General features: G+C 39.7%; 7 protein-coding genes, 1 long non-coding RNA gene and 1 pseudogene across 29 annotated transcripts in view; 4 read left to right on the top strand and 5 right to left on the bottom strand.

Moving 5' to 3' along the window:
* Positions 1-78,897, top strand: part of LOC105486265 (mitochondrial calcium uniporter dominant negative subunit beta) — a 112,955-nt gene extending 34,058 nt beyond the window's left edge. For 2 of the 3 annotated variants that reach the window (XM_011749036.2, XM_011749038.3), the window contains exons 2-8: positions 49,532-49,607; positions 50,728-50,898; positions 55,131-55,235; positions 68,309-68,469; positions 69,859-70,062; positions 70,662-70,778; positions 72,300-72,512. In XM_011749036.2, the coding sequence (XP_011747338.2) occupies positions 49,532-49,607; positions 50,728-50,898; positions 55,131-55,235; positions 68,309-68,469; positions 69,859-70,062; positions 70,662-70,778; positions 72,300-72,377 (912 nt within the window). In that variant the 3' untranslated portion in view covers positions 72,378-72,512. Of the gene's footprint in view, positions 1-49,531; positions 49,608-50,727; positions 50,899-55,130; positions 55,236-68,308; positions 68,470-69,858; positions 70,063-70,661; positions 70,779-72,299; positions 72,513-76,826 lie in introns of those variants that run through there. The other variant, XM_071093202.1, reaches the window with a different exon arrangement.
* On the bottom strand, positions 69,926-95,849 carry LOC105486264 (caspase 6). Of its 2 annotated transcripts, none has more exons than XM_011749035.2 (7): positions 95,717-95,849; positions 83,466-83,508; positions 82,799-82,945; positions 81,903-81,979; positions 79,694-79,869; positions 75,739-75,898; positions 69,926-74,355 (listed from the first exon to the last, which is right to left on the bottom strand). In XM_011749035.2, the coding sequence occupies exons 2-7, from the start codon at positions 83,492-83,494 to the stop codon at positions 74,117-74,119; spliced, it is 828 nt and encodes a 275-aa protein (XP_011747337.1). In that variant the 5' UTR covers positions 83,495-83,508; positions 95,717-95,849; the 3' UTR covers positions 69,926-74,116. The 2 variants fall into 2 exon arrangements, with proteins under 2 accessions (XP_011747337.1, XP_011747336.1); XM_011749034.3 differs by lacking the exon at positions 95,717-95,849 and adding an exon at positions 88,520-88,636.
* Positions 95,850-97,934: 2,085 nt separating this feature from the next.
* LOC105486263 (phospholipase A2 group XIIA) lies at positions 97,935-108,957 on the bottom strand. Its single transcript, XM_011749033.2, has 4 exons — positions 108,545-108,957; positions 102,304-102,380; positions 101,160-101,325; positions 97,935-98,156 (listed from the first exon to the last, which is right to left on the bottom strand). Exons 1-4 carry the CDS (start codon positions 108,750-108,752, stop codon positions 98,038-98,040), a joined length of 570 nt encoding a protein of 189 aa, XP_011747335.1. The 5' UTR covers positions 108,753-108,957; the 3' UTR covers positions 97,935-98,037.
* An 11,267-nt stretch (positions 108,958-120,224) lies between these two features.
* On the bottom strand, positions 120,225-192,178 carry LOC105486256 (complement factor I). 5 transcript variants are annotated; one of them, XM_071093197.1, is made up of 15 exons: positions 192,049-192,152; positions 163,158-163,211; positions 150,809-151,079; positions 148,773-148,926; positions 139,142-139,317; positions 138,150-138,263; positions 137,898-138,008; positions 135,537-135,560; positions 135,357-135,377; positions 131,025-131,060; positions 127,833-127,936; positions 127,550-127,653; positions 124,545-124,825; positions 122,029-122,133; positions 120,225-120,635 (listed from the first exon to the last, which is right to left on the bottom strand). In XM_071093197.1, exons 2-15 carry the CDS (start codon positions 163,176-163,178, stop codon positions 120,418-120,420), a joined length of 1,740 nt encoding a protein of 579 aa, XP_070949298.1. In that variant the 5' UTR covers positions 163,179-163,211; positions 192,049-192,152; the 3' UTR covers positions 120,225-120,417. The 5 variants fall into 5 exon arrangements, with proteins under 5 accessions (XP_070949298.1, XP_070949297.1, XP_070949299.1 ...); XM_071093196.1 differs by lacking the exons at positions 163,158-163,211; positions 192,049-192,152 and adding an exon at positions 179,136-179,310; XM_071093198.1 differs by lacking the exons at positions 150,809-151,079; positions 163,158-163,211 and having other exon boundaries at positions 192,049-192,178.
* Positions 192,179-192,246: 68 nt separating this feature from the next.
* On the top strand, positions 192,247-201,810 carry LOC105486258 (GAR1 ribonucleoprotein). 4 transcript variants are annotated; one of them, XM_011749029.2, is made up of 7 exons: positions 192,247-192,453; positions 192,852-193,077; positions 194,647-194,801; positions 195,710-195,769; positions 199,504-199,645; positions 201,055-201,123; positions 201,493-201,810. In XM_011749029.2, the coding sequence occupies exons 2-7, from the start codon at positions 192,864-192,866 to the stop codon at positions 201,504-201,506; spliced, it is 654 nt and encodes a 217-aa protein (XP_011747331.1). In that variant the 5' UTR covers positions 192,247-192,453; positions 192,852-192,863; the 3' UTR covers positions 201,507-201,810. The 4 variants fall into 4 exon arrangements, with proteins under 4 accessions (XP_011747331.1, XP_011747328.1, XP_011747329.1 ...); XM_011749026.2 differs by having other exon boundaries at positions 192,247-192,498; XM_011749027.2 differs by lacking the exon at positions 192,247-192,453 and adding an exon at positions 192,505-192,616.
* On the bottom strand, positions 194,203-277,498 carry LOC105486259 (uncharacterized). Of its 12 annotated transcripts, none has more exons than XR_011621096.1 (9): positions 277,406-277,498; positions 254,150-254,297; positions 230,271-230,443; positions 221,334-221,401; positions 220,388-220,736; positions 205,093-215,171; positions 198,001-198,080; positions 196,100-196,160; positions 194,203-194,668 (listed from the first exon to the last, which is right to left on the bottom strand). It is a non-coding gene; the product is annotated as an uncharacterized lncRNA (long non-coding RNA). The 12 variants fall into 12 exon arrangements; XR_011621095.1 differs by having other exon boundaries at positions 254,192-254,297; XR_011621102.1 differs by lacking the exon at positions 254,150-254,297 and adding an exon at positions 218,617-218,742 and having other exon boundaries at positions 205,093-205,770; positions 277,406-277,492.
* On the top strand, positions 201,912-222,230 carry LOC105486260 (retinal pigment epithelium-derived rhodopsin homolog). The gene is made up of 7 exons (XM_011749030.2): positions 201,912-205,105; positions 210,117-210,307; positions 212,010-212,109; positions 212,646-212,799; positions 214,066-214,234; positions 219,685-219,863; positions 221,291-222,230. Exons 1-7 carry the CDS (start codon positions 205,000-205,002, stop codon positions 221,403-221,405), a joined length of 1,014 nt encoding a protein of 337 aa, XP_011747332.1. The 5' UTR covers positions 201,912-204,999; the 3' UTR covers positions 221,406-222,230.
* On the top strand, positions 224,753-253,814 carry LOC105486261 (leucine rich repeat, Ig-like and transmembrane domains 3). The gene is made up of 4 exons (XM_011749031.2): positions 224,753-226,102; positions 229,489-229,961; positions 247,978-248,283; positions 250,328-253,814. Exons 1-4 carry the CDS (start codon positions 225,987-225,989, stop codon positions 251,461-251,463), a joined length of 2,031 nt encoding a protein of 676 aa, XP_011747333.1. The 5' UTR covers positions 224,753-225,986; the 3' UTR covers positions 251,464-253,814.
* On the bottom strand, positions 258,333-260,213 carry LOC139362180 (keratin, type I cytoskeletal 19 pseudogene; annotated as a pseudogene).
* Positions 277,499-288,358: the final 10,860 nt, after the last annotated feature.

Genomic DNA, 288,358 nt, shown 5'->3' with positions numbered 1-288,358 from the left:
AGTAGAGAAGGTCTTCTTAACAATGGATATTTAATTAAGCTCTGTGGTCCAAGAACAGAATTGAATATCGCGGGTTGCAGTGGAATTTGAAGCCTTACTTAATCAAGTGCTGAGCTTCGCTTAGGTTTGCATGTCAAATGAGGTGAAACTTGTTTAGGATAGTTTCCATTTAAAGCCCCTTCCCACCCCTCCCAGCTTTGTTTGATCCTCCTCTTCAGCCTCCTTTGGCTATGTGTCTTATGTGATTGAAAACATCTTGGGAGTTACGAAGATGACGGAAACGACAGGAAACAACTTTGCAACCTTTATTCTTTTTTCTGAATCTTAATTTTTTCACCTCCAAAGTATGTGGTTTTAGAGTATCTGAAGCCTTTATACTTCAGTAGTGTTGAGGGAAGTCTGTCTCGAAGGTCCTTGGGGGTAGCTCTGCTTTCGATTGTTCTTTGCTGGATCCTGTGAGTGATCTTGAGGATTCAGAATCTTGGTTTTGTAAGTTCCCTTGGGTAGTCTGGCCCTAGAGAAAACTAGGCTGTGCTGGCCAAACTTATACCTTTTACTGAAATTATGTTGATATTTATTTATTTTTTTAAGACAGAATCTCACTCTGTCGCCCAGGCTGGAACAGTGGCACAATGGCTCACTGCAACCTCCACCTCCCAGGTTCAAGCAATTCTCCTGCCTCAGCCTCCCAAGTAGCTGGGATCACAGGCGCCCACCACCACACCCGGCTAATTTTCTGTATTTTTAGTAGAGATGGGGTTTCAGCCATGTTGGTCAGGCTGGTCTCAGACTCCTGACCTCAAGCAGACCACTCACCTCAGCCTCTCAAATTGCTGGGATTACAGGCTTGAGCCACCTCGCCCCATGTTGATATTTAGTCTGAAGTGTTGTATGTCGTACGCAGGACAGTGCTTTCCTAATACTGAGGTATCTTGGGGATGCAAATCAATCAGAAAACTGTTGGACCAGGATTTAAGGAATATATTATCTAGCCTGTGATGAACAACCCATTTCCACTGTTGGAAATACAGGTTTTTAGTGAGTAAATGGCAGTGGCACTTTATTGTGATTCAAGAGATCTTGGTGCTAGTTTTAGTTCTGCCACTACCTGTGCTCCTTAGCAATTCATTTATCTTTTTGGGCCATGTAGCCCTCATCTGAAAAATGATCCCCCAACACATAGACGTAGGTGATCTAGAGTCTATGAGTCTAGGATGCAGATTTTCCTTCTCTTACTAGTCCTTACTGCCTGTAACAATTCCATTTCTCATTCAGATGCCATGAGTATGTTACCTTTCCACTTTCTGCTTTTCTGTTTTATTACAGTGAAATGGTAGATTCATAGGCTAAAAGCCATTTAAGGATCAGTCTAACACAGTCACCCATCTGATGCTCTGGGAGAGCCCACACTGACCTAAATGGGGTTAGCTCTTTGGGAATGAAATACTGCTTTAGATAATTGGATATTCCTGGGTTTCTGTCAGCTAGTGGTAGGAATAGGCCTGAGAGGGAACTGAGAAAAACCCTGGTTCCTAAACTTAGCTTCGAGAACAAGATTTAGTTAGGACGGGCTAGAATTGAGAGACCTCCAGCTCTCCATGAGGTGACTTGAGTTTTTGATACATGTTTTTATTGTATTTGTTTGTTTGTTTGTTTTGGGTTTTTTGAGACAGAGTCTTGTCCTGTCGCCAGGTGGGAGTGCAGTGGCATAATCTCAGCTCACTGCAACCTCCACCTCCTGGATTCAAGCGATTCTCCTGCCTCAGCCTCCCGAGTGGCTAGGACTACAGGTGCCTACCACCACACCCAGCTAATTTTTGTATTTTTAGTAGAGATGGGGTTTCACCATGTTGGCCAGGATGGTCTTGATCTCTTGACCTCGTGATCCGCCCGTCTTGGCCTCCCAAAGTGTTGGGATTACAGGCGTGAACCACCACGCCTGGCCTATTGTATCTTTTTTTAAAAAAATTTATTCTCTCAATTTTTCTGGGTAATTAGTAGGTGTATATATTTATGGGGTACATGAGATATTTTGATATAGGCATGCAGTGTGTCATAATCACATCAGAGTAAATGTTATCCATCCCCTCAAGCATTGATTCTTTGTGTTACAAACAACCCAGTTACACTCTTTTAAATTATTATTTACTGTAGTCACCCTGTTGTGCCATCAAATACTAGGTCTTATTCTTCCTAACTTTTTTGGGGGGTATCTGTTAACCATTCACACTCCCTTCCCTACCCCTGTTACCCCTCCCAACCTCTGGTAACTATCATTCTACTTTCTGTCTCCATGAGTTCAATTGTTTTAATTTTTAGCTCCCACGAATAAATGATAACATGCAAAGTTTGTCTCTCTGTGCCTGGCTTACTTCACTTAATATAATCTCTACTTCTATTCATGTTGCAAATGACAAGATCTCTTTCTTTTTTTTATGGCTGAATAGTATTCTGCTGTGTATATGTACCACACTTTCTTTATTCATCTGTTGATGGACACTTAGGTTGCTTCCAAGTCTTGACTATTGTGAACAGTGCTGCAGTAAACACGGGAGTGCAGGTATCTCTTTGATATTCTGATTTCCTTCTTTTGGGTATAGACACAGGAGTGGGGTTGTGGAATCATATGCTAGCTTTAGTTTTAGTTTTTTGAGGAACCTCCAAACTGTTCTCCTTAGTGGTTGTATTAATTTACATTCCTGCCAACAATATATAAGGACTCCCTCTCTCCACATCTTCACCAACATTTGTTATTGCCTTTTGTATATAAGCCATTTTAACTGGGGTGAGATGATATCTCATTGTAGTTTTGATTTGCATTTCTCTAATGATCAATGATGTTGATAGATGTTTGCCATTTGTATGTCTTTTTTTGAGAAATGTCTATTCAGATCTTTTGCCCATTTTTCAGTTGGATTATTTGATTTTTTTTCTCATAGAGTTGTTTGAGTCCTTAATATATTCTGGTTATTAATCCCTTGTCAGATGGGTAATTTACAGATATTTTCTGCCACTCTATGGGTTGACTCTTCACTTTCTTAATTATATTCTTTGCTGTGCAGAAGATTTTTAACTTGATGTGATTCCATTTGTCCATTTCTGTTTTGGTTGCCTGTGCTTGTGGGGTATTACTCAAGAAATCTTTGCGCGCTCCAGTGAGAGTTTCCCCAGTGTTTTCTTGTAGTACTTTTGTAGTTTCAGGTCTTAGATTTAAGTCTTTAATCCATTTTTATTTGACTTCTGTAAACAGCAAGAAATAGGGGTTTAGTTTCATTCTTCTGCATATAAATATCCAGTTTCCCTGGCACCGTTTATTGAAGAAACTGTCTTTTCCCCCAACATATGTTCTTGGCACCTTTGTTGAAAGTGAGCTCAGTGTGTATGAATTTGTTTCTGGGTTCTCTATTCTGTTCCATTGGTCTATGTGTCTTTTTATGCCAGTGCTATGCTGTTTTGATTATGATAGCTCTGTAGTATAATTTGAACTCAGGTAATGTAATTTCTCCAGTTTTGTTCTTTTTGCTTAGGATAGCTTTGGCTAGTCTAGGTCTTTTGTGGTTCCACATAAATGTTAGGATTTGTTTTTTCTATTTCTGTGAAGAATGTCATTGGCATTTTAATAGGGATTGCATTGAATCTGTAAATTGCTTTGGTAAGTATGGACATTTTAACAATATTGATTCTAATCCATGAATATGGAATATATTTCCTTTTTTGGTGTTCTTTTCAATTTCTTGCATCCATGATTTATAGTTTTCATTCCAGAAATCTTTCACTCCTTTGGTTAATTCCTAGATATTTTATTTTATATGTGGCTACTGTAAATGAGATTACTTTTTTATTTTTTCAGATTGTTCACTGTTGGCATAGACAAATGCTACTGATTTTTGTATGTTGATTTTGTATTCTGCAACTTTATGAAATTTATCAGGTTTAATAGTTTTTTGGTGGAGTCTGTAGGTTTTTCCAGATATAAAATCATGTCTTCTGCAAACAAGGATAATTTGACTTCTTCATTTCCAATTCAGATGCCCTTTATTTCATTCTCTGGTCTGATTGTTCTAGTTAGGACTCTCAGTACTATGTTAAATAACAGTGGTGAAAGTGAGCGTCCTTGTCGTGTTCCAGATCCAGGAAAGGCTTTCAGTTTTTCCTCATTCAGTATGATACTAACTGTGGGTCTGTTGTATATGACTTTTATTATGTTAAGTTCCTTCTGTACCCAGTTTTTCGAGAGTTTTTATCATGAAAGGATGTTGAATTTTATCAAGTGCTTTTTCAGCATCCATTGAAATGATCATGTGGTTTTTGTTCTTCATTCTGGTGATGCTATGTATCACATTGATTGATTCGCATATGTCAAACAATGGTTCCCTCCTTGGGATAAAAACGCACCTGGTTATGGTGAATGACCTTTTTAATGTGTTCTAGATTTGGTTTCCTAGCATTTTGTTGAGGATTTTTGCATCAGTGTTCATCAGGGATATTGACTTGTAGTTTTCTTTTTTTGATGTGTTTTTGTCTGGTTTTGGTGTCGGGGAATACCAGCCTTCTAGAATAAGTTTAAAAATATTCCCTCATCCTCTATTTTTCACAAGTTTGAGTAGGATTGATATTAGTTCTTCTTTAAATGTTTGGTATAATTCAGCAGTGAAGCCATTGGGTCTTGGGCTTTTTTTTTTTCTTGGCTGGGAGAATTTATTACAGCTTCAATCATGTTACTTGTTATTGGTCTGTTTAAGTTTTGAATTTCTTCATGGTTCAGTCTTGGTAGGTTGTATGTTCCTTACTAATTTCTTCACTAACTCACTGGTCATTCAGGAGCATATTGTTTAATGTCCACGTGTTTGTATAGTTTCCAAAATTCCCCTTGTTATTGATTTCTAATTTTATTTCATTGTGGTCAGAGAAGATACTTGATATTATTTCAGTTTTTTGAATGTTTTAAGACATGTTTTGTGACCTAACATATTATCTAGCCTTGAGAATGATCCATGTGCTGAAGAGAAGATTGTGTATTCTGTAGCCATTGGATGAAATGTTCTGTAAATATCTGTTAGATCCATTTGGTCCATAGTGCAGATTAAATCTAATGTTTCTTGATGGAATTTCTGTCTGGATGATCTTTCCATTGGTGAAAGTAAGGCATTGAAGTTTCCAGCTATTATTGTTTTGGGGTCTATCTCTTGTTTTAGCTCTAATAATATTTGCTTTACATATCAGGATGATCCAGTGTTGGGTGCATATATATTTATAATTGTTATATTCTCTTGCTGAATTGACTCCTATCTCACACTTATATGAGACAGAGTATTACCCTATTCTAGGGTAATGACCTTCTTGTCTCTTATAGTTTTTGTCTTGAGATCCATTTTGTCCCATATAACTACTCCTTTTTTGATGGGGGGGGGGGTTCCATTATCATGGAATATCTTTTTTCATCCCTTTATTTTCGGTCTATGTGTCTCTTTGTTCTTGAATTATGTTTCTTGTAGGCAGTAGATAATTGGGCCTTGGGTTTTTTGTTGTTGTTGTTGTTGTTGTTCTTTTTCTTTGTTTTGTTTTGTTTCGTTTTGTTTTTGAGACGGAGGCTCGCTCTGTCACCCAGGCTGGAGTGCAGTGGCACGATCTCTGCTCACTGCAAGCTCTACCTCCCAGGTTCACGCCATTCTCCTTCCTCAGCCTCCCGAGTAGCTGGGACTACAGACACCCACCACCACGCCTGTTTAATTTTTGTATTTTTAGTAGAGATGGGGTTTCACCATGTTACCAGGATGGTCTCGATCTCCTGATCTCATGATCCACCCACTTTGGCCTCCCAAAAGTGCTGGGATTACAGGTGTGAGCCACCATGCCCGGCCTGTTTTTTTTTTTTTTTTTTTAAATCCATTTAGCCAGTTTATATGTCTTTTGATTGAAGAGTTTAGTTCATTTACATTCAGTGTTATTATTGATAAGTAAGCACCTACTCCTGCCATTTTGTTATTTGTTTTCTGGTTGTTTTGTGGTTTTCTCTTCCTTTGTTTTCCCTCCTGTCTTCCTTTTATTGAAAGTAGATTTTCTCAGGTGGTATGATTTAATTTCTTACTTTTTGTTTCTTGTGTGTCCATTCTTGTGTATTTTTTGTTTGTTTGTTTGAGTTTACCATGAGGCTTGCAAATTCTCTCTTAAAACCTATTATTTTAAACTGGTGACAACTTAACATTGATTGCATAAATAAGCAAACTAACAAGTATAAAGACGACTAATAAAAACTCTGCACTTCAACGTCATCCCCCTGCTTTTTAACTTATTGTTGTTTCTATTTATCTTATTTTACTGTCTCTTTAAAAGTTATAGTTATTCTTATTTTTATTTGTTTATTTTTTTGAAACAGAATTTCGCTCTTTTCACCCAGACTAGAGTGCAATGGCATGATCTCGGCTCACTGCAACCTCTGCCTCCTGGGTTCAAGCGGTTCTCCTGCCTTAGCCTCCCGAGTAGCTGGGATTACAGACACCTGCCACCATGCCCAGCTAATTTTTGTAGTTTTAGTAGAGATGGGGTTTCACCATGTTGGCCAGATTGGTCTCCAACTCCTGACCTTGAGTGATCCACCTGCCTTGGCTTCCCAAAGTGTTGAGATTACAGGTGTGAGCCACCACGCGTGGCCCATAGTTATTTTTTATTGGTTCATCTTTTAGTCTTTGTGCCTAAGATAAGAATAGTTTATACCCCACAATTACAGTGTTACAATATTCTGTGTTTTTTTGTGTACTTATTACTGGTGAGTTTTGTACCTTCAGGTGATTTCTTATTGCTCATTTAACATCTCTCCTCTCCTTCTCCCTCTCCGTCTCCCTCTCCATCTCCTCTTTTTTTCTTTTCTTTCTCCTCAAAGTATTGCTCTTGTCCCCCAGGCTGGAGTGCAATGGCGCGATCTTGGCTCACTGCAACCTCCGCCTCCCGGGTTCAAGCAATTCTCCTGTCTCAGCCTCCTGAGTAGCTAGGATTACAGGTGCCTGCCACCATGCGTGGCTAATTTTTGTATTTTAAGTAGAGACTGGGTTTCACCATGTTGGCCAGGGTGGTCTCGAACTCCTGACCCCAGGTAATCCACCTGCCTCGGCCTCCCAAAGTGCTGGAATTACAGGCATGAGCCACCATGCCCGGCCTCCTTTTCTTTCAAATTTAAGAACTCTCTTTAGCATTTCTTGTAGAACAGGTCTGGTGGTGATGAAATCCTTCAACTTTTGTTTGGAAAAGTCTTTATTTCTCCTTCATGTATGAAGGATATTTTCACTGGATATGCTATTCTAGGGTAAGAGATTTTTTTTTTCCTTCAGTACTTTAAATATGTCATATCACTCTCTCCTGGCCTGTAAGAGTTCTACTGAAAAGTCTGCTGCTAGACATATTGGAGCTCTATTGTATGTTATTTGTTTCTTTTCTCTTGCTGCTTTTAGGACCCTTATCTTTATCCTTGACCTTTGAGAATTTGATTATTAAATGCCTTGAGGTAGTCTTCTTTGGGTGAAATCTGCTTGGTGTTCTGTAACCTTCTTGTATTTGAATGTTATATTTTCCTAGGTTTGGGAAGTTCTCTGTTATTTATCCCTTTGAATACATTTTCTACCTCTGTCTCTTTCTCTACTTCCTCTTCAAGGCCAATAACTCTTAGATATGACCCTTTAAAGTTCTTTTCTAGATATTGTAGATGTGCTTCATTTTAAAAAATTCTCTTTTCTCTTGTCTCCTCTGACTGTATATTTTCAAACAGCCTGTCTCAAAGCTCACTAATTCTCTGCTTGATCAATTCTGCTAGCAGGAGATTCTGATGCATTCTTCAGTATGTCCATTGTATTCTTCAACTCCAGAATTTCTGCTTGATTTTTAAAAATCATTTCAATCTCTTTGTTCAGTTTATCTGATAGAATTCTGAATTCCTTTTCCTTGTTATTTTAGATTTCTTTGAGTTTCCTCAAAACAGCTATTTTGAGATACCTGTCTGAAAGGTCACGTATCTCTGTTTCTTCAGGATTTGTCTCTGGTGCCTTACTTAGTTCATTTGGTGAGATCATGTTTTCCTGGATGGTCTTGATATTTGTAGATATTTATTGATGTCTGGGCATTGAAAAGTTAGGTTTTGTTTTGTTTTGAGACAGGGTCTCATTCTGTTGCCCAGGCTGGAGTGCAGTGGAGCAGTCTTGGCTCACTGCAGCCATGACCTCCCTGACTAAATCAATCCTCCCACTCAACCTCTCGAGTAGCTGGGACTACAGGCATGCACCACCACATCCAGCTACTTTTTGTATTTTTTCTTTTTCTTTCTTTCTTTTTTTTTTTTTTTTTTAGAGACAGGGTTTTGCGATGTTGCCCAGGCTGACCTTGAACTCCTGGGCTCAAGCAGTCTGCCTGCCTTGGCTTTCCAAAGTTCTGGGATTAAAGGCATGAGCCACCATACCCAGCCTGAAGAGTTAGGTATTTACTGTAATCTTCACAGTATGGGCTTGTTTGTACCCATCTTTGGGAAGGTTTCCAAATATTTGAACGGACTTGGGTGTTGTGATCTAAGCCATATCTGCATTAGGGAGCACCCTAAGCCCAGTAATACTGTTTCTTGAAGACTTGTAGAGGTCCTGTCTTGCTGATGTTGGATAAAATCCAGAATTCTCTGGATTACCAGACAGAGACTCTGTTATCTCCCCTTACTTTCTCCAAACACATGGGGTCTCTCTCTCTCTGTGCTGAGCTGCCTAGAGCTGGGAGTGGGGTGACACAGTTGTTACTGGAAAGAGCTCCTGATCCAGACCCCAAAAGAGAGTTCTTGGATCTCGTGCAAGGAAGAATTCAGGGTGAGTCCACAGTGCAAAGTGAAAGTAAGTTTATTAAGAAAGTAAAGGAATAAAGAATGGCTACTTCACAGAGCAGCCCCGAGGGCTGCTGGTTGCCCATTTTTATGGTTATTTCTTAATGATATGCTAAACAAGGGGTAGATTATTCATGCCTCCCCTTTTTAGATCATATATGGTATCTTCCTGACGTTGCTATGGCATTTGTAAACTGTCATGGTGCTAGTGGCAGTGTAGCAGTGACAATGACCAGAGGTCACTCTTGTTGCCCTCTTGGTTTTGGTGGGTTTTAGCTGGCTTCTTTACTGCAACCAGTTTTTTTTTTTTGTTTTTTTTTTGTTTTTTGTTTTTTTTTGAGACGGAGTCTCACGCTGTTGCCCAGGCTGGAGTGCAGTGGCGTGATCTCGGCTCACTGCAAGCTCCGCCTCCCGGGTTCCCGCCATTCTCCTGCCTCAGCCTCCTGAGTAGCTGGGACTACAGGCGCCCGCCACCGCGCCCGGCTAATTTTTTTGTATTTTTAGTAGAGACGGGGTTTCACTGTGGTCTCGATCTCCTGACCTTGTGATCCGCCCGCCTCAGCCTCCCAAAGTGCTGGGATTACAGGCTTGAGCCACCGCGCCCGGCCTACTGCAACCAGTTTTATCAGCAAAGTCTTTATGACCTATATCTTGTGCCGACCTCCTATCTTACTCTGTGATTTAGAATGTCTGACCTCCTGGGAATATAGCCCAGCAGGTGTCTTAGCCTTATTTTACCCAGTCCCTATTTAAGGAATTGCTCTGGCTCAAATGCCTCTTGACACAATCACCCCTACGGTCACCACCACTGGGACTCCGCTGGCTCAGACCTGAATCCAACACAGCACTGGGTCTTGCCCAGTGCCCACTGCAGCCACTCCCTGGCTACTGCCTATCTTCACTCAAGACCTTAGGACTCTACAATCAGCAGGTGGCAAGGCAAGCCAGGCTTGTGTCCTTCCTTTCAGTGCAGTGAGTTCCCCTAAGGCTGGAGCAGGTCCAGAGATGCCATCCAGGTGCCAGGGACTGGAGATTGAAAACCTTAGAAATCTACCTGGTTCTCTGTTCTACTGCAGCTAAGCTGGCACTCAAGCCACAAGACAAAGTTCCTCCTACTCTTCCTTCCCCTTTCCACAACCACTGCCACCATAGGCCCGTGGGTAGTACAGCCAGGGTACTGCCAATGTTCACTTAAGGCCCAAGGGTCTTCAGTCAGCTCATGGTGAATGCTACCAGACCTGAGACTCACTCTTCAGGGAAGTGGGCTTGCCTCTGGCCCAGAGCAGGTCCAGAAATGCTGTCTAAGAGCCAGTGACTGGAATGGGAGACCCCAGGAGCCTGCTCAGTGCTCTACCCTCTGTGGCCGAACGGGTACCTGATGTTTGGTTCTTACAAAGGTGGCTTTTTTGTGTAGATGCTAAATTTGGTGTGCCTGTTGGAGGTTGGAGATGATCAGTAGCAGCTTGGATCTGGCCATTTTCTCTGCCCCCCTCTCCTATTACATCTTTTAATTTAATGATTCTATAAGCATCTCTCACCTCTGGGGAAACTTTTCTCTAAGACGAATATGATGAAATATGTTGAGAGATAGTGTTCATTTCCTAGTGGATGTTCCCTTTCTAACCTGCTTGTTTGATCTTAGATCTGCTGTTCCCTACTGTTTTATCAAGAGTATGATATTAGTGTATTTATAAAGTTACGTGAGATGTACATAAATAGGTAACAGTCATGCATCATTTAATGACAGGGATACATTCTGAGAAATGCATCCTTGGGCAATTTCATCATCATGGGAACATCAGAGTGTACTTATGCAAACCTAGATGGCATAGCCTGTTACACACCTAGGCTATGTTGTATAGCCTATTGTTCGTACACTACAAACCTATACAGTATCTTACTATATTGAATACTGTAGGAAGTTGCAACACTATGGTAAGTTTTTGTGTATCTAAACATGTATAATGTACAGTAAAAATATAGTAACTCAGATATGAGCATCTTCTCCCATACCCAGATCCATAGGCCTGTGATGAGAATCAGTGGAAATTTTTTATGCAGGTGGTAGGTTTCACCCCACAGAAAAGTGATAGAGAATAATGTATTTTCTCTGTATACAGAAAAGAGGTAGCCACCCACTTCCTCTTCCAAAAAGAGAGAGAAAAACTTTTACTCCTTTGAGACAGGATAAGAAGAATCTTGAGTTCTTAAAACCATTTGGAATGTAAACATGACTTTCCAAGGGCCAGATAAACATCTCCATCATGGAGAGAGTGGAGAAGTTATTATCAGAAGATGTTTCTAAGGTCTAGGCTTCTGTAAATACCCAGAGAGAGTCTTCCTGGCACTTTGGAACTTAGCCCAGGGGCCTATTCTGGGCTCTAACCATTTGACTCACTTGTAGAGATAAGAGAAGTTTTATCATCCTTTTGGTTTAGACAAGTTAAGTAGACAAATGGCTACAGAGCTAATCCTCAGGTTATGTGAAAAGTAAGATGCTTCTAGGGGAAGTGAAAGCAAATTCTCTAGCTTTTGGTGTATATATTTCCATGTCTCGGGAGGCTAGGGCCTTTTACAGAAGCTAAGCAAAATCCAGAGAAGTCTTATTTCCCCATATCTACAAAGAATACTTACACAATTCTGATGTTCCCTATTATTTAACAACAAAAAAATTGTGACTTAGTGGAGATAATAGGGATATTCAATTACTTATATATCATGCAAGTGAGGATTTCTCAAAATTAGGACCAAACCTCACTACAGTTCAAATAGAAGCCACAATCTAGACATTTAGTTCTTTCTCTCTCTTTTTCTTTTCTCTCTGGTTAAAAAAAAAGGCTGATGATTTGAAGGCCATTTCTTTTTATTGGTATGGTTCATGCTTGTGAAAATGAAGCAGATGGCAAACTGGGGCATTTTAAATTCCACTGCTGGCTAAAACTATAAGAAGAAGATAAAGCCCTATGATGATGCTGCATTGATCAAGTGATTAAAATGAAAGAACATTTTATAACATAGAATTTCTCTTGATCTCCTTGACTAGGCTTGTAGTGTGAAAATTTTAGAATAACTCATTTAAAACAGACTGCTTGTTAATTTTGTCTCCATTAATTGTGTTAGTCTTGGGGCGTATTAGTCTGTGTAGTCTGCTGTAACAAAATATTATAGATTGGGTGGCTTATAAAGAGACATTTATTTCTCACATTCCACGAGGCTGGAAAGTCCAAGATCAAGGTGTGGGAAGATTGTTTTCCTATCGAGGGCTCTCTTCCTGGCTTGCAGATGGCCACCTTGTTGCATTTCTTCAACAGCAGGAGAGAGAAAGCTCTGGTATTTCTTCCTCCTCCTTTTTTTTTTTTTTTTTTTTTTTTTTTTGAGGTAGAGTCTCACTCAGCCAACCACGCAGGCTGGAGTGCAGTGGTGTGATCCCGGCTCACTGCAACCACTGTCTCCCAGGTTCAAGTGATTCTCCCGTCTCAGCCTCCCGAGTAGCTGGGATTACAGGCACCTGCCATCATGCCTAGCTAAATTTTGTATTTTAGTAGATACGGGATTTCACCATGTTGGCCAGGCTGGTCTTGAACTCCTGACTTCAGGTGATCTGCCTGCCTCGGCCTCCCAAAGTGCTAGGATTACAGGTGTGAGCCACCACACCTGGCCTCTTCCTCTTCTTTTAAAGGCCACTAATCTCATCATGGGGGCTCCATACTCATGAGCTCTTCTAAACCTAATTATCTCTCAAAGGCTCAATCTCCTAATACCAACACATTGGGAGTTGGGGCTGCAACATATAAATGGGGGGAGAGGGGGACATACATATATTTATTTCATAACAGAAGACCTGGGATGATTTCCAGTAAAAGATGTCAGGCTTGACAAATACATAAATTTCCTTCCTGAAATCCTAACAAGAATACAGGAATTAAAAAATATATCAGCCCACAAGGATAGGATAAACAGATTGGGAAAGGAGACAATGGCAACAAAGTATTGGAGTAGAAAGTAGAGGGACAAATAGTAACAAGCTTCTATTAATTATCTACTATTGCTATGTAATGTTGCCCAACAAAATGTGCCAAACCTTGGTGGCTCAAATGGCACACATTTATTAGCTCAGTTTCTGTAGTCTAGGAATCCAGGTATGCTGAAGTCTCTCGCAGGCTGAAATCATGGTGTTGGCTGGAACTGTAGTCATTAAAGGCTGTTGCAAAGCTTTCAGGTACACTCACTGGTTGTTGGCTGGATTCAGTTCTTTACAGGGGAATGGGCTTTAGACTTCCTTTCTGTTGCCCAGTAGTTGCCCTCAATTTACTGCCACCTGGTCCTCTTCAACATGGATGGAAGCTTGTTTCGTCAGAGTATGCAAGCTGATAGACAACAGAGCGAATCTAGCAGACAGACGTCATTCATTTGTTGTGTAATCATGGAAGACGCAGCCCATCATTTTCTCTGTACCATTTAATAGAAGCACATCACTGGGTCCTGCCCACATTCAAGAGGAAGAAATTACACTTACGTAAGGGTCAGAATACCAGGAGGCAGGATCACTGAGTGCCATACTCTTAAAAAAATTAAAGTATTTATTGAGATAACTTCAGATTCACAGGCAGTTTGTGAGAAATAATACAGAGAAATCTGTTATATACTCTATCCATTTTCCCCCAAAGGTAACATTTGGCAAAACTGTAGTATAATATCACAACCTGGATATTGACTGATATTGAAGTTGATATAATCCACCAATCTTATTTATATTGCCCCAGTTTTACTTGTGCTTGTGTGCATGAGTTTACTTCTGTATACTTTTATCATGTGTAGGTTCATGTATCCACCACCACAATCAGAGATTGCTAATGTTAGAGGACTGTATTTGAAAGCTGCATGCAACAGTCTACCCAATGGTTCACAATGCAAAACAATACTGGTTCATAATGCAAAAATACATTAACCCCCTCCCAGTGCCCCCAAATTGTCAGCCCAAAGTCCAGAACATTACAGTGTCAGCTCAAAGTTCAGAATTGTGCCATTTGAATCAGTATTGAGTACAGCTCCAAATACAGTCTCTTTCCATCTATAAACCCATGCTATAGGATTGAGGAGTGAATGTTTGTGTCACCTAAATTCATCTGTGGAAACCTTAAGCCTCAATGGAGGCTTTTGGAGATAGGACCCTTGAGAAGTAATTAGGTCATGAGGATACAGCTCCCATGGTTGGATTAGTGCCTTTACAAGAAGAAACAAAACGGAGTTGCTTCCTCTTTCTGCACTCCGCTGTGTGAGGACACAGAATAAGATAGCCATCTGCAAACTCAGAAGATGACCCACACCAAAACCGAACATGCAGGCACCCTAATGAACTTCTAAGCCTCCAGAACTGTGAGAAATAAATTTCTGTTGTTTAAGCCACTTAGTCTGTGGTTTTCTGTTACAGCATCCTGTATCGACTGAGACCCCCAGGGACTCAAGGTTGTGCTTGTGGTTTTCATCTTGTTTTTGCATTTCCCCACTTTGCATCCATCCTTTCCTGACGTCCTGCCCTGTGGACCTCAGCTCTAGAATCAGACATGAAGAAAACAGCCTTTAGAGACTGCTTAACCAGTTTCCACAGTTGCACAACTCCAAGTCTTTGTAACAAATCTTTGTATAGTCACACATGCACATTCATAGTAGTTGCTTCTCTGGATGAACCCAACTGATACACAGCACAGAAAGCTTATCATTAGGCAGCAGTGGGAAAAGCTATGAATCAACCAGTTTATAACCATTTAACCTTAGGATTTGACAGAGCAAGTGCTTTCAGAAATATGGGGTAAATTGTAGGCTAGAAGCATGATAATTGGTTGAAATTCTGCTCAAGAAGCTATTAGATTCCAAACTGTTTTTCTACTCTGCACAGCTGGGCAAGTGCTCTCTTTCCCACCTGGAAGGAATTTCAAAGTTTTATTTCTTTAGACTTGATGATACCTGACACAGTTGAGAGCCTGCATACTCTGTGGAAAACAACTGGGTGAAAGTTAACTTAGTGAAGTTGAACCATGTTTCTTTACCCATATTGCAGATGTCGACCCCCAGGATTATACCTTCCAAGCAGATGAGAAGAGTCTTTTGGTGGGGAATATGGCCAACCCAAAAGAAGGGACTTGAGGATATTGGCATTGTATGAAATCCTCAACAATATTACTATCATAGATGTGAATTTATTTGATAGGTCTCAGCAAGCTAAAACAAAGATTTCATTTAAAGAAGGTGGTTTTAGGACAAGTATACTAATCAAAGAGTCTTCCTTTATCAGTGAAAGACTCTTCCAAATGCACATCTGAGAAGGGTCACTATATGTAGTGCTGAGGGAGAGGGGACTTTTGACTAGAAACACCTGTCAGTCCACATCAGTGCTGGTGATCAATGAATGACAGGTGTCACCACCTGTGCACCGTCATGTTCATTTAGGACAAGAAAAGGAAGTACCTCCAACATGGTGAGTAGTTAACTTTTGAAACTGGTTACCACAGAAAGGGCATCGGCCAAAAATTTCAGTTCCAAAAGGATATATGTGAAGTGATGAGTGATAGATCCATAGTGCCTCACAGTTCTCATTTAGTAAACATTTGCAGAGTGAATAAATAAATATTTTGCTACTTGTTTTTTCCCTTCAGTGCATATTTCTAGATTGTCTTTTAATTAACTTATTTCCTTTCCCAGGAACCAGCTTTGCTTAAATTGTAGCTACCTCCTGCTGGAGAATTCTGCATTTTATTTTTACTGCTTTATCCTAGTAATTGGACAATTTTTATGCTTTTTATGCCTTTATTATGTATACTATCCTGGCTAATGTACCTTTCACTTCTATGAATCTTGCAGAGATTTCTTCACAGTACCCTACCTCTAGTGGAATATGCACAATGGGGCTGTATTGTCCAAGTCGTAAGCCATTTATTACCCAACAGAATAACCAGCTGTGAGAAGAAAACATAGCCCTAAACCTTGTCATCCTCTCCTTTCATGTAGCCCAGCTCTATTTTGCTTTTACTTGGACCTGACACTTTAAACATGTTTAACTTCGCCTGTCTTGCTGACTTTTGGATTTTCTTGAGAGAGTTGCAGCCGTAGGTCTTTCTTTTAAGAAATTTCAGTACAGAAAAGGAAAACCTCTTTTAATTCCAGCATTCAGAAATAACCATATTAATATTTTGGTATCTTTCCTTCCAATCTTCTCTATGCACAAGCATGTTTGTATATAATATGTTCTTAAAAATGTGTACTACAATCAGAAGTACAAAAGTATAAAATATACTTTCTATAGATTTGCCCTCTTCCAAAAAAGCAAGAACATGTATTAAAATTGCAAATTATGTATTTTAGGTACAGTTAGTGTTTATGGATTTCCAGTATTTGAACATGGGCTTTTAGTTTTTAAATTTATAACCAAATATATGCATATTCAGTTGGCCAAAGCCTGAATATCTAATTCTATGTTATGTTAGTCACCATTCTTTGCACCTCTAGTTGATTTCCTTCTTTGTCCTAGCCATATTGTTGTGATCTCTCTGCTTTGTAACAAACACTACTATCAGCATTTTGATTTACCCTTCTTCACTGTTTTATAAAATAATGATTTATGCAAATTAATAGACCCAATTTGCCTCAACTCTGGCACAGATACTTGCAAAACTGACCTATTGGCTGGTATAGGATCATTCTAAGTGTTTACTCCCTTAGCTCGTTGTTTTTACTTGTGGTACTCTTTGCATTTTGGTAGGGCAATTTTTTGGTATGTTCTGTTTAGTGCATTGCAGAATGTTTATCATCTCTGACCTTGTATACTAAATGTTTTTAGCACCCATCAGTCAATATGACAACCAAATAAGGCTCCCCACACATTTCCACATTTAGTGTGTGTGGGATGGGAGGGACGACCATGGCTGGGTAGCTGATGCATTGAAGTCCAAATTTCATGTAAAGGTAGCTTAGAAGTGAAAATGTATAATTATGGAAGTGCTGGTTTTGAAATTTAAGAAGCTTGAAGACCACAATTGCAATAACATTATGTATAGTTTGGGGTCTAAAGTTTTTCGAAGTATCATTGTCATGAATCTTTTCTTGTATCATTAATACTTTCTTGAAAGCAATTGTAATGAATGCATAATAATCATATGTTACAGATTCATAATTAACCCTTCTATTATTATTGGACAATTGTTTTCAATTTTTTGCTGTTATAAATAATGTTGCAGTTAACATCTTTATAGATAAAATCTAATTATGTATTAAACCCACAATAAGAAATACGTAAAAATTTTATTTTCTCTACTTTTGATCTCTTTTTATACCTACTTTAGGTAAAGATGTTCTCAGAGTTACTTGGGGAAGATCAGGATAAGAGTAGCTTCTCTTTATTTCTTGGAAAGGCCTGGGAAGTCTTGTTTTCACATGCAACTTCTTGTATTTGCAGGAGATGCCTTTGGCCCTTGCATGCATCCATTTTTGCCCACCTCTGATTTCATCTGTAACTGGTGGATAGTTTCTTAAAAATTTGGACTCACCTTCCATTGCTGGTGTTTCATCTCAAACCCAAGCTATACCCAGTCTTTCTGTATTCTGCTCAATGCCTTCTTCAGCAGCACAGGAACTGGGGAGTTTGCTGAGCCTGTGTACCAAGTGTAGCAGGGGGAAGGCTGTGAAGTTAATACCCCTCCTTCCCCTGTCTACCTACCTTCTGCTCCCATATCAGGGAGCTGAGGACAACCCTCATATGGCTAAATAAATGTTTCAGCCTCTTGTCTTTCAGATGGACAATTGTGAGTGATATTCTAAGTGCTACTCGTAGGTACTGGCAGAATGAGTCCCCTGTTGTCTCTAGCAGTGACCTCAGTAATGCTCTTACATTAGCTCTTCTTCCTTCCCATATCATGCCTCCCATTCTCTTTCTCCTGCTTTATAAGATGACCTCCCAGAGAAGTTACTACACCCAAATCCTTGTCTTAGGCTCTGCTTTTGGGGAAACCCAAACTAAGATTCGTATGTTAGGGCTTTTTTGTTTACTATGCTTCTTCTTAAATTCATATGATATACTTTAACCTAACTAAATGGCAAGTGAGAAAACAGCCTGGTAACAGATTATAATTAGCAAAGATAACAAAATCAGTGGGCCAAAGTTAAATAGAACCTATAGGGGAAATAAAATATCATATGACCTAACCGAAGGTATTATTTTCTAGTAAATACCATTAGTCTTTAAATAGTTACATAGTCTAAAATGTGCTTAGAAGTAATGGTCTTTTTCTATAGAATCTTTCTTGCTTATTACTTACATGCAATAAATAAAATTGCCAACATAACAATAAGTTTTTAGAAGATGCACTTATTACCCTCTGTAAATGTACACACCAGAAATCCCACTTGGTTTCAAGTTCATTATTGAACATTAAACCTCTTTACCTACCTACCTACCTACCTATTTATTGAGATGGAGTCTTGCTCTCTCACCCTGGCTGGAGTGCAAAGATGTGATCTTGGTTCACTACAACCTCTGCCTCCCAGGTTCAAGCAATTCTCCTGCCTCAGCCTCCCGAGTGGCTAGGATTACAGGTGCCTGCCACCACATCCAGCTAATTTTTTTGTATTTTTAGTAGAGACACAGTTTCAAATGTTGGCTGGGCTGATCTCAAACTGCTGGCCTCAGGTGATCCGCCCGCCTTGGCTTCCCAAAGTGCTGAGATCACAGGCATAAGCCACCATGCCTGGACCATTAAACCTCTTTCTATGATGTGTTGCTCTTCTTGAAAGTAACAAAGGCTGGATGTGGTGGCTTATGACTGTAATCCCAGCACTTTGGGAGGCTGAGGCAGGCGGATCACAAGGTCAGGAGTTCAAGACCAGCCTGGCCAACATCATGAAACCCCGTCTCTACTAAAAATACAAAAATTAGCAGGGCATGGTGGCACACACCTGTAGTCCCAGCTAATCAGGAGGCTGAGGCAGGAGAATCACTTGAACCTGGGAGGTGGAGGTTGCAGTGAGCTGAGATCACGCCATTGCATTCCAGTCTGGTGACTGAGCGGGCCTCCGTCTTGAAAAAATAAAAGATAAAAATAACAAAGCTTTTAGATCATCAGTACATTAGTCTGTAATTGTATTTTGGGAACATGTTTTTGTTTTTTTTTTGGTTTTTTTTTTTTTTTTTTTGAGACGGAGTCTCGCTCTGTCGCCCAGGATGGAGTGCAGTGGCCGGATCTCAGCTCACTGCAAGCTCCGCCTCCCGGGTTCACGCCATTCTCCTGCCTCAGCCTCCCGAGTAACTGGGACTATAGGCGCCCACCACCTCGCCCGGCTAGTTTTTTTGTATTTTTTAGTAGAGACGGGGTTTCACCGTGTTAGCCAGGATGGTCTCGATCTCCTGACCTCGTGATCCGCCCGTCTCGGCCTCCCAAAGTGCTGGGATTACAGGCTTGAGCCACCGCGCCCGGCCTGGGAACATGTTCCTTCTGCCTGAGAAATAATAATAATAGTTACAGTAATAGTGATATTGTGGCATATATCACTTTACACAAAGCCTGCTCATCTTTAATGCTGTGTCAGCCTTGTGAAGTAGGTACTGTTATCCCCATTGTGTAGATAAGGACACTGAGGTTTAGAGAAGTTAAGGTACCTATGTCACATAGCTATGGAGTGACAGTGTGGATACCCATCCCTGCCTGCCTAACTGAGCTCTGCCTTTAAACTCTTCATGCCAGTTCCCTGTCTCATCAGATAGTTTCTGAGGCCTGTAGGGATCAGTCTGATATCCCTAAGGACCGTGTTGGAGGAACTGTGAGTGGATTCATGGTCAACTACCAAGCGTTCTGTTCCTTCTCGTTTTGCTCACAGGCACAACAAATGCCAGACAGATGCCTCGATTACTTCTAACTGCAATGTAAATTTAAATTCTGATATCCCAAAACAGAGGTTTTCAGAGGGGCGAATCCAGGCACACTAACTTCAGTAACAGGTCAGAAGTGAGGCCTGTCTGTACGTCCTGATTTCTTTCTTTATGGCACACTGTGGGCAGGAAATAGTTCCTCACTGGACAGTACTAATTATGATAAATTATTGTATCAGAATTTTATTCAATTATAGAAGGATTTTAGTTGCCCCCCACTTACCCCTAAAATTTATTGTACATGTGCCCTAAAGAGCTATTTATGAGGAAACTTCAAGTAACATACTAGATGTAACAGGAGAAGGCAGTAGAAGACAAGTGTTTGCTGAGAGCCTCCCAAGTGCTAGGTGTTATAATCTCATGTATGTATAAATTAGCATTCAGTTTTTATCATAACTGCCTCTGTGCATTAATGATCCTATGGCAATAATTTTGTTTTTCTCTTTGTTGTTGATGTAAAGAGACTGGCAGTTGATTAAAAGTAAAGAGTATTGATTATATTAATAACATATTGTCTTCATGATGCTTTATAATTCACAAAGCCCGTTCCTCTAAGCTTTTGAGCAACTCCAGGTAGACAAGAGGCATCTTTATCCCTACTTTTACAGGTTATGGGACTGAAGGTCAGAAAGCTCAAAGAACAGGAACTTCAACATTCTTGTTTTATTTTTTTCCAAGATGGAGTCTCTCTATGTCACCCAGGCTGGAGTGCAGTTGCTCCCTCTCGGCTCACTGTAACCTCTGCCTCCCAGGTTCAAGTGATTATCCTGCCTCAGCCTCCTGAGTAGCTGGGATTACAGGCGCATGCCACCATGCCTGGCTAATTTTTGTATTTTTTTTTTAGTAGAGATGGGGTTTCACCATGTTGGCAAGGCTGGTCTCGAACTCTTGACCTCGTGAGCCACCCACCTCGCCCTCCCAAAGTGCTAGGATTGCAGGTGTGAGCCACTGCGCCTGGCCCCCTCATTCTTCTAACTTTTAGGCCACAGTAAATTTTACCAGTTTGATTGAATTTTGTTGTTTTTCAATGGCTATTAATAGACTGAATTGGTTGGAAGGGAAGAATGGGATGAGGAGTAATGATTGAGATACTATAAAGAGTTTAGTTGGCCGGGCGCGGTGGCTCAAGCCTGTAATCCCAGCACTTTGGGAGGCCGAGACGGGCGGATCACGAGGTCAGGAGATCGAGACCATCCTGGCTAATACGGTGAAACCTCATCTTTACTAAAAAGTACAAAAAACTAGCCAGGCGAGGTGGCGGGTGCCTGTAGTCCCAGCTACTCCGGAGCCTGAGGCAGGAGAATGGCGTAAACCCGAGAGGCAGAGCTTGCAGTGAGCTGAGATCCAGCCACTGCACTCCAGCCTGGGCGACAGAGCCAGACTCCGTCTCAAAAAAAAAAAAAAAAAAAAAAGTTTAGTTGATTCCATAACTGTTACAAACTATACAGTTGAAGGCTACTGTTAGCGTTGGGTGGTACAAAGAGTTTATATACTCATCCTCCATCTTTACCCTGCATATTTTAGAGAAAAAAAGGGATTACCCTAATTATTACTAATATATCACACAGATATGTTACAAGATAGATGAATGCAAATGACACTTTGAAATGCTTGGAAGAAAAAGGACATGAATTTAAGTCAGCAGTATTGAATTACAATACCCTGAGAGAAAGGAACATAATACTCTACAGTGGCTATACACAGAAGAAATAAAGCAAACTTTATCCCTTAAGCTTCTATACTGTAATAAAATAAGAGGCAGAGTATATTAAATACAGCATTATTATTTTGTACTTGGCCTGCATAATGTCAAGTCACAAAATTATAATGTCACTACAAGTTATTGCCAAGGGATAATTAAATTACAATGAAATGACTAGTGTACTTACACCTCTGTTGTTCATCCATAGAAAACATGAAACTTGAATAATGTGGGGATTTTAGGACATTTTTATTTTTATTTTTTGAGGTGGAGTCTCACTCCATCACCCATGCTGGAGTGCAGAGGCGCTGGAGTGCAGAGGCACGATCTTGGCTCACTTTAACCGCTGCCTCTCAGGTTCAAGCAATTCTGCTGCCTCAGCCTCCCAAGTAGCTGGGATTACAGGTGCTTGCCACCATGCCCGGCTACTTTTTGTATTTTTAGTAGAGATGGAGTTTCACCATGTTGGCCAGGCTGGTCTCCAACTCCTGACCTCAACTGATATCCCCGCCTTGGCCTCCCAAAGTGCTGGGATTACAGGCGTGAGCCACTGTGCCCAGTGACCATTTTTAATAAATATATGTATTTGTTCTCAATTACAAAAGGACAACATGCTGCTTGTAAAAAGAACTTGAAGAATCAGGTGTTAGAAAGCAAAGACAAAAGTCTGTTCTCTACATTGCCTCTCACTTCACACATCCTATGGCAACCTGTAGTGTATATTTGTTTATTTTAAATAAAAATTTTTTTAATAAGGAATAGAAAATCTAATGTTTCTGAAATTTGGGAGAAAATATGTAAAATAACCAAATTATTTATTGGCCAAGAGATTTCAATGGATGGAAACTGAAAGTTAAAGAAAATCTACTAAGAAAGATCTCTGGCACTTTAAGATTTTGAAAAGCAATCCTGGACTGCAAGGATGTTTCATTTCTTGTAGAAATGTCAGTTTGATTTAAAATTGAGGATCTCTGAGGCACTTTAAAATCCAATAATTGAGATTGTAATTTTGATAAAATCTACTCCAATCACTTCAAGATTAAATCTATGTATGCCTCCATGGGTGTGCCCACAGCACCCCAAACTTAATCCATCATAGACCTTATCACACGGTCCCTGATTTATGATGACTTTGACTTTATGATGATGTGAAGCAATGTGCATTTGGTGGAAACTGTACTTTGAATTTTGATCTGTTCCGGGGTTAGCAATATGCAGTACAATACTCTCTGTCGATGTTGGGCAGCAGCAGCAAGCCACAGCTCTCAGCCAGCCACACATCACGCAGGTAAACAACACTCCCCTGTGTACTGTGTGACTGGCGTTTCTTGGACATTGTGTTTTGTGCTTTTGCATCCTGTCATGTTTAGTATACTCATCTATGCCTCCTGCTTCTGGTGAGAAGAAGAGGAAGGCAATTACTCTTGAGATGAAACTCAAGATAATTGCCCTACATGAAGGCAGCAAGTGATTAATGGCCATTGCACAAGAGTTGGGACTTTTCATGATCCATGATGTCAACCATCTTAAAGGATAAGAAGTGAATCAGTGAGGCGGTGAAATCGTCAGCATTCGTTAAATCCACTATCATCACGAAGAAAAGAGCTTGGCTGATTGATAATACGGAAAAATTACTTGTCATGTGGATGTAAGACCTAATACGGAAAAATTACTTGTCATGTGGATGTAAGACCAGATATAGATGGGCATACTACTTACTGATGATGCCAGCTAGGGCAAGAAGTGTTTTCAATTACACTAAAAGAGTGAATGAATGTGTTGATGATCCTGTATATACACAAGTGTTTATGTCAAGTCATGGCTGATTCTAGTGCTTCAAAAGGCATCGTAATTTTCTTAATGTGAAGGTCAGCAGAGAGGCAGCAAGTGCTGATACTGAATGTGTCAAAGCTTTTAGGAAGAGCTGTAGAGGATAATTGTGGATAATAAATACTTCCCAGGACAAATATTTTGTGTCAATAAAATAAGGTTGTTCTGGAAGCATATGCCAGAGCATACATGCATTTATCAAGAACTTAAGGCATTCAGACTGTGTAATGCTGCTTTTGGGTGGAAATGTTGCAGGGTTCAAATTAAAGCTTTTCGTAATTTACAACTCAGGGAACCTGAAAACACTGAACAAGTGAGCAAGCATTCACTTCTCATTTATTATCACCATACCAAGAAACCCTGGAGGACCTCAGCATTGTTTGAAGACTGGCTTTTGAACTGTTTTTTATTCCACAGGCAAGAGAATATTGTAAGCAAAAAACCACTTCATTCAATATTTTTTTATTTTTAGAGAGACAGAGTCTTGCTCTGTCACCCAGGCTGGAGTGCAATGACATGATCATAGCTCACTGTAACCTTGAATTCCTGGACTCAAAATGATCCTCCTGGCACAGCCTCCCAAGTAGCTAGGACCACAATACACACCAGCACACTCGACTGATTTTTTAAAAATGTTTTGTAGACTCAAGGTCTTCTACTATGTTGCCCAGGCTGGTCTCAAACTCCTGGCCTCAAGCAATCCTCCCACCTCAGCCTCCTAGAGCACTAGGATTGCAAGCATGAGCCACTGTACCTGGCCTCATTCAAGATTCTTCTGATCTTAGACAGTGCTTCAGGGCACCCACAGCATATAGGTGACATGCATCCTTATGGAAAGTTATGAATTTGCTGCCAAACACAACCACGCTCATTCAACCTGTGGACCAAGGCACAATAGCTGCATTCAAAGCACTCTATTTATGCCAGGCATTTTCTCAGGCTGTTGAAGTGAATGAATCTGGCTGAATGCTCCTAGAGTTTTGGAAAAGTTTTAACATTCTAAATGCTATCCAGAATATCACTGGGGCATGGGAAGAAGTCACACAGCAATGCATGAATGGCATTTGGAAAAAAGTTTTGAAGACGTGTGAACACATTCAAAAGCCCTTAGCAAGATTCTGCTGTTGATGAAACAGTAACAAGATACCAGTGCTTGGAGAACAGCTAGAATTGGACATTGGTGAAGAGAATATTTATGAGCTTCTTGGCATTGAAACTGAAGAGCTTTCCAGTGAGGAGATGATCAAACTGGAGGAAGAAAGAAATTAAGAAAGAGGAAGAAGTTATACCTGAGGCACCAAGAAAGGTAACGGCAAAGAAACTGGCAGAGATATTTGTCACTATCAGCAGTGTCATTCAGAAGTTAAAGGAAAGAGATGTCATTATTCACAGGAGGTGACATGCAGTTCAGGATGCTCTTGCTTGCTATAGAGAAATATATAATGAAAAGGAGAAACAAACTGTGTAGTCCAAACCTGATGTCAGCCAGGTTGGTGGCTCACACCTGTAATCCCAGCACTTTGGGAGGCCAAGGTGGTGGGTGGATCCCTTGAGGTCAGGAGTTCAAGACCAGACTGGCCAACATGGTGAAACCCCACCTCTACTAAAAATACAAAAATTAGCTGGGTGTGGTGGAGCACGCCTGAGTCCCAGCTACTCGAGAGGCTGAGGCAGGAGAATCTCTTGAACCTGGGAAGTGGAGGTTGTAGTGAGCTGAGATTGCACCACTGCACTCCAGCCTGGGTGAAAGAGCAAGACTCTGTCTCAAAAAAAAAAAAAATTTTTAAATTTAAAAATTGAAAAAAAAATACCTTGATGTCTTCCCGAAGAACTCTATGCCTGCTAAACCATTAAAAAGGATCGATGCCCTAGTGCATTTTCTAAACTAATCTCAGGCCTCATCAGAAGAGAAATTGATGACCCTGTTGCAGTAGCATCCCCATCATCCAGCAATTAATTTTAGTTAATGCTTCAAACTTCCTTCAGGCCCAGTATGCATTCACCTGTGTACATTACTTAATTGTGAGTCCCATACAGCTATCCTGTTTTTCACTTCAGTACAATACTCAGTAAATTACATGAGATATATTCAACAGTTTATTATAAAATGGGCTTTGTGTTAGAAGATGTTGCCCAACTGTAGGCTAGTGTAAGCATGCTGAGCACATTTGAGGTAGGCTAGGCTAAGCTATGAAGTTTATTTTAATAGGTTAGTTGCATTTTCAGCTTATGATATTTTCAACTTACAATGGGTTCTTGGAATGAAAACATCATAAGCTAAAGAGCATCCATATTACAATTACAATCACTCTTTGATCTCATGGAGTAGGGACTGTATCTTGTTTACTAGTAGATTTCCAGAGTCTAGTGCATTATATAGCAAATATAGTAAGTGGTCAATAAATGGTTTTGGGAGAAAGAGGATACAGGGTGAGGTACAGCATCTCATCATTCTGAGGAATGCAGTTTCTATTGGGTATACAGTAGTCAGAAAATTATTTCTTTAGGTTATCTTAAATTATCTTCAAATAAAAAAATTGTTTAGGTTGTTGTCTTTTCCTTAATGATTTTTCCGGAATGCACTGGTCCTCAGTGTTAAAGCTCAGACAGGATTGAGTTCTAACCTTTTTCTATCATTGTTTTAGTTACAAATAAATGTCCTACATTAGGGTTTTTGTTGGCCAGTGTTCTGCATTCTGAGGTAACTCCCCAAGTGAAATTTAAGTTCTAAGACTGTGACAAAACTGACTTGTTAGCACTGTTTACACTAAGCACTTGATTCTCTACTACATAATTTCCTTCTAGACTAATTTTACAGTTCTCACCAATCCCAAATTCTTTCCTCAAATTCTCAGAGGAAATATGTGGCAGATTTTTCTGGCAGAGAAAATTTACAAGAAAAAAGTTCTCATCAATATTCTTCTCCAGTGATTATAAATAAGCTATTTTAAAGAAGAGTGTAAAAGGCTTTATAGAAGAGATTTAGTAGATTTAATACTCAAAAATTTAATATTCAGAAATCATGGCTGTAGTACATAGGTGCTATGATCTCTATAGTTACACAGATAAGTAGTTATAATTCTGAATACACAGGCTCATGAAAAGTCCTTTGAGAATCAGGATTTTAAAAAAAAAATTGGAATCCTGGGCCAGGTGCAGTGGCTCACACCTATAATCCTACCACTTTGGGAGGCTGAAGCAGGTGGATCACCTGAGGTCAGGAGATTTAGACAGGCCTGGCCAACATGGCGAAACCCTGTCTCTACTAAAAATACAAAAATTAGCTGGGTGTGATGGCACATGCCTGTAATTCCACCTACTCGGGAAGCTGAGATAGGAGAATCAGTTGAACACAGGAGGGGGAGGTTGCAGTGAGCTGAGATCATGCCATTGCACTCCAGCCTGAGTGACAGAGCGAGACTCCGACTCAAAAAAAGAAGAAGCCTGGATAGCACTCGTACTTGCAAGAGTGTAGTGAACAACTTGAGGAGCATTTGCTGCATTTTGTCACATTATAATTAAAACAGCCTGATTTTCTTTCTTTTAGGACAAAACAAATTTTATTTAGAGATATTTATTCAACATTAAGGGGTAAATCGAGCAAAGAAGGACAAAACATAGGCATGAATATGTTAAAATTGCTAATGTTATATGTTGAATTAATGGATGAATTATTCCATTATGAACATTTGCTAGGGAGATTTAGTTTTCAGTTCTAGTCTTCTATTATTTACCACTATTTCTAAATTTAATTTTTTCATATTTTCAGAAATGTACTCAATATACTTCATTTATGCCCAAATAAATCCTAATTCTTCACTTTTTTTGTGACTGACAGAAGATGACCAGTGTTTGCTGGCATATATCTGGAAGCATTTTGGAAGGAATGACAAAAGAAGTAGTTTAGTTTTTTGTTGTTGAAGAGGCATTAAATTAATCTCAATAATTACTTCAGGATAAGGTGATATGATATATGATTTCAGGGAACTGAAAGAATCTAGGTTTTGCCTCCTCAAATGGAATCTGTCAAGCATTTTCAGCAATGAAGAGCTTTTTGCTGTGCTCCCATAGCAGTTTTTCATAACCCTATTACAGTGGCTGTCACATTAACTTATAGTTGTTTATACAATCATTACTCCATTCAGCAGGTATTTTCATGAGTGCCTGCCATGTGTCAGGCATGGCCCTTGGTGCTGCAGATAAAGTTGAGAACACAGAGACAAGATCGTTACTCTCTAGACCGGGCACAGTGGCTCACACCTGTAATCCCAGCACTTTGGGAGGCCTAGGTGGGCAGATCACCTAAGGTCAGGAGTTTGAGACCAGTCTGGCCAACATGGTGAAACCCTGTCTCTACTAAAAATACAAAAATTAGCCGGGCATGGTGGTGCGTGCCTGTAATCCCAGATACTCGGGAAACTGAGGCAGGAGAATCACTTGAACCCAGGAGGTGGAGGTTGCAGTGAGCTGAGATCAGACCACTGTACTCCAGTCTGGGTGACAGAATGAGACTCCCATCTCAAAAAAAAAAAAAAAAAAAAAAAAGGGATCGTTGCTCTCTTGAAGCTTTAGTAGGGAGAGGCCAATAAAAAAGAGAACACCTAACAAGTCATTTGCTTTCAGGTTGAAATAGGAATTAGGAAGATGTTAGAACAGGAGAAGTATGGGACACAGAGTCCTGGGGCAGGGGCAACATTGGATAGGATGGTCAAGAGAGACCCTCTTGAGGAGGCAACATTTGAGCGAGTCCTGAATGATAAGAGTCGGTGGTACAGAGATTTGATAGAAGGGCATCTCAGGCAGAAGAAATGGCCAGGTGCAAAGTCCACAAGCAGCAGTGAAATTGTATTTAAGAATGTATATAAGGAATACACTAGAAAGCCAGTGTGCCTGGAGAGGAAAGAGCGAAGGAAAGAGAAATAGAAGATGAAATAAAGGAGGTAGGCAGAGGCCAGACAAGACAGAGATTTAATTCTAAGTGATAATGGTGGGATATTGAGTTTTTAGCAAGGGAGTAACAATCTGATTTATGCTTTTAGAAGATCACATTAGCTATTATATGGGGAATGATTGCAGAGGGCAAGAGTAGAAGCCAGGAAACCAGTTAGGAGGCAAAGTAGTCAGGGAGAGATGGTGATGACTTGGTTAAGGGTGGAAATGGTGGAAATAAGAACAGATTTGATTGATTTGGAGTTTATTTTGAAAGCAGACTTGATAGTGTAGCAGGACTAACTACAGACAAAACCTCTCAGACACCGAGATAGTGAAGGGAGTGGCTTTAATCAGCTGGGAGCATCGGCAGGCTAGCGTCTTAAAATCCGAGCTCGTCAGGTGCTTAACTTTTGTCCCTTTTAAGGGCGCACAACTCTAAGGGGGTCCGCATGAGAGGGTCATGATCGATTGAGCAAGCCGGGGAGTACGTGACAGGGGCTGCAAGCATCAGTGGTCACAGTGAAACAGAACAGAAAGGGAGGTTTCACAATGTCCTTCCATACAATGTCTGGAGTCTATAGATATAGATAACAACCATATAGATAACAGCCAGTTAGATCAGGGGTCGATCTTCAACTACCAGGCTTAGATCAGGCAGGCCCAGGCCTGGTTTTGGATCTGGTTCCTTGTTTTCGGGTCTGGTTCCTAGGCGGCGGGCTACCTGCCTTTTGTTTTGCTTTCCTTTCCTTTTTTGAGTATAAAACAATATGAGAGGGTCTGTCTCTCTTCTCTCAATAGCACCAGTTGAGGGATTGTATGTTTGAAAGAGAAAATTTCAAAAAGAAAAGTTTTTGGCTTGGGCAGCTGGGTCTATGGCGGTACCACTTACTGAGCTAGGGAAAAGTAGGTGAAGGGCTGAGTGTAGAGAGAAAATAATTTCTACCCATCTGCGAAATTGAGATTTTCTTGAGAGAGGGCAAAGTGAGGTTCCAAAAGGTTAAGAACGTGGACACAGGCCCTGCAGATAGAACCAGGACTTCGATACAGGCAGTCTGGCTCTGCAGCTTGCACCCTTGCTTGTTTGGCTTCATGGTTAGAATTACAGACTAGAGTCTAGGAGGAAGGGCATTCAAGGCAAAGGAAGTCATGGTCAAAGGTGTAGAAGCCACCAAAGAGTGAAACATTTGGAGCAGCAGTTTAGGACTTGGTGGTAAAGAATTATTTTGTGGGACCTTTTAGGTAGGGTCTTAGAGATATTTAGATTATGTTTTCTTCTTCATCTCCCTAAATTAAAATTCAGTCAGTCCTCCTTAGAACTTTTATTTTTTTCTTATTTTTTAATTTTTATTTTTATTTTCTTGAGATGGAGTCTTGCTGTATCCCCCAGGCTGGAGTGCAGTGCTGCAGTCTTGGCTCACTGCAACCTCTGCCTTCTGGGTTCAAGTGATTCTCCTCCTCAGCCTTAAGAGCTTAAGTTAGAGCTTTTGTCCAGCCTAGACTGTTTACTAGAAATTTTGATTCGAGGAATGTGAAAATATAGGAATAAAAATCAGTGTTTCTTCTATTGTCTTACTCAACAACAATCAATACAGAAGACTTCTGTGACCTCTAGTCACCAAGAATTGAATGTAGATTTCTCCCTACCAGCCATCAGTCAGTTAATTCAGCAATGGATACCAGCTGGGCATCCTCTAATTCAATTCGATTCTGACACTATATACCTGAAGATGGCTTCCCACGCTAATCTAAAGAACCTAGTTGTTTTACCTGTGCTTCTGACTGACTATAAATCAGGGTTCCTACTGTCCTCTCCTCGGGTTCTATTAATTTACTAGAGTGGCTCACAGAAAACTCAAGGAAACACATCTACTAGTTTATTATAAAGGATATTACAAAGGATACAGATGGAGATATGCATAAGGCAAAGCATGTGGGAAGGTGTGGCACTACCATCCGCTCTCTGGGGATGCCACCCCCAGGAGCATCTATATGTTCAACTACCTGGAAGCTCTCCAAACGCAGTCCTTTTGGATTTTTAGGGAAGCTTTATGTAGGAATGATTCATTAAACCTTTGGCCATTGGTGATCAACTTAACTTCAGCCTCTCTCCCACTTCCTGGAGAATGGGTGGTGGAGCTGAAAGTCCCAACCCTCTAATCCTGCCTTGGTCCTTCTAATGAGTAGCCCCTGTCCTGAAGCCACCTAGGAGCTGGCAGCTATCAGTCAACACATTAGCATATAGAAAGACACTTACCACTTGAAAGATTCCAGGGATTTTAAGAGCTCCTGCCAGGAAACGGGGATGTAGACCAAATATATATTTCACAGTATCACAGGAAACATAGCTGCTTTTTTTCTTTTTATCAGATTAAAAAAGAATCCTTGCTGGGTGTGGTGGCTTCTGCCTGTAATCCCAGCTACTTGGGGCGCTGAAGTAGGAGCATCACTTGAGGCAGGAATTCAAGACGAGCCTGGTCAACATAGCGAGACCTCGTCTCTGAAAAAATAAAAAACCATCAGCCAGGTTTCGTGGTGCAAGCCTGTAGTCCCAGCTACTCAAGAGGCTGAGGTGAGAGGATCACTTGAGCCCAGGAGTTGGAGGCTACAGTGATCTATGATCATACCTCTGCATTCCAGCCTGGGCGACAAAGTGAGACCCCATCTCTAAAAAAAATTTTTTCTTCATTATCTAAATTGTTTTTTCCTTTGGAGTTTTTTTTCAGTTAGATAATATGAATCCGATGATACATAAATGATCTGGCTGTAAAATTTTTTTTTTTTTTTTTTTTTTTGAGATGGAGTTTTTCCTCTTATTGCCCAGGCTGCAGTGCAATGGTGCGATCTCGGCTCACCGCAACCTCTGCCTCCTGGGTTCAAGCAATTCTGCTGCCTCCGCCTCCCGAGTAGCTGGGATTACAGGCATGCGCCACCACACCCAGCTAATTTTGTATTTTTAGTAGAGACAGAGTTTCTCTGTGTTGGTCAGGCTGGTCTCAAACACCCAACATCAGATGATCTGCCTGCCTTGGCCTCCCAAAGTGCTGGAATTACAGGCGTGAGCCACCACGCCCGGCCCGCCAAATTGTTTTTTTATTCTTACATTAAATGTACTGTCTTTCCTGGACTTCTTGTTATACAAGCTGACTCATTATTTGAAGAGTCCTTGAGCTTCACCATTTCACAGACCTGACAACATACAGAATTCTTTTCGATTCTTTGTATGATAGTTTATTTTCTTTTTCACCTTTTCTGCCTAGATATTCAATTTCTGGACAGAAGTCAGTGGCAACTCAGATGGGATCAAGCTAATATAATTTGCCATAGAGGATAATCTTTCAGAGGAAGCAAGTTATGTAAATAATTTCTGCTCAATTAGAAACTGAGTATGCACCCAATCTGTACAGTTCTGTTTGTTGTGATGTTTAACACCACACTACACACAGGCACTTGATTTGTGACTTCTGATGTCAACGCATTTCTAGTTTATGAGCTTTACCCATCTCTTATGCTTTGTGACTCTAGAAATCTGCTTTTCAACTATCATACCTCTTTTTTTTTTCACCCCCCAACATCAGATAACTAGATAGGAATGTGAAACTCCTTCACGTAGCTCTTTTTTATTCAGAAAATAAGTTACATAATAGACTGAAATTGAGTGCCTGTGGCATGTGTACTAAATATAGTGGTAAATATTAAATATCGTATGCTTTGGACACAATACATGCTTGCAGGATTTTCCTTTAAAAAATGCAGGGCAAAGTGCAGTAGGGAAAAAAAGAGGAGGTATAGTTTCAGGGGAGTGCCAGTTATTAATTTATTATCTGTCAGCTCCAAATCTATGGTTCTTTGCCCTGCTTTGTGATACTGGAGTTGGACTCTGTCAGCATTTCTCCTTTGCCAGCTCTGCAGCTTTAGGCTTTGTCAGTGCAGGACCTGGGGAGACGATGCATGGTGACAGCAGTAGATCGGTACTATTCTTCCAGTTCTGGTTCACCTTCCTTTATTCAGCCCAGGGGTCCTCGCAGATCAACTTAAGCAGCACTCTCAGACCTTTCTCTCCCCACCTGTAGGCTGTTTCTCAGGTAGCTCCAGCCCAGTCTTCAGGCTGGTTTCCTCCCACCAAGAGGGCTGGTCTAGAGAATAGCTTGGTCCTGTTTACACCTTTGACAAACAGCAGACCCCTCTTTGGCGCCAGTGCTTGTGTATTTCTCATGTAGCCAATAACCACACCCTCTTTGAAGAGGTCCGAATCTCAGCCTAGATAAATGTTATTAAAGAGCACTGAAATCCAAAAAACAAAATTAAAATAATACATCCCGCCATTACTGACATTTATTTAGGGCAGAGGTCAGTGTACTTTCTCTGTGAAGGGCCAGATAGTAAATATTTTAGGTTTTCTGGCCACATATGGTATCTGTTTCATATTCTTTTTTTTTTTAAAACAACATTTTGAAAAGATTTTAAAAAGTCTTAGCTCATGGGCCATGGTTTACTGAACCCTGGTTCAGAGTATGAATAAAGTACAATCTTTTTTCAGCTAGAGAAATCTAAACTAAAATAGTGAGAAGTCTGAATTTTAGACTTGTCATTTATTGCTGCATAACAAATCTCTCTAAAATTTAGTGGTTTAAGACAACAGTAATAATTTATTAGCTCTCACAGTTTCTGTGGGGCAGGAATTTGGAAGCAGATTGCCTAGGCAGTACCAGCTCAATGTCTCGAATGAGATTGTGGGTGCTGGTTAAAGTGGTGATGATTTTTTAGTTTTTAAATTTTTTTATCTCTTTTATGTCTTGTGTCATTGCCAGTTTTTTTGGTTTGTTTGTTTTTGTTTGTTTTAGGCGGAGTCTCACACTGTTGCCCATTCTGGAGTGCAATGGTGCAATCTCGACTCACTGCAACCTCCACCTCCTTGTTCAAGCTATTCTCTTGCGTCAGCCTCCCGAGTAGCTGGGACTACAGATGTGTACCACCATGCCTGGCTTATTTTTGTATTTTTAGTAGAGACAGAGTTTTGCCATGTTGGCCAGGCTGATCTCAAACTCCTGACCTCCAGTGATCCACCTGCCTCGGCCTCCCAAAATGTTGGAATTACAGACATGAGCCACTGCATCTGCCCTGTCATTGCCAATTTTTATGTCAGCACTATCTTGATAGGTATCAGGGTGGAATGGCCAAGTGAATGTCAAGTCCTGAGGCTGATATGTCAAAATAATGACTATGAAACTACAATACCCGTAAGGTGTGAGGTTAGAAAGTAGAGATGTAAGGAGGTGACATATGATAGAAATACATACATTGTATTATAGGAAGGGATCCAAAATGAAATGTATGACTATAAATTTATAACATTTAGACGCGACAGAAGTGAAGAAATACCTATTGAAAAAATAAAATTTAAACCATTCCAGTTTTCAGATGAAGTCTTTTGTTTTGCATGTTTGCATGTATTTGGATAGAACATAATATTTTATAATGAATTCTTTTTTTTTTTTTTTTTTTGAGATGAAGTCTCACTCTGTCACCCAGGCTGGAGACGAGTGGCGCAATCTTGGCTCACTGCAAGCTCTGCCTCCCGGGTTCATGCCATTCTCCTGTCTCAGCCTCCTGAGTAGCTGGGACTACAGGCGCGCACCACCATGCTCAGCTAATTTTTTGTGTGTTTTTAGTAGAGACAGGGTTTCACACTGGTAGCCAGGATGGTGTCAATCTCCTGACCTTGTGATCTGCAGGCCTCGACCTCCCAAAGTGCTAGGATTACAGGCGTGAGCCACCATGCCCAGCCTTTAATGAATTTTTAAATGAAACTATAACTACATCACTAAATATGCCCGAAGTAGAATAAATGTAAAGCATACTATGTGTTGATTTGCACGACTTGAATACAGTTGCCAACTGTGCTACCCCATGTGGCTCTCAAGCCTTCTATCATCTCAGACACTCAGGCATCAAAGCAAGGAAGACAACTTTGTTAGCACCATCTGGCTAGGCTGCCATGTAGATTCTCTTCCTTTGAGACCATGCTTGACAATAATTGGCTTAGGTTAGGAAAAAAATTGGTGTATGTTCTTATCTAATTGACACCCCCGCCCCATGTACAGCTTTTCTTCCTAAATTATTTCTTTCTCTGGCTCTATTACACTTCATTTATTCTTTTTATTATCACACTTACTTTCATTGTATTATTCCTGTCCTAACTCTATTATTATAAAGAAATCTCACCAAGGAGAATTTAAATCTCATTTCAGAGGTCCAGTCCAGATTTAGCTGAGAATTCTGAAGAATAACATTCATACAGAAAATATATAGTCCATAAGTTTAATGAGTGATCATGCCATGCAGTTAGAATCCAGACAAAAAACAGAATGCTGTTGGCAACTTAGAAGTGTCTCCATGCTCTGTTTTAGTCACTACCTAAGCCCTGCAGTATTACCACCATTGTGACTTCCAACACTGTAGATTACTGTTGTCTCTTTTTCAAATTTATATGAATAGAGTCTTACAACATACACTCTTTTGTATCTGTCTTTTTTGCTTAACTTTATGTTTGTGAGATTCAACCATGTTGTTGTATTGTTACTGTATTCCATCTGATGAAGATGCCATTATTTATTGTGTGGTAGGAGTTATTAAATTATTTTAGGCAGATAGAGAGGAAAAGGAGTCCTTGGGACGTTTCATTTTTAAAGCAGCTTTTTAAAAATTATTATACTTTAAGTTCTGGGATACATGTGCGAACATGCAGGTTTGTTATGTAGGTATATACACGTGCCATGGTGGTTTGCTGCACCCCTCAACCCGTCATCTACATTAGGTATTTCTCCTAATGCTCTCTCCCCTAACCCCCACTACCCCCTGATAGGCACCGATGTGTGATGTTCCCCTCCCTGTGTCCGTGGGTTCTCATTATTCAACTCCTACTTAGGAGTTAGAACATGCAGTGTTTGGTTTTCTGTTCCTGTGTTAATTTGCTGAGAAGGATGGCTTCTAGCTTCATCTATGTCCCTGCAAAGGACATGAACTCATCCTTTTTTATGGCTGCATAGTATTCCATGGTATATATGTGCCACATATTCTTTATCCAGTCTATCATTGATGGACATGTGGGTTGGTTCCAAGTCTTTGCTATCATGAACAGTGCTGCAATAAACATACGTGTGCATGTGTCATTATAGTAGAATGATTTGTAATCCTTTGGATATATACTCAGCACTTAGAGCCAGGCCAGCAAACCTTTAATATGCAAATGCCAGCCATTGGAAACTGGGTCCACCCAAACATGGCAATTCTCACAGCCTTCTTGCCCTTGCCCCACATGTTCCTGACAACATGGCCACCCCCACATATCCATGTGTGTAAAACATCATGGTGCACTGCATTTGTATATTAAAAGGCTAGGGTGGGAGGACCAGCCTTTTTGCAGGCTACATAAATGACATGCCTGGTCAAACCAATCCCCTGTGTCCTATGCAAATCAGACACCACCTTCTTCAGCCTCTATATGTACCTGGCTAGTTTCTGCCCCACTTGGGGTCTCCTCTTTCGGCTTTGGAGTCTCCCTCCCTCTGTCTCTGTACAAGGGAGCTTCTTCCTTTTTTCTTCTCCCTTCCGTCTTGCTTCTTAACTCTCTGCTCCTTAAAACCACTCCACGTGTGTCCGTGTGTTCTCATCTAATTCAAGGTGAAACAAAAGCCCTGGTATTTCTCCACTCATCCGAGCCGTATCATTTGTACTGATGATGAAGATTTGTGTAGTTCCAGTTTTTGCTTATTATGAAAAATGCGGCTCTAAACTTTATGTTTGCCTTTTAAGAACATATGCAATTGATTATTTTGGTTTACACCTAGAAGTAGAATTTCTGGGTCATTAGGTATATGTGTATTTAGAGATACTGCCAGTTTTCCAAAGTGTTGTTGACACTCCCTACAGTAGTGTACAAAAGTTTCATTTTGAACATAGACTCTTAGTCTCAATCTAATTCCGGGACTGGGAATCTAATTGACCCAGCTTGGAGCAGGTGTCTGGTCAATTACAATGAGAGGATTAAAGGTCACATAGTACAGACATGGTTGTGGGAGCCCACCACTGCTACACTCTAGGTGGAAGTAGAGGCAATTTCTAAAACATAGGAGATTGTATGAACTGGGTAGATACCCTAAAAGGTTTCAATTACATATATACAAATTAGATGCACAAGGAGAGGCTCTGGCCTAGAGATACAGCTTCAAGCCATCAGCAAGGTAATGTAGTTGAAGCAATGTGACTAGATGAGATTGCCCAAGGATACTGCTTAGAGTGAGATAAGAGAGGGTAGCCTCTGGTAGAACTCTGGAAAACACCAACATTTGAAGGATGACAAGAAGAGGAATCTCTAAAGTAAACTGAGAAGGTATAATCAGAAATCCAAGGGAATGTGATGTCATGAAAATTAAGAAAGAGAATGGCCGGATGCAGTGGCTCACATCTGTAATCCCAGCACTTTAGGAGGCCGAGGCAGGCAGATCACCTGAGGTCAGGAGTTCGAGACCAGCCTGGCCAACATGGTACAAAAGGCAGTATTTGTGAAGTGTGATAAAGTGAAGCACAATAAAATGAGATATGCCTGTATTTTCAGGCATTATATACTGCCATTTCATTTATCAGTTCTCTGTGTATTCAAACCTCCTGTGAAGGAATCTCTGCATTTTGTATTCACTACAACAGAGGGCATAGCAACTTAAGAGTTCTATTCTTTAGAAATTCAGACGTGTTACCTTCATGTAGTTCCCGTTTGTTTCCCAGTTTGGAATTACTACCTTTGTCATGCAAAGATGTTCAAGTACTTCTGCATTATATAAAAGTTGTGACTATAAATAGATGTATTCATATAAATAGTGTGTGTCTGTATACAAAATTCTATGGTCTAGATGCGTATCTAAAGAAACTATCTTTGGCTCAGGAAAATAGATAATTGTATTGATTTCACAAAATATTGCGACTGCATTTTTGGAGTTGTTTTTAGACCTTGAAACATATTATTTTGAAGATCTTTAGTGGTAATAAGAATTTATCTTTTCAAGGGGAATTTGATAATTTTTAACAAGCAAATATTACGAACCAAGTCTGTTGCTTTTTCTTACCCGGGTTTCAGCTTGTGTCTTAAAACTTTTTAAAGTAAATTACATGATCTAATGATATCTGTAGAATACGACTGAATGAGCCCTGAAACAGCAAGAATAATGGAGTTCTCACTCATGGATATGGAAAGGGCAAATTGTAGCACCGTATTATTTTCGAAAGCCTCATACTGAGATTAGCGTCAGATGTGGTGCTTCTGTAGCAGAGTAATTAAAATTGTCCTTAAAAGGCTTATATTTAGAAGTAATTGTTTTTATTTATTTTTCTGTGTCAGTGTATTAGCTGTTGCTTTTCAACTAAGAAATCTAAACTGATACCCTCTGATTTATAGTCATTATGCAAATTATGATAGTCCCTGCTGTTGTCCATTATATATCAGTATTTTTTCTTCACTCCAGTTAAAAAGTTGTTTCCTTTTTGAAGTCAGGCTGCTGCATCTTTTTTATTTTCTGCTTGAGCTCAACTTCTCTTTAGGCTATGTTTTCTACTTCTTGATACTTGACATTTTCCTAGTGCTTCTAGAATGGGAGGTTGGATCACAAAAAGCTGCTATTTCTACTTTAAAGAGATAAAGTCTGAAAATTTTTTTTAACTGAATGTTCTTTTTGTCACACTCCCTGGCACATTGTTTTTTGGTTAAATGATATGTAGTAGAGTTATTGATATACAATACTCTCAGCTAGATTTTTTTTTTTTTTTTTTTGAGTCGGAGTCTCCCACCATCGCCTGGGCTGAAGCGCAGTGGCATGATTTTTTGTGTTTTTAGTAGAGACAGGGTTTCACTGTGTTGGCCAGGCTTGTCTCAAACTCCTGACCTTGTGATCTGCCCGTCTCAGCCTCTCAAAGTGCTGCAATTACAGGCGTGAGCCACCCACCACACCCAGCCACTCTCAGCTAGATTTTAATATGAGAAACAACTTACCATTTTTTTTTAACATCCAAGAGAAACAGTATTATTCAAACTTGACTGAGTAAGTCAGATTTATTTTATTTTATTTTTGAGACAGATTCTCCCTCTGTCGCCCAGGCTGGAGTAGAATGGCGCAATCTCCACTCACGGCAAATTCCACCTCCCAGGTTCAAGCAATTCTCCTGCCTCAGCCTCCTGAGTAGCTGGGATTACAGATGCACACTACCACACCCAGCTAATTTTTGTATTTTCCATAGGGATGGGGTTTCACCATGTTAGCCAGGCTGGTCTCGAACTCCAGACCTCAAGTGATCCACCCGCCTCAGTCTCCCAAAGTGCTGAGATTATAGGAATGAGCCACCGTGCCCGGCTTTATTTTACTTTTTTATTTTTTTTTATTTATATTTTTGAGATGGAGTTTCACTCTTGTCGCCCAGGCTGGAGTGCAATGATGCAATCTCGGCTCACTGCAACCTCCACCTCCCATGTTCATGCGATTCTCCTGCCTCAGCCTCCTGAGTAGCTGGGATTACAGGCATGCACCACCATGCCCATCTAATTTTGTATTTTTAGTAGAGATGGGATTTCACCATGTTGGCCAGACTGGTCTCAAACTCCTGACCTCAGTTTATCTGCCCACCTCAGCCTCCCAAAGTGCTGGGATTACAGGCATGAGCCACCGCGCCTGGCCCAGATTTATTTTATAAAGAACTGATGCTTGTTTTTAAGCCATCCAGTCTGTAGAACATTGTTATGGCAGCCCTAGGAAACATACAAACATAAAGCTGTAAAACATATTGGAAAATAAACTATTCGCCATAAGATATTTTAAACAAATTTGTGTTAAAATGAGTGAAAAAATGTTAAACAAGATTTGGGGGAGCCTCTCTGAACCTACTCTGGTTCAGAGGCTGCCCGATTTAAAAAAAATTAAGTATATTCAGCAGATTCTTAGAAAATGTGAAGGTCTTTGTCATGTTCAGTAGAGGGGCAAAGATAAATCGAGGCTTTGTTAGAAAAGTTATAGTTAAATATGTGTGTATGTTAGTATAGTTTAGTTAGTATGTATGTGTATATTTTCTAAAGTGGTAGAAAAATAAATAGAACAGACTTTTTCAAGGAAAGTAGTAAAAGGAGAAAAAACTATATAAAACAAAACTAAAAATATGAAGGAAGTAAATGTAATAAAAGTCATTGTGAAAAACTTGGTGGAAAATAGAGAAGACAAAAAACAAGCAGCCACAATCCCACTAACTCCTGACTTTTTATGCCGGTCTGTCTATAGATAGATATGCTCACATTGTCATAGTCAACTAAAAGCTGATTGTTAACATTTTCTAAACATTTACCCACCTCATACGAAACTTTTCATAAACAAAATAATTTAAATAGCTCTATCACATCTTGTCCTATGGATCTAAGAGAATTTACTATTTACCTATGGTTGGTCATTTCCATTTTATATACTATTTCCAACTTCATTTTTCCTCATTAGAAAGGAACATATTCTCATTTTAGAAAATGTGTAAATCACAGGCATGCAAAAAGGAGACAATAAATCACCAATCATGCTATCATCTAAATTATTAAAGTTAACATTGATGTATACTTTGCAGTTTATTTTCTGTGCATTGTATGCAGTTTTTCACCATTACATCTAAATGGCTTCTGAACACCTTTACACATAAATCTTTGTTTGCATTTTTATTTCTTTAGGATAAATTGTGGAATGATATCATAAAGTATGAATAGCTTTAGGATCCTGATAATGTATTATCAAACTTCTTTGGGGAATTTTTTTTCATGTTGTTTTTCTCAACATAATCCCAGGTTAGAAGTAGTCTGAACCCAAAAAAGCAAATCTTTGTAAGGTTTGGAATCAAACAATAATACACACTTCGGCATTCCTGGAGCAACAAGCCTCCCTCTTGATACTCACTCCCGCACATGTCTAATTTCGCTGGGATGGTCCCCAGGTACCTCAAACTCAGCATTTTTTTAACTGAGCTCTTTCTTATTCCTCTGTAGACCCGATTCTCTCCTTTATTCTTTTTCTTGATAAACTGGTTCCATTACCAATCACTAGACCTGGAAGGCTAAGAGTTGTCCTAAATTAATATTCCTTAAAATCAACTGGTAGAGGTTGTACCAGTAGTTACAACTGAACTGTCACTAAGACCCACTGGTTGTACTTCATACAGACCTCTCAAATTCATCCTATCCTCTCCCTTCCATCACCACTGCCCTACTTCAGACTCTTACCATTTTCCCTAGATTATCTTAACAGTTTCCTAACTGGCTTCCCCCACCAACCCATTCCAGATCTAAATCTATTCCTATCTTCTAAAATCAAGTAAAGTCAAACTACTTCTAGATGTAAAGACCTCTATCGCAAAGAGAAACATTAAAAAAAAACAAAACAAAAAACAAAAAGAACTTCCCACGAGTTGATTCATATCCTCTCTTCTCCAGCCTCACCTTATCATCTGCAGCACCACCCACCTCCCAACCCTCTATTTCAGACATTCTGAACCCATCACAGTTTCTTGAAAGTGGCATGCTGTTGCATGCTTCCTTGCTTTTACACTTTCTCTACTCACTGCATAGAGAGCCCTACTCAGTGTACCCACTGTGCATGCTCTTACCACTATCATCTTCCCACCATAAAATCTGTAGACTCGATCTGTACCTCTCATCTCTCCCTTTCCTCCTGCAGTACAGCGGTCTTCCTCCCCAAAGGCCATTCCCCCTGCTCAGATGCTTTCCATCTTGTGTCCCTCAGACTTTCTCAAACAAACAGATGTTTTTCCTTTACTCCTTCAGTTGTCACTCTCTCACTACCTCTCATGCTATACAAGTACATACATCAGCATGCAAATATACTCTGATGTCTCTCAGCTTAAGTCCCAAACCCTCCAATAACCACATAGCCTTCCAGCTACTGCCCTATTCATGTGCTCCCCTTAGCTGAACTTTTCCGTTTATCTAGAGTAGCTGTCTTCTCATCATCACTTCCCACTCACTCTTCAGCATACCACCACCTGGTTTCTGTCTCCAGCCCCTCAGCTTTCTAGCTCAGACCTTTCCTGAGGTCCAGAGTAGAATATCCAGATACTTGACTAACATCTACCCTTACGTAATCACAGACATGGGAAACTAAATTGATCTAGAACAAAACTCTTGATTTTCCCATGAAATGGCTTCCTCTGGTCCCCTCTTCCCCATGCAGTAACTGACTCACCATCTCCGTAGTTGCTGAAGTCACACCCAGGAGTTGTTCTTGACTCCACTAAGCTATCAGTTTTACCTGCATACTTTTATCTGCTTCTCGCCATTTTTATTGTTAGTGCTCTGGGCCAGGTCACCATCATCTATTGTGCCAACTTCTAAACTGGTTTCCACCCTTGCCCTCTAGGCTGCCCTTTTTAAAGCAGCAAAAGTGATTTTAAAATGTAAATAGAATCACTCCATTCTTCTACTTAAAACCTTTCAATGAATCCTTATTACACTTTAACAAAATAAAAGCTTGTGGCCAATGAGATGCTGCATGACTTAGACACTACTTCTCATACCAGTCTCATCTCATCTCCCCTCTCTTCTTTCTTACCTTACTCTGGTCCTACTGGTCCTCCCTCAATTCCTAGAACATGACAAGTTTCTTAGACCTCAGGGACACAGCACATGGTGTTCTGTCCGGAATGTTCTTCTCTCCCTCTCTGTATATCTAAGTGTTTTACATGTGGTATCTTATTTAATCTTCTCAGCAACTATGAGTCAAACACTACTGTTTCTCATATTTTTTCATTAAAATTATTTATGTATCAATTTATGAAAAACAAAACAAAACCTCGGCATTGATAGAAGTAGTAACTATAGAACAAGAGCTGGCAAATAATAGCATGTGGGGCAAAGCAAGCATCCCTCCCCACTGTTTTTTAATAGACCATTTTTTACAGCAGTTTTAATTTCATAGCAAAACCATGCAGAAAGCTCTAAGAGTTTCCATATACTGTCTGTCTACTTCCACTCCCTTAACCTCTGGTGTTATCAATATTTTGTACCAGAGTGGTACATTTATTACAACCTATAAACCTTCCCTGGTATGCCATTATCCCCCAAAGTCCATAGTTTACATTAGGATTCACTCTTGGTGTTGTACATTCTACGGAGTTGGACAAATATATAGCGACGTGTCTACATTATAGTGTCATACGAGAGAGTTTCACTGCCCTAAAAATCCTCTGTGCTCTATTCATCCCTGTGTTTCCCATAACCCCTGGCAACCACTAATCCTTTCACTGTCTCCACAGTTCTGCCTTCTGCAAAATGTCATGTAGTCGGAATCACACAGTCTGATTCTTTTCAGATTGGCTTCTTTCACTTAGTAATATGCATTTAAGGTTCCTCCGTGTCTTTTCATGGCTTGATAACTCATTTCATTTTAGTGCTGAATAATATTCCATTATTTAGATGTACCATTGTTTATTTATTCATTCGCCTATTAAGAAGAACATATTGCCTGCTTCCAAGTTTTGGCAATTATAAACAAAGCCATTATAAACATCCATGTGCGCATTTACTTACTATATTTTAATTGCTAGAATACTGAAATGCAGGGACCACATGGAGATTAAGTAATCTAAGGTCACACCGATAATAAGTGACCACAGTCTAGTATTAATAGTTAGGAGCCCCCACCCTTTTAAATGTGCCACTGAACCATCACCTTATGGTAAAAGGGATGTAGAACTGCACCTGGCCCACATAATTGTGTGTCCGCACCTGTTGGGACAGCGTAAGGAAGAGGTGCTGGGCAGATGGAAATAGTAGCTGTTAAAACCAGCTTCATACTATTGAAAACCATGTAAAACAAGGCTTCCAGGCATAAGTGATCTGAACTAGAGGAAAAAGTACTAGGTATTTCCATTACAAACCGATCTTAAGAAACTGCATTCACATAATGATGTTGAAAAAGTTTATTAATTATAAATAATGTATTTTTAAGGCAATATACCCAAATATTTCCATCTTTTTTCTAACAGACCACAGTAGGACAGGAAAATTAGTCTAACATCTTTTCTCTGGGTTGTAGTCCTTCATTATCTGCTTTCAAAACCAGTGTCCTGTCAAAAGGAATGGAAGGAAGGAGAGAGAGAAGGAGGAAAATACATGTATACAAGAATGTAATTTCAGACGTCCTGCTGAGATTAGTTCCGAAGGGACGACTGACTTAAATGCGTAGTTCTTAGAAGGAATGTAAATGCAGCCTAGCTGAGAGGGAGCTGGTTGAGAAGTTACAGTAGGTGGAAGTTATTGTTGGCTACTAGCCAAATATTGTGTGTATTACTTCTGTTTCTGTTCTGTATTAGCCAAATGCTATTCGTATCCTGTTTCTGTTCTGTTTCAGTCATGTTGTGGATTAACTACTCTTCTTGGACTATCCAAACCAGAAGAAAAAATTTATTTTCACAGTGATGATTCATGTAGTACCTGAGACTGAATTAAGATAACTGCCTAGTCTGTGCTACAAAATGCAGTTTTTGTTAGGGAGATACATAGATCTAGAGGCAAGTAAGAGTTCATCAAAAGAGAGCTCCTATATAGCAGTTTGATTTTTTTTTTGTTTGTTTGTACAGAGAAGCAAAAAAAAAAAAAAAAAAAAAATCATTGAAGCTTGAAGCTCAGTGTGAGGTTCTACAAAAGATCATGATGCACCACAGGATGTAGAACTAATGAACCCAAAGACAAGCTTCAAAGCAAAACAACTATGTAGCTGAGGAGTGTACAAAGCAGCCTAACCCCAAAAGCACCATTTTTCTTGCCTCACACAAGAATTTCTTGTTTCTGTGGAGTGCAAAAGTACTCTATATTAAGTGACACAGAAAACAACATTTAAAATGATGGAGTTTCTGTTCATTTTATTCATTTTACATTTCTATTCATTTTACATGTGGTATCTTATTTAATCTTCTCACACTGATAATAAGTGACACATATGCATATATTTTATGCATATATTTTACCAATTTCCTTGTTCAGAATTTCTCATGCATTCTTATTCCTTGTTCCTGTTACATTTTGTTCACTACAGCTTAGAGTAGTGCCTTCAATGAAAGCCTATGAGTAGTTAAACTCTCAGTCTGTGTTATAAATCCAACAACTTCTGTCTTTCTGAGAGTTTAATCTGTTTACATTTATTGTGATTTCAGACAAATGTGGATATCTGTGTATCACCTTACTCTGTGCATTCTGTTCATCCTGATTTTCCTTTGCTCATTTTCTTTCTCCTTTCTTGTCTTCTCATAATTTGGCTAAATTTTTTTTATACTCTTTTATCTCTATTGGTTTGGAAGTACACACTTTGTTTCTCTCTTCATTTAATTTTACATCCTGTGGTGTGTAAGCTTTCTTTGATTTCCTTTTTCCTACAAAATGCTTTCAGTAAATGTGTTTTAGTCTCTCAGTCTCAGTTTTGTTCAAAATGGTAGCTTATCTGGCTATAGAATTCAAGGTTGGTTGTTATTTCCTCTCAGAACTTTGAAGATATTCCTTTGCCTCTAATCTCTATTAATTCACCTTATGTAAATTTAATTGTTTTCCTTTGTAGGCAACCTCCTTTTTTTCAGGTGTTGTAAGAATTTTTTGTTTCTGGGGTTCTGCAGTTTCATCACATTGTGTCAGGGACAGAGTTAATTTCATTTTTCCTGCTTTGGACTCATTTATTTATTATGATTTTTTAAAATAAAAATAGAAATACGGTTTCATCTTGTTGTCCAGGCTAGTCTTGAACCCCTGGGCTCAAGTAATCTTCCCACCTCAGCCTTCCAAAGTGTTGGGATTACACGCATGAGCCACTGTGTCCAGCTAGGACTCATACTTCTTAAATCTAAGGATTCATCCTGAGAATCCTTAGATTTGAGAAGCCGGGGGCCTGATTTGGGGAATCTGAACCCAGGTGTGGTATAGAGGGGCAGCCCAGCTAACTGGATTAAATGAAAATGCAACAGATTTGGTTCATACCATTTGTTTGTTCAAAACTATTAAATCCCCCTTGATACAAAATGGTAGGCTTCCCAAGATGGGTTTGAGGTGAGGTGTAAACTAAAACGAAGACCTGAGTTTTGGTGAGTCATTCTTGAAATTCAGCTCTGCATGTGTGATGGGTTTGTGTAAGATTCTCAGAATTTTAATAATAACCCTCTAAAAAGGGTTGTTGCAGGGTATGGCAGTTTCTCTTTTAAGCTTTACTAACATGTCTGAGGATTGTCAATATTCTTGGGGTTTCTAAATAAAAACTTGTACAGGAGTTTCTTTGCTTTAAAAAATTTTTTTATTTTCAATTTCCCAAGTAACCATAGTTTCCTACTGGCATGCAAAAAAGGTTTAATATTTGACGCTTTGTTATTAATCACTTATCTCTGTACATGGTAACTTTGATGTTTTTCTAAACCTATTGTTTTTGAATTATTAATTTTTTTACCCTGGCCTACCAGTCTCTCAGAATTGTATGATTTTGAAACAGTCTCAAACATACAGAAAGTTGTGGCCGCAGTAGGAAGACTATTTTGTTTGTGAACTATTTGAGAATACATTGCGAATCTGATGCCAGTTTCCCTGAAACATAAGAACATTCTCCAACTTAACGACAAACAACCATCAAAATTGGAAAATTAATGTTAATACATTACCACCATCTAATTTTTAGACCTCATTAAAATCTTGCCAATTTTTCCAATAATGTTCTTTATTGGCAGAAGTTCAGAATCACAGTTTAATTTAGTTGTCATGTCTCCTCCACTCTGGATCAGTACAACATTCTTTGACATTCATGATTTGACTCTTTTAAAGATTACAGTTATTTTGTAGAATGCCTCTGGGTTTGTCTGGTATTTCCTTGTGATTTGCTTCGGATTATATAGCATCTTTGTTGGAAATATATCAAAAGTGTCCCATGTATTCTCATTGCATGATTTCAACTTGCCCCATTACTGATAATATTACTTTTGATCATTTAAGATAGTATCTGCCAGGCTTCTTCCCTTTGAAGTTATTATTTTTCCTTTGGATTGATGCTTTTGTGTGAAGGCATTCTCATTCCTTATTAAACTTTAAATTTATTCACTTAATTATGTCAGAATACACTCATGGTTTCCTATCTTCTTTAATGGATTATAATTTATTACTATCGTTATTTAATGCTAAAAATTGTTCCAGATTTGACCATAGGGATGCCCTTCGACCTGCCTTCTGGGTTCTTTTGATAAGTCTCCCATCATCCATTGAGTACTTCCTTGCTTTCTAGTACAGCGAGATGCTCTAGGTTCATTTTGTCCTTATCCATGCCCAGCCCTAGAATTAGCCATTTCTCCAAGGAGCCTTGCTTCCTCTTAGGTAAGCATAGTATTTGGTGCCAAGATCTAGATGCTAGATGTTTATTATTAGGAGTGTCACTGCTCATAGGCTCTCTCAGAGAGAATATATGTATACATATATATGTCAGTATAAAAACATAAATATGTAAAATTTACATTTCTATACTTATATACACACGTACATTAAACATCTGCATCTTTTAAAATTTTTATATTTAATTTTATTTAATTATATTTCTTTATAATTTTACATATTAAAAACCATGAATTCACACCAGTACTTCCAGCTCCAATCTAACACTACAGGGTTTATTCTAGTCCCTTTCCATAATTGTAGTTCCATGCTTGGAGAGGATAAATCTGGCTTCCATTATTCTTGATATATTTTTTTTCTTCTGCATGTGACAGTCTCTCATATCCACTACCACTCCTTCCCCTGCAGAGATGGCTTTCTTACCCCAGTTGGGCTCCAACTTTTTTTTTGAGCCTGTTTCCCATGCAGAGGCCCTTTTCATCCCATTCAGGTTATGATACCCACACTAATTGCCCTCCACTGTTTATAAACCCTCCTCACCACCCTTCTGTAGGCCAGAAGTTAAAGTTCAAGGTGTTGGCTCAGTTGTTTTCTTCTGAAACCTTCTCCTTGGCTTGTACATGGCTGTTTTGTACATGGTTGTCTTCTCCCTGTGTCCTCACACAGTCTTTCCTCTGGGTGTGCATGTCTGTTCAAATCACCTCTTCTTGTAAAGACACCAGTTATGTCGGATTGGGGCCTACACTAATGATCTCATTTTAACTTAATAACCTCTTTAAAGTATAGTCACATTCTGAGGTACTAGTCTTAATGTAAAAGATGATGTTGTGTTGACATTTATTGCCTATGTTGTGTTTAATACTAAAATATGTATTTGAATGTTTTGTTTCACTTATTGATGAGATTCTTTTAATTTTGAGCATAATGGAGCCTCATTTGGGTCAGTGGCATCTTTATTTTTTGAAACAGTGAACACACTTTTTTTTTTTTTTGAGACGGAGTCTCGCTCTGTCGCCCAGGCTGGAGCGCAGTGACCGGATCTCGGCTCACTGCAAGCTGCGCCTCCTGGGTTCACGCCATTCTCCTGCCTCAGCCTCCAGAGTAGCTGGGACTACAGGCGCCCGCCACCTCGCCCGGCTAGTTCTTTTGTATTTTTTTAGTAGAGACGGGTTTCACCGTGTTAGCCAGGATGGTCTCGATCTCCTGACCTCGTGATCCGCCCGTCTTGGCCTCCCAAAGTGCTGGGATTACAGGCTTGAGCCACCGCGCCCGGCGAAACAGTGAACACACTTTTAACCACTGATTTATTATTTTAATAGTGTACCCTCAAATCCTGAAAAATTTAAAAACGCAGTTTATAAAAGAATTATTCTTTGCACAATTACTGGCAAACTTATTGTTAATAAACTACTGTAAGGTGATGCATTAAAAAATCTGGATCAGTATGATACAGCCACCATGTTGTGACTTTGGTACTAATTTCTCTGGTGCAAGTCCTTTTGGGTTCCAAATGCCTATGAACCAATTCCCCAATGCCCATTCTTTCTACTCCCACAATATCTTTGTTCACACGCTGCACCATGATATTATTAGGTCTTCATTAAGCACCAATGCAATTGTGTAAACACAAACACCAGTGCAAGCCCACAAAACACGTTCCATGGTGAGGTGGCCATTTAGATGTTGTAGACCCAGCACTGCTGTCCAATAGAACTTTCTGTGATGATAGAAATATTCTATTCCTGCGCTTTTGCTTTTTAGTGAGATAGTCAGTAGGCATAGGGAGCTTTTGAGCACTTGAAATGTGGCAAAGGTGATTGAGGTTCTGAATGTTTGTGTACATAATTTTTTTGTGGTTGCTGTTTATAGGAGATAGGGTCTCACTATGTCGGCCAGGCTGGTCTTGAACTCCTGAGCTCAAGCAATCCTCCTGCTTCAGCCTCCCAAAGTTCTAGGATTATAGGCATGAGCCATCGTGTCCCACCTGTACATAATTTTAACTAATTTAAATAACCACATTTAACAAGTGTCTACCATATTGGACAACACAGATCTAGAGCAGTGTTTTTCAAACTCTAATGTACATGTGAATCACCTGAGGATCTTGTTAAAATGCAGACTGGAATTCAGTAAGTCCAGTCTGAATCTGTGATTCTGCATTTTTTTTTTTTTTTTTTTAAGATAGAGTTTTGTTCTTGTTGCCCAGGCTGGAGTGCAATGACGGGATCTTGGCTTACCACATCCTCCGCCTCCCGGGTTCAAGTGATTCTCCTGCCTCAGCCTTGCGAGTAGCTAGGATTACAGGCATGCTCCACCAAGCCCGGCTAATTTTGTATTTTTAGTGGAGATGGGGTTTCTCCATGTTGGTCAGGCTGGTCTTGAACTCCCAACCTCAGGTGATTCGCCTGCCTTGGCCTCCCAAAGTCCTGGAATTACATGCCTGAGCCACTGTGCCCGGCCTGATTCTACATTATTAATTAGCCGCAAGATGCTTCTGGTCTGGGGACCGCATATTGAGAAGCATGTATCTAGACTAGCTACATCCATTTGTTTTAGATTATTACCTGAAAGGAAGTACTGAAAGTAAAAATTCTCACAGAACTCTAGGATTTTCAGGTGACCTCATACCCCAATTTGGGGATCCCGTCCTAGTGTGCTACTGCTATAGCATACACAGTAGCAGGCAGGCATACAGCCAGGAAGGTTCAGGGAGCTTGCCAAGGGCTCACCCTGGGGATGCATGACAAGTTGAGTTTTTCATTGTGCTTTTCATATAGTATTAAAAAGAATCTTATGGTAAAATAAATTTTAACTTATTTCATCTTTCCCACTCTTTTTATAAAAAAACAAATTAATCTTTCCTTCTTGTAGGTTTTGTATGTGAAGCTGTGTGGAAATGTGAAATACTACCAGTCTCACCATTATAGTACCGTGGTGCCACCTGATGGTAAGCTTTCTTATTTATTTGATTCATATGTTAATTGTTTCCCTTTCTTCCAAATAAAGAGCTGCGAGTTTTGAGCAGAATAGACTTTTCTTACACTATCCCCATCCCACCCCACCCTGATTGGGTTCACTTCCACCTTTTTGTGCTCCCATAATAGAGCTGCTGTCTTTTGTCAAATTCCCACCTCAGCAATCAGAGGAGTTAGAGATGATAAGAAATAGTTGGGTGGGCATGGTGGCCTATAATCCCAGCACTTTGGGAAGCCAAGGCAGGCACATCCCTTCAACTCAGGAGTTTGGGACCAGCCTGGCCAACAAAGCAAAACCCCATCTCTACAAAAAATACAAAAATTAGCCAGGTGTGGTGGCACATGCCTATAGTCCCAGCTACCCAAGAGGCTGAGGTGGGAAGATTGCTTGAGCCCAGGAGGTAGAGGCTGCGTGAGCCATGATTGTGCCACTCCAGTTTGGGCAACAGAGTGAGAGACCCTGTCTCAAAAAGAAAAAAAAAAAAAAAAAAACAAGAAATAGTTTCTGTTCTCAAGAAAAGTAGAACTTAAGTGTTTACCTGGGAAGACTTTTTTTCTTTTTCTTTTTCATTTAATCAGGGTCTAGCTCTGTCACTCAGGCCGGAGTGCAGTGGCATGATCTTGGCTCACTGCAACTTCTGCTTCCCAGGCTGAAGCCATCGTCCCAGCTCAGCCTCTTAAGTAACTGCAACTACAGGCGTACACCACCATACCAGATTAATTTTTGTATATGTTATAGAGATGGGGTTTTGCCGTGTTGCCCAGACAACTCTCAAACTTCTGGGCTGAGGCAGTCCACTCATCTGAGCCTCCCAAAGTGCTGGGATTACAGGCATGAGGCACCATGCCGGCCACCTGGGAAGACTTTAAGAGATAATAGTGTGGTACATGCTACACTAAAATGTTATAGAATGGTAGGGAATATGTAAACTGTAGTATAATGAAGGCATGATTGGAGCAATACAAATTTTTATAGGACTTCAGAGGTGTGTGAATTTCATGTTTGAGCATTCCTTCTAGAATTCTTGCATTTATGTTTTTTTTTTTTTAAGTAAATTTTACCCATTTATTTTTTCTTTTTTTCCTTAACAGAAATAACAGTTAATTATAGACATGGCCTTCCCTTGGTAACACTTACCTTGCCATCTAGAAAAGAACGTTGTCAATTTGTAGTGAAACCAATGTTGTCAACAGTTGGTTCATTCCTTCAGGACCTACAAAATGAAGATAAGGGCATCAAAACTGCAGCCATCTTCACAACAGGTAGATATGTATATAATTTTACAGTTTTGTCCCAGGGTTTCTGTCTCTCCTGAACTCTTGTTTGGTTCTTTACTTTTCTAGAAGGAAGTACATTGTTTAATTCATTAGATAATAAATGGTTGGTCTTTATTCTTTCATTTTTGTGCATCAACACTATTTAAAAAACTGTTTTGGCCTGGCGTGGTGGCTCATGCCTGTAATCCCAGCACTTTTGGGAAGCCGAGTCAGGCAGATCACCTGAGGTCAGGAGTTTGAGACCAGCCTAACCAACATGGAGAAACCCTGTCTCTACTAAAAATACAAAATTAGCCACCAGTGGTGGTGCATACCTGTAATCTCAGCTACTTGGGAGGCTGGGGCAGGAGAATCGCTTGAACCCAGGAGGCAGAGGTTGCAGTGAGCTGTGATCGCACCATTGCACTCCAGCCTGGGCAGCAAGAGCGAAACTCCATCCCAAGAAAAAAAAAAAAAAACTGTTTTAACTTCATTGAATGAAAAATTAACGAAATAAATTAAATGTAAATTTCAGTTACTTATTTTATAAACGTAGCCTTAAAGGATTTTCATGAGAAAATCTTAGTGGCACAGGCATTAGTGTGCAATTCTCAGCAAAATCTGAATAATTAGAAAACAAAGTACAGTTTTAATTATTAAAATAAGCCAGTGAATAATTAAAGTACACAAAACATGTATTCACCACTGTTATAAAGCAATTACAGTCCAGTATATTTTTTGGAAGAATTAGTTCTTAGGAAGAATATACATTTTTTAAAAAACCAGAAGTATGGCCGGGCACGGTGGCTCAAGCCCGTAATCCCAGCACTTTGGGAGGCCGAGGCGGGCGGATCACGAGGTCAGGAGATCGAGACCATCCTGGCTAACACGGTGAAACCCCGTCTCTACTAAAAAATACAAAAAACTAGCCGGGCGAGGTGGCGGGCACCTGTAGTCCCAGCTACTCGGGAGGCTGAGGCAGGAGAATGGCGTGAACCCGGGAGGCGGAGCTTGCAGTGAGCTGAGATCCGGCCACCACACTCCAGCCTGGGCGACAGAGCGAGACTCCGTCTCAAAAAAAAAAAAAAAAAAAAAAAAAACCAGAAGTATGTCATCATTTAGACATTTAAACTGTAGAATACAGCTTTTATGTTCTCATAGTCTAAAATGGTCTTAGACCAACTGCTTCTAAATAGAATAAAGAATTATTTACCCTATCCCACTATAGCAGCTGCAAATGTAGATAAATTAATTTGCATTATTTTATTATGATATTAAATACTTAGAATAAAGTTATTTAAGTTCACGATTACCACTGCAGTTTTGAAAGGGAAATAAACATACTTTTTCCCTATCCAAGTTCCAAATTAATTAAAGGATAGATAGAGAAGTTGGAAAATGGAGATTAATTGATTCATTCAACAAATATTTATTGAGCACCTAATATATGTCAGGCACTGTTCTGTATGCTAGAGGTAGTGCAAAGAACAAAAGGCATAAAAACTCCTGCCCTTATGGAACTTATATTTAGGAGGAGAAAAAAACAAGATAAATTATGTATTATGTTAAGTAATAAATGTTATGAAGAAAAATAAAGCAGAGTGTGGAAGATGTGTGTGGGCAGGAGTGGGCTTGATAAGATTACATTTGCACAAAGACCTGGGGGAAATGAGGGAGGAAGTCATGTAGAGGGAGGAGAGCTCTGGGCCGCACGCAGTGGCTCACACCTGTAATCCCAGCACTTTGGGAGGCCGAGGTGGGTGGATCACCTGAGGTCAGGGGTTTGAAACTAGCCTGGCCAACATAGCAAAATCCCTTCTCTGCTAACAGTACAAAAATTAGCCAGGTATTGTGTTGCATACCTGTAATCCCAACTACACTCAGGCGGCAGAGGCAGGAGAATAGCTTGAATATGGGAGGCGGAGGTTGCAGTGGTCCGAGATGGCACCACTGCACTCCAGCCTGGGTAACAGTGAGACTACATTGAGGTGGAAGCCTACTAGACAGTGGCCACAAAGGCGGGAGCTGGGAGAAAGGAGGAGTTCTGAGAGGTGGGGAAGGGCAGATCAGGAAACACTTACTGTAGGTTGTTGTTAGGACTATAGATTTAGCTGGAAAGGGTGCTTTCTTCCTGCTAAAACCTGGATCAGAGAATAAGGTTTTAGCCCTATGGCACAATGGGCTTCCTAATATTTCATCCTTGAACTAGACACACGTTCCCCCCAGGCACAGGAACACTGGAATGTCCATGGGCGTTTTCCACAGGAGCAGGGCCCACCTCTCTGAGCTTCCAGGGGCAGGCAGATGCAAACCTGGAAGTCAGAAGGGGTTGCACTGAGCAGCACTTGCGTAGTGGTAAGTGCTCAATTAGTATTGAAGTGAATTAAGTAAGAGAGGTTAAAACAACGATAGATGTTTACCCTGCTTATTTCTAAAAATAAGGTTAGTAGCTTTGAAACAGCACAAAGAGAATAGAAGTCTTAGAGGAAAGGGACTCTTGGGACTGAGTGCAAACATCCTATGGGGGTTTAAATTGGTACTCAAGAATACGTGAAAAATTTAACACTGTATCACTAGTGCTTAAAAATGTTTCACATCAGTCTTTTGCTATTCATACCTTTGTATAAAGGATAATGTAGTATTTCAACTGAGAAATCATATTCAGTGGATGTCTTTTTATAGTAAGATTTTAAGTAGCTGGTTTAAAATCATTTACATGTAAATTTTTAAATGACACTTGGAAAGATAAAGCGATTGGTGTGTTGCTGATTTTTTTTTCTTTAAGAGACTCTGTGGGTGGAATTTGCCTGCATTTAATTTGGGCTTGAAAAGAGTGTTCTAAGCTTGTCAAGTTTTGCCCATTGTGTGGGTTGAATTATTTGGCAATTTTTTGGAAAATGATCTCACTGCAACTGATGAACAGCAACCCAAACAGCCAAATTCTAGGAACAGACGCAGGTGCAGACTTGATTTGCAGTTTTCTAGAACAAAAGAACTACAGGGAGGCAGACAGGAGGCAGCAGCCAGTTACTTCAGAATGTTACTAGTGTTAGTCCTGTCATCACACATATTAATGTAGCTAAAATAGCTCCAGTTGAATGTAACCAAATGAATGCCAGGCCAGGATTTGAAAATACACATCCAGCATTTTCCTGGACCTAATTTCATGTAATTATATGTGAACTATTCTGAAGAGAAAATGATAGAAAAAGAAACCTCTACCCAGCACCAGTTTTTTGCTTATTGTTCAGTGAGTTTGCTTTCTTAACACCTGGATTACATTAAAGTTTGGTTCTAAAATATAACAAAAACTAGGCTCTATGAGAAGCTGTGCAAAGCACATTGTGGTTACATTTTTTCAAGCCTTTTTTTTTTTTCCTGAAATACTCCTAGGATATTTGAAATTACTTTTAGAATCTCTCCTGCCTCTCTCCCCCTCCACAAAATAAACCATACAATGCCAATGTATTTCTTAGGCATAATTAACGTTCATTATTGTCCTTGCCTCCTTGAGAGTTTGCCTCTTCATTTTTTTCAAGCTTGAAAGGGAGATGAGCCCATGCGGTGATAGCTTGTGGTGCTATTTAGCGGCTAAATTTGTAACCACCACAAATCAGTTACCTCTAATAATTAAAAAGAGAAAGGCAGGCTTTTAAATAGTTACACCCTTATGCCTGCATGTGCCAGTCAGAAGAAGCTTGGCTGTGAGCAGCAGAATGGACTCTGGCTAAACAGAGGAGTATGTCAACAGGCTCTCTTGCTGGAAGTGACAGAAGACAGGCTCAGAAGAGGGCAGGAACTAAGAGAAGACAGGAGCAGAGACCAGGTTAGCCCAGGAACCACCTGATGGGCTCTGCTGCCTACACTCCACCCCACCCCCAACACTGTCACCCGCCACTGCTCTGGCCTTGCTGTGAAGGGTTTCCACCTCCCCTGAACCTTTGCATGACCCTCCGCAGATGCAGTTTCAGCAAGGGTATTACCTGGATTCCAGCACAGCTGACAAGGTGGGAGAGGGAATGCCTGCCTGTTCCATTTTGTCCAAGGAAATGGGAGGTAGAGCAACAAAGGAGGATTCCCCTCAATGGGAAATGGGTTTGGGTTTGGGGACACCCCCCAAAAAGTAAATGTCCACTATTATATTGTACAGACCTGGGTTAGTAATTTTCTGTGTGTTGGAAAATTGTTCTTACTGTTCTAAAACAAAGACATACTCTTGCATGATATTTTTCTTTCAGATGGCAACAAGATTTCAGCTTCTACCTTGATGGATATTTTGCTAATGAATGATTTTAAACTTGTCATTAATAAAATAGCATATGATGTACAGTGTCCAAAGAGAGGTAAGAAACACAGCTATCCAGCTATTACTATTTTTTTTTTTAAGATGCATTCTCACTTGCTCTGTTGCCCAGGCTGAAGTACTGTGGCGTCATCATAGCTCACTGTAACCTGAAACTCCTAGAATCAAACAATCCTCCCACCTCAGCCTCCAGAGTAGCTGGGACTGCCCTCATGCACCACCATGCCTGGCTAATTTTTTAATGTTTTTTTAGGGATTGAGTCTCCCTGTGTTGCCCAGGCTGGTATCTTCACTTTTACCTTTAGCTGTGAGGTTTTTAGAGGGAGCACAGTTTATGTTAAGAATCTTTTAAATTTATCAGATGACCAAGAAGCCTTTGGAAAACCAGTGTTTAAGCTTTTCCAGCAGGGGTATAAGTGATCACCTACAGTTGCCTAGCAGGGCTTTTAGTCCCATATACTCTTTTTAGACTTTCAAGATTTTACTTTAGGATCTTAAATGCTTAATCCGATATTATTGGGTTAAGAGAGAGGTAGACTTGAAAATCAAGAATTCAAGTATATATGGTTGTATGGCTCTTAAATCTTTTAAAAAAATAAATTGTATTATTTAAAGCAGTTTTAGGTTCAAAGCAAAATCGAGCAGAATGTACAGAGAGTTCCCTTATGCTCTCTTCACCCCACGCCCCTTACTATCAATATCCCACACCAGACTGGTATATTTGTTAAAATTGGTGAACACACGAACACATCATTGTCACCCAAAGTCCATAATTTACATTACGGTTTACTCTTGGTGGTGTACAGTCTGTGGATTGTGACAAATGTAGAACTACATGTATTCATCATTAATGTATATAATGCAAATAATTATCTTGTTTTAATCTTTCTTAAATGTATATATAGCTTACATTTATTTTAATATTTAACATTAAAAGTGTCTTGGGTCTTTCTTTGGAAGTTTGGTGATGTTTTTATGACCAGAAATATGCTGTAAGAACCTAACTCTTGCTTATATCAATTAGCCTGTGGTAAAATTGGTTTCCTTATAGTTGTTTCATTTAAAGTTGCAGTTTTCAAGCACCTGACTATGACATTAAGAATTATACAGAATAGGGCCAGGCAAACTCTACCAAACTCTACCAAAATTCAAGGATGCTCAAGGCCCTGATATAAAATGTTATATGTGCATATAACCTACATACTCCCTTCATATACTTTAAATCTCTAGATTACTTATAATACCTAAGACAGTGTAAATGCTGTGTAAATGGTTGTTATACTATATTCATTTTTCATTCATTTTGTTGTTGTTGTATTGTTAATTTTTATTGGATTTTTTTTCCAAATATTTTCAATCCGTGGTTGGTTGAGTTCACGGATGCAGAACCCACAAATAAGAAGGGCCGATTGTATAGCCTTTCATATTCACTTCTTTCTTTTTGGCGGAGGTGGGGGCGCATGGGAGTAGGGCCAGGGACATGAGAGAGCTAGGGAAGAGAAAACAGGATATTTAAGAAAGGGGATACAACAGGGAAAATACTAAACAGTGGGAGAGAGAAGTGAAAAAAGCGGGAGAGTGGGAAGAAAAAAAGGAGAAAGGCAAGAGGGGAAAGAAGAAGGGGGAAAGGAAGAGAGAGGAAAGAGAAGAAAAGGGAGTGATAAGGGAGGAGATAGGAGGCAGTAGTAAAGAAGAAAGTGAAGAGGAAGGCCAGATTGGCTTATTTCACTTAGTGATACGCATTTAAGTTTCTTTCATGTGTTTTCAGAGCTTGTTAGCTCATTTCCTTTTAGGGCTGAATAATAGTTCATTATCTGTATGTACCACAGTTTATTCATTCACCTACTGAAAGACATCTGGGATACTTCCAAGTTTTGGCAATTATGAATGAAGCTGCTATAAACACACATGTGCCGGTTTTTGTTTGCACATAGGTTTTCAAATCATTTGGTTAAATACCCAGGAGCAGGATTGCTGGCACATATTGTAAGAGTGTTTAGTTTTGTGTAAAACTGTCAAGCTGTCTTCCAAAGTGGCTGTACCATTTTGTGTTCCCACCAGCAGTGAATGAGAATTCCTGTTGCCCCATATCCTTACCAGCAATTGGTGATATCAGTGATTTGGGTGTGATTTTCACCACTGTAGTAGGTGTGTAGTCATTGTTTTAATTTGCAGTTTCTTAATGACATATGATGTTGAGCATCTCTTCATATACCTATTTGCCATCTAAGTCTTCTTTGTTGAGGTGTCTTTTCAGATCTTTGCCCATTTTGTGACCAGGTTGTTCATTTTCTTTTGAGCTATTTGTATGTTTGGGATAACAGTCTTCTATCAGGTATGTCTTTTGCAAATATTTTCTCCCAGGCTATGACTTGCTTTCTCATTGTCTTTCACAAGTTGAGGAAATTGCCTTGTGTTCCTGGTTTGCTGAGAGTCTTCATTGTGAATTGGTGTTGGATTTTGTCAAATGCTTTTTCTGCATCTATTGATATGATCATGTGATTTTTCTTCCTTAGTCTGTTGATGTGATGGATTCCATGAATTCATATTCACATATTGAGCCTTGCATACCTGGATAAATCCCACTTAGACGTGGTGTAGCAGTCTTTTTAGACATTGTTGTATTTTATTTGCTATTATTTTGCTGAGGATTTTTGTGTCTATATTCACCAGAGATGTTGGTCTGTGGTTTTGTTTTTTTACAGTGTTTTTGTCTGGTTTTAGTATTAAGGTAATGCTGGCCTCATAGAATGAGTTAGGAAGTATTCCCTCTGCTTCTGTCTTCTGAAAGAGATTGTAGAGAATTAATACAGTTTCTTCCTTTGATGTTTGGTAGAATTCACCAAGGAAATCTATCTGGACTTGGTCCTTTCTGTTTTGGAAGTTTATTAGTTATTGATTCAATTGCTTAATAGGTATAGGCTTATGCAGATTGTCTATTTCTTTTTGTGTGAGTTTTGACAGATTGTGCCTTTTAGAGAATTAATCTATTTTATCTAGGTTATTGAATTTGTGGGCATAGAGTTGTTCATAGTATTTCTTTATTTTCCTTTTAATGTCCATGGGATCTGTAGTTAAATGCCCTCATTTCATTTCTAACATGAATAACTTGTTGTCTCTCTTGTTTTTCTTGATTAACCTGGCTAGAAGTTTATCAATTTAATTGATTTTTTCCCCAAAGAACTAGCTTTTAACATCATTGATTTTTCTCTATGGATTTTCTGTTCTCGATTTCATTGGTTTCTACTCTAATATTTATTATTTCTTTTCTTTTGCTTGCTTTTCATTTCATTTGCTCCTCTTTCTCTAGTTTCTTAAAGTATAAGTTTAGATTTTCCAATTTTAGATGTTTATTCTTTCCTATTATATGTATTCAATGCTATAGATTCCCCTCTGAGCATTGCTTTCAGTGCCTTCCATAAATTTTGATAAGTTGTATTTTCATTTATTTTAAAATATTTTAAATTTTTTTTCTTGTGATTTCTTCTTTGACCCATGTCTAAGTATTTTGGGATTTTCCAGCTATCTTTGGGTTATTGATTTTTATTTTAATTCCCCTGAGATCCGAAAGCATACATTGTATTTTTCTTTTTTTACATTTACTCATGTGAGTTTTATAGCCTTCAGTGTGATCTCTCTTAATGAGATGTTGCATGTGAACTTGAGAATGTGTATTTTGCTGTTTTTGGATAGTCTATAGATGTCACATTTATCTCAGTTGATTGATGGTGCTATTGAGTTCAACTGTATACCTCCTGATTTTCTGCTCGGCAGATCTGTCCATTTCTAACAGAGGAATGTTGAAGTCTGCAACTGTAAACGTGAATTCATCTGTTTCTTCTTGTAGTTCTATTAGTTTTTGTTTTGCCTCATGAACTTTGATGCTGTGTTAGGAGCATACACATTAAGAACTGTTATGTCTTCTTGGAGAATTGGCCTTTTATTATTATGTAATGTCTCCCTTTACTCCTGGTAGCTTTCCTTGCTCTAATGTCTGTTTTGCCTGAAATTAATATAGCTATTTCAGCTTTCTTTTTATTAGTGTTAGCATAGTATATCTTTCTTCATCCCTTTGCTTTTCATCTATATGTGTCTTCATATTTAAAGTGGGTTTCTTATAGACAATACATAGTTGGATCTGGTTTTTTGATCCACTCTGACAAGCTCTATCTTTTGATTGGTTCATTTAGGCCATTGACATTCAAATTGATTACTGATATACATAATATCTACCGTATTTGCTACTGTTTTCTATTTGTTGCCATTGTTGGGTTTTTTTTCCTGTTTTTGTCTTCCACATTTTTTCTGCCTTTTTTGGTTTTTAATTGAGCATTCTGTATATTTCATTTTCTCTCCTTTTCCAGCATATTATTTATACTTCTTTTTTTAGTGGTTGCCTAAGAGTTTGTGATATACATTTACAACTATTGCAAGTTCAGTTTCAAATAACATTATACTGCTTCACGGCTGTGCAAATACCTTATAATAAAAAAAATCCCAATTCCTCCCTCATGCCCCTTGTCTCACGGCTGTCGTTCATTTCAGTGATTCGTAAGCATAGGTATACCAAGCATACATAGTCAAAACCAGTGTTAGCATTATTCTTTTGAACTGACTGTTATCTAGTAGATCAATTAAAAATAATAAAAATAAAGGTTTTTATTTTACCTCTACTATTCCCTTTCTGATTCTCTTTCTTTCTGTAGAGCTAAATTTCCAACCTCTATCATCTTGCTTTTCTCTGAAGAACTTCTTTTAATATTTCTTGCAAGGCAGGCCTGCTAGCAACAAATTCACTAAATTTTGTTTGAAAATATCTTTGTTTCTCCTTTACTTTTGAAGAATAATTTCACAGGGTACCAAATTTTAGGCCTTTTTTTTTTTTTTTTTTTTTTTTTTTTTGCCTCTCAACACTAAATATTTTATCCCACTTCTTGCTTGCATGATTTCAGAGAAGTCAGGTTTAATTTCTTTTTTTCTCTGCTATAGCTAAGGGTTCCCCCGCTGTCCCTGGCTTCTTTAAGAATTATTTTATCTTTGATTTTCTGCACTTTGAAAACGATATACCTATGTGTAGTTTTCTCTTGGCGTTTGTTCTGCTTGGTGTTCTCTGAGCTTCCTGGATCTGTGGTTTGCTATCTGACATTAGTTTCGGGGGAATTCTCAGTCTTTAATCAAATAATTCTTCTGTTCCTTCCTTTCTTCTTCTAGTATTTTCATTACATACATGTTATTCCTTTTGTAGTTGTCCTAAAGTTCTTGAATATTCTGGTTATTTTTTTTTTCCCAGTCTTTTTTCTCTTTGCTTACCAGTTTTGAAAGTTTCTAATGAAATATCCTTAAGCTCAGCGATTCTTTCTTCAGCTGTGTTTCATCTACTAACAAGCCCATTAAAGGCATTCTTCCTTTCCGTTACAATGCTTTTCATCTCTAGCATTTTATTTGAATTCTTTCTTAGAATTTCCATCTGTCTTCTTACATTACCCATCTGTTCTTGCATGTTATCTACTTTTTCTAGTAGATTCCTTAGCATATTATTTGTAGTTATTTCAAGTTGCTAGTCTGATAATTCCAACGTTCCTGCCATGTCTGGCTTTCGTTCTGATGCTTATTCTGTCTGTTCAAACTGTGTTTTTTGCCTTTTAGTAAGTCTTGTAATTTTGTGTTAAAAGCTGGATATGATATACTGGATAAAGGGAATGGCAGTAAATAAGCCTTTTATAATATAGTGATAAAGTAAGGTATGGAGGGGAAGTGTTCTGTAGTCCTGTGATTAAGGGGATTAGGTCTCAGTCTTTCAGTGAGCCTGTACCCCTGGACTGTGAACTTCACAAGTGCTTCTCAGTGCTTCCCCCACCCTCCACCGCCTTAGGTGGGATAGGATGGTTACAGGGTGCTGAAGTTGAGTTTTTCTTTTCCCCTAGGTTAACTAAGCTGTAATGAAATCCCAATTAGTTAAGCTCTGGGAAAATAATTTACCTTGTGGACAGTCCTTGTTAAGAATAACAGAATTTGGCCAGGCGCGGTGGCTCACGCTTTTAATCCTAGCACTTTGGGAGGCCGAGGGAGGGGGGATCACTAGGTCAGGAGTTCGAGATCAGCCTGCCAACATGGTGAAACCCTGTCTCTACTAAAAACAGAAAAATTAGCTGGGCATGGTGGCAGGAGCCTGTAATCGCAGCTACTCGGGAGGCTGAGGCAGGAGAATCACTTGAACCTGAGAGGCGGAAGCTGCAGTGAGCTAAGATCATGTCACTGAACTCCAGCCTGGGCAACAGAGTGAGACTCCGTCTCACCAAAAAAAAAAAAAAAAAGAAAGAAAGAACAGAATTCTCTGGCATGTTTCAAAATGACTGCTTTTCCTTTCCTGCTGCCAGAAGGAGGAGATTTTTCTTCAATTTTCACTGTGAGTACCTAGTAGAACTCCCAGAAGTGAAACTCACAAAAGGGTGGGAATGCCCCCACCTGTGGGACTCCCTGGAGTGTTTTCAAGAGTTGTCCAGGCTGAGCCTCCAGCAATTTGTCGGTTGCAGTTCAGGTTTTCCTACCCTGGTACTGATTCTTTGCAGATTTCTGCTCATGAGTCTCTGCTTCGTTAAGTTGTCATTGTCTGTATTTATCTATCTCTTCAATTTTGGGGACAGCAATTTTCCATCTAACTTTAGTTTTCTTACGCATCTAAGAAGAGTTGTTGATTTTCATTGTACTCAGCCATTTATTACTTGTTAGGATGGAGTGACAACTTTTGAGTTTTTTATGTCAGACAGGAAACTGGAAGTCTTAATTCTTTCTTAAAGAGAGCTTTTTTTTCATCTCAAACTATCATTTTGGCCATTACCAATATTCTTTTGGACAATTCTTAGCCATTATTAGTTCAAATATTGCTGCTTTTCCTTTCTCTCTTTTTTCCTTCTTCTGGTAGTCCCATTATGCCTAAGTTACACTTGTGCAATTGTCCCAGTTCTTACATATTTTGTTAGATTTTTTTTTCCCATTATTTTTTCTCCTTGACTTTCAGTTTGAGAAGTTTCTGTTGGCATACCTCAAGCTGACTGATTCTTTCCTCCCCAGTGTCTAGTCTACTGATGAGCCCATCAAAGGCATTCTTCATTTCTGTTACAGTGGTTTCTATTTCTAGCAATTCCTTTTGGTTCTTTCTAAGTTTCTAGCTCTCCATTTACATTACTCATCTGTTCTTGCATATTGTATACTCATTCCATTAGAGCCTTTAATCATAGTTGCTTTACTATCGTACTCCGATAATTCCAAAATTTCTGCCATATCAGAGCCTGGTTCTGATGCTTGTCTTGTCCCCTCAAACTGTGGCTGTTGTTGTTTTTTTCTTTGCCTTTTAGCTTGTCTTTAAATTTTTTGCTGAAAGCTAGACATGAGGTTATCAGGCAATAGAAACTGAACTGAATAGGTCTTTAGTGTGAAGTTTTATGTGGCTAGGAGTTAGATGTTTAATGTTTGCTGTAGCTGTAGGTATCAGGCTTTCCTCTAGTGTCCTTATTTTTGTTTTTCCTGATGTTTTGGGGGTTTCCCTATAAATTCTTTCTCAAATAGAATCTGTGCCTTGTATAAAACTGGAGCCCTGTTAATGTAGTGGTAAGATATTGAGGAGAGGAATCATTCTATAATCTTTTTTGTTGTTGTTGTTTTGTTTTTTTGTTTTTTGTTTTTTTTTTTGAGGCGGACTCTCGCTCTATCACCCGGCCCGGAGTGCAGTGGTGTGATCTCAGCTCACTGCAAACTCTGCCTCCTGGGTTCACGCCACTCTCCTGCCACCCGCCACCACGCCCGGCTAATTTTTTGTATTTTCAGTAGAGACAGGGTTTTACCGTGTTAGCCAGGACGGTCTCGATCTCCTGACCTCGTGATACACCCGCCTCGGCCTCCCAAAGTGCTGGGATTACAGGTGTGAGCCACTGCGCCTAGCCTAATCTTATCATTAAATATATATCTTTTTCACTGGGCCTGTGCCTCTAGACTGTAATCTTTACAAGAGTTTAGCCTCTTTTATTCTCCTGTATGAGGCAGTAAGGCTAGAGGGGTCTGTAGTTGACTAATTGCCCTTTCTCCAAGTCAGATAAGGCTCTGGTAAAGTAGTTTCCCATTATGGAGGACATGTGCTCAGGGCTATTTCAGAATGGTTATTTTTCCTTTCCTCCTGCCCAAAGCAGAGACAGTATTTTTCTCTGATCTCTGATCTTCACTGTGAGAACCTGGTAAGGTTCCAGGAGATAAAACTCATGAAAGTGTGGGAGTTTTTCCTTCAATGCTAGTTCACACTGAGTGTCCAGCAATTCACCAATTACAGTTTAAGAATTCCAGCTAGTATTGGCTTCTGAGGCGTCTTCTCCCAGTAAGCTATAATTATACACTGTTAAGGGTAGGAGGAAGAAATTCATAAGGCTATGCCTTAATAAACTGGTAATAAAATAAATAGATCAACAAATAATAGAAGGCTCTTACTTACAGTGAGGTGCTGAGCATCTACTGGTAAATGTGGGAGAGTTTCTGGAGGTGGAAAATCATCATTTTGCAGCCAAATTCTAGATGAGGCAAGAGCCATCAACAGGGAGGGAATTTAAGTAAGAAATTGCTTTTTAAAAAAGTCCTCCAGCTTGAAGCAGCTCCAGCTAGCCATACAGTGTACAGTTTGAACACCAGTGACTCCTCTGTCTTTGTCACTTACTCCCTCTCCCCCGTTTGTTGTAAGTACTTTCTTACTTTTTGGTATAGAAATATGATCCAGGTTGATCTTGTACCAACTATCATGTCCTGTCACTTTTGTCAGCCATTTCTTTGAGGACCCCTCAAATAAAAATAATTTTTAAAAATTTTAATTGTATATTTGAACATTATATGGGATTTTCAAATACAAAGAAGAATAAAGAAGTTAAAATGAATCACTTATTTCAACATTGACTTTCTTCCATTCTGAATTCTCTTTTAACATCAGGGCAGTATTTAACTTCAAAGAGAGGGTGACAGAAATTGAAAAATACAGAAGTGGAAATCCCTGTTAAGATATCACACAACTTTCATGTCCAGTGAGTTCCTAACTCCCTGGAAGGTCTTTCACTTGCTGTTCTTTGGGTTGCATGTATGAACAAACAAGTGGAAAAAGATGTTTACAGGCCATCCCGTTGCTCTACATGACCTTCCTAACCCTCAAACCACCACATGGACCATAAGCCTTAGGTCCACGTGGGATAAAGCACAACCTCCCCACTCCTGCCTGCTCATTAGAAAACCCTGCTTGCTGCCTGGAAGGGCTGTTTGTTGGAATTGAGCTCCTAGGGTAGAAGCCTCCCTGGAGATGGGAGGTCAGTGAGCCCAGGTTTCCCTGGAACCTCAGCTTATGAAAACTGTATCAGACTTGCCAAGTCTCAGAGTGTGAAGTAAACAGGGACACAGCAGGTATAGTTGGAAGGAAAACAATGGCAGAGGAATCACACTGGATTCACTGAAAATGAAATTTATAAAATTACAAATTTGGAATTTTCAAAAAAGTTATTTAAACTCCATTTAACTAAAATATTCCTAATACATTGCAAATTTGGATTTGAAAATTTGGGGTATGAAAATTAAGTTCACACGGAAGACACATGTACGAGAAATAAGCTTCTGAAGAAAAGGAAAATAATAATTATCTCTCATTTTTGGCCTTTATTAGGAGGTGCCACAGACAAATATTTTGAGTCAGTTTAGGTTGGTAGTGTAACACATGAATTCTGTGGTGGCAGCCAATGGCACTCATTGTTGAACTCAGATAAACATTTCATGCCACTTGACAAAGACTCTCACCTTGACTAAACTTCAGTCAGGTTCCTCAGAACCCTCTTCTCAACTAGGCATTAACCATGGCCTATAAAAACTGTAAACTCTCAGCACAAATGTTGTCAACATTGCCCCCCTCACACCACACACACTAAGAGACTTGAATGAACATTTGCATAGTTTCTAATAGCTCAAGGCCACATTGTTTGGATGACAACTCTGGTTTTCTTAGAATGCCTGTCTGAGAAAGCTCAGTACCATCTGGAAAATGTACTGTTTATTCCAGCCAAAACCTGGTGATAGGTCAATAAGCCATAGAACGTCATCTTTAGAGCAATGCTGTACTTTGAGTATGTTCCCCAAAGTTGATGTGTTGGAAACTTGATCCCCAGTGTTGTAGTGTTGGGATGTGAGGTGTATTGGGAGGTGTTTGGCTCACGGGGGCACTGCCCTAATGAATAGATTAATGCCATTTTCACTGGAGAGGTTATCATGGCGGTAGGTTCCTTACAAAAGGATGAGTTTGGCCCCTTCTTGTGCTGTTGCGCATACACACTTGCTTTCTCTCTGCCTCCCTTTTGCCATGGGATGATGCAGCAAGAAGGTTCTCACCGATATGCCAACACCTTGGTCTTGGACTTCTCAGACTCTAGAACTGTGAGGAAATAAAATTTTGTTCTTTGTAAGTTGCCCAGTCTGTGATATTCTGGTGTCGCAGCAGAAAATAGACTAAGACAGAAAATTGGTACCAGGAGTGGGGCTATAAGAAATATCTGAAAAGGTGGAAGTGGCTTTGGAATTTGGTAATGGGCAAAGGCTGGAAGAGTTTGGAAGAGCAAACTAGAAATAGCCTATATTGCCATGAACAGAGTGTTAAGGACAATTCTGGTAAGGGCTCGGAAGAGAATAGCTGCAGGAAGTCTGAACGTTTTTAGAGATTTACTTAAGTGGTCATGATCAGAATGTTGGTAGAAATATCGATGGTAGGCTGGGCGTGGTGACTCACACCTGTAATCCCAGCACTTTGGGAGGCTGAGGCAGGTGGATCACTTGAGGTCAGGAGTTTGAGAACAGTGTGGCCAACATGGTGAAACCTTGTCTCTACTAAAAATCCAAAAATATATATATGGTAAAGGCCAATCTGATAAGCTCTTTGAAATGAGGAATATCTTATTGGAAGCTGGAATAAACACCATTATTGTTATGGACTTGCAAAGAACTTCTGAGCTCTCACCAGAACTTTTTTTTTTTTTTTTGAGACAGAGTCTCTCTCTGTTGCCCAGGCTGGATTGCAATGGTGCAATCTTGGCTCACTGCAACCTCTGCCTCCCAGGTTCAAGCAATTCTCCTGCCTCAGCGTCCCGAGTAGCTGGGACTACAGGTGTGCACCACAATGCCCAGCTGATGTTTGTATTTTTAGTAGAGATGGGGTTTCACCATGTTGTCCAGGCTGATCGCAAACTCCTGAACCCAGGTGATCCACCCACCTCGACCTCCCAAAGTGCTAGGATTACAGGCGTGAACCACCTCACCTAGCCCGGGGGTATAAATTTTTTATCACCCAGACCTGTCCTCTCTTGGGAGTCTCTCTTTGAAATGCTAATGTTCAAGGACATAACTCTCTTACTCCCAACCTGGGTGCCTGGCTCTGACTTGCATCCTGTCATATAAGATATGAGAAGTTTATTTCTCTTCTGGATAGTTACCAATTAAACCCATATGGCCCAGTAACATTAACCAACTATCCACTTTTTGTAAATTTTCATTTCCCTGACTCTGTTCAAGCCCCTGCCGTTCACCCTGCCTATTCTGTCATTCTTTCTTTAAAACAGTCATCTCTGCACAAATTGAAGTTGAGTTCGGTTCACGCTGGACCCTATTGCAATAGTTATTAATAAAATTTACCCTTGCTGTTTTAGTGCCCAGCTTTGTCTATCTTTGTTATATATTCCACGGTTTTGGACAAAATTTTGTCCCATCTATGCCTTTTCTCTGTATATAGATCTTTTACGTACCAATACACTTTTCATTAACAAAAGGACTCTGACTCTTCTACAGATCTCAAAGCCTAAAAGGGAACACCTAGCTTTCACCCCTCTATGGCAGCTATAGCCTAGACTATGGAAGAGGGTAAAGACTAGAACAGTCTTGAATTGGGTAATGATGGAAGAAAAATAACTTCCGGACTACTGACACAAACAACTGATAACTTCCGGACTACTGACACAAACTGGAAAACTCACTGGACTGATACCGACTCTAGACACACGTCTCTCTTTTCTGCAGTTGTTTGCTGCTACCTGGTGGGAAGGTCCATCTTCCCTTCCTCTCACCTTGTCCTCCCTCACGTTCTCTTACAGTGATAATGAACAATTACAGCTCTCAGAAAGGTATCAATCTGAGGGACTTCTCATAGGCTGAGCGTAATTTTATATGGACCTTATAAACCCATAGAGAAGGTGGGATGAGGGAAGTCTATAATCAAGAGAACTTTATATTAAAAACTCTGAAACCGTAATTCCTGTAAGAGTTGAAAAATAATTTTCTCTTTACTCTTAGTTCTTAGCTGGGATGGACCCCTGTAATAAGAGAGATTACTAACAAAAAATCAAACAGTAGCTTATTAATGTGTATGTTTCATAGACACATGGGAGGTATCCAAGGAATGAGTAATTCTCAAAGAGGTGGCTCTGAACCTCAGCTGACAGAGCATCTTCTACAAAGAACAATACATTTTTAGAGTTGTGACAAGACAAAGGAAAAGGGCCTTGAATCTCTGGGGGCAGCAGATTGTGGAAGAGCAAATAAGTTGGTTAAAGGTAGTTAAAAGCTACTAAAGTTTGTCATGTAGATTCCTCTGGTGCAATCTCTAAGCTGAAAAGAGTCTAAAGTTGTCTCTGGTGATCTACCTTTGTTCTTTCTGGTAGAGGGGTCTTTGTAAAATTTGTGTCCTGCTTTTGGGCAAATAGGGAGAGGCCAGAGAGCCTTTCTTGTGTCTGCTTATTTTCAGTTGCCTTCAGCTCATAATAATCCTTATGCCAAAGTGACATGTTTTTTGGTGACTTTTTTTTTTTTTTTTACCTTGTATATGAACTGCCTTTCAGATCCACACTTTGTTGTTTACTGTGACACTCTTTGTTGAAAAGAACATACTCTTGAACTGCTTTTGAAATGTATATTACACCTTTGTTTACATGTTTGTACACCAGCTTCCTTACCCTGTGGATCCTAAAATAATATTTGGAAAGAGAACTGGAGACAGAAAGACTTACACACCCTGCAGGAACAATATGGTGACTGGCTTGTTTCCCTTGTGTCTTTTCTCAGAAAAACCAAGTAATGAGCACACTGCTGAGATGGAACACATGAAATCCTTGGCTCATAGACTATTTACAATCTTGCATTTAGAAGAGTCTCAGAAAAAGAGAGAGCACCATTTACTGGAGAAAATTGACCACCTGAAGGAACAGCTGCAGCCCCTTGAAGAGGTTAGGAAGCATCACGGTTGAGCATATTTGAAAATAATACCTAGTGTTTATTGAGTGCTCCTCATGTGAGCATCTTTCTGAATGCTTTCCATATGCTAATTTTCTCCTTTACTCCTCACGAACAACCTGTAAGTTCAGGACTTCTATCTTCCTCATTTTTTCAGACGAGGAAACTGAGCCACAGAGGTATATCGCTAATACATGTAGAGCCTGGACTTGAGCTCACGTGACCTGTGTTCAGAGCTGCCATCTTAAACTCTATGCCATGCTTCCTCTCCAGAGATCAGTCGTAATGTCTCTGTAAATAAGTGCATATGAGCAGGGAAGCACTAGCTGGAGTCCTACCTCCCTTTCCTTTTTTAGAGAATAGGCCCAGAGCCCTTACTCCGCCTAACAGAATTGCAGCTGGAAAGTTGGTAATAACTAGCATCTAAAGTTAATCAATGGTGTGGAAACAATAACTTTGATTTGGGGGGATAGCTGGGGAAATGTGTTTGTTTCAAAGGAAAGAATTGCATTCTTTAGACTTATAATCCCATTTGTGATGTTTATTTAAATGGAAAGGTCTATGTGCATCTCTCAATATGAATGGAAAGTTTCTGGAGATGTAAGGAAGTTTTAATAGTAATGACCTCTAAGGGTATTTGGAGAATGTCAGAGAGAGGGACTTGTTTTATTTTTTTGATTGTTTACCATTTTAGTTTTTTCTTTACTTGTAATATATTTACTTGGATTAAAATTTAAAAATCTAAAGTTTTCCTCCCACCCTATCCTCCCAGTTACTACATTCTTCACACCTATGAATCATTTTAGATTTCCTTTATCTGTGTACAAACAAATACAAATATATTCTTGTTCTTTTTCTCAGAAAAGGAAGCACACTATTATGCACTATTCTCATCTTTTTTCAGCGTATTATAGAAATCTCCCCTTATTGGCACAGAGCTTCATTACAGTTGTGTAACATCTTGATGGGCATATGGATTGTGTTTGGACTTCTGCTTTTAAGAATGCATCTGTAATGGGTTTTGTGTATGCAGATATATTTTCAGAATGATTTCTTAGAAGTGGAATTGCTGAGTCAAGTAGGCCTCTAATTTTATTTGGGTCTCAGAGGATGACTTCTGAGTTTTTCATTGTATACTCTTCTATACTATTCATTTTTCCAAGGGCAGTTACTACCTTTATAATTTTAAAAAGATTAATGAGCTGATATGGTAATGAGTATTTACTCATTCATGTATATGTTTTATAAATTGTTTTTCCATATATCTGACCTCTTCAAAGTAATACAGATGTGCATTTGTTTAAGAGTTCTTTTTCATCTTGCTTTTTGTCCCTTTAGTTGGTGTATTTGTAAATGGAATTAAGTTTTTCATTCCCCCTCAGGTGAAAGCTGGAATAGCAGCTCATTCGGAAGCCAAAACCAGCGGACTCCTGTGGGCTGGATTGGCACTGCTGTCCATTCAGGGTGGGGCACTAGCCTGGCTCACGTGGTGGGTGTACTCCTGGGATATCATGGAACCAGTTACATACTTCATCACGTTTGCAAATTCTATGGTCTTTTTTGCATACTTTTTAGTCACTCGACAGGTGAGTAGTTTGTTAGGAAAATGGTAAGTTAGAACATCTTTGCAAAGAATCTCTTATCTAAGCAATGAGCAATAAAGCCTTTTTATTTACTGAATTACTGCCATCTGGGTTTTTATGAGCTGGTAAATGTATTGTTTTTCACAAGACTGGATGAAGACTTACAACACAGAGAAATTATATATAACTTCTATGGAGAAGTAATTAGTGTAACACACAGATTCCTCCATTGGGATAAACGTGTTCTCTGTGCCCTCATTTATAAATAAAACTGAATTTGCATTGCAAAACATTCAGTAATATCAGCTTTGTCTCATGGTTTATTCAGTATGCCAAAAATCTCCCTTTTCTTTTTTCTTCCTTCTTCTTTCCCATTATGTGTAATTTCTCCCAGCTTGCCTGTGTTTGAAAGGAGCAGCAGATCTTAAATGAGACTAAATGTTTTATTTGTGTTGGCTTATGCTTACTCTCATGGCCATTGCAAATATTTTACCCATTCATCTGCCTTCTTTTGCTTTGGTGTTGCTGAGTCAAGTATCCTTCTTGCAGAGGCATTATGTTCATTCAGAACATGTTATTTTCTTCTCTCTTTTTTTTTTAAGGATTATACTTACTCAGCTGTTAAGAGTAGGCAATTTCTTCAGTTCTTCCACAAGAAATCAAAGCAACAGCATTTTGATGTGGAGCAATACAACAAGTTAAAAGAAGACCTTGCTAAGGTATACTACAAATACATCTTATAGCTGGTTTGTTTGGGAGCCTGAACTTAGTATCAGGGAAATACAATTGGTGGCTCATCCTCACAAATTAAATCTTGGTCCTAGATTTCTGTGTGTTGTAGGATTGCCACCACGCCTGCCACCATGCCTGGCTACTTTTTTTGTATTTTCGGTAGAGACGGAGTTTTACTATGTTGTCCAGACTGGTCTCAAACTCCTAACCTCAAGTGATCCGCCCACCTCAGCCTCCCAAAGTGTTAGGATTACAGGTGTGAGCCACCATGTCTGGCCAAGCCTTTTAAAAAAATGTATTTTATTTCATATAATCATTCTATAGGAAAAATATAATGCTTTTAAAAAAATTTTGCGGATTCCCTTATATTTGAATAATCCTGAGAAGGCTAAGGAATGTTCTTTCAGCTAGTTTATAGGACAGTGCCTTTGAGATTTAGAAGGTAAGCCTAGTGTGATCCCAGCGATTTGGGAGGCTGAGGTGGGAGGATCTCTGGAGTCCAGAAATTGGAGACCAGCCTAGTCAACATAGTGAGACCTCATCTCTACAAAATTTGTTTTTAAATTAGCTGGGCATGGTGGCACATGCTTGTAGTCCTAGCTACTTGGGAAGTTGAGGCAGGAGGATCCCATGAGCCCAAGAGTTCAACACTGCAGTGAACTATGATAACACCACTGCACTCCAGCCTGGGCAGCAGAGTGAGACCCCATCTCTAAAAAAATTTTTTTAAATATTTAACACCTTGTTAATTATCTCTAAGGTAATAAAGTGGAGATAAAAAGATAAAGTGGTAGGTTAAGAGTTTTTTAAAGAATATGAACTGGAAAACCATTATAAAGGGGATAAACTAGTATTATTATTATTATTATTTGGTTTGGTTGTTTTAAACCTTTTTTTTTTATTTATTATACTTTAAGTTCTAGGGTACGTGTGCATAATGTGCAGGTTTGTTACACATGTATACTTGTGCCATGTTGGTGTGCTGCACCCATAAACTCGTCAGCACCCATCAACTATTATTTTTTTAAATACATAAGGATGAATTAGTAAACTCATCTTTTAAAAAGATCCACATATAATATTGAAATATTTATATCCCATCACTTTGGGAAGCTAAGGTGGGCAAATCACTTGAGTCCAGGAGTTCAAGACCAGCCAGAGCAACATGGCGAAACTCCCTCTCTACAGAGAATACCAAAAAATATTAGGCAGGCATGGTGGTAGGCACCTGTGGTCCCAGCTACTTGGGAGGCTGAGGCAGGAGAATCACTTGCACCAGGGAGGCGGAGGTCACAGTAGGCTGAGATGGTACCATTGCACTCCTGCCTGGGTGACAGAATGAAACCCATCTCAAGAAAAAAAAAAAAAAATATTTTAGCATTTGTCACTAATAGTTTAAACATTTTATTGCTGTAAGGAAACGTTGTTTATAGAATTCCTTTCAAGCAGTAACATTGGTATGTTTCTCATTCTTTCTGATCACATGCTATTTCTTTTTCCCATGACAGGCTAAAGAATCCCTGAAACAGGTGCGCCATTCTCTCTATTTGCAAATGCAAGTAGAAGAACTCAATGAAAAGAATTAATCTTACGTTTTTAAATGTCATCGGATTTTCCATTTTGTATTGATTTTGCAACTTAGGATGTTTTTGAGTCCCATGGTTCATTTCAATTTGATTGTTCAATCTTTTTTTTTGTTATTAAATTCTTGTAAAACAGAAGTATTGTTTGAAGTTCTCAACTAAGATTTTTACTTTTTGGATTTTTAAGACTTGCTAATGTTAGAAAGGGCTTGTATGCGTCTATCAAAGCAACAGTGGCTGCTGTTAGCTAAAAATCCTTGTCAGCTTGTCCCATGTTCTCTATGTGAAGGTGAAAGGGTATGTGCTTGGCATTCACTTTCATTCTTAGACTTAATTTGGAATCATCTTTTTTAAAAAAAATTAGAGACTAGGTCTCACCAAATCAAACTCCTGGGCTCAAGCAACCCTCCTGCCTCAACCTCCCAAGGAATCATCTTAACTTCTTTTTTTAATATGCAATAGTTGGGAGTAAGATCTTTTTATCATTTATCAAAAAGGCATAAATGTTCCACCAACCATAAAGTATAGCAGGTACCAACTTCACCTGAAACAGTGCATATAAACGATTGCTTTTGAACCTGCAAATCACAAGTTTCAGGTATTGAAGCCGAAACAGTTAACCTTCTTCAGCCTCTGGCAGATTATTAACAAAACAGTATTACCCAGATTCTACATCATATTAATATGAATTGAACCTTGAAAGTAACACCTGTTATTCTATTAATGTGATCATGTGTGAATGGGTCTGATGACTGTTGGACTGTTTGTAGGAACTTAACATGGAAGATGCTGACAGAATCCGATTTTGCAGGTGTTCAGCCTGTAGTGGCTAAGAATTATCGTGTTTTCTATTTCATCCTCAGAATGCCATATAACAATTCTGGAATGCTGATTTTTTTAAAAGTAGGAATTAAAGTCATACACAAAATGTGGTAATTCATATGTAGATGAAATATTAAACATTTATATGACCGAGTAAAAAATATCTATCAGTTACACAAATGAACAAGAATGCGAATTAGAAAAATGTAGTAAAATATGAATTTCAAATATTTTATTAAGGGATAATTATTTAATTCCTGGATTTCAAAAACCTTTAAAAACATCAAACAATAAACTTTTATTAAAAAAGTAACAAAATACAAGTTAAATCAGCTAGATTTTTATGTAACCCTGCAGTTTATTAATGCTTGTAAATTTTTATTTACCTAATTTCCTGAGGATTTTGTTTCTGCATATCAAACCCTTTCACCATGGCCAACATGAATTTTTTTTTTTTTTTTTTTTTTAAAGGCAGTTCTCTGCTGAGCATTAAACTTTTAAACATTTGAATCATTGGACCATAATGCTTCAGCCTAACGATATTTATATAAAAAGAAGAGAAAGACATTTTCTTTTTTTTGAGACGGAGTTTCACTCACTCTTATTGCCCAGGCTGGAGCGCAATGGTGCAATCTCGGCTCACCACAACCTCCCCCTCCTGGGTTCAAGTGATTCTCCTGCCTCAGCCTCCCAAGTAGCTGGGATTACAGGCATGCGCCACCAGGCCTAGCTAAATTTTTTTTTATATTTTTAGTAGAGATGGGGTTTCTCCATGTTGGTCAGGCTGGTCTCGAACTCCTGACCTCCGGTGATCCGCCCGCCTCAGACTCCCAAAGTGCTGGGATTACAGGTGTGCGCTACCACGCCTGGCCGAGAAAGACATTTTCAATAGATTAAATTGTAAAATAAGATAGCCCCTGTTAATTAGATTTTGGAAAGAAATGCAGCTTTTTAGTTAGCATTGAGGCAAAGCAGGGAACCTGCTTCTTTCCAATCGCACTTGGGTCTTTGCAAAAGTCCACTCGGCGCTGAGAAACTTTCCTGTTCACCAGTGTGAGGAGTTCTGTGAACTCTAAGGAGGAGCCATATTTTCCCAACATCTCACACAAATCCTGAATGTACCATGAGCCGTTCACAGTTTCCCGGTGAGAATAATATCCTAAAAAAGTGAGAAGGAAAATGTTGCTGCAGTTTTCTGGCTTTCAATCACTGTGTGTATTCTTTATAGTTACAGAAGTGTAAGTTCTTAAAAATGCTTAGAAGAGTCTTAAGATGTGTCCATGATATATATGGCTTAAATTTTTTTTGACTCTTCTCAAATGGGAAAAGAGATTAATTCTGTATAGTTTTATATATATGGAGTTAATTCTATATAATTTCCTCCATTTCCTAAAAAATTCCCAAGATAGACAATGACTGAGACATGAGATTACTAAAAAGAAGTCAAACAAAATTATTTACTACGAAAGCAAAGAACCATTATCAAAATATTTTTCAGCTGGGCATGGTGGCTCATGCCTGTAATCCCAGCACTTTGGGAGGCTGAAGCAGGCAGATCATTTGAGGTCAGGAGTTCGAGACCAGCCTGGCCAACATGGTGAAACCCCGTCTCTACTAAAACTACAAAAATTAGCTGGGTGTGGTGGCAGGCACCTGTATTCCCAGCTACTTGGGAGGCTGAGGCAGGAGAATCACTTGAACCCAGGAGGCAGAGGTTGCAGTGAGCCAACATTGCACCACTGCACTCCAGCCTGGGCAACAGAGTGAAACTCTCCCAAAGAAAAAAAGACAAACACACACACACATATATATGTAATATATATACACATATATATTATATATAATATATATGTAATAAATACATATATACATATATAATACATATTTATACACATATATACACATATATGTGTAATACATATATATACATATATATATATAAAAAAAATGCTGAGTGCAATGGCTCAAACCTGTAATCCCAGCACTTTAGGAGGCCAAGGCTGGAGGATCACTTGAGCCCAGGAGTTTGAGACCAGCCTGGGCAACACAGAAAGACCCAGTCTCTACAGAAAAGTTAAAAAGTTAGCCAAGCATGGTGGTGCATGCCCATAGTCCCAGCTACAGGGGGGCTGAGGCTCAGTTTCTCAAAATTGAGGCTGCAGTGAGCCATGATCATGCTACTGCACTCCAGCCTCAGTGACAGAGTAAGACCTTGTCTCAAAAAAAAAAAAAAATTAAAGCTTTCCAGGACAATTACCACAATGGCACTACCACCCTCAGTAAATGATGGTAGGCTAATGTTAATATAATTAGACTTGCTGTTTTACTCAATATAACTCTCAGGAATGATTTTTCTGTAAGGTATTTTACACTTTCATTTATCACTCTGTGCTATGTGGTCAAAGAAAATTATAAGTCTGAGAGCTTCAGGATGGAATCACTCTGTCCCAACAGAAAGACCTGACCCAAACCAATCAAAGGTGAAACTTACAGGACCTTAGCCAAGAGAGGTAATTATATGTTTGTTTTAAACACCACACACCTTCTGCAACGGAGTAACACATAAGGAAGTCAGCTCCAGCAGGCAGCGTGTAAACGGAGGCTGCATCTACCTCAGTTATGTTGGTGTCCAGCTTGTCTGTCTGATTATCTACTTCATCCAAAGGAATGACTGGCACATCGTGCTGGTCTCCCCGACATGCCTACAAGACAAGGAGGAAAAACCCACCTCTTTGCCTACTGTTTTCTTCCCAGTGCTTAATGTGTGCAGTGAACGTGTAAGCCGGTACACCTTCATTACAACAGAAACCACATTCTGAGCAGTTCAGAAGCAATACATTCAGGTTTAGAGGGGACAGAAGCCAACAAAGCTGTTTCCTACTTACGTTTTCTTTTAGTTAATTATTATTATTATTATTTTTGAGACGGAGTCTCGCTCTGTCACCCAGGCTGGATGGAGTGCAATGGCGCGATCTCCGCTCACTGCAAGCTCCGCCTCCCAGGTTCACACCATTCTCCTCCAGAGTGGCCGGGACTACAGGCGCCCGCTACCACGCCCGACTAATTTTTTGTATTTTTAGTAGAGACGGGGTTTCATCGTATTAGCCAGGATGGTCTTGATCTCCTGACCTCGTGATCCGCCCGCCTTGGCCTCCCAAAGTGCTGGGAATACAGGCGTGAGCCACTGCACCCGGCCTTTTAATGTTTTAAGAAAAAATTGGCATCCCCAAGTATGCATAAAATTATGTTGGTAGAAGGGTAGACTGTAGAGGAAAAAGCTTGTGGTTTTAAAATTTCTTATGGATTAACCACACCCAGGGCACACCTTCGCTTTTGAAAGCTATAGTATTGACCTAAGTGTTTCTATTTAGGCAGGCAGTGTATCTCCAGATTGACTTTTGCTTGCCTGGCTGCTGCTATAAATTGTTAGGAGTTAAAATGACATCCAGCCTGACCTGACAAGATACCTGTTAATGCACATTCTTCCTTGTGTGCCCATTAAAAAGTGAGGTCTCAAATTTTTACCCACTAATTCTGACTCACTCAGAATTTACATTAAATTTAGACTCACTCAAAATTAACATTAAATTCTGACTCATTCAGAGGCTAACACTAAACTCTTCTCATAAGTGACTTTTACAGGCTGAATTGTGTTCCCACCAAATTCATATGCTGAAGTCCTAGCCCCAATACCTCAACTATGACTGTATTTGAAGACAGGGCCTTTAGAGGTGATAAAGAAAAATGAGGTCATACGGGTGAACCCAAATCCAACATGACCAGTGTCTTCATAAGAAGAAATTGGGACACAGACATGCACAGAAGAAAGACCATATGAAGGCACAGGGACAAGACAGCCACCTACAAGCCAAGAAGGGAGGCCTCAGAAGAAACCAACCCTCCCCACATCTCCATCTCAGACTTCCAGCTCCAGGACTGTGACGATAAATTCCCGCTATTGAAACCATACAGACTATGGTGCTTTGTTATGGCCACCCTATACACGAATACAGTCAGCTAGTAAGATTCTGTTGTAGCCGCATAAATGCATCAATCAGTTCTGAAATGGTTAAAGAATTATGAGCATCAAAAGTCCTGAATGGTTTAAAATCATAAATAGAAAATCCCTACTACCCCATTTTTATAGGCAAATTTTAATCTTGGTATCAGCAGGCTTATTTTCAGGCCTTGTTTTCTACTGTCCTTAAATAAAACAGAACACCTTTAACCTGATGGCATCACCTGCCCAGTCAACTGCAATAAGAGTAAAGAGCGAGCCTCTACTGAGGGCGTGCCGTATGCCAGGCACCGTTCTAAGTGGTTTTCATTCATTAGGTAATTTTGCCCGCACAACCACCCCATGAGGGAGGTGCTCTTTTTACCAAGAATCTAAGGCATACAGAGAAAGTAACTTGGCAAATTATTTCCTTCATTTGTGGCTTTCTTCCTGTAGTAGCTCGTTAGTTATTTCCACTTCTCTTGTGTTCGACAGTGTTGACCACTCCCTTTTTCATGAAACAATCATGTCATTATGTGTTTCTTATTTTTCTCGTGGTGTCCATCCTCCTCAGTATCTTCCCTCTTCAGCCCATTCCTCATGGGTGCCCCGCAGTTTTGTTTTACGCTCCTTTTTCAGGTGGTATTCAACATAAGTAAACTCATCTAATCCCATGGCTTCCATGACCACCTCCTGATTTCTTTCTCCAGCCGAGGCCACCTGTCTTAGGTTCTACACCTGTATCACCAATTCCATGTCCCACAGACATTCCAATGCAGTTGTCCAAACCAGAAACGAGGCAGTCATCCTTCACTTCTTACAGCCACTTCCTCACCCCAAAACAAGGTTTTTATGGTAGGATGTGAAATGCAGTTTCATGTTTGATACAGTTTGGATTTTTGTCCCCTCCAAATCTCATGTTAAAATGTGGTTCCCAGTGTGGGAGGTGGGGCCTGGTAGAAGGTGACTGGCTCATCGGGGAGGATCTCTCATGAATGTTTAGCATCTTCCCCTTGGTGATAAGTGAGCTCTCACTCAGTTCACATGAAATCTGGTTATGTAAGAGAGTCTGACACCTCCCCCTTAGCACTCTCTTGCTCCCACTCCCACCAAGTCATATGCTGGCTCTCCGTCACCTTCCACCATAATTCTACGCTTCCTAAGGCTTCACCAGAAGCAGATGCCAGCACCATGCTTCCTGTACCGCCTGCAGAACTGTGAGCCAATCAAATCTCTTTTCCTTATAAATTACCCAGTCTCAGGTATTTCTTTATAGTAATGCAAGAATAGACGTTATAATATTATGTCCTCCATGCCATTCATGGAAATACAGAATTGGGGCACTGGCATGTCAGGTTTCTCTTTTGTAGTGCAGAATCTTTGGCCGGGTGCAGTGGCTCATGCCTGTAATCCCAACACTTTGGGAGGCCAAGGTGGGCAGATCACCTGAGGTCAGGAGTTCAAGACCAACCTGGCCAACATGGTGACACCCCGTCTCTATGAAAATACAAAACTTAGCCAGGCATGATGGCAGGTGCTTGTAATCCCAGCTACTCAGGAGGCTGAAGTGGGAGAATCATTTGAACCCCGGGGCGGAGGTTGCAGTGAGCTGATACTGCACCATTGCACTCCAGCTTGGGGGACGAGACTCCATCTCAAAAAAAAAAAAAAAAAAAAAAAAATCCTTAATGATGTGCCAAGTAATATTATTCATACAAAAAAAAAAATTTTTTTTTTGAGACAGAGTCTCACTCTGACACCCAGGCTGGAGTGCGGTGGTGTGTTCTCGACTCACTGCAGCCTCTGCCTCCCAGGTTCAAGCAATTCTTGTGCCTAATGGCTGGCATTACAGGCACCTGCCACCATGCCCAGCTAATTTTTGTATTTTTAGTAGAGACAGGGTTTCACCATGTTTGCCAGGCTGGTCTTGAACTGCTGACCTCAGGTGATCTGCCTGCCTCGGCCTCCCAAAGTGCTGAGATTACAGGCATGAGCTATCACACCTGTAAAAAATACTTTTATCCCTAAAACCAATTTGGCAGCAGGGAAACAATTTTGGTTTAAGGGGCAATGTGAAAGGGATGAGACAGGATAAGACTAGAAGGCTTTATTTTTCCATTCTTTCCACTGGTTTATATGCTCTCCACCTCCCAAAGAAGCAAACTTAGTCTGATAAGGTTGCCTTGCACGGCACTCTTTAGTCAGCAGGTACCTTTTCCAATGGCTCTCCTTGATATCATGCTGGGCCAGCGAGTAGCACATTGGTTACTTTGTGAGTCACTTCAAGTGTCAATCCAAATGCTGTTACTTTGTAATACAGACAATGAGAGTGTCAAAGAATTATTACTAACAGCTCAAAGTGCAACTCTGATTGGCCAGAATTCAAAAAGGGCCTGTCCAATTACTGGAGAAAGTTACTTTCAAAATTGGCTTTTAGACCTTTATCACATGTTCCAAATGACAGACTTTATAATTAAGATGACAACGTAATCAGTCTTACCTGAATGATAAATATCTTGGGTTTTCCAACCAGGCTCTGACACTTGTCTCCTTTGAACAAGCCAGTTAATGTCTGAATTTCGATTTTAGCATCATATGCATAAACGTGATTGCCTTCACCATGGCTCAGGAAGACACACACAAAGCAATCGGCATCTGCGTGGCTAGAGGTTGACACTATAAAGGACCCAAAAGAGAATATAGAAATGAAAACACGATGCTTGTTATCTACACATAAAAATTCAGTTTATTAATACTAGAATAAAGTTACATCCATATGACTGGGGAAGAGGAAAATTTGTGGTTTTGTCTTTTTTGTTTTTTTTGAGACAAGAGTTTCACTCTTGGTGCCCAGGTTGGAGTGCAGTGGCATGATCTTGGCTCACGGCAACCTCCACCTCCCTGGTTCAAGCGATTCTCCTGCCTCAGCCTCCTAAGTAGCTAGGATTACAGATTCGAAACCATACCCAGCTAATTTTTGTATTTTTAGTAGAGACAGGGTTTTGCCATGTAGCCAGGCTGGTCTCGAACTCCTGACCTCAAGTGATCCACCCACCTTGGCCTCCCAAAGTGCTGAGATTACAGGCATGAGCCACCACGCCTGGTCTATTCTTTAATAAGTGTAAAATATCTGTAATGAAACAACTTATTTTAGTCTTTAATCAAACAATATACCATACTGTATCTTATGTTTTAAAAAATCCAAATTTATTCAAGTTCAGAGTAACAGAGTTTGACCAAATTTCATTAGCCTTTCTAAAACACAGAATGATGTGGAAAACATAAAGGGATTATGATAGGGAATCTCATTTAAGATCCAAGTTACTTTGGCAATAAACTAAAAATTTCCTTGAATCAGCAGAGACCTTAGAGCAAAAGACCCAGGAACTGCTGCTCAACAACTCCCCACGTGTTGCTGCACTTTCACCATAGGAATACAGCACTTAGGGCCGGGCACGGTGGCTCACGCCTGGAATCCCAGCACTTTGGGAGGCCGAGGCAGGTGGATCACTTGAAGCTGGGAGTTCAAGACTAGCCTGGCCAACACGGTGAAACCCTGTCTCTACTAAAAACACAAAATTAGCCGGGCTTGGGGGTGAGCTACTTGGTAAGCTGAGGCAGGAGAATCGCTTGAACCCAGGAGGTGGAGGTTGCAGTGAGCTGAGATCATGCCACTGCACTCCAGTCTGGAGGACACAGCGAGATTCCATCTCAAAAAAAAAAAAAAAGAGGCCGGGCGCGGTGGCTCAAGCCTGTAATCCCAGCACTTTGGGAGGCCGAGACGGGCGGATCACGAGGTCAGGAGATCGAGACCAGCCTGGCTAACACGGTGAAACCCCGTCTCTACCAAAAAAAATACAAAAAAAAAAACTAGCCGGGCGAGGTGGCGGGCGCCTGTAGTCCCAGCTACTCGGGAGGCTGAGGCAGGAGAATGGCGTAGACCCAGGAGGCGGAGCTTGCAGTGAGCTGAGATCCGGCCACTGCACTCCAGCCTGGGCGACAGAGCGAGACTCCGACTCAAAAAAAAAAAAAAAAAAAAAAAGAGATTATAGCACTTAGAGCTTCCAAAAGAGTACTCAAGGCCGGGTGCGGTGACATGAGACTGATGTCTTCCAAAGCTTCTGAGCAAAGTAGAAAAGCTGGTAAGCAGCCAAAGTTAAAATGATGTGCAGTTTAAAGAAGAGCTCTGAAGAAAGTTTAAAGTAATTATGCAAATATAATCGTTGGCAAATGATTTGAATACCCGTGGTATGCAGTGATGATTATAATACAGGTTGTAATCAGAATATGTACCCCATATTGATGGGAGAATTAAAGGAGGTAATGTATGTAAACCAACACGATTTGGAAACCAGTGAGAAAATCGGTCATGAAAGGAGTCACTAAGAAAAAGCCTATTGACTGCCCAGCACCTGTAGTAGTTGCATTTTAGGCTTTTACCGCCAATTGAAGGGGTCATTTCATTCATTTCTACAATAGACTGTAACGAGTGGTATGCTAAATATAAACTTTAGAGGCATAATTCTTTGCAAGGGTCTCTAAATGTGCTGGGTAACGGAAACACAGAAGCATACCCAAAACCTGTAACCTGTGCTAAATTAATACTTTTTTTGTCACATAAGTAATTGCTTGTACCTGTCTTTACAGATAGGATAAAGGACTCAATCTCATTAGAGGAAGATGAACTATATAATAGCAAAACTACCTACCCTCGTGAATTTTGAGCAGTAGTTCTTCTGCTTTAAGATCGTTAAAGCATTTCACTTCAAATCCTAGATCTGAAAACCTAGTGATATATTAAATGAAATGTTAGCCTATAAACTTTTCAAAGTTGTCAAATATCCTTACTTTGGAGGAATCTATACACATTTTAATGACACAAATTTTCTTTCTTTAGGAGAAAAAAAATGAAATATAACAATGGTGGTTTTCCCTTCATTCACCATGGTAGGAAAGGATTTAATCATGACAGCCGATTGAATTTAGTGTGTTGTTGTCTACTATGCAAATGTTAGTACAAATGCAAAGCCTGTCAACATTTAACAGAACAGAGTAAGGAAGGTAACTCAGGCAAGTTCTTAAGGGAGGCTGCATCAAAGCGAGGCCCATCTTTAAACACTCTTGATCTGCTATTACCTCATTAGTGTTGACAAGTTACGATAAGTAACTTTTTTTCCCTACTTCTATGAGTCTGGAATTTTTTTAATTTTTAATTTTTTTTTTAACTTTTCTTTTGGAAGCCTGGAAAAAAAATTATTTTATTTTTTAATTTTAGAGACAAGGTCTCCCTCTGTAGCCCAGCCTGGAGTGCAGTGGTACGATCACAGCTCAGTGCAACCTTGAACTCCTGGGCTCAAGCAGTCCTGCCCCTTCAGCCTCCAGAGTAGCTGGACTACTGCCACCATGCCCAGCTAATTGATTTTTATTTTTTGTAGAGACAGGGTCTCACTCTGTTGCCCAGACTTGTCTCAAACGCCTTGCCTCAAGTGACCCTCCCACTTTGGCTTCCCAAAGTGCTGGGATTACCAGCATGAACCACCACACCTGGCCAAACGTAATTTTATCACTTAACTGCCTCATCTTGATATGTAGATAAAACTACTACCTGCGGGTAAGATTGTCTCTGTCTGTGCAGGTGCCCCGCCTTTCTGGCAGTGTTAACTGCCAAAAGAACCTCTCATGATTGAAGATTAAAGCAATTCCTCTCCTCCTGTGGTCCATTTTGTACTTTTCTGCCGGATCAAACATTTCTCTGTTAATGAAAAGTTCAAAAACAATCACTTCAAGTCATATTAAATAATGAGCCCCTCCAAGTTCTAGGGCAACATGTAGATAGAGAGCTGAGCTTCCTCCTTGCCAGGCTGATGTTCCACTGGTGTGCTCCAGGAAAAGCCATGCTAATAAGGGAAGTCCTGAAATATCTCTCTGGCAATCGGTAAACAGCAGCCATGTGCCATCCTGACATCCCTAACCCTCTGCCTTGATGTCTTTCCCCGGGCCCCCAGGATCCAGCAACCAAGAATAACCACGAGGCTCAGAACCAAGCTCTAGCTCTAGGCTCATGCCATGCCGGTATGTATTCTGACTCCAGGTCCCTCGACAACCAGGGGCAGCACCACCTGCCTTATCTACAAATCAGCTCCCCAGAGGCTAAAACTTGGCCTGCTCAGTTCTTCTTTCCAGCTCCCAGGACCCATTCTTGCTTTGATTTCTGTAGGCTGATCATGACCATCAAAGGACGAGACCTTTATTAGAAAAGAGCATGGCTTTACCTTTTATAGAAGGCATCTGTTTCTGTCATGTTTTCTTCCCCACCTATTAAAAAAAAGTTGATTTTTGTTCATTATTTTTTACTTAAGGCAGTAAAATATAGTAGGAACTCCCATTCCCCTTCCAACTCCCAAACTCGAAGACCCTTCTGTTTCGGTTAGTTTAAAAGCCAAAGTATATGAAGAGAAGGAAATGAAGGGAAACTGCTTACTAATAAACTATAAATTAACAGCTCTATGCTTTCTCACCCCCAACTCGACCTGCAAAATAACAATCTTATAAACGGAAATGGAGAAAATATTACACAAATGCATTCACTGCAAAATATGCCTAGAGTAACATAGTTCTGTGATTATGGAGTTGAAATATGAAGTTGCTTTGTTATGCAGAAAATGTTTTTGCACATATTTTCTGAAACAAAGAATTGAGTCCTACAGGAGAACTGAAATACAGTGTGTGGTTAATGCTGGCTTAGCAGTGGTGTAGGCCTGGAAGAGGTAGAAGTTTGGGCGGAGGAAAGGAAGGGCAAGGGCAAAGACTTGGACCTTGGATCTCCTGCATGACACATCCGCATTTCCAGCTCTATAAGGGAGCTCTCTGCTCTCCAATCTCAACTGGACTCCCTACTTCCTGGACAGCCAGCCTTCCACTGAATTGCTATCTACTCTCCAGAGCAGTGCTATGTCATGGAACTGTCTGTGATGGTGGAATTGTTCCATATTTGCACTGTCTCATAAGGTAGCCACTGGCCACATGTGTCTACTGAGCATTGAAATGTAGCTAGTGCAGTGAGGAACTCAATTTATTTTCAATTTAAATTAATTGGCCAGTGGCTTCTACACCGGACAGTGCAAAAAGTGTGGCATCTTCTACAATAAAGTCCCCATCCACTCATGCATCTGTTTTTACCTGATAGCTCAACAGCTTAGAGGGGAGACAGTAATGAATAAACCGAAATATTAGCAGTATAGCAAGAGGCACCCTTCAGTTGAGGAGGAATGGCCGTAAAGCATGGCCTCTTACCCATCATCTCCTAGCCAAAAGGGTTGTGTTTCCCTGTCCTTAAGAGATCTCCCCATTACTAGCCCCCATCACCTGATTGTTCTAACCTCACTTCTCCTAAAAAAAAATACAAGCTGGGGAATTCAGTTCAAGTCCCCTTTAGCCTATTCCTCCAGGAACTGCCCCAAGCAATCAGACCCAACTAAGACCCCACTAAGGCATCCCTCTGTCCATAAGCCCTAAGTCAGTTTTGCTCAACCTTGGACATCAGAATTCCTGGTGTGGATGTTGAAATGCAGATTCCTGGATCCTAACTGAGACAGAATCAGCATCTTAGAGGAAGGAGGTGACAGCTTCATTTTTCACAAAGTGATTTTTACACTAAGGTGTGAGAGCTAAAAGCAACTTCTCCAACTGGTCCTCCCCGCTGCATGGCAGATGAGAAAGCTGTTTAGTCCGACCTTTGCCGTAGGTGAGCACAGCAACCAGGTACTTCCTACTCCACACACTGCTCTATGAAGACAGCACAGGGATTTCACTCTTCCCATTTTCAAAAGCTGTCGGGATCTACTGCCTTTTGATAACCTCACCTGCTTATCTTTTAACCAATTAGACTACAAAGAAACAGTAACTTCAAGAAAATTAAACCCATATGTCACAACCATCTGCCTCACCCGCCAAAATTCTGCACAACTTGGAAAGCACTCAGTGTCTCAGCGTCTGCCCTGGTGGTAGCAGGCCAGCGGCTCACCTCCTGCGGCTTCTGCTCCATACCGACTGCTGAGCCGGAGGCTGCTCACAGCCTAACTCGCGGAAGCTGTGCCAAATGGCTGCTCAGCAAACTAACTCATATCCCTCAGGGTGAAAACACTGGAGATGTATTCTTGCTTGGGTCTTTAAAACTCTTGTTTCTCATATTCCCAAAGAAGTAGCTTCCCAGTTGTTAGCTGATATATTAGTAACTTAAGATGTGAGTTTGGGTTGTTTCAAATATGCCCTCACATTAGTCAAGACCTACAGGTTTAAGAATGGCTAACTAGTATCAAGTAGCTGCTCAAGAAAATCTATTTAAAACGACGTGCGGGCCGGGCATAGTGGCAAGCCTATAGTCCCAGTTACTTGGGAGGCTGAGGCAGGAGGATCTCTTGAGCCCAAGAGTTCTAGGATATAGTGTGCTATGACTACCCCTGTGAATAGCCACCATACTGCAGCCTGAGTAACAGAGCTAGACCCCATCTCTTAAAATAATATATTCAGTTTCAAAGTTAACAGATTTGGCAACCTCAGTGAGGGATTTTTTTTTTTTTTAAGTTTTTGTGTTGTTTGTTAATGCTACAGATGTAGGGAAAAACCTAGGCTCTGGACACCGGTTCTGATGCTGGCTGGCTGTAACTTACCTTCACTCTCACAAAGTGCACCCTGCATCCTGTAGTACCAATTAATGACCAGGTCCAGTGGCCACTCTAGCAAACACCGAATCAGAACAAAATGCTATGGAGACAGATGTCAGGACCTAAGTTCCAATACTTTTCTGGAGTTAAACTTTACCCACAGATTGCAAAGAAAATAACACATCATGACCACCTTGAGCTGTGTATCCCAAGCAGACAAGCTTTCCAGAAGGGGGCACTTAAGTATCATTATGCCGCATTTATATTTATTTTTTATTTCTATATTTTTGAAACGGAGTCTCACTCTGTCACCCAGGCTGGAGTGCAGTGGTGTGAACTTGGCTCACCACAACCTCCGCCTCCTGGGTTCAAGCGATTTTCCTGTCTCAGCCTCCAGAGTAGCCAGGATTACAGGCATGCGCCACCATGCCCAGCTAATTTTTTTTTTTTTTTTTTTTTTTTGTATTTTCATGAGAGATGGGGTTTTGCTATGTTGTCCTGGCTGGTCTGGAACTCCTGGTCTTAAGTGATCCACCTGCCTCAGCCTCCTGGAAGTGCTGGGATGACAGGTGTGAGTCACCGCGCCCGGCCTGCATTAATATTTAAAAACCTGGATAAAGTAAGAAATAGCTTTATTGATATGGAGAAAATAAATTTTAATGAAGGAGCTACCCTCTATAACAGATATAGAAATTCCTTTTCATTTGCAATCTACTTATCAAAAATGTGCCCTTCCTTAAACCTGATTCCTGACCTCTTTTCACCTTTTTTTTTTTTGAGACAGAGCCTCCCTCTGTCGCCCAGGGTGGAGTGCAGTGGCGCAATCTTGGCTCACTGCAACCTCCTCCTCCCGGATTCAAGAGATTCTCCTGCCTCAGCCTCCCCAGCAGCTGGGACTACAGGCGCCCAACACCGTGTCCGGCCCTCTTTTCACTTCTCTTCCTTCCCAGGATAATGTAACTGCCACCTCCTTGTTCCTTAAATCAGTTTAGGTTTTACAAAACTAATCATTCCTTTTTTCACTTCACTCTAATTTGATAATCCCTCCAGATAATCCTGCCAGCTACCATTTGTTGATGGCCTGACGCCTTAGATACCTTATCTCACAGTTCCACAGCTCAGGAACAGGGACAGAGGGGGCCAGGCGTGCCAAGGTCGGCAAAGTGGAGTTGGGATTGAAAGCCAGGCCCACCTGCAGATTCCAAAGTTTCTGCAGGCCCATCTCCACGCAGCCCCTCCCACCTGAGACCAGCTACCTTTCTAAACTTTGTTCAACTTCCCAAACGACTTGGATCATTCTACTGTCATCGTCTTCATTCACTGCACTCTCTATGAAAATCTACCCATCGGCTCCATCAACAATATGTTTAGTAACCCTATGTAGAGTAACCTCCATCAGGCCTAGAACATGTACGGGGGAGTGCGGTGGAGGAAGTAGAGGAAGGGAGCAGGTGAGTGAAGGAAACCCGGGCTTCCCGCCCCTAGAGATTGCAACTGGATCCTGTGCCTCCAGGACAAGGCTACCTATCTACTCCCTCTACGACCATGTGACTTTTACAACTTGCCTCTGGAGCACCACTTCCTTTGTGCAGCAAAATGTAAAAAGTTCTTAAACAAAGGCACTCTAACCAACTGCAGGCGTTTCTTTTTTTTTTTTTTTTTTTCTTGATTCTCACTCTGTCGCGGAGGTTGGAGTGCAGTGGCGCGATCTCACTGCAACCTCCACCTCCCGGCCTCAAACGATTCTCCTGTCTCAGCCTCCCCAGCAGCAGGCGCCCACGCCTGGCTAATTTTTTGTATTTTTAGTAGAGACGGGGTTTCACCGTGTTAGTTAGGCTGGTCCAGAACTCCCGATCTTTGGTGATCCGCCCGCCTCGGCCTCCCAAGGTGTTGGGATTACAGGCGTGAGTCACCGCGTCCGGCCAACTGCAGGCGTTTCGAACTTTTTGTTTGTTTTACTCTGGCCAGGCTTGAAGTTTCTAAACTTTACCAGTAATAAGTGACAGAACGTATGCTCTTAGCAATAGATTATTTTGCAGAGAAAAGTTATTGTGGTTTTGGCTCAAGCCGACAGACAGCAGCAGGTTTCCCGGATGCAGAAGAGAGATATCGGGGTATGCTCGCCGCCAGGAACTGGCCGCCTCCAGCTGAAGCCCGGGCGGACTCAGGGCCTTGGCCCGGGCACCCCGCGGCCAGTTATGATTTATGACTCGGCGGAACAACCCCTCCTTTTTACTTTTCGAAGTGAGCAAACAAAGATCCAACCCCCAAAAGTCAGCATTTAAAACGGCCAGGCGTGGGGGAACGTCAGGCCCAGGTGGGGCCAGCCTTTTAAGGTTTAAACAGCCGGGGCGCCCCGAAAGTGCTCATTGCTCGGGAGGACAAAGGCGGCAGGGGCACGCCACGGCGCCGGCGCCGCTACCCGGGACCGCCAGGAGGCGGCGGCCAGGTCCCGGAGTGCTTCTTAGACTGACGCTCGAAGCCGTCCCCGCCAGCCCTGAGCCCTTCAATCCAAGAGTGCAACTTTTCCAGGCCGCCCTGCAAAGCCGAAGGAACCCGCCGCCCCGCTCCGGTCCGCGAGACCAGCCCGCTAACCCGCATTTCCCCTCCAGCAGGAGCAAGACGCAGACCTGCTCGGTGCCCAGTCAGCGCCCCCGGCCTACCTGCGGGGTGCACCCCGCGGAGCCCCGACGCCGAGCTCATTGCGGCCAAGCGCACAGCCAGACGCCCTGGCCTCCGCTTCCTGAAGCCAGAGGCTCCCGGTCCCGCCCTCGGCCCTTCCTCGACGGCCCCGCCCTCTGCCCCGGAGAGTGGGGCCAGTTGGTTCTGGCGCCGCCGTAGCTACAGTGGATCGTGCTGGTCCTTCCCACAGAGTTAAAGCTCCTCCCAGTCACTCCGGAGCCCGCGGGGGCCAAGAGCGCGGGGGCGGGGAGAGGTACGCGGTCTTCGCCCCCAGGCCGGCTGGGACATGCCAGTTGCCACCCAGGGGATACACACAGACCGCCTAGCCCGAGGCAATTTCACATCACTTGTGTGAGCTCGGCCTCATTTAATCCCAGCTGCCCCAAACATCTACTCTTCCTTTCTAGAGGTACAGGCATAGATTGTTTTATACCACTTAGCAGATACTGCCTGTATTTCAACATTGGCTCGCTTTGTCTCTGTGTCACATTTTGGTAATCTCGCAATATTTAAAAATTTTTCATTGTTACTATGTCTGCTATTGTGATCTGTGATCAGTAATCTTGAATATTATTGCAATTGTTTTGGGGCACCATGAACCGCGCTCATAGGGGAAGGGGAAATTAATCCATAAGCGCTGTATGCGTTTGGACTGCTCCACTGACCTTTCCCTTCTCTCTCCCTCTCCTGGGGCCTCCCTACTCCTGGAAACACAATATTGAAATTAGGCCAACTAATAATCCTACAAAGGCCTCTAAGTGTCCAAATGAAAGGAAGAGTCTGTCACTTTAAATCAAAAGCAAACATGATTAAATTAGTGAGGAAGTAATGTTGGTAGGCAGAAAGCTAGGCTTCTTGCTCCAGTTAGCCGAGTTGTGAGTGCAAAGGAGAAAAGCCAAGTCATGAATGCAAAGAAAAAAATTTTGAAGGAAATTAAAAATGCTACTCCAGTAAACACACAAAAGATAATAAAGCTAAACAGCCTTATTGCTGATATGGAGAAAGTTCTAGTTGGTCTGGATAGAAGATAAAACCAGCCACATTCCCTTAAGCCAAAGCCTAATCCAGAGCAAGGTCCTAACTCTTCATTTCTGTGGAGGCTGAGAGAGGTGAAGGAGTTGCAAAACAAAAGCTGGAAGCTAGCAGAGGATGGTTCCTGAGGTTTAAGGAAAGAAGCTATCTTCATGATATAAAAGTGCAAGGTGAAGCAGCAGCTGCTAATGTAGAAGCTGCATCAGGTTATCCAGCTCTAGCTAAAATCATTGATAAAGGCATCTACACTAAACAACGATCTTTTGTTTTTGAGATAAGAGTCTTGCTCTGTCACCAAGGCTGGAGTACAGTGGTGCGATCTCGTGCAACTTCTGCCTCCTGGGTTCAAACGATTCTCCTGCCTTAGCCTTCCAAGTAACTGGGATTATAGGCATGTGCCACTATGTCCAGGTTAATTTTGTATTTTTAGTAGATATGGAGTTTCACCATGTTGGCCAGGCTGGTCTTGAACTCCTGACCTCGAGCAATCTGCCCGCCTCAGCCTCCCAAAGTGCTGGGATTACAGGTGTGAGCCACCATGCCCAGTCAGAACAACAGATCTTAAATGTATATGAAACGGCCTTCTAGTGGAAGAAGATTCCATCTAAGACTTTCATAGCTGGAGAGAAGTCAATGCCTGTCTTCAAAGCTTCAAAGAACAGGCTGATGCTCTTGTTAGGGGCTAATACAACTGAAGACTTTAAAGTCAACATTCCTTTACCATTCTGAAAATCCTAGCACCCTTAAGAATTATGCTAAATATGATCTATAAATGGACCAACAAAGCCTAGTTAGTGACAGCACATCTATTTACAGCATGGCTTACGGAATATTTAAAGCCCACTCTTGAGCTCTAGTGCTCAGAAAAAAAGGTTCCTTTCAAAATATTACTCCTCATTGACAATACACCTGGTCATCCAAGAGTTCTGATAGAGATGTGCAGAGACTGATGCTGTTATGCTTGCTAACACAACATCCATTCTGAAGCCCATGGATCAAGGAGAAATTTTGACTTTCAAGTCTTATTTACAAAATACATTTCATAAGGCTGTAGTTGTCATCGTGATTCCTCTGATAGTTCTGAGCAAAGTAAATTGAAAATCTTCTGGAAAGGATTCATCATTCCAGATGCCATTAAGAACATCTGTGATTCACGGGAGATCAAAATATCCACTTATGGTATGTAACTAGAAACTAGAGGGGGAAAAAAAAGAAAAACGAAAAATCAAAAATATATGTATCAGCCACAGTGGCTCATGCCTATAAACCCAGCACTTTGTTGAGGCCAAGGTGGGAGGATTGCTTGAGGCCAGGAGTTTTGAGACCAGCCTAGGCAACAAAGCAAGACCCTGTCTCTACAAAATTTTTTTTTTAATTAGCCAAGAGTGGCGGCACATGCCTGTATTCCCAGCAACTCAGGACACTAAGATGGCAGGATTGTTTGAGCCCAAGTTTGAGACTGCAGTGAGCTGATTGTGCCACTGCACTCCAGTCTGGGTGACAGAGTAAGACCCTCTTTAAAAAATATATATATATTCTATTTTAATATATTAAATGTATATTGTATATATTATATATAAATATATATTATGTATATATAAATGTAAATATATATAAATATATATTTATATATAAATATTTTAAAATTATATATACTTCAATTGGCACACTGGGTGGTATTTTATGGGCAGGACAACATACCAACCCATTTTATATATACACACAAACGTTATATACAGGTATATGTATATATACTCCACATTAACAGGAGTTTGAAAGAAGTTAATTCCAATCCTCATCAATGATGTTGAGGGGTTCAAGACTTCAGTGAAGGAAGTCACTGTAGATGTGGCAGAAGTATTAAGACAAATAGAACTGAAAGTAGGGCCTGAAAATGTGGCTGTATTGTTGCCATCTCATGATAAAACTCTGATAGATGAGGAGATGCTTTTTATGGATGAACAAAGAAAGTGGTTTCTTGAGATAGAATCTACTCCTGGTGAATATGCTGTGAATACTGTTTTTTTTTTTTTTTTTTTTTTTTTGAGACGGAGTCTTGCTCTGTAGCCTGGGCTGGAGTACAGTGGCCGGATCTCAGCTCACTGCAAGCTCCGCCTCCCGGGTTTAAATGACAACAAAGGATTCAGAGTATTAGTTGACAAAGCAGTAGCAGGGTTTGGGGGAACTGACCCCAATTTTGAAAGAAGGGTCAAATGCTATCAAACAGCATCACATGCTACAGGGAAATCTTTAGTGAATGGAACAATCAATGGATGGCCAGGTGCAGTGGCTCATGCCTGTAATCCCAGGACTTTGGGAGGCCAAGGCAGGCAGATCACTTGAAGCCAGGAGTTCGAGCCCAGACTGGCCAACATGGTGAAACCCTGTCTCTACTAAAAATACAAAAATTAGCTGGGCACGGTGGCAGGCAACTGTAATCCCAGGTACTCAGGAGGCTGAGGCATGAGAAACACTTGAACCAGGAGGCAGAGGGTGCAGTGAGCCAAGATCATGCCACTGCACTCTAGCCTGGATGACAGAGCGAGACTCCATCTCAAAAAAAAAAAAAAAAAAAAGAAAAAGAAAAAGAAAAAAGAATGAAGCAAACTTCCTTATTAAGAAACTGTCAGTCACCCCAGCCTTCGGCAAATACCACCCTAATCAGTCAGCAGCCCTCAAAAAGACCCACATCAACAAAGATTATAGCTCACTGTAGGCTCAGGTGATCCCTAGCATCTTTTAGCAATATTTTAAAATTAAGGTATATACATTATTTTTTTAGACGTGTTATTGCAAACTTAATAGACTACATTTTAGTATAAACAACTTTTATATGCACTGGGAAACCAGAAAATTTGTGTGACTCTTTATTGGCGTTCTGGAACCAAACTCGGAATCTCTCTGAGGTATCCCATAGTTGGTGGCATATATGTTCCTGTTTCATGTGTAGTCCTTTCCCCAGTGCGAGTTACTTTGTAGGACTTGCAGTAACTTATTTTAAATGCTCTTTGTTTGTATAGGAGACTTGGGCCAAAGTAAACTACAGGTAACTCCTGGATTTTTTTTTTTGTGAGACAGTTTTAGCTCTTGTTGCCCAGGCTGGAGTACAATGGCATGATCTCGGCTCACCGCAACCTCTGCCTCCCAGGTTCAAGCAATTCTCCTGCCTCAGCCTCCCAAGTAGCTAGGATTACAGGCATGCACCACCATGCCTGGCTAATTTTGTATTTTTAGTAGAGACGGGGTTTCTCCATGTTGGTCAGGCTGCTATCAAACTCCTGACCTGGTATCCGCCCACCGTGGCCTCCCAGAATGCTGGGATTATGGGCATAAGCCACCGCACCCAGTTACTCCTGGATTTTTCAAATCTGGCTTTCACAGGTAGAGCTAATTCAGGGACAGGATCATGCAGAAATTCACAGAACAACGAGGGTCTCTATGGTGTTTCTTGGGGAAAGCATGTTGTCCTACCCATAAAATACCACCCAGCGTGCTAACAAGGTACCATGGGTTGCTCAATGTTGGATTTAATTTAGCTCCTCCTTGGGTGGTTGGCTATTGTACAAAATTTACTTTGACAGTGCTTTCAGATTTGATGAAATGGTGGCTTTATCTTTTGTAATTCCTCTGGACCTTATAATTTTAAAAGCAAGCAATCTTAGAGTGGGAAAAAATTAAAATGTGTTAAGGCACCATTTCTAATATATTAAAATAAGTATAAGGAATACTTAAGAAATAGGTATAAGGAACTCATCTCATACCATTATTTGGGAGAGAAAAAATCTAATTTGATAACTTCCACATCTGCCTGTGGTTCACATCTTGATGTCATTAAATAGAGTATGAAATCAAAGAAGGGTTTTTACTCAAACCATTTACTGTTCATTTCACTCTATGCATAAAATATTTCAGAAATCACTGTCTTAGTAACTTATTCTGCAACAAAGACATGGAATATCCATATTTCCCTTGTATGGTGGTTGTGATGATTGGGTTAAGTGACTGTGAAGGACTCAGAATACTGCCCGCCATGTGAAGAGTTCAATGAATATTGGTTATTACCATCTTCTTGTACTCGTTGGAAACAGGAGTGGCATTTTTTGGTTTCCTCATTACCTACCCCAGTTGCCTTGCATGTGGCTCAATATTTAGCCATTGACTACAATTCTTTTATTTTTTAGGCAGATCGTTGGTTTTTGTAGGATTAAGCAGTGAGGAAAAACAGCAAACTAAAAATGCTACTTCAAATATAGCACCAGTCACCACATAAGGCTTAAATCAATATATTGCAAGTAATTTCTATGAATGTTGAACAATGCAACATAGTGTATGTGAAAAGATCTTGCCTAATAAGTTTCATTCTACTCCTCAAAGTTACTGAAGTCAGTCAACTATTAATAACAGAATTTTTATAGAAAGATTCCATCTTCTTTACTGTTAGATGTTATACCTGTCTTGTACTATGATAAAATAATGAGCATTGTGCATCACACCTTCTGATAATCTCATACTTCTATAAATACTGAAAGAAATAATCACTCTTTTAAATTTAGAGAGAGTGGGTTTTAGGCTAACAATTTGTTTCTTCTTTCCAAGACAGAGTCTTGTTCTGACGCCTATGCTGGAGTGCAGCGGTGCAACCTCAGCTCACTGCAACCTCTGCTTCCCAGGTTCAACCAATTATTGTGCCTTCATTTCCTGAGTAGCTGGAATTACAAGCGTGTCCCACCATGCCCAGCTAATTTTTGTATTTTTAGTAGAGACAGGGTTTTGCCATGTTGGCCAGGCTGGTCTCGAACTTCTGACTTCGAGTGATCTGCCTGCCTTGGCCTCTCACAGTGCTAGGATTACAGGCCTGAGCTACCATGCCCAGCCTCTAACAACTAATTTTAATGAGTATTACTGGACTAGTCTACAGGTTCACTGAAAGAAAGGCTACCTGTGAAGATGTATTTAATTAGCTTTTGCCCTCATATCTCAATTCTGCCTTCATTACAGCTCTGTGCTCAGTTTTTCCATCTATGAAATAAATACGGCCATATTTGTCCCTGGAAGAACTATGCCAAAAGATTTTAAAGAGACAGGCATCATTTGAAGGCAGTATTATTTTAAAGTATCAATATTACATTTCTTGCAAAGAGCTGCTGAAAGTTAGTTCTCGGTTTTTTGCTCTTTTAATGAGTTTATTCTGTCAATTGGGAAAATATCAACTTCAAAATCTAAATATATACCATAAAATGTTGGGACAAATTTTGAGTTGAAGACAGCAGTACAAACTCATGTTGAGCTGTGTACACACCTACAATAATAATTACAGATGTGTACATATGTATGGGTTAATATGCCTACGTATTTCTCAATTCTGCTGCAAACAATGACATCCCAGTAGCAACAAGCACATCTAATGCCCAGTTCTTGGTTTCTAAGTATGATTCTCCAACAAAAGGAACCAGGGCTCTTTGGAGGAGGGGTTGATTCTAGGGATTCTAGCATTGGGGCAGGGAATATACAAGATGAACCTGGAGCATCTTGTAGTGCCAGAAAGCAAGGAAGTGCTCAAAAATCAAAAGGATGGGCACATCAAAGGGACATAGCAGCCAACCTGGCAGAACTCCTAATAGCCAAGCTGGACAATTTAAGCAACAAATAAATACTGTGTTACCCAAAATACAAAATATACATGAGTCCATACTGATATAAACAAATTAGAGTGGGAGGGAGAGACAAATTTCCCATATGCAAAAATTCCAAATACTACATATGGATATTTCCACTTTCAGGAGGTTGAATGTAATCTTCCCCACCCACCACCTCCCATGACTGGACTTAGTGACTGTTTTCCAAAGAATAGAAGTATGGAAAGGGAAAATAAACAGTAATTTTCAGCAGCAAAAAGCAACACACACTACCTTAACCAAGTGTCCAAAGTTAATAAACCATCAAGCTGATAGCATGTAACTCCTGACATGATGCAGTGAGAAGGACCTTTACCTCTGGTATTCTTCCAAAAAATCCATAACCCCACTCTAATCATGAAGAAAATATCAGACAAACTCAAACTGAGGCACATTCTACAAAACACCTGATCAGTACTCCTCAAAACTGTCAAGTTTATGAAAAAGAAAGACAGTGGAACTATTACAGACCAGAGACTAATTAGGCATGACGACTAATTCAGTGTGGTATCCTAGACTGGATCCTGGAAAAGAAAAATGACATTAATTAAAAAACTAGTACAATCTGAAAAATAAAGTCAAGTTCTGTTAATAGTAATTACCAATATTGGTTACTTAGCTTCTGACAAATGATTCACGGTTAAATAAAAGGTTAACACTAGGGGAACTGGGTGAGTGGTCACAGAAGCGCTCCATGTATCTTTGCAACTTCTCTGTAAATCTAAAAGTATTCCAAGTTTTTTTAAAAATCTGAACATAAAAACTGTTTCTACTGATTTTTGTGTAATTTGTGATCATGAATTATATTTTATAAAGATATTCTGAGTTTGTCCTTTTGAGAAAGCCAATGCTGCTAACAAAATCCATGAATTAATTATAAGTGTAAAGTTACCTGGACAAGTATTTCAATAATAAATATTGATAAACCATTAAGTTTTTTGTTTGTTTTTTTAAAGATAGAGTCTTGCTCTGTTGCCCAGGCTGGAGTGCAGTCGCACGATCTTGGCTCACTGCAACCTCCACCTCCTGGGTTCAAGTGATTCTCCTGCCTCAGTCTCCTGAGTAGCTAAGACTACAGGCATGCGCCACTATGCATGGCAAATTTTTTCTATTTTTAGTAGAGATGGTGTTTCGCCATGTTGGCCAGCTGGTCTCAAACTCCTGACCTCAAGTGATCCACCCGCCTCAGCCTTCCAAAGTGCTGGGATTACAGGCATGAACCACCATGCCTGGCCGATAAGCATTAATTATTAATAATGGCTTACAAAACTGTATCTTTTATAAAGTTTTGAAATAAAGAATCAATTGAGGATTCCAAACATTTAAGAGGAAGCCCAGTTTGCTCACTTAGCCACAAGGCATACATGCACCTTGTCTCAGTGGAACAGCTGCCACCAATTCAAGTTGGAAGATACTAGGTTCCTGGCAATGACACATCTCCAAAGTTAGGAACATGGCCCTTTCTCCAGAACATATTTTTCCTTCTGCCCTGTTCTACCTGTAATGACTTACAAAGAACCGCCTCTCCCTATGCTGTCCTTCTCTGACTTTGAAAGTCATTTCATCTTAATAACTTTGGCCATGGGTTATACCCAAAGGATATATATGGCTTGAGGTCCTGGGCTACGGAAAGGTTAACAACCAGTAGTCAGAAAAGACCAGTCTAGGAACATAACTGAGATTGAAAAGTTTTCCACATTCATAGACATCTTCAGAAGCTGTTGAAATTTTCTGAGATTTGCTCTAAACATATGGTAATAATTTTCAATGTAAATAAGAGATCTACAAGAGGCAGTTATTTATATCTTGCCTTTTCCATCCCTTTGGCTCTAGTTAAAGGGATGCTTTGATACTGAAAAGCAGTATCAAGCACAAATTTTAGTAAGACCACAGTTAGTAAAAGGTTATAGTCTTTAAAAAATCTATAATAAGAAACAAGTGCTGGGAAATAAATAACAAGGCATAACAGCAAATAGTGCCTTGATGTATTATGTTAAGTATCTTTTCATTTATCTCATTAAATCCATCTTTTCTCCAACTTAACAAAGGTTATAGCAAAAGATAACATTTGTCATGTGAGTAGCTCATAAAATAGGAGTGGCTATGCTTCTGAATCACATTCACATCACCTTCTAGGCATATTACATAATACTCAGCTATCCTGGATTTGCTCCCTACGAGGTTATCAGCTGATGGTTCCAATTTTACAACTGGAAAAATGGAAAAATGGAAACCTTGTCCTTGTAAGTAGTCCTAATAGAAATGGGACTTACTCATATGCTCAACGGGCTACAGAGAAACAACATATTATGTTGTACTTTAATGACATATTATGTGTAATTAAAATAGAAAAAGAAAAGTCCGTTCCTTCTAGGCATAAATGTGTATTTAAGTAATAATTTCCCCATATTTCCAAATAAGATAATGTTGCATAGACCTTATGAATTTTATATTTGATCTTTTTGGTAAATACGGTTGTGAAAATTGAGTTTATATTCTTCTTTTCAAATATTCTCCGCTTAACAAGCACTTGTTTTTGATATTGGTCAAGACGTTTGGCATAATAAGTTAGGAAGCAATGCCGGAGAAGATACCTGAGAAGACAAGTGTGCCCTCCCCTATCTCCCTCACTTTTTTTTCTTTGAGGTTTTAACATCAAGATATAAATTATTGTAAGGTCTCAAAATAATCCTTTCACAAAAATAAGACAGTTTTATGTTGTAAAAACATTAATTATTTGTCAAAGGTTATGTTCTTCCATCTTCATCTGTCACCAGCTGTCAGCATCTCCTTTAAAGATCGGTTTTTTCTTCATAATGACACCTGCATGCAGCTCGTTGGCTGTCCAGATATGGTTTACAACCCAAATGTATAACACTGTCAAACAAGAGTTCCACTGTTGTTTCACATGCTGCAAAATAAGAAAATGGGATTACTGTTGGGCAACTGCATTGCTCTCTTTTCACCTATGTTACACATTACGGTACAGCAACAAGCATATCCCTCGTGAGCACTGAAATGTATTCTAGATGAAAGTCACCAAACTCTCACAAGCTGTAGCATATTTACATACACACATGTAGATATCTACAGACTTCCAGTTTTAGTCTCTTTATCATGCATCTTACTTTTTGTATGCATTCAACTGTTCAACCCAATTTTTTTTTTTGAGAGAGTCTCACTCTGACACCCAGACTGGAGTGTCATGGTGCAGTCATAGCTTACTGCAGTCTCCACATCCTGGGCTAAAGGGATCCTTCCACCTCAGCCTCCTGCGTAGCTGGCATTACCATGGCCAGCTAATTTTTAATTTAAATTTTTTAAATTTAATTTTTAATTTTAAACAGATACACACCACCACACCCAGCTAATTTTTTTTTTTTTTTTTTTTAAGTGGCGATGAGGTCTCACTATGTTGCCCAGACTGGTCTCAAGCAATCCTCCTAACTTGTCTTCCCAAAGTGCTGGCATTATAGGCGTGGGCCACCATGCTTGGCCCAATTGTTTAAACTAGACAAATAAGAGTCTTTTAAAATAGCACTGATTAATCAGTGTTAACTTTCTTTTTATTTGAAAAACATAATCACTAAGAGATACCTGATAATACTCTTAAATTTGCATTTTAAGAAAAAATGTTTTAGGTGCGGAAGAAACAAAGTGTAAAAATTGAAACCTCAAAACATTTCATTATGGCCAATGGCTTCTGAGGACTGATCATACATCAGTTAAGAGGCTTAAAGTAAACGGAATCCAATCTCTTTGACCAATGTCCTAATTTGACTTGGGGATATGGGAGCATAGAAATCAAAAGTACTTTTCCCCAGTCAGGTTTGTTTATTTGTTTGTTTGTTTATTTATTTTGAGACAAGGTCTCACCTCACTCTGTCGCCCAGGCTGGAGTGCAGTGGCATAATCTTGGTTCACTGCAACCTCTGCCTCCTGGGTTAAAGTGATTCTTCCACCTCAGCCTCCTGAGTAACTAGGACTACAGGCACCTGGCTAATTTTTGTATTTTTTGTTAAAGGTGGGGTTTCACCATGTTGGCCAGGCTGCTCTCAAACTCCTGGGCTCAAGTGATCCACCAGCCAAGGCCTCCCAAAGTGCTGGGATTACAAGCGTGAGTCACCGCACCCGGACCAGTCAGGTTTTTAAATTTTTTTAAGACTGTGAAAAGGTGATTTATTTACTTTTCTTATTCTAAGAAACCTGAAACATCCAGGTGAGATTATCTTAACATGTTACACTAAAAGAGATATAGCACAGAGTGACTTTTAGTTATCCAAATACTTTTAGTTTCAAAATATTCATGTTAAGGAAGAAACTTGTCATTACAAAATCTTAGCATTTTCAAAGTTCTCCAAAAGACGGTGCCATTAAGAAACAACCAACCACAGAAGTGGAGAGGCTATGACTATTAAATAGGAGGTCACAAGATTATTGGTTTCACATTCTTCTTAAATCAGAAAACAGGAAATAAATCCATCTATGCTTCAGGTTTACAGCTAGTTTACTTTAGCCAAAAGCTGCAAAGGGAGACAGAGGCTGTGAATTCAAGATTACCTGCAGCAGAGATTTCTTCCTTGACATGAATTATTAGGATATTAGAATCAGGGCTATAATATGAGACTATTTGGAGAATACTGTGTAATACACAGAACACAGATTTTAAAGTCAGGCTAAATGCTCACTTGGGGCAAGTTACTGTTTTCTAAACCTTCGTTTCCTTCCTTGAAAAATGGGGATAACACCACCTACCTCTTTAGGTTTCTGTTGGCATCAAATGAAAACATGAATAAAATATCTAGCACAGTATCTTATGGTAAGTGCTTAAAATGTTATTTTCCTTTCCTGCCTTGCCTCTTCTGATTTCAGTGTATGATATGTTCTTTGGCTTGATAGTAGAGAAATATTATAACTATTAGTATTTGAATGGTGATTTATTTGTATTTCCACAAATACTTCGTTTCATCCTTATGACAACTCTGTGAGGTGAGCATCATCATTCTCCTTTTAAAAATGACACCAAAGGGCCCTTTCCCTTTGCTAGTTTGGTTTTGTATCTCTTCACCATAATACCTCATGGCAGTGAGTACAACTATATGCTGAGTCCCATGAGTCCTCCTAGTAAATCACTGAACCTGGGGGTCATCTGGGGACCTTCCCAACAGAAACAGGTAAAGACAAGTCTTCTAGAAATTCCTACTCCAAATCCAGTGTGCAATACTCTTAAATTCACTGATGGTATGGTCTGAATGTTTGTGTCTCTTCAGAGTTCATGTTGAAATCCTAACCTCCAAAGTGATGAAATCAGAAGGTGAGGCCTTTGGAGGTGTTTAAGTTCAAAAAGATGGTGAATCTGATTAGTGCTCTTATAAAAGAGGCCCCAGAAAGCTATCTAGTCCTCTCCACTAAGTGAAGACACAGTTAGAAGGCATCTGCTGCGAACTAGAAAATGAGTCCTCATCAGACACCAAATCTGCTAGTGCCTTGATCTTGGACTTCCCAGCCTCCAGAACTGTAGGAAATAACTTTCTGTTGTCTGTAAGCCACCCAGTCTATGGTAGCAGTCCAGACGGACTAAGACAACTGGAATCAGAGTTTCAAACATTAGCTACTTTAGGTTGTTACATGATGACTGGAGATATATTTTAGGGTACAAGGTAGATGAATTCTTCTCTCTCTTGGCCTTAGACACCCCTACTCTCCCAAGGTTTCCTAATGCTTTTTGCTTCTGTGACTATAGATCATTTTAGATTACAAAATCATCAGCTCCTCACCTCAGAAAATTGAAGTCTGTGTCACAATAGATAATATATGTGAAAGATTTCTATTCATAAACCCTATACTAAAACATAAAGCATTTGATAAAACTTTAAAAAGTACACTCATCCCCAAGCCACCAGAACATCCTTACCCTGAACATGCTGAGTAAGTCCTAGTGTTTTCTGTACATCTCGGCAGATCTTGGAGAGGCAATATTGGAATTCCTCATCACAGTCATTCTTGCTTTTGCCACAGGTCTCATAGCACCTGTCGTGTTGGTTGCAACACTTTGTCAGGGAAGGGATACCAATGTTAAGCTGCAAAAGGCATTTGGATGGATTACTGTCAATGAAATGCAAAACTCCTCTGCTGAAGTACCACATTCAAATAGATTAAATAGGCATAAATGATAATGACTGCTGTATAGATAGTTCCAAAATCCATTTCTGCCTACAAATATTTTCCGTGTTATAAATCTCCCCATTACACTTACCCACACCCACCCATGTTACTCTCTCAGCCATGCCTCACTGCTTCCTATTCTGCACAGGTAGCACTCACAGTTACCTGTCAGTAACAAAACTTCCATTTGTCCAAAACACAAAACATAAGTTTTAAAAAAAGAAAGATAAATCTAAGTCCATTAAAGATTCTCCAGGGACTAGGCAAGTATGATTTTTGGATATTCAAAGTGTTTTGTGGCCTCTCCTTCCAAATAAAATTTACTTTATGTGAAATATCACAGAAAACTTTCCTACAACTCAAATTTTATTGTTTTTTGATCTTTAAATATTTCTCCATTCCCCAAAGATACTATTACTCTGAATCTATAACTTCAATTATTTTAAATAACTTTATACACAAAATCCTTGTGTCTAGGAATCATTCTCATAAACATTTTTTTCCCCATAATACTTGGCTTAGATCCAGTCTCTCCTACAACAACCACACAGCTATCCCACTTAGTCTTGTTTTAATGTAGAAAATATGATTTATCTATACTTTTTCCCTCTAAGTAGTATTACTTCTGTACTCCAAACTTTTCAACTATGTATGTGATAATATTAGGAAATATCACTTAAATAGTATGAACATCTATAAGATTCAAAAATAAAACAACTTTACTTCATTTACTTTGGTTAGGAGTTTTGCCAAAAAGAATCTAATAAACCTGATCACTCTTATACCCAGCTAAATTATTTGTGAATCTAAGAGCATGCTGATAGTCTTATATCACCAAAAGTATTACATGATTTACCAGTTATAAAACTTATCAAATAAAAGACAATATTTACATGAACACCAAACAGTGGAGAGCCACATCCATTCGGTGGGGAGGGTTTATAACCATAACGTGGGAAAGGCTTAGATCCTATAAAATATAAATGGTATCATAATTAATTTTCAAATATGATAAAAATAAAATAAATACTCAAAAAGGTCAATATGCTACATTAGTCTTAGAAATATTTAATATTTACTTGAATGCTAACATAAGTGCATATGTCTTTATTCTGATGAGCATTAAGAACGCTAATTAGACTTTTTATTTCTCCTGTGGTGAGGAATATATACAAATGTACACATATATACATATACACATATATAGTAATTCATAAAATGTAATTATTTGTAAGCCTATGCCATACGAAACATACAAAAGCTTATCCTGGACTTCTGGAGATTTCAGAGGTCACTTCCCAGATAGGGTTCATATGTATGAAAGATAAACCCAACCTGTTTTCCTGTACATTCTAACACTTTGTTTTTTAAAGCTAAGATAGTATCTTCCCAATCTCCCACAAATGCTTCATTGCATACAAACCTCAATAACCATTAACCAACCAGTTTACTCGGGCAAAGCCTAAGGCTAAGGAAGACAAGGTCATCTGATGATCATTTAATAACCTTAGTACTACAAGACATTACAGGACCACACAATCTGCCTGCTGCCCTCCCACTTGGTCAACCATTCCACAAATATACTCCTTTGCCATCTAAGGAAAAAGTTAAGAGGCATACTTGGTGAACTACGGTACTCCAGAAGTACTGCAGTTCTAATGAAGTACTTCCAAAGAACAGAAGACTTGGAAGGCTAATGCTCCCCAGTAGCATCAAGTGTTCAGCAACAAGGAAAAAGATGACATTATCATAGCAATCTTAAACTTTGGAAGGTACTTCAGAAACATCTCACCTCATTTAATACAAGCTTACCTCAGAGATACTGCAGGTTCAGTCCCAGACCATCACAATAAAGCCAATATAACAATGAAGCGAGTCACACAAATTTCTTTGGTTTTCCAGTGCATATAAAAGTTTGGTTTACACTATGCTGTAGTCTATTAAGCACTCAATAACACTGTCTAAAAAAACCAATGTACAGACTTTAATTTAAAAATAATTTATTGCTAAAAAATGCTGACACAGATACTAAGTGAGCACATGCTGAGGGAAATATGGTGCCAATAGACTTGCTCAATGCAGGGTCGCCGCTAACCTTCGATTTGTTAAAAAACAAACAAACCACAAATAATTGTGAAGTGCATTAAAGCAAAACACATTAAAATGAAGTATGCTTGTATAGAAATCACTTCAACCTACCAGTCACCTACTGTCTCTTTGAATGTTTCCCACAACCCTCCTACATCAAGAAATAACCTATTCTACTGTGAAATGACATCAATTGTTAAGACATTCTTCTGCCTTCTTGTAAGTTCTACCTATAAACAATCCTCTGCCCCTTGGGGAAACAGAAAAATAAGCCAACTCCCTATTTTACACAATAATCCTTTCAAATATTTGGGGCTACAATTTATCTTGCCTTCTAAAATGAGATATTCCCAGGTATTTTACCCTAAGACATGGCAATTTCCAAATATGACCCCACAGTTGGATACATATGAGTGACACAAAGTATTCTACCAATTTTCGTTTAACATTTATTGGTAGGAGACTTAAATAAAGACAAGGTTACCCTCCAAAAGTAAATTGAGGGTAAAAAAGCAACTCTTTCAGTAATCAACCATCAAAATAAGTAACCCCTCAAGGTAATAATTGAAAAATGGTTTCAGCTGGGCTCACGCCTGTAATCCCAGCACTTTTGGAGGTTGAGGCGGTAAAACTGCCTGAGCCCAGGTTTTTGAGACCAGCCTGGGCAACATGAGAGCCTGTCTCTATTTAAAAAAAAAAAAAAAAAAAAAAATATATATATATATATATATATATATATATATATATATATATATATATGAATTTTTAAAAAATAAAAAAAGAAAAAAATAAATGGTTTCAGTGACTTGCTCAGAAGTTCCATGCTCAACTCAGGTCACTATATACAGCCTCAAGAGAGTAGTATAACCTCACGAAGATATAAAGCTATAGCCTGGACTGGGAGCGATGGCTCAAACCTGTAATCACAGCACTTTGGGAGGCCGAGGCAGGTGGATCACCTGAGGTCGAGGGTTTGAGACCAGACTGACCAACATGGCGAAACTCCATCTCTACTAAAAATACAAAATTAGCTGGGCATGGTGGCACATGCCTGTAATCCCAGCTACTCGAGAGGCTGAGGCAGGAGAATCTCTTGACCCCAGGAGGTAGAGGTTGCGGTGAGCCAAGATCATGCCATTGCACTCCAGCCTGGGCAACAAGAGCAAAGCTCTGTCTCAAAAAACACCACCACCACCACCACCAACAAAAAAACCTATAGCCTGCTCTAAAGGAACAATCTATACAAAAAGGAATGGTTAAGATGAGTCTAGAAAAGGGAAGGCCAATGATAGCACTTAGGTCTTGTTTTTCCAACCCTGTCTATCATAAGGATGGGTCCTTAACTTCCCTTGGAAGATGAGGGTAGATGACTCAAGCTATCACAGAGAAGTCACCGTGATTCTTCAACTCCTACTTTTAGTCCTTCATTCATTTTTTTTTTTTTTTTTTGAGATAGAGTCTCGCTTTGCCTCCCAGCAAGTTGGAGTGCAGTGGTACGATCTTGGCTCATCGCAACCTCTGCCTCCCGGGTTCAAGCGATTCTCCTGCCTCAGCTTCCCGAGTAGCTGGGACTACAGGCGTGCGTCACCAGGCCTGGCTAATTTTTGTATTTTTAGTAGAGACGGGGTTTCACCATGTTGGCCAGGCTGGTCTCAAACTCCTGACCTCATGATACACCCACCTAGGCCTCCCAAAGTGCTGGGATTACAGGCTTGAGCCACAGTGCCCGGCCCGGTCCTTCATTCCTAAGAAAACAGTTTATGACTTGGCTTCCTACTTATAAGGGCCTACAGAGGAAGGACATACTAACTACTTGGATGTCCAGTGGGCATCTCAAACTTAAGCTGTCCCTCCTGACATTCACCTCAAATTTGTTCCATTCACAGTTCCCTGTTTTCAGTTAATGGTAACTCTATCCTTCCAGATGCTCAGAGCAATAATGTCAGCCATTGTTGCTTATGTTCTTGCGTTCTTATACCCCACATTCAATCCAACATATATCCTGTTGGTATATCCTGTTGACTTTACCCTCAAAATATTCAGAATCCAATCACTTCTTACCATCTCTACTACTACCAATCCCACTCCAAGCCACAATGGATTACTGCTATAAACTCCTAACTAGTTGCCCTACTTTGGTTCCCCTGCCCCACACTAACCCTCATAATCCAGTCTCCACACTGAGCACAAGTGATCTTATTAAAATATGTTAGATCATGTCTTTTTCTGCTCAGAGCCTCTCCAAAGACTTCTCATCTTTTTCAGAATGAAAGCCAAAGTCTATAAAGCCTATGAAACCGTGTATAACCTGGTCCTCCCATGATTTCTCTGACCTCATCCTCTTCCTATTCTCTCTTCCTTTCTTCCTTAACCTATTCCTCTTTGCTGTTCCACAGACACTGCAAGTCTGCTCCTGTACCAGGGTCTTTGAACCTGCTCTTCCTGTATGTGGATGCCCTTTTTCCTGACACTAGTTTCTCTTTTACTGCTATGGTTTGAATGTTTGCATCACCCCAAAATTCATGTTGAAACATAATCACCAATGTGATGGCATTAGGAGGTGGGACTACTGGAGGTGATTAGGTCATATGGACAGATCTCTCATGAATGGAATTTGTGCCCTAAAAAAGTGGCCCTAAAGAGCTGCCCTGCCCCATCCATCACCATGTGAGGACACAGCTAGAAGGTGCCATCTATGAACAAGGAAGTGGACCCTTACCAGACAATGAATCTGTCAACTGCTTGATCTTGGACTTCACAGCCTCCAGAACTGAGGGATAAATTTCCATTGTTTATAAGCCACCCAGTTTAAGGCATCTTGTTATAGCAGCCTGAACAGACTAAGACATTCACCTTCTCAGCAAGTCTTCCCTGACCATACTATTGTAGCACATATGACCTTCTAACATACTGTATCACTAATCTACTGATTTTATTATGTCTCCCCACCCTAAAATGCAAACTCCTTGAAAGCAGACATTTTTGTGTTTTGGATTCCCAATGCCTAGAACAGTACCTGGAATACCTTTGTGATGAATTTTTGCAATAGGTATGTGATGAATTAATGAACAGAAGACTTGGAAGGCTAATTTCCATGGCGGTTGGAATATTCATTATAAATGGAGATCATCCATTGAGAAACCCTGCTGTTTGCCCTAAAGCCTCTTTTGAGTTCGGTGAGCATTCATCAGCCTCCAAAGACTGATCACTTCTAGCTTGTCACATCTCTTTAAAATACGGCACCTCAGACTGAACATTGTAGGGTAAGATGGGCTTTTTAGCCTTTTGTGGTGGATAAAGTACTTGTATTAAAACAGCCTAACATAGTATGTTTCAGCTGTGCCTCACTGCTAACATCGAGAGTAGTTTAAAAAAAAATCAGTTATTTCTAAAATGGACTTTTTAATACCTACTGCTAGAGGCTTAGCACCTTTGCAATTTAATTTTGAGCCTAAATATAAGATTGTATATAGTAAGATTCAATCTTGTTTGTTTCAGTTCACCATTCTCGACTGCTCAGCAGTTTTTAAATCTAGAGCTATTCACCCAGTGTTGCCTGTTGCTCCCAGATACTCACAAATTAAGATGCAGATATTAATCAGGACAGGTGTCCACTACAGATGAGTCCTCTCTCTAAGCAGCGGTGAAGTCATCAAATCATATCCAGTTTTTCTCACAGGAGTATCATGAAAAACTATATATTTATCTATAGTTTTCTTTGCCCTAACACACTATAAACCTCTTCACAGCTCCACAGACAGAGATTTTTGTGTTTTACTAACTGCTGAATCTCAAAGTAGAACATCTGACCCACAGTTGGGACTCAAATATTTGTATAATGAATAGGAATGACTAAGTAAAACTGTAACATTTGCGTCAGGAAAGGCAACCATTTGATCCTTAAATTATGCACTTAATCCTCCTCACAAGTTCTACAAGAACAAAAACATCTTTATGAAGCATACGTTTAGCTGGCAACATTTAGGCACAAATTTAAGAAGCAATGAAACATGTCTCAGCACCTGTTCAGCGCTTTAAAGTACACAAGATACAGTTCATCCTTTACTTCTATTAACATAAAACTAGAAATTATCTTGAAAATTGCAGGCAGCAGGTGGCATCACAGCTTTACATGATATCAGTTCCTTTTAAGTTCACCTCTACAACCAGGTTCCAACAATGAAGTCACTGAATCCCCTATTATTTTCTGCTGCCAGCATAATGAGACTCTAACCTTAGCTAATCTTATTGGAAACACGATCTCCCAAGTGCTATTTTAACATTTTCAATTTCCAAACGAAAGTCCAATATTTTTCTGACCTATTAAAATATTTAAGCACTCAAAAATGTGCTACAAAAGAATCATCTGTCTGAAATACTGAGTTGATCAGTACTCATACTGCCACCAAACAAGTTCTCAGGTTCAAAGAGAAAGTTCGAAAAATATTAAAAGAGTAAACGAAAATAACTGTATTAACGTTAACCAACAATGAGGAGAGGGGTAACTGATATCTAAGGAAAGGAGAGTTATCGGAACCCTTTCTCAACACTCGAGTACACCAAGTCTGTACAAAGGTCGCAAGTTATTGTCTGTGGGTTTGCAGAAAAAAAAATTTAATATCAATTATAGAGAAAGTTAATACGGCATGGTTTTTAAATTCTCAGTTTGCTTCGCATGTTCATCCAATTTACGGAAGCAAAAACTGAGCTAAAATCAGTCTGTTCCACTCCATTCCCCTGATTCCTACGTCAGTAAGTTCTTGGGCAACTTGGTGCAATTGAGGGGGGAAAAGGTAATTCAGAAGCAACGCAAATGGAACGGACAGTACACTCAGGTGACCTCTCACATTCTAACAATAGTGGTGTGAACTTGTACCCAGCTTGCTCAATCACAAGAACCGCAAGATTCTAGCAGTGGTTAAGTTTTTCCACAGCCGAAGGACACCGTCAAGGTCTGCCTTGCATCTGTCACTCACACCTCCAGGACCTCCGTCACCCCAATCCCCCGAAAGTACGAGCCCTCGCTGGGCCCGGGTGCCCCCTCACCGTCACTGCATTTATACTGGCAGAGACCGTCCTCGCCTCCCAGGAGGTCCAAGGCGGCGTTCAGGTACGTGTCTATCTTATGAACGCCGTTCCGGATGGTCTTCAGGGTGGCCCTCCAGTCGGTGGTCTGGGCCTCCTCCTGGCACCTGACAACAGCGGCCATGAGGAGGAACAGGAGGGTGAGCGCGGGGCGCGGGAGCAGGGCCATCCGCGCAGCGCGGGGCTCTACGGGTCCCCGAGCTGCGGCGGGGGGCGCGTCCCCACAGAGCCCCCGGGACGCGCTAGGCGGCGGCGCGGTCCCCGTGCTTTGCCGCCAGCTCCATATCCACGCCTCCTTCCCGGCTGGCCGGCAGGGCCTCGTTGGCTTTACGTGAACCGCCTCGGGGAGGCAGCGCCGTCGCGGGGACGCGCCCGCTCACCTGGACCACCGCGCCCGCTCACCTGGGCCAGCGACCGTCCCTGTGCGCCTGCGCCGAAGCACGGAGCGTCAGCGGCGCACGGGAGGGGCGGGACGCGCAGGGGGTGGGGCGGGGGCGGGGTTGGTGGCGGGGAACCGGGGTGGGGCGCGCCGGCCGGGAAACGGGGGCGCGGCCTCTATGCCCACGTGGTCTACGCGGCGCCCTCACAAGGGCCTTGGTCCTGGTTCACGAGGGAACCTTAAAAAATACCCAGGCCTGGGCCCCTTTTCTGGGGAGCCTGCTTACGTTGGTCCCAGGTGGCAGTGGGCGCCGGGATTTTTTAAAAGCTCTCCGGGCTGTTAACCGTAAAGCGAGAGTGCAGAGCTAACCCGGGTGGGGTTATCTCTGACCTGACCAGTCGGGGCTCAGCGCAGTAGCCCTGAGAGACAAGCTTTTCTGGGTGTGGACAGCATGGGAGAAAATAACCCCTGTGTCCCCTTCGCAGAGAGGGCTGCGAGAGGTCCAGCTGAGTTTCCGGCTTGAAGACATGGTTCCATTGGCAATGTGGGCAGAGTCCGGCTCTCAGCTCGCAGAGCAGGGCTTTTCCTCCTCGCGTCCTCTCCCGGTCCTCCAGATCTGCTGTGGCCGCGGTTGGGAGCGGGATCTGGGAGATGCCAACCCAAGCCTTGGCGATGCCTGACTCTAATCAGGACGAGCTAGATGCTAGTTTAGACTTTCCGTAAAAAGAAAATAGTCCAACAGTAAAAGTCACAAAATTCTCCCCTGGTAAGGAAGAAACGGTAGTGTAAACTTTAAACTACAGTTAAAAAAATAAATAAAGTAAATCTTAAGGAAGTTCATTGTTTTCCTACTGAAGGGATTTTGTAACTTGATAGTTACAGTGACGTTTATTTCTCTGTACCCACCACCCTGCCCCCAGCATTGTGCAGGACCCATAAATAACTCTTGCAGTAGTACTTTGTATCGGTTATAAATATCTGTTTATCTTAGTATCACAGCAGTTTCCAAGAATTTGACAGTAATATCCAGAGCAATGTTGAAAGTGTTGGGCAGGCCAGGGGCGGTGGCTCACGCCTGTAATCCCAGCATTTTGGGAGGCCGGGGCAGGTGGATCCCTTGAGGTCAAGAGTTTGAGACCAGCCTGGCTCACATGGTGAAACCCCATCTCTACTAAAAATACGAAAAATTAGCCAGACGTGGTGACGGACACCACCTGTAATCCCAGCTACTCGGGAGGCTGAGACAGGAGAATCGCTTGAACCCAGCAGGGGGTTGTGGCAGTGAGCTGAGATTGCGCCACTGCACTCCAGTCTGGGTGAGAGAGAGAGAGAGAGAGAGAGAGAGAGAGAGAGAGAGAGAGGAGAAGGGAAGGAAGGAAAGAAAGAGAAATTAAGAATTGGGCATAGGTGTGTCCTTTCTATGAGAATTACCAATAAGTTCTAGGTTTGGCCTTTCGTGTTTGTTACAGACTTAATGAGCTTATAATAAATGTTCAGTGCACAGTTCATAAAAATTACATCCCTCTTTATTGAGTGCTTACTTTCTGCCAGGCACTTCGTGAATATGATCGCTCACATTGAGAACACTGCTTTACAAGGATGCAGGCTTTGAGTAAGTTAGAAACATAGAAAGGCATTCCTCCCTACAAACGGGGTAGCCCTACAAACGGGGTAGCTCCAGGCTGGAGACCGCCTGCACTTCACTCAGGCCCTCAACCAGGAGTCTTGGGCAGTGATTAATTCCTACCACAATGGAGAAGGGGGAAGAATGTTCCCTGGAAGGTATTATTATCCTCCTCTTTTACAGTAAAAGAGTCGAGGTGAGAAGTCATGTGACAGTATCTACTCCAAACCAAGGCCTCTGTCTTCACAAAATACCATAGATACTTTTATTTTTAAATTTTTAGATAACACATTTCAATACATTTTAAAAAGGGAACCTAGAATCATTGTCTTAGCTTTCTGGAACATTGGTTTCTCAGCTCCAAAGTATGAAAGTTGGACTAGATTACCTCTGAGATACCACTACTCGAATCCTGAAACCAGGTTTGGTTCTTACAACTCTTCTTCCAAAGAAACTCCCTAGTCCAGGGATAAGACTTTCAAAAGAAAAGATAGAATGTAGTAAAATAACCTGGTTCCAGCCCTCAGTTATGACCCAAAGCCTCTCCTTTCCCCCACTTTCTCTATTTTTTTTACTCCTTTGTGATCTCATTTCTTACACCTTGACTACAGCCTATACTCTGGGGAATTAGATGTAGTTTTCTTTGTCTGATCTCTCCTTAGGGATTAAATTCTCAAATGCCAGTTCTTCTGGCTGATGGAGCTGTTCTCTTTCTCTCTCAAGTAAATCTTTTCCATTGTCTTCCCCATGAGAATCAGCACTATTTTTATAGAAAACAAGACTCTAAGTTTTATTTTCACATTCTTTTCACATTTAATCATTATATATTTGTTGTTCTGCTGCAGTAATTACAAGGTTTACTTTTTTCCTCTTAATTGATGCTGCTAAATACCAGGGATCTGCATTGACAACAGACTATCTATATAATTTTTAGGGCTCAGTGCAAAATAAACATACAGAGCCCCTTGCTCAAAAATTAAGAATTTCAAGGTGATGGCCGGGCGCAGTGGCTCACGCCTGTAATCCCAGCACTTTGGTAGGCCAAGTGGGCAGATTACGAGGTCGGGAGATCGAGACCATCCTGGCTAACATGGTGAAACCCCGTCTCTACTAAAAATACAAAAAATTAGCCGGGCGTGGTGGCAGGCACCTGTAGTCCCAGCTACTTGGGATGCTGAGGCAGAAGAATGGCATGAACCCAAGAGGCAGAGCTTGCAGTGAGCCAAGATGGCGCCACTGCACTCCAGCCTGGGCAACAGAGCGAGACTCCGTCTCAAAAGAAAAAAAGAAAAAAAGAATTTCAAGGTGATAACAGCAGAGCGTTAAAGTAAGTGCAGAGCCCTTTTGAGTGTGGGGCCTTGTGCCACTACACAGGATGCATGCTCTGATTCACCATATCATATAACCTTTTTTGGTCCAGGAAAGGAGCAGTGAGGTGTGAAAAGTGGTCATATTCTAGATGTAACTTGATGGTGGAGCAGAAGGGATTTGCTGATGGACTGAATGTGAGAGAAAAAGAGGAATCAAGGATGGCATTGAAATTTTGGCCTAAGCCATAGGATAGAGAGAGTTCTCACTAACTGAAATGGGGAGAATTGTGGAAGGAGTGGGTTTTGGGGGAAAATTTTAAAAATTAATTTCAGTCATACCATGTCTGAGAAGCTTATTCTGAGTCTGCAGTTCAAAGTAAAGGTTAGAAATACATTTAGAAGTTGTCAGAATAGAAATGGCTTTTAAAGTCATGGCACTTAGCTTGGTGCAGTGACTCACGCCTATAGTCAAAGCACCTTGGGAAGTCAAGGCTGGCAGATCACTTGAGTCCGGGAGTTCAAGAGCAGCCTGGGTAACATGGCAAAACCTTATCTCTATAAAAAAATTTAAAAAATTAGCCAGGCACGGTGGTACTTGGCTGTAGTCCCAGCTACTTGGGAAGCTAAGGCAGGAGGATCCTTCGAGTTCGGGATGCAGAGGTTGCAGAGAGCTGAGATCGTGACATTGCACTCCAGTCTGGCAACAGAGTAAAACCTTGTCTCAAATAAATGAATAAATAAATAACATGGGACTAAATGAGATCCCTAAAAAGTGAGTGTACTCAAAGAAGCAGAGCTAGGTCTAAATCTTAGGAGGTCAAGGAACAAAAAACAAATAAAGGCGCCTCAGAAGGAGCAGCCAAGTGCAGTAGAAGTGGAAAAGCGCTGTATTCTGGTGTGTCAAAGAAAGACAGAACCACCCATTTTACTGATATGAGGAAGGTGGGGGCTAGATATTGACTACTAGATTTAGTAACTGAGGGTTATTGGTGAACTTCACAAGAGTCTCGTTGAAGTACTGGGGAGAAAACACAGCTGTAGTCAGAGGAAGAAAAGAATTAGAAATGGCACTTACAGGCCGGGCACGGTGGCTCACGCCTGTAATCCCAGCACTTCAGGAGGCCAAGGTGGGCGGATCACAAGGTCAGGAGATCGAGACCATCCTGGCTAACACGTCTCTACTAAAATAAAAAAAATTAGCTGGGTGTGGTGGCGGGCGCCCGCAGTTCCAGCTGCTCGGGAGACTGAGGCAGGAGAATGGCATGAACCTGGGAGGTGGAGTTTACAGTGAGCCGAGATTGCGCCACTGCACTCTAGCGTAGGCGACAGAGCCAGACTTTGTCTCAAAAAAAAAACAAAAAAAACAAAAAGAAAAGAAATGGCAATTACAGGCTGGACGCAGTGGCTCATGTTTGTAATCCTAGCACTTTGGGAGGCCAAGGCGGGCGGATCACAAGGTCAGGAGTTCAAGACCAGCTTGGCCAATATGGTGAAACCCCGTCTCTACTAAAAATACAAAAAAATTACCTGGGCATGGTGGCGGGCACCTGTAATCCCAGCTACTCAGGAGGCTGAGGCAGGAGAATTGCTTGAACCCAGGAGGCAGAGGTTACAATGAGCCAAGATCGTGCCACTGCACTCCAGCCTGGGCGACAGAGCCAGACTCCGTCTCAAAAAAAAAAAAAAAAAAAAAAAAAAAGAAAAGAAATGCAATTATAGTGAATACCAAAATAAATTATGAAAATATATAGTATACTATATTTGTGCTGATTCTTGTTGAATGATATATTAATAAATACCTTGAAATGGGAAATTCTGGATGGCCAAGACTAGGCTTTCTTTTCTTTTTTTCAGAGACAGAGTCTCATTCTCTCACCCAGGCTGGGGTAGCATGATCATAGCTTACTGTACCCTTGAACTCTTGGGCTTAAGCAATCCTCCTGCTTCAGCCTCCTGAGTAGCTAGGAATACAGGTGAACACCACCGTGACTGACTAATTTTTGTTGTTATTATAGAGATGGGGTCTCCCTATGTTGCCCAGGCTGGTCTTGAACGCTTGGGCTCAAGTGATCCTCCTGCCTTGGCCTCCCAAAGTTCTGGACTTACAGTCATGAGCCACCACACCCAACCCTACACTATATTTTCTATGTAGAACTTCCCAGAACAATAATCAGGATAGGCAGTCAGATCACTTCTAGAAACACCTAATGGTTTCTTCTATATATATGAACATCATGGAACATGATAGTATTGATGAGATGAGAATGCAAAATTTGTGGGGTTTGTGTACCATATTAACTTAGAATGCTTGGAAACTACAATATTAAACAATGCTTTGTGTTAAACAACAAAAAATCAATAAAATATTAACGATCAATGGCAGTTTCTATTTTTTAGTATTTTCCAATGTCTCACTAATGGCCTCAGCAGTGTTCATTGTGATGAAAATGAAAGCCACATGGTGAAAACAGTTCCAGCTATAACGGTTAATTTTTGTCCAGGATGAAAACAAAAGCCACATGGTGAAGCAATTCCATCCATAATGATTAATCTATGCCTAGTGCCAATGTTGTGGGAATCAGGCGGATGAGAGAGACTTCAGGGTAAAGCAGGAGGATCTTTATTGAGTGTACTCAGACTTACATCTGGAAAACTGGGCCTAGAACAAAGATAGCACTTGACTTTTATACACACTTCAAAAGGGAGTGGGCTAGCTTGAAGCAGGCTTACAGTTACAGTGGTGCGAAAGCAAAGATACAGAAGCAGAACAATTAATCAAATTGTGATAGGTTCATAACTCAGGATTACACATGACTGTTGCTATGCAACCCAGATGTCAGTTATCTATCTAGGTTTTCCTTTAGTGCCTAGCACGGCTTATTCCATGACCTTCACTATGGTGTCCAGGTGGCTGTATCTCAGGCCTGCTCAGACAGTTTATGACCTTCACTCCACAACTTAGATAAGACAGAATGCTTGTAGTTGCCAATTACAGAGAACAGGAATCTATAAATTCATACTGTAAGAGAAAGGAAAATTTGTTTTTCTTCTCCTTACATTGAGGGAGTGCTGGGAGAGTCTCCAGAGCACATTCCTTTATGTCCTGGCTTCTTAGATAGTGTTTATCAAGACTTCTCCTGGGTCTGGGCCTTGCCTGCTACTGCCTTTGGGATGAGTCGGCCTAATACAGGAAAGCTTATTTCTTTCTCTTTTTATTTTTTTTATTTTTTATTTTATTTATTTATTTATTTTTTTGAGACGGAGTCTCGCTGTGTCTCCCAGGCTGGAGTGCAGTGGCGTGATCTCGGCTCACTGCAAGCTCCGCCTCCCGGGTTCACGCCATTCTCCCGCCTCAGCCTCCCAAGTAGCTGAGACTACAGGCACCCGCCACCACGCCCGGCTAGTTTTTTGTATTTTTAGTAGAGACGGGGTTTCACCATGTTAGCCAGGATAGTCTCGATCTCCTGACCTCGTGATCCACCCGCCTCGGCCTCCCAAAGTGCTGGGATTACAGGCTTGAGCCACCACGCCCGGCCTCTTTCTCTTTTTAATTTTTTCTTTCTTTTTCCTTCCTTCCTTCCTTCCTTCCTTCCTTCCTTCCTTCCTTCCTTCCTTCCTTCCTTCCTTCCTTCCTTCCTTTCCTTCTTTTTTTTTTTCTTTTGAGACGGAGTCTTGCTCTGTCGTCCAGGCTGGAGTGCAGTGGCACAATCTTGGCTCGCTACAAGCTCCACCTCCCAAGTTCATGCCATTCTCCTGCCTCAGCCTACCCGTAGCTAGGACTACAGGTGCCCGCCACCATGCCTGGCTAATTTTTTTTTGTATTTTTAGTAGAGACGGGGTTTCACCGTGTTAGCCAGGATGGTCTAGATCTCCTGACCACGTGATCCACCCACCTTGGCCTCCCGAAGTGCTGGGATTACAGGCCTGAGCCACTGCGCCTGGCCTCTTTATTTCTTTAATTTCCAACCTCACCAAGGCTGGAAGGTTAGTCTCTAAAAGGGAACTTAAGTTAAAGAGAAATAAGTACTAGGTTCCACCCTTTGGCTAGAAAGTCAATGGCATCAATAGCTTTCAAGTTGGGATGAAGTGAAGGACAAGAGATGGCTGCACCAGATCTATGAGCATGGGCTTGTTCCATAATATGTTGAAGACAATGACCCTCTGCTTGGATATGGTGGGGGTCTACCATCAAGAAAATTTGATCAAAGAGATATTTTCAAGTTATCTTTGTCGGCACAATGTAAGATTGTTTGGCACACAGTAGGGATGGAAAGGAACCCACTTAGGTGAGACTGCAGGGTTTTAAACCATCAGGACAGAGTCCATATGTAGTTTTTCTAATTAGGGTTCCCGGCTACTTCCAAACCTCTGGTTGATTTTCAGCTTTGTATTTCCTATCACATACTGTACACCTTCATTGGGCTTCCTTAGACATCACAACTTCAAAATATCCCTAACTGTCTAAACCTGATTCCATTCCTCTACTTCCTTCCTTTCTGTACTCAGTGGCAACGCCAATCACCTCACCATCTAAGAGCCTGGGAATTATCCTAGACTCAAATCCCTCTCCCTAGTACTGTAATCTATTTGTCCCCAAATGCCATCTATTTCACTCAACATATCTAGAGTCAGTGCCATCCTTTTTATCCCTGCTTTGGTTTCTACCTTCATTATTTTTCATTCGATTACTCCAAGAGTGTCTTAACCATCTTCCCTACCCTCTCTCACCCACTTCCAATACATCTTCCTTGTTGTCTCCAGCTTGAACTTCCTAGAATCCTTTAGTGATCCCAACTCTTTGGCATGAGGCTCTCCCTGGTATGGCCTTTCCCCCTCTCCAGCTCCTTAGCTGCACCCTGGGCTCCAGTCACAATGAACTGCTCTCTATTCTTGTGTGTGGTTAGCTCCTCACGCTGCAAGGCCTTTGCATTTGTATCTGCCTGGAAAGTTCTTCCATAATTCAGACTAAGCTCACCTCAGAAGAACCCCTCTTTAATAAGTCAGGCTGATTTCTAGATCTCCCTTGAGTTTTCCTTACCATTGTACCTGGCAAGGTGCAGCTTCATAATTTATTTTCCGATTTCTCTTGTAAGACAGCTCTGAAGCCAGGGTTAAATATAAGATGAAGGCAGAGCTCTACATCCAATGAGTTTTGTCCCTGGCCACCTTCAGGCTAGCTCACAGAAGCAGGAATGTCCAGTGCCCAGTCTCTGCAGTACAAGCTGTACGTGGAGATGGGGACCCATGCTAATGGCCATGGTAGTCTCTGATGGAGCAGTCCTGCAGTGTGGTCTGTGAGCATTATTTCCAGATGTGTAGACTCCAATTCTCTGGCTCTTTTGGAAATTCTATGAACTGCATAATACTTTTGAATGAATTAATTTTTTCATTAAACCAGTTAGATTGGCTTCTGTTGTCTGGAATTAGGAGCGCTGAGACAGACCTCTAAACTAGGAGAAGCTTGGAGTCAGGTCATCTCACTCCTGCTGTTCCTGGTCTCTGCCACATAGAGTCACTTCGGAGGGCTGGCTCTTCACCCTTCAAGCCTTGACCCTGGTCCACTTTTCTGTGAAGCTGCCAGATGCTAGATCACAGTGCAGACTGGCTTGGCCCTTTTGGAGGCCCCCTTCCTAGATTGGCTGAGGATGCCCTATATGCTGGGTTTCCCACCTTGTAGCACTTGAGTACTTTTCTCTTTTTTTTTTTTTTTGAGACAAGGTCTTGAGGCTGGAGTGCAGTGCTGCAATCACAGCTCACTGCATCCTCAACCTCCTGGGCTCAAATGATCCTCCCACCTCAGCCTTCCAAGTAGCAGGGGCTACAGATGTGCGCCACCACTCCCAGCTTTTTTTGTGTGTGGTAGAGATGGGGTCTCGCTATGTTGCCCAGGCTGGTCTCAAATTTCTGACCTCAAGTGATCCACCAACTTTGGTCTCCCAAAGTGCTGGGATTTCAGGTATGATCCACCGCGCCCAGCCAGTTTTCTCTTTTTATCTCATACACAGACATATTCTAAGGTGCTGCATTGCTCCAGGATTGCTAAGTTAGGACAAGGTGGTTTCCAAATATGTCCATAAATTCTTTGATACACCTCCTCCCTGCTGCCATCAGGAGATGAGTTATTTCCTTTCCTTTGAGCCTGGGCAGGTCTTTGTGGTGTTAAGTGACTTCCAAAGCTGGGTTAGAGAAGGCCATGTAGGTTCTGCAGTTTCTCTTGGGAGGCTCATCGGCTGCTATGTAGGAAGTCTAGCACCCCTGGGCCTGCCATGTTGAGAGCCCATGGCAAGAGTGCATAGAGAGACATATCTGAGAAGCCCCAGCTGTCTAAGTCCTCCCAGCCGAGGTACCAAACACATGAGTGAATAAGCCTTTGTGATAACTCTGGTCCAATCCTGTCTGACAGCAACAGCATGAGAGACTGAAAGGCGAACTGCTCAGCAATAAATAACCAAATACTTTGCTGAATTTAATGGATGAAAAATCTGGGCAGCATGGGAGGGAGAAGTGGAGAGTTATAGTTTAATAGATATGAAGTTTCAATTTGGGGAGAAGAAAATTTTCTGCAGATAGATGGTGATAATGATCGTACAACAATGGGCATGTACTTAAGTCACTCAACTTTACACCTACAAATAGTTAAAATGGTTAATTTTATGTTATGCATATTTTACCACAATTTTTAAAAGAAAATCTGGGCAGTAACTGATTTTGGATTATATGTAAAAATGGGTATTTATATTATTAGACCAACTGGGCTCTATCCAAGACTGGCCCTAAATAACATAATAAAGGTAATATTTATATGAAACATATATGTCTGTCTTCAGGATAAGGATAGCTGTGATTAAAAAAAAAAGAGCAGCTAATGTTTATTCACTGAGCAGCCTCTGTGAGGCAAGTCCTAGGGATGTAGCCAGAAGGAAGACAAATGAGGTCTCTCTTGTTATGTATCTTATGTCGTAGTTGGAGGAGGCAGTGTTGAAAAGAGGTAGACAACCCAATCAAAACAGAATACACTGGGGGAATTCAAGTGCTATGCTGAGATTAAAGTAGGTGGTGTGATAGAGGGAGACTGGGCGCCTACGATAGCCCTGGGGTGGGGTGGGGGTGCTATTTTCTGTAGGTTAAGAAGGAGCAACTGTTGAGTTTGGGTTGACCACTTTTCTTTTGAAATGTTACTAGATATTCACATGGCAATGGTAGTGTTCAGTGGCATATACTAATCTGAGGTTCTAGGAAAGGTCAGAGCTGAAGATCCAGATTTGTGAGTCACTGGACTGTAGGCAGGATTTAAAACATAGTCTAGATGAGATTACTGGGGAAAGGCAAAGTGAGAGAAGCAACCAGAAGGAAGAGGCTGAGAACAGCAGCGAGGGAGGAGTGTGATGCCCTGAGGGGCTAATGCTGCTAGGATGAGAACAGAAGTGACTGTGAGGTCTGACACCATGAAGGTAGGTGGTTTTATTGAATTATCTGTGGAGAGGTTTAGAGAGAGGGTCAAGGAATGCTTGTGAAGTAGAGGAGCAAAGGCTAATTTTTCAAGAAATTTTAATACTTAAAGAAGCAGGGGCCTGGTGCAGTGGCTCACACATGTAACCCCAGAACTTTGGGAGGCCAGGGTGGGAGGATCCCTTGAGCCTAGGAGTTCAAGACTAGCCTGGGCAAAAAAGCAAGATGCCTCTCTACAAAAATTTAAAATTAGCTAGGCATGGTAGTGTGCACCTGTAATCCCAGCTACTTGGGAGACTGGGGTGGGATGGTTGCTTGAGCCCCGGAGTTCAAGGCTGCAATGAGCTATGATGGCACTTCTGCAATCCAGCCAAGGCAACAGAGGGAGACTTTGTCTCAAAAAAAGTAAGAGAGAAAGAAAAGAAAGAAAGAAAGAGAGAGAAAGCAATAAAGAAAGAAAAAGAGAGAGAGAAAGAAAGAAAGAAGGAAGGAAGGAAATGAAAGAAAGAAAGAAAGAAAAGAAAGAAAGAAAGAAAGAAAGAAAGAAAGAAAGAAAGAAAGAAAGAAAGAAAGAAAGAGGAAGCAGGGAAATGGGACAAGAGCTGTCAAGTCAGTTATTACCCTGTGACAGGTACTATGCCAAACATTTATATAAGTATGTAGTTTCATTTTCATACAATTCCAGTTTCCATTTTATAGGTGGAAAAGGAGACACAAAGAAGATAATAAATTATCCAGGGCATAGTAGGTGATAGAGCTGGGATTTGAACCCAACCTTATGTGAGTCCAACATTATTCAATTAGTTGTACCTTTAGTCAATAAATCACTCCTGCACTGATATAATTTAATAAAATTTTCTGATAAATAAAACTCGTATGCTTGACCAAAATATTTATTAGAGAATTATACAACAAAATTCCAATATGGCATAAACTTTGTGAAGACCTTTAAAAATATCCAGTGAGATTTGCTTCATTTTTGCCCCTAGAGAATTATTAATTATACAGTTTTATTTCCATTAAATGGAACTCTTGAGAGAAAAAGAACAGAAAGAAGAGGGAGATCACAATTTTATACATTGTGCTGAGAAATAAGAGGCCTTCCCACATGGTAGCTAATCCAGTCAAAATAATTGGCCACTTTGGTGTAAACACCTGGGAACTCTGGTTTTCCACAGTTTTCCCCCCAACTCACAACACCCCAGACATAAGTCACATTGTTGGCATCCATACAGACTAAGGGGCCTCCAGAGTCCCCTTTACAGGCATCGATGGAACCATCATATGTACCTAAGAAAGAAATGGGAAAGAGAAAATCACACATTTCCTTCCATTTTTCAAGGCTGCCATGCCTCCTCCAGGGCATTTAACGACTTTGGCTTTCTTACAGTTTCCTGACAGCAACAGCGTGGGCTCTCCTTAGAGGCCCCGGCTGGGCTTGCAGAGTTGGAGAGATGCAGGTTGGAAAATGCTTTACGAGTCTTCTATTCATTCCCCCAATTCAGCATGTTCTTCCTGTGTTCTCTATGCAACTGAGTACCAAGATGGGATTGCAACCTGAAAGTTGCACCAAATGCTGAGTGGGAAAATGACAGGACTACCTAGTGCTTACTGAGTGCTAAATATTTATTAGTCACTCATTGTCTTCATTCTCACTACAACCCTGTGAGGCAAATATTATCACCCCTATTTTATACATGAGACAACTATGACACAGAGTTTAACTTGTCTAAGGTTACACAGCTACAAACGACAGGGTCTGGACTTGAACCCAGGTAGCCACACCTCAGAGCTTGTCCTCTTGACCATGATACTCCCTTTTAGGAGATTTTGTGCTGTTCACCCCTTTTGTCCACTGTAACCTGAACTCCATTTCAAGATAGGAGGACACTTTCTTCTCACTCATGACTTTCTGAGATTTTTAAATCACTGTATCCGAGAAGTTATAGGATGCCAATAACTGCCTTTTCAGTAATACACCATTTAGAAATGGTTTCAATAAAGCACCTAAATGCACTACACTGGCTGGTACTTTGCCTGCCTTTGTATCACCTCCAAAAGTAGGAGCTGCTATTGTTGTATTGGGCAGGAGAATTAGCTTAACCATGTTATCAAAGGAGTCCGTGGCATAAGAAATGCACTGTGATTTCCATGGAGGGAAAATTTACTTCCAACTGGAAGTAAATCTTATCTCATTTGAGATAAGATAACTTGAATTTGTATTTAAAAGTAATTTAGTTTTGATCCTGGGTATACCACCTCTTGTCTGTAAGACTTTGGGCAAATTATGTAACTGCTCTGCATCTCAGATGCCTTATCTATGATCCTCAATTTTACAAACGAAGAAACCTGCTCAAGGTCACATGACTAGCAATTAATAAAAGCTGGGATATAAATCTAGGTCTGGTTCCAGAGCCCGTGCTCTTAGTCACCTTGCTGTGCTGCTATAGAATCGCTTAAGGAAGATTTTTCCTCATAGTATTAGAGGAAGAAACCTGAGCTACAGGGAAGGGACTGGAAGAGTTTGACAGTGCTACAGCCAGAAGGCCAAATGGAGGGAATTAGGGCCCAAAGCATGGGGCTGATGTGGTGGGAGTAGATGTTTGATAGAAGAAACACATACATCTTGACATCTGGATAAATTGATTATCCATTTATCTTGGATAAACCACTTGGCACTTACCTGCGCATTCCATTTCTTTTTCATAGAAGCGATTTCCATAAAACTTAGAGCAGTTGCTTATTAGTTTAACTTCACCCCACCGAAGTGAAAAGACTTTTTCATTATCTAAACAAAGTGAGAAAGCAAACATTTAGAAGTCACAAATGAGAAATCTAAATACATACTGTCATAACTTAATAAACCATTAGGATTATGAAAGGGTATATAGTCTTGAATATATATAAACTTTTGAGGACACTTCCTTAGCATGTTTAATCATATCATATCTCTACTTCTAAAACTGGATGGATAGTCAAGGGGGACTATTGAACATATGGTCTGAAGTCACACTCATTTAATAAAGAGCTGGTACCCTAAGTTGAACGAGATAAAATCTTTCCCTTTTGGTTGCAGAACTCGGTCAGGCAATTAGATAGGAATCAGTGATGAGGTCTTTTCACATAAATACCTCCTATCTTCTTACAGTCCCTTATTTCCTTGAGAATGTTTGTTAAAGCGAAAACAATGTTTTAATATAAGAACTTAAAATAAAGGAAATACATATGAAGTTATCGATGTTTGTGTGTTTTTGTGTGTCTGGGAAGAAAAATCCATCTCCTAAGTAATTTGAAATTATTTAAAAGGGGATTTAGGATTTTCTTCCTCAAGTGATCTACCTCCCTCGGCCTCCTAAAGTGCTGGGATTACAGGCATGAACCATCGTGCCCAGCCAGGAAGGAGTTTATTTTTTTTTCCTTCAAGCTCTACTTCTAGTTAGTCTCAAGATACCTGCCTTCCTTAGAACAAGAGCTTCTTAAAAAATAGTAATTTCTTATTTCCCCTAATTTGGGAAAAGCCTTTAAAACTGTGAGCAATTCTTAATGGCCCAGGAGATAGCTAGTGCCTTGGCACTCTTGTAAGCTTCTTGAGGCACTTGTCACATTCTGCTCTCTGATGGTAGCTGAGGCAGCAAAATGGCAGAATTTTAGCTACTAGACTTTAAGGTTATCAGTAAACACCTTGAGTGCTGGACTTCATCTTTCAGCCGTGCAACTTATTCATCCCCTTGTTCGTTGACTGGGTCCATATTTTCCATCAGTGAAATCCTAGCACTTTAGCATTGTTATCTTGCACACACAGTAAATCCTCAATAAATGTGTTAAACCATGATCAATAAATGTGTTAAACCTTAATCAATAAATTAATCATTGATTAAAGACATATCTAACTACCAGTTTATATGAAGTACATGGAATAAGGGAACATGGTAACTGCTAGATCAGCCTGGGCAAAATTTGGTGTTTTAGAAGTTTTGGGTATTCAGACATACCACAAATCCAGATTTATTTCTACATATATTTTACACCTTCCAATGTGGCAATTATAATGAATGTGTTGGAATATAAGTCTGCAAGACCAGTGCAATGAAGGTACTTAGAGTTTCTGCTAACAAAGAGAGTTTAAGATGTTAAAAGGAAGCTAAATTTTAAGGTTAAATCTTTTTTTTTTTTTTTTTTTTCTGTTATGCTTGTGGTTGTTTTGAGACAGAGTCCCGCTCTGTCACTCAGGCTAGACTGCAGTAGCACAATCATGGCTTACAGCAACCTCAACCTCCTGGGCTCAAGTGATCCTTCCACTTCAGCCCCCCTCAACCTCCAGGAGCTGGGACTGCAGGTACACACTATCACATCCAGCTAATTTCTAAATTTTTTGTAGAGACTGTCTCAAACTCCTGGGCTCAAGTGATCCACCTGCCTTGGCCTCCCAAAGTGCTAGGATTACAGACATGAGCTACTGTGCCCAGCCCAAGGTTAAATCTTCAAGATGAAGGGAAAGGGTTGGCTAGTTTAATTCTAATCTAATCTCTAATTCAGCAGGTCTTTCTAATAATTTGTCTCTGAGTGTCCAGATCTTTTATTCGTAGGAAGTGTTCACCTCAAGTCTTCTTAGAAGTTCAAAAAATGAATTCCTTATGTTCTTTTTTTCTTTGTAGAGAGGGTAGGGCATGGGGAATAGGGAAGGAGGGAGGAGGGAAGTGAGAAGGAGGGCTGTGGGCATCAGCGATTCAACATACACCAAGGCTATCCCTTTGTAAACCTTTTTATCTTTTACCCACATCTCCCCAACAAATCCAAACGGTCCATGCTGTATGTCTCCCTGTCTCTATATTTTCTTTCTTGGTGAATGGCTACCCTTCAAAGTTTGCCTCAGGATCATAGAGAGAACATGTATGTTCTTTGAAAGCCTAGATAAGGACTGGTTCCACAATTTGCAGAGTCCAGTGAAAAATGGAAATGTGGAGTGGGGCCATTTCAAAAATTATGAAGAATTTCATGATGGTGACAGCACAGCAATAAATCAAGTCTCAGGGCCTTCTGAGCGTGGGGTGCCAGGCAGCTGCACAGGTCGCAAACCCATGAAGCCAGCCTTGGCTGGATGTTTGCTTTTCTGGATATGATGTTATGCTTCTCTCTGAGTGCTAGGAAATTAGCTCCCATGCATTTCTACTTCCGATTAACAAATTGTAAAACATATACCTTTTTCTCGTCCCCAGCCAGAAATGATGCATGTATCATCAGGCTGGAATAGATAAGGAGACCAGGGGACACAGGCAGGGATGGAACGAGGCAGCTCACAATCTTTTTTGTTTCCCTCTTTTTTCATTTTAATCAAAGCGATGTCGTTTTGGTAGGTGCCTGCATTGTAGTTTTCATGGAAAATAATTCTATCCGCGTATTCAACTACTATATCTTTAATGCTGGGGTGTATCCAGTCTACTACTGTTGTCCATATTTGGTAACGATGAGTTTTACTGGCACTATAACAGAAAAAAAAGGAAATAAAATATATTGAGAAAAAATGTAAATAGGAATTCTGACACTTCACTTTTATGTTTTTCCCTTTTAAAAACCTTTTTCATTTCCCCAGATTTTTTTAAATCCTTGGTGTCATGAAACAATGAGATTAAATTTACTTAGTGCAGAATTAGGTCAATGGTAAATGATAAAGCTAGGAATAATCCATGTAAGTGCTCAATATGAGGAACATAAAGAACTCACTAACAACTAGAGATGCCCAGAAGTGGAACGAGTTTACTGCCTCTAAAGTGAGTGCACCATCATTGCAGGTGTTTGCTAAGCAGAGACGAGACAGCATCTTGCCATAAATGCAGTTAAGGAACTAGGGAGTTGGACCACACACACTCATTACTCTGCCAACCCTAGAGGTTCTCGGGGCAAAGGCCACAGCAGTCATTATCCTGACCCTTAAGACTAACTTTATCCTAACATTGCGTTGTATTTATTTGTTCACATGTCTTTCCTCACACTAGACTGTGCTGGTTGAAGCCAGAGATGGAGTCTGATTCACCTATGCAGCCCTGGTGCCTATTATTATACTTGGATCATAGTAGCTGTTTTAAAATCCTGTTGAAATGGTGAATGAGCTAAATGTTGCATATTCTTATGCTTCACTACATTTTCATATCAAATTTCTTTCTTCCTTTCTTTCTTTTTAAAACAGAGACAGGGTCTCACTCTTTTGCCTAAGCTGGAGTACAGTGGTATGATCATAGCTCACTGCAGCCTTGACTCCTGAGCTCAGGAGACACTCCCACCTCAGCCTCCCTAGTAACTAGAACTACAGGCATGTGCCATCACATTAAGCTAATTAAAAATATTTTTTTTAGAGATGGGGTCTTGCTTTGTTGCCCAGGCTAGTCTCAAACCTACCAAAGTGCTGGGATTATAGGTGTGAACCACCGTACCTGGCCTCATACCAGTTTTCAACTCATAGTTTCAAGCAAATTGGGCATCTACCATCTACCATCATCTTCTCATGGAACAGCATAGTCACTTCAACAAAGTATTATAGCTTAGTTTTTTTTGGTTTGATTAGAAGTAGGGTGCTAAATTATGACCTCATAGTCTAACATTTCCAGACAAGAAATTATTTTATAGAATGGCTTTTCCTTAAGCAATAAAACTTATTTTTAAACAATTTCATGGAAATCTTTTCAAAAAATGTATTATTTATATCAGTGTTCTCCAACCTTTTTGGCATCAGGGACAGGTTTTGTGGAAGACAATTTTTCCATGGAACCGTGGAAAACTGGGGGAAGGAGGGGATGATTTCCAGATGAAACGGTTTCACTTCAGATCACCAGGCATTAGATTCTCATAAGGAGCATGCAGCCTAGATCCTTCACATGTGCAATTCACAATAGGGTTTGCACTCCTATGAAAATCTAATGCTGCTGCTGATCTGACAGGAAGTGGAGCTCAGGTGGGAATGCTCGCCCACCACTCACCTCAGTTCCTAACAGGTAGATCAGTACTGGTCTGCAGCTCAGGGGTTGAGGATCCCTGATCTATATAACTTCTGCTTTCTCAAACAGCATTAACTGAACAGAATTTATCTTTACATAAGGGTGATTCAGGTAATCACCTTAAATGGTGATGTCCTAGGAAATAATGAGATGTTCAGGAAGCTTTTGTTTATAGTGTTCCAAGAATACTGTCCTTCATATTAATTTTGGTTGTTTTTCAGGATCACAGGTTCTAAATATTATTTATTTAGTCAATTTATTCCACAAATACTTAGTGTGAACTTATATGTACCAGGCACTGTGTTAGGCACAGAAGTGAGCATGCAGAAATGAGCAAAATCAGAAACAGTTCCTGCTTTCATGGAGTTCAGGGTCTAGGGAAAGATGCAGCAGTAAATGGATTATCACACTGATGAAGATAATACATTCTACCATGAAAAGTGAGAGGAATGAACAGTATGTGGGCTTTTAATAACTTATCAAGAGGGCTTTGACTTAAGGGAGTCAAGGAAGGCTCCCCAAGGAAGTGAAGATCAACCTGAGATCTGAACAAAGGGTACTATTAAGTAGGGAAAAAGGATAAGGAAGATCATTTCTGGCAGGGGAAACAATAATATGAAGGTCCCTTTGCAGGAGGGGGCAAATGCACTTGAGTAGCAGAAAGCAGTTCAGAGTGGAGGTGGTGGAACAGGAGCAGGAGGTGACTCTGTGGGGCAAGATGAGATTGGCAATGGTTAGCAGAGGTCAGATTACATGGGGCCTCATGGGCCATGTTAAAATTTTTGTTTCAATTTTTATCCTAAGAGGAATGCAAAGTCATTGCATTTTAGGTGAAAAGTAATCAAAACTAGGTATAACAACATGACTCTTGAGCCACACAGTAAAGAAAATATAGGTGGACCACAGTTGAGTACAAAATGTAAGTAGTACCTACCCACTCTCCCACCCTGCAAATAAGCCAGGTGAAGTAATTGGGCAACTATGGGTTTGATCTGCCTTTGCCAGTGAGATCAGCAATTTTGGTCTGTGGAGGATACAGTAGATTCTACGGGACTGGCCTCTGGAATTCCGGTTGTGAATACCAGAGGATACTTTGCAATTAATATAGTGGAGTTTGTCAATACCTTTTTCAGATATGCTTTATCATCTGCCACAATCTCTATTATTCACTTCATTGTTTCAGGAAATCTAAAATGTACTGAAGACATCTTTTACCTGAGACAATGTGCAGCAGTCAGAACCCAACAGCCACCAATATAAATTCCCCCACAGGTGATTCCTTTGGCATCCTTAATTCCCACCTGCCATGGGAAGTCTCCCTGTAAAAGACATTCGTGTGGTCACTGCCATTCTAACAGATAGCGATACAAACAGCCCTAAGATATTTCCATGGCAAGACTCCCAGTCTCTTATAATTACATCATCCTCCTGTCTCTTCCCCCCCACCAATTTAGGCTGTTTCTGGGCAGTTGTGTTGTGACTTTTCATGCGAGTTTACCAGTTTTGCTAGCTTTCCTCCCACAATTCGTTTCCTTCGAACGTGCATTCTGTTTTTAACTCCACAAGATAATTTAGGTAATAATGATTTTATCCGTCTTCTTTCTTCAAGAAAGGAAGAGATTACATCATTATTATCTTGAACCCATTAACCTTTTTAACACACTTCTTGATTATCTATGCCACAAAAACAGCAGAGTCACAGTCAGCAGAGTCACAGTCAGTACAAGACAGGCTGGAATCATTAGTAAATTATTTTGAATGCTAAACCATACTATTTATCTTATTTAAAAATTCTGGCTTCATATTAAAATTGGCTTGATTCTCTGAAGTTCTGCCTAAAGATGGACTAGTGGCAGAAAGGGGCTGGCCAAGAGGTTAAACATTTACCAGTCTCTAGCTTATAAAGGATGCCACATGTCCAGGCACTGTGACAGAGGCAGCTCAGAAGGGAATCACATTCTGAAATCATCAGGATAAACTAACAACATGGCAAACTGTGTCTTTTATGTTCTTTCTTTCTTTCTTTTCTTTCTTTCTTTCTTTCTCTTTCTTTCTTTCTTTTCTTTCTTTCTTTCTCTTTCTTTCTTTTTCTTTCTTTTCTTTTCTTTCTTTCTCTTTCTGTCTCCCTCCCTCCCTCCCTGCTTTCTTTCCTTCTCCTTCCTTCCCTCCCTCCCTCCCTCCCTCTCTCTCTCTCTTTCTCTCTCTCTCTCCCTTTCTTTCTTTCTTTCCTTCTTTCTTTCTTTCATTTTGAGATGGAGTCTCAGTCTTGTAGCCCAGGCTGGAGTGCAGTGGCATGATCTCAGCTCACTGCAACCTCCGCCTCCTGGGTTTAAGGGATTCTCCTGCCTCAGCCTCCCAAGTAGCTGGGATTACAGGTGCCCATCACCCAGCTAATTTTTGTATTTTTAGTAGAGATGGGGTTTCACCATGTTGGCAAGGCTGGTCTCGAACTCCTGACCTCATGTGATCCACCTGCCTTGGCTTCCCAAAGTGCTGGGATTACAGGCGTGAGCCACCATGCCCAGCCATAGTTTTTAGTTTCTAGAGGCTGTTTATACGGAACTCTTTTATTAATATCAATGTTAACATAGTGATAGTCATATTAAGTACTTTCTATATTCCAGGCCCCATACTGAGTCTTTGTATATACTTTATCTCATTTAATCATCCTATTAACCCTGAGAGGTGATGTGCCAGTGACCCCGGGACAAATGGGTTAGCGGGCTGGGGAGTGTTTTTAGCCATTTGACATGTGACAATGTTTTCTTCCTCTGTCTGTGAGCATGCAGATGTCTGGCACATGTGTCATGAGAAAACACGGTAGAGCAAAGTTTATGACATGAATTTTCCAAAGAATTTATGATGATTGAAGAAAGTAAAAGATATCCCTTTATTTCCTCTCTATATTTTAACATGTCATGAAAATTTTAGTAAACTTGCTTCTTAGCCCCAGATGAGAAAGGAAAATGAATATTGCTGTTAATAATTTTGGGCATACCAAAAAAGTTAGGCCCCCAAGAAAAAGTGGTTGTGGTATGGAGGCTAAAGCAACTCCATCTTGGATATTAATCTGCCATGTTAGCTTCTGATTAACCCCAATTCTGGGAAGGCTGCTGAGATTTCCAGTTTATCTATTATTCCCTGTATAAGAGCATGCACTTACTGTAAATCCTGCCCTTATGGTAAATTGCTACCCATTAGCTCTGAAGCATTTGTGCCCCTCCCCTACAGTATACAATCTCTGGGTCCGGAGAGAACTAGCACAAGGATCCACCATCTTGTCTCACTGTTGTCCAGGACACAGACATGGCATTAGTAAGTACCTATTAAACGTTTCTTTGTAAGGAACCGGATATGTTAGCCTCTTTCTTTGGCCTCTCAACTTCCTTAGACTTTGGGGGCAGATTTGTGTGAACCTGCCCACTGTGAAACACATGGATAGAAGATGGTTTTTTTTTTGGTCTCACCCATCCTAAGAACTGGGGTGGGGGAAGATTGTGATGGCAAGTTTTTGCTTAGACCTTTGAAGGAAGAGGGATCTCATGCTCTGAGGACTGTGAAACCAGCTTAGGTAGTATCTGAAAATGAATGTTATCCTGAGTAAAAATAAAGGGACATTGCTGAAAATCCCTTTTGACTAATATCCATAGCTTTGAGATCTAAATCTTTTTTTTTTTTTTTTTTTTGAGATGGAGTCTCACTCCATTGCCCAGGCTGGAGTGCAGTGGCACAATCTTGGCTCACTGCAACCTCTGCCTCCTGGGTTCAAGCGATTCTCCTGCCTCAGCCTCCTGAGTACCTGGGATTACAGGCAGCTGCTACCATGCCTGGCTAATTTTTATATTTTTGTAGAGATGGGGTTTCACCATGTTGGCCAGGCTGCTCTTGAACTCCTGACCTCAAGTAATCCGCCTGCTTTGGCCTCCCAAAGTGCTGGGATTACAGGCCTGAGCCACTGTGCCTGGCCTTAAATCTTTTACTCATTGCCTGATTTTTAAACATTGTTACTTAATTTTTGTTACTGACAATTAGAAAGAAGTCTACATGAACTTCATTTAAAAATCCCACTGACGGAGCTATTTTATTCCCAATTTGTATTTGAGGTTAAGTTACTCAAGTCTTACGTTTTTATAGCTAATACATAACTGAGTCAGGATTTAATGTAAGTCTGTCTGACTAGAAATCTCTAATCAATTGCTATCTTCCCGGGAACTTAATACTTTAATTTAATTTGGCTTTTAGCGCACAACTGGCCAAGGTACAGATCTTCAAAGGTCTCCTATTACCATGATTTAAAACATTGTGAAAGAATGGCTAATTCAATTAACATCTATTATTTTTTCTGTTTCAAAAAATTATGAGTCATGCTTGAGAGCTGGTTGTTTTTTGACAAAACTGACCCGGCAAAGTTCGTATCAAATAGAAAAAGCTTATGTAGGATTGGAGTATTGTTTTCACTTCAAAATTAGCCATATGAATTAATCTAGTTTTAAAAGCAATTTTCGAGAATCATTTTAGCTTACTTTTCTTAAAAGTGATACAGAAAGGAGAAGAATAACGTTATATTTTTAAATTTAAATTGATACCAAAATTAATTGTTGCTTGAATCAATTATATATACATGCAAATGACACTAAAATTACAGCCTAAACCAGTGAGCCACCAATAAAAAAGTATAATGTTAACTTACCTGCATCCATGTCAGCAGTCAAAATTTCTGTTTCTTCTATGATAAAAAAAAGAATCCAATGTTTAAAGTTGTTAATTATGGTCAAACTTAAATCAACATTGATTATAATTTTCTGCCTTAAAACTTGGCCTCCCTTTTATAAAGGACTGTACAAAATCCCCAAGGCATGTCATCTTATTTCCTTTCTATAATTAGGTCATTGTAAAGGCTCAAGATGCACTGTATAGAAACTGCTGGCACAAGTTAGAGATATCTGTTGGTACTAGTGAATGTTGAGACTCATAGTGTCATAGTTTCCTGTAGTTAGAACGAGCAAAATGCACAGCCCAGAAGGGGAAGGCTTCTCTTTCAACTCTTTGCATCCCCAAGGTGTTTTTTTAAATATATATATTATATATATAAAATAGTATATATATTTATTATATATAAATAAATATATAATATATATTATATAAATAGATATTATTTACATTTTATATTATATAATTATATATTTGATATTTGATATTTATATAAAATATATATATATATATATTTTTTTTTTTTTGAGACAGAGTCTCACTCTGTTGCCCAGACTGGAGTGCAGTGGCGAGATCTCGGCTCACTGCAAACTCCAGCTCCTGGGTTCAAGCGATTCTCCTGCCTCAGCCTCCCGAGTAGCTGGGATTACAGGCACGCATCACCACGCCCTGCTAATTTTTGTAGTTTTAGTAGAAACGGGGTTTCGCCATATTAGTCTGGCTGGTCTTGAACTCCTGACCTCGTGATTCACCCGTCTCGGCCTCCCAAGGTGCTGGGATTACAGGCGTGAGCTACTGCACCCAGCCACCCAAGGTATTTACATAAGGTAGGGAGCGGTCATCAGCACTGACCAAGGGAGTCCTGAGCTCACAGGAAAAAGGCTCCTCTCAGTTTGTACAGGTATGAGTTAGCATTAGGCATCTGGGATGCAGAAGTAAACGAGAAAAAAAAATCTTTTTTTTTTTTTTTTTTTAGATTTTTTTCCTTGAAGTTATACCAGATGTTTTCATCTTTGCTCTGCCATCCTAGAACATTTCTGTGGACAGAATCATTATTTCCTTGACCTGGGTATCTGAAGGCGAATTCCCACCAACATGTTGCTCTGTCATGGATGAGGATATGGCTGGGGATAGCATAGCTCAGAATGGCAGCGTCACTTTGCTGCATTCCTGTGTCTTGTCACTGAGCTTGCCAAGTTCTCTTTGGGACAGGTTTATGAGTGTTCGTTATGCCACACACCTAAGTTGTTTTCTAGGGCAGAGAGAGGCTTTGCTCAGATGCATTTACAAAAGCACCCTTGTGATTCAGAGACGACTCAAATATTTACATTCAATACCCAACAAAGGAAGATGGGAAAGTCAAGTGTAGCTGAGGTGTACTAGGTATTAGAAGAACAGCATTAACTTGATTTTATATAATCAAAGCTGAGGTGTACTAGGTATTAGAAGAACAGCTAGTACATCTCTGATTATATAAAAATTAAGGATTTCTATTCAACAAATCTCACATGGATAGAGTTAACAGATGAGAGACAGCATGGAAGAAGGTATCTGTAATGTTTAAAACTGACAATGGATTAATTTCTAGACGGTAAAAGGAACCCTTGCAAAATCAATAAGAAAGATTACAATGAAAGAAATATAAAATTAAGCAAAGGATGTGAACCAATGAAAGGATAGAGAAAAGAAAAGGAAGATGAAACTAAAAAGTCAGTACACACATGAAGAGAAACTCAGAATCATTTGTTAATATAAAAATTCAAGTTAATAAACAATGCCATCACTTGACAGCGGGAGAAACATGCTTGATGTTGGTGAGGTTGAAGAGAACCCTCAGGCATTATTGGTGGAAGTAAGGACTGGTATATAACAGCGCTGCCAAAGAACAGACAGGCACTAGTAGTCAAATTAAGGATATGCATACTCCAAGACTCAATTTACTACTATGGTTTGAGTGTGTCCCCCAAAATTCATGTGTTGGAAACTTAATCCCCAACACAACAGTGTTGGGAAGTGGGGCCTAATAAGAAGGGATTAGGTCATGAGGGCTCTTCCCTCATGAATAGATTAATGTCGTTATCTCGGGAGTGGGTTAGTTGTAGTGAGAGCGGGCTTGTTATATATAAAAGTGAGTTCGGACTCCTCTTGTTCCCTTGCTCTCTTGCCTTTCCACCTCCTGCCATGGGATGATGGAGCAAGAAGGCCCTCGACAGATGTGGGCCCTGTGACCCTGGACCTCACAACCTCCAAAACTGTAAGAAATAGATTTATTTTCTTCATAAATTAACCAGTCTGTGGTATTCTGTTATAGCAACACAAAAGAAGATGCCCAGCTAGATGCCTCAAAGAAATCCTCCCACACACACTTAAGGAGAGGATATTCATCACAGTATGACTGTGGGCTGAAAGTCCATTACTGAGAAAGTGGAGAGTAAATTGTGCAAGATAAACACAGTGGAGTATTTTATGCAGCAGTTAGAAGCAACAAATTAGATGAACACAAAGTAACACAGACAGGTCTTTAAAATGTAATGAGTTGTGAAAAGAAAAAAGGAAATACAGATCTACAACACAATACTATGTGAATAAAAAATGTATGCTTGCAAAATAACAATACACATTGGATAAGAATGCATGCAAACAAAAAGACGTACATATTAAGTCACTTAAAAATGGTTGCCTATCGGGGGAGAGGAACGGGAGTATAGTGATAAAGAGGCATAAATGAGTCAAACAAGACAGGGACCTTGCTTGACCCCTGATGATCATGTATAAGCAGCTGAGGAGTATCATTAACGCATCACGTTGCCCCTGAGATCTGAAACTAGGGAGGGAGTAGGAAGGAAAGGAGGGAGGGAGGGAGGGAGGGAAAAAAGGAATAGAGAAGGAGGAGGAGGAGGAGGGAAGAGAAGAAGAAGAAGGAGAAAAAGAAGAAGAAGAGAACAAAAGGAACAAGAAGCAGAGGAAGGAGGAGAAGGAGGAGGAGGAGGGAAGAGAAGAAGAAGGAGGAGAAAAAGAAGAAGAAGAGAAAAAAAGGAACAAGAAGCAGAGGAAGGAGGAGGAGGAGGAGGAGGAACAGCAGCTTCAGAGGGCAAAATGACCAGTGAGAGAGAATACAGTGAAATAATAGGCATTTAGAGCAAAGGGTGGTCTTGAGCTAGCCAGTCCCTCAGAAATCCTAAGAAATCCTGAGGAAGTGGCTCATGCCTATAATCCCAGCACTTTGGGAGGCCGAGGCGGGTGGATCCCGAGGTCAGGAGTTCAAGACCAGCCTGGCCAAGATGGTGAAACCCCATCTCTACTGAAAATACAAAAATTAGCCAGGTGTGGTGGCACATGCCTGTAATCTCAGCTACTCGGGAGGTTGAGGCAGAGAATTGCTTAAACCTGGGAGGTGGAGGTTGCAGTGAGCTGAGATCGCACCACTGTACTCCAGCCTGGACTACAAAACTGAGACTCTGTCTCAAAAAAAAAAAAGAAAGAAAGAAAGAAAGAAATCCTGAGGAGGATCATGAACTTTGACATTATATGAACTGGGGATGTAAGTCATTTTACATGAATATTTTTCTAGTTCTTTTTTTTTTTTTTTTTTTTTGGAGATGGAGTCTCGCTCTGTCACCCAGGCTGGAGTGCAGTGATGTGGTTTTGGCTCACTGCAAGCTCTGCCTTCCGGGTTTATGCCATTCTCCTGCCTCAGCCTCCCAAGTAGCTGGGACTACAAGCGCCCGCCACCACGCCCGACTAATTTTTTTTGGTATTTTTAGTAGAGATGGGGTTTCACTGTGTTAGCCAGGATGGTCTTGATCTCCTGACCTCGTGATCCTCCCGCCTCGGCCTCCCAAAGTGCTGGGATTACAGGCGTGAGCCACCGCGCCCGGCCGTTTGCATGAATATTTTTAAAAAGGGTGGTCCCAAAGAGCTAGAGGATTTGGGACATCTGGCTGATACAAGTAAATAAGAAAATGGCTATCATGAAAAGATGTTATCTTTTCTCCGGTTGCAATTTCTTGAGGCACTACCTTGATTTTGAGGGAAAATGAAGAGGAGAAAGGTATTCGGCAAAGGTGAAATGGGCAGGGAAGAGTCCACTCTGGGTGGTGTTTTGGTCAGCAGGCCGTGGATGGGGTGTGTGAGAGTGAGTTTATCACACTGAGAAAAGGCCTCTATGCCTAAACTAATGTTCAGGCTGGGTTATTGCTAAAATGTGGTCATATCATGCTCCATTAACAGTTACATTAAAATATAAGAAGACCATAGAACCTAAGTTTTGTTTCAATTTTTTAATATCCCCAAATTGTAATAAAAATTTTACCTTGAGCCACAGATGCAAAGCCTGAAGAAAACAAAAACAAAAACAAAAAATTTATCAAAGGATAATTTTTAACTGGGAAAAAATGCACACTATATCAATATACTATACATGTCATGAAAACCATCGCACCTTATTTCTGTTTTCTTCAGTAATAGAATTTTTCTGTAAGAATAGATTTACCTTGAATTGTAGGATGTCTAGCTGCTAAAAACAAAACAAAAAACTCACTATAGCAAAGAGATCGTTTTGACTTGAATAAAATATGCACAAATTATTAAATTTCAGATCAGTACAACTTAATAGTTAGAAGCATTACTAAAATGCAAAGGCAGAGCTCATCCCTAAATAAGAGTAAACTGAAGTAACAATGACAGTTGGCCAAATGTGTTTTTGAAATAGATTTTAAAAAGATAAAAGGAGGTCAGGTGCAGTGGCTCATGCCTGTAATCCCAGCAACATGCCTTCCAAAGTGTTGGGATTACAGGTGTAAGCCACTGAGCCTGGCCAGGGCAGGAATTTTTGAAATGTTATTCACTAATGGAACCCCAGCACCTAGGGCAGGGACTGGCACACATAGTAGCAACTGAACAAATATTCATCAAGTAAATGAATAAATATAATAAAGAGATTTTTCCTCCAGAAAGCACTGATGGAAGCAAAGAGTCAGTCCTTATAGCCTAGAATAGGTACATAAGAATATTTTTCACCATTGGAGATAACGTATCCAGAACACCAACTCATTGCTTTGAAACTTGGTAAGTAAAAGGAAAGAATTAAGCATTATTCTGCCTCTCAATAGATTTCTAGTTAATAAGTGCAGAAGGCATGATAAAATTAAAAATTGCCATTTTACAGCCCCTACTGACAAAATGGATGTAGGCAACAATTTAAAAGGCTGCTAAAACCATTAGGCAAAATATTGTGGGGTGCTTTGCAATGGACACACCAAGCTGATCAAATAATCATCTTAGCATCACTAGAGGAGGGACAACCAGACACGAAGACATTATGTGTAATAGGAAATACATGCAAGACTCATCAAGAAATCTTGCCTAAGGCCAGGCACAGTGGCTTACACCTGTAATGCCAGCACTTTGGGAGGCCGAGGCAGGCAGATCATTTGAGGTCAGGAGTTCGAGACCAGCCTGGCCAACATGGTGAAACCCTGTCTCTGCTAAAAACAGAAAAATTAGCCAAACATGATGGCACACGCTTATAATCCCAGCTACTCAGGAGGCTGAGGCAGGAGAATCCCTTGAACCCACGAGGCAGAGGCTGCAGTGAGCCTGCATTGTGCCACTGCACTCCAGCCTAGGCAATAGAGCAAGACTATGTCTTAAAAAAAGAAAATAAAAAGAATTCTCGCCTAAGATATTAAACCTTGCTCTTAAAAAAAATGTTTGTCATTGACTTGAAGCTCAAAACCTTGGTTATAATCAAGTCTCTTTAAATCCAGAATAAGAAGTATCCTATAGGCAAATGACTCAGTTTCTCTAAAAAAAAAAAAAAAATTAATAGTATGAACAAAATTGGGGTAGGGAGGTGGGGGAAGATAACTCTTGATGAATAAAGAAGACTTTAAAAATGTAATAACCAAACAGAACATTGAGATTCTTTTAGATCGTGATTTGAATATATTCATTCAAAAGAGACATTTTTGAGATAGTTGATAAAATTTGAACATGGCTGTTATTAAATGATGTTAGTGAATTATTAATATAGTGAATTATTATATCTAAAATAGATTTTAGATATACTAATGAGAGAATGGTTTTTTAATATATATATATATATATAGTGCTTTTATCATTGGAGATGCATATAAATGATGTGATATGATATCTAAAATTTACTTTAAAATACTCCAACAGGCCAGGTGCGGTCACTCACGCCTGTAACCCCAGCACTTTGGGAGGCTGAGGCAGGCAGATCATCTGAGGTCAGGAGTTTGAGACCAGCCTGGCCAACACAGTGAAACCCTGCTCTACTAAAATACAAAAATTAGCCAGGCATGGTGGCAGGTGCCTGTAATCCCAGCTACTTGGGAGGCTGAGGCAGGAAAATCGCTTGAACCTGGCAGGTTGAGGTTGCAGTGAGCCAAGATTGTGCCACAGCACTCCAGCCTGGGCAACAGAGCAAGACTCCACCTCAAAAAAGTAATAATAAATAAAATAATAAAATAAAATAAAATACTCCAACAAATATACATACAAACAAACAAATTGGAAGAGAGATAAACAAGATGAGCAAACTATCAATAACTTGCAGGTGGAAAATGGGTACTTAGGGGTTGGTTCTAATGGTCTATTTTTTGTATGTGCAGTGAGAACGTCTTTTAATAGAAAGTTCTGAAATAACAAGTAGACATTTAGTGGATGAAAATATGGGGAGATGAACATTCCATAGTTCTGCAAATGCCCACTCAGTGTTCCTACTGCTACACCCATCTATAGTCCCCTTAAGATTATACTTTACCTAAAGAAAAGTTTCAGAATCCCTGGATTCAATAATGAAAAAAGTCACTCCAAGACTTTAAATTACCTTCACAGCCAACTTCATCGTCCCCTGTAATGCAGTCCACCTCACCGTTGCATCGATACTGGCTTGGAATGCAAACATCCGATTTACAATGGAAGCTTCTGCCATGGCATGCTGTGCAAACATAAGTAGGAGAGGTTTTTTCATTCCTTAAAATTGAATGAGGCACAATCTGAAATTCAATAGTAAAGTTGTTTTTCCTCTTTTAGTCAGAAAAATGAATGTAGAGGATTTAGAGGCTAGATTTATGTCTACCTTTACAACACAGTTCATCACTTTGGTCTCCACAATCATTGATACCATCACAGGCCTTCGTCTGAGAAATGTATTTCCCATTCACGCACTGAAAGGAGTCATTCGTTGGAGAATCTGTAAAGCAGGAATTATCTTTGTGAAATGTATTTATGGAGTGGTGGCATGACATCTTTATCAGATTTTTGGGATAACTGAGTCATTAAGAGAAAGTTAAACTTCAAAAAAATGTATAAAATGTATCAGTGTTATCAACATAGTATATATGACTCATACAGAAAATAAATGTCAAAGCTGGCTTATGGAGGCTCTTTTATTATCTCTGAAAGTCAGTATTTATTGTGAAAGTCTGTATTTGCTGAGATGGGGAGGAATGAAGAGTATATGCTGACACTGACAAACACTGGTTTCCACCTATTTCTTTCATGCTGCTACACTCATCCTCACCCCTACTCCCAAGACTTGCCTGGGCAGTGCCATTTGTTTACATTTTGATGGTACTTGTTTTTAGCACTGAAAAGGGATGGGTATAGGTTTGGTCTTTAAAACTACACATATGACTAAAATATTCCAGTGTCATGAAGGGGGAGAAAAGTGGCAATGACTGCCTGAAAACTGAGGCACCGATGTGGTCACTTAAAGGTTTTAAATAAATTCATATATGCTGGCCCTTTTAAAGGAGATGCTGAGGTTTCTTCTTATGTTTGATTGACTTGTGCTTGCTATAGTAACTTTAATCCAGATGATCAAATGAAGCAAGGGGAGTCAGGTAACTTTGCTTCCCATTTATGAACCTGTAGAGAGGCAATGTTTGAATGGCAAATGGTACAATGGGGAAAGGCACCAATTTAGGTTCTAAAGCCCAAAACTTGATATAATCTATATTATTGCCTCTGTGACTGGCAACTAGGCATCAATCATTTGTTTACTATAGGCTTGGTGTAAAATAAACAACCTTCAAGGAAGGGAAAATAACTGGCAAATACTCCACCAACCTGCTTTCTGTGTGTAACACACCACATCAGCTAAATCCTGGTAATCCATAGTTCTTCTCTTAGTAAAAGTACATTCAGCCAAGCTGGTCTCTAATCCTCGGCAATGTACATGTAGACATTCAGTGGAATTTATAGAGAGATCAGACAACTTAAACCTTCTTTCACTATCAGCACCTCTGCAAATAGAATAAAGAAAACATTATGGTAGAATAACTGTACTTGGCATGTATAACCCTACTGTAGCAGGTAAGAAACTAGAGTAATGTCTTCTCATTCTCTATATAGGAGTTACAGATTGGGCAAGATACTGAAACTCTGAGCCTCAATACCTTCATCTATAAAAGGGAATATAAGTACCTCACTGGATTTTGTAAAGATTAACTAAAACTTGGCTGGGGGTGGTGGCTTACACCTGCAATCCTAGCACTTTGGGAGGACAAAGAGGGTGGATTACCTAGGTCAAGAGTTTGAGACCAGCCTGGTCAACATGGTGAAACTCCCATCTCTACCAAAAATACAAAAATTAGCTGGGTGTGGTGGCCCACACCCATAGTCTCAGCTACTCGGGAGGCTGAGGCAGGAGAATCACTGGAACCCAGGAGGCAGAGGTTGCAGTGAGCTGAGATCACGCCATTGCACTCCAGCCTGGGCAACAGAGCGAGACTCTGTCTCAAAAAAAAAAAAAAAAAAAAAAAAGATTTTCCATCTTTTCCTTTTGGTAATCTCTCTGCCTGCCCCATGCTGTAAACTTTAGGTGGTTGGTTCAATTATTGCCTAAGACTTGGGAGGTTAGGTTAGTTTAATTCCTATAGGTCAATTTTGCTTTTACAGTAAGCTACATCTTCACTTCAGCCTTGACAGTATTAAGGTGCTATTTTGGCATCTGTGTGTCATTGCTTGGACTTCTCAATTTGTTCAGAATTTGTGAGAAGAGACTGCCTCAGTGACGTATCATCCTAGAGATGATGATTTACAGTGAACTATTCTTCTAGGACATTCAATAGTTCCTTGCTTCTCTCTAGAAGTAAATGGGGAAAATAGGTTAAAAATAAAAAATTGAGCAAAGATGCATCAGGTAAATGGAAACAAAAATAGAACAGTAATGACAATATAAATATTAGACTAACTAGGATAAAAGGCAAAAGTAAAACAAGGTGAAGCCAGGATTTGTAATTATTTCAGACCATGAGGCTGTGCCACGAGAACAAACAAGAGCCATTTGAGGCATTCTTATAGGTTAATAATCTGAAAAATGTACCAATCTAAAAATACCTAAAAATACTATATAAGAGGGCACACCCAAGATGGCCGAATAGGAGCAGCTCCAGCCTCCAGTTCCCAGTGTGAGTGACACAGAAGACAGGTGATTTCTGCATTTTCAACTGAGGTACTGGGTTCATCTAACTGGGGAGTGCCGGACAATCAGCGCTGGTCAGCTGGTGCAGCCCGACCAGTGAGAGTTGAAGCAGGGCAAGGCATCGCCTCACCTGGGAAGTGCAAGGGGGAAGGGAATCCCTTTTCCTAGCCAAGGGAAACTGAGACAGACAACAACTGGAAAATCGGGTAACTCCCACCCTAATACTGCGCTTTACCAAGGGTCTTAGCAAATGGCACACCAGGAGATTATATCCCACAGCTGACCCAGAGGGTCCCACGCCCACGGAGCCTCCCTCATTGCTAGCACAGCAGTCTGAGATCTAACTGCAAGGTGGCAGTGAGGCTGGGGGTGGGGCACCCACATTGCTGAGGCTTAAGTGGGTAAACAAACCTACCAAGAAGCTCAAATTGGGTGGAGCCCACCTCAGCTCAAGGAGGCCGGCCTGCCTCTATAGACTCCTCCTCTGGGGACAGGGCATACCTAAACAAAAAGCAGCAGAAACCTCGGCAGAGGTAAATGCCCCTGTCTGATAGCTTTGAAGAGAGCAGTGGATCTCCCAGCATAGAGGTTGAGATCTGAGAACAGACAGACTGCCTGCTCAAGTGGGTCCCTGACCCCTGAGTAGCCTAACTGGGAGACATCCCCCACTAGGTGCAGACCAACATCTCACACCTCACACGGCGGGGTACACCGCTGAGATGAAGCTTCCAGAGTGAGAATCAGACAGCAACACTTGCTGTTCAGCAATATTCTATCTTCTGCAGCCTCCGCTGCTGATACCCAGGCAAACAGGATCTGGAGTGGACCTCAAGAAAACTCCAACAGACCTACAGCTGAGGGTCCTGACTGTTAGAAGGAAAACTAACAAACAGAAAGGACACCCACACCTAAACCCTATAAGTACATCACCATTATCAAAGACCAAAGGCAGATAAAACCACAAAGATGGGGAAAAAGCAGTGCAGAAAAGCTGGAAATTCAAAAAATCAGAGCACATCTCCCCCTCCAAAGGAACGCAGCTCATCACCAGCAACGGAACAAAGCTGGACGGAGAATGACTTTGACAAGCTGAGAGAAGGCGGCTTTGGTCAATCAAACTTCAGAGCTAAAGGAGGAATTATGTAACCAGTGCAAAGAAACTAAAAACCTTGAAAAAAGAATGGATGAATGGATAACTAGAATAATCAATGCAGAGAAGACCTTAAAAGAACTGATAGAGATGAAAACCATAACACGAGAAATACGTGACAAATGCACAAGCTTCAGTAACCGACTCGATCAACTGGAAGAAAGAGTATCAGTGATTGAAGATCAAATGAATGAAATGAAGCGAGAAGAGAAGTGTGGAAAAAAAAGAGGAATAAGAAATGAACAAAGCATCCAAGAAGTATGAGATTATATGAAAAGACCAAATCTACGTCTGATTGGTGTGCCTGAAAGTGAGGGGGAAAATGGAACCAAGTTGGAAAACACTCTGCAGGATATCATCCAGGAGAATTTCCCCAACCTAGCAAGACAGACCAACATTCAAATTCAGGAAATACAGAGAACGCCACAAAGATACTCCTCGAGAAGAGCAACTCCAAGACACATAATTGTCAGATTCACCAAAGTTGAAATGAAGGAAAAAATGTTAAGGGCAGCCAGAGAGAAAGGTCGGGTTACCCACAAAGGGAAGCCCATCAGACTAACAGCAGATCTCTCGGCAGAAACTCTACAAGCCAGAAGAGAGTGGGGGCCAATATTCAACATTCTTAAAGAAAAGAATTTTCAACCCAGAATTTCATACCCAGCCAAACTAAGTTTCATAAGTGAAGGAGGAATAAAATCCTTTACAGACAAGCAAATGCTTAGAGATTTTGTCACCACCAGGCCTGCACTACAAGAGATCCTGAAGGAAGCACTAAACATGGAAAGGAACAACAGGTACCAGCCATTGCAAAAACATGTCAAAATGTAAAGTCCATCAACGCTAGGAAGAACCTGCATCAACTAGTGAGCAAAATAACCAGCTAATATCGTAATGACAGGATCAAGTTCACACATAACAATATTAACCTTAAATGTAAATGGACTAAATGCTCCAATTAAAAGACACAGACTGGTAAATTGGATGAAGAGTCAAGACCCATCAGTTTGCTGTATTCAAGAGACCCATCTCACATGCAGAGACACACACAGGCTCAAAATAAAGGGATGGAGGAAGATCTACCAAGCAAACGGAAAACAAAAAAAAGCGGGGGTTGCAATCCTAGTCTCTGATAAAACAGACTTTAAACCATCAAAGATCAAAAGAGACAAAGAAGGCCATTACATAATGGTAAAGGGATCAATTCATCAGGAAGAGCTAACTATCCTAAATATATATGCACCCAATACAGGAGCACCCAGATTCATAAAGCAAGTCCTTAGAGACTTACAAAGAGACTTAGACTTCCATACAATAATAATGGGAGACTTTAACACACCACTGTCAACATTAGACAGATCAACGAGACAGAAAGTTAACAAGGATATCCAGGAATTGAACACAACTCAGCACCAAGCGGACCTAATAGACATCTACAGAACTCTCCACCCCAAATCAACAGAATATACATTCTTCTCAGCACCACATCGCACTTATTCCAAAATTGACCACATAGTTGGAAGTAAAGCACTCCTCAGCAAATGTAAAAGAACAGAAATTATAACAAACTGTCTCTCAGACCACAGTGCAATTAAACCAGAACTCAGGACTAAAAAACTCAATCAAAACCGCTCAACTACATGGAAACTGAATAACCTGCTCCTGAATAACTACTGGGTACATAACAAAATGAAGGCAGAAATAAAGATGTTCTTTGAAACTAATGAGAACAAAGATACAACATACCAGAATCTCTGGGACACATTTAAAGCAGTGTGTAGAGGGAAATTTATAGCACTAAATGCCCACAAAAGAAAGCAGGAAAGATCTAAAATTGACACACTAACATCACAATTAAAAGAACTAGAGAAGCAAGAGCAAGCACATTCAAAAGCTAGCAGATGACAAGAAATAACTAAGATCAGAGCAGAACTGAAGGAGATAGACACACAAAAAACCCTCCAAAAAATCAATGAATCCAGGAGCTGGTTTTTTGAAAAGATCAACAAAACTGATAGACTGCTAGCAAGACTAATAAAGAAGAAAAGAGAGAAGAATCAAATAGACACAATAAAAAATTATAAAGGGGATATCACCACCGACCCCACAGAAATACAAACTACCATCAGAGAATACTATAAACACCTCTACGCAAATAAACTAGAAAACCTAGAAGAAATGGATAATTTCCTGGACACTTATACTCTCCCAAGACTAAACCAGGAAGAAGTTGAATCCCTGAATAGACCAATAGCAGGCTCTGAAATTGAGGCAATAATTAATAGCCTACCAACCAAAAAAAGTCCAGGACCAGATGAATTCACAGCCGAATTCTACCAGAGGTACAAGGAGGAGTTGGTACCCTTCGTTCTGAAACTATTCCAATCAATAGAAAAAGAGGGAATCCTCCCTAACTCATTTTATGAGGCCAACATGATCGTGATACCAAAGCCTGACAGAGATACAACCAAAAAAGAATTTTAGACCAATATCCCTGTGAACATTGATGCAAAAATCCTCAACAAAATACTGGCAAACCGACTCCAGCAACACATCAAAAAGCTTATCCACCATGATCAAGTGGGCTTCATCCCTGGGATGCAAAGCTGGTTCAACATACGCAAATCAATAAACATAATCCAGCATATAAACAGAACCAAAGACAAAAACCACATGATTATCTCAATAGATGCAGAAAAGGCCTTTGACAAAATTCAACAGCCCTTCATGCTAAAAACTCTCAATAAATTCAGTGTTGATGGAATGTATCTCAAAAAAATAAGAGCTATTTATGAGAAACCCACAGCCAACATCATACTGAATGGGCAAAAACTGGAAGCATTCCCTTTGAAAACTGGCACAAGACAGGGATGCCCTCTCTCGCCACTCCTATTCAACATAGTGTTGGAAGTTCTGGCCAGGGCAATCAAGCAAGAGAAAGAAATCAAGGGTATTCAGTTAGGAAAAGAAGTCAAACTGTCCATGTTTGGAGATGACATGATTGTATATTTAGAAAACCCCATTGTTTCAGCCCAAAATCTCCTTAAGCTGATAAGCAACTTCAGCAAAGTGTCAGGATACAAAATCAATGTGGAAAAATCACAAGCATTCTTATACACCAGTAACAGACAAACAGAGAGCCAAATCATGAATGAACTCCCACTCACAATAGCTTCAAAGAGAATAAAATACCTAGGAACCCAACTTACAAGGGATGTAAAGGACCTCTTCAAGGAGAACTACAAACCACTGCTCAGTGAAATTAAAGAGGACACAAACATATGGAAGAACATACCATGCTCATGGAGAGGAAGAATCAATATTGTGAAAATGGCCATACTGACCAAGGTAATTTATAGATTCAATGCCATCCCCATTAAGCTACCAATGACTTTCTTCACAGAATTGGAAAAAACTGCTTTAAAATTCATATGGAACCAAAAAAGACCCCGCATTGCCAAGACAATCCTAAGCCAAAAGAACAAAGCTGGAGGCATCACGCCACCTGACTTCAAACTATACTACAAGGCTACAGTAACCAAAACAGCATGGCACTGGTACCAAAACAGAGATATAGACCAATGGAACAGAACAGAGCCCTCAGAAATAATACCACACATCTGATCTTTGACAAACCTGAGAAAAACAAGAAATGGAGAAAGGATTCCCTATTTAATAAATGGTGCTGGGAAAACTAGTTAGCCATAAGTAGAAAGCTGAAACTGGATCCTTTCCTTACTCCTTATATGAAAATTAATTCAAGATGGATTAGAGGCTTAAATGTTAGACCTAAAACCATAAAAACGCTAGAAGAAAACCTATGGAATACCATTCAGGACATAGGCATGGGCAAGGACTTCATGTCTAAAACACCAAAAGCAATGGCAACAAAAGCCAAAATCAACAAATGGGATCTAATTAAACTAAAGAGCTTCTGCACAGCAAAAGAAACTACCGTCAGAGTGAACAGGCGACCTACAGAATGGGAGAAAATTTTTGCAATCTACTCATCTGACAAAGGGCTAATATCCAGAACCTATAAAGAACTCAATCAAATTTACAAGAAAAAATCAAACAACCCCATCAAAAAGTGGGCAAAGGATATGAACAAACACTTCTCAAAAGAAGAGATTCATACAGCCAACAGACACATGAAAAAATGCTCATCATCACTTGCCAGCAGAGAAATGCAAATCAAAACCACAATAAGATACCATCTCACACCAGTTAGAATGGCAATCATTAAAAAATCAGGAAACAACAGGTGCTGGAGAGGATGTAGAGAAATAGGAACACTTTAACACTGTTGGTGGGACTGTAAACTAGTTCAAACATTGTAGAAAACAGTGTGGCGATTCCTCAAGGATCTAGAACTAGAAATATCATTTGACCCAGCCATCCCATTCCTGGGGATATACCCAAAGGATTATAAGTCATGCTGCTATAAAGACACATGCACACACGTTTATTGTGGCACTAGTCACAATAGAAAAGACTTGGAATCAACCCAAATGTCCATCAGTGACAGACTGGATTAAGAAAATGTGGCACATATACACCATGGAATACTATGCAGCCATAAAAAAGGATGAGTTCGTGTCCTTTGTAGGGACAGGGATGCAGCTGGAAACTATCATTCCCAGCAAACTATCGCAAGAACAGAAAACCAAATACCACATGTTCTCACTCATAGGTAGGAATTGAACAATGAGATCACTTGGACACAGGAAGGGGAGCATCACACACCAGGTCCTATTGTGGGGAGGGGGTAGGGGGGAGGGATAGCATTAGGAGATATACCTAATGTAAATGATGAGTTAATGGGTGCAGCAAACCAATATGGCACATGTATATATATGTAACAAACCTGCACGTTGTGCACATGTACCCTAGAACTTAAGGTATAATAAAAAAAAATACTATATAAAATGCCATCGTTTTCCTCAATGAGTTCTTAAGGAAGTAAGGGAAATCTGTGCTGGTTAAAATTAGAGATGTCTGTTCATGAGCTTATATAAGAGCAAAATACTGAGAAATCAAATAATGAGAGAATCTACTAGTAGGTTGAACCATAAGTTGTAGGTAACAAACTGATGAAACTCAGAAATAGCCTATAGCTTAATTTAACAATATAAGAGACTCTCACTAGTGAACTACTAGCAGATGTGGTTTAAGAAGAAGAAAATTGAATCCAGAAAGAAGGAACAAACCAAGAAGTTGGTAAACATGAAGTAAATCTGAGTAAGCATTGTCTTAACAGTAGCGATAATGGCTTATTATATCATCATAGCGATTAACTTCTGGGATATAGAAAAATAAGGTGGAACTAAATATTAAAAACTTGATGGGTTAATTACATTTTTTTCTATTATTACTGAAGATGGTGAGGACTTCCTAAATCAATGATTTATGGTATAAATTCAAATGAAACTAAAGAAATAGAAATATAATGCATAATCATCAAACCAACTAGAGGTGGAAAAGAGGAAAGATTTTTAAAAATCTTTAATTTAGTAGAAATTATAAAAGGAAAAAGACAAAAGCACACAAAAAGCAGGGTAAATAATAAGCCTAAAAACAAGAGAAGAAATAAATTCAACAATATAAGTAATTATAATAATGTAAATGGACTAAACTCTTCAGTTAACAGTGATTGTAAACATTGAATTAAAACAAATCTAGATATGTGCTGTTTATAAGGAACATGCTTAAAATCTAAAGATATAGGAAGATTGAAAGTAAAGAAATAGAAAAAAATCTAAACAGAGCAGCTAACAACTTTGCTAATTCTATTAATAATGAGTAACATATCTATTATCTAGAACCCTGCATGTGGAGCATTTGAAAAATATTCAACCACAAAGCAAGTCTCAACAAATATTTGAAAAAATTGTTATCTTACAGGCATGTTCTCTAACCACACAGAATAAGAAAATCAATAACACAAAGTTAACCAAAGGCAAACTAACATATTAATTAAAACTAATATTATAATAAAGAAAACTTCCAAATTACATATGGGGCAAAGAAGAAATTATATTGAAAGTCAGAAGATATTTTGAACCAAATAATAAATAAAATACCACTTATGAAGGCTGATAGCATGTAGATGAAACATTACCTAGAGGGAAATGTTTAATCTTAAATGTTTACGTTAGGAAAGTAAGACAAATTGAAAACCGTTGAGTCAAGTATTCGACTCAAGGAATCAGAAAAAATGCAATAGGGAAAAGAAGGGAAAGTCAAAGATAACAGCAAGGATTGATGAAGTAGAAGATAAAGAAACAAAAGACCATTTTACAAATACGAAAACCTCTACAGGGTTTATCAAGGAAAAAAGAGAAAAGGCATATATAAACTATGCTATAAACTATAACTATATAAACTATAAACTATACTAGTTATATATAAACTATATAGTTTATACTAAACTATAAACTATACTGTATAGTATAGTTTATATATAGTTTATATACTATACTTATAGTATAAACTATATGTATATAAACTATACAGTATATAAAAACTATATAGTATATATAAACTACATAGTATATAAACTATAAGTATATAAACTATAACTATACTTACAGTATATAAACTATATAGTTTATAAACTATACTATAAACTATAGTTTATCCTAACTATATAGTTTATACTGTAACTGTATAGTTTATACTCACTGTATAGTTTATAGCATATAGTATAGTTTAACAATACATATATAGTATAGTATAACGATGCTATAGTTTATGCTATAAACTATATAACTAAAAACTATACTCACACCTAGTATATAAGCGATACTAAGTGTGAAAAAATGTACATAATTGTAGATGAGTAGGAGACACACAGAAATGAATGTGTTTGTGACTCTCAGAATCACTAAAGGATTCACGTCCAGATACTTCAACAGACTTATTATCCATGCTTTGTGGTCAGTAGGGTTCCAAGTGTTGGGTAAACATGAATGCATATCATCCTCATAGCAATGCTATGATGCACGTAGTTAATTTTCTTAGGTTATATATGTGGAAATTAATACACAGAAAGATTAGGTAATCAAAAAGCAAACAGAACAATTAAATCAACCATGAGAAAATCCACTGATACAAGCACTCACTGTTGAAATCCAAGGTCAAGGCAGGCCACGTTGGCTTCCCTCATGCTCCAGCTGCTTTTGCATACGAACATTGCTTTATCTTGGTCCACAAGTTTTACTTCAACTATTCCCTCTGAATCTGTATTTCCATGCTTCAAGGAAACACTAAACTTTCCTAAAATAAAAAAACAAAATAATGTGCAATACGTAGCCATTCACTTTTTTCTCTTAATTAAAAGTCTTTAAAAATAATAATGTACTTAAAGTCAAGTGAGCTTTGAACATCATGACAATTTTAACAAGTAATAGTAAGCAATTATTTTATGAGTGCTTATTATGTGTCAGTGGCTGTGTTATTCAGCTCTATAGAGGATCATTAAATCCTCACATCAACCCTATGAGGATAAAGCCTGTTTATTCCCATTTTTACACATGAGGAACCTAAATCTAGGGGAAGGTAAGCTCCTGGCCCAAGTGGTGATGCCAGGATTTGGAACCTGCTCAACTGATCTCACTCCAAAGTCCATGCTCTCAAAAATAAGCCCAACAGTGAAAATGTAAAATGTAGAAAGGGTTTATGTATTCTCATATATTTAAGGCATTTAATGCCTCAAGAGAAGAAAAGTCTGACACTGATGAAATAACCTCCACTATTGCCTTCCGCCTTTCCAACAGGGATTATAGATGAGCTCAAACAGGGAGCTTTCCCCCTCCTTTTCCACAGTATCTCAACATCTTAACTCATCTTAACTCAGCATCCCAAAAACATACAGCATCTCAAAAACATGAACTAGTATATGTCATGGTGCCTTTAAAAAGAATGTTTTAAGCGTTCCTAAGGTCATGAAGTGTCTGTAATAACTTGCTATCAGAAGACAATGAGCCCAAGCTTTGCTGTCATACATAAAATGTAGCAAGTACTTTCTGCATGCCAAGCACTGTGTGAAGAGCTCTGCATACATTGTTTTATTTAATTTTCACAAGAATTGTACAACTTAGAAACTTCACATTTTACAGATGAGGGAACTGGGGTCCAGTAAGGTCCAGCTTGTCAACAACCAGGGTGGGGTTTGGAGGGACTTGAAACTCAATTGGACTGACAGTGAAATCCTTAATCGTAACTGCCCACTAATCTAAGTGCTAGGGCCCCAGCCTCCTCAGCACACGAGGCACCTGGAGGGACTGTAGACAAGCTCTCTGGTCTGACATCTGGGTTTGCTAGGTTGGAGTATGTCCCAGGTCAGCAGTGGCTCAAGCAACCCTTGGATATTTAGGGACAATGGGGTCAGGGCTGGGGGAGAGAGTTGGGGGATGGCGGGATGGCTGTTGAAAGAAATTACTGGGGTAGGCCATGAGCGGTGGCTCACGCCTGTAATCCCAGCACTTTGGGAGGCTGAGGCGGGCGGATCATGAGGTCAGGAGATCGAGACCATCCTGGCTAACACAGTGAAACCCGATCTCTACTAAAAATACAAAAAATTAGCTGGGCATGGTGGCAGGCACCTGTAATCCCAGCTACTTGGGAGGCTGAGGCAGGAGAATGGCATGAACCTGGGAGGCAGAGGTTGCAGTGAGCCAAGATCACACCACTGCACTCCAGCCTGGGCGACAGAGTCAGATTCCATCTCAAAACAAAACAAAAACAGAAATTATTGGGGCCACAGGGGGACCTGAGGCCTGACTAGCCTACATGTGAGTACCAACCTTACTTGAAGACTTTTCACTGGGTTCTGAACCAACTCAATGGCCCTGGGAATAATCCCTTCAACCAAGTAGAAGTGAGTGTGGGGACAATTCTAAAGGGCTGGGCAGTGGGGAGTGGCAGGGGCAGTGAATGGAAGGTCTGGACTCAACATCCTATGCTCTGCACTCAAAGGCTGGCTGGATTCTGGCGACCCCTGATTTCTTTAGTGATTACCCCAATTATTATTGAGAGTCTAGAAAAAATTTTGAGTTGTCATCATAACATACATAAGAGAATTATTTTCTGATAGAAAGTATGGCATACGTATGCCCTTTTATATCATAGAATGACTTGAAAACTAGGCTTTTGCTACCTCCGGCTATGCATGTTCCATTATTTAAAAACTTTGTCCCTGGACGAAGACACTCCAAACTCTTTTGCTGACAGTATGTTGGGAAGCTTCTCCCATTAGTTGCACACACCACAGTGCCATTCTTTGGGCACTGATACGGTAGTTTACAAACACAGGTGCCCTCAATGCATCTCTGCCATGGCTGGCAGAAGACTTTATTGCAGGAGAGGTGAGTATATTTTTTTGCTAAGCACTTTTTTTCCACCCGATCCTCTTGAAATGTGGAAGTGACCTGTAAAATGCAAAAGAAACATTAACTTAGCAACAAACTAAACTCCCCTTTGAAGATGAGTAAGTGAAGAAAAAGAGCAAAACAGATACAGTCCACAGTACAGATGAGGGTGGTGTGGTCTGGTGGCTTTAAGAATTAGACAAACCTGGCTTCTAGACCCAGTTTTGGCACTTACTGTTACATGGCTCGTGGCAAGTGACCCTCCTGAAACGCAAATTCTCTCATCTGTAAAATGAGATAATATCTCCTATTTTGCAAGATTAGAAATACTATGTGTGTAATGGCTGACAGGTACTAGACATGAAATTAATGAGAGCTATTATTACCCTAATATTACCCTGCAGAACTCCAGTAGAAATAATATGAGGGCTGGTAACAGGCCAATTGGGCCAAAAGTCAATCCGCGAAGAAAAGTCAATGCTCTCTCCCTGTCCCCCAGAGCTTCCTCCTGAGGATGAGCCTCCTGTCCTCTAGTCTCCCCTGCTGCCCGCAGTGAGCCCCACTCCTTCCTCAGTGCCCTGCAGCTGCAAAGCATCAAGCTAGGGCAGACAGAAATCAAAGTCTTCAAATGCTGTTATGAAGGGAAATGAAGAAGCTAATGAAAACCATGCAAAACTTTGCAAAGATTGTTAAAGTCATTCTCCATAATTTGCTTTTCAGGAAACTTTACAAATTGCTACACATACACACACACACACACACACACACACACGACAAATTGGTCATTCTGAAAACTGGCTTTTGACACAGTGATTTAGAAAGAAATATGCCAGTTACACACTTTTCATGGTTCCATATATCTCTTTTTGGCACTTATTCGAGTTGGAATTTTTGTAATAATTTCTCTCCTGTATCTTCCACTGATCAGCTTGCAAGTGTCCTGACAGCAGGTTTTACGTATCACCTTTATATTGAAACAATGATGCTCTCATTGGGTGAGAAATCCAAGCAACTTGATTTTTTTTCTACCTTTATTCCTTTAAATCTTTTCTGAAATCTCATTCCTCCTTGATCTTTGGATAGAAACTTTGGTAAGTGTCATAACTTTTTCAGTCACTCTTAGATTTAAACAAAAACAAAAAAAATAAAAGGTGTTTAGTCCCAGGAATAGTCACTAAATAGCAATGACAATGTCTAGTGCTGTGGAACCATTGAAGCTCTGACCTTCATGTCAGATGAAAGCCTCTCCTTCCTCCCAGCTCAGACTTGCTTCCAGGATGTGTGATGGGTCCTCTCTGAGCTCTCCTCCATGCCATAGCTTTCAGGTCATGCTTCCCACCTCTCAGGAGAGGAAGAGAGGGACAGCAGCCAGGTCTCGCCTGATTCTTATGGCTGAGAACTAGCCTTGGTGAGGTGAGGGTTGGAGCCAACTCTCTCATGCGGAGTACTATGAGGTTCTCTAGAGATTACACTACTGGGGAAACTTGATGTCAATTCACTCAATGCTGGCAGTGCCTCTCCTCCAGCTGGCTGCTCATGGTTCATGTCTTCTCAGCTCCAGTATCCAACAGTACTAGCCTCTTTTCTGCTGAGGTTGCTTACCTTTGGCAGGGAGCCTCTTGGGCAGGGGTCCTATTTCTGATGGTCCCCAAGTCCATTCCCTCCTGAGGGCCCACACCTGTCTGTTGCCTTCCCTGCTGCCTACCATTGAAAGAGGGCTTGCTCCAACACAGCCACCTCTTTTTTCTCTGCCACCAGGCCCCTCCAGCCTTGGGTCCTTCTTCCTTTTAGGTATGGGTCAAGTACCAGTTCTTTTTTCTCCTCAGACTTCAGGGAACACATGTCAAGCACTCCAAGGGAACCACACAAATGACCTTTCACAATGTGAAAGCCCTTTCACAATGAAGAAAAGTGGCAGCACCTTCCATCCTCTTTGCCTGGGGTGGAGGTGGAGGATGGAAGGGAAAATACTACCTCACTCTGTTACATAAAATTACGGGAAGCCATTTTTTTGAACTGCACTCCTGCACCAAGCCCCAACAGACCAAACCAAAATGGAGTCACTTATGCTAAGTGGCATGTAATTAAACTGAAACTTTAAGGAAATGGGAAACCACATATTGGTGAGTTGAGGCTGGAATGGGAGGTGAGGAAGTGGAAGTAAAAGCTTGACTGGTTTTGGCCAGGCACAGGGGCTCACGCCTGTAATCCCAGCACTTTGGGAGGCTGAGGCGGGCAGATCAATTGAGGTCAGGAGTTTGAGACCAACCTGGCCAACATGGTGAAACCCCATCTCCACTAAAAATACAAAAATTAGCCAGACATTGTGGCACATGCCTGTAATCCCAGCTACTCAGGAGGCTGAGATAGGAGAATCACTTGAACCCGGGAGGTGGAGTTTGCAGTGAGTGGAGATCGCACCATTGCACCCCAACCTGGGTGACAGAGCGAGACTCCATCTCAAAAAAAAAAAAAAAAAAAAAAAAAAAAGCTTGACTCGTTTTGCCATTTAGACATGAAAACATGAACACAGACCAAAAAAAAAAAGAAAAAGAAAAGAAAAACAAAAAAGAAAGTCTCTGTCTCCTCTCCAAGCTCTGTTAAATTGAGAATAAAGGAATTTTTTTAAAGGGCATAAACCATAAGGTCAAAGAGAATGGGGAGAGGACTGTAGGACGTAAGATATCAAAATGTTGGAAGCTGGAAAACAGATGGGCTAGTGGTAATGGATTTAGCAGACCAAAGAGAACTGAAAGCTAAGCCCCAGAGAACCCCAGAAAAGCTTAGGAACTAGGAGACCTAGTACCTCTGAAGAAGGAGTGGCTAACAAACAGGAAATTGGTTGAAATAAATGGTTGTATGAACATGTTACTGAGGAAATCTGTTGTAAACAGCAGAAGAAACAGCAAAGATTTGAAAGTGCTTGTCCCTGGAGATAAGAGTTGCGGGGGAGAGGGATGATAGGGGTGTTTTTCATTTTAAGCAAGGTCTGATGTCCTTATGCTTTCAGTAGAGAAGTAGAAGATTAGGGCCAGGCACAGTGACTGATTCCTGTAATCTCAGCACTTTGGGAGGCTGAAACCGGTGGATCACGAGGTCAGGAGTTCAAAGGCAGCCAGGCCAGCATGGTGAAACCCCGTCTCTACTAAAAATACAAAAAAACAAAAAACAAAAAAACACAGGCAGGCTGGGTGTGTTGGCTCAGGCCTGTAATCCCAGCACTTTAGGAGGCCGAGGTGGGCAGATTGCCTGAGGTCAGGAGTTTGAGACCAGTCTGGCCAACATGGTGAAACCCTATCTCTACTAAAAATAAATAAATAAATAAAAAATTAGCTGGGTGTGGTGGTGTGCACCTATAATCCCAGCTACTCAAGAGGCTGAGGCAGGGGAATTGCTTGAATCAAGGAGGTGGAGGTTGCAGTGAACCGAGATCGCACCACTGCACTCCAGCCTGGGCAACAAAGCAAGACTCCGTCACACACATACACACACGCACAAAAGTAGAAGATTAAGTGCTAGGCTCTGAAGCAGGAGAACATTTGATGGGATAGTAGCGTAAAGGGCCACAGAGTAAAGAGAATTTTGTTTTCGTTGGGATAGAAGACATTTCATCATGGTTATAGGCTAAGAGGAGGAATCTAACAAAACAGGAGATACTGCATTTTCAAGAGGGAGAGAGAGGAGGAAATTGTTGAAACAAGGTTGAGAAGGGGATAGAAGAAGCAATCAGAGCATGGCGAAGTTCACCTTAGAAATTAAACAGTTTCCTATACTTATAATTTCCTATTGTAAGTTGGAAGCAACTTTATGATAACATTACCATTTTAAATTTCAGATGGATGGTAAAGGATAACACGAACACAGTGGCTGTTAACAAGGGCAACATTAATCAACAGAGAGACAGAAAATTACTGTTGAACAATAGCTGGGCATAGTAACAGTGTGGTTTATTTATACACTGTCTAAAACACGATGACAGTAGCTTTAATTTAAAAGAATTGGTAAGTCACATGTATCTCAATGTCTAGAATAGTGGTTGCCAAAATATGGGCTGATGATATTTGAGGACGTTATTAAAGAGGTTTGTAAATGCGTACACCAGGCTCTGCCTGAAGACAAAATATAAATAATGTGGGTATGCCTCATATGTTTATGTACACCTATGTTTTGAATATATGCAAATGCTATTATGGTTAATAAGAAAAATTATTTAAATCATCATTGAAACCATAGTGACTGTCATTTCTGTCTCTCTCACAATAACAGATATTAAAATAACAACTACTATTATGTGTGTTTTTGGTGGTATAAGATGGAGTGGTGAATCTGATCTTTTTTTTTTTTTTTTTCTTGAGACAGAGTCTCATTCTGTTGCCTAAGCTGGAGTGCAGTGGTATGATCATAGCCCACTGTAATCCTAAGTCATAGGCTCAAGTGATCATCCTGCCTCTGTCTCCTGAGCAGCTAGGACAGACATATGCTACAATGCCCAGTTAATTTTTGTTTTTAAATTTTTTTTTGTAGAGATGGGGGTCTCACTATGTTGCCCAGGCTGGTCTTGAACGCTTGGCCTTAAACAATCCTCCCATCTCGGCCTCCCAAAGTGCTGGGATTACAGATGTGTGCCACCCTGCCTAACCTGAGAGTCTTTTAATGTCTAGTTTTGTGGTAAACATTAATACTGTTTACCAAAATCGTATTTTCCTCTGCTTCTGGGAAAATGGAAAGATTGCATTTTCCCCTTGAGGTTGGGCATGATTTCCTTTGGCCAATGAAATGTAAGCTGAAATAATTTGTTGGGTTCAGAGAGAAGCATTTAATCGCCAGTGCTCAACAACCCAACTTCCTCTTCCTGTGTCATGTGATCATGGGAATGCAAATTGTAGAGATACCATAGAATCAAAGCAGCCTAGAATGCAGGGCCAACACATGTAAGATGGGTTCCCTACAGAGCCACCCGGACCCACAGTAGGCTTTGCATGAACAAAACATAAATTTTGCCGGGCGCTGTGGCTTATGCCTGTAATCCCAGCACTTTGGGAGGCTGAGGTGGGTGGATCACGAAGTCAGGAGATCAAGACCATCCTGGCCAACATGGTCTCTAATAAAAATACAAAAATTAGCTGGGCATGGTGGCATGTGCCTGTAATCCCAGCTACTCGGGAGGCTGAGGCAGAAGAATTGCTTGAACCCGGGAGGCGGAGGTTGCAGTGAGCTGAGATCGCGCCACTGCACTCCAACCTGGCGACAGAGTAAGACTCCGTTTCAAAAACAAACAAACAAACAAACAAAACATAAACCGTTGTGTTAACCCACTAAGAGCTGGGGATTGGTTCTTACTGGTGCACAACCTAGCCTATTTGGAATGATACACTCTTTATAATTCAAACCCTCGAGAACTACTGGTGTAGAAAGTATGGGACTTAAATCATTCTCTGTGTGAGGCATGTTAAAGAAGTTTTTTCCCCCCATTTTTACTGAGTTTGCTGTGAAGAGCTGAAATAGGAGACTATCAAACACATGGATCAAGTATTCCTGACTGTGGCCCTAGACTAGTTGCATCAAAACCACCTGAGGTGCATTATCCTACAAATGCAGATTCTGGGACCCAAACAATAGACCTTCTTAATCAAAATCTCTGGGACAGATCTTGGATTCTGCACTGTAAACAAGCTCCATAAATATTCTTATGTGTCCCCAAAACTGAAAACCACTATTATAGCCCAATAATTTCCAAACTGGCTTATTCATGTCTTGGGATATATGAAAGAATCAGTGGAATATGCAAAAGTATCAGAAATGTTATTAATAAAACATATAGATTATAAGTTTTATTTAAAAAGTAGTAAGAAAAAATATTTACTAATATTTAAACATGGATTATCACTTGGGCCTGTATTCATAGCATATTCATTCAATATTTATTGAGAGCCTACTATGGCCAGTCACTGTTCTAAGTGCTGGAGATACAAAAGTGAGCAGGACAAAGTCATAGAGTTTACATTCTGGTAGGCAAGACAGACAAAAATGAATAAACAGTAAATATATAAGATGACATAAGGTGATAAATGCTATGTAGGGTAAGAAGGATACAGAATATGGAGAGTGAGGGGAGAATTGCTGTTTTTATAGGGTTGTCAGAAAAGATTTTGGAGAAAACCTTCCCTTGGGCTAGGGACCTGAAGGTGAGGGAGCAAGCTATGCAGCTCTCTAGGGGTGATGTATCACGGTCAGAGGAGATAGCAAGGGCAACAGCTCTGAGATAGAGTGTATGTGGTACATTCTTGGTCAAGGGGGCCAATGTGACTGGAAGGGAATAAGTAACAGGGGGAATAGGAAGAGATCAGGTCAGAGAATTGGAGGAGTGGGTGACAGATCTTGTAGGAACCTGTTGGCTACTGTAAAGATTGGCTTATCCTCTGAATGAATCATAAAGCCCTTGGAAGGTGTAAACCCTCCAGCGTGTAGAGGTTGAGCAGATGATGCAGAACTATTAAAGGAGACTGAGAATATGTGGTCAGTGAAGCAAAAGGCAAATAAACGGCAGATGGCACAAAAACAATAAAAAAGGAGTGAGTTTCATTTAGTTCTGCTCTGGTCTTGGTTATTTCCTTTCTTCTGCTGGGTTTGGGTATGGTTTGTTCTTGTTTCTCTAGTTCCTTGAGGTGCGATCTTAGAGTGTCAGTTTGTGCTCTTTCAGTGTTTTTGATGTAGGCATTTAGGACTATGAACTTTCCTCTCAGCACTGCCTTTGCTGTATCCCAGAGGTTTTGGTAGGTTGTGTCATTATTGCCATTCAGTTCAAAGAAATTTTAAATTTCCAACTTGATTTTGTTTTTCACCCAATGAAACTGAAAAAAAAATTAAAGACAAATGAAACAAGAAGATGGTTCTTTGAAAAGATAAATAAAATTGACAGACCATTGGCAAGATTAACCAAGAAAAGAAGAGAAAAAAATCCAAATAAGCTCAATAAGAAACGAAACAGGAGATACTACAACTGACACCACTGAAATACAAAAGATCATTCAAGCCTACTATGAACATCTTTACGCACATAAACTAGAAAACCTAGAAGAGATGGATACATTCCTGGAAAAATATAACCCTTCTAGCTTTGGAAGAATTAGATACCCTGAACAGACCAATAACAATTAGCCATATTGAAATGGTAATTAAAAAATTACCAATAAAAAAAAAGTCCGGGACCAGACAGATTCACAGCAGAATTCTACCAGACATTCAAAGAGGAATTGGTACCTATCCTTTTGACACTATTCCACAAGACAGAGAAAGAAGGACCCCCCCCAATTAATTTGATGAAGCCGGCATCATCCTTATACCAAAACCAGGAAAGAACATAACCAAAAAAGAAAACTACAGATCGATATCTTTGATGAACATGGAAGCTAAAATCCTTCACAAAATACTAGCTAACCAAATCCAACAACATAACAAAGATAATTTACCATGATCAAGTAGGCTTCATACCAGGGATGCAGGGGTGATTTAACATACACAAGTCAATAAATGTGATATACAACATAAACAGAATTAAAAACAAAAATCACATGATCATCTCAGTAGATGCAGAAAAGGCATTTGACAAAATCTAGCATCGCTTTATGATTAAAACTCTCAGCGAAATTGGTATACAAGGGGCATACCTTAATGTAATAAAAGCTATCTATGACAAATCCACAGCCAACATAGTAATGAATGGGGAAAGTTGAAAGCATTCCCTCTGAGAACTGGAACAAGACAAGGATGCCCACTCTCACCATTCCTTTTCAGCGTAGTACTGGAAGTCCTAGCCAGAGCAATCAGACAAGAGAAAGAATTTATTTCTTTTTCTTTATGGGCATCCAAATCAGTAAAGAGGAAGTCAAATTGTCACTTTTTGCTGACATAATGATTATTTACCTTGAAAACCCTAAAGACTCCTCCAGAAAGCTCTAGAACTGATACAAGAATTTAGCAAAGTTTCTGGATACATGATTAATGTACACAAATCAGTAGCTCTTCTATACACCAACAGCTACCAAGCAGAGAATCAAATCAAGAACTCAGCCCCTTTTACAATAGCTGCAATCAATCAATCAATCAATCAATAAAATACTTAGGAATATATCTAACCAAGGATTTGAAAAACTTCTACAGGGAAAACTACAAAACACTGCTGAAGGAAATCATAGACAACAAAAACAAATGGAAACACATCCCATGCTCATGGATGGGTAGAATTGATATTGTGAAAATGACCATACCGCCAAAAGCAATCTACAAATTCAGTGCAATCCAAATACCAAAATACCGCTATCATTCTTCACAGAATTAGAAAAAAACAATTCTAAAATTCATATGGAACCAAAAAAAGAGCCCACATAGCCAAAGCAAGACTAAGCAAAAAGAGCAAATCTGGAGGCATCACACTACCTGATTTCAAACTATAATATAAGGCCATAGTCACCAAAACAGTGTGGTACTGGTATAAAAATAGGCATATAGACCAATGGAACAGAATAAGAACCAGGAAATAACCCAAATACTTACAGCCAACTGACCTTTGACAAAGCAAGCAAAAACATAAAGTGGGGAAAGGACACCATTTTCAACAAATGGTACTGGGATAATTGGCTAGCCACATGCAGGAGAATGAAAGTGGATTCTCATCTCTCACCTTACATAAAAATCAACTCAAGATGGATTAAGAACTTAAACCTAAGACCTGAAAGTATAAAAATTCTAGAAGATAACATTGGAAAAACCTTTCTAGACATAGGCTTAGGCATGGATTTCATGACCAAGAACCCAAAAGCAAATGCAATAAAAACAAAGACACATAGCTGGAACTTAATTAAACTAAAGAGTCTTTGCACAGGAAAAGGAACAGTCAGCAGAGTAAACAGATAACCCATAGGGTGTGAGAAAATCTTCACAATCTTTACATCTGAAAAAGGACTAATATCCATAATCTACAACAAACTCATACAAATCAGTAAGAAAAAACAATCCCATCAAAAAATGGGCCAAGGACATGAATAGACAATTTTCAGAAGAAGATATACAAATGGCCAACAAACATGAAAAAATGCTCAACATCACTAATGATCAGGGAAATGCAAATCAAAACCACAATGTGATACCACCTTACTCCTGCAAGAATGGCCATAATAAATCAAAAAACAGTAGATGTTGGTGTGGATGTGGTGATCAGGGAACACTTCTACACTGCCGGTGGGAATGTAGAGTAGTACAGCCACTATGGAAAACAGTGTGGAGATTCCTTAAAGGACTAAAAGTAGAACCACCATTGGATTCAGCAATCCCACTACTGGGTATCTACCCAGAGGAAAATAAGTTATTATTCTGAAAAGATACCTGCACATGCATGTTTATGGCAGCACAATTTACAATTGCAAAATCATGGAACCAACCCAAATGCCCACCAATCAATGAGTGGATAAAGAAACTGTGACATATATACGACGGAACACTACTCAGCCATAAAGACGAATGAATTAACAGCATTTGCAGTGACCTGGATGAGATTGGAGACTATTTTTCCAAGTGAAGTAACTCAGGAATGGAAAACCAAACATCGTATGTTCTCATTGGTATGTGGAAGCTAAGTTATGAGGATGCAAAGATGTAAGAATAATACAACGGACTTTGGAGACTTGGAGGGTAGAGTGGGAGCGGGGCAAGGGATAAAAGACTACAAATATGGTGTAGTGTATACTGCTCAGGTGATGGGTGCACCAAAATCTCACAAATCACTTCTAAAGAACTTACTCATGCAACTAAATACCACCAGTACCCCAATACCTTATGGAAAAATAAAATATAAATTAAAAGAAGTGATGAACAACTGTGTTGAATACTTCCCCATTGTGACTTTGACAAATGTAATTTTAGTGGAATGGGGAAAACCAAGCCTAATTACATTCAAGAGAGAATAGAAAGAGGGAAATAAGCATAGCAAATTTTTGAGAGTTTAGATGTGAAGGGGCACAGTTTAGAGAAATGGGGCGATAGCTGGAGGAGGGTATGGGGTTAAAGGAGAGTTTTTCTTTTAAGATAGAGGATCATATACATGAGCTTGATTAAGGAACTTTATGTGATCTAGTTTTAGCTAAATTAATCCTCATAAACTGATAAGTGATTTAAAGAGATTCTTGTTGATAGATGAATCCTAGATTAAAAACAGTGCCAAAATACAACACCAGTGAAAACCAAAAAATGTCAGTCTACACTTCTGGCATCAGTAGAAGCTGTTCATTAGCCATATTATGAGAAGAAAAACAATGAAAAGCTAATCAGATATGACAAGAAGTCAGCTCTTTCTCTCCATCAGCAGTACTAAAAAGATTACTTGAAATACAGACTTACATCTAATACATTAATGATGAACCCCCACTATGTATTCACTGTGCATGTTGCTCTTTCTCAAGTATCTTTCGTCAGGCCTCTGAGCCCAAGCTAAGCCATCATATCCCCTGTGACCTGCACGTATACATCCAGATGGCCTGAAGTAACTGAAGAACCACAAAAGATGACATTCGACCATTGTGATCTGTTCCTGCCCCACCCTAACTGATCAATTGACCTTATGACAATACACCCTCTCCACCCTTGCGATAAAGTACTTTGCGATATTCCCTCGCCCTTAAGAAAGTACTTTTAATATTCTCCCCACCCTCGAGAATGTACTTTGTGAGATCCACCCCTTGCCCACAAATTGTTCCTAACTCCACTGCCTATTCCAAACTTATAAGAACTAATGATAATCTTACCACCCTTTGCTGACTCTGTTTTCAGACTCAGCCCACCTGCACCCAGGTGATTAAAAAGCTTTATTGCTCACACAAAGCCTGTTTGGTGGTCTCTTCACATAGACACGCGTGACATCTTTCCCAGTCAATATGCTATTAATATCAAGTGAAAAAATTTAAAAATAATGAAGTGTGATTAATGGCATTATTCCATGAAATAGTAGTAGTCAAAATTGTTATTAAAATATTATTTTTGTGTTGAAAATTTTGTTTTAAGGTACATTTCTTTGTACAGCACTTATTATGTATACACAAATACATTCATATATATTAGGAGCACATATTCAGAAATTTATTTATTTATATTTTTGCTCCCCACCCACCGTTTTTTGCTTTCCACTCCCCCCACAACATTTTTTAAACAATTATTTATCAGCCTGGTCATCTACAAAACATGATTCCATCTCCTCTAGCTGCTGTTGCTTCTCTGTGTATATGGGTGATATGGTTAGGCTTTGTGTCCCCACCCATATCTCATCTTGAATTATAATCCCCATAATTCTGTGTCAAGGGAGAGACCAAGTGGAGGTAATTAAATCATGGGGGCAGTTTCACCTATGCTGTTCTCATAATAGCAAGTGAGTTCTTACAAGACCTGATGGTTTCATAAGGGGTTCTTCCTCCTTCACTCAATACTTCTTCTTGCCACTTTGTGAGAAGGTGCCTTGCTTCCTCTTCATCTTCCATCATGATTGTAAGTTTCCTGAGGCCTCCCCAGCCATGCTGAACTGTGAGTCAATTAAACCTCTTTCCTTTATAAATTACCTAGTCTTGGGCAGTTCTTTATAGCAGTATAAAAATGGACTAATACAATGGGCTTTTAAAAAATTCTTTTTTAAACAAAACAAAACAAAGTCTAGCTCTGTGAGCGAGTGCAGTGATGCAATCTCAGCTCACTGCAACTTGCGTCTCCAGGGTTCAAGCAATTCTTCTGCCTCAACCTCCTGTGTAGCTGGGATTACAAGTGCCTGCCACTATGCCCGGTTAATTTTTGTGTTTTTAGTAGAGATACTGTTTCACAATAATGGCCAGGCTGGTCTTGAACTCCTGACTTCCAGCAATCCACTGACTTCAGCCTCCCAAAATGCTGGGATTACAGGTATGAGCCACCACATTCAGCCTAAAAATTATTTCTTTGGTATTTGCAGTGACATAGCAATTATTTTTATGTAAACTTTATCTTTTTTTTCCTCTAGGCAGGAGACCAGTGAAACAATTTTAGATGGTCGTTCATTAGAAAACAAACAAGAAATAAAACAACCTCATTTTCTAGACCTTATCAACCCTGTATATAGCTATATACCTTATCCTCAAGTTTCTTCATTTACCTCTTTTGTTTGTCTTTTCCATATTTAATCTATAAACAAAGAAAAAAAGATGATCAGTTATGATTAAAGCAAGGAAAAGTCCACCCCTTTCCCTTTTTTCTGGGTACTATTGGAATGTTCCTCTTCTATTGCTAATTAGCTGTGTGATCTTAGATAAGTGACTTTATCCTTTTGATCCTGTTCCTCTTCTATAAAATGTGGAAAATAAAAATAATGTTCACACAAAGATATTGTGAGGATTATATGAAAAATACACGGGAAACTCAAATAAACATTTAAGATCCTATATAAATGTGAATATGATGATGATTTTGGTAGGTTGCCTACAGCCCCCTCCTTGTTCTATCCTCATTTCATCTTAGTTCTTTACTGTATGGTTTACTGGGCACAGGGTGTATTTCCCTGTTCTTTGAAAGATACTTGGAAAGTACTTGTACAACTGGGTTTGTCCTTGTGTTTCTCTGAATAGCTAGGAGAAAAGCATGACCAGGCTAGCACAGGCATAAAAAGAAGAACCAGCCCTGCTGAGCCCAATATAGGCCAGCTGACTCCCCACTGACCTACAGGCTTGTATACCTAATAAAGTTGTATAACACTAAGATTATGTAGTGCTTTTATTATTATGGCATTAACCAACTGGTACAATGACGATTTCCCTGGAAAACACTGAGAAAAAAATTGGAAAACTTTCAAAAACAGTCAACAATGTAACTACTGTCTTTCCTCCAGAAGTGAATAAGCAACTTGGATCCCAAGAGTTAACAACCATATCAGAAACCTTTCCATTGAAAGAGTTTTAGGTCCCCTATGGCCTTATTTATCCCGATTATGGTCTTTACTAGCAATTTTTCCTCCACTTTTTTCTCTCCTTGGAGCTGCCCATTTTGCATTGTACCTGGGAGCAGCCCTGCTTTTGACATAAAGTGATGCCACAGATACCCCACAAACTCCTTAATCAGCAACCATTCTATTCAGATTAAAAAGTAGTTAGGGAGAGAATGTTTCTCTGGTAATACCTAACAATGAATTGTTCCAATTCACATAAGAAATTTGACAAGGTCTTTTGTTGTTTTTATTATTTTAAAGATAAATATTCATCTTTTTTCCAGAATCAGAATGTTGTTAGGAATTGTGGGAAGATGACTGTATACTGTGGTCAGGTAGGATGGATTCTTGCGTGCTAATTTTCAGTCTCTCTAAAAACATGGAAATATTGTTTTGGGGTCAACTCCATTATTTTTGTCTCAGAGATTAAAAAGAAAATCACTTGTCCAGTTTTCTGGTCTTGTTTTTTTGTTTGTTTGTTTGTTTGTTTTTGTTTTTTTCATAATGAATGTAAGATAGCTAATAGATTTTTTTGAATAGGAAACATAGAGAATTGTTCGAAGAGGTTCAAAAATGTGCCTGTAAAAATTACATTTCCTTCCTTTCCTTATCCTCTCAATCCACTCAGGCCCCACTTCAGAGGTAACCACTTAACAGCTCTTTGTGAGTCTTTCCAGAGATCATAAATGTATACATGAGCCTATGTTACTCTTCAATCTGTGCCCCAACATCAGTGCATTTGTAACTAGTGGCCCTATAATCAGCCCCCAAAGGGCAGTTAGATAGTTTCTCATGTTTTACTATTATAAATAATGCTATGATTAATCTCCTTATATAATACACATCATTTCTTACATATGCTAAGTATATCTGCCAGATACTTCTCTGGAAGTGATATTGCTGAATCAAAGGAATGAGTACTTTTAATATCCTGAAAGATATTGACGAATTTTGCTCTATAGAGGTTGTTTTAAATTGCATTCCCATCATAAATATATGAGAATATCTGGTTTCCATACCCTTGACTACAGAGTATATATTATTAAACTTTTTAATCTTTGCCAATTTGATATGTAAAAATGTTACCAGAGCACACTTTTACTTGCCTTTTTTTCCTATGAGTGAAGTTAAGCATCTTCAGTATGCTCAAATTTTAAGAAAGATTTTTTCTTCCTTCTTTACATCCTAACCATATCTTTCAGTGATATAGATTTTTTCTTGTTTTTTTTGTAGTAACTCTTTATATATTAAAGAAACTAGCAATTTATCTGGAATACGAATTGCAAAAATTGTTTGTGTACTGACAAATGGCAAGTTTAGTGTATTTGTCCCACAACACAGACACTTTTAAAACAGCCCCATACAAGAAAATTATTTTTAGTAAAAATCATGAAATGAAAGGAATAATGAATTATGAAGAAAATGCAAACAGTGAATATTTTAAAATGGAAATTCAGATATATAATCAATTCTGTAAAAAATTTAAAAAGTAAATTTAAAATACATATTACAGTATGAACAGCATCCAACAAGGCAAAATTCATATTTGACATTTAATACAAAATAGTAGGCATCCGAGAAGTCATAAAATATGACCCACGATGAGGAGAAAAAACAGGCAATTGAAACTTACCCAGAATTCTAAAACAGATGTTAGCATTAGCAGGCAGGGAGATTTAAAAAGTTATTATAACTGTATTCCACATGTTCAAAAATAGAGACACGGATGATATGAAAAAGATCTAAATTGAACTTCTAGGGATAAAAACTACAATACACTTGATGGAACCAAAACCAAATCAGATATGCAGAAGAAAAGACTGGGAAACTTAAAGACACATCAATGGAAACTATCTACAATATAATTTTAAAAAATAAAAAAATTAAAGAATAGAGTGTAAATAAACTGTGGGGCAACTTCAAGCAGCCTAGTACATCCATAATTGGAGCCTCCAAAAAAGAGGACAAAATGAAGGAACAAAAAACATATTTGAAGAAATAACGGCTGAAATGTATCCAAATTTGAGAACAAATGGGGAATGAACCCCAAGCAGGAGAACCATGAAGGAAACTCCACCAAACCATGTCACACTCAAATTACTTGGAAACCAGTAACTAAGAGAAAATCTTCAAAAGAGTCAAAGAAAAAAGACACACTATGTACAGAGAAACGAAGATAAGTATGACATTTCTCATCAATAATGCAAATGCGAAGACAACGCAGCAACATTTTTAAAGTACTGAAAGAGAAAATTCGCAATCTATAATTCTATACCCAGCAAAAATATCATTCAAAAATTTAGGCAAAAGAACAACCTTTTAAGACACACAAAAACTGAAGGAATTAGTCAGCAGCATACCTGCACTACAAGAAAAAGCAGAAGGAAAATTATCACAGAGGGAAATCTGGATCTACACAAATAAATTAAGAATACTGGAAATCTTTGGGAGTTTTTGATTTGGTAGGAAGATAGTCTTTATCTCTGTTTTGTAATTTTTCTTGTGGTATCTTTGACTTTGCTATTATGGTAATTTATTGGCCTCACAGAATCCATAGGAAGTGTTCCCTCCTCTTTACCTTTTGAAAGTGTTTGAGAAAAATCAGTGTTAATTCTCTTTATATGTTTGGTAGAATTCACTAGTAAAGCCATCTGGTTACCGATATTTCTTTTTTGGGAAATTTTTAAATTACTGATTTAATACCTTTACTTGCTATAGGTCTGTTCAGATTTTCTATTTCTTCTTGAATTAGTTTTGGTGATTTGTGTGTTTCTAGGAATTTATTAATTTATCTAGGTTATCTAATTTGCTGCCATATAATTGCTCATAGCATTCTCTTATCATTCTTTTTATTTCTGCAAGATCAGTAGTAATATCTCCAATTTCACTTCTGATTTTAGTTATTTGTATCTTCTCTCTTTTTTCTTTCTCAGTTTAGCTAAAATCTGACAATTTTGTGGCTATGTCCAAAGAACCAACTTGTGATTTCATTGATTCTATTGTCTTACTATATAATTTTTTTTTGTCTCTACTCTAATCTTTATTATTTTATTTATTCTACCTTTGGGTTTAGTTTGTTCTTCCTTTTTCTAAAGAAGATGTGCTTCTTAGGTTGTAAAGTTAGGTTATCAATTTGAGATCTTTACTCTTTTTTAAAACATTTAAATTCAGGGTTTGTTTTATAGGTAAACTTGTGCAGGTTTGTTATATAGGTAAGCCTGTGTCATGGGGGTCTGTTGTACAGATTATTTTATCACCCAGGTATTAAGCCTAGTACTTATTAGTTGTTTTTCCTGATGCTCTTCCTTCTCCCAGCCTCCATCTTCTAATAGGCCCAGTGTGTCTTATAGGCCCCTCTATGTGTCCATGTGTTCTCATAATTTAGCTTCCACTTATAAATGAGAACATGTGGTATTTGGTTTTCTGTTTCTGCATTTGTTTCCTGAGGAAATGGGCTCAGGCTCCATCCATATTCTTGCAAAAGATATGATCTTGTTCTCTTTTATGGCTAAATAGTATTCCATGGTGTATATGTACCACATTTTCTTTATCCAGTCTACCACTGATGGGCATTTAAGGTGATTCCATGTCTTTGCTGTCGTGAATAGTGCTGCAATCAACATATGTGTGCATGTATTTTTAAGATAGAACAATTTATATTCCTTTAGGTATATACCCAATAATGGGATTGCTGGGTTGAATGGAATTTCTCTTTTTAGGTCTTTGTGGAGTTGCCACACTGTGTTCCACAATGGTTGAGCTAATTTACACTACCACTAAATGTGCATAAGCATTCCTTTTTCTCCACAACCTCACCAGCATGTTATTTTTTTGGACTTTTTAATAGTGCCATTCTGACTGCTGTGAGATGGTATTTCATTGTGGTTTTAATCTGCATTTCTCCAATGATCACTGATGTTGGGCTTTTTTTCATATGATTGTTGCTGCATATAAGTCTTCTTTTGAAAAGTGTCTGTTCATGTCCTTTGCCCACTTTTTAATGGGGTTGATTTTTCTTGTAAATTTGTTTAAGTTCCTTTTAGACACTAGATGTTAGACCTTTGTCAGATGCATAGTTTGCAAACATTTTCTCCCATTCTGTAGTGTGTCTGTTCACTCTGTTGATAATTTCTTTTGCTGTGCAGAAGCTCTTTAGTTTAATTAGATCCCATTTGTCAATTTTTGCTTTGCTGTGATTGCTTTTGGTGTCTTTGTCATGAAATCTTTGCTCATTCCTATGTCCAGAATAATATTGCCTAGGTTGTCTTCCAGGGTTTTAATAGTTTTGGGTTTTACATTTAATTCTTTAATCTATCTTGAGTTAATTTTTGTATATGGTCTAAGGAAGGGGTCCAGTTTCAATTTTCTGCCTATGGCTAGCCAGTTATCCCAGCACCATTTATTGAATAGGGAGTCCTTTCCCCATTGCTTCTTTTTGTCAGATTTGTAGAAGATCAGATAGTTCTAAGTGTGCAGCCTTATTTCTGGGTCCTCTATTCTTTTTTAATGTAGGTATTTATTGCTATACATTTATCTTTGATAACTGCTTTTGCTGCCTGTCATATGTTTTGGTATGTTGTGTTTTGTTTTCATTTATCTCTAAGTATTCACAATTTCCCTTGTGATTTCTTCTTTGACCATTGGTTGCTTAAGAATGTGTTGTTTAATTTCCACGTATTTGTAAATTTTCTAATTTTCTTTCTGTTATTGGTTTCCAGCCTTATTCCACTGTGGTTAGAGAAGCTACCCTGTATAATTTCAACATTTAAAAAATTTATTGAGACTCATTTTGTGACAAGTCTTATATGGTCTATCTTAGAAACTGTTCCACGTGCACTTGAGAAAAATGTATATTCTGCTATTATTGAGTGCAGAGTTCTATATATGTCTAGTTATTAGGTCTACTGGGCTTATAGTGCTGTTCAAGTTCTCTATTCCTTATTGACCTTCTATTCATTATAGAAAGTGGAGTATTGAAGCTTCCGACTATTATTATATAATTGTCTATTTCTGGTCAGGCACAGTGACTCACGCCTGTAATCCCAGCACTTTGGGAGGCCAAGGGTGGATCACCTGAGGTCAGGAGTTCAAGACCACCCTGGGCAACATGGTGAAACCCCGTCTCTACTAAAAATACAAAAATTAGCCAGGTGTGGTGGTGCACGCCTGTAATCTCAACTATTTGGGAGGTGAGGCATAAGAATCACTTGAACCAGTTGCAGTGAGCTGAGATCATGCCACTGCATTCCAGCCTGGATGACTACATCTCAAAAACAAAAACAAAAACAAAGCACGAAAACAAGAATTGTCTATTTCTCTCTTTTATTCTGTCACTTTTCATTCATATCTTTTGGGGCTCTATTGTTTAGTGTATAATATTCATAATTGTTATATATTCCAGAAGAATTGACCCTTTCATTAATATATCATGTAATTTATCTCTTGTAACAGTTTTTTACTTAAGGTCTATTTTGTCTGGTATTAGTATAGACACTTTAGCTCTTTTTTGGCTGTTATTTATATCTTTTCCATCCTTTATTTCTTTGGACCTAAAGGGAGCCTCTTTAGACAGCATATAGTTGGATAATAATTTTTTAAAAATTGATTTTGCCAATCTCTGCCTTTTGATATTAGAATTTAATCCACTTCCATTAAAGTAATTGTTGATAAGAAAGGACTTACTCTTCTATTTGCTATTTGTTTATTGTATGTCTTATACTTTTTTTGTTTCTCATTTTCTCCATTACTGCCCTTTTTGTGTTTAGTTGATTTTTTCATAGTCAATTACTTTGGTTCCCTTTTTATTTCCTTCTGTATATATTTTTTAGATACTTTCTTTTTGGCTACTATGGAGATTACAATTAATAGTGATTACATTTATAGTAATCTAGTTTGAATTGATAATAACTTGGTTTTGAGAGCATACAAAACTCTGTTCCTATACTGCTCCATCCGCTCCTTTATCTTGTTATTGTCATATGTTACATCTTTATATATTGTGCACAGTTAACACAGAATTATAATCGTTTTATATAGTTGTCTTTTAACTCATGTGGGAAAGGAAAAGAAGGAATACAAACCAAAATAATATAATACTGGCTTGTATATTTACCTTTGTAGTTACCTTTCCTGGAGTTCTTTATTTCTCATATTACTTCAAGTAACTGCCAAATGTCCTTTCACTTCAGTATGTAGGGTTCTCTGACTTGTACTGTATTTCTTTATTTTAACTTAATTTTATTTTAGAGACGATCTCACTCTGTTGCCTAGGTTTGAATGGAGTGGTGTAGTCAGAACTCACTGCAGCTTTGAACTCCTGAGCTCAAGTGATTCTCTCACCTCAGCCTCCCAAGTAGCTGAGACTACAGATACATGCCACCACACCTTGCTAACTTTATTTTTTATAGAGATGGGCTCTTGCTGTGTTTTCCAGGCTAGTCTTGAACTCCTGGGCTTAAGCAGTGCTCCTGCCTCATTCCCCTAAAGTGCTGGGATTATAGGCAATGAGCCACCACATCCAGCCACTTGTAGTGCATTTCTTGTAGGACAGGTCTATTAGTAACTAACTCCCTCAGCCTCTATTTATCTGTGAATTTCTTCATTTCTCCTTCATTTGTGAAGCATAGTTCTGCCAGATACAGAATTCTTGGTTGACAGTTTTTTTACTTTCAACAAATAAAATTTTCATCTGGCCTCCATGGTTTCTGATGAGAAAGCTGCTGCTAATCTTATGGAATCTCATGACTATGTTGTTTTCAAGACTTTCTTCATCCTTGGTTTTGACAATTTGATTATAATGTATCTTGGTTTGGATCTTTTTGTGTTTATCCTTCTTGGATTGCATTGAGCTTTTTGAATGTGGACAGCCATGCATTTGATCAAATGTGGAAAGTTTTCAGCCATATATTCTCTCTTACTTTCTTATTTCTCCTTCTGGGATTCCCATTATATATATATTTTGGTATGCTAGATGGTGTCGCACAAGTCTCATAGGCTCTGTTCATTCTTTGTCATCCTTTTTTCTTTCTGCTCCTCATACTGGATAATTAATTAAATGGAGTGATCATCAAGTTTATTGACTATTTCTTCTGCCTGCTCAAATCTTCTACTGAAACCTATTAGAAAATTTTTCATGTTTGTTATTGTGCTTTTCAACTCCAGAAATTTTGTCTAGTTTCTTTTTAAAATTTCTATTTGTTGGCCAGTCACAGTGGCTCATGTCTGTAATCCCAGCACTTTGGGAGGGTGAAGTGGGTGGATCACTTGAGGTCAGGAGTTCAAAACCAGATGGCCAACATGGTGAAACCCCATCTCTACTAAAAATACAAAAATTAGCTGGGCGTGGTAGTGGGCACCTGTAATTCCAGCTATTCAGGGGGCTGAGGCACGAGAATTACTTGAACCTGGGAGGCAGAGGTTGCAGTGAGCCAAGATTGTGCCACTGCACTCCAGCTTGGGTGACAGAGCAAGACTCTGTCTCCAAAAAAATTCCATTTATTAATATTCTATATTTGTTTATACATTATTATCAGGGTTTCTTGTAGCTCTGAGCACATTTAAGACCGTTGAAAAGTGTGACATTGGCAAGATGGTGGAACAAAATGTCCCAGCACTTGTCTTCCCACAGAAACACCAAATGTAACAACCATCTATGAATAAAAATACCTTTATGAGAGCTCCAGGATCAAGGTGAGAGGTTATAGCATGCAAGTAGAAAAAAGATATGAGAAAATATTGAAAGAGTAAGAAAACAAGTTTCACTTTATAGAGTCACCCTTTACCCTACACAGCAACACAAAGAAAGAGATTCCTTTGGATCATGAGCTCTCTTGTGGGGGAAAAACAGAGCAACCCTGCCCTTGGACACTGGCATCAAGACTGTCCACCCACGCAGTGACAGTGGCACCAGGCCCACTGGTAGACCCAGGCACCAGGCTCACCCACACATGGTCTCAAGCAACAGGCTGTTTACATGGGCCCCACCAGCTGGCCCACCCAGAATCTCTGGCTAACTGATTTGTGAAAAGCTTTTTCTGCAAAAGTCAGTCTGTAAAGACTGAAAGAGGTGGCTGCTTCTTCAAATATCCAGACACTAATACAAGCTACAAGGATTATGAAGAAAAAAGACACCATCCAAGGAGCAAATAAAGCTCCAATAAGTGATTCAAAAGAATTGGAGACCTACAAATTGCCTGACAAATAATTCAAAGTAACATCTTAAAGAAGCTCAAAGAGCTATAAAAGAACACAGATAAACAACTACACAAAATTAGGGGAAAATAATTCATGAGCAAAATGAGATATTCAACAAACAGAAACCATAAAAAAGAACCAAGGAGAAATTTTGGAGGTGAAAAGAATACAATAATGGAACTGAAAAATTCAATAGAGAGCTCGAACACCATACTTAGTCAAACAGAAGAGAGAATCAGTGAACTCAAAGATAGGTTATTTGAAATTATATGGTCAGAGGAACAAAAATGAAAAAAAGAATTAAAAAGTATAAAGAAAGACTACAGGACTCATGGGATACCATCAAGCAAACCAATGTATGCATTATGTTATTTACAGAAGAAGAAAAGAAAGGGAAAAGGAAAGAAAGCTTATTTAAATTAATAATGCCTGAAAACATCTCAAATCTAGGGAAGGAAATGGACATCTGGATTCATGAGCCCCAAAAGGATCACGAAGATATCTAACCTAAAAAGGTCTAGACTGAGACACGTTATAATCAAATTGTCAAATGTCAAAGACAAAAAGACAATTTTGAAAGAGAAAAGCAACTTGTCATACACACACAAAAAAACAAAAAACCCTATAAAACTATCAGTGGATTTATTCTTCAAATTTCTTCTTCTTCAGAAACTTTGCAGGCCAGGAAAGAGTGGGATGATATATTCAAAGTGTTGAAAGGAAGAAATAACCCCCAAACCACTGCCAACCAAGAATATTACACCCAGAAAAGCTACCCTCTAAAAATGAAAGAGAGATAAAGACTTTCCCCAATAAACCAAAACAGGAAATACATCACCTGCCTTTTAGAAATGATAAAAGGTTTTATTCAAGTAGAAATGAAAAGACAATAAACAGCAACATTAAAGCTGCAGGATACAAAATTAACATACAAAAATCATGGTGTTTCTATACACCAATAATGAACTGTCCTAGAAAGAAATTAAGAAAACCATCTCAGGCCAGGTACAGCAGCTCATGCCTATATCCCAATGCTTTGAGAGGCCCCACGGTGGGAAGATCCTTTGAGGCCAGGAGTTCGAGACCAGCCTGGGCAACATAGCAAGGTCCCATTGCTACAAAAAATAAAATTAGTTGGCATGGTAGTGCGCTCCTTTGGTCACAGTTACTTGGGAGGCTGGGGTAGGAGGGTCGCTTGAGCACAAGAAGCCAAGCCTGCAGTGGGCTATAATTTGCCATTGCATTCCCACCTGGGCAACAGTGCAAAACCCTGTCTTTAACAAAACAAAACAATCTAATTTTCTAATTTACAATAGCAGTTAAAAGAATAAAGTACTTAGAAATAAATTTAACCAACGAGGTGAAAAACTGGTACCCTGAAGACTGTGTAACACTGATGAAAGAAATTAAAGTAGACACAAATGGCAAGACAACTCACATTCCTTCACTGAAAGAATTAATATTGTTAAAATGTTTATGCTATCACAAATAATCTACAGATTCAATACAATCTCTACCAAAATTGCAAAGGCATTTTTTTTACAGAAATAGAAAAAATAATTCTAAAATTTATATGGAATTTCAAAAGACACTGAATAGCCAAAACAACTTTTTGAGCAAGAAGAACAAAGCCAGAGGCATCACACTTCCTGACTTTAAAAAATATCACAAAGCTGCAGTAATCAAAACAATATGGTACTCTCATAAAAACAGACATATAGATTCATGGAACCAAGTAGAAAGTTCAGAGATAAACCCATGCATAGATAGTCAACTGCTCTTCAACAAGGAAGCCAACAATGTACAATGGGTGAAGGACAGTCTTTTCAATAAATGGTAATGGGAAAACTGGAAATCCACATGCAAAAAATGAAATTGGACCCCTATATTATCCCATACACAAAAATCAACTCAAAATGGACTAAAGACTTACACATACACCTGAAATCATAAAACTTTTAGAATAAAACATAAAGGATAAGCTTCTTGACATTAATCTTGGCAATAATTTCTTGACTATGACGACAAAAGCACAGGCAACAAATGCAAAAATAGACAAGTGGGACTACATCAAGCTAAAAACCTTCTGTACAGCAAAGGTTACATTTAACAAAATGAAAAGACAACATATAGAATGGAAGAAAATATTTGCAAACTATACATCTGGTAAGAGGTTAATATCTATCTAAAATACATAGGGAATTCCTACAACAAAAAACCAAATAGTCTACTTTAAAAAGTGGACAAAGGAGCTGAATAGACATTTCTTCAAATAAGATATGTAAATGGTCAACAGGTACTTCAAAAGGTGTTTAATATCACTAACCCCATTAGGGAAATGAAAATCAAAATCACACACCAGTTAGGATGGTTATTGTCAAAATAGCTAAAGGTAACAAATGTAGCTGAGGATATGGAGAAAGGGAAATTCTTCTACAGTTGTGGAAGAATTGATAAAGAAAATATGGTATATACATGCAATGAAACATTATTTCGCCTTAAAAAAGAAGGAAACCCTGTCATTTGTGACAATATGGATGAACCTAGAGGACATTAATCTAAGTGAAACAAGGCAGGGACAGGAGGATAGATACCACATAATACCACTTACATCAGGAATCTAAGATAGTCAAACTCATGGAACCAGAGAGTGGGATGGTGGTTGCCAAGGACTGGGTGAGGGGGAAACAGGGAAGTACTAGTCAAAGGTATAAATTTTCAGTTATGCAAGATGTATAATTCTTAGAGATCTACACTACAGAATAGTGCCTATTGTTCATAATACTGTATTGTATACTTAAAAATTTGCTAAGAGCATAATTTCTTTTATGTTAAGAGTTGTTATATGTACACCCAAAATAATAAGTAAAGAGGGTGACAGGAAACTTTTGGAAGTGGTGAATATGTTTATGGCATATGTTGTGATATTTTCACAGACATATATTAATCTCCAAACTCAAACTCATCAAGTTATGTACACTAAATATGTATAGTTTATTATATGTCAGTCATAACTCAATAAAGCGTTTTTCTTTTTTTAAAGACCATTAAGTCTTTGTTTAGTGAGTCCAAAGTTTGTGCTTCTTCTGGAACAGATTATATTCATTTCTTCTGTAAATGGGCCATACTTTCTCGTATTTTGCATGCGTCATAATTTTTAGTTGGAAACTGGACATTTTGACTCTTATAGTAACTCTTGAAATCAGACTCTTCCTTCTACTTGGGGTTTGTTTTGGTTGCTTGGTGTTTGTTTGATTACTTCTAAACTATTTTTGGTAAGTCTATTCTTTATCACATGTGGTCTTTAAAGTCTGTTCCTTTGACTTATATTCGGTTAGTATTTAGACAGAGATTTCCTTCAATGCAAGAGGAGAGAGAGAGACAGAGAGAGAGAAGAAAAAAAAAACCCAGAAAAACAAATCAAAATCTCAAAATCTCTCCCAGTCTTTGCAGATTGTTTCTGTCCTGGGCACTTATCCAGGCCATGTACAACTCTACATTAGCTTTCACTTCATACTTGGACTGAACCTAGACATCCACCAGAGGTGCAGGCTCAGAGTCTTCTGAGGTTTTTCTGAGCGTGCATCCTGCCCTGAGCATGTATGTGGCTTCCTAAACTCTCCCAATTACACACAGGCACTTTTGAATGCCCTAATTTTCCATAAGATCTTAGCTTTTCCCCATGCTTTGGTGCTGTCTTGTGTACCTCCACTGTAATCCTTTGCCCCAGACAGCTGAGATTGCTCATTAATCTTACAGTGCCTGTCCTTTGCAATACTAATGCTTTTCTGCTCTGAGTTCTGAGTTAGATGAAACCAAGACAAGTGCCTGGGGTCTGTCCTTCAGGTAGGCTTTAGGATAGAAAAGACAAACACATTATTTTTGAATAAGGTCTTCTGTGTTCTTTCTAGTGCTAGGGAACAGGGTCCCTCCCTGAGTGAGAAACATAGATAGCTACCCTTCAAGACCACTGCCAAATCAGGGAGTGTACGGGGTAAGGACACAAAGGACACATGCACAAAATGCCACAAAGCTTTCCTACCATTTTTAGTTGCCTGTTCCTTCATTCAACATTTGCTTGGGTGCTATAAACCTTTGACTGTTTTCCACAGTTCTAAATAAAGTTGGTTCTGACAGCTTCTCTTTGGTTTTTGTGGAAGTGGATTTTTGGTTTTTGGTTTTGGTGGATCTGCCTACCTTGCCATTTCCACTGCCATCACTTGCACTGTATACCCTCCTGTGTGCCCCCTTTGTTTCCAGGATGTTGTCATTCTGCTTAACATTACCCCAGTTCTTTCTCTCTAAAATGCCACCCGTATATGCCTGAGTTTTTAACAAAATTTTAGGGTAAAATAAAATTTAGGGTATCAGTTGGTGATTATGTCACAGGACAATTACAGTAAGTAATCACATTGACTGAAACATTTGGCTTCTGTTTTTTTTTTTGTTTGTTTTTTGTTTTGACAGGATCTTGCTGTGTCACCCAGGCTGGAATATGGTGGCATGATCATAGCTCCCTGCAGCCTCAAACTCCTGGGCTCAAGCAATCCTCTTGCCTCAGCCTCCCAAAGTACTGGGATTACATGTGTGAACCCCCTCACCCAGCCAGTTTCCTTGTTGTTGAACATCCTTTGGTTATTCCTACCATCATAAGGCCCTATTCCTACCACCAGCAGCCACTCCCACTGTGCTACGGGTTTCTTTTTCATCTTTTCTGAATCCTCTAGTTTCCTCGTCTGAGGTTCAGTAAAACTGCTTTTCTTCTTTCACTATTCAGAGCAACTTAATTCTATCTCACTGCCATCTATCCCAGTCATTGACATCATCCACCTTAGCATCAGTCCATCAAGATGTTCTGATTAAAAAATAATAATAATAAGGAAGGGGATACTTTTTATCCCTTAGGCAGAAACTTACCCTCAGCTCTTAAAAATGTATCCCAGCTGCACATACTTCATTTCATTTTGAAAACTTAGATTTTTAAAACTATATGAACACTAATTATATTGTCTTTAAGAGTAACAACTTAAAAATGGTTACTTCTTAGCAAGTAGAATTTAAAAATTCCACTTTCTTTCATAAACAAATATTTTAAGAAGTTCTGAAATTTTCATGAACTTGAGATTAACCCTTCTTAAATGCTGTTTCTTAAAGCACTGAAGGCAACTTTGTTTTTGGAAGACTGTTCAATAAAAGAAAGAGGCTATTTTCAGGAATAGAAAAGGGAGCTGAAATATTTCTTATTTTCAAAAAAGTAATTTTTCTAATTATAAAGTAATACACCTTTGTTTTAAATAAAAAAAGAATAAAAAAAGTTTGAATTCTAAAATTCAGAAATGTATAAAACAGAAAATAGAATCACCAGTAATCTTATTAGCCAATGATAGCAACTATTAACTATTTAATACATATACTATAAGATCTTTTAGTCATATATATAAGTAGGTATAAGTATGCATTTATATATGTATGCATATAAACACACACACACATACGTGTGTTTTCTTCAATAAAAATAAAATTGTAGTAAGGACTTTTTATTTAGATAAATTGTCATTTCAATGGCTACATAATAGTTCAATTTTGAATATACAATAATTTAACCAGTGTCTTATTAATAAGCATTTAGTTATTTCCATTTATTCTCTATTATAAACATTGCAATGATGATAGCAACTATTTTAGAAGTTACAAGAATCTTAGGCCGGGCGCGGTGGCTCAAGCCTGTAATCCCAGCACTTTGGGAGGCCGAGACGGGCGGATCACGAGGTCAGGAGATCGAGACCATCCTGGCGAACACGGTGAAACCCCGTCTCTACTAAAAAATACAAAAAACTAGCCGGGCGAGGTGGCGGGCGCCTGTAGTCCCAGCTACTCGGAAGGCTGAGGCAGGAGAATGGCGTAAACCCGGGAGGCGGAGCTTGCAGTGAGCCGAGATCGCGCCACTGCACTCCAGCCTGGGCGACAGAGCCAGACTCCATCTCAAAAAAAAAAAAAACAAGAATCTTAAAATGTGTTTTCTTAAGTAGTTTTCTTTAAATATTTTCTTCTACAAGCTGGCATTAAGACAAGATAGTTTTGGATTGCCACCAAAGTTGGCAATCATCAGTAAGTATCTAAAATGTTGTAAACATTTTTCACCTTAACACTCTAACTTCACACTCTAACTTCAATACAACATGTCATTTCAGTTTCGAGTTCCTTTGTAGCCCACAAACCCTTCATTCTGATCAAATGAATTCATTTATTTGGAGGGGCCTGGTGCGTTGCTGCCTTCCTATGGTAGCACTTGCTGCTTTTCCTGGCTAAAAAAGCTGGAAATCACTCCTTTTTCTCACCACTGATCACATGTAATACAGAATTAAAGGTTCAGCTCAAATCCTACTTGATCCATAATCTCTTCATGACCTCTCAGCATGAAGTGATTTGTCCTCTCATCAAAGTCCTTTACCACATATTTGTAACACTTTTGACAACTAAACGTATACTGTCTTGTAACTTGTACTTTTGTGTTTTCAGATGTTTCAAATTTGCTTATTATTTCCCCTTTCTATAACTATAGAGTGTACTAAAAGGTTATTGAAGGAAGAGATCAGTCTCACTGTCTTTCTAGTACTGTACCTTACACACAGGAGGAACTTGGTAAATATTTTTTATTTACTACAATTACAATAAATCACAGCCTTGTATTAGTAAAACTCTTGTTCAGTGCAATGCCTCTGCATATATAAGCACATAAAAAGAGGTATTTTTTAAAAAAACTATTTTATCAAGATATTAACATAAAACATTTGTTGCTGACTATCGAGTGGTATGGTTGGTAACTGAACTATGTAATATTTAAGTCAAAATTATAAATTTAAGATTATTTTCTATATTTTTACAACCTTTAAACTATCAATTAAAATTGTTTGCATAAAGATTGAATTGCTTACCTTGCAAAAACTTAAGTGGAAGCACAGAAATAACAGAAAAACATGAAGAAGCTTCATGTTGGAGGTGTTCGGGGTCTTTGTCTCTGCTGAGAACTCTTTTCCACCCCAGGTATTCTTTTGAAATTTAATTTTTAACCTCTGAAAAAATATTTCAAAAAACAAGCCTCCTAAAGAACTCTGTACTTTTGAACTCCAAAAGAATTTGGCTGAAATCCAGAGAGATTTACCGTAACTGAAACCAAAAAATGGCCTTCCCAGTAAAGAGCAGAGGGAGGTGACCAATAGGAACTTGTTTCCACTAGAAGAGACTGATTTCCTCCCACCCTGTTAATGAGCAATGACTCAATTCTCTATTCCAGGGAAGACAGAAATTATATTGGAAGCAATATATATATATTTTTTGTAAAATAAAAATAAAATTCTTTAAACTTAAGGTTGAAGACTAGGAGACAGTAAGAATAAAAGCAGATCATAGCAAAGGCTGCAAAATACATTTAAAACTCTAGAAACCAGCTTCTTTACCATGTATTTGTTGTGCTGTGATCAAATTTTATTTTTGGAGTATAAGAAATTTCAAAAACAGGTATTCTTGTGCCAGTACCAACTATCATGCAGGATTTATCTATTTATGAAATAAATCTGTGATAGCAGAAATGATGACACAATTTGGTTCACCAGAAGCAGACTTGAGACAGTGAGCATGGGGTACAAGTGTTTCTTAGGGATCGATACCCGTACAAGCAAGGGAGGGGAAGCAGGGGTGAGCAGAGGGAGAAGTTGAACTGGACTGAGTGTGACCTGTCACAGGACCCCTGATTTCAGTATAAATGTCTGCGCCATTATATTCTGCCTTGCTCGGTCCCCTACTATATATTGCCCAAGAAGGGCATATACTTAGGTGAGATAGTTTTCTGTAGCTAAGGCAGACATGGAAGGATCTGACAGTTATGTGCTATCAGGAGGAGGTATCTTCTGACTACATTCTTTACAGCCAGGTAGCAAGACCTTCCTTGACAGGGGTTCTGGGAAACTCATCTCTGTGTCTTTCAGAGTACACACTTGCACCTTTTAGATCTATGTTCCATATATACTCTAGGAGTGGCTCCTTAAAAATTTCAGTGGGCCTCTATTCTTGAGAGAAAACTTAGAAGAGGAAGTGAATGGGAAAAACTACAGCTCCCACCCTTGCAGTTGATCTTGGGGCTGTAGCTGATACTCACCCTTGGCCCCCTTCCTATACATTTGAGATTCCCTTTACCCTGACCTCCCACCTTTGCTGGTCTCAGTGACTTACTGGATGACATGACCCACAATCTCCTTCACAAGCGGTCTAAGCCCCTGGTTACCTTTTGTTTCTCAGGCAAAAGTTGCCATTTGTATCCCTACTGTCACAAGAGCAGGCTGGACATGGTGGCTCACTCCTATAATCCCAGCACTTTGGGAGGCCAAGGTAGGAGGATTGCTTGAGGCCAGGAGTTTGAGATGAGCCTGGGCAACACAGGGAGAGGTTGAGGCTGCAGTTAGCCATAATTGCACCACTGTACTCCAGCATGAGTGACAAAGAGAGAGCCTCTCTTAAAAAAGAAACAACAACAACAACAACAACAACAAAGAGGTACCCCAGTAGGTTATGTGGGTTCTACACATCTTCCTCCCTGCCCACGTTATAGTAATAGCAGCCCTACCTCCTCGGAATGATCATGGTCAATTACCCTTGTGGATTATGACTCTTTCTTTCTTGTTGGTCCCTAGATACAAAGAGCTCAGTGTACACCAGGCAACAGCTCTAGTTTATAATTCCATGGGACTCTTGCTTGCCCCTGGTGCAAGTATAGTCCTTTGGAGACAAAGACAATGAACCCTGCAGAGTCTACAATTGTGGAGACAAGATGCACAAAGTTCCCAATTGGTTAATGGGGGTGATGGTAAGTGTGGTCATTCTTGCCTTTATTCCTTGGTTCCCAGGCCCATGTATTCTTCCTATTGGGAATACAATGCTATATGAAAGTCTTTGATTGAATGTATATACTGCTTCCTGGAGGATAGCACCCCATTCTCACAAAGTTTTGCATTTAACTGGCACCTCAGCTGTGCCCTCAGCAGCCCATTCCAACATTCTGTAAGTCCACCAGCTTCTGAGTGGTGTGGTATGTGATATGACCAGGGGATTGCATGATCACAGGCCCACTCCTGGGCCTGCTTTGCTGTAAAGTGGGTAGCCTTGTCTGGCAGGATGTGATCTTTGGTAGATAATTAAGCACTCTATAATTCTCTGGATTATGGTGCTAACGGAGGCCCTGCAGGCAAGAAAGGCACACTCATACCTCAAATATATGTCTATTCCTGTAAGAATAGACCACTGACCCTTCAAAAAGTGAAAGAATCAGATGTAGTTAACTTGCTACTAAGTGACTAGTTGGTCTCCTTGATGAATTGTGCCATCTTGTGGGGACAGTATTAGTGTCAGCTGCTGTCAGGTTGGGCATTTGTTAATGATGTGAGCTAGATAAGCCTTGGGGTCCATACTATTGGTGTCATGGGTAGCCTCTATCTCTGCTACCATGGGCACTTCATTCTTGTGCCCATTGTGCCAGCACTGGGGTGGCTGATGACTGAGACTCAGTCATTTTGGCTCAATAATTTTGTTGGGCCAAATTGGCTGAGCCATTTTGTTGGTTATTTAGTGCCTTTTCTCGGTAGATGCTTTCTGGTAGGCATGAACATGTGATACAAAGATTTTTATACTTCATGCCCACTCCTGTATGTACATGCATCCATTCTAGATTCCCTTCACTCTGACCTCCCACCTTTGCTGATGTCAGTGATGTACCTGATGACATGACCCACAGTCTCTTTCAGGAGTGGTCTGAACCCTTGGTTACCATTCACTTCTCAGGGTAAAGTTACTGTTTGTATCCCAGAACTTTTTGCTCTTGATCTTTGAATATTTTTCATTTCAGGAACAAAAGATGATCAGGAAATCAGTATTGCCTGTGATTCTACATAAAGTCTAGCCTCAGGCCACCTCCCTTTCCACACCAAGTGGATGACCAGGTGTACCACCTGCAGCTCTGCCCTTTGGGAGGACTTTCTCTCACCACTGTCTTTCAAAACCACTCCAAAGTGTGGCTGTAATGCAGCCTCTGTCTATTTTCAACTTGTACCTATATACCAAGCCAACCCATCTGTAAACAAAATGTGACCTTTTCTCTCCTCCTTCAGCTGGTCATACCAGATTCCCCAGGAAGCTATAGGTGTGAGATGAGGAAGCGGCATGAGTGCAACTGTTTGGATGCTGGGAACAGGGGCAGTCTGGCCTACCTGCTACCTGTTTATGCACCTTGCTCATACCTCTGGTCCTGTTTGTGTTTGGCTCTGGATATCACACTTCTATCTTACAATACATTTTTGCTAGGCCTGCTTTGTGGGTCCATTTAGATCCAGAGAATAATAGGCAGTTCTGGCCGTATGGTGATGTAGTGTCCTATGATTCATTATTCTGCATTTACCAGGAACCAGTAATATACAAATCGGTTTTCAAAAGACATACAATTCTCTGCTGCAGATGGCATGGCCTTGCTCCAGAACCCTGAGATCCTATATTGTGGTTCTCCCACACGATCTTCCTCAAACACCTCACAGCATTTATCCCCCATCACTGAGACTTCTGATGCTATACAGTCTGCTGGACCACTGCAGAAGCCTTTTCTGCTTTGGCAGCTGGAGCAGTATTTCCTAGTGCAGAATATTCGCTCCCAGCATCCAAAAAGTCTCATCAGGTTTTGTGCTTCCTTCTTTGTTAAAGAAAGTACAAGATACAAAAATTTGTCTTTTACATTAGAGAGGATGTTCCAGCAGGTTCCTGAACACTGGTTTCCTAAAAATTTTACTGATGTGCCAGGCTTTATTTCCTACTCTCTGGAGCACATGTGTCTTACCAAAGTATTTATCATGCTACTTCCTCATCTCCTCTGATCAAAGTAATGCTATCAATGGAAAAACAACCATGGTGACTTATGGAAAATCCAGATGATCCAGATCTCTGACTATTATATTATGTCAGAAGGTGGAAGATAAGGCCTGGGGAAAACTTTAAGTGTATATGTTGCCTGTTCCATGTGAATGAGGACTGTTTCTGATCCTTTCTGATTAAAATGCCCCCTCTCTCTTGCTCCTACTCCAGCCACGTAATATATGTGCTTTCCATTTGCCTTCTGCCATGATTGTAAGTTTCCTGAGGCCTCCCCAGAACCTGAGCAGATGCCAGCATCATGCTTTCTATACAGCCTGTGGAACCATGAACCAATTAAACCTCTTTTCTTTATAAATTATCTAGTCTCAGGTATTTCTTTATAGCAGTGCAAGAATGGACTAATACAGCAGTTAACAAAAAGAAAATGTAAAGTGCTCATGAGGACTGAAATTTTATTCAGTTTAAGTCTCTTTCCTCCTATGATCTCAATGAAAATAAATATAAAAATAAAAGTAATTCCACTGCACCACTGAAAAATGAAGAAGGATTCATTAATAGGACATAAACAGTGAGGAATTACTAGAATACATATAGTAGACAGGAAAAGATTAACTGCAAAACTTAAATGAGCTTAAGAAGTGTCAAATTCATATAGGTGACAACAAGGTATCCAAAATACAAAAGACCACAGAATAAACAGAAACAGTAGAATCTGAGAGAAGTGATGGACTAAGTAATTAATAAATAAAGGGAAGAACATCTGAGCCAGTGGCCCACACGGGGGCAACTTGAGAATTTACTCCAGGCTAAAGCCTACAGTAAGGCTCTCTGTAGCACATGTTCTAACCCAGAACCCCTTGAGTGGACACTGAGGCAGAAGCAGAGAAGCATTCTAGACGACACCAGCCTCCATCAAGTTGAGGGAGACTCTGCACTTAAGAGGCAAGCCATAGGCAAACCCCTGAGGCCTCGTATCCCACCCTTCTCCTGCAGTCATTGAAGGCAGACTTCTATAATCAGAATCTACAAAAACAGAAGTACAGCACAATAAAAAGAAAAAGACCAACCTCACTTATGAATATAGACGCAAAAATTCTAAACAAAATATTAGCAAACTAAGTAGTATTCAATAGTCTTACCGTTAATAATACTTACTCAACAACATATATATAGATAGATAGATAGATAGATAGATAGATAGATAGATAGATAGATAGATACACACATATGGAGGTTAAGGCAAACAAGTAATTATGCCAATGTCATAAGAATTTCAGGGTAAGACAAACACAAGTTCAAATTCAAAGAAATGGAAACCCTGTAGACTTAACTTTGAATTGGAAATGTCACTATGATCCCCAGTTTTTTTTCTTTCTAAAAATAATTACCTCTTAGTTGTCCATTGTGTCCATTGATAGGGCCTAGAAGTCCTAACAATCCAGAAGCAATGAGCACTTCTTAGTGGCAAGATTGTCTTCTCTACATACCATTTTCCATTTTAAAAAACAAGGCTCTTTGGAGAAAGTGCGATTCCACATCTGGGGCATAAAATGTAAAAGAAATATTTTGTACCGGAAAGCAAGGAAGCCATCGCAGGCTAGTTGGTGGTTCTGAAAGACTTGAAGGGGCTCTCACAAGCCAAAGATTAAATATTTTAAGCATTGCAAAGAACAATGATAGCAAAAAATTGAAATAAAAAAGGAAATTTCTTTATTTCAGTTAATAATTGCAAAAGAAATGATAGAATTATCATATTACTATTTTGCACTACCTTATGAGCCAATGGACCTAGTGATGATCACCAACAGCTGCTAAAACCATTAGGTGAAAAGCTGGCAGGGAACTCTAAGAGGTGGATGAGGCTGATAACACTGATCCCGCTGACTGATATCATCCCCAAAGAGAGACAACCAGACATTATGTGCCTCTTCATGGGACAGCAGGAAGTATTCTTGCAGAAGAGAGAAACAAAAAACAAAAAAAAAGAACCTGAACACAATCAAGTCTGTAGATCTCACTATCAATTAACTACCAGTTTATGTGAAATACAGAGGATAGAAAAACAATTTATACCACCACAAGGATGTAATCAGTGAGAAAGTGGGAAATTCTACATGACAAAAGACTCAGTTTTTTCAACAAATAAATGCCATGGGGTGGGGGTGGGGGGGGAACAGGGAGAGGAAACTGACATAGAATAAAAGAAAATTAAGAGACATATCAATAAAATACAATGGATGGCCCTTGTTTGGATCTTCATTTGATTGATCCAACTATTAAAATATATTTTGAAATAACTTGGGAAAATTCCACATGGACTGGATATTCGCTAATACTAAGAAAATATTATTTTTGTTAATGGTTTTGTGCTTATGTTTTTAAAAAAGTCCTCTGCTGGAGATTTATGAACAGAATGTTTACTATAAAACACTCTAGCTATAATAATTTTAATAACAACAGTGAGGAAACGGAGGAAAACATTTGCAAAAGGCTGATTGAAGGTGAGTGTTGTATAGAGAAAGGTTCATTATATTGTTCTATCAACTTTTGTTTATGTTTGAAATTTTCATAATAAAAAACAAATAAAAGAGAAAGTCATGAGTTCACATTAATATTTACAATTAATGGCACCTTGACTAAGTACTTTTTTTTTTTTTTTTTTGAGACGAAGTCTTGCTCTGTCACCAGGCTGGAGTGCAGTGGCATGATTTTGGTTCACTGTAACCTCCGCCTCCCAGGTTCAAATGATTCTCCTGCCTCAGCCTCCCGAGTAGCTGGGACTACAGGTGCATGCCAACATGGCCAGCTAATTTTTGTTTTTAATAGAGACGAGGTTTCATCATGTTTGCCAGGATGGTCTCGATCTCTTGACCTCGTGATCCACCCACCTTGGCCTCCCAAAGTGCTGGGATTATAGGTGTGAGCCACAGCGCCCAGTCTTTCTTTCTTTCTTCTTCTTTTTTTTTTAGGTGGAGTTTCGCTGTGTTGCTGGAGTACAGCGGCGCGATCTTGGCTGATGCTGACTACAACCTCAGCCTCCTAGGTTCAAGTGATTCTCCTGCTTTGGCCTCCCCAGTAGCTGGGATTACAGGCCCATGCCACCAAGCCCAGCCAATTTTGGTATTTTTAGTAGAGACGGGGTTTCACCATGTTGGCCAGGCTAGTCTCGAACTCCTTACCTAAAGTGATCTGCCCCCCTCAGCCTCCCAAAGTGCTGGGATTACATGCCTAGCTTCGGCTAAGTACTTTTACAATTTTGTTCTAATATAAAAATTTTCAGCCCTATTCCTAGCCAGCAGCCCTCTTCGCTGCCATTAGCAATACAGTCTCCCAACTTACAATGGTTACACTGAATAATTTGTCTACTTTACAATGGTGTGAAAGCAATAAGCATTCAGCAAAACCTGTACTTCAAATTTTAAACTTTGATCTTCTCCCTGGCTAGTGATACGCATGCAATATTCTCTTATGATGCTGGGCAGCGGCAACAAATGAGACTTTCCAGTGTGCTGTGCTGCCAGATAGTTTTGCCCAACTGTAAGCTAATGTAAGTGTTCCAAGCACCTTCAAGGTAGACTAGGCTAGGCTATGATGTTCAGTAGGTTACATGTATTAAATGTATTTTCTACTCAGATATGTTCAACTCATGATGGGTTTATTGGGATATAACCCCATCCTAAGTTGAGGAACATCTGTATCTCCTTACTGGGTATTTTAATTAGATGGCCTAACCTTTCACTAAAACAACTGGATGGACACCTTCTTAGATCTTGAATACCACAACTAGACTGTACATATATACTTTCTTCCCTCCATCTCTTTTATATTTTCTTTGTCTTTTTGACCATCATTCTATGATCATTTGTTAATAAGTAGGTTTTCAAGGCATGAGCAGAAATTCAAAGCATAGAGGAATTCGGTTCCATTTAACAAATATTTATTGGGCATCAATTTTATTCCAGGCACTATACTAAGTACTTAGGATACCAAAACAAAGAAGATGTAGTTCTCACTCTTCAGGAGCTTATAGTCTAGTGTGAGTTTCTGCAGATGTTATCAGGAGTCTAGGAGCGGTGACTAGGGATTCCAGAAGAGATTGGAATTTTTTTTTTTTTTGCATTCTTTTGAACTTCTTTCTCCATGTAATGCCAACACTTGTAGTGATGACTAGTGATCAAATAACTCTATTAGGAATTTTGCTAGAGGTCATTCACAAACATAACAGTGCTCCACACAACTATGTTCATTTCACTGAGCCCATTCTCAGCTTTTGATGGAAGGCAAGGGGTACTGTTGATGACTGGTGGGTGCTGAATTAAGAAGGAGGGACAATAGGTTGAGGGAGAGGGAGAGACAATAGGTTGACAACATCAGCCTATTCTTCCTGATTTACATTTCCTGATCTTCCCTGGCCTCCCCTTATTCACAGTCAACTGACAGCTAATGAACTCTCCTGACGTAATAGATAATCAAAGATAATATTTTAAGGAAGGAATTTTAATGCCCCATAACTCAAATGCCTCCCTGTTGCTTTGCTAATGTTGTAAACATTGCAAAACATGGTGTCACGCACGTCCATGTGAAGAGAGTCCACCAACAGGCTTTGTGTGAGCAACAAGGTTGTTTATTTCACGTGGGTGCAAGTGGGCTGAGTCCGAAAAGACAGTCAGCAAAGGAAGGTAGGGGTGGGACAGTTTTATAGGACTGGGGTAAGCAGTGGAAAGTTACAGTTAAAGGTGGCTATCTATTCTCAGCAGAGGAGGGGGTCACAAGGTACATGGTGGGGAGATCATAAGACTCATGGTCCAGAAAAGAATGTCACGAGGTCGATCAATCGATCGGGTGGGGCAGGGCAGGAACAGGTCATAATGGAATGTCTAAAGGTTGGTCAATCAGTTAAGACAGGAGCAGGCTGTTTCACTTCCTTTGTAGTTTTTAGTTGCCTCAGGCCATCTGGATGTATGCATGCAGGCTTGGCTCAGAGGCCTGACACATGGAGCTTGTAGGTTAAAAGTGAATTGCATTTGAAGATATAATTTTAAAAAAAAATTTCCTTGTTTAGTTTGCTTATTTTATACTTTATTAGCATCTGTGTTTTACAAACATGACTTATAGTCCAATGTGGTGATTTTTGAAGATGAACTGTGAGATGGAAGAGAATTCTAAATCTTAATAATTCTGATAAAGTTAGTAATGAAGAATCACAACTTACAAATGAAGCAATGGCTCCAGCAAAATTGAAAAGACACTTAACTGCAAACCATAGTAAAAGAGCAGATAATTTTATATGACCTTTGGAAACCCAGAGTAAAGAATGTATTTTTTTTAAGTGACCTTCAGTAAAAAGGTCCAGAAAGCAAGTTATTTAGCAGAAGAACTTTTTGACCCGAAAAGGAAAAAGCCCCACAATTGATGGGACCTCATAATTTCAGTATGTATAATTACAGAGAGTAAGACGCCAGCATATGATGTAATGACAAACTAAAACGGTTTCACTTTCAAAGTTTGATAAACTGATGTGATTGATGACATGTCACATAATGCTGCATAGCATCAAAAGAACCTAACAATTTCTCATCCAGGTTGATGAATCAACAGATTTCAACAACAAATGTCATAGAGTAGCATTTGTAAGATTTATAAATTATGGCAAAATTCAAGAAAATTTTTCTTATATGAAACACTGCTGCAAAGAAGCAAAGGTAAAGATATATTTATTGTCTTGTCTTCATATTGGAAACAGAAGGTACATTTTGGAAGAACTGTGTCAGTATCTACTTACGGTACCCTATCAAGGACTGGTTCCTTCAGAGATTTCAATTCTCATTAAAATCCTGACATATTCACAACTCACTGCTTTCTTCCCAGAGAGTGCTGGTGTCAGAAAGTTTTGGAGCAAAAATGAAAAAAGTTCTAGATGATGCTATGAAGATGACTTATCAAACGCAGGGCAATTCACTTCTAAAATTTTTTTTTAAACTATGTGAAAACCCGGACAAGGCCCATATAAATCTCCTTCCACATGCATAAATCTTATGGCTTAGCAGATCGTTTTGGGGGAAGCCAGCTGGCATGTCATGTCAGTACTCAAGCACCCTGTAAAGAGGTCCGTATGGCAAGGAACTGGGGCCTGGCAACAGGCAGCATCAGCTTGCTAGGCATGTCAGTGAGCTCCCTCAGAAAAGGATCCTCTAGCCCTACTCAAGTCTTCAGTGGACTGCAGCCCCAGGTGATATCTTGATTGCAACCTTATGAGAGACCCTGGGTCAAAATCATCCAGCTAAGCTGCTCCTTAATTTCTGACCTACAGAAATTATGCAAAATAATGTTTATTGACACTATGGACTGGAGTGAGAGAAACTAATACAGATTCTGCTCCTTAACAGGACGCTTGACCTAGAAAGTGAATCATAGAAATACATTCAAGAAAACAGTAGCCCAGATTTTACCAAATTCTTTGAAGATGAAGAATGGCTGCAGAAACTAGCATTTTTTTTTTTTTTTGCATTTATATAAAAAAATGCCCAATGCTAGGTAATTTATAAAGAAAGAGATTTAATTGGCTTATGGTTCTGGAGGCTTTACAGGAAGCAAGGTGCTGGCATCAGTTTCTGGTGAGGTCTCTAGAAGTTAACAATCATGGCGAAAGGTGATGGGGAGCCAACATGTCACATGGCAAGAGTGGGAGCAAGAGAGAGATGGAGGAAGTCACAGACTCTTAAAACAACCACATCTCAAGTGAACTGAGTGAAAACTCACTTATCACCAAAGGGATGTTGCTAAGCCACTCATAAGAATTCTGCCCCCATGATCCAATCACCTCCCACCAGGTCCCATCTACAACACTGGGAATAAAATTTCAGCATGAGATTTGGAAGGAACAAACATCCAAACCATATCACCTACTTAACAGACATTTTCATCACATGAACTAGTTGAACAAGGATCTTCAGGCCCTGGAGAAAATCATTTTACTTCGAGTGACGAGATTTTTGGGTTTAAATAAAAATTGAATATTTGGAAAAGTTGTATTGCAAAAAGGGATCTTGAAATGTTTCCACTGCTGCTTGGACTTTAGAGTAAGGAAGTCTCAAGTCTTACTGAAAACCACCAGGGGGAATTGCAGAACAAAACTGAACAGTATTCTCCTTCCCCTTGAACACAACTGTATGACTAGATGAGGAACCCTTTCCTTGAATCTTCTCAGCCTGAGCACCTGACTTTGAGAAAAGAGGAAGAACTTTGTGAATGTATGACTGTAGATATAAGATGAAATTTACTTATTTGTGTTTCTTCTTCTTCTTTTGATACAGATTCTCGCTCTGTTGCCCAGGCTGGAATGCAGTGGCGCGATCTTGGCTCACTGCAACCTCTGCCTTCCAGGTTCAAATGATTCTCCTGCCTCAGCCTCCCAAGCAGCTAGGATTACAGACGCCCACCATCACGCCCGGCTACGTTTTGTATTTTTAGTAGAGACAAGGTTTCACCATGTTGGCCAGGCTGGTCTTGAACTCCTGACCTCAGGTGATCCGCCTGCCTTGGCCTCCCAAAATGCTGGGATTATAGGCGTGAGCCACGGCGCCTGGCCTGATTTATGCTTCTACAAGTTTTGGATTTCTGAGAAAGAAGAGCAGCTTGACATGTTTAGGACAGTAATAAACATTTTGACATACTTTTAAACTTCTTGTTCAAGCAAGCTTTTTCTAAGTTTTAAGAGTAAAGACAGAAATCATCTCATTTCAGTTGAAAATGAAATCTGTATGTGACAATCTCAAGTTCAATTCAGAACTGAGCCAATACACAGCAAAAGACAAGCAAAGGTTTCACACTAAATAGGTAATTTTCATTTTTTGTTTCAAAAATAATACACTTACACGTATATAGGCCCATAAAAAGATCAACATCCGTTAAAATCAAATTGCAGCATTTACTAAACTAAAAGAAAAAGTAAAGTTTCTTCTCTCATTTATTTTGTTTGTTTTGAGACCAAGTCTTGCTCTGTCGTCTGGGCTGGAGTGCAGTGGCGTGATCTCGGCTCACTGTAACCTCCGCCCCCCGGGTTCAAGCGATTCTCTTGCCTCAGCCTCCCGAGTAGCTGCAATTACAGGCGTGCGCCACCTTGCCCGGCTAATTTTTGTATTTTTAGTAGATAAGGTGTTTCACCGTATTGGCCAGGCTGGTCTCGAACGCCTGACCTCAAGTGATCCATCCGCTTCGGCCTCCCAAAGTGCTGGGATTACAGGCGTGAGCCACCGCGCCCCGCCTACAAAGGTACTTTAAAATCCCATTTACAATAACCCTCTCAGTTAGATAGGTACCAAGTTCCACCCTCTTCTAAACACGATGTCAATATCAAGGTAAGGTCTCAGAGGGTTTGGTTGTAAAAGGCTCCAGCCAAATTTAATAAATGACAAATAAAGACTACCTTTATTTGTGAGAGAAGCTTTGGAGAATGTGGAGGAAGCAGATGTCAAATATAAGGGGCTTAAGGCGAGAAGAGGGAGAGGAGCCTCCAGCACAGTCCGCTTCACATCCTGTCGGTGCTCAAAACATACTTGAATGAATACCCGGTACAAAAGATGGTTTGCTTTTCTATAAGACAGCATAGTTTCTTTAAAATTACACAAACACATGCATTGCTTTTTTCCCTCTAATTAGTGAGACCATAGCACAAAAGAACAAGCACAGCTGAGCGCTGAGTGGTGCGAAAATCAAAAGGTCGGGAAGAAACAAGAAACTCAGACAAACGCTTCCGCCGGCTGTGACAGGTTCTGAGGCGACCAGATCCACTGGACATAGCGCGGCTCAGATATCTCAGAGACCTGGCCACACAGTTGCTGAAGTTAGCAACAAACTAGTGAGCGCTGTTGGGGGCCATTTAGTCTGAGAAGCAAACGCGCAAATGCGCCCAGCCAGTCGGCACGGACTTCAAGAACCAACCTTGTTTCTTGCAAGGTGCTGGCAGTTGTTCCGGCAGTCAGGGCGGGAACGAAACAGAAACCTACCCCGCCTCTGGAAGAGAAGGCGGATACCTAACGCCAGCTATCTCCAAGAGCAACATTGCCGCAGCACTTCCGGGACGTCGTGCTGCGAAGGACGCAGCTATTATACGTCACTTCCACGGCGCGGCGTTAGGCAAGTTGACTTCTCTGTTGTAAATTAGTGGTTAAGGTTAGATATTATTGCCACTTTTCCAAAGCTAAAGGCTGTTTTGGAACCAGTGTCGCTGGTTCCGCGCGTGACTGCCTTTTTTTTTGCAAACCAGTTATTCAAGTTTCTGGTCTAAAAAACTCTGTGGCTGTACGGTAGCCGAGGAGGTTCCAGCGCGGCGGAAGTACCCAGTGGGTGGGTGTGCGCGCAAGGCCAGGGTCAGAGGGGCACGTGGCGCCGGTGAGTGACCGTGGAAGCCGGAGGATTTGAAAATGGTGGACGCGGAACCCAGCTGCCGGAGGGAGGGAGGAAGGAAGGGGATGCAGTGCGAAGACCTTGCTGTCTGAAGGGGGAGGAGGTACTAATCCTGGGGCGGCAAGGCTGGTATGTTTGGTCGGTCGGCGCTCAGGAGACCATGAGGAAGTAAACTCTTCACCCATCAGGTTGGTGGTCACTGGCTGTCTGACCGTGGGTGAGGTGACAGGGCTGCTTTTGTCCCCTTTATGGTGTTCTCACCGCGGCTCCGAGGGGTTGGAGTGTACTCAGATGCTACAGTGATCAGAAGACACGGGTCGTTTTTTTTTTTTCACCAGGGAGGAGAGAGAATGTCTTTTCGAGGCGGAGGTCGTGGAGGCTTTAATCGAGGTGGTGGAGGTGGCGGCTTCAACCGAGGCGGCAGCAGCAACCACTTCCGAGGTGGAAGCGGCGGTGGAGGCGGCGGCAATTTCAGAGGCGGCGGCAGGGGAGGATTTGGACGAGGGGGTGGCCGCGGAGGCTTTAACAAAGGCCAAGACCAAGGACCTCCAGAACGTGTAGTGTGTATGCAGTCTTCAATATTTAGCCTATTTGAAGGAATAGGGGTGGGTTGTGGGTTTGTGTTATTAGTCCAGCAAGTTTGGGATACACAAGCCTGTGTGGAGAATGATGTAAACTGACATAATCGTACAGTAGCATGTAAGGGTGGGGTGGGGAGATCAAGAAAGCTGAGGGATACTTAAAATGCATCATGGAGGTGGAACTTCAGGGTTGACAGGAAGATATTAAATAGGTAATAGTGAGTACTTATCCCTAATTCCCCGATTTTACAGATGAGAAAACTATGATTTAGAGTTAAGTTTTTATAGCTGAAATATAAGTATAGCTGAAATACAGGCTGGGTGCCGTGGCTCACGCTTGTAATCCCAACACTTGGGAAGCTGAGACAGGAGGATCACTTGAATCCGGGAGTTAGACACCAGCCTGGACAATAAAGCAAGGACCCTGTCTGTACAGAAAAAGAAATACAAAGCCAAGTATTCTGACTCCAAAGCCCGTGCTTTCCATTACTACTTAAAAGTAGATAAGTGAGAAAACAATTTGCTTGAGAGGGAAACTGCCAAAGAGGAAGTCGAGAAAAAGACCCATTTAGGATAGTTTTATAGTAATTAATAATGAGATGGGAATGGAAGTCACAGAGAGTGAAACTTACTACATTAAAGAGGAGAGAGGGTGAAGAGTGTCTAAGAATGGTTGGATGAGTATGCAGGATGGTTTGAAAGGAGCAGTTTCTAGAATAAAAGGTCCCAGCCTGCAAGCTGTTGTACCAGTCCATACACGAGGCATTGAGAGCCTGATTCAGGATGGTGAGGAAAAAAAGGAAGGGTTAGATAGGAGAGAGATTTCAAAGGAAACAAAATCGGTAGAACTTAGCTAATGCTGATAATAAAGGGTTCCAGGTTTTGCGCTTGGGTGATAGGAATGAAGAGTTGGTTTTGCAGGAATGTGTTAATTATTTTAGTTTAGGGGGACAGTCTAGTTAGTTAGAACTAAAGGTAGTTATTTTGAGATTCCAAATGTCCTTGAAAACAATGAATCATTGTTAAAGAGGTGGTAGTGGGAATGGGAAAGTTCTGAGGCAAGAGAAAAAAAAAAAGAACAAAGGGTAATTCTTTTAGGGGTTGAAGAAAAGGGAGTGAAGAAAAGGAATAACCAAGAGAATGAAGCAGAGTTTTGAATCAGATAATAAATTTTAATAAGATAACTGTTACATGTGGAATGGTCTCAATGTGCCAGGCACTGTTTTAAGCACTTGACATTGGTTATTCCATTGAGTCCTTACATTACTGTATATTAGGTATAGCTGTACATTATATGTTACTAGTGTCTACTAAAGAGGAAACACTGAATTAGAGAAAGGGTGGGTAACTTCTCCTAGGTCACATAGCTAGTGTGTTGTGGAGTTGGTATACCAGCCCAGGAAGTCCACACTCTTAATGACTGTGGTCTTCTGCCTCAGAGGAGAGCAGGTATGGTGAAGTCCCAGGTAGCCAAGAAGAAAGCTTCCAGAAGAAGTTGGTCAGTATCGTTTGAAATAGTTCTGTGTTTTAATATTTTCTTGTCCTATTTCAGTATTAGGAGAGTTCCTGCATCCCTGTGAAGATGACATAGTTTGTAAATGTACCACAGATGAAAATAAGGTGCCTTATTTCAATGCTCCTGTTTACTTAGAAAACAAAGAACAAATTGGAAAAGTGGATGAAATATTTGGACAACTTAGAGATTTTGTATCCTTTTTCATTGGAAGACCTAATAATATTCAAAGGTTGCTATTTGTATTTTTGTGAGGAGGCGGTTAAGTGTAAATTAGACTTGTTGCTTCATTAAATTAGACAGGATTGCTACAGATTGGACCATGAAGGAGAATCAAGGGGAGAATGTATTCATCCATAGATATTAAAATGACAGACCCTAGAAAGGTGACTGTTTTTGGAAAATTCTAGAAATGATGGCCATTTGGATAAGTACTACAAGATTAAGATGGCTGATTTGGATGTAGTGGTGCCACTGGAAATGTAGAATTAGAAGCTGTTTGGTGCCCCCACTACCCTGGAAACTCCTTCCTTGCTTTCTCTCTTTCTCTTTCTCTTTTTTTCTTTCTCTGTCTTTCTCTTTCTCATTTTCTCTTTCCCTGTCTCTTTCTCTTTCTCTCTCTCTCTCTCTCTCTCGCTCTTTCCCTTCCTCCCTCCTTCTCTTTTTTTCTTTTTTCTTTTTTTTTTGACAGAGACTCTTTCTGTTGCCCAGGGTGGAGTGCAGTGGCATGATCTCAGCTCACTGCAACCTCCGCCTCTTGGGTTCAAGCAATTCTCATGCCTCAGCCTTTCAAGTAGCTGGGATTACAGGCGAGCGCCACCGTGCCTGGATGATTTTTGTGTTTTTAGTGGAGGTGGGGTTTCACCATGCTGGCCAGGCTGGTCTCAAACTCTTGTCCTCAAGTGATCCATCTGCCTTGGCCCCCTGAAGTGCTGGGTTTGCAGGTGTGAGCCACCACACCCAGCCCCTGGAAGTTCATTTCTTATCTTTCCTATATATGTCTATATATTCTAACTTTGTTTTTGAAATTATACATCAATTCAGAAGGTTTGATAGCGTCTTTCATCGTAATTGCTCATTTGTTCCTTAATAAAAATAATAGTATTTTTCAGTTAAATTGTCAGAAAACATGAAGGCTTCATCCTTTAAAAAACTACAGAAGGTGAGTCAAACTTATGATACTTGGGATCCTTGGTTTTATAAGGGAATGACCTATCTTAGGAAAGTCCTACTTGGAGCGCTTGAGATTTTCCCAACATATCACTAGTAAAGCTCTTAAACTGAAATGTTCTGTGCTATAAATATTGAACATACTAATCTTTGAAAGTGATTTATTTGATACAGCCTTTTAGAAAATAAAAATCACTACTTTTGCTTATATTACCAAAATCTGTAAACTGCTAGAGTAAGAGTTTTTTGTTGATGTAAAACTCTTACTGAAAAGCATTCATGACCAAACATTCTAGGCGGAATCTTAATTTATAAAACTTACGTTATTTGAGAGAAGGTAGGTACTAAGTGATTTCACAAGAACTTCAATAACATGATATATGCTGTGAAGGAAAAATACAGGTTGCCATGAGAAGCTTTGTAGTGCCACCAACTTTAGTCTGTAGTGTTTGCTGAAAAGGTGAGCTTGAAACTGAGGTCTGATTGTTGACCAAGAGCAGTTTCCACAACTGGTTGCATGTCAGAGTTATCTTGGGGAGCTTTTAAGAAGATGTACTTCCAGTTTCCACTTCTGGAAATTTGACCTAGGAGCTCCTAAGTAGGGCCCAGGAAAAGCTCTTGGATAATTTTTTTTTTTTTTTTTTTTTTTTTTTTTTTTTTTTTGAGATGGAGTCTCGCTCTGTCACCCAGGGGGGAGTGCGGTGGCGTGATCTCGGCCCACTGCAAGCTCCGCCTCCCGGATTCAAGCCATTCTTTGGCCTCAGCCTCCCGAGTAGCTAGGACTACAGGCGCCGGCCACCATGCCTAATTTTTTTTTTTTTTTTTTTTTTGAGACGGCGTCTCGCTGTGTCTCTGTCACCCATTCTGGAGTGTAGTGGTGCAATCTCAGCTCACTGCAAGCTCTGCCCTCTGGGTTCACACCATTCTCCTGCCTCAGCCTCCCGAGTAGCTGGGACTACAGGCGCCCGCCACCACGCCCAGCTAATTTTTTTGTATTTTTAGTAGAGACGGGGTTTCACCGTGCTAGCCAGGATGGTCTCGATCTCTTGACCTTGTGATCCACCCGCCTCGGCCTCTGAAAGTGCTAGGATTACAGGCGTGAGCCACTGCGCCCGGCCAGTACTTGGATAATTTTGATGTAGTTAGGCAAACACTTGAGAGTTTCTGAGCTAGTGAAAGAGGAAGAGGAAAGTGCATTCCAAGTAGAGAGAACAGTGTGTGCAGTCTCTGAGAGCAGGCAACTGAAAGGATACAAAAAGGCAGACGTATAGGTTAGGAATGAAACATTTAGGAGAGGTGGGGAAAGTTGTGAATTAAGATCAGAGAGGTAGGAGGGGGCTTGATTAACTTAAGCCTTCAGGTCATAAGAAAGAGTTTAGACTTTAGTTTCAATTGTGTTTTATTTTTGAATGACGGGGTGACACAGTTAAATGTATGCTTCAAAAGAATGCTGGGAAGATACAAAGGCACCTTGGGAAGAGGTCAGTATTGTGTGAGAGGAGCCAGGTAGGAGGCTATAATAGTTGTTCTGAAAGAGATGATATTTTGGACTTGGTAGTGACAGTGGAAATGGAAAAAATGGATATATGAAAGGTACAGGAAGTAGAATCAATAGGACCTTGTAATTGACTAGCTATCGAAATTAAAGAGGTGAAAAATATCACCATCTTTCAGATGTCTGACGTCAACATCTTTGTGGGTGATGGTACCGATTAATTAAATGGGCAACAGTGCAGAAGATGGGGATTAGGGGAAGATAATGAGTTTGGTTTTGGACATAGTGAGGTTGAGGTACTTGTGAGACAGTCATGGTCAGAAGTTTAAAGGAAGAGTCTAGACTGGAAATAGAATTGGGAATTTGTTAACAATGTAGGAAGAAAGAATAAAAGAAAAAGAGCACCTATGAAAAGTTTTGGGGCACCTCCTAAAGCTAAATGTCTATTAGTGGAAACTCAGAAGTAATTGCCAGTTAAAAAAAAGTAAACCATAAGCCTGTCATAAAAGTGGTATCACAAAAATTGAGAGTGTTTCCAGGAGGGACTGCTCAGCTATGGCAAAATGATGCAAAGTGTTCATTGGAAGACAGCCACATAGACATCAGGGAGTCATGGAGCCAGTGCAGTGGTGGGCCCAGGAGCCAGAATGGAATAGGAAATGAGAAGGAGACAATAGCTTGTTGTTAGCCTATGGCTACTAGTTGTAGAAACCTTGGCAAATACTCACAGGATTGACTGCTTCTGGCATGCCTGGAGCTATTGAGCCCAGAAAGAAACAATGCTAAAAAGGGATTCTCGTCTTGTGACCTGAAAAACAAAAAAGCTGGTAATAGCCACTTAAATTCATCAGAATCCCTGTCCCTTTTCTCAGAATTATTTATTTGAGGGCTTAGTTTTTTGGGTTTTTGCTTTTTAATTAGATACTAACTTGAGTACATTCTACCTCCCGGTTTGCGTACCCCCTGCTATGTTGAGATTCAGCCCTCTTTACCCAGCCTGCATTATTATGAAGTCTGTAGACCGGTGCTCTCCACTTGAACTTTCTGCAATGATGGGAGTCCCTGCCTAGTAAAGTAGCTCTTAGCCACATGTAGCTATTGAGCACCTGAAGTGTGGCTCATGTGACTCAGGAACTGAATTTTTAATCATTAATTAATTTAAATATAAGCCACCTGCGGCTAGCGGCTGCCATCTTGAACAGTAGATCTAGACAATATTTTTGAGATGATGGGCTGTGAAGGGAAGATGAGTAATAAGGTGATATCTAGAGAGGGATGCAGATATTATAAGTAATATATTACAGTTTTGAAATCCTCGTGTGTTTTGTGTAGAAGAACTATGATACAATATGCCCTTTACATTTCATTATCTGAGAAATGTCCTCTTTAACCCCAGTTATAGGATGTGTATAGTTTTTGTATATCCTTCATTACTTTGTGTGTTCAGAAGATAGTTACCCTTTTGATCTTTATTAAAGACTTGAAACAGCTTGTATGCGAATGCTTTATTTTGAATTTTAATGCTATGTTTTAAATAGTTTTATTTTTCTTACGGCAGTTCTGTTGAGTGGAGATGTTAAATAATCTATTTCTAAAGAGAAATGAGATTGAATTGGTCTTGATTTTTTTATATGCATGTAATGCTTATTGTGTGCCAAAGTGCAAGTGCCTTATATACATCACTTTTTTGATCATCACACAGACATGTGAGATAGATACTCTATTCTCTACATTTTACAGATAAGGAAACTAAGGTAAACTAACACAGGAACAGAAAACCAAACACCACATGTTCTCACTCATAAGTGAGAGTTGAACAGTGAGAACACATGGACCCAGGGAGGGGAACATCACACTCCTGGGCCTGTCAGGGGGGTGGGGGGAAGGGGAGGGAGAGCATTAGGGCAAATACTGAATGCATGCGGGGCTTAAAACCTATATGATGGGTTGATAGGTGCAGCAAACCACCATGGCACATGTATACCCATGTAACAAACCTGCTCGTTCGTTCTGCGCATGTATCCCAGAACTTAAAGTAAAAAAAAAAAAAAAAAAAAAAAAGAAACCTAAGGTAGTAAGAAATTAAGTCCCTGCCCAGAGATACATAGTAGAAAGTGGTAGGGTTGGGGGGGTTTGAACCCAGGCAGTTTTGACTCTATCATGTAGCTTCTTAATGATTATACTCTACTGTCCCCCAAGTCGTACACTAATTGCTTTTATTATGTCTCCAGTTTTATATAGACCCATATAAGCTGCTGCCACTCCAGAGGTTTTTACCTCGACCTCCAGGTGAGAAAGGACCTCCAAGAGGTGGTGGCAGGGGAGGCCGAGGAGGAGGAAGAGGAGGAGGTGGCAGAGGTGGTGGCAGAGGCGGTAAGTTACTTGGGGAAAATTTCTGATGAGATTTCAAAGTCATAGCTGATTAATATAATACAATTTAGCTTTGTACATAGGAAACCCTCCCTTATGGTTCTTTTTATTAAAGCTGTTTTCAAATATTGGCAGATTGTCCATAACAATAATGCTTTATTTCAACAACTTGCTTAAAAAGAAAAAAATCTACTAAAGTATACTTTTGAGGGACTTCATTTCTTTGGGTTATTCATGTTTTCTTGGGCATTTTAATAAACCATAGGATTATCTTAATTTTAATTTCTTAGTTAATATCATTGAGTGTAGACTGCATACTGAAAGCTGGTCATACATTCTTTTAATTTCCGTGTATATTCTTTTAATACTCAGCAAAAGCTTTTGAGATAGATGATATCCTTATTTTATGAATGAGGAAATGGAGACTTACAGAAATTAATTTCCCCCGGTCAAACAATTGGCAGACCCAGAATTAAAATGCATATTTTCTGATGTCGTGTCAAGAACTAATAAATTCATTGCTGTGATCTCACTGTTTAGATGTACGCCTTTCTCCCAAGGTTTTGGCACATTCATCATTATGGGCAGCTAGGTGATCAGCAGGGCTCTGGGGAGTGAGACTGCCATGCCCTGGGAGTAGGAGGACGGGGAGTGATGAGGTAATGGGCAGAGCCAAAGTGGAAAGGGAGAGGAACTGAAAGTTGGGCTTAGACAGCTTTTGTTACTGGAGCCGAAAAAGAGAAGGAATGCTTTACTTTGGCATCTCTCAATTTAATCATCATTTCACTCTATAAAGGTACTTTTTTGTGTCCGTATAGGTAGGAAAATTTTCAGGGGTACCTTCTTGAGAATTTGATGAATAGAGATTCCCCTGTTCTCATTTGATGTTGAGTATCATTTAACATTTCAAAAAATTCACAACTATCTTATTTTTTTTAAATCTTATGTAGCTCAGTTAACCTTAACTATCATATTTATTATTGTGCCCCCAGAACAAAAGCACCCATATCTGCCATCCGTTGTTCTTAGGATACAAAGCCTTAGTTCCATCAAACTATCCTTAGTGGAATCAAAAAGTATTTATCATAAGCAAGAGCTAAGGCAATAATCATACATTTAACAAGACTGAATCATACTTTAAAGTAACAAGTTTTTCTAATTTATTGAAATTGAATAATCTGGGGATTTAACCTGTTGCCCAGTTGGTAAACTACTAGTTTCTTCATTTTTGTCTTGTAAAATTTTTTCCGTGATAAAATATGTGAATCTATATTTATTCATTATAATTATAGTTATTGTATTGATCTTTGTAGACTTATCAGTATAAGAGGTTATATAGTTAATAACTGTTAATGTTTATTATTTATCTACTATTTAAATATTTTGCATTATTATTTAATAAATGTTTTTAGGTGGTTTTAGAGGTGGAAGAGGAGGTGGAGGTGGAGGCTTCAGAGGAGGAAGAGGTGGTGGTTTCAGAGGTAGGTATTATCTTTAAGTTGCTTAATTTTTAGAATTGATATTATCTGGCATTTTGTTTTTGCTTAAGTTTAATTTTTTCTGCCAGCAAGTATATGGAACACTATGGTGTTCTTTGCTTAGCCTAATTTGTGGTTTCATTTTATATCACTTGTTTTTGCGTTTTCAGTTTTTTAACCTAATTCTAATTTGTTTTGCTTTATTATTTATTTGAAAAAAAAGGTGTATATGAATCTGACAGTTACATTTGGTAAAGTATGGTTGCTAAACATTATAGGAACTAATGCTGATTTTAAACTTGAGATTTACGTTATAATACTATTAAAAATCCATTTTCTGTGCCCTTAATACTTTAATTTTCTCTTAATCAGGAAGAGGACATTAAGTGAAACAGTTGACAGACATCACCAGTTGACTTCTGTATTAACCTGCATGATCTGTTTCTACTGTGGATTGGAAACTTGATTCTTTAGCAAGTCTTGAAGATCTTGGTCATTTTATGACAATGGATCAAAAATGTTAGCATCATGCAAAGCAACGGAATAGTGAATCTTGCTCTAGAAGAGCATGAACAAATCTTTCTAATGTTTTGTACAGTGCCTGGCACTTTGTGGGTGCCTAATAAATGGACGGGAGTTTTCATTTGAAGCATATTTGAATTTTTAAAATAAAGTGTTTTATTCCCTGAAGTTATTTAGAGTGTGTTTATTAAATGAAACCCATTTTTTGAAGTAGAAAGGAATAACTAAAACTTAAACATAGTGAATTGCAGATCGAAAAAAGGATTTATTTGTATTACTGATCTTTTAAAAAATAGGCTGCTGTAGCAGTACTTTAAGAGTATTTACAAATTAACACCCCCTTTCAAAACCCTGGCCTTTTATGTATGAGAAGATAGCTCTGTATTTCCCTTTTGTATTTTAATACATAAATCAGTTAAGCTGTTTCTCTAATTGCAATTAATAATTGATTTAAAAATTTTCCATATTAGTAACGTGTTAAAGATGGAGTAGCTCTGTTCAAGTGAAAAACTAGCAAGAAATTTTTAAAAAGCAGTTACTTTTTCTCATCCAACATGAATATTAAAAGTTTTACTGAATGTTATTTTTACTTTTTTAAAGGGACTCTAAAAGTTTAAGGTGTTATTGACTACACGTGAATATTTGATTGCATACTACATGTTCAGATTGCTGGGTAAGGATGTTAAAAATGAAATTAGTTTTGGTCACCATTGCTAGTGAATGTAAAGAAATGACTGTGGTAGCAAGTTAGAATGCTGTGATAGCCATTTACCCTGCCATTCATTTTTCACTTCTCAGAAGGAATGATGTTTCTATATCATTTGTTAGATTATCTAACATGCTCATGGAGGAATGCTCTTGAATGCTCATTTGAGGAGCATACAGTGTTGTCTTTGTCAGTATTTGGGGTTTTATCTTTTTTTGATTGATGGAATTGCAGCAGGATGAATTAATATATATGAGGAGCAAATGTGTTGAAAATTACAGTTTTTACAGTAATAGCCAGTTATGCTTTTACAGTTTAGGACAGGAGATTATTTGATTTAAAACTGTGGTGATGAAATTTTCATGCAGTGTTAGGGCCAGGGTTTTTGCTTTTGGTTTGGAAAAGATGTTAGTGAGCACCAAAGGGTGACGGCATTGTCCCAAGGACAAATAATAATAGTGCAACATTTCTACAGTTTTTTTTTAACATTAAAAATAAATCTAAAATGGCAATAATGGAGATAATGTATAGATCAGTAGACAAACCACTTGGAGATTTTACCTTTTAGCTTATGCATATCTTTTGGTCACTGGCCATCTTTAAGCTTTTATTTCCACATCTTTTCCCTTTTTTTCCTTATAGTTTCTGTTTTTTTGAGATAGAGTTTTGCTCTTATTTCCCAGGCTGGAGTGCAATGGTGCAATCTTGGCTCACTGCGACCTCCACCTTCCAGGTTCAAGCGATTCTCCTGCCTCAGTCTCCTGAGTAGCTGGGATTACAGGCATGTGCCACCATGCCCGGCTAATTTTGTATTTTTAGTAGAGATGGAGTTTATCCATGTTGGTCAGGCTGGTCTTGAACTCCTGACCTCAGCTGATCTGCCTGCCTTGGCCTCCCAAAGTGCTGGGATTACAGGTGTGAGCCACCGCACCTGGCCTAGTTTCTGGGTTTTTTGAGGCATTCATTTTGAATCAAATTCACATGTATTTCTAAGCCTATCCCAATATAGCTTTTCTGTATCACTCATGAAGGAAGCATAAAAAAGAACTTCGAATGCACATACCTCACTCATATCAAAACTTTCATCTGCAGCAGAAAGGTGACTATCTGAAATTACATATTTCTCAGTTTTTAGAATAATTATTTCTGGAAACGTCATGGATGCTACAACTAGGTATAACTTATTATAGAAAAGGAAGGTAGTATGACCCAAAGCAAATTCAGAAATTCTAAGTTTTATTTTGCATACCGAATGAAAGAAAAGACAGATTTTTTAAAGGGAGTGATTTCCTCTTCATTGCTCTAGGGTCATTTGAAGACACGATGCTGATGAGATTCGCTTTTCTAGTATAGGTATAACAACATTACATTTATAAAAATGTGAGTACTGGTGGCTGTAAGATTTGGGACAGATAACCTTTTCCTCTTGAGTTTATACACATGCAAGATAACTGAGGCAAAAGGATTGTCTTAGGCTTCTGTGCCATTCTAGGGTTTATGAAATTAAACTAAGTGGGTAAATATAGCCCTCTAGTGGTTCTGTTTTATGCTTACACTATTAACTTTGGTGCATCTAAGCATTTCTCTAATGTTTACTGATTTTAAGAAACTGAGGAGAATCAGATTTTAATAATGTTAATAACATAAAGAATATGGGAAAAAGGTAATCATTCTAACAAAATATGTTCAGGTTAGTTTTCAGGTTGTAATGCAATAATCCAGAATATTTTTATTCTGTACTTTACAATATCAGTGATTGAATTCAGATGCTTTGGCAAAGTATACAATGATTACTATCAGATAATATTAATTACTCATGTGCATATCAAACTATAGGGGAAATTAACAGGTGGATGGTGGAGTTGATCATGTTATATCCATGCTATGAAATAGCTACTAATAAATTAGACTATTAGATTCTGAGTTTATTGACTTGGAATTTATAATACAGCCTTAGGGGAAAATAAGTTGCATTATACATATACACATATATACTTATTTTTTTCCCCTCATTTTATTCATACAAGTGGAGGAAACCTCAAACACTTGTATGAATATATGTATAAGCAGAGAAAAACGTAAGAAAGGATATGCACCAAACAATACTGGTAACCTTTAGGAGAGTGAGATTTGGAAGTTGGAAGGAGACTACTTCTTTATTACTAATATTTAAATTGTTAAGAGAAAAAAAAAAAAAAAAAGCCGAAATGGAAAAACTGGAAGGGTCAACAGAAAACAGGGACCTTAATCCGAATAGTTTTAGAGGACTAAGGCTGGCTCTTAATTTCCAGCTGAAATCAGTTAAGTCTGATCCTATACTGATTTCCTGAGTTTGTTTATTGTTTAAATGGGATGTGTGTGCTTGATAATCTCCTTAGAAAGAAGACTGATGCCCAAATAGGTTAAAATGTGTGGTGCTTGGTATTTCTTTTTGTTTTGCTAATAAGCTTTTCCCTTATTCTGGGAATTAAAATCCCTTCCTCTTTAGTCCAATTAAATCTGTTAAGGGAGGGCCTCTATGAAAAGGCCCTTCTTTGAGATCTCTAAGTGGAAATGATTGGTCCTGAAAAATCTTTCCTCAGTAACTCGTAAAACTGTTCATAATTATCGAAGGCTTATTATGAAGGGTGTCTCGGTATCTTCCCTGCAAAATGCTAAGAAATAATTTAGGCAACAGTTCAGACTCTAAAAATGAAGATGGCTCGGTCTTTTCACAGACTGAACACAATATTGTTGCAACTTACTTGATTATGGCAGGTATGGATGTTTAATTAACAGTTATCTTTCTTTAGAATAGGTGAAGAAAGGCAGAAGTTTTCAGCATAAGGCATGCATTGTTTCAGGTTCCATATTATTGGCCAACCTCGACAAGTCATTTATCCTGACTTGGCTTGCTCGTTGGTAAGTGAGGATGATGATATTCTATTTCTGGGCTGTAAAGATCAAATAAGAGAATGTGGGTGAAAGAATAAGTGAAAACATTGTTACTGATGGCTATTGTCACAGGTTATTTTGAATTTTGATAAATAACATAAGAGCAGTGAAGTGGGGCTGAGAAAAGTTTTCTATGTAATAAATAGTTCTTTTATAAAAACCTATGTATTTGGTTCTGCATTGTCAAAGTTTTTAATGGAGAAGAGTATGCACCATGGCAAAAATGTATTTTTAGCATCATTTACTCTTCTTATATATAACCCTCATATTTTTGTTATTGGTGGTAGAATTTAGCTAAGGACTTAAAGGCTCTGGAAAGAAAAGGTCCTAAGAAGACAGAGCAGAGTATATTGTCATTGAGGACAGTCTGAGAATTCAGCTTGTTCCAGAATGCTTATTGGAAAACTCTTGAGTTTTGGATTTCATCTTTTAGTATATTTGCAACTGTGAGCAAGTTTCTTCTCCTTTTTGTTCTTCCATTTTCTCATCTGTAAAACAAGCATAAGAATAAGTTACCTGTCATGATTGTTATAAGGAGTAAAATTAAGTGACACATAAATGCCATATAGTAGGTGTTGGACAAATATTTGTTTCTTTTTCCCTTTCCTCCCCACATACTCACTGATGTAAAAGATTGTTTGCAGAAAAAAAGGGATGGGGGAATGACAGTAGAAACTTTTTATCTTTTAATGTGTCATTGAATTGTATAACTTTTGTATTGAGTAATCACTTAATTTTCAACTTTAATGAGTTTTAGAATTAACTCTGTTATATTGAGTTCATTATTTTTTGCATTGACTTTTATAAAAATTTTCAAACATATTCAAAAGTAGAGTGAAAAGTGTAACACATCATCCTATACCCAGTTTATAATTGTTTAGTTTCTTCCTTATAATTCAGCATATTACTTCTAGTGCTAGAAATTGAGCTCCTCAGTTAAGTTTTGTGATTTTAGTGACGTGTTACCTTGTTCATTTGAATACCTCTGTATGATAAGTACTAGACAAGTTCTAATTTTTTGTAATTGCAAAAAAGACTGAGAAAATCTCATAACAATTACATGGAAATACCTTGTATACAAGTGTTTGGTTTAGTTATTTGTAGATGAGCAAAAAAAAAAAACCAACTCAAACTATCCTTTTTTGACCTGGTTACAAAATTAGCATGCAGAAAATGTTCTACTTAGTTCTTATCTCCGTAACAGTAATAATAATAGTAATCTTACTACTGCTACTAATGTTATCATTTGAATACTTGCTTCATACCAAGCACTGTTGTAAAACCTTACACATACAGAATAATTCTTCTTACACTAATTCAGTAAGTTACTCTTCAGTTTTATTTCTCTAGTTTATATAGATGAAGGGCTTAAGAAACCTGTCCAACACACACATCTACTACGTAGCTACAGCAGGATTTGAACCCAGGCATTTTGGTTCTACAGCCCTCACATATAAATCCGAGTCAGCTTTATCAAGTTATATACAATGAGTGTGTGTTATTTGCTTGTGTTTCTGGTGGATCCACTGAAGAAAGCATATCTGACCTCTTTATGCTTTTGTTCTGCCCCTGTATCAAGCATCTATTTTTCTTTAAATCCTCTAACTTTCCTCCTTTAACAAAACTCACGTAAACTCGCAAATCAAAACCAAAACTATGAGGAAAGGATGTAGTGAAAGCATTTATTTCATTTGTTACTTTTACCAAGAGCCTATTTAGATTTTTTTGTTTTTTGTTTAATGGTTAATTTGATCTTTCATTTAGATTTTGGCTCCTATAAACTGTTACAACTTCCAGTGCAACAGACGTTTTGTTAATTTATTGTGTCATTGAGCACTCTCCTTTTCCCCAATTAAGGCTGGGAGGTAAGAGCACATGGTGAATTTGAGTATCTGAAATAAATCATTATGGATGAACTGTAAAATGAAGGGTAAGAGATAGATTGAAAAAGATGGCTGAGTACCAGACAGTGACGAGCCATGTAAGTATTAAAGGTGACAGGGAGTCACTGAAGCGTTTGAAATGAGAGTGACATGATCTGATTTGCATTTTAGAAATGTGCTATAATGGTAGCTAACAGACCACATAGGAGTCCATTGCAGTGATTCTGAGGAGGGAGTAATGGCAGTGAGGACAGAAGGAAGTAGATACATTCAAGAGCTAGAAGGTAAAATTGATGAATGGATGATGGGATTGTGGGAAAAGGAGAGAAGTATTGAAGATGACGCCTAGGTTTCTTTTTTGAGCTACTGAATAGATGGTGATGCTCTTCATCAAGATAGGAACACACTTGGGGAAGAATAGGTTTGAGACAGGAGAAAAAATCTCTCAGTTCAATTTGAGAGGTGTTCAATAAAAAGCTGGACATATGGGTTTGAGTGTCCGGAGGCTGAAAAGTATCAGGGTATAGCTTTGGGTATGAAGAAATCACTCAAGAGTATGTGTTAAATGTGAAAAGAAAGGGGTCTAGGACAGAAGGTTGGACAATGCACATATTTAATAAGACACAGATGGAGAAACAAAGGCCAGGAAGTAGATCAAGAAGAGTCTGTTGAAGAGATTGGATGGAAGTCACAGAAGACAAGAGGGAAAATGTTTCAAGAGTGAAGGAGAAGTCAACATCAAGTGCTACTTAGCATTTAGCCTGACTGTGAGATGGGACTTAACTAAAATCTAACGACTAGGTGATCTATTATATACCCATTAGAAGACCTACAGCTGTGGAAACAAGGCAGCGTGCTTGGCACAGCTGCAGAGAGAATGGGCTAAACTGCTTACTTCATACCCCCCATTATTTGTAAGACTCCCAGAATTATAGTTCCTTTGTTCTGGTTGCATACTTGGTAGGCAGCAATTTACTGCACTGTTTTTATCTAACTTTAAAAACAAATCATTGAATTTGTAGCTAGCCCACAAAGTCTTCATTTCATTAAATTCTTTGGAGTATATCTTGTATACATGCTACAATCCTAGATGCTAAAAATAGGGCCAAAGATTCATCAAATTTTCTGTCATTGTGTTCTAATTATCTTGAAGGAATGATAGAAATTAAGCAATATGGGTTTTAGTTGTAGCCCACTTATTAAATAAATAAAGCTGTATGTCACATATTCAAAAACCACAGAAATCATGAGGAGCCTGAAATCTACACGAAAAGACTAGGAAAAGTAACAGTTAAATTATATAGCGTTACATAAGACTAAGTTAATCATAAGCAAGTAGTTTGGAAATTGAGGGAGGAGAGGATAGTGTGGGTAGGAGAAGGCTTAGGGGCTTGAACTGGTTTGAAGGATGGATGGCATTTGGATAGGCAGAGGGAAGGAGCAGTGTGCTCCAAGTGGGAGAAATATGAGTCAAGCATGGTGTATCTGGGGAAAAACTAGAATGGAGAGTTCGCTTGACAAGTGTAGAAATGTGCTTCTGGAGAGTGACAACAGATTGAGGCAAAGAGCCTGGAATGTCAGTTGGGACATTTGGATTTTTATCCCACAGCCAGTGGGGAATATTACAAGTTTTTGGGAGGAGAAGAACCATGGTTAAGTCTATGTTATAGCAAGCTGATTCTGCCAGAAGCAAGGAGGGGAAAAGAACAGGAATCTGGAAGGTTAGTGTAACAGGCTAAGGCAGAAGTTCTGACTGAAGTGCCAGTATATGATAAAAGTTTTTACTGAGCTGATATTGTTGTATGTTGGTGCTTGGAAACTGTCCCTCTCTGACAATAATTGGGGATCGATCACCAAGTAATTCTTTTCTCGATGGGGAACTCAACTCTATTCCTGCTTGTTGCACAACCCTCCTTTAGTCTCTAACAATCCAGTAATGATTCTAGCTTCTTGACTGAAATCTACTCACACCCCACCCCCTCACACCCCTTTAGGATCTAGTACAGCCCATATCTGGCTTATGCCCTTTACAGCATGTAGAGGATGTTAAACATGCACATCCAGTACACTCAACAGTATTTCTCAGTGTAAAATAATACAGTGGCATTCTGGTTAATAAGTTTAGTTACCCGTCTACCTCAATGCAACCAGTCTGGGGCACTGACAACACTGAGGTTCTGGACCTGCAAGCAAAGAGTCAGAAACTTAATTAAGGTGGTATCAGCTGTGAGGCTTCTCTATGGACCAAAAAGCTGGCTCAACTTCCTCTCTGGATAGACAAGTCTTGTAGTATGCATTCTTCTATTGGGGTAGGGGTGTGCTTGTGCGTGTGTGTGTGTCTCTGTGTGTGTGTTGGAATGAAGAATTTGGATATGTTGAGTTTCAAGAAATACTGGAATAGTCATATAATCTTACATATGGTAGATGCTTAGTAAATGACAATGAGTTGAATGAAAAATAATGTGGAACTGGAGCTTGTGTCATGGCTGAAAATAGTGACAAAAGTGCTGTGAGGATAGAATGATAATTGAAGCTTGAGAAAGGCAACTATGGAAAAAGAAGAGTCCCAGGCCCCAGGAAGGAAGAGGAGGAAGTTAAGCTGCCAAAAAGAGGGTATGGTCCATCATATATTTGTCCCAAAAATCAGCAGGAATGGTATGAAAGCCAGTGAAGGAGTTTCAAGGACAGTTCACTCAGTAGCGATGACATTAAAACCAGCCTTCAGTGCTGCCTTGTGCAATTGGCAGATTCTTTGTGTTTTAATTTTCTCATGTCTATTTCACAGAAGGGATGTGAAGATGTTACAGTTTTAAGAACAGCAGGAGCTCTTCAAATAAATGAACAAAAATAGATCTGTTATGTTTTTAAAGGGGCTTAAATATTTAATTTTGAGTCTACTTTGAAACATTCAAATTAAACAAAATGCATCATATTTTTGTGTGTGTTCTCAGGTATGATAAGTATTCTCAGCAACATAATAGTTCTGGGCATCTTCATTAAGTACAAGGAACTTCGGACACCCACAAATGCAATTATTATTAACCTGGCTGTTACTGATATAGGGGTCAGTAGCATTGGCTATCCCATGTCTGCTGCCTCAGATCTGTATGGAAGTTGGAAATTTGGATATGCAGGCTGTCAGGTATTGGAGATCACTGGAATGAAAGCAAAACAAATAGATCAAAGAAATGTAAATTTAAATGTCTAAAAAGAATCCCAAGAGTTTAAATCGAAAAAGATATTGTAGGATAATAGACACAGCACTTTTACAGAAAAGAACTTCAGAAGTGACTAGCAATATATTGTTTAATAAGAGAAATAAAACCACCAACCATTGTTATATTTTCAAAATTCTCCCAACCCAAAGGAAGAAACAAACAAAACAACTAGCATTCAACTAAAGAAGAGTGCTGATTTGCATATTTAAATGAAAATGTGCATATTGCAAATTGAAAAAGAAATACCCTGCTTTCATCTGAAACAATATTTAGTGATTTAATCATGTTATGGAAGACAGTTAAGTCACCATGTTGTTGAATTTTTTCCTATAGAAAGTCCTCCATGAGAATTGTTACTAAATGTATTTGTTATTTTTTACTAAAAAGGAAATGAGTTAATATTAATTTGCTTTAAGATAGTAGGCAAATATTACTTTTGGCCTAATTCTTTTAGCGGTTTACTATTATAAGCTAAAAACTATAGAGAATTAAATGAAAGTAGTAGTGAATACTGAATATCCACGTAAGTACCAACCAGTTTTGTTAAGTCTTACTGTTCCTCAATCTGTGCTTCAGATTGTTTTCCTTTTTAAAGACATAAAACTATACAGATAATGATGAAGGCCATTGCATACCATCCTCAATCTTATTCCTCTCATGAATGTTTTCCTATCTTATATATTTGCACATAAACCAGATACTGTCTGAATACTTTAGGTTTTGTGTAAATGATATAACACGGTTTGCATTATGTGATTTCCTTTCACTGTTCTATATTATGTTTTTGAGGTTTATCCATGTTGATGGATATGGCTGTAAGTCATTCATTTTGACTGCTATACAATATTCCATTTTATGAACATAGATAGCCCAATGTACTTTTTCATTTTACTCTTATTGGACATTTGTTCCCATTTTTTTTTCTATCACAGAGAAGGCTTCAATAAATGTTCTTATATACGTCTCCTTCTGCAATATGTGAGTTTCTTTAGACACATTGCCTAGGAGTGGAATGGTTTAAGTTGTAGAGAATGTTCATCTTCAACTTTATCAGAAGTAGCCAAATTGCTGTCCAAAATAGTTATTCAAATTATGAGAACATCTATTACTCCACATTCTCTTTAATACTTGGGATTGTCAGACTTTTAAATTTTCATTTTCAAGAGTGTAAAATGCCATCTTATAATCAGTATTTCTTTGAATATTTATTGTGGTTGCATGTCTTATGTTATAAACATTCAAATGCCAGTGGGCTTTTGTGCATACCCCATTCATTCTGGCCATTTTTCTATTGAGTTTGTCTTTTCCTCCTGTTGAATTGCCCATCTTCTGAATACTAGTCTTTTGCTGGTTTGTGGTTGTTCTGCACTCTGTTCATAGAGTGTTGTAACGAAATTTCACTGTAAGTCTTAAAATTTTGAAAAAAGTTCATTTTAGTTAATGAAATTACAAAATACTTTCCATAAATTTTTATTAAACTAGTTATAATTTGACAATGAAGATGTCTTTTAAAGTAGTAAAAAACATTTAGTATATTTGAGATATATTCTAACAATGGTACAAAAATCTAAATGTTTCTTGGGAGGGTGTTTAGAATGGTAGAGTATTTTCAATTTTGGTTTTCAGGTTTATGCTGGATTGAATATTTTTTTTGGAATGGCAAGCATTGGATTACTCACTGTCGTGGCCGTGGACCGATACCTGACCATCTGCCTTCCTGACATAGGTACAACACTTTTCTCAGCTTTCTTAATGAATCCATTTCTTGACTAATGGCCACTCAATATGTGTGCTAAAATATAAACCTAATGGTTTGTAGTTAGGGTCAGTTTTATTTCTCTGGCAATAATTGTTCAAATGTTTCAATGGCTTCCTATCATACTTAGAATAAAATCCAAATTTCATAAGGTCATTCACACTTTGAGGTATGGACCAAGCCCAAAGTGAGGTCTTCGTATACACTGTTTTGCTAGGTCTGGAAAGCTACTCTTCCTGCTTATCCTCTGACTGATTCTTTTCTCATTTAGGTTTCAGCTTAAATGTCATTTTTTCCCAGAATGTGAACTTATGTAGATAGGCTTGGTAAAAAGGGAGAACATATTTGTTACTTTTATTTGGCGTTGCATGCATGTTTTGGCTCCTGAGGCCCACCAAAGTGCTCTGTAAAGAATCTACTTGATAACACTTGTGAATCAAGCAAGTTTAAAAAAGTGAGTCCCATTAATGGCAAATGCTGCTAATATTTCCTATGCTTGATAATAGGGAGAAGAATGACCACCAACACTTACATTGGCATGATTCTGGGAGCCTGGATCAATGGCCTGTTTTGGGCTTTGATGCCTATCATAGGGTGGGCTAGTTATGCCCCAGATCCTACTGGTGCTACTTGTACCATAAACTGGAGGAAAAATGATAGGTAAGAGAGAAGTTTACACTTTATAATCAAATGCTTCTAGTGTAGACATTTTCTCACCCCTTCAAATTTAAGCTCAGATCATGTGTTCCTCATACAGAAGGTGGCAAAGTGCTTCCTCGGTAGTGATAATGTGATTCTAGCAAAAGTCGGAATTGAGAAAAGTGACTTATGCTTGTTTGCAAGTAAAGGTCATCCATCTCACTGTGTCTCCTTTACCCCATTCCTTCCTCCCTCCCCTGTGTTCTCTCTTAAAGCAGCAGCGCAGGGTACCAATCACCCTTCCAATATTTGCACATCTCAAAGGTAGGATCATGAGCAGGAAAAGGGTTAGTGAAGCTAGATAGAGTGTGCGGCTCTGGCAAAAGCGCAAGCTGCCTCCCTGCTGTCTTTTCAAGATGGTCTGGTGTCCAAGCACATTCTGAGAACTGCATAGCAAAAGTACAGTCACTGCAAAGATTTACCTGCTAGTTAGTGAGACTTCTATATATTTTCCAGGAACAAGAGGATAATTTAGTTCATTAAAGGAAATGAAGGATGACTTAAAAATGAACAGAAAATTTCTAAATCTCAAACCAGATCTAAATCTAAAATTTTTTCTGCAGATTCAAAAAGTAAAGGCTGGGCACAGTGGTTCATGCCTGTAATCCCAGCACTTTGTGAGGTTGGGGCAGGAAGATCACTTCTGCCAGGAGTTTGAGTCCAGCCTGGGCAACATATTGAGACTCTGTCTCTACAAAAAAAAAAAAAAAAAAAAGTTGGGGGTAGAAATTTAGCTGGCTGTGGTGGTACATGCCTGTGGTCTCAGGTACTTGGTAGGCTAAAATGGAGATTGACTTGAGCTGGGGAGTTCAAGGCTACAGTGAGACATGATTGAACCACTGCACTCCAGCCTGGGTGACCGAGCAAGATTCTGTCTTGAAAGCAATTAAAAGTAAATACTTTAGACTTTATAGGCCAGATGTCTCTATCACAGCTCTTCAACTCTGTCATCATCCTGTAAAAGCAGCCAAAGCCAGCATGTAAATGAGGGCACATGGCTGTGTTCCAATAAAACTTTATTTACAAAGATGAGTAATAGGTTGGAATAGGCCTACAGTCCATAGTTTGCCAATTTCTGGCCTAAATGAACTAAAAGTCAAATACACTTCTTAAACTATTTAACAATACAGTGACCACCAATATTATTTTAAATAATTATCTCCTCTTTCCCCTTTCCCCGCTTAGGACATTAAATGAGCAATCATGATTGCCTTTTCTTATTTTCAGATCTTTTGTGTCTTACACCATGACGGTTATTGCGATAAATTTTATTGTGCCCTTAACAGTGATGTTTTACTGCTATTACCATGTCACACTATCCATTAAACATCACGCTACCAGTGACTGCACTGAGTCCCTCAACAGAGAATGGTCAGATCAGATAGATGTAACAAAGGTAAGAGGCCAAAATCCTTGAAAAATTGTTGTCATGGAGCTTTTACCCACTCATAGTTGAAAGAGTCCCTGGGACCACCGCAGTCTTCTCTCCCTCATCTCCATCTCTCACTTCCCAGATCTTTCTTCTATGTTTGCCTCTTTATTTTTTATTTTTTTGAAACGGAGTTTCATTCTTATTGTCTAGGCTAGAGTTCAATGGCACGATCTCAACTCATTGCAACCTCTGCCTCCCGGGTTCGAGTGATTCTCCTGCCTCAGCCTCCCGAGTAGCTGGAATTAGAGACGCCCACCGCCATGCCCAGCTAAATTTTTTGTATTTTTAGTAGAGATGGTGTTTTACCATGTTGGCCAGGCTGGTCTTGAACTCCTGACCTCAGGTGATCCGCCCACCTCGGCCTTGCAAAGTGCTGGGATTACAGGGGTGAGCCACTGCGCCTGGCCACTTGCCTTCTTATTTCTGAATCATATACTGTTTGCTCTTTTGGATATATTTTTGGCCATCATCTCTTGATTTCCTACTGTGGATGATGAGGATTTATTCTCTTACACCACCCACCTGTCCAACTCCTCCTCCACACCTTTCTCCCTCCTTATCTGTCAGTATAATGTTAACAATATTTGGTTAGATAAAGAGGCTCTTTCTCTGCTGTCAGTATGTTTAAACACACCACAGATGTGATGAACCTTATCCTCTTCTTGGAGCCATCCTCCTGGTTCCCTGGGGCCTCCTACTCTGCTTTGAACTGATTGCTCCTGACGACCGCTGCTCAGAAAGCCAACATCTTCTGGTCTCCCTTCATCATCAGCTCAGGATGCTTTCACCTCCTTCCAGGGTCAAATCCCCTGTTTTCTGGAATACTTGTCTTCCTTTTTTTCCCCTTCTTGTTCTTAGTTTATTTCCTCTGATTTGGTGGAGCACATTCTTCAATTAATTCCTGAAGTTATGGGAGAGGTAATATTTTTAAGACTTTGCATGACTGAAATTGTCTTAATTTTACTATCATATTGACTGACTGTTTGCCTGGTCTAGAATTCTAGGTACAAAAGTAATATTCAAAGAGTTTTGAAGGTATCACTCTGTGTCTCCTAGCTTCCAGTATTGCTGCTACAAAGGCTGATGGCATTCTGGTGGTTGATACTCTGTGGTGATCTGTGGGTTTTCTCTGGAAGCTTATAGGATCTTCTCTATGTCTCTAGTTTTCTGAAAATGTATACTGATGCACCTTGGTATGAGTATTTATCCAGCACTGGGTACTTGGTGAGTTCTTTCAGTGTGGAGACTCCCATCTTGCTCTTCTAGGAGATTTCTCTTATGATTTCTCTGATGATTCCAGTCCCTCTGGTTTTTTCTCTTCTCTTTCCCTGGAATTCCTTTTATTTAGATATTTAATTTGCTAGATTTATCTTCTAATTTTCTTAAATTTTCTCTCCTATATTGTCTATTTTTGTTTGTCTCTTTTGTGGTGGTTGTTTGTTTCTTTTTGTTTCTACTTTCTGGGAGATTTGCTCAATCATATCTAGGTCTAGGATAAGGGTGAGGATAGTGAAGGTCAACCCTTGGGTGCAAAATGCAAGCAAGCCCCAAAAAACTCATTAATAAAAAAAAGTGGGTTAATCTAGTACTTAAAAAAGTTAATGTAAAAATTATGTTGAACAAAATAGAAATTTTAAATAAAAACAGGATCTGACCCTGCACTTATATAATTCACCTGATTCACCTCCCCCTGATCCTAACCTGATAATATCATACAACCTTTCTATTACATTTTTAACATTCTACTCTCACTTTTACAGATAGGGTAAAAACCATTAAAAATAATTCCAACTTTTATTTTAAGTTCAGGGGTATATGTGCAGGATGTGTAGGTTTGTTACATAGGTAAATGTGTGCCATGGTGGTTTGCTGCCCAGATCATCCAGGTATTAAGCCCATCCATCCATTAGCTGTTCTTCCTGATCCTCTCCCTCCTTCCTCCCTCTACCCTCTGACAGGCCCCAGTGTGCGTTGCTTCCGCCGTGTGTCCATGTGTTCTCATCATTTAGCTCCCACTTATAAGTGACAATATATGGTATTTGGTTTTCTGTTCCTGCATTAGTTTGATAATGGCCTCCAGCTCCATCGATGTCCCTGCAAAGAACATGATCTCATTCCTTTCTATGGCTGCATTGTACCACATTTTCTTTATCCAGTCTACCATTGATGAGAATTTAGGTTAATTTCATGTCATGTCCATGATTGCTATTTTGAATAGTGCTGCAATAAACATACATCTGCATGTGTCTTTATAATAGAATGATTTATATTGCTTTGGGTATATACTCAGTAAAAGAATTGCTGGGACAAATGGTATTTCTGTCTCCAGGTCTTTGAGGAATTGCCACACACAATCTTCCACAATGATTGAACTAAGTTATACTCCCACCAAGAGTGTAAAAGTGTTTTTTTCACAATCTCACCAGCATCTGTTATTTTTTGACTTTTTATTAATAGTCATTCTGACTGGTATGAGATGGTATCTCATTGTGGTTTTGATTTGCATTTCTCTAATGATCAGTGATGAGATTTTTTTTTTTTTTCATGTTTGTTGGCTGCATGTATGTCTTGTGTTAAGAAATGCCTGTTCATGTCCCTTGCCCACTTTGTAATGGGGTTGCTTGTTTTTTTCTTATAAATTTGCTTAAGTTCCTTGTAGATGCTGGATATTAGACCTTTGTCAGATGCACAGATTGCAAAAATTTTCTCCCATTCTGTAGGCTGTCTGTTTACTCTGTTTATAGTTTCTTTTGCTGTGCAGAAGCTCTTTAGTTTAATTAGATCCTATTTGTCAATTTTTGCTTCTGTTGCAATTGCTTTTGGCATCTTCATCATGAAATCTTTGCCTGTGCCTATGTCCTGAATGGTATTGCCTGGGTTCTCTTCTAGAGTTAAAAACCATTTTTGTTGATAAAACAGCTATTTTATACTCTATTCTCTCCTTGTTTTATGGATGTATATCTTCTGTTATTTCTGTGACATTATGTATATATTTATATTTCCTTCTGTTTACCACATATTTTTGTTTCCCCTGAGTTCTTGCACTGTTTTTTTTTTTTTCTTTGCCTGTCAATGTAAAAGTTTTCTTAAGGTCTGGTGGTCAATGATTGTTCCTTCATACTTAAGAGTGATGCATTAAAAATGTTAATTGTAAGCATGGATATGCTTATTAGTGAGATGTTTCTTTTGGGGAAATTTCTAATTGTCTCTGTAGTTATTGTTGTGACCATTGTCATCATTATTATTATTCTCTCACTGTGATTATCTGCTAGTCAAAAAAATTTTTTTTTTCTAACTTCCAAACTCAACCTGGAAACAAATACAATCCTATCTTGAGCTCAGTGAATTCTAGCACAGGCAATTTCTGCTGGATGTGTATTATACATGACGCAGATAATTTTGTAAAGGAGCTCTTTTGTATCTTGTTTAAAAGGAAAAATTGTCTTTTTCATGTTGCTCCCTCCTGATAGCCTGTTAAAATGATGGAATGGAGATTTGGGGGAATTTCTAAGTGTCCAGGTAACTGTATCTCTAGGTATTTTATTCTGGGCAGAATTCCTTTCATGTTCCTAGGTGGGAGGTACAAGTCTATCTCCAAGTTTCTTCACAAGGAGGGGGCAGCACACATATACCTCTTTTTAACACAGTACTGAAGTGCTTAGCTGAACCTGGTGTCCCTGTGTCCTGAGTTTCCCAAATTAGCCTTCTTCTTCTTCTTCTTTTTTTTTTTTTTTTTTTTTTTTTTTTTAAATACTGAGCTCTGGAAGTCTTCCAGGGAGGGGAAGGGGAAGTTACTGGGTAGACTGAGTGGACAGGCAGAAAGATTTGGACGTCTAACTACTTTATTTATTTATTTATTTATTTTGAGACGGAGTCTTGCTCTGTGGCCCAGGCTGGAATGCAGTGAGGCAATCTCTGCTCACTGCAAGCTCTGCCTCCCGGGTTCACGCCATTCTCCTGCCTCAGCCTCCCGAGTAGCTGGGACTACAGGCACCTGCCACCAAGCCTGGCTAATTTTTTGTATTTTTTTTTTTTAGTAGAGACGGGGTTTCACTGTGTTAGCCAGGATGGTCTCGATCTCCTGACCTCATGATCCGCCCGCCTCGGCCTCCCAAAGTGCTGGGATAACAGGCCTGAGCCACCGCGCCCGGCGACTTTGTAGATTTCAACCAGTTCTATTTTGAGCTCCATGTGCACCCCCACATCCAGAGTTTTCTGGTATCCTTTGTTACTAGAGTATCCGTTGCTCTGTAGCATGGTGGTCTGTATATGGTTTTCCCTCATAGTTGGCTCTTTTTAGCATTTATTTATTTACTTATTTATAAAATTATTCTCATGTTCCTTACATAATTTGCCACTAGTCCAATGGTCATTGTTTCCATTAAAAAATATGTATTGTCTAATCTCTGATTCTCTGTCCTTAAGGGTTTTTTGTCTTCTTTAACCTCTGTTCCATAATTTTAGCAGAAAACCTAGGGAAGAAATATAAAAATATAATTTTTTCATTTAAACAAGATGCAAGAGATCTCCTTTACAAAATTATCTGCATTGTGTATAACATATATCCAGTAGAAATGGCCTGTGTTAGAATTCACTGAGCTCAAGATAGGATTGTATTTGTTTCCAAATTGAGTTTAGAAAGTTAGAAAGTTGGCCGGGCGCGGTGGCTCACGCCTGTAATCCCTGCACTTTGGGAGGCCGAGGCGGGCGGATCACGAGGTCAGTAGATCGAGACCATCCTGGCTAACACGGTGAAACCCCGTCTCTACTAAAATACAAAAAATTAGCCGGGCGCAGTGGCGGGCGCCTGTAGTCCCAGCTACTCCGGAGGCTGAGGCAGGAGAATGGCGCGAACCCGGGAGGCGGAGCTTGCAATGAGCCGAGATGGTGCCACTGCACTCCAGCCTGGGCGACAGAGTGAAGACATCGCCTCAAAAAAAAAAAAAAAAAAAAAAAAAAAGAAAGTTACTTTTTTTAGTTTAGCAGATAATCCCAGTAAGAACAAATAATAATGATGGTAATAATAATAATAATAGCCATGCCAGCAGTTCATAGCATAATGATGTGAAGTGGGGTGGGGTGGGTTTTTATCTGTCTTTCATCAAAGTCAGCTTTTGTACTCTCCCCTAGCATACAGAAAGAAAGAGGGCATTCTTTTATGTGTGTGTACCATTCTTAAAAGCAATGTTATATATTCTTGATATACCCATTTCACAAGGTCTTATTATCATAGGCGACTTCAGGCACTTGAACAAACAACATCAAAGGCAAAAAAACCTCAGCTATTTCCTTTATATCATCAACAACATAAACATATTCACATTCCAACCTAGATAGCTTTTTACCCTGCTTTAGATATATTAATATTTAAATATTTTAGATATTGGGCTTGGTGAATATCTATTTCTTTTCAGATGTCTGTGATCATGATCTGCATGTTTCTGGTGGCATGGTCCCCTTATTCCATCGTGTGCTTATGGGCTTCTTTTGGTGACCCAAAGAAGATTCCTCCCCCCATGGCCATCATAGCTCCACTGTTTGCAAAATCTTCTACATTCTATAACCCCTGCATTTACGTGGTTGCTAATAAAAAGTAAGTAATGTCTAAAATGCTTGCAATACAAAATAAAACTGATATAAAAAGAATGTTAAGATTTCTTGGGAGAGAAGTGACAGAAACCCACTTCAATCTAGCATAAAGGTCATTTGCCTCATGTGACTGGAGCAGCATCTAGACCCTTAAATGCCCAGAGCTCCAGATTTACGACAGACTCTTCCCACACAGTGGCAGAGATGACTGTGGGCAACCCAAGACCCAAGTTCTACCAGCTAAGCATCCCCAAATACCAACTGCATCTCACATGGCTCTCTGGCAGAAAAGCCCCTGGGATGTCAGTGGTCAGCTTAGTTCAAATGGTTACTCCCACCCCAAATACATGGAATAGTCGTTTCCAAAGAAAAGAGTGATTTTATTACTGGAAAATGGACAGGGCAACGTTGGGCTCACTTAGTGGGTAGCATAGATGTATATTTACAAGAAATAAGACATATCATTCAAATGCAAGGGAAAAGTTTAGTCCCAACATAAAAGGCATCTGGATACTAGAGAATTCTTACCTCCTCTCTTTTTTGGGTTTCTCGGCAAAATGTTCCCTTCCTGCCTCCTCAATGAAGTTTAGACGGAGTCTCTATCCAGGCTGGAGTGCAGTGGCGTGATCTCAGCTCACTGCAACCTCCGCCTATGGGTTCAAGCAATTCCCTGCCTCAGCCTCCAGAGTAGCTGGGATTATAGTTGCCCACCACCACGCCCGGATAATTTTTGTAGTTTTAGTAGAGATGGGGTTTCACCATCTTGGCCAGACTCGTCTTGAACTCCTGACCTTGTGATCCACCCATCTCGGCCGCCCAAAGTGCTGGGATTACAGGCGTGCGCCACCACACCCAGCTGAGGTCAGGTAATTTTATCCTGGAATGACAATGTTTGGAAAAGCAGCTTTAGTTACAGGTATATGAAGAAACATAAAATTTTACAGCCCAAACAGACCACGTAAGAAGAATGATGAACACATTTTAAATTCAGAATCTGCTGGTAGTTCTTTTGGAAAATTCTTGCTGGGAAGAACAGATGGATGAAACACACATTGTTAGTTCAAATAAACAACTCATGGCACTTGACATTGGTAGCATCCTTTTAAATACATACAATTATTTACTTTTATTAGATGTCTTCAATCTATAGAATCAATGATGCAAAATTGGCCTTTAACTGTACCATATACCTTATATATTTATAAAGTTTCTCAACAGGAAATCTATAGAATCAATAGTGCAAAATGGGTTTTAACTCTACCATATACTTTATGTATTTATAAAGGTTCTCAACAGGAGATGTTAAGTTGGAGGCAGAAATTTATCCAGAGATGTAAATTGGCAGTAGTGGCATCTTAGCCATACTTGAAAATGCTTTAGAAGTTACAAATCATTATGAGTTAATGCCAAATTTTCCTTTTTTTATCGTAGGTTTCGGAGGGCGATGCTTGCCATGTTCAAATGTCAGACTCACCAAACAATGCCTGTGACAAGTATTTTACCGATGGATGTATCTCAAAACCCACTGGCTTCAGGAAGAATCTGAAATAACAGAAAAGGACACACTGTCAAAACACTTTAGTTTTTTGACAATGCTTTTATTTTAAATATGAGCCCATTTAGATCAAGTGCAGACATGGATCATTGTCCTATGAGACTGTAAGCTCCTCAAGCGCAGCTCATGCTTCTTCTCTTTGTGCACTGGCTGCTGCAGTGCATGCTTCTCTGTGTCCTGATATGTCAACTTATTGCTCATCTCCCTTGATGAATTAGGCATCTGAGGTTAACGTCCCCTTTCTTTCTCCCTATTATGGCATGCATTACACTGTACTGATGACCTTTAACTTGCCTGGCTCCTCCATTAGAATAGAAGCAGTCACTAATTTAATGTTAGAATAAATGAGTAAAAACAATAATAATGAATAATTCTAGATAATTACTGAAATGAGTTGTTGGATGTTCCCAGTTAGAATAGAAAGCATTTTTGGCATTTCAACATTTTAACATTTAAATCAATTAACTTATGTTATTAAACAAAAATAATCAAATGAACATTAAACACAATTGTTTCTAAATAAAATGTTAAGTTGATGCATATATATTATATAGCATTATAACCCCTGTGCATATTTTGATGTTTTCTGCAATTTTGATTACCATTTTTCTGCATATATATTCCATATATTTGCCACCAGAGTTAACTTCAATCAGAGTGGAGATTTTTATATGTTTGTTCTTTAATGTATCCTTAGCACATATACCTAATTCTGTCTGGCATGTAGTAGGCACTCAATAAATGTTTTTTCAATGTCAAATGAGTTTGTAGACTCACATATTTGTCATTCTAAATGACTGTTAAGCATAGAGGCGGGCGGATCACGAGGTCAGGAGATCGAGACCATCCTGGCTAACACGGTGAAACCCCGTCTCTACTAAAAAATACAAAAAACTAGCCAGGCGAGGTGGCGGGCGCCTGTAGTCCCAGCTACTGGGGAGGCTGAGGCAGGAGAATGGCATGAACCCGGGAGGCGGAGCTTGCAGTGAGCTATCCGGCCACTGCACTCCAGCTTGGGAGACAGAGCAAGACTCTGTCTCAAAAAAAAAAAAAAAGAAGCATAGTACAATATACCATTGTTTAAATAGTAGACATTTAAATTGCTTTCCAGTTTTTAGTTTCATGGATGTACCACTGAAAATATTTCAGTGCAAATATATTTTTTCTTTGGGAGAAGTTATTCTATTTGAGGGTTTCTTTTCAGACTAGAAATACTGGATACAAATACAAAAACACTATTATTGTTGCTAACTTGCTTTCTGGAAAGATTGAATTAGTTTACACTGATACTGGCAGTGTCTAAGTGGGCTTTTCATATTCCTGCTAATAATGCTGTATATATTTAAATTATGAGTTGTGGCCGGGCGCGGTGGCTCAAGCCTGTAATCCCAGCACTTTGGGAGGCCGAGACGGGCGGATCACGAGGTCAGGAGATCGAGACCATCCTGGTTAACACGGTGAAACCCCGTCTCTACTAAAAAATACAAAAAACTAGCCGGGCGAGGTGGCGGGCGCCTGTAGTCCCAGCTACTCGGGAGGCTGAGGCAGGAGAATGGCGTGAACCCGGGAGGCGGAGCTTGCAGTGAGCTGAGATCCAGCCACTGCACTCCAGCCTGGGTGACAGAGCGAGACTCCGTCTCAAAAAAGAAAAAAAAAAAAAAAAAAAAAAAAAAAAAAAAAAAATTATGAGTTGTATACTCTAACTTAAATCCATTTTATTTCACATTTCTTTAACTGCTAGTGAGGCTGTGTATCTTTGCATATTGTATTTTTTAATCTCTATTTTTTCTACCTGTAAATTGTCTCTTTAGCACCTTTGGCTGCATATTAAGTAAAATCTAGGTATTAGTTTTATGTGTACAGTCCCCTATGTATATGGAAAGGTAAACTGTTACAGTAATCTTCTACGTTATCTCCTCACTCTCTGACTTTCCCACTGCAATCAATTAATACAATACAACCGCAATCAATACAACCTCGTAGCTAATCTTTTAAAAATAAAGTTCCAATGCCCAAATTCTTTAGCTAAAAACCTTTACTCGCCCACCAAGTAAGTATAAACCCCTCAGCCGGATTTTCAAGGCCCTCTTTAACATACTCCGAAAGGGACTTTTCAGCTTTTTGTCTTTCTTCATGGCCAAATTAAAATGTCTAGTGTTCCCAGAAAGTTCTGAATGCTTTGTGTCACTAGCTCTTTGCTCATCCTGTCTACCATAGCTGAGACTTTTTACAGGGAAAGCATAATGACATCTGCGCCCAAAGTCCCAGAGCCATTAAAAGGCCAGGACAACTTCTGTAATAATGTCTAGAAAAATGGACTCAGAGCTCCAATTTGCAAGGCCGTGAACTCATTTCCAGCGATAAGCAAGAAGCAACTTTGCCTCAAATATAAAGGACTTCAACAGTATCGAGTAATTATATTTCAGTGCTATATTTTTTATTGTCTAATTTGCTTATATGATAAAACTAGGAAGACCGGGCTTTGGTTACACAATTCCCTCTGACCTCTTAGTTTTCTACTTTCTGATGTTTTTATCTTTAAACAGCGTTTCTGTACTCAATTTGGCATTTCTTGCTTCCATGTAAGTCATGTCATCCACGAAATTAATAATTCAAAAACCCTTGGTTGTTTGGTGATCTGAGACTTACCCATCCTATTTCTTCTCCCTCTTGTGCTTAAAAACTCAGGGCCACCACCTCTCACTGCATCTCCAGCACTGGGAAACCTTAGGGTTGTTTTTAAATCCCTTCTTCATCCCTACATCTAATCAATCATTTCTCTCTCCTGGATGTTTCCTGAAGCTGCATTATCCTAACTATTACCAGCACAGCAGTCAAGGCTGTAGCGTGATGGCTGCTCACCTGGACTATAACCACAGACATCCACCAGAAGCCTCCTCCTTTCTTCTTGCTTGCGCTATCTAAACCTTTTCTCCCCACAGCCGCCAGATAATTCTTCCTAAAAGGATAAGCAGATATGTCACTCCCAAGCCTAACTTTTATTGCTCTCATTGCCTATAGGCTGAGAGTAAGCTCTCCATAGGGAATCTAAGGGTTTCCTTGATAACTTCATCCCCACTTACCTCTCCAGCTTTATCTTCTTTAACTTCCCGCCTCAAAATCTTATGCCTGAGCAACAAGAAGTGCTTGAAATTTTCTGAGGACAATACACTGTTTCTCACTTCCCTCCCTTTGTTCCCACTATTCCCTTTGCTTGCAATGCGACTTTCTGGATTTGCCCATAATACACCCTCATGCACCCTGTAAAAGGCAGCCAGGCACCACCCACCCTAGAAAGTCTTGCTTGACTAACACAGGCTGGGTTTGATGCTCTTTTCTGGTGCTGCTTTAGTAGTCTGTTCCTCTCTTTATCGTGTGCATTCCTTATGTGTAACAACTGTTTTATTCCTCTTTGTACCCCTCGGTGCTCAGCAGAGAATAAGTACTCAGTAAATATTTGGTGAACAAACGAGTTGTGCCGAATCTGAAAACCTGCAGTATTTTCTTTTAATTGAGCACAGTTTTTCAGACTCTAGAGTTTTTATATAAATTATATTAGTTTTAAATAACATTTTCCGTAATATGCTTATTTTTATAGAATTAATTTTCTTTTAAAAACGTTTTTAGTTAAAGAGGATGGTTACAAGCAGCCACTAAGAAGGTTAAATGACATATATTTATTACTTACATCCTTGATTGTCCCTGTGGATTCTCCACTTTATGGGTGTGGAGATAGTCTTAAATTTAATTACGTTTAATTTTTATTTTCTGATAGAGCCTAGTATAGCTGAATGAATTAGAGTTGATCTTCAAATATGGCTTTGATGCCGATAACTTGGGAAACTATTGAACAGAGATAGCTGCCTGCATTAAAAATAAACGGCTGGGATAAACCTTCCACACACTGAGATGACCCGGAAGAGTCTCAGAACACGTTCTCATTGGAGAACTTAGTCCTGCCACATTAGTAGTGGGTGGAAGCATTTTCCCTATAAAATCTATGTAACAGACTTGTTTTACTTTACTTTTAGAGATAGCCAGTATGTGGCAACATCCATAATTCTTTTCTAAATCATTTTTATGTCATGTGCTTCTATTTTTAAAACTAAATTTTGTAAAACTGAATTAGTTATGCATGCTGGCAAACACCAAATGTAAAGCATTTTATAATGTTATAACATGTAAATAATCTACAGAATTTTCTTGCATCTGCCAAGACTGAATTATTTTTAACATTAAGTATATTTTTAAGGTGTAGTGGCAAGTACATCCAGAGGAAAGGGATTTAATAGGCATTTCCTTGCAAATCTAGATATGGGTAACTATTGAAATTGCTTGTCATGTGTTTGATTTTCATTTTCCTTAGAATGTGTTACTTTGCTGAAACCGTATTCAAAGGCTGGGTCAATTGATCTCCTGCAAGATACACTTGAAGGTTAAGTAACTACAGATCTCAGCTAATCCCGTGTAATCTGCTGTTACTAAATGGCTGTTTGTATTCCAGGCACACCAGTTTCTGAATGCTTAGGATTGGGTTTTTACCTTTTGTTTAAATAACCTCTAAAAGGAGCAATGCATCTCTTTGCATGTCTGTGCATTGTCCTTAACGTTTTGGAAGGAGTGGGCTGTTCATGTCCTTCACAGTGCACCTGTGATTATCACGGCAGAAATGACGGCTCAGGATCAAGGTATGCTCCTCTGCTTGCTACTAAATGTTCTCATTATTTTGACAAAAAGGACCCAAACAAGAAAGCCTACTTTTGAAAGCAAATGTTTGAGGATCAGAAATCGCAGAAGAGAATGTTTAGTGTCCGTAAGCTCTAACGTAATTGTGTTAATACTGGTCACCTCCTCCTTCACTGTTTTCATTTCGAGCAGTTTAACTCTTAAAGGTCTCTCAAGTTACCGGAAATTTCTAAACACATTCTGTGTTCCAAAATTTTTATCATGCTTATGTTTGCAAAATGTTGCTTGAGATCAAACCATTTAAAGGTGCGTGGCCAGCTCAGCCCTTGATTATAGAAAGGCTGAGGGCAGGCTGAACAGGAGCTTCGGGACATGCTCAGATCCTTTGCTTTCGTGACTCTCCACTTCCTTTTAGGATTATTCTTGTCAGTTGAGTGGCAGAAAGAAAGATCTCAAGAGTGAAGTTAGAGAGGTTGATAGTTAGAATTTTTCCATTTTAAGCTGATGGAATTTACAAAATAAGGAAGATTGAAAAAGATACTGTCTGTTGCAGACACTGTAGGATCTCACAGAAGTTATTCAATCTCTAGGTTGCTTTAGCATCTACCTGTGTAGAGAGAATACTTATTTGCTTATAATGTGCATGAGGCCTTTTAGATATGTTAAATGGAAAACAGAACTCTTGCTAGCTAAACACAGTAGAACTTGAATTTCTTTTTATTTTTTCGAGACAGAGTCTCACACTGTCGCCTGGGCTGGAGTGCAGTGGTGTGATCTCGGCTCACTGCAACCTCCACCTCCCTGGTTCAAGTGATTCTCCTGCCTCACCCTCCCGATTAGCTGGGATAACAGGCGTCTGACACCACGCCCTGCAATTTTTTTTGTATTTTTAGTAGAGACGGAGTTTCACCATGTTGGCCAGGCTGCTCTCGAACTCCTGACCTCAGGTAATTCGCCTGCCTCAGCCTCCCAAAGTGTTGGGATTACAGGCATGAGTCACCGCGCCTGGCCTACAACTTGAATTTTTTTTTTTTTTTGAGAGAGTATTTAATAATAAAATCAGATTATTCGTGACTTGGTTGAAGTAAACAGTGTCTCAGACAAAATAATTTGTTAAAAGAGTTGCCCAATTTATGTCTTATAACTTTAAACAAATAAATAATAATAACTAAGACATATTTGTGAAAAGCTTATCTTGTTATTGTATAAACTTTAAGCAATTCTTGGTATTTTTTGACATATTCACCAGGTGGTTAAAGACGATGAAGGGAATGTAGCAAGTTAAAGGCCTACTTGTCCAGGGATGTGCAGCAGTGAAGGATCAGGCCAGGGTACTTTTGAGAAACTATCACAGAAATGTTTCCTTCTTTGTGGTGACCCCATTATTGATGGATTTTATAAAAATTATAGAATATTAGGCCTGGCAAGAAACAATCTAGTTCAACCCCTTGTCAGTTTATAAGTGAAGAAACTAAACTGTATGGAGACCAAATGTCTTGTCCTAGATCATGTAATTGTGTTAGTAACTAAGTTCATAAAGATGCTAAACCTTTCAGTGTACAAACTAGGCTTTCTTCTATGATAGCATGCTGAAATACTTATTTTATTTATTTATTTTTTTGAGACAGAGTCTTGTTTTGTCAGCCAGGCTGGAGTGCAGTGGCACAATCTCGGCTCACTGCAACCTCCGTCTCCTGGACTCAAGCAATTCTCCTTCCTCAGCCTCCCATGGAGCTGGGATTACAGGCATGTGCCACCATGCCCGGCTAGTTTTTGCATTTTTAGTAGAGACGGGATTTCACCATGTTGGCCAGGCTGTTCTCAAACTCCTGACCTCAGGTAATCTGCCCACCTCGGCCTCCCAAAGTGCTGGGATTACAGGCATGAGCCACCGCGCCCGGCCAATACTTTCTTAATGAGTAGAAACTGCTACCATTCTGGTATAAAGTAGCCCTGAAATCTGTGATACAAAATAGCGACGAAAAGTAAGAGATATCCCTACGGGATTTCAAAGATTCCATGAGGTCTTCTTCTGAAGTTATAGAAATGAGACAACACTACCACTACCATACAACCACTACATTGCAGCTTTATGCTGCTTATGTCTGTTTACATTATGAGCTGGTTTTTCAAATCCACTTATTTAATGTGATGTGTTTCACTAAAGGGTTATTTTATTGTAATTATTTACTGAATTTATAGTGTGTTATAATTTAGATGATACTTTGCAAAACTTCTTATTATTTTTTGTAATTCAGATGAGTATCTCATAGGAGATAAAAAAGTCATTTTCCAGGCTAAAATGAATCTAAATTCTCAGATTCCTCATAGTTTAAATTTACACATGGGACAGTGTTGTTCTTCTTTCTTTCTTTTCTTTTTTTTTTTTTCTCTATTTTGAGATGGAGTCTCGGTCTGTCACCCAGGCTGGAGTGCAGTGGCATGATCTTGGCCCACTGCAACCTCTGCTTCCTAGGTTCAAGTGATTCTCCCACCTCAGTCTCCTGAGTAGCTGGGATTACAGGCACCTACCACCACGCCTGGCTAATTTTGTATTTTTAGTGGAGTCGGGGTTTTGCCATGTTGGCCAGGCTGATCTCGAACTTCTGACCTCAGGTGATCTGCCCACTTTGACCTCCCAAAGTGCTGGGATTACAGCCATGAGCCACATTGCCCAGTGTTGTTTTTCTAAGCCTGTTTTATATGTGCCAAGAAACAAGATCAAAATGTGACTCGCTCAAGGTCAGCTCCTAGTTTCTGGTTTATTCCTTAGGCAGAAAGCAATGTGCAAGTCACGTTGTTAAAACAGAGCTCAACTTTAAACATGTACTGTGAACACTTTTTTTTCACCTAAATAAGTTATTCTCTTAAAAAGGATTGATTTATTATTTTAAGAGGGGTTCTTTTAAAATGGGCCATTTCCTAAAGAGGTCCACTTTAAGTTGGAAAGAAGTGGTTTTGAAAGGTGGCTGTGAAACCCACTAGCTGGGTGGCCTTGGGAAGTTACTGAATGTTGTTGGGCCTCAGTTACTTTCCATGTAAAACCGAGGTTATTGACAGTAGCAGCAAATACCTACTGAGTACATATTATGTGCTAGGAAGTTGTAGAGTTTTACATCCATTGTAATTAATCATCCATAACAGGGCCGTATGGGAAAATTAGGTTGAGACACTGGTGAAGTGGTTTTCCATGGCCACAGAGGACGTGGCAGACCTTAGACCTTGGTTAGATTTGAACCAAGGCCCACCTTGGCCTCCCAAAGTGCTAGGATTACAGGCGTGAGCCACTGTCCAGCTGAAAATTGATACGTTTTTCAAATGAGAAGTAATTTTTTCAAATGGGTGTTGGAAAGTGAGTTTCCTCACATTGCTCATGTTGTGACACTAGGTTGGTGCTATGTAATGACATGGATATGAACGAGCTCCCTACGAACCTCCCTGTGGACACTGTGAAGCTTCGCATAGAGAAGACTGTCATCCGCAGAATCTCGGCGGAGGCCTTCTATTACCTGGTGGAGCTCCAGTATCTCTGGGTGACTTACAATTCCGTGGCCAGCATTGACCCCAGCAGCTTTTACAACCTGAAGCAACTGCATGAGTTGCGCTTGGATGGGAATTCCCTGGCTGCTTTCCCTTGGGCATCTCTGCTGGACATGCCCCTTCTGAGGACCCTGGACTTGCACAATAACAAAATAACCAGTGTGCCAAATGAGGCACTCAGGTATCTAAAGAACCTTGCCTACTTGGATTTATCAAGCAACAGACTCACCACGTTGCCACCAGATTTCCTGGAGAGCTGGTCTCATTTAGTTACAACACCTTCTGGGGGCCTGGACCTTTCCCCAAGCAGGATTATTCTTGGTAAGCTCACGAGCCTCTGGGCTTTTCATCTATAGATACTTTGCTATGCATAGCTTTTGTTGTCCAGTCTTTTAAAATTTACTGGATTTGGCTTTTTACCCTGTAATTGCACTTTCAGTGGAATAGTACCTTATTAGTTAACCTAGGTCAAGTTACCTCTTTCCCCTGTGTAAGGTGAAAAGGCTGTGTGTATGTGCACGCATGTGTGTGTACATACATGGTGGAAAAGTGGAAGAGAACTTGAGTCATAAATGGAGAGAGGACCTCTTCTCTTAAAGAGCCTCCAACTGACAGACAGAATCCACCAACCTGCGTAGACTCTTGTGAGCACAGCATTGCTCCATACTCTGGTACCAGCTTCTGCTCAGTTGGCTTTTCAGCTCTTCATTAGGTTCTTCAGGAGCAGGAGAGGGGCACTGGCATCTTTATGCGATAGCAGTGGCTTCATTAGTTAGGAAGAATAGCTTCTAAATTTCCATAATCTAAAAGGAAATGGTGGAAACATCAGTTATTTTACTGGCCCGAAATGGTTCACCTAACTGATTTGATCTCTTAGTTTAGCTGTGACTAGTTTTGGAATTTTGAACTTGGCCTTGTTTAGGTTCTATGTGTATGTCTCTGGGGTTCTTTTTTATTATTATTATTATACTTTATGTGCAGAACGTGTAGGTTTGTTACATAGGTATAAACGTGCCATGGTGGCTTTCTGTACCCATCAACCCGTCATCTACATTAGGTGTTTCTCCTAATGCTCTCTCCCCTAGACCCCTACCCCCCAACAGGCCCCAGTGTATGATGTTCCCCTCCCTGTGTCCATGTGTTCTCATTGTTCAACTCCCACTTATGGGTAAGAACATGCAGTGTTTGGTTTTCTGTTTCTGTGTTAGTTTGCTGAGAATGATGGTTTCCACCTTCATCCATATCCCTGTAAAGGACATGAACTCATTGTTTTTTATGACTGGATAGTATTCCATGGTATATATGTGGCACATTTTCTTTATCCAGTCTATCACTGATGGGCATTTGGGTTGGTTCCAAGTCTTTGCTATTGTGAATAGTGCTGCAATAAACATACGTGTGCATGTGTCTTTATAGTAGAATGATTTATAATCCTTTGGGTATATACCCAGTAATGGGATTGCTGGGTCAAATGGTATTTCTGGTTCTAGGTCCTTGAGGAATCGCCAGACTGTCTTCCACAATGATTGAACTAATTTACACTCCCACCAACAGTGTAAAAACATTCCTATTTCTCCACATCCTCTCCAGCATCTGTTGTTTCCTGACTTTTTAATGATTGCCATTCTAACTGGTGTGAGATGGTATCTCATTGTGGTGTTGATTTGCATTTCTCTAATAACCAGTGATGATGAGCTTTTTTCATATATTTGTTGGTTGTATAAATGTCTTCTTTTGAGAAGTGTCTGTTTATATCCTCTGCCCACTTTTTGATGGAGTTGTTTTTTTTCTTGTAACTCTGTTTAAGTTCCTTGTAGATTCTGGATATTATTAGCTCTTTGTCAGATGAATAGATTGCAAACATTTTCTCCCATTCTGTTGATCACTTTGATGATCACTTTGATGATAGTTTCATCATTTGATGAATCACTATCATCATTTGATGATAGTGATTTGATGATAGTTTCATCAAAGTGATCACTTTTGATCACTTTGATAGCTTGTGATCACTTTGATAGCTTGTTGATCACTTTGATGATAGTTTCTTTTGCTGTGCAGAAGCTCTTTAGTTTAATTAGATCCCATTTGTCAATTTTGGGTTTTGTTGCTATTGCTTTTTGGTGTTTCAGTCATGAAGTCTTTACCCATGCCTATGTCCTGAATGGTATTGCATAGGTTTTCTTCTAGATTTTTTATGGTTTTAGGTCTTACATTTAAGTCTTTAATCCATGTTCAGTTAATTTTTGTGTAAGGTATAAGGAAGGGGTCCAGTTTCAGTTTTCTGCATATGGCTAGCCAGTTTTCCCAACCACATTTATTAAATAGAAAATCCTTTCCCCATTGCTTGTTTTTGTCAGGCTTGTCAAAGATCAGATGGCTGTAGATGTGTGGTGTTATTTCTGAAGCCTCTGTTCTGTTCCGTTGATCTATATCTCTGTTTTGGTACCAGTACCATGCTGTTTTGGTTACCGGAGCCTTGTAGTATATTTTGAAGTCAAGTAGCATGATGCCTCCAGTTTTGTTCTTTTTGCTTAGGACTGTCTTGGCTATATGGGCTCTTTTTTGGTCCCACATGAAATTTAAAGTAGTAGTTTTTTCTAATTCTTTGAAGAAAGTCAATGGTAGCTTGATGGGGATAGCACTGAATCTATAAATTACTTTGAGCAGTATGGCCATTTTCATGATATTGATTCTTCCTATCCATGAGCATGGAATGTTTTTCTATTTGTTTGTGTCTTCTTTTGTTTCCTTGAGCAGTGGTTTGTAGTTCTCCTTGAAGAGGTCCTTCACATCCCTTGTTAATTGTATTCCTAGGTATTTTATTCTCTTTTTAGCAATTGTGAATGGGAATTCACTCATGATTTGGCTCTCTATTTGTCTATTATTGGTGTATAGAAATGCTTGTGATTTTTGCACATTGATTTTGTATCCTGAGAGTTTGCTGAAGTTGCTTATCAGCTTTGGCTAAGATGATGGGGTTTTCTAAATATACAATCATGTCATATGCAGAGACAATTCGACTTCCTCTCTTTCTATTTGAGTACCCTTTATTTCTTTTTCTTGCCTGATTACCCTGGCCAGAACTTCCAATACTGTGTTGAACAGGAGTGGTGAGAGAGGGCATCCTTGTCTTGTGCCGGTTTTCAGAGGGACTGCTTCCATCTTTTGACCGTTTAGTATGATATTGACTGTGGGTTTGTCATAAAAACTCCTATTATTTTGAGATACGTTCCATCAATATCTAGTTTATTGAGCATTTTTAGCATGAAAGGGTGTTGAATTTTATTGAAGGCCTTTTCTGCAACTATTGAGATAATCATGTGGTTTTTGTTATTGGTTCTGTTTAAGTGATGGATTACATTTATTGATTTGCATATGTTGAACCAGCCTTGCATTCCAGGGATGAAGCCGACTTGATCGTGGTGGATAAGCTTTTTGATGCGCTGCTGGATTTGATTTGCCAGTATTTTACTGAGGATTTTCATGTCAATGTTCATCAGCAATATTGGCCTGAAATTTTCTTTTTTTGTTGTGTCTCTGCCAGGTTTTGGTATCAGGATGATGCTGGCCTCATAAAATGAGTTCCTCTTTTTCTATTGTTTCAAATAGTTTCAGAAGGAATAGCACCAGCTCCTCTTTGTACCTCTGGTAGAATTCAGCTGTGAATCTATCTGGTCCTGAGCTGTTTTTGGTTGGTAGGCTATTTAATTACTGCCTCAATTTCAGAACTTGTTATTTGTCTATTCAGGGATTCAACTTCGTACTGGTTTAGTATTGGGAGGGTGTATGTGTCCAGGAATTTATCAACTTCTTCTACATTTTCTAGTTTATTTGTGTAGAGGTGTTTATAGTATTCTTTGATGGTAGTTTGTATTTCTTTGAGATCAGTGGTTGTATCTTCTATCATTTTTTATTAAGTCTATTTGAGTCTTCTCTCTTTTCTTCTTTATTAGTCTTGCTAGCTGTCTATTTTGTTAATCTTTTTTTTTTTTTTTTTTAAAGCTCCTGGATTCACTGGTTTTTTTTTGAAGGGTTTTTTGGGTCTGTATCTCCTTCAGTTCTGCTCTGATCTTGGTTATTTCTTGTCTTCTGCTAGTTTTTGAATTTGTTTGCTCTTGCTTCACTAGTTCTTTTAATTGTGATGTTAGGGTGTTGATTTTAGATCTTTCTCACTTTCTCCTGTGGGAATTTCATGCTTTAAATTTCCCTCTAAACACTGCTTTGGCTGTGTCCCAGAGATTCTGGTACATTGTGTCTTTGTTCTCATTGGTTTCAAAGAACTTATTTATTTCTGACTTAATTTCATTATTTACCCAGTGGTCATTCAGGAGAAGGTTGTTCAGTTTCCATGTAGTTGTGCAGTTTTGAGTGAGTTTCGTAATCCTTAGTTCTTTTTTTTTTTTTTTTGAGACAAAGTCTCGCACTGTCACCTGGGCTAGAGTGCGATGGCACTATCTCGGCTCACTGCAACTTTCACTTCCCAGGTTCAAGCAGTTCTCCTGCCTCAGCCTCCCAAGTAGTTGGGATTACAGGTGCCCACCACCACATCCAGCACATTTTTTGTATTTTTAGTAGAGATGGGTTTTCACTATATTGGCCTGGCTGGTCTTGAACTCCTGATCTTGTGATCCTCCTACCTCAGGCTCCCAAAGTGCTGGGATTACAGATGGGAGCCACTGTGCCCAGCCAATCCTGAGTTCTAATTTGATTGTACTGTGGTCTGAGAGACTGTTTGTTATGATTTCTGTTCTTTTGCATTTGCTGAGGAGTGTTTTTACTTCCAATTATGTTGTCAATTTTAGAATAAGTGCAATGTGGTGCTGAGAAGAATGTGTATTCTGTTGATTTGGGGTGGAGAGTTCTGTAGATGTCTATTAGGTCTGCTTGGTCCAGAGCCGAGTTCAAGTTCTGAATATCCTTGTTAATTTTCTGTCTTGTTGATCTGTCTAATATTGACAGTGGAATGTTAAAGTCTCCCACTATTATTGTGTGGGAGTCTAAGTCTCTTTGTAGATCTCTAAGAACTTGCTTTATGAATCTAGGTGCTCCTGTATTGGGTGTACATATAATTAGGATACTTAGCTCTTCTTGTTGCATTGATCCTTTTACCATTACGTAATGGGCTTCTTTTGCCTCTTTTGATCTTTGTTGGTTTCAAGTCTGTTTTATCGGAGACTAGGATTTCTTCTTCTTCTTCTTCTTCTTCTTCTTCTTCTGCTTCTGCTTCTGCTTCTGCTTCTTCTGCTTCTTCTGCTTCTGCTTCTGCTTCTGCTTCTGCTTCTTCTGCTTCTTCTGCTTCTTCTGCTTCTGCTTCTCCTCCTTCTCCTCCTTCTCCTCCTTCTCCTCCTTCTCCTCCTTCTCCTCCTCCTCCTCCTCCTCCTCCTTCTCCTCCTCCTCCTCCTCCTCCTCCTCCTCCTCCTCCTCCTCCTTCTCCTCCTCCTTCTCCTCCTCCTTCTCCTCCTCCTTCTCCTCCTCCTTCTCCTCCTCCTTCTCCTCCTCCTTCCTTCTTCTTCCTCTTCTTCTTCTTCTTTTTTTCACTTTCCATTTGCTTGGTAAATATTCCTCCATCCCTTTATTTTGAGCCTATGTGTGTCTTTGCACATGAGATGGGTATCCTGAATACAGCACACAAATAGGTCTTGATTCTTTATCCAATTTGCCATTCTGTGTCTTTTAATTGGGGGCATTTAGCCCATTTATGTTTAAGGTTAATATTGTTATGTGTGAATTTGATCCTGTCATTATGATGCTGGCTGGTTATTTTGCCTGTTAGTTGATGCAGTCTCTTCATGATGTTGATGATCTTTACAATTTGGCATGTTTTTGCAGTGGCTGGTACCGGTTGTTCCTTTTCATATTTAGTGCTTCCTTCAGGAGCTCTTGAAAGGCAGGCTTGGTGGTGACAAAGTCTCTCAGCATTTGCTTGTCTGTAAGGGATTTTATTTCTCTTTTGCTTATGAAGCTTAGTTTGGCTGGATATGAAATTTTAGGTTGAAAATTCTTTTCTTCAAGAATGTTGAATGTTGGCCCCCACTCTCTTCTGGCTTGTAGGGTTTCTGCAGAGAGATCTGCTGTTAGTCTGATGGGCTTCTCTTTGTGGGTAACCTGACCTTTCTCTCTGGCTGCCCTTAACATTTTTTCCTTCATTTCAACCTTGGTGAATCTGAAGATTATGTTTCTTGGGGTTGCTCTTCTTGAGGAGTATCTTAGTGGTATTCTCTGTATTTCCTGAGTTTGAATGTTGGTCTGTCTTCCTAGGCTGGGGATATTCTCCTGGATAATATCCTGAAGAGTGTTTTCCAACTTGGTTCCATTTTCCCTGTCACTTTCAGATACACCAATCAAACATAAGTGGTTTGGTCTTTTCACATAGTTCCATATTTCTTGGAGGCTTTGTTTGTTCCTTTTCTTTCTTCTCTAATCTTGTCTTCATGCTTTGTTTCATTAAGTTGATCTTCAATCTCTCATATCCTTTTTTTCCCCTTGATGGATTTGGCTATTGATACTTGTGTATGCTTCACGAAGTTCTCAGGCTGTGCTTTTCAGCTCTATCAGGCCATTTATGTTCTTCTCTAAACGGGTTATTCTAGTTAGCAATTCCTCTAACCCTTTTTCAAGGTTCTTAGCTTCCTTGCATTGGGTTAGAACATGCTCCTTTAGCTCGTAGGAGTTTGTTATTATCCACTTTCTGAAGCCTACTTCTGTCAATTTGTCAAACTCATTCTCCATCCAGTTTTGTTCCCTTGCTGGCGAGGAGTTGTGATCCTTTGGAGGAGAAGACGCATTCTTGTTTTTGGAGTTTTCAGCCTTTTTGTGCTTCTTTTTTCTCATCTTCTTGGACTTATCTACTTTTGATTTTTGATGCTGGCGACCTTTGAATGGGGTTTTTGTGTGACCATCCTTTTTGTTGTTGATGATGCTATTTCTTTCTGTTAGTTAGTTTTCCTTCTAACAGTCAGGCTCCTCTGTTGCAGCTCTGCTGGAATTTCCTGGAGGTCCACTCTAGACCCTATTTGCCTGGGTATCACCAGCAGAGGCTGCAGAACAGCAAAGATTGCTGCCTGTACCTTCCTCTGGAAGCTTCATCCCAGAGGGGCACCCATCAGATGCCAGCCAGAGATCTCCTGTATGAGGTGTCTGTTGACCCCTGCTGGGAGGTGTTTCCCCGTCACGAGGCATGAGGGTCAGGAACTCACTTGAGAAGGCAGTCTGCCCTTTAGCAGAGCTCGAGTACTGTGCTGGGAGATCTGCTGCTGTCTTCAGAGCTGGCAGGCAGGAATGTTTAAGTCTGCTGAAGCTGCACCCACAGCCGTCCCTTCCCCCAGGTGTTCTGTCCCAGGGAGATGGGAATATTATGTATAAGCCCCTGACTGGGGCTGTTGCCTTTCTATCAGAGATGCCTGCCCAGAGAGGAGGAATCTAAAGAGGCAGTCTGGCTACAGTGGCTTTGCCCAGCTGTAGTGGGCTCTGTCCAGTTTGAACTTCCCAGCGGCTTTGTTTACACTGTGAAGAGAAAACCACCTTATCAAGTCTCAGTAATGACGGATGCCCCTCTACCCACAAAGCTCGAGCATCCCAGGTGGACTTCAGACTGCCGTGCTGGCAGCGAGAATTTCAAACCAGTGGATCTTAGCTTGCTGGGCTCTGTGGGGCTGGGATCTGCTGAGCTAGAACACTTGGGTCCCTGGCTTCAGCTCCCTTTCCAGGGAAGTGAACAATTCTGTCTCACTGGCATTCCAGGCACCACTGGGGTATGCAAAAAAACTCCTACAGCTAGCTCGGTGTCTGCCCAAATGGCCACCCAGTTTTGTGCTTGAAAGCCAGGGCCCTAGTGGTGTAGGCGTCAGAGAGAATCTCCTGGTTTGAGGGTTGCGAAGACCATGGGAAAAGTGTAGTATCTGGACTGGAGTGCTCTGTCCTTCGCGGCACAATCCCTCATGGCTTTCCTTGGCTAGGGAAGGGAGTTCCCTGACCCCTTGTGCTTCCTGGGTGAGGTGACGCCCCACCCTGCTTCGGCTTGCCCTCCGTGGGCTGTACGCACTGTCTAACCAGCCCCAAATGAGATAAGCCAGCTACCTCAGTTGGAAATGCAGAAATCACCTGCCTTCTGTGTTGATCTCACTGGGAGCTGCAGACTGGAGTTGTTCCTATTTGGCCATCTTGCCAGCCACCTTCTCTGGGGTTCTTAAAATGTAATCTCCTTCTACCAGTAAGTCCCTCTCTGCCTCTTCATACACACACACACACACACACACACACACACACACACACACTATATATATATATACACACACTCTCTCTATATATACTATATATACACATATATATACACACATCTATCTATCTATCTATCTATCTATCTATCTATCTATCTATCTATCTATCTATCAAGAGAAAGACAGAGCGAGCTTTGCATGGAGTTCTGTACATGGTGAATGCCTAGAACATGTGATTGCCTGATTGAAATTAGTGAACTGGACCCTTTTCAGGGGTATCTATAGGCAGTGAAGCATTGTAATCTTTTGTATGAGACACAAGCCTGAGGCTTTGATTGATCAGTTAGATGTGCTAAAATTTTGTTCCACTTTTTCACCCAATAAGGCTGTGTTGTCCATTCCCAAGTTATTTTCATCATAGCTGCAGCAGAGGTTATATTTCTCAGGAAGATGAAAGAACTTCTGGGCATTTGGCCAATGAAATGACTTATAAGCCTTTTGGAGTACGAGACAACATAGATGCTAACTTTGTGCCAGGCATCCTTCCTGACCAGTATCACATGATCAAATATTTGCTGAAATAAAGCACAAGTAAAATATATATTTGTAAAAAAAGAAACTGCTGTAACAGCACTTACATAACTTTAGCATTGCTTTTGTTGAAATGTCAATGTATTTGGTTTTTACGAGTCTAAAAATATGACTAATAAGAACCAGGTAGAAAGAGGAAAACTCATATAAGCTCTTCTTATGTAGCTAGTTCACGTTTTCCCCACTGTTCATCTAGTCCTTTAAACATTTTTTTGTTAGACAATAAAAGTACTATTGTAGAATGGGTTAGAGAATAAAATCACATTAGTTTAACTTAACAGATATTTGTGGAGTTCTTATTATATACACTGATAGGCACACATAAACCTACACTGCGGTATTTATTTACTTTATTTTAGCCACCAATCTGAACCTTATGAGTAAGGTTAATAGCTACAAGATTCTATTTCCCTACCTATTTTTCTAAGTTTCCTGGAAAGTAATTCTTGGTTCTAATAGAATTAACCCAATGGAGTAATATAGTAGAAAATAAAATTCAATTACTAAATTGCAATTAATAGCTTTCTAATGATCAGTTACTAACATTACTATGAAGAAGCAATTGATAGAACATTCATATTTTTCCCTTGGGAGTTAAATCTGGATGGGAACTTAGGGATCAAAGGGAAAGGGTTATGAAACTTTACTGTCCATGGGAAGTTACCCAAACAGTTTTAACTGCATTTTAGGGCCCAGAGATTTTAAAAGGTGGTAACTTGAAAATACTTCTGTATAACATTAAATTTTAAAACAAGGCTATGTAACTGTATAAAAAGCATTACCATAACTATGTAAAAATGTGCAAAGACAAAGACTGAAAAAAATTCACTAACTGTTTAGCTATTTTCTTTGGTTAGTGGGACATCTTTTCATTTTTCTATATTTCCAAAATGTTCTGCAATGATCATGCATGATAATAAATAACAAAGGATAGTTTGAAGCATGTTGAGTGGCAGATGACCTTAGCAAAGCCATGTTCGATATGTTCCCAAAAGGAGAATAAGAGAGGACTAATTGATGTGGATAAATCACACACAGAAAACTCAGTGTTTTCATCTGGAAAATGGTGATGGCAGGGTTTGCTCCATTTTGTTCACAGGACTGTAATGAGAAGAAATGAAATATTTCATGTAGCAGTCCTTTAGAATATGAAGTCTACAGTCTCTGAGATTATGCTTTTAGATCAACAATTATCTGTAGAAGTTGTGACTGGGATGGGAGTGTCCTATAAAGACTTCTTTGTTTGGCCTTTTTGTTATTCCAACAATATTTGAGCCTTTTAGTTGCATCACTGAATATAGTGATGAGTACCAGTCCTAGATTTTCTAGAACTTAGTGTTTAAGTATAGCAATTACATCTTTCCAGGTGTCCCGTAGAATTTGCCTCTGTGCTGTTATAGTGGGATAGAGTCTGCTTTTACTTAGTTTTTATTACTCTGTGTTGATTATTGTTAGCAGATGGAGGTTCTATTTGTAATAATAACACTAATAGTTAATTTTGATGGAGTTGCTCAATGCCAGGTCTGGTTCTTATACTTGACCTATGTAACTTCTAGTCTCACATCAACCCTGTAGTAAATACCACTTCATGCCCATTTTACAGATGAAAAAATGAGACACAAGTTAAGACACTTGCCCAGATTCACTCAACACATAGTGGTGGAGCTGAGCTTTAAGGACAGGCCATCTGGCTCCAGAACCCAGGCGTGTCTTCCCTTCTTTGTAATGCAAGGTATATAATAATAACAGAGTTCCTTTCTTCATATATGCATTACTTTATTGATCACTTTAGATCCATATATTTATGTAATAAAAAAATTAAGGTGAGGTTTTTCAATTACTCTTTCTCTTCTACAGGAGTAAAAACATCAACTTAGTAAAATTGTCCTTTATTGTATCCATGAAAACTTAAACTATTGCCCCGCAAATAAACATTGGAATTAACTATAAAACTAGGTTTTGATTTGCAATGCAGGTAAGTTTCCATGGCCTCTTTCTCAAGATTAAGTAAATATTTACACAGGCATATTCCGTAAGTCCTGACACTGTTTGTCTTAGAGAAAATGGCCTGTGGTAGGATAAAACATGAAATGCTTTTTTTTGGGGGTGTTGTTTTACTTGTACCCAAATTTGCTGAATTGTAAACATGGGCTCTTTTCCTATTTGAAATGGAGATTGCCTGAAGGGTGGTGGCAGCCCTAGTATTTCCAGACTTTTCTAAAATGGTGTTAATTTATTTCAAAAAACACTTATCAATCTCTGTAGATGTGCCCCACTCTTTTTTTGGTTTGAGGAAACAAATCCGCATAGGTAAGACTTATGCCTTGCTGGGTGCTCTAATCCTCACCTTCTTTCTATAGCTAGTAAGAAGGCAGAATCAAGTTTCAAATTTACAGTTAATCTCCAAAGCATCACTCTTTACTTTTTAAAACCTTGTTTTTAATGGAGACATTAAGGTATACTTTGCATAGGTGGAATGCAGGATTGTAAGTCTACAGTTTGTTAATTTCTGATAAATGTATACCCTTACGTAACTTACACCATTATCAAGATACAGAATATTTCCATTACTCCAGAAAGTTCTGTGTTTCTTTCTAGTCAATCTTGCCTCACCTATTTGAATTTTCATTGCTATAGGTTAATTGTGTCTGCTCTAGAATGTTATGTAAATGGAATCATATAAGATTCACCTTTGTGCCACGCTTCTTTCACTGAGCATTATGTTTTTGAAAATCATCCATGCTGTCGCATGTGTTGGTAGTTCATTATTGCAAAATTGTATTCAGTTGTATGAATGAAGCAATTGTTTATCCTTTCTCCTGATGTTGGACACATGGGCTGTTTTGAGTTTGGGGCAATAATAAATTAAGCTGCAATTAACATTCTTGTACAAAGCTTTTTGTGGCACATGTTTTCATTTCTCTTGGATAAATTCCTAGGATTGAAATTGCTGGATTATAGAATGGCTATATGACTGGGCGCAGTGGCTCATGCCTGTAATCCCAGCCCTTTGGGAGGCCAAGGCAGGCAGATCAGTTGAAGTCAGGAGTTTGAGTCCAGCCTGGCCAATGTGGCGAAACCCCGTCTCGACTAAAAAATACAAAAATTAGTCAGGTGTTGTGGTGCATGCCTATAGTCCCAGCTACTCAGGAGGCTGAGGTAGGAAAAACCTGGGAGGCGGATGTTGCAGTGAATTGAGATCACGTCACTGCACTCCATCCTGGGTGGAAAAAAAAAAGGAAAAAAATAATGGCTATATGTATAACTTTTAAGGAAACTGCCCATTTTCCAAAGAGGCTGTATAACATTATACATTCCTATTAGCACTGCATGACAGTCTGGTTGCTCCGTATCCTCACCAACAGTTGATGATGTTGGTCTTTTTCATGAGGAAGCAGTATCACAATGTGATTTTTAATTTCTGTTTCCCTAATTATTAATGGCGTTAGCCAGATTTTCATTTGCTTATGGGTCACTGTATATCTTCCTTTATGAACTATCTTTTGCTCAGTTTTTAAGGGTTATTTGTCTTTTCTTTATTGAATATAAGTCTTTTGTCTGTTATATGCATTGTGAATATTTTCTCCAAGGCTGACTTACCTATTTATTTTTTCCTGGTGTCTTTGGTAAAAAAGGTTTACATTTTGATGACATTTGATTCATTAGTTTTTTTCTTTTATAGTTAGTGCTTTCTGTGTATCATCTAAAAAATACTTGCCTACCTCAAAATCACAGATATGATATTTTCTTATTGTTTTAGCCTTTATACTCAATTTTTAGCTGTATATTCTTAGCTCTTAAGCTTATAGCTGTTATCTATCTCAAAATAGTTTTTGTATTGTGTAAAGTAGGGGTTGAGGTTTACATGCTTGTGAATATGTGTCCACTTGTTCCAGCACCATTCATTAAAAAGACGTTCCTTTCCTCACTGAATTGTTAAACACTGTTGTCTCCACAAAGCTGAGTAGGCATAGTCTTTGTCTTCAAGGGCTTATAGTCCTCAGAATAACCTTTGTACAAAAATTTATTGCTCACTTTTCACACAAAAATAGCACATTTAGTCCAACTATTCTGATGCATATAAATATTATTCTTTTAGAAAGGATAAAGTTCACTTGGCCCATCCAAGAATAGTTATATAAAGTCAACTAATTAATGCAAATTAGTGTAATTTTAGTTGATGTGTTGCCTTGAAGGAATGCAGTACAAGTAACAGTTTAACTTGAGAGAGTTCTCTTACCTTTGTCCTCAGAAGAAAAAAACACTTAAATGTATTCAGTTCTTGAATCACGATTTTTATTCAGGTTTTAAAATTTGTACCTTTGACCTTAGATGTTTCAAGCTGGAGTAAATAGGCATTTTATTTTTGAGGGATTTAAAAATATTTACATAACTTTTATATATAACCAGTTAAATTAGTTTTTTAAAGAATTTTCTTTCACCATTAATACATTTTTTAATAATTTCAAAGCATGAAATAAATTGTTAACATTACAGCTCTTGAATCTTTCCCTATGCAAACATTTATACTACAGATAGTGCTGCTTTAACATTTTAAAATTTTTAGTTTATTTTAGTTTGAAAGAGTATCTCACTTTGTCACCCAGGCTGGAGTGCAGTGGCGTAATCACAGCTTACTGCAGCCTCAACCTCCTGGTCTCAGTTGATCCTCCCAATTCAGCCTCCTGGGTTGCTGGGACAACAGGCAAGTGCCACCACCATACCTGGCTAATTTTTGTATTTTTTGTAGAGACAGAATCTCGCCATGTTGCACAAGCTGGCCTTGAGCTCCTGACCTCAAGCAGTCTTCCCACCTAGCCTCACAAAGTGTTGGGATTACAGGTGTGAGCCATTGTGCCTGGACATTTTTTTATTTGTAGATAATAGCACTTATGACTGCTACTGTGACTCTAAATGTTTTTAGATGGCAAAGAGATGAGTTATGATAGAAAGGGTGTTAGATTATGATGCTAAAAAAATCTGGGATGTAGGATTCTAAGCCATTTACAAAGTCAAGGTAGTAATATCTTTGTGCTTTGGTTTCCTTTGGTGTAAAATTGGAAGAATAATACCAGATGCCAGAGGTATGGTATAAGGCATAACATGGCGGTTAAGACCTTTAACCACTGTGGTGGGTGGTTAAGAGCTTTAACCAGCATGGTGGTTCAAGATCAGGATGCTGAAGTTCAAATCCTGGCTGTCCAATTGTGTGACCTTGGGCATATTCCTTAAGCTTCCTGAACCTTGGTTTTCTCATCTTTAAAATGGGGATGATAATAGTACTACCTATCCCATGCTTTTGTGAGGATTGAGTCAGACCATCCTTCAGACGCTTAGTGCTGTTCTTTGATCTCCTGAATCTCTGCGTGTCTTGTGAGCAGAGGCAGACATTGATTACCTTTTATCCTGCACTACCTTTTCAAGGATTACCTTTTATTCTGCATTACCTTTTCAAGCTGTTTTCAAGAGAACAGCTTTGGAGGTTGAAATATATCTCCTTCCAGAGCAAAGGGTAAGTATGCTTACTACCCAGTATAATAAAGATGTCTCCCTTCAGTACTGTGAGCAATGAACTCCTTCAACCCTGAGCAGGAGTCTTGTGTCTTCTACCAACATCCATAAAATGATGGCAGGCAAACTTGCCTGTATCTGAGGAGTTTCCCAGGATGTGGACCTCTCAGTGCTAAAAGCAAGAAAGTCCTGGGCAAACTGAAATGAGTTGCTGGCAAACTGGAATAGGTTGGTCACCCTAAAGTAGGGTCAAATCTCAGAGCCTCTGCAGTTTTGGACAAGCAGTCTTTGCCACATAGGAAGCAATCAGCAACTTGTAACTTGCATTGCTAGTATTATATAAAGAAAAAAATCTGGCATAAGTTGAAGTGTTTTCAAAATATGAAATAGTCTATACATATTATATGACTGAATAAATTTGATGTGCTGGCAGATTTAGAAATTAATCTTAAAATCAAATCAGATAGCTATGATGAACATAGCTTTCATATATAGAATATTGACACAAATTTTATAGATATAAAATATAAGTAACCTTTTATTTCAATGTAAGTGTTTTAGTATCATTCTATTTATGAATTCTTACTATATTAAGGTGGGTGTTTACATGTTCCTTTCTAAATTTTTTGATTGTTTTTATCTAATTTAAAATATCCCCTCTCCTCCTCTTAGGCACCATGATAACATCCCTTTGCCCTAGAGGACACTTGCCAGGGTGCGTCCTGTGCTCTTCTCTTCGCTGGTTTTCTCTCGCTCAGGGAGCAGACACATGATTGGATCCTCATTTTGAGATTTTATTACTTGTGAGAGGCAAGCCATATATTATTTCATTGATTTCTTGCAAACTACAGCTCACAATTCTGACAATACCAATTGATAACAACATTTTTAATCTTTTATAAGTTTTTGTAGAGGTTATTGGCACGTTACACACAAACTGACCTGATTAATTTGTTAAATCGTGTGGGTCACAGTCAAACAATCTAATTCCAAATTTAGTTCTTTATAATAACATTTACATGTATATAAGCAAAACTGGTTAATGTAAAAAGTACATGTACAAAGTAAAATAAACTACTGAAGGGATTTCGGCCTTTGGAAGAGGTTAGTGATTCCCCCTCCCCTCAATTTTAATAAGTAAAACCAGTTATATTGTTTATAAAATGAGAATTGACTACTTTTAGTCTGTATTATAGTCATAGTTGATAAACTAGCTTCACTTTGTATGATATTCACATTTGAACTGTGTATCAGTGTAGACATAGAAAAGTCACAAATTTGAAAGATTTAACGTTTAAAAATAAGCACTATTAGGAGAGTCTAGATCCACAGATTATCTTTAGCACCTCAATCAATAGAGATAAAAATGTTACAAATTAGGTATTCTATCATATTCTTCTGCTTTTTACTGAGTGATGATGGATTTTAGTGTTAGTTTGTTGTTCCATCTATGGTTTCTTTTAGTCTATGATCATTATTTTTATTTTATAGGCAGATAGAACATTACGGGTATAAAAAACTCTAGCATGTATCTAGTGAACTCTCCCATTTTGCTGAAGAGAAAACTGAGGCTCAGCAAGGTTGCATCATCCAGGTCACAGAATTAATTAATGGTTGAGCCTCATCAGGAAACCAGGCACAGTAAAGTTGGTGAGAATGTCATTTCCTGTTACTTTTAAAATTTCTCTTTCATATATTTAAATCTGGCCTTCACATATCAGGTCAACTAATATGAACAATAATGACTGAATATCTAATGTGGTATCTGGTGGTGAAGTGGGTTTTTGAATGTCTATGAACTGACTGCATTATTATAGGTGTTTTGGTATCTATCAGATCATATCTCCACCATTACTTATGTACTTGTTTTGAATTCTTAGTAGACGTACAGATTGTATTACATTTAGTTTCTTTTGTTAAGATCAAGAAAATATGGACTCTAGTATAGGGAATATGTTTTATGTGTATGAAATTTGTTACTTATTCAGAGATTGAAATGACTATATTTTATAAAAGATTTTAAGTACTGTGTTCAGCAAGAAAGTTTAAAGGTCACAGAGATTCTACTGTGAATAAACCATTGTTCAAGGTAATTTCCATGAATTATGTAATTAAAAATTCATGCAACTCTATGAAAGAACTACTGCATTCTATAGATGAGGCTGAGAGGGGTTGTTATTATAGATATCTACTCGTGGGAGTGAAGCTTGATAGAACCGAGATTTCAGCCCAGACATTAAGTTCCAGAGCCACACGTAGTCATAGCAATATAAAATAAGCCAGAAAGTCTGCTTATCACATAATATTGGATGAAAGAATCAACAGTTAAGAGAATAGAATTCAAATTAATATTGGTTCAATAACTAGGTATAGATTAACAACATTAAATATAAGAGGAAAAGTTTAAAGTTATTCACCCATGGAAGAAAAGCGTACTTCTAAAACAGGAGATGAAAAAGTAAACTTTTACCAATACTGGCAGAAAAATATGAGCCAGTCATGACTTGCTATTATAATTTTTAAAAAGTGTAATAAAAATCTAGAATTTATGAACTAACAGTTACATTTCCACCATGGTTAGAATTTGTAAAATTGCAGTTCTGTCTTTTCTTCTCAATTTATAATCCACTCCATTAGTAAAAAGCTATAACCACAAATCTCTGTGATAAATTTTTTTCTGTCTTGGGCTTTATATGAGGCTGTTATGGAACATCACTCCTAAGATCCTAGAGAGACTTTTGCCTGACAGAATGCTCTAAAGCTCCATTTTAGATCCTTCTGAGATTTTAGTACAAAATTTTATGGTCCCACCTGGATTTGATGTTTGCTCTGAAGTTCTATCTTAATTTGAGAATTTTGGAGAGGCCGAGAATAAGAAACAATTTTTTAATTGAACTCAACAAGTTTCGGTTCTTTTATATTTAACAGTTCTTCTTTAACTTTGCCTCTCCTTTATATTTTATTACCTGAAACACACCAGGGAGTAGTTTGAACAGTCTTTGTGGAAATATCCTTAGGTAGACCACATTGCATTGAATATGTTTTTGACTTTCCATGTGGACCACAGGTGACAGTGCTGCTAAACTTTTTGCTACTCCATAGCAAAGATCCTCTTTCCTCTAGTTTCCAGCAACATTTTACTCACTTTTCTTCAAGCTGTCACTGATAGCCTCCTTGAAGGCCCAAAGGCTTCTGCTAACAATTCTGAAAGTGAGACATCCTGAAGATGCTTGCAACCGGAAGCTGTCCGCTAACCGCGTTGCTTGCAGCTGATTCTCTCTTGAAGGAGTATTGAGCAAGTCACCTTCATGGTCACCACATATGACATTCATGCCAAGCCACGTTCTTGCTTCCACCAGCTTTTTAGGCTTCTCTCCCGCCATTGCCAGCATCTCACTCTGTATTTTTTGCCACACAAAGCTTGCATTACCTCAATACACCTTCAAATCACATAAAACCATAACCTATTCCAGGCTGAATTTGGTGCCTCTGAGCACCCTATAACACTTACAATACTGTAGGTACTTTCATAACACCTTTGAAAGATCTTTATTACTGTATTGTGGCATTCTGTGGTACCTGGATTAAAGTTTTAGCTCTGATACTAATTAGCTTTGTGACCTTGGCCAAGTTATTGGGCCCCTCTGAGGCCTCATCTTTAACATAGGGATAGATGAAGTCTGAGCTTCATCATTAACATAGGGATAATAATACCATTTTTCTCATAGGATTATTGGGATTACATGTGATAATACAGGTAAGTGCTTAGAAGATAATCTAGCAGAGTAAATGCTCAATAAGTATTAGCCATGATTATTAATGATCTGAACTAATGGACAGGATATATTCATCGAGATTGCTGGATTGCAGAGCAAACTGACATAAAGGTGACTCTGCTTCATCCCTCAAAGCACTTCTGTTTTTAGGGAGATAGTGTAGATCCCTACCTCCTCAAGAGGTAGGATATAAACTGAGTCATCAGAATTATCTTTGTCAACCTTTCCCGCCTTCTGTTTTAGGTCTACAGGACAATCCTTGGTTCTGTGACTGTCGTATTTCCAAAATGATCGAGTTGTCAAAGGTTGTTGACTCTGCTATAGTGCTTCTGGATCCACTGATGACTTGCAGTGAACCTGAACGCCTCACAGGAATTTTGTTTCAGCGGGCTGAATTGGAACATTGTCTGAAACCATCAGTGATGACCTCAGCCACCAAAATCATGTCTGCTCTCGGCAGTAATGTTCTACTGCGGTGTGATGCCACTGGCTTCCCCACCCCACAGCTCACATGGACCAGATCTGACAGCTCGCCAGTTAATTATACAGGTATTTTCTTAATTCAGCCCCATGATCAAAGGAGTTTACTAAGCTCTGAAGTTAACATCATGTTTTGTGTTATTTGAAATTAGCTAGTTAACACTAATAAAATATTTCAAGATTATTGGGTGCAAGGGATTTTAAAGGTACATTTTATTGGTTAGTATTCTCCTCAGTTTATCTAACTACCTAGATAAAATTAGACAATCTAAACTTTTTCTTAGGTAGAATGAAACAATGCAGTGAATGGATCAATGGCAGACAAGGCCTTTGTCTTGCTTCATCATCTTGGATACAGCTCACTTCAAAATATACAACTATTACAATTTTTTAAAAATGGCCTTTTGCTGGTCGGGTGCAGTGGCTCACGCCTCTAATCCCAGCACTTTGGGAGGCCGAAGTGGGCAGATCACCTGAGGTCAGGAGTTTGTGACCAGCCTGGCCAACATGGTGAAACTCCATCTCTACTAAAAATACAAAAAGTAGCCGGGCTTGGTAGTGCGCACCTGTAATCCCAGCTACTCAGGAGGCTGAGGCAGGAGAATCGCTTGAACCTGAGGGGCAGAGGTTGCAGTGAGTCAAGATTGCACCACTGTACTCCAGCCTGGGTGACAGAGTAAGACTCCGTCTCCAAAAAACAACAACAACGACGACAACAAAAACGCCGGGTGGAGTGAGGCTTTTGTACAAGTCTCTCATTTTTGAATAATTATTTAAATAATAAATTACATAGAGACCTTATTATGAATCAAAAAGTATAATTTTTAGAAATATTGATTATATAGACTTTTCAGATTCTAGTGTGACAATATGCATGCTTTGTACCCAGTTTCAAGAGTGTTATTCTGACAATTAAAGTGATATATATATATATATATATATATATATTTTTTTTTTTTTTTTGAGACGGAGTCTCGCTCTGTCGCCCAAGCTGGAGTGCAGTGGCGCTATCCTGGCTCACTGCAAGCTCCGCCTCCCGGGTTCACGCCATTCTCCTGCCTCAGCCTCCCGAGTAGCTGGAACTACAGGCGCCCGCCACCGCGCCCGGCTCATTTTTTTTTTGTATTTTTAGTAGAGACGGGGTTTCACCATGGTCTCGATCTCCTGACCTTGTGATCCGCCCGCCTCGGCCTCCCAAAGTGCTGGGATTACAGGCGTGAGCCACCGCGCCCGGCCAAAGTGATATATTTTTAAAACTCTTCAAAATTAAACTAAAATTCAGGTTGAAATAATGAAACCTGGTGGAAATAAAGAAGTTAAGGTCTAATGTTCCTATATATAGATAGTCAATGGTCCACAGTTTCAGCTTGTGAGTTAAGTTTTGGGTTACTGGGATATTGTTCTGTGCATTATTATTCTTTGAAAAGCTTCTGAAATCAAGACAGAATGAAAATATACCCAGATATCAGAGTTTAGGATAGCAAAATTCTGATTTTTAAAAAAATTTTATGTTATTCTGTAAACAGAAGAATCCATGATTTGCTAGTTTATCTAAGTTAAATATAAAATAAATCATTCCAAATACAAATGATGACTCTGCCATGCCAGAAAATGATCTGCTGTACCTCTGGCTAGAAGGATATATGCATTTTATTACTGTGAAAACATATCATAAGCAATACTTATGTAAGGTCATATGATAAACATTCTATAGAATCGCAGTGACTTAAAACTGAAAGGGACCTTTGAGATTACTTTATCTCATCCTCTTATAAATGCAGAAACAGAGGCCTAAAGACAGGAATTGACTTATTCACAACCACATGCTATTTAGTGGGCAAAAGTTTCAAAACCCAAGTCTCCTGATTCTCAGCCTTTTATTTTTTAAAAATACTGTTCCCTATACAGACCTCACAACACCTGGCAGCTCCTAGACCTTGATGTAAGCAGTTTGCAGAACCATCGCCCACTGTCAGAGACTTGCAGGGTGCCATTTCCCTCTCGGTTTCTGTGAGAGATGCATGTAGAGCGGATAGTTGTTTCCTCCTCAGTTGGCATGGTTGCTTGAATTTTCCTTTTGTTCCTCACAGAGTATACATTTGTTTTCTTCCAGTAATACAAGAATCTCCAGAGGAAGGAGTCAGATGGTCCATAATGAGCTTGACAGGCATTTCTTCCAAAGACGCTGGGGATTACAAGTGTAAGGCCAAAAATCTGGCTGGGATGTCAGAAGCTGTGGTTACTGTGACAGTGCTTGGCATTACCACAACTCCGATACCACCAGACACTTCTGAAAGACCTGGATATCATCCTGAGTGGGATGCCCAGCCGGGATCTGGAAGATCTACATCTAGCACATCATCATATCCTTGGTCCTCTTCCTTCTCCCCTACATCTTCTTTTTCTGCTTCTACTTTGTCTCCTCCCTCTACTGCTTCCTTCTCTTTATCTCCTTTCTTCTCCTCCACTGTTTCTTCAATCACAACTCTGAGCACAAGCATCTCAGCCACCACCATGGCCAACAAGCAATCATTCCAGCTCCACCCAGATGGGAAAAGAAATTTAAAGGCAGCAAAGAGTGGAAGTAAGCTTCCTCCAGCCAGCACAAGGAAGAAAGAAGAGCTGGCATTGTTGGATCACACAATGCTTACGGAGACAAATGCCACAATAGAAAACCTCAGGGTGGTCAGCGAGACTAAAGAGAGTGTGACATTGACGTGGAATATGATCAACACCACACATAACTCTGCAGTGACTGTGTTGTATTCCAAGTATGGTGGGAAGGACCTGCTGCTGTTGAATGCAGACTCCAGCAAGAACCAAGTAACCATAGATGGCTTGGAACCTGGTGGGCAATACATGGCCTGTGTCTGTCCAAAAGGAGTGCCTCCCCAGAAAGACCAATGCATCACCTTTTCTACCGAAACAGTAGAAGGAGATGATTCTCAATGGTCTCTCCTTCTCGTGGTGACCAGTACTGCCTGTGTTGTTGTCTTACTATTGATTTGTTTCTTGTTGTACAAAGTTTGCAAACTGCAATGTAAGTCAGAACCTTTTTGGGAAGATGATTTGGCAAAAGAGACTTATATCCAATTTGAGACCCTGTTTCCCAGGTCTCAAAGTGTAGGTGAGCTCTGGACACGAAGTCACAGGGATGACTCAGAAAAATTGCTGCTTTGTTCGAGGTCAAGTGTGGAATCTCAGGTGACTTTTAAAAGTGAAAGTTCCAGACCAGAGCATTATTGCTAAGGTTGTGCAGCTCAGGTGCATGTGAGCTACAAAATTAGCATGTAAGGGTATAATTGACCCTAGGTTTGGATGACTTTTGGACAGACTTTCACATTGTGTGTGAAAATCAAAATGGAATGCTTTTAAGTGTGTTTAAAAAATAGCATGAGACCTCTGAACTGAAAAGACAAATAACGTTGATTTTTTTTCTTGTGTGGAAAAGGTCTACAGAAATAATTTTTAGAGTGTTGCTTACTAAATTATTACTTTTTAGGGTACTGTTTTAGTTCTTAAAAATAAGTTCATATGAAAGTAGCAAATGAACTCTGTATTTAAAAATACAGTTTTTTGAGTAACGAGGAAACATTAGCAAAGCCAGCTAAGCCTTGATGTTTATTCATGTTCGAAGTGCATTATGGCATTTTCTGTGGACGTTTTCTGACGTTGCCTAATGGAGAGTGTGGGATCACAAAGGATTTTTTGTTCACTAAGGTTAAATCTAACTCATGGGGGAGGGAGGGCTCTGTCTCTTCATACCATTATACATTGTAATACTATAGAGTTGTGTTCATATTGCATGTAAGAAAAATGTTTGCTTTTCTTTAGAAATATAGGTATTAGTAAAAGTAAGTATACAAAGAGGATTATGACAAATAGACCCATTTCTTTAAAAATGGTAACTGTTGCATTGAAACACATCTGCTGACAGATAATATGGATATTTAAAAATAACTTTAAATCAGTCTTTTAATATTTTGCTATTTGCTCTTATTTTCCCTCTTCTTTCTTCCTTCCTGGTCTTCCCTCCCTTTCCTTCCTTCATTCCTTCTTTCTTCTGCTTTGTCAGAAGATATACAAGTGGCCAAAGAATCACAAGCCAAGCAGTTTGTCTTCTGCCATATTATCTTTTGATTTCTCAACAGAAAAAGCTTTTGAAATTACTTACTGCCCTTTGAAAGTCTGTTTTAGAACCCCAAAGGATAGTTGAGGATTTTGAAAGGGAAGCCTCAGTAGATTCATTTGGTTAGACTCTTTTCCTAGGTTAAAAACATCGGGGAACTTAAATACATAGGAAAGGAGTTCATAAATAAAATTTAGTTTTTTTAGAAAGGGAATATTTTAATAACTGTAGTGTACTATAAGAGACATCTTGTGGCTTTAAGATTAATGATAGTGATAAGACCCACTCAAGCATCTCACAGGGCTGATATTACATGCAACTTAGCAGGATGCAACCTGGCCCAGTGATTTCCAGGAGACAAGGCCACCTCAGCACAGATGCAACTTTCATAAATCTTAGAACAAAGCCTACCCTTACTAGATTAAACCTGCTCTATGAAAGAAACACTTGGTAATTGACCCAGACTGAATACATGTATAAGAAATGGGAAAGATCTCCCAAACTCTGAGAATTGTCCTCAAATAGAAGCCCTCCTAGTCAGTTGGTCATCTGACCTCTGACTATATCCGGCCCATGACACCAGCCAACTCCTGCTTTCCTTGTAAGAGGATGAAATTTAAGTAAGTCAATGAGTGACGACACCCATTTCTATAGGAGTATCAAGGGAGAGTGGCCAGGGCCTGGCTGTGATCGAGAGATTGGTTGAGATCTGAGGAACACTCTACAGTGGGTCTGGCAGTTTTTGTTCTATTTTCACATCTGTTGCTGCCTTCTACCTTCACTTCATGCCTCTGTTTTGGAGGTAGACACCAGGCAAAATTTGCCAAAATTACTTTTAAGACTACTCTGGTCCCACAGGAAGGTGGGCTCCTAGGAGGAGGGTGGTAGGAATGCTGTAAGCTGGGGGACACCCTGGGCTTGAAGAGCCACCCACCAACTGGTGTGTCTCTAGCCTCAGCTATGGGAGAGGAGCTCCCCGTCCCCAAAGGTCCTGGCATCATGACCCCACAGACCAAGAAGGCCCAAGTACAGCTTCTCCACAGAAAGCTTATCTGTTGCCCGCCAACCGGGGAAAGAGACTTCTCCAACAGACCCCTGGTCTAACGCTGTTAGCAAAGCCACCAAATCACCAACAGGCCTGTTGCTGCTCTCTCTGTTCCTCTGCACGCTCCCAGTGAGACAGTGCGGCTTCCCCAGGGCTTTACCACCCCTACAATGCCTACTGGGTGCTGCTGGCAGCAGCCCATGCGCAGCACATCCAAATCACGGGGCTCCCTCACCTCAGAGTTGCCATTCTGCACCTGGCTGCCCTGGAGGCCTGTGAGCTGCTGCGTGATCATCCTGAGTGTGCCAGATTACCCCCAGTGGCACCACAGGCATTGCCAGTCACCTCTTGGCCACAGTTAAGAAAGCAGCTGCCACCTCCAGAAACAGCTAGGGTGAGGAAGAACGAATCCCAGATCCCAAAGCAAGCACTCTCTCTAGCAGGACTGGGTTAGTAACCATCAGAGTTGGTTGTTACAAAGTGAGGTTCCTCCTTGTCTTGGCTCCCTTTGGCACACTCCGCTTCCTTTTCCACGTCTCTGCCATGCTGTGACATGGCAGAGGCCTCACTGGAAGCTGGTCAGATATAGTGGGCAGATCTTTGACTCCTAGGCCTCCAGAATTGTGAGCCAAAGTAAACCTCTCTTCTTTATAAATTACTCAGTGTCCTGTTCTGGTGACTCTCCCTTACTCCTGTCCATTCTGTTATGACCACAGAAAACAGACTAAGGAAATTCTTATGGATAGAAGATGCATTCTTACCTTAAATCTTAGAAACCTCAGCATATGAGGGTTTTTTTTTACCTTATTAGGTCAGGAACTTTCACCTTTTCATGTAAAGGAAGCAGTTGACGGCTTCTCTTTGGCATATCCAAGTTGCCTGAGTCACTATTCTTGTGCTTTGGGACCACTGTCAAGTAAAATAAGTATTACTGGAATGCAAGCACCATGATACCACGACGGTCCATCTGATAACTGTGGCGCCTCCTAAGTGACTGATGGGCGGGGAGTGCATGGTGTGGATCCTCCAGACAAAGGGGTGGCTTACATCCTGGGTGGGATGGAGCAGGATGGCAAAAGATTTCATCAGGCCACTCACAGCCACACCTCCTGGAAACACTCAGAGCCCTACTTGCGCTTGGCAGCCATATGAAACGGACAAAACCTGAAACTCTAGCTTGATTGGACCACCTCCAAGATCAACTTAAAATTTATGAATTGTTTATTTGTAGATTTCCCATTAAAAATTTTCGGACTGTGGTTGAAATTGGGTATCTGAAAACATGGAAAACAAAACGTCGGATAAGGGGGTACTACTGTAAGCCCTTTGACACAGGCAGAAATTCGAAGCCCACCCAAACACCTGATACGGAGGCCCAACAGGAAAGGTGCCACCTGGCTGTACTGTGCATACTGAACAGGAAGGGTCTACAATTCACAGGCCAAGAATACAACAGCTGGCAGCTATCTCCAAAGATGGGAAGATTGATTTCATTACTTAACGATCCTGTCAAGTTTATCCAGGAAGCACAGTCAGGTGGGACTCTGGGCCCAGAGCAGGCAGGCGTGACAGAAGCTACTCCTGTGCTCTGTCGCATTGACTGTTTATGGCCTGGCAAGCAGCACACTCCAGCATGAGCCTCCTTACAACCAGGGCTGAACTGAAAGTGGATGATGTACCTACCACAAAGGAAGGAAGAGAGCTATTAAGACATTTAGGTGTGCTCCAGTGGGTTTATACACCTTCCGTCTTCACAGGACAGAGGCAACACTCATAGCCCTTAACCCCAACTTGAGTCTATCTGGTCTATGAGGAGCTACCTTGTACACAAAAGCTTCTCTACCTTCACCTGACAGACACATTTTGGGCCCAGGCACTGCCTGTGCACCTCATATCAGGATTACAAGGGCCCCTGCCCCATCAGGCCCTCTTGGACCAGACATAGACTTCTCTACCTGCTGGAAGATACCTTCACCGTTAATACCCAGGATAGCCATGGAGACTGGCCCACCCACCTCGACTAATTGCTACCTGGCATTTGCCTAGTAGGCCACCCCCACCTCAGTTTCTATGGCCTGCACCTCCTGGAAACCTCAGTTGTGCTGGGCAGCCATCTGGGATGGACAAGACCTGAAATTCTGGCTTCACTGGACCACCTCCAAGATCACACTTTTGCATCTACAACATCCTCCAGTGCATAGTGTCTGCAGACATTACTGCTTAGTTCTGAGTTCTCCTGGTCCTCCTCTTCCATTCTGGCCTGTCACTGCTCTGCAATTAAGCAGCTCCAAGCCTGATACTGCCAAGTCCATTCAACACCTTTTATATCCCTAGAGCCATTTTCCAAGCCCCAATGTTCTTGCTGTCTTTCACTGCTCCAGGTGGCCCAACATTTCACATCAAGATGTTACTTCTTGAGACCTATTCACTGATTACTCAGCACTGAAGTCACTGACAATTTCCACAACAGGGTCATTTTGCTCACCCACTGAGTGGCCAAGCCCGGCTTGCTGCGCATCCCTTCACCAACCTTCAGCCACTTGTCCACTCTTCACAGTCAAGCCCTGGTTACTGTCAACTGCCCCTCCTTTGCCATTGGTGAGACTGCCACATATCCATGGTGAGACTGCCCCCTATCCATGGTGAGACTGCCCCCCATCCATGGTGAGACTACCCCCTAGCCACGGCTGAACCCTGCTCTCATGATCTCCCCTAATTGCTCAACTGGATGCTGGACTTGCCATACCCCCTCTGCCGATGCAGTTCAGCTCCCACTAGGTGGTTCCAAGGATGCCTCTCATTCCTGTCTTACCTTCATAATATGCTTTCTGCAGGACATCCCAATGCTGATTGGGGTATCTGGACTCGCTGGCCGGGCACCTCTCACCTGGTCGCCCAAAGAGGGTGGAGAGGTCCTGTTCTGGTGACTCTCCCTTACTCCTGTCTACAGTCTCACCTACCCCCTTCTTGGATTCTCTTACCTCTACCCTGACATGGGTAGAAGTCCCGCTAGTGTTCTGGGCCTCCTACCGCTTCCCTTTCTTGATGCCACAAGCATGCAGCGGGGGGAGTTGTGGCTGCCATCTTGCTAAAGATTATATTCTCATTACAAGGAAGATTTGGAAGTATAGAATAGATTTCTAAAGCTGTGTCAGCAGTCCTGAAGTAGAAAATTTAATAATTTTTAAATTTAAAATAATAAGAAAATACAACATTTTGTGTAAGAAACAGATGGACTTTAAGGTACCACTTTCTAGAAATTATAATACAAGCAGTTGTAGAATGGAAAAATTGTTCATTCTAAATCATTCTTAATTAAAAAGAAAAAATAATTCTAGTTTAGGCATAATCTGTATGAATGGATAGCCTTCTCAGAACTCCTCCAATTCCCCTTCTTATATAATTTTCTTTCCTTTCCTTTCCCTCCCACCTTCCTTTCTTTTTCTTTCTTTTCCTTTAATTCCTTTCCTTTATTCCTCCCCTCCCATCCTCTCTTGTCTCCTCCCCTCCCCTCCTCTCTCCTCTCCTCTCATCCCATCTCTTTTCCTTTCTTTCAGGCCTGGTTGTCCTTGGTGCTTTCATCACTCAGTGCTTTGTCTAATGAGCTAACAGTTTTCAATTCAGTATTCATTGTGTCAATTAAAAAAAATATCTTTTGCAGACAATTTTGTGTTTAGCTTAAATTTATTTTAGATCAACTTACTTTAAATGGTTACAAAAGTTTTATGTCCTTACTCTGCTATAGATGTCATGCAATTTCATTGCCATGAATTTAAAAGGCCCATAGAAACAGAATACTAAAATACTACCAATATTAGAAATAATATGACTGTATAATGTTACAGACTACTGAGCCAAATGGTGGATATGGAAAGGTGCCTGAATTGTACAAAGGCAGGTTATTTGTCAAGGCAGTTTACTTGAACCATCCTCATCAGATAAATTACTCACTGTCCTCATAATGAAAATCAAGCGAAGCCTGGACTTAATTTTGATGGAGTGAAAAAGCTAGTTGATGATGCGGAGGGGGATACGAACCTCAGGAGAACGCACCTGGATTATTTCTCAGCTTGGTTTTGACACATGGGGTGTGTTGCAAATAATTTATTACTAATGGTGAAAGCACTAAAATTGCACATGATCTGCCTTCTAAAAATACATACATTTGAGTATAGTCAAGGTTATCTCGATGATATCATTGCTCTCATGTTCTTACAACTATGTTTTCTTAAGTGAGAGAGAAAGACTGGTGTTAGCAAAAGTAGCAAGGAATGCCACATAATCAATAGCTTGTTTATCAGTATCCCCAGAAACATTGGAGAGAGCAAGCCTAACTAATATGTAGCCAATATATGTGGTAACTAAAAATGATTACAATGTTTTATTTTCAGGAAAAATGTATTTGAGTTTTGTGAAAATTGTGGTATACCAGTGAGAGTATATCACCTGTGAGACTATTATCAATAATATGCTGTATGAAAAATTGTGAGCATTCAAAGCTCTTATGGCCAGAAAAGGGAACCCTGAATAGAGTCAGGCAAATACCCTGGCTTTGAGGAAACTTTAAAAATATTCAAGGAAAAAAATAGTTTTGACTCATGAAATTGAGTCTCAAATAAGATTATGGTTAATGAAGAGAGATTTTTAAAAACCAAGAAATAATTCAAATAAAATGGGAGACAGCTCAGGAAAGTCAAATGGTTGTCTATTAATCTCAAATTTCAAATGACATGTTTATAAAATATAAGAAGGGAGAGTAACCAAAGGTGAATGGGGAAATGTAGCAGATGTACTATAAAAGTTCTATAAAGTAAGACCCAAATGAATTAAGGATTTAAAAGAAGGTAAAGATGACCTATTTTTGAGGAAAAAAAGGTAAAGGTGACCAAAAGGAGCCATGAGGCTTTATTTTATTTTATTTATTTATTTTTCTAGAGATAGGGCCTCACTGTATTGCCCAGGCTGGAGTGCAGTGGCATGATCATGGCTCACTGCAGCCTCAACCTCCTGGCCTAAACCTATCCCCTCACCCTGACCTCTCAAAGGGCTGTGATTATAGCCATTAACCACTGTATCAGACAGATGCTTTTTTAGGCAAAAAGATCAAGGAGGGGAGAGTGACAACAGCAAGATGTTGAATGGGAGGTCCCAGACTTCATGTCCCTTCAACAAAATGTCCAGCTAACAACTGTCCACAGACAAGAACTTTTGTGAAAAACCCCCTAAATTGGGAATGGGCCTGACACTAGTGTGGACCACAGAACTGGATAAAAACCACATTAAAATGGTAAGAGAAATGGTCTTATTTTGACCACATCTCTCCTCCCTTTTCCCCAAGTTGGCACAGGGCCACACAGAATTCCCCCGGGTCCATGATTCTATTTTGTTTTTCCTTGGGTCATAAAATTTTATTGGCAGATCGTGGAACAGCCAGAGGTAAGTGTCCCTTCCTTCTCATCCTCCTACCCAGGAGACACCCTTTAAAGGAAAGCAGAAGCCCAGGAGCCTGCCGCCTTAGAGGATCTTGGAGGTGGACAGGTTGTTGTAGTGATCTTCCTGGCCCTCAAGCAGGCTGAGGTAGGTGGTGATCTCCTGCTCCAGCCGTGACTTGATGTCCATGAGCCACTGGTACTCCTGATTCTGCCTCTCACTGTCAGCTAGCACATCGCCCAGCTGAGCTTCGATACTGCTGATCGGCACCTGGATCTGCACCAGCTGAGCTCCAAAGTGCGCTGGTGGCCTTCCAAGGTGGCTTTCATGCCTGGAGGGTGTGCCACAGGTCAGTGACCTCAGACCTGTACATCTGGAGGGTGTGCCACAGGTCAGTGACCTCAGACCTGTACATCTGGAGCTGCTTTGTGTGGCCAACAACCTCCTGGTTCGGTTCCTCAGTCTGGCTGGTGAACCAGCATTCAGCATCCTTCTGGTTCTGCTCGGCCTTCACCTCATGTTGGCTCTGCATGTCACTCAGGATCTTGGTGGCATCAGCGCCTGGAGCCGAATCCACTTCCACACTGACCTGGCCTCCCATCTGGCCCCTCGGGACATTAATTTCCCCCTCATGGTTCTCTTCAGGTAGGCCAGCTCTTCCTTCAGGCCTTCGGTCTGCATCTCCAGGTCGGTCCTGGCCAGGGTCAGCTAAATGAGCACCCTGTGCAGGCCATCATGTCAGCCTCCACACTCATGAGCAGAGTCTGCTCCCTCTCATACTTGGTTTGGAAGTCATCTGCAGCCAGACAGGCATTGTTGATCTGCAGGACAATCCTGGAGTTCTCATTGACGGCACCAAGAATCTTGTCCCGCAGGTCCTCGAAGCACTTGTAGTAGTGGCTGTAGTCATGGGAGGGCCTGGGGCCCATGATTTTAAAATGGGAAAACAACAGAGACAGACATCCAGCTTCCCTAGCATTCTGAGGGGCATCCCAGGAAGCTCAGACCAGTCTTGCCTTATAGGGGACACTGGAAGTAATGGCATGGTTAGACTGTCTGGGGTCAGTTAGAAACAAAAAAAGGAGACAGAGCTCCCAGTGACCAGTGTGCAGATCTTGGCAGTAGCTCTGTAGTCCTGCCCAGACAGAGATACCAGCCAATAGCACAGCCCACGTCCAAAGCTGGACTGATCACTCCCAGAAGCATGGTGGGAAGTTCAACCTGGCTTTAGTCTCCAGACATCCAGCATCCAAGCCCAGCCTCAGAGCCTATTTCAAGGCCCTGCCTATTCAGGGAGATGCCCACAACATTGCATTTCTTCAAAGCACAGGTGCCAAACCTGTCCGACATGGGAGGCCAAAAAGTGGCTTGATCTGGCCCCAGAGCCCACATTAAGGCACCACCCAAGCAGGGCAGCAAGCCTCAACTGTGCATTTCTATGGCGTATAGCCTGTGGTCCCATTTGTCCCGAATGGCAACTTTGCTAACATCAAAACCCAGCCTGCAGCCCTGCCCAGCTGTGGAACCCAAACAGTGATACCACCCAGCCAGGGATATACCCTGTGACCTGGCCTGATCAGGGGCCATCACATTGCTTGGCCATCAGCTTCACCTGATAGCAGAGCCCAGCCAGTGGTCTCACTTCACAGCAGAGCCCAGCCAGCAGCTTCACACAACCTCAAAGCAACAGCAGTGGCCCAGCCAACCAGAGAACCCAACAGCAAGCTCTACCTACTGTGGCCGTTACCAGCTGACCTATCCATAATCACAGGGTAGATTAAATAGTGAAAGTCTATCCCTGCCAAAGAACACCTGTAGACTGTAAGAGGTGACTGTCTCCTCAAATATGCAGGCACCAACCCAGGACACAAGGATTATGAAGAATCGGAAAATCATGACACCTCCAAAAGAAACTAATAAAGCTCCAATGATGGACCATAAAGAAAGGAAGATCTATAAAATGACAAAGAACTCAGAATAATCCTTTTAAAGAAGCTCAGTGAACTACACGAATATATTGACAGAAAATTAAATGAAATTTAGAAAACAACCCATGAACAAAATGAGAGGTTTGACAAAAAAAATAAAGAAATAGGTACTTTAAAAAAAATAGAAATCCTAGAGATGAGGAATACAATGACTGGACTGAAAACACTGCATAGAAGAATTCATCATCAAACTCGGTCAAGACAAAGAAATAACCAGTGATCTCAAAGACAGAACATCTTAAATTATTCAGCCAGAGGAGAAAAAAGAATAAAGAATGCGTACAGGAATCATGCAACACCATCAATAGAACTAACATGTATATAATAGGAATTCAAGAAGAAAAGAGAAAAAAAGTGTCAGAAAGCATATTTAAAGAAATAGTGCCTGAAAACTCCCCAAATTTGGGGGGAAAGATGCCAATATCTAGATATAGGAAGCGCAGGAGTTTGCAATCAATTTGAACTCAAGGAAGAGTTAACCAAGACACGTAATAATAAAACTATCAAAAATCAAAGACAAATAAAAAATTCTGAGAGCAGTACAAGATAACCATATCACATGCAAGGTAGTCTCAATGTCAGTGGATTTCTCAGCAGAAATGAGGGAGAAATAAAAGCTTTCCCAAACAAAGAAAAGCTAAGAGAGCTCATTATCATAAGCTAAGGGAGCTCATAAGGGTACAAAGTTTCAGTTAGACAGGAGGAATGAATTATTTTAGATATAGTGTATAGCATGGTAACTATATTTAATAATAATGTATATTTCAAAGTTGCTAAGACAATAAATTTTAAATGTTCTTGCCACAAAAAAGGTAAGTATTGAAGTGATGGATATATCAATTAGCTTGATTTAATCATTTCATGTTGTATACGTATGTCATAACATCACTTTGTACCCTGTACATATATACACACACACATATATATATGCACATATATTACACATGCATATATATACACATACATATACACATATATATACACACATATGTACACACACGGCATATATACATACACGGTATATATACACACACACATATATATACACCCCTTGTGTGTATATATACACATATGTATACACACATACTCAATTATAGTTTTGTCAATCCACGATTTCAAAAAGAACAAGGAAATAAGTCTACTTCCTAGAGATGATAACAGAAGGTATATCAGAGATGAGACAGCATCATTCAATTCCTATTTTTTTCTCCTCTCTTTTCTAGATTGGGTTTTAAATTGAACATGGAGAATAAACTATGAAAAGTAGAAATTGCAGCCCAAGATAAAAGAGGGATTGGCAAGCTAACTCCAAGGTGTTTAAAATGAGACCAGATAAATTATGTACCAGGGTGCAAATAGAATTTCCAGCTATAAACTGTTTGGTAGCCTTTGAAAAGTCATGGCAAATAGGAGAGGTGCCACAAGAAGACAGATGGGTACATTTCATCTTTATTTTTAAGAGAGGAACAGAAAGGATTCAGGAAATTATAGACAACTTGACTCATACCTGCAGATTTAACAATAGATTGTTAAAAATGCTCTAGTTTTTGAGCATTCAGAAATGAATGTTAAGGTCATTAGTAACCAACAAATGTAAAGTAAGGACAAGCTTTGATACACTCATCTGATTTATTTTTTATGAGGTTACTAAGCACATAGATCAATGGATTGCTTGAAAATCAAATTGAAATAGCTAGCAATTGGTATCTTCATGACATGATGGGGCAATATGGCATTGTCTGTTGTCAAGAGTGTCTATTAATGGCTTTATAGTCTCCAGTAGTGTGTCTTTACCCTATTTTATTCAGCATTTTCACCAATGGCTGGATGAACATAGAGGTTTCTCAACTTTGTAGAGGGCATGAAAGTAGACAGGGTATCTCATTTCAGTGCTTCTCACACTTTCACTGAATATTCCTAACGGAGGGGAAAATAAGCACGTACACCTGGAGAAACCAGGACAACTGTCCTAAGTGGCTGCCAGAAGAGAGACATTTCTATAAATTTTATCTTATTTAAACATTACATAACTTTTACATTCTATGCCATGATTTTTTTTTTTTTTGAGACGGAGTCTCTGTCCCCCTTGCTGGAGTGCAGTGGCCGGATCTCAGCTCACTGCAAGCTCCGCCTCCCGGGTTCAGGCCATTCTCCTGCCTCAGCCTCCCGAGTAGCTGGGACTACAGGCGCCCGCCATCTCGCCCGGCTAGTTTTTTTGTATTTTTTAGTAGAAACGGGGTTTCACTGTGTTAGCCAGGATGGTCTCGATCTCCTGACCTCGTGATCCACCCGTCTCGGCCTCCCAAAGTGCTGGGATTACAGGCTTGAGCCACCGCGCCCGGCCGATTTTTTAAGATATAAAATAATTCTCCCTCTAGTCAATTTTATTTCTCTAGGTAAAACTGGCATTTCTGTGTCTTTGAATATCTCCCATATTCTCCCAAAGTGCTGGGATTCCAACAAATGTTTTGCCATAGCTGTAAGCCTGTGGGTATGGAGAGCAGGAGCAGGAAGGCTTGAGAGACTATAAGAAAGAGAAGAGGAGAGCTTAGGACATACGCAAAGCACAAACAAAATTACACCCAGAAGGTGAAAACCAAACCAGTGCCAATATACTGAACAAATGCCTGAGACTTGGTAATCTGTAGCATGGCCTACAGGGAAGGGGCATGAAAGGGAGAGGACCAGAGTCGGAAGCCCTGGAAAAGCATTGCTACTAGGGGAAAAGGAGTTAGAGAAGGCATGATGCCCTTCAAAGACATGACAATAGGAGAGAAGAAGGAAGGAAAATGGAGAAAATTAAGTCCAAAGTATGGACATTGAGCATTTAATACAATTAATTGTAGATCAAGACTAAAACAAGAGTGGTCATCTGGGTAGAATAATAATATATATACATTATTTATACATACTGACAGAGTGGAAAGAATGCACCTAAAAAATGGGAAGAAAAGAAAGTCAGGAATAGGAGAGTGGAAAAAATAATTGCCTGCTGTATAAGTAATATGAGGTAGTCAAAAATACTATTTAAAAATTATAGACCACACCAAAGAACATGTACATATACATAACAGAGTACTATTTGGCCATAAAAATAATGAGATCCTGTCATTTGCAACAGCATGGATGGAACTGGAAATCATTATGTTGAGAAAAATAAGCCAGACACAGAAAGACAAACATCACATGTTCTCACTTATTTGTGGGATTTAAAAATCAAAACAATTGAACTTGTGGACATAGAGAGTAGAAGGATGGTTACCAGAGGCAGGGAAGCATAGTGGGGGGATGGAAAAGAGGTAGAGATGGTTAATGGGTACAAAAAAAGTTAGATTGAATAAAGACCTACTATTTGAAAGCACAACAGGGTGACTATAGTCAATAATAATTTAATTGTACATTTGAAATAACTAAAAAAGTATAATTGGACTGTTTGTAACACAAAGGAAAAATGCCCTGAAGGGATGGTTGCCCCATTCTCCATGATGTGATTATTAGGCATTCAAAGCATCTCATGTACCCTATAAATACACACACCCTCTATGTACCCACAAAAATTAAAAATTAAAAAAATTATAGACCCAACAGTAAAGTGCTAGAAAAAAAAGAGAATGAAAGACACTGTAAGAGACACTAAAACAATGAGAACATAATGCATCTCTTCCTAAAACCCAGGTTAAAACAAAGACAAGCAAGACATCAAACAGAGAAAGAATAAAACTATCAGTCTTTAAAGATAAAGAAAAGATCAAGCAAAACATATCAGGTTAGTTATAAGATTAAGAAAATTAGGCTGCCATCAGACTTCTTAAAAACGACACCTAAACTAAGGTAACAGCAGAACTGCATTTTTAAATTGAGAAGAATTCTCAAAAATAACTGGCCTGTATTCTGTAAAAATATCTGTGTCATTAAGCATTTTAAAAAGGCTGGGAAATTGTTCCAGATTAAAGGAGACTAAAGACTAAATAACAAGTAACATGTTAACCTGGATGGGAGGGGAAGAATGTAAAAAGGACATTATTGAGATAATGGAAAATATTAACATAAGAATGACTGATTAGGTAAAAGTATTATATCAATGCTAAATTTCTTGAATTTAACAACTGAGATTATGTAAGATAATGAAGGAATATTCAATATTCATATTCTTAAGAGAGGCACACATAGTATTAAAAAATAAAGGAGCAAATGCAATCTATGCTGACTATAATGAGGCCTTGATTTTTTGATGTATTATGATGTATGCAACTTCATTTTAGTATATATTTGGAGACAGCAAGAGATTAATATTGTAAATGTAGCAAAATCTTAACAACTGGTGAATCTGGGTAAAGGATATTTTGGAACTCACTTGCAACTTTTCTGTGAGTTAGAAATTATTTCAAAGTAAAAAAAAAATTATTAAAAAAGGATAGTAGATCAAATACTAAAATGAAGTTAGGAAATAAAAACCCTGCTCAAGCCTCATCTCTAAATTGTAGATAGAAATCTGTTATAAAACTATTTTTGTTCAGTTGGCGATGCTTATGATTTTGATAAGCATGTTCCACATGTTCAACATGTACTGGAGAAAAGCACCAGCACCTTGATGAACATGATTAGATCAGGGTCCTTAGCTTGTTAAAGAAAAACTAACTTTGAAGGAGAAGTAGTGAAAATTGAAAAATTGAAATTCGATATTAATGTAATTAAGGTGCATCTTTAATTTAATGGTGCACATGTATTATCAGAATATGACTACTTCAGACAGGCAGGCAATTTTGGTATTTGCTTAAACATAATCTATGCCATTTAATAGCCAATGTCCAAACACAGCAGCTGATTCTCTTTCTTCTGGACAAATGGAGTCCTTAACCCTGGGATATACTTATAAACTCAACATTTGTTGAGTTAACTTCCCTTAGGACTCCATCACACCCCACCCATGCCCACACACCCCTGCCAATCCTGATATCATTTTACCCTTGGCAGAATCTTATTTCACTCTAGCAATGTGCACATTTGTAAAATGGAACATCTAGGGTTTTCATTTTCAAAGCATTGCTCAAGAGGTGTGTCCCACATCTTGGCTTTTAAAAATACATGTGTGTGTCTGTGTGTGCATGATTGCATGCCTGCAAGACAGTCTGCTTCTTGATAAACTGGCCCTGTAGTCATCTCTTGGAGTTCAAATAGATTTCTTGATGTATGGCTGTAAGTTTATTGACTGTGATCACGTTTTAGAGACCAAACTCTCGGAAGGAAATGACCACGTCTGTCGATTTACTAAAACAACATGTGGTTGTTTCACACGTGTTACCACAATGACCAAGGAACTAAAGTATTTGGAGAATGCAGTTTTATGGTTCTGATATTCACTCATAGTTTTGACTAGTCTGAGCCAAATTATTATCATTTTTTACTTGGTGGCACAAAAAAGTCCTTATAAAGGATAATCGAAGGTTAAAATGGATTAGTTGTTTCCTCATCAAAAAATCAAGGCCTCATTATAGTCAGCATAGATTGTATTCCTTGATTTGTTCATTCATTGATTCACCTATTCACTGGGAAGATACTTTATGTACTCGTAATTACTGGAGGCTGAAAAAGAAAAAATAATGTTGGGCTCCTTTTTAAGCCAATTATATACAACTGGTTTGCTTTGTAATGCAAAAATTACTAACCATGAATTTTATATAATTAATTAACAGCTGAACACAGCATAGAGAAAGAGCTCAAAAAATATTTGCTTGATATAATTCCATACACTGCATTAGCCTTTGTCAGGTTCAGCCCTTAAGCTTGTAGGCCCCACAGTGAGGCTGTTTGAAGGGTCTACTTCCTTTTCAAGGGGCCCATGTATTCTTGGGAGTGTGCAAACGCAGGGACATGGGCTACAGTATCACGGACGGGAGGTATTTGTTTTGTTTTTCCAAAATGGAAACATCTTTTTTGTGTTTGGAGATTTTTAATGTATGAATTTTTTTCAAGCAACTTAGAAATGCATATAGTCAAAAGTTCTTATTTGTTCCATCTGCCACTTCTCCTAAAGATAATAACAATTAGTAATTTGTATACAGCTTTCTAGACTTTTAAATTCAAATAAACATTTTTTACATTAAATGAGATGAAATTACATGTTGTTCTGAAATTGGCTTTTAAAAAATAGCAATATATTGAGGGCATCATCCCATGTCAGTAGATAAAGACCAACTTCATCCCTTTACAATTTTCTCTAATAAGGATGAAGCACATTACTTTAGCCAAGTTCCTATTGATGAATAATGAGGTTGCTTCCATATTTTTGATATTATAAAGAATGCTCCAGTGAATATCCTAATTTGTTCATCTTTGCCTACATGTCCTGTTTTCTCAGGATAAACCCCTAGACAGGATTGTTGAGTCAAAGTGTATTTAAAAATTGTAGTACGTATTTTCAAACTATTCTCAGCTGAAAGATTGGACTCCAGTAGTGCATTAAAGTGTCTGTTTCCCACACCATTGAAATCACTGACATTATCAAATCACAGGCCGTCAGAGAAGTACTCAAACATTTCTTCATTATTTCAATTTCAATTTCTTTTTTCTCGCTGAGATCAAATATCTATTGTGGTTGTTTATGCTTCTTTGTGAATAGTTTATTTAGAGACTTTACACATTTTTCTATTGGGTTAGTAATCTTTGCCTTTTTAGTTTGTAAAAACATTGAACTCTTAAGGATATTAACTCAGCATCTACTATATATACTGCAAGTATTCATCCCCTGTTTTTCATTTGTCTTTCAGCTTTTATTTATGAAGTTTTGAATAAAGATGTTTTACATTGTTGTGTAGTATCAGTTCATATTACTCTTATGGTTTCTAGCCTTATTATCGTGCTTGAAAAGGTCTCCTCATCCTGAAACTGCTTACATATTCTGCAAATGTTTTGGACTTTTCATAATTGTATTTTACTTTGGAGTTTCTAATCTATATAAAAGTTAATTTATGTATGATATGAAATAGAGGGCAAATATAATGCCAAACAGGGTGAATTTAAATTAACTTCGTTTGTAAATTTAAAAATATTTTTTGGAACTATACAGTAGAAAGATCAGATTTGTATGAAATGTAATACATTTACAGTGATTGTTAGGGAAAATAATATAGCTGAGAAAAACATACCTCTCTGATTATCTCAGTCATCTCTGAGGTGAACTGATCGCGAGGGTTACTACTTATGAGTTGTGGAACACCGAATCACAAGACGGATATATGATCTGCTTAGGTAATCTGCATTGTGGGACAAGTGAATGACATGTTTTTGGCCATTTAGACGAAACATTCTATACATTCTAAGAATTATTGAGGGGGTGGAGTTCCATTGTTTTTTTTTTCTCTAAAGCAGAGTTCTCAATCTTAAATTTTCCATTGGAATCGCTTGCTTTTATTTTATTTTATTTTATTTTATTTTATTTTATTTTATTTTATTTTTTTTGCAATCAACTTTCTCAGGTTGAAGTGATTACTTGCTTTTAAAAATGCTCCTGCCAGACCCTGGAGATTCTGATTTTATTGGTCAGGGCCTAGCCATCTCAGATTTTAAAAGCTCCCCAGGCGATTATATAGTGCATGGCTAAGGTTGAGAACCTCTGCCTTAAAGATTCTATCTGATATTATTTGCTAAAAGTTTAACCATGATTCAAGTAATATTTCTCTAAATTTCAGTGCTAAGGCCTTCCCATCCTGGGCCATAATCCATTGTTCTAAGGAAACCACTAGGACCTTGGTATTGGGTTGATAAAATCTACACACTCTTCTAAATACATTTGAATCTACACAATGGATTTAAGAGAACTGAAGAACTGATCAGTCTAATAAAAGTTTTCAGAATAATTTCCCATGACAGTGAATTTATTAATTTGTTTTATAAGTATTACTTTCTACTACGATTTAATTGCACATTCAAAATGGAAAACTTTTGCAAGAGCTTTGTAAGGCAAAATGTTAACATGAGTGTGTTCATTTTTCATTTTCCTTTTTAATAAAGCAACATAACAACATACCAATTATGGATACTAGAGCCCCTGTTGGCACACAGTTTTCCTTACTTTCATGCAGGTGAATTACTCAAAGCCAAGTGTTAGACTACCAGAGCACAACTTGCTTTAGATTTACTGAACTAAATATCCAACAGACTTTTGCTCAACATAAGCAGCATAAAACAAACGCATGCAATCTAAGGGGATCTCAGGTGAAACATTCCCTTGAGCATCAGCTGTACATTCTTGGTGCCAGGTGGTAAACGTCATTGGGGAAATAGCTGTGAATATCATTCTTTCTGTACCTGAGAAATGTCACCTTCTCAGGAATGCAATTAACTGAGTGTTCAGGAACATAAAAAAGCATGTGAAATAAACTGGTGGGTGCTGAAAATTTTCCTTTCTTCATTTCAAAATAAATAGCATGTTTATAGCAAACTAAGTAAAAGGCCTATTATTGGGTTTTGGTGAACCTGGTGTTCTCTAACTCTTGATTTGTTTCCTTTATAATCAGTAATTTCCAAGTGAATGTTAAGTAAGGGTCAGTAAGTGTGAATTACCCCGAGCTATGTGGAGTGTTGGAAAAAATAAGATCAAGGGGTCATCAAATGAAGTTCTAGTTTAAAATAAATTAATTCTAGCACAGATCAATTTGTTTAGATATTGTCCAGCCAAAAAATTCATTCCTATGACCTGAGCCAAAGTCTTCTGACTTTGTGCTTAGTTGGCCTCCTCCTTGTCCCTCCCATCCAAGAACAGCATGGACAGCTGTGACCCAAAACAGGGTGTGTCTCTGGCTATGGGACTTAGATGCCACACTCTAGATTTTCTCTCCCAACATGGCATTTGAGGTTGAGATCCACATGTTGGCTTTGCTTCCTGGGCAGCTGGGAGGTTGTACAGGGTCACAGGGCTTCTCACAGGGGTGCACTGCTTCCCCTTCCCAGTGGCCTAATTTCCCTCTAGGGTAGAAGTGACACATTTCTGTTCCCCTTGCAGATTGCTCAAAAGTTTCCAAATGATCAGGTGGGTTTTTGCCTTGGACTGATGCTGTATTTTGGGGACAATTTCCACAAGGGAGAGGCACTTTACATAACCATTAGCCTTGTGTAGGCTATTATTGCAGCGTTTTTCAAAACTATTTGCCAACGAGTTGATTTTTTGAGTCTTTATGTTTGTATATACACACACACACACGCACACATGCTACAAGATGTTATTTTCTGCTTCTTTTCACTTTTAACCCACTGGTCATTCACTTGTTGACTTGACAAAGACATACTGAGTGCCTGCTCTGTTGCAGAGAGTGTCTCTGGATTGACAAAATGTCTGGTCATATGACTTAGGAATATGGCAGAAGCACTTTGGAGAAGTTTCCTCTGAGATCATTTACTTTGAATGAAAAAATAAGGTGGTCATCAAGCAGTAATGTATTTTCAGGACTCAAAAAAAAAATAAGTGGGATTTTTTTTTTTTTTTTTTTTGAGACGTGGTCTTGCCCTCTCCCCCAGGCTGGAGTGCACTGGCGTGATCTCGGCTCACTGCAAGCTCCGCTTCCTGGGAGCCATTCTCCTGCCTCAGCCTCCCGAGTAGTTGGGACTACAGGTGCCCACCACCACGGCCGGCTAATTTTTTGTAGTTTTAGTAGAGGCTGGGTTTCACCGTGTTAGCCAGGATGGTCTCGATCTCCTGACCTCATGATCTACCCGCCTTGGCCTCCCAAAGTGCTGGGATTACAGGCGTGAGCCACTGCGCCCGGCCAGAGTGGGAAAATTTTAAGATCCAGGCTCTTTTCCCAGCACAAGCCTTCTCAGTTGTGTGATTTTGAGTTAATCTGAAGGGTTTGGTGTAGTTTCATTTGTTCTTGGAGTACTATAGGAATCAGGTTCCTATGCTGAAACTACACCAAACCCTTCAGATAAATGTCAAGGCTATCTTACATGTTTGTTGAATCCAGAAGATCCTATGGCTGTCATATATAAATTATCAGGGATATAATCATAAAGGATTTCTAACTTTTAATTTGATTTTATGATTTTTGTACTCCTCTCTGTAAATGTAGGAGATAAGAAATTGTTTTTCTCCACAAATGAAAAAAATCTTCAATTTATAGCCCAAAGACATGTCTTTGTCTTTTAATCCCTATGCCAATATTACCCTCTTGGGGCTGTTTTCTGCCACTCTCAGGACTAGGTATTTATGTTTTCCTGAAAAAATGGTGACTCATGAGACCAACTCTTCTCATTGAAGACTCAAATGTGGTAAGATTGCTATCAATGAAACTTTCCACATGGAAATTGGTTTAAAACATTTATAATGATCAGGGAAATGCAAATCAAAACCACAATGTGATACCACTTTACTCCTGCAAGAATGGCCAAAATCAAAACATCAAAAAATAGTAAATGTTGGTATGGATATGGTAAAGGGAAACATTTCTACACTGCTGGTTGGAATGTAAACTAATACAACCACTATGGAAAACAATGTGGAGATTCCTTAAGGAACTAAAAGTAGAACTACCATTTGATCCAGCAATCCCACTACTAGATACCTACCCAGAAGAAAAGAAGTCATTATATGAAAAAGATAGTTGCACATACACATTTATAGCAGCACAATTCACAATTGCAAAAATGAGGAACCAACCCAAATGCCCATCAATCAACAAGTGGATAAAGAAACCGTGATATATATATACACAATGGAATACTACTCAGCCATATAAGGGAATGAATTAACAGCATTTGCAGTGACCTGGATGAGATGGGAGACTATTATTGTAAGTGAAGTAACTCAGGAATGGAAAATCAAACATTGTATGTTCTCACTCTTAAATGGGAACTAAGCTATGAGGATGCAAAGGGATAAGAATGACACAATGGACTTTGAGGACTCAGGGTGAAAGGGTGGGAAGGGAGCAAGGTATAAAAGACTACAAATTGGGTTTAGCGTATATTGCTCGGGTAATGGGTGCACCAAAATCTCAGAAATCACAACTAAAGAACTTGGTCATGTGAACAAACACCACCTGTTCCCCAAAAACCTATGGAAATAAAAAAATTTAAAAATATACAACTGCATTATCTTATTATTTTAACACTTACTTGAATATAAGAAAAACACTTCACACTATAAAACCAACAAACTTGACAGAAAGTGATGGAAAGTCTCATGTTGAAGAGATACAGTGGTGGGCTAACTCCAGATGTTCTCAAAGGAGTTTTGAAAGAAATACTTTAATACATCCATACATATATATCAAAAAATAGACAGAAGGGAAACTAGTTAAGTAAGGTAGAAATAGAAAACGATCATACAAAATAAAACTGATTAAGCACATGTATTATTAACATATCCCTACTTTCAATCATTATGTTAAGTAAACATCTATTTTTTTAGTCATTGTCTGGGGAAAAGTGTCCTGTTGAGGCTTTGTGTTTCTCTTCCTATGCTGCACATATGTGATGTGTTGATAAAAAATTAATTTGCTAGCCAGGCACAGTGGCTTAGGCCTATGATCCCAGTACTTTGAAAGGCCAAGGCAGAAGGATCAGTTGATGCCAGGAGTTCAAGACTAATGTGGGCAATCTCTACACAAATTTAAAAAAATTAGCCAGGCATGGTGGCATGTGCCTGTAGTCCCAGCTTAAGTCTCATATTAACTTAATTACAATGGGCAATATAGAGACTTGAAATTTTAAGCCATACATCCTCTGGAGAATATTTTTAATCTTAACACCTCAATTTTTAAAGAGAATGTTTGTTTTGGACTCAGAATGTTCTTGATGTGAACTATCAGGACTAGGTTATAGAACCCTTACATATATGAAGTCTTGAATTCTGCATGAAATTTTTAGTAGTTTAGCTGTGACTCAGCTAGAAGTAGGAGAACACTCTAAAGAGTCTGATATGGTTTGGCTCTGTGTCCCCACCCAAATCTCATGTTGAATTGTAATCCCCAGTTTTGGGGGAGGGACCTGGTATGAGGTGATTGGATCATGGGTGCAGATTTCCACCTTGCTGTTCTTGTGATAGTGAGTGAGTTCTCATGAGATCTAGTTGTTTAAAAGTATGTAGCACCTCCCCCTTCACTCTCTCTGTCTCCTTCTCTGCCATGTGAAAATTGTGCCTGCTTCTCCTTCACCTTCTGCCATGACTGTAAGTTTCCCAAGGTATCCCCAGTCATGCCTCCTGTGGAACTGTGAATAAATTAAACCTCTTTTATTTATAAACCACCCAGTCTCAGGTATTTCTTTACAGCAATGTGAGAATGGACTAATACAGTCTGCCTTTAAAATGTTTTTTCTACTGGTTTGATCACCAATATCCATGTTTTTCTGTTTAAAGAGAAATTATTTATCAGAGCTCTAGAGCTAGAACAAAGCAAGTTTTATTAATCTGGGTTCCACCAATTAAGTCTGCAAAATTATTTATTTGTTTGGAATGGCTTTACTGTTGCATTGTTTATACAGAAAAATTTTGCTACTTTTCAAATTAGTATGCAAAAGTTTGTAGTGTCTTATTTATCTATTTAAAATCCATTTTTTTTGAGAAAAGTAAAGTTCTCAAACTTCTCAATTTAATTCTGTATTACCAGATGTTGCTAATTATGAATACGTTGTTACGCTCTCCTCTTTTTCTTCCATGTAAGTTTTAAAATATATTTTTATTATGACTCTTATTTCATCGTATTACAGTATCTAGCACATGTCTTTTCCCTCTTAGATAAGGCACGATTGAATTCGGTCTTACTCAGTTTTTTAAATCTGGAGTAGTGCTTTGCATAACTAAATATTTGTTGAGTGAATAACATTAACTCAATAACAATAAATGTTTGTGAGTGCTTTCAATAAATATTTGTTGAGTGGATAAAGGACAGAATGATGACTAGTCTCCATCTGAAGAGACTCTGAGGCAAGGGAGAGTGTGAAATGGTAACAGATTGCAACTAGGAGTCCCGAGGTGACAGTTTCACCATTAAGGGAAGAGTAGGTAGTTTGGTAGTGAAGGCAAGGAAAGTGAACTTGACTTTGCAAAAAATTAGGTTAATTCTTCCTAGGTTAATACTTCCAACTCCTAGGAAGTATTTAGAGAGTTCTGCGGTGTTTTCAGTTATCAGAATGATTGTGCGGGGTGGGGGTTGTCTGACTGCCAATTATTGGTAGGGAGACAGGAATGTTAGATGTCCCCATGTATGAGGAAGTCCCACACATAAAGAGTTTCCCAAATCTCAAACAGCCCCTGGATATTCTGCTGGATTTTCAGGCTAATGGGCCACATTTTTGTGTGATTATCTGAGCCTAGACCAGTGTTTCTCAAACTTTAATAGGCCTATGAACCACTTGGGAGACTTTGTGTAGTGAAGAGGTTTTTTTTTGTGTGTGTGTTTTTAAATTGATGTATCATAGATGTATATATTTTTGAGGTACATGTGGTATTTTAATACATGTATACAATGTGGAATGATCAAGTCAGGTAATTGGGATGTCCATTAACTGCAACATTGATCCTCTCTTTGTGTTGGGAACATTACAATTCTTCTCTTCTAGCGATTTTGAAATCTACAATAAGTTATTTTTTATTATAATTTCCCTACTGTATTATTGACTATTAGAACTTATCCTTTCTATCTACTTATATTTATGTAATGAAGATTCTAATTCTTCAGGTCTTATGTGGGGCCTGAGAGTCCCATATAACCAGCTCCAGGTGATGCGAAGACACTGGTTCATGGGCCCCCCTCTCAGAAGGTGTGATTGAACTGACTGAGGTGAGTCCTGTGCATCTGGAGCATTGAAGGCTTCCTGGGCTGTTTTAATATGCAGTCATGGTTAACAATTACTAGCCTAGAGACTAACTCTTTTTCCATATAAACACAATGTATTTTTTACACGGTTTTATGTACAGGGAATCTTTTATGACACCATGTAAATGGAAGAAAGGCTGTACTTTGATTTGTTTTGAACTGTTCCTAAGAGTTTTTCACCCTTTGGAAAGAGGAGCCCCTGATGGCAAGACCAGTCATAGTATTTGAGATGTTAATTCATTCCATCTGTATTGGTAGCTTTTGAATTCACAGTGATCCACTTACCTTGGTAAGTTTTTGATTCTTTTAATGGGGCTTCCCTAGTATAATCATGCCCAAACATTTATATATTTATATACATATCTTGATTTACTTTCTTTTTATTTCTCATTTATAATACCATTAATAATTATGTTGATTTTTTAAAAATATGTGGGCAGGGAGATTATTATCTGTCAATGTCATTTTGGGATATTAGTGGGGGAATTGGATCTGATAGAGCTGAAAACTTCTGAATCAGAATGGAGGGCAGGGGAGCGCCATCAAAGGCAGCAGACTTGAGGAAAGGGGCTTTAGGCCATAAGAGAACTGAACAGTGTCTTCACCTGAAGGTCGGTGGATGGCTTCGTAAGTCTCATTAAAATTATGCCTTTTTTTTTTTTTTTTTTTTTTTTTGCTTTTAGACAGTCTCACTCTGTCACCCAGGTTGGAATGCAGTGGCACAATCTTGGCTCACTGCAACCTCTGCCTCCCCAGTTCAAGCGATTCTCATGCCTCAGCCTCCTGAGTAGCTGGAATTACAGGTGCACCACCACGCCTGGCTAGCTTTTGTATTTTTAATAGCGACAGGGTTTTGTCATGTTGGCCAGGCTGGTCTCAAACTCCTGACTTCAAGTGATCTGCCTGTTTCGGCCTCCCAGAGTGCTGGGATTATAGGCATGAGCCACTGCATCCGGCCTAAAATTACAACTTTAAATAACAAAAATTTAAATCAAAAAGGAAAAAGCCCACAATCTGACTGCCTATTCAAATGAACTATTTTCATTTCTCTGTGTTTCTTATCCATGTATGTGAAAATAAAAAATAATATAATTGTAGAGTAGATATGACTTTGCATTTTTTCTATTAATATCGTGGTAAACACTTCCCTTTTAATGACTGTATTATGTTCTTAGAACAATGTCTTAACAATTTCTCTAATTAAAACTGAAAATGGTTTTAAATGTTTACAATGAATAACATTAAATATATATTTGTGTGATTAGAATTTATTTTTATAGTGGAGAGATTATTCCTTTAGGGAGAATTCACAGGAGTGAGATCACATGGTCAACACCTATGAATATTTTTATGGTTCTAAAATGTGTTGCCACATAACTTGCTGGAAGGGCTATACCAAATGCAACTTGGCTTTTAAAGGTCAAACTTATTTTGATACAAGATCAACATATGTGCCACATTAACTAACCATTTATCAACTGGTGAGAAATAAAATTATCATTTCTTAACATACAGAATAAGAATATAATTCAGGAATTGTGCCAACGTCTTCATGTTATGAATGGGCCAGGCAATCACAAACCTCAGTTCTTTTCATTTTGGTCATAATTTTGTTTTTTTAATTGTGATGTAGTCTTGCTCTGTCGTCTAGCCTGGAGTGCAGTGGCATGATTTCAGCTCACTGCAACCTCTGCCTCCTGGTTTCAAGCGATTCTCCTGCCTTGGCCTCCTGAGTAGCTGGGATTATAGCACCCGCCCCCACACCTGGCTAATTTTTCGATTTTTATTAGAGATGGGGTTTCACCGTGTTGATCAGGCTGGTCTTGAATTCCTGACCTCAAGTGATCTGCCTGCCTCGGCCTCCTAAAGTGCTGGGATTCAGGTGTGAGCCATTACGCCTGGCCCTTTGGTCATAATTTTAAAGTAGATCCCCTCTTCTCTAAGGCACATTTTGGACACACTGTGACCCAAGCCTCAGGTATGATTGTTTCCATCCTTCTTTTTGCCACAGCATACGTGAGAGGGCTGAGGCTGTAATTTTACTTGTGTATATGCATGTTAGGCCTCAATTTACTTCATAATCTACAACACTTGAGAGGATTAAAAATGAAGATTATGGCCGGTGAGATGGCTCATGCCTGTAATCCCAGCACTTTGGGAGGCTGAGGTAGGAAGGTTGCTTGAGCCCAGAAGTCTGAGACAGCCTGGGCAACATGGCGATTGCCATCTTCACAAAATATTTTTAAAATGAGCCAGGTGGCATGCGCCTGTAGTCCTAGCTACTTGGAAGGCTGAGGCGGGAGGAGCCCTTGAGGGGTTGAGGCTGCCATGGGCTGTGATTTTACCACTGCATTTCAGCTTGGACCACAGAATGAGACCTTGTTTCAAGAAAAAAAAAAAAAAAAGAATGAAAATTACACCTGTGAGAGGTGACAACATGCTAGCAGCCCCCCATCAAGTCCAGCAGGCGCTGGCTGGCCGCGCCAAGTGCGGGCCCGCTGAGCCCGCCACCACCTGTAACACAGGCTGGCCGCGTGCAGCCCGAGCTCCTTGGCTCAGCCAAGAGGTGAAGGAAAAGTGGAAGCTGGTTCCAGACAAACCAAAGCTCCCAACTCTGAAAAGTCAGGGGTTGTTAGAGAGCCCTTTCTCAGAAAGCCTGACACCAGTGTCTTTAGTCCCGGGCTGCACTAGTCGTCTTTAACTGGCCGAGAAGTGCCCGGTATTAGCCCCTGAATTCTAAGGAAAAATAGGACAGAATAGCAAGTGAAAGGGGTCCGATGGTACTCACTGCTTGGCGACAGGCGATAGTCTCACCGCTTGGTGATAGGCAATAGTCTCACCGCTTGGCGATAGGCGATAGTCCCATCTATCCTATCTATCCTGACCCTTGCCCCCTGGGTCCTAATGCCTGCCAGATAAACTTCCTCTAGCCTCTTTTCTCTGAGGCTAGTCTGGCTTCTAAAAATCACTCCCTGTCTCTGGTGCTTTTCTAGTTTCTCCTATAGGAATGATTTCCAGTATAAACTCCAGTACTCTGTTACCTTCCTTAGGCACCCAGGCTCACCAATTAGAAAGACATAATTTTTGCCCAAAGCCCCGTCGTAGGGGGGACTACCTGGAATTTTAGGATCCCTCCTCAGATGAACAGGCCTAATGAAAGCGATTCCTGAAGCTAGGATATGGGGAGCATCAGAAATTGTATCCTTCCTGTTCATATAAGTGAGGACAAAAGGTGTCACTCTTCCAACCCTGGAGATCCCTTCCCACCCTCAGGGTATGGCCCTCCACTTCGTTTTTGGGGCATAACATCTTTATAGGACACAGGTAAGATCCCGATACCAACAGGAGAGTGCTTAGGACTCTAACAGGTTTTTGATAATGCGCCTGTAAGGGCCACTAAATCCAACCTTCCTCGGTCCTCCTTGTGGAGGAAAACTAGTGTTTCTGCTGCTGCGTCGGTGAGTGCAACTATTCTGATCAGCAGGGTCCAGGGACTGTTGTGGGTTCTTGGGCAGAGGGAGAAACAAAACAAACCAAAACCATGAGAGGTTTGTCTTTCAGATGGGAAACACTCAGGCATCAACATGCTCACCCTTGAAATGCATCCTAAGCCATTGGGACCAATTTGACCCACAAGCCCTGAAAAAGCGGTGGCTCATTTTTTTCTGCACTAAGGCCCGGCCCCAATATTCGCTCTCTGATGGGGAAAAATGGCCACCTGAGGGAAGTATAAATTACAATACTATCCTGCAGCTTGACCTTTTCTGTAAGAGGGAAGGCAAATGGGGTGAAATACCTTATGTCCAAGCTTTCTTTTCATTGAAGGAGAATACACAACTATGCAAAGCTTGCAATTTACATCCCACAGGAGGACCTTTCAGTTTACCCCCATATCCTAGCCTCCCTATAGCTCCCCTTCCTATTAATGAGAAGCCTCCTCTAATCTCCCCCACCTGGAAGGAAACAAGCAAAGAAATCTCCAAAGGATCACAAAAACCCCCAGGCTATCGGTTATGTCCCCTTCAAGCTGTAGGGGGAGGGGAATTTGGCCCAACCCGGGTACATGTCCCCTTCTTCCTCTTTGATTTAAAGCAGATAAGGCAGACCTGGGGAAGTTTTCAGATGATCCTGATAGGTACATAGATGTCCTACAGGGTCTAGGGCAAACCCTAGACCTCGCTTGGAGAGATGTCATGCTACTGTTAGATCAAACCCTGGCTTTTAATGAAGAGAGTGCAGGTTTGGCTGCAGCCCGAGAGTTTGGAGATACCTGGTATCTTAGTCAAGTAAATGATAGAATGACAGCCGAAGAAAGGGACAAATTCCCTACCGGTTAGCAAGCCATCCCCAGTATGGATCCCCACTGGGACCTCGACTCAGCTCATGGGGACTGGAGTCGTAAACATCTGTTGACTTGTGTTCTAGAAGGACTAAGGAGAATTAGGAAAAAGCCCGTGAATTATTCAATGATGTCCACCATAACTCAGGGAAAGGAAGAAAATCTTTCTGCCTTTCTTGAGTGGCTATAGGAGGCCTTAAGAAAATATCTCCCCTGTCACTCGACTCACTCGAAGGTCAATTGATTCTAAAAGATAAGTTTATTACCTAATCAGCTGCAAATATCAGGGGAGAGCTCCAAAAGCAAGCCCTGGGCCCTGAACAAAATCTGGAGGCATATTAAACCTGGCAACCTCAGTGTTCTATAATAGGGACCAAGGGGAACAGGCCCAAAAGGAAAAGCGAGATCAGAGAAAGGCCGCAGCCTTAGTCATGGCCCTCAGACAAGCAAACCTTGGTGGTACAAAGAGGACAGAAAATGGAGCAGGTCAATCAACCTGTAGGACTTGTTATCAGTGTGGTTCACAAGGACACTTTAAAAAAGATTGTCCAATGAAAAACAAGCCGCCCCCTTGTCCATGTCCGCTATGCCGAGGCAATCACTGGAAGGTGCACTGCACCAGAGTGCAGTGGTTCTCTGGATCAGAAGGCCCCAACCAGACGATCCAACAACAGGACTGAGGGTGCCCGGGGCAAGCGCCAGCTCATGTCGTCACCCTCACTGAGCCCCGGGTATGCTTAACCATTGAGGGCCAGGAAATTGACTTCCTCCTGGACACTGGCACAGCCTTCTCAGTGTTAATCTCCTGTCCTGGATGACTGTCCTCAAGGTCCATTACCATCCAAGGAATCCTGGGACAGCCTGTAACCAGGTATTTCTCCCACCTCCTCAGTTGTAATTGGGAGACTTTGCTCTTTGCACATGACTTTCTTGTTATGCCTGAAAGTCCCACACCCTTATTAAGGAGGGATATATTAGCCAAGGCTGGAGCTATTATCTACATGAATATGGGGAACAAGTTACCCATTTGTTGTCCCCTACTTGAAGAGGGAATCAACCCTGAAGTCTGGGCATTGGAAGGACAATTTGGAAGGGCAGAAAATGCCCGCCCAGTCCAAATCAGGCTAAAAGACCCCACCACTTTTCCTTATCAAAGACAATATCACTTAAGGCCTGAAGCTCATAAAGGATTACAGGATATTGTTAAACATTTAAAAGCTCAAGTCTTAGTAAGGAAATGCAGCAGTCCCTACAACACCCCAATTCTAGGAGTGCAAAAACCAAATGGTCAGTGGAGACTAGTGCAAGATCTTAGCCTCAACAATGAGGCAGTAATTCCTCTATATCCAGTTGTACCCAACCCCTATACCCTGCTCTCTCAAATGCCAGAAGGAGCAGAATGGTTCACTGTTCTGGACCTCAAGGATGCCTTCTTCTGTATTCCCCTGCACTCTGACTCCCAGTTTCTCTTTGCCTTTGAGGATCTCACAGACTACATGTCCCAACTTACGTGGATGGCCTTGCCCCAAGGGTTTAGGGATATCCCTCATCTGTTTGGTCAGGCACTGGCCCAAGATCTAGGCCACTTGTCAAGACCAGGCACTCTGGTCCTTCAGTATGTGGATGATTTACTTTTGGCCACCAGTTCGGAAGCCTCGTGCCAGCAGGCTACTCTAGATCTCTTGAACTTTCTAGATAATCAAGGATACAAGGTGTCTATGTCGAAGGCCCAGCTTTGCCTACAGCAGGTCAAATATCTAGGCCTAATCTTAGTCAGAGGGACCAGGGCCCTCAGCAAGGAATGAATACAGCCTATACTGGCTTATCCTTGCCCTAAGATGTTAAAACAGTTGCAGGGGTTCCTTGGAATCACTGGCTTTTGCTGACTATGGATCCCCAGATACAGCGAGATAGCCAGACCCCTCTATACTCTAATCAGGAGACACAGAGGGCAAATACTCATCTGGTAGAATGGGAACCAGGGGCAGAAACAGCCTTGAAAACCTTAGAGCAAGACCTTGTACAAGCTCCAGGTTTAAGCCTTCCGACAGGACAAAACTTCTCTTTATACGTCACAGACAGAGCAGGAACAGCTCTTGGAGTCCTTACTCAGACTCGTGGGACAACCCCACAACCAGTGGCATACCTAAGTAAGGAAATCGATGTAGTAGCAAAAGACTGGCCTCACTGTTTACAGGTAGTTGTGGCAATGGCCATCTTAGTGTCAGAGGCTATCAAAATAATGCAAGGAAAGGGTCTCATTGTGTGGACTCCTCATGATATAAATGGCATACTAGGTGTCAAAGGAAGTTTATGGCTATCAGACAACCAATTACTTAGATACCAGGCGCTACTCCTTGAGGGTTCGGTGCTTCAAATACATACGTGCGTGGCCATCAACCCTGCCACTTTTCTCCCAGAGGATGGGGAACCAATCAAACATGACTGCCAGCAAATTACAGTCCAGACTTACGCCGCCCGAGATGATCTCTTAGAAATACCCTTAGCTAATCCTGACCTTAACCTATATACTGATGGAAGTTCATTTGTGGAGAATGGGATACGAAGGGCAGATTATGCCATAGTTAGTGATGTAACCGTACTTGAAAGTAAGCCTCTTCCTCCAGGGACCAGTGCCCAGTTAGCAGAACTAGTGGCATTTACCCAAGCCTTAGAACTGGGAAAGGGAAAAAGAATAAACATGTATACAGATAGCAAGTATGCTTATCTAATCCTACATGCCCATGCTACAATATGGAAAGAAAGGGAGTTCCTAACCTCTGGGGGAACCCCCATTAAATACTACAAGGAAATTATGGAGTTATTGCATGCAATGCAAAAACCCAAGGAGGTGGCAGTCTTACACTGCCAAAGTCATCAGAAAGGGGAAGGAGAGGGGAGAACAGCAGCATAAACTGCTAGCAGAGGCAGGGAAAGACCAGCAAGAAGGAAAGAGGGAAAGAGACAGAAAGTCAGAGAGACAGAAGGAAAGAGAGGAAGAGACAAAGGAGCCAAAGAGAGAGAGAGAGAGAGAGAGAGATAGAAGTAGTCAAGGAAAAACAGTGTACCCTATTCCTTTGAAAGCCAGGGTAGATTTAAAGCCTATAATTGATAATTGAAGGTCTTCTCTGTAACCCTGTAACACTATAATACCACCTTGTTGTCAGTGCAAACAAGGGCATAGCCCGAAATCACTGAGGCCACTGACAACCCATAGCCTTCCTATCAAAAATTCTTAACCCAGCAGGTTTTCCTAACAGGAGATCTAAATCTTCATTGCCATACAAAGGTTCAACCAGACATAGGAGGAACTCCCTTCAGGACAGGACGATGATAGATGGTTCCTCCCGGTGATTAAGGAAAAAGACACAATGGGTATTCGGTAAGTGATAAGGAAACCCTTATAAAGGCAGAGTTAGGAAAATTGCCTAACAATTGGTCTGCTCAAACGTGTGACTGTTTGCATTCAGCCAAGTTATATTCTTCTTATGTGGAACATCTGACCTATATCTGCCTCCTCACTAACTGAACAGACACCTGCACCTTAGTCTTTCTAAGTCCCAACATTAACATTGCCCCAGGAAATCAGACCTTATCAGTACGCCTCAAAGCTCAAGTCCCTCAGCGCAGAGTCATACAACTAATACCCCTACTTATAGGCTTAGGAATGACTACTGCTACAGGAACCGGAATAGCCAGTTTATCTACTTCATTATCCTCAAAGGATTTCTCAGACAGTTTGCAAGAAATAATGAAATCTATCCTTACTCTACGATCCCAAATAGATTCTTTAGCAGCAGTGACTCTCCAAACCCGCCGAGTCCTAGACCACCTCACTGCTGAGAAAGGAGGACTCTGTATCTTCTTAGGGGAAGAGTGTTTTTTTTACACTAACCAGTCAGGGATAGTATGAGATGCCACCTGGCATTTACAGGAAAAGGCTTCTGAAATCAGACGTCTTTCAAACTCTTATACCAACTTCTAGAGTTGGGCAGCATGTCTTCTCCCCTTTCTAGGTCCCATGGCAGCCATCTTGCTGTTACTCGCCTTTGGACCCTGTATTTTTAACCTTCCTGTCAAATTCGTTTCCTCTAGAATTGAGGCCATCAAGCTACAGATGGTCTTACAAATGGAGCTCCAAATGAGCTCAACCAACAACTTCTACTGAGGATCCCTGGACTGACCCGCTGGCCCTTCCACTGGCCTAAAGAGTTTCCCTCTGGAGGACACTACAACTGCAGGGCCCCTTCTTTGCTCCTATCCAGCAGGAAGTAGCTAGAGCGGTCATCGGTCAAATTCCCAACAGCAGTTGGGGTGTCCTATTTAGAGAGGGGATTGAGAGGTGACAACGTGCTAGCAGCCCTTGCTCACTCTTGGCACCTCCTTGGCTTCAGCGGCCACTCTAGGGGAGCCCTTTGGCCCTCCGCTGTGCTATGGGGGCCCTCTCTCAGGTGGCCAAGGCTGGAACTGGCTCCCTCTGCTCCTGGGAAGGTGTGGAGGGAGAGGCGTGGGCAGGAGCCGGGGCTGTGTGTGGTGCTCATAGGCAGGTGCGGGTTCCAGGTGGGCATGGGCTCGGTGGGCCCCGCACTTGGCATGGCTGGCTGGGGCCTGCTGGGCTTGACTGGGGGACGAGCTCCCTCTGGGCTGCCAGAGTGCCCAGGCTAGGTGTGGCAAAGTCCCATGGTGAGTGCCTGTGAGAGGTGAAGCCAGCTGGGCTTCTGGGATGGGTGGGGACTTGGAGAATTTTTCTGTCTAGCTAAAGGATTGTAAATGCACCAGTCAGCACTCTGTGTCTAGCTAAAGGTTTGTAAATACACCTGTCAGCACTCTGTGGGTAGCTAATCGGGCCAGGACTTGGAGAACTTTTGTGTCTAGCTAAAGGATTGTAAACACACCAATCAGCATTCTGTATCTAGCTAAAGGTTTGTAAATACACCAATTAGCACTCGGTCAAAACAGACCGATCAGCTCTCTGTAAAATGGACCAATCAGCTTTCTGTAAAATGGACCAATCAGCAGGATGTGGGTGGTGCCAGATAAGGGAATAAAAGCAGATGACCTGCGCCAGCAGCGGCCCACTCTGTGGAAGCTTTGTTCTTTTGCTCTTGGCAACAGGTCTTGCCGCTGCTCACTCTTTGGGTCAGCGCCGCCTTTATGAGCTGTAACACTCACCGAAAAGGTCTGCAGCTTCACTCCTGAAGCCAGTGAGGCCACGAACCCACCGGGAAGGACAAACTACTTCGGATGGAAGGAACGAACAACTCCGAATATGCCACCTTTATGAACTGTAACACCGCAAAGGTCTGCAGCTTCATTCCTGAAGTCAGAGAGACCATGAACCCACCAGAAAAAAGAAACTTTGGACACATCTAAACATCTGAAGGAAAAAACTCCAGACACACCATCTTTAAGAACTGTAACACTCACCCCGAGGGTCCGCGGCTTCATTCTTGAAGTCAGCGAGTCCAGGAACCCACCAATTCTGGACACAACTGGTTCCCAAACTTCTTGGAAACAACATAATTTTCGTCTTAATAAATAAAGCAGTCAGACTCTGAGGTATAGTTCAAAAAATACCTTACATAAGCGATTTCATCTGCACAGTGCCAGAGTTGCATTATTTTATTATTCTTGATTTAGCAGATGCATTTCATGAAATGGCTAAAATATATATGTGAAAGCACTTAGGGGAATTGGAGCCATAAGTGACCTCAGAGAGAGTAGACCCTTTCCATGACATTGATTCAAATCAGGTGGCAGGATCTGAGATCTGGCATTTTTAAAGTTGCCTCAGGATGACTTTTAATCTTAGCAAAAGTGGCTAAATCCCTTTCTTCTCCCTCCAAAATACTTAAAATCTCAGGTGAAGGGCGCACCAAAATCTCACAAATCACCACTAAAGAGAACACAAAAAATACTAACCACAAAAGAAAAAAAATGATAAATTGAACTTTATCAAAATTAAAATCACCTGCTTATCAAAAGACACTATGGTCCTAGCCAGAGCAATTAGACAAGAGAAAGAAATAAAGGGCATCCAAATCAGTAAAGAAGAAGTCAAACTCTTGCTGCTTGCTCATGACATGATCCTGTACCTAGAAAACCTTAATGACTCATCCAAAAAGCTCCTAGGACTGGTAAATGAATTCAGCAAAGTTTCAGGATACAAAATTAATATACGCAAATCAGTAGCCCTGTTATACACCAACAGCAGCCAAGCTGAGACTCAAATCAAAAACTCAACCCCTTTTACAATAGCTTGAAAAAATACAATACATAGGAATATACTTAACCAAGAAGGTGAAAGACTTCTACAAGGAAAACTACAAGACACTGCTGAAAGAAATCATAGATGACACAAACAAATGGAAATAAAACTCCTGCTCATGGAGGGGTAGAATCAATATTGTGAAAATGACCATACTGCCAAAAACAATCTACAAATTCAATGCAATTCCCATCAAAATACAACAGTCATTTTTCACAGAACTAGAAAAAACAATTATGAAATTCGTATGAAACCAAAAAAGAGTCCACATAGCCAAAGCAAGACTGGGCAAAAAGAACAAATCAGGAGGCATCACATTACCTGATTTGAAACTGTACTATAAGGCCATGGTCACCAAACAGCATGGTACTGGTATAAAAACAGGCACACAGACCAATGGAACAGAATAGAGAGCCCAGAAATAAACCCAAATACTTACAGTCAACTGATCTTCGACAAAGCAAACAAAAACATAAAGTGGGGAAAGGACATCCTATTCAACAAATGGTGCTAGGACAATTAGCAAGCCACATGCAAAAGAATGAAACTGGATCCTCATCTCTCATCTGATACAAAAATCAAGTCAAGATGATCAAAGACTTAAATCTAAGATCTCAAACCATAAGAATTCTAGAAGATAACATTGGAAAAACTCTTCTAGACATTGGTTTAGGCAAAGACTTCATGACCAAGAATGCAAAAGCAAATGGAACAAAAACAAAGGTAAATAAATGAGACTTAACTAAACTAAAAAGCTTCTGCACAGCAAAAGAAATAATTGGCAGAGTAAATAGACAACCCACAGAGTGGGAGAAAACCTTCACAATCTATACATCCAACAAGGACTAATATCCAGAATCTGCAAGGAACTCAAGCAAATCAGCAAGAAGAGAAAGAACAAACAAACAAACAATTCCATCAAAAAGTGAGCTAAGGACATGAATAGACAATTCTAAAAAGATAATATATAAATGGCCAACAAACATATGAAAAAATGCTCTACATCTCTAATTGTCAGGGAAATGCAAATCAAAACCACAATGAGATACCACCTTACTCCTATAAGAATGGCCATAAAAAAAAATACTAGATATTGGAGTGGATATTGTGAAAAGGGAACATTTTTATGCCGTTGGTGAGAATGTAATCCGTGGAAAACAGTGTGGAGGTTCTTTAAAGAACTAAAAGTAAGTCTACCATTTCATGTAGCAATTCCACTCCTGGATATCTACCCAGAGGAAAAGAAGTCATTATACGAAAAAGACACTTGTACACAAATGCTCGTAGCAGCACAATTTGCAATTGTAAAAATATGGAACCAGCCAAGTGCCCATCAATCAACAAGTGGATAAAGAAAATGTGGTACATATATACCATGGAATACTATTCAGCCATAAAAAGGAACGAAATAATGGCATTTGCAACAACAACCTGGGTGTAATTGAAAACCATTATTTTAAGTGAAGTAACTCAGAAATGGAAAACCAAACATCGTACATTCTCACTCATAAGTGGGAGCTAAGCTATGAGGACACAAAGGCATAAGAACGATACAATGGACTTTGGGGACTTGGGGGAAAGTGTGGGAAGGATATGAGGGATAAAAGACTACACATTGGGTACAGTGTACACTGCTCGGGTGCACCAGAATCTCAGAAATCACCACTAAAGGACTTATTCATGTAACCAAACACCATCTGTTCCCCAAAAACCTATTGGAAAAAAAAAAAAAAAAAGACACTATGAAGAAAATAAATAGAGGGCAGGTGTGGCGGCTTATGCATGTAATAACAACAGTTTGGGAGGCCAAGGTGGGAGGATTGCTTGAAGCCAGGCATTTGAGACCAGCCTGGGCAACATAGTGAGACCGCCATCGCTACAAAAAATAAAAATACTAGCCAGACGTGCTGGTGTGCACCTATAATCCTAGCTACTTGAGGGACTGAGGCAAGAGGATTGCTTGAGCCCAGAAATTTGATGTTACAATGAGCTATGATTGTGCCACTATACTCTAGCCTAGGCAATAGAGTGAGACCTTTTCTGAAAAAAAGAAAAAGAAAAAGAAAGGAATAAATAAGTCCCAAACTAGAAAAAATATTTGTAACACAAAGATTTGACAAAGACTTTGAATATAGATTATATATAAAGAACTTCTACAAATCAATAATGAAACTTCAAACAATACAATAAACATAGGCAAAAGGTTTGAACAGATGTCTCACAAAAGAGGATATATGAATGATCAATTAACACACAAAAAAGTTGGTCAATACCGTTAGTCATTAGGAAAAGGCAAATTAAAATTGCAAAGTGTTATGTCACATGTACAAAAATGGTTAAAATTTAAAAGACTAACAATACCAAATGTGGGTGAGGACATGGAACAATGGATCTCACATACATTGCTGGGGAGAGTATAAAATTGAACAATCCCTTTGGAAAAATATTTGGCAGTTTCTTATGAAGTTAAACATATATCTACCCTATGAACTAGTAATTAGGTATTAACTGTTGAGAAATGAAAACATTCATTGAGCCAAACCTGGAAATGATCCAAAGGTTCATGAACAAGAGAATAGATAAACAAATTGTACTATGTTCATACAAAAATACTTCCCCACAATAAAAAAGAATAAAGTACTAATATGCACAACCTCCGTGAGTCTGAAAAACATTATGTTAAACAAAGAAGCTAGATCCAAAGTTGAACGTACTGTATGATTACATTTATATAAAGTTCAAGAACAGACAAAACTAATCTATGATGAGAGAAATAAGAGCAATGGTTACCTATGAGTGGGATTCACTGGAAGGAGTATATGGAAAATTTTGATGATAAAGGAAATGCTCTATGCTTGGAAATTTCTACCAAAAATGGTGTTTTTAAAAAGACAGTTTGAGGCATTGATGAAGTGTATATATACATTTATCACAACTCATCAGATTGTACACTTAAGATCTGTTCACTTTATATAAATTTTACTTTAATGAAAATGAAAAAGAATGCATCTTGATTAGAAGTCAGGCTGGGAAAACCAAAGGAAAGCAACTTAATTTATTTTATTTCTCTGGTATTTAAAATTGAAATAATCCATATGTCACCAACTCAAATATTTTCTCTCCACCATCTATTT

The sequence above is a fragment of the Macaca nemestrina genome, chromosome 3 (genome assembly GCF_043159975.1).
Source record: "Macaca nemestrina isolate mMacNem1 chromosome 3, mMacNem.hap1, whole genome shotgun sequence".
Taxonomy (NCBI): Eukaryota; Metazoa; Chordata; class Mammalia; order Primates; family Cercopithecidae; genus Macaca; species Macaca nemestrina.
Note: the sequence above shows the minus strand (reverse complement) of the source record. Positions and strands in the feature narration are given on the sequence as shown.

Bases quoted from the DNA above. Each gene is read 5' to 3' on its own strand.
- LOC105486264 (XM_011749034.3), bottom strand. From the start codon at position 88,559: ATGAGCTCGGCGTCGGGGCTCCGCGGGGTGCACCCCGCAG. The intron at 82,946-83,465 runs GTAAAGCCATGC...TTTCATTAACAG, and splicing joins ACAGATGCCTTCTATAAAAG to AGAAATGTTTGATCCGGCAG. The intron at 74,356-75,738 runs GTGTGTGGTGTT...TCACTTTTTTAG, and splicing joins GTGTTACTCCGTTGCAGAAG to GATATTATTCTCACCGGGAA.
- LOC105486263 (XM_011749033.2), bottom strand. From the start codon at position 108,752: ATGGCCCTGCTCCCGCGCCCCGCGCTCACCCTCCTGTTCCTCCTCATG. The intron at 102,381-108,544 runs GTGAGGGGGCAC...TATATTTTATAG, and splicing joins CCAGTATAAATGCAGTGACG to GATCTAAGCCTTTCCCACGT. The intron at 101,326-102,303 runs GTAAATATTGTC...TGCCTTTTGCAG, and splicing joins CTCCACTGTTTGGTGTTCAT to CTTAACATTGGTATCCCTTC.
- LOC105486256 (XM_071093196.1), bottom strand. From the start codon at position 179,192: ATGAAGCTTCTTCATGTTTTTCTGTTATTTCTGTGCTTCCACTTAAGT. The intron at 138,264-139,141 runs GTTGGTGGAGTA...CCTGCTTTACAG, and splicing joins GTGTTACACACAGAAAGCAG to ATTCTCCAACGAATGACTCC. The intron at 138,009-138,149 runs GTAGACATAAAT...ATGTTTGCACAG, and splicing joins TGATGAACTGTGTTGTAAAG to CATGCCATGGCAGAAGCTTC.
- LOC105486258 (XM_011749029.2), top strand. From the start codon at position 192,864: ATGTCTTTTCGAGGCGGAGGTCGTGGAGGCTTTAATCGAGGTGGTGGA. The intron at 194,802-195,709 runs GTATCCTTTTTC...TAAAAATAATAG, and splicing joins TTGGACAACTTAGAGATTTT to TATTTTTCAGTTAAATTGTC. The intron at 199,646-201,054 runs GTAAGTTACTTG...AAATGTTTTTAG, and splicing joins CAGAGGTGGTGGCAGAGGCG to GTGGTTTTAGAGGTGGAAGA.
- LOC105486260 (XM_011749030.2), top strand. From the start codon at position 205,000: ATGCTAAGAAATAATTTAGGCAACAGTTCAGACTCTAAAAATGAAGAT. The intron at 212,800-214,065 runs GTAAGAGAGAAG...TCTTATTTTCAG, and splicing joins AACTGGAGGAAAAATGATAG to ATCTTTTGTGTCTTACACCA. The intron at 214,235-219,684 runs GTAAGAGGCCAA...ATTTCTTTTCAG, and splicing joins ATCAGATAGATGTAACAAAG to ATGTCTGTGATCATGATCTG.
- LOC105486261 (XM_011749031.2), top strand. From the start codon at position 225,987: ATGCATCTCTTTGCATGTCTGTGCATTGTCCTTAACGTTTTGGAAGGA. The intron at 226,103-229,488 runs GTATGCTCCTCT...TTGTGACACTAG, and splicing joins AATGACGGCTCAGGATCAAG to GTTGGTGCTATGTAATGACA. The intron at 229,962-247,977 runs GTAAGCTCACGA...CTTCTGTTTTAG, and splicing joins CCCAAGCAGGATTATTCTTG to GTCTACAGGACAATCCTTGG.